The sequence below is a fragment of the Aotus nancymaae genome, unplaced genomic scaffold (assembly GCF_030222135.1).
Source record: "Aotus nancymaae isolate 86718 unplaced genomic scaffold, 86718_ANA_hifiasm-v0.15.2.pri h1tg000062l, whole genome shotgun sequence".
NCBI lineage: Eukaryota > Metazoa > Chordata > Mammalia > Primates > Aotidae > Aotus > Aotus nancymaae.
Window position 1 is genome coordinate 28327071 of NW_026988476.1, and position 288358 is coordinate 28615428.

The window sequence follows — 288358 nt, forward strand, 5'->3', positions numbered from 1 at the left end:
AATGGAAGTTGCCATCTATAAAATCAAGTTATTTAAAAGATTATAGAGGTTTCTGTTTTAATATTGCATTGCGTGCTTTTATTTAAAATTTATTTATTCAATTTTTGAGACGGTCTTGTTCTGTCGCCTAGGCTGGAGTGCAGTGATGTGAACAAGGCTCACTTCAGCCTCGACTTCCTGGGCTCAAGAGATCCTCTCAGCTCTGCCTCCTGAGTAGCTGGGACTATAGGCATGTGCCACTACACCTGGCTAATTTTTAACTTTTTGTAGAGACAGGGTCTTGCTATGTTGCCCAGGCTGGTCTTGAACTCCTGGGCTCAAGCAATCCTTCTGCCTTGGTCTCTCAAAGTGCAAGGATTATAGGCATGAGTCACTGTACCCAGCTGGCCATTATGTGCTTTTATTGTTTTTTTGTGTTAAATTTCTAGTTTTCCTCTTTCATTAAGAAAGATGGTTGCCCGGCCGGGCACGGTGGCTCAAGCCTGTAATCCCAGCACAGGGAGGCCGAGGCAGGTGGATCACGAGGTCAAGAGATCGAGACCATCCTGGTCAACATGGTGAAACCCCGTCTCTACTAATACAAAAAATTAGCTGGGCATGGTGGCGCGTGCCTGTAATCCCAGCTACTCAGGAGGCTGAGGCAGGAGAATTGCCTGAATCCAGGAGGCGGAGGTTGCGGTGAGCCGAGATCGCGCCATTGCACTGCAGCCTGGGTAACGAGCGAAACTCTGTCTCAAAAAAAAAAAAAAAAAAAAGATGGTTGCACTTAGCACATTAAAAGACTACTACATATTATGCCTTCTATGAAATTGCTTTAAATTATGAAAATCTATATGGATTGCCCAATTAATTTACTTGTACACCTTTTTTATAAGCCCTGTGTTTTAACAGCTATCAAAATTGTGAAAGCATTCAAAGCTATATTCAACCATATATAAAAACTATTAACATAATTCATTAATTAATGATTTATTGAGTATCTTCTATGTGCCAAGCATAAGCTTAAGGCCCAGGGGCCACAACAGTGAACAAGACAGAAAAAAAATCCTTTGCTTCATGGAATATATAATCATGGTATAATAATGTGGTAGATGTTAAACAGTTAACTCATGTAATTATTTTTTATTACAGTCTCTGCTTATCCAAACTCGTGTAATTCTTAAGTACAGGCATAATAGGCATATGAAGTTACGGTGTGCCATGAGATAGTGATACAGAGCCCACTAGTTGGAGGGCAAGGGTGGTCTGAGAAGGCTTTGCAGAGAAAGCAACAGGAAAACTGAAGACCAGTGAAGATTATGAATTGGCTGGGGAAGGAGGAGCGATATGGAGAGTTTAGTGTTCCAAGCACATGGAGGAGGGGAGATTGGTAGAAAAGAGGTAATGAGCTAGGGCAAGAGTAGATCTGATGCAGGATCCAAGTCAGTCAGAAGCAGTGAGGCACTGCGCAAACCTTGAACCTGCCCATTTGTCCCCTTTGCTCCTGTTTGCCCTACTTGTCAGGAGCTGTCTCAAGAGCCACTTTTCTATGCAGCTTTTGCTGACTTCTCACTACCACCAGAATAGTGCCCTCTTTTATGCTGTGATAGCTTTTTAATCTGTGTTATTTTACTTGATAATTTACCTTATGTTTACTTGTGCATGTGAGTTTCTGCCATACTAGATGATTCAGTTCTTAAGCACTCCTAAGTCATAGGAGTGTAAGTAAAAAGCCAGATATTTGTTTTGCTTTTTAATAGAGACAGGGTTTCACTAAATGAATGGTTAGGCTGGTCTCAAACTCTTGACCTCAAATAATCCACCCACCTTGGCCACCCAAAGCGCTGAGATTACAGGTGTGAGCTGCCTAAAACCAGACATTTAAAAGAGGAGTTTAGTGTGTTTTTTTGTTTTTGTTTTTTTGAGATAGCGTCTTTACGTTTCACTCCTGTCACCCAGGCTGGAGTGCAGGGGCACAATCATGGTTCATTGCAGGCTATTTCCCTGGCTCAGGTGATTCGCCCACCTCAGCCTCCAAAGTAGCTGGGACTGCAGGCATTCACCACTCTGCCTGGTTAATTTTTTTATATTTTTAGTAGGGATGGGATTTCGCCATGATGCCCAGGCTAGTCTTTGAATTCCTGGGCTCAAGCGATCCACCTGCTTTGGCCTTCCAAAGTGCTGGGATTACAGGCGTGAGCCATTGTGCCAGCCAAGGTTCTTTTCTCAAAAAAGTAATAATGTTAAAATATCATTTGAAAAGTGTTAAAGTAGACTTGTTTAACACTCTCATTTTAAAATATTCCTAAATTGATGAGCTGTTTTTCCTTCTCCTTGTTTGTTCTTCCCTCTCCCATTACTTTCATGTGGTTACACACAGATTTTTATCACATTAAAGGAAGAATACAATAAGTGATGACATCCATCATTAGTGAAGGTTGGATGACTCTTAGAATGGAGTTTGTCCTAATGAGGAATTTGTAACGATGCTTGCTTAATGTTTTCATAGAGTAGAAATTTTTTAGTCCTTGAAATTTTATTACAAAATCAAATGATGTTTTCCATATTGACAAGCACAGAAAAACTTCTTTTATTCATATAGATCCATTATGTTACCTCTTTAAACAGGTAAGGGCAATGTTTATAATTTTGGTATTTGTAGTTAACATAATTATGAAGCTATCTTCATTTTGTAATCTGTGTCATGCAGAATACATGTTGAAAAGTTCTATTGTGAAAAGCTTAAGGAACTTCCTCATAGATTTAATAAATGATTATTCTGTACAAGTAATTGGATTTATTCTCAAGGCTAAATTACATTAAACAAGACAATCTGATTCAAGAGTCTCATCAGTTTAGGATTGCCAGAGTGAGCAAATAAAAATATGGGATACCTAGTTAAATATGAATTTCGGATAATAGATAATTTCTTCTTATAAGGACATTCCATGTAAAAATGGTTGTTTATTAAAACTTAGGCTGTGTGCGGTGGCTCACACCTGTAATCCCAGCATTTTGGGAGGCTGAGGTGGCTGGATCACTTGAGGTCAGTAATTCAAGACCAGTCTGGCCAACATGGTAAAACTCTGTCTCTACAAAAAATACAAAAATTAACAGGGTGTGATGGTGCATGCATTCCCAGCTACTTGGGAGGCTAAGGCAGGAGGATTGCTTGAACCTGCGATGCAGAGGTTGCAGTTAGCCAAGATTGTGCAACTGCACTCCACTAAGGCAATAGAGCGAGACTCCATCTAAAAAAAACCAAAAACCTCACACTTAACTGGGTGTCCTGTATTTTATCTGTAAACTCTATACTAGTTGACCTTATGCAGTACTATAGTTGACCTAAATGCAATACTATACAGTGATTAAAATGAATGGACTGCAGCTAAATGTATCAACATGGCTCAAATTTCAAAAACAAATGAGTAGAAAAACATATATTTATTATCTCTAAAGAACTTTTTTGGTCCCAGATGGAGAGTAACAAATTGCTCAGGTTTCTCTTGGTTTCCAGGGATGAATGTACATGGGCAGCCCATCAGTGATTTTTTTTTTTTCAATAAGTTTTTGGGGAACAGGTGATGTTTGGTTATATGAATAAGTTTAGGGGTGATTTCTGAGATTTTGGTGCACCCATCACCTGAGCAGTTACACTGTACCCAATGTATAGTCTTTTTTTCCTTCATGCCCCTCCCACCCCTTCCCCTAAGTCCCCAAAGTCCAATGTATCATTCTTATGCCTTTGCATCCTCATAGCTTAGCTACCAGTTATGACTGAGAACATACAATGTTTGGTTTCCCATTCCTGAGTTGCTTCACTTAGAATAATAGTTTCCAGGCTTGGTGCAGTGGATCACACCTGTAATCCCAGCACTTTGAGAGGCCAAGGCAGGCAGATCACCTGAGATCAGGAGTTTGAGACCAGCCTGGTCAACATGGTAAAACCCAGTCTCTACTAAAATTATAAAAATTAGCCAGGCACGGTGATGCATACCTGTAAACCCAGCTACCTGGGAGGCTGAGGTGAGAGAATCACTTGAACCCAGGAGGCAGACATTGCAGTAAGCCACGATCACACCACTACACTCCAGCCTGGGCGATAGAGCAAGACTGTGTCTCAAAAAAAAAAAAAAGGATAATAGTCTCCAATTCCATCCAAGTTGCTGCAAATGCCATTATTTCATTCCTTTTTATGGCTGAGTAGTATTCCATGGTGTGTGTGTGTGTGCGTGTTTGTGAACCACAGTTTCTTTATCCACTAGTTGATAGGCATTTGGGCTGGTTGCATATTTTTGCCGCTGTGCATTGTGCTGCTATAAACATGCATGTACAAGTATCTTTTTCATTTAATGACTTTTTTCCTCTGATGCCCAGTAGTGGGATTGCTGGATCAAATGATAGTTCTACTTTTAGTTCTTTAAGGAATCTCCACACTGTTTTCCGTAGTGGTTGTACGTTTACATTCCCACCAGCAGTGTGAAAGTGTCCCTTGTTCACCACATCCTCGCCAATATCTATTATTTTTTTATTTGTTGATTATGGCTATTCTTGCAGGAGTAAGGTGGTATCACATTGAGGTTTTGATTTGCATTTCTCTGAAAATTAGTGATGTTGAGTAGTTTTTCATGTTTGTTGGACATCTGTATTATTCTTTTGAGAACTGTCTATTCATCTCCTTAGCCTACTTTTTAATGGAATTTTTTCTTGCTGATTTGTGTGACTTTCTTGTAGATTCTGGATATTAGTCCTTTGTTGAATGTATAAATTGAGGTTTTCTCCCACTCTGTGGGTTGTCTGTTAACTCAGCTGATTGTTTCTTTTGCTGTGCAGAAGCTTTTTAGTTCAATCATTAGTAAGTTCCATCATTAGTAAGTTCCATCTGTCTGTTTTGGTTGCATTTGCTTTTGAGTTTGTTTTTGCTGCATTTGCTTTTGGGTTCTTGGTCATGAAGTCTTTGCCTATGCCAATGTATAGAAGGGTTTTTCCGGTGTCATCTTCTAGAGTTTTTATGGTCTCACGTCTTAGATTTAAGTCTTTGATCCACCTTGAGTTGATTTTTGCATAAGGTAAAAGATGAGGATCCAGTTTCATTCTTATACATGTGGCTTGCAAATTATCCCAGCACCATTTGTTGAACAGGATGTCCTATCCCCGCTTCTTTTGTTTGCTTTGTTGAAGATCAGTTGGCCCAGTGTTTTCTTTAAATGAACCATTTCCTTGATGTAGTCATTATCTCCAGGATTGGCCCAATATGTACTATGATAGCTAACTTTTAACAAGATAGTTCTAAATGCACTTAGATTTTTCTGGGAGTGTTCTTTTGATGGGGCACCTTTCCCACCAAGTGGTAACTGCCTTCAGGAGTTCTCCTCTTTCTTCCGTATCCAGACTTGTTCTCTAATAGAAACATATATTAAATCTCACTAAACCTATCTATGACCAGACATTTAATAATTTTGAATAAATCCAGCATAAATACTCATATATAGCTTTTTGTGTGAACATAATGTTTTTAATTCTCTTGAGTAAATACCTAGAAGTAAGACTGCTGGATTGTGTGACTACCATCTTGCATTCCCTTTAGCAATACACATTTTAAGTGCCCATTAACAGGAAAATGGATATATAAGCTGTGGCATATGAACAAAATGCAATACTATAGAGCAATTAAAATGAATGGACTGTAGCTAAATGTAGCAACATGGCTCAAATTTCAAAAACAAACGAGTAGAAAAAGCAAGTTGGCAAATCATACTTAAAATATTTATACAAAATTTGAATATTCAAAACAATACAATATATTGGTTTTGTGTATGTCATCAGAAATAGAAGAACATGAGGCTGAGGCAGGCAGATCATGAGGTCAGGAGTTTGAGACCAGCCTGGCCAACATGGTGAAATCCCATCTCTACTAAAAATACAAAATTTGGCGGGGCATGGTGGCACGTGTCTTTAATCCCAGCTACTTGGGAGGCTGAGGCAGGAGAAATGCTTGAACCCGGGAGGCAGAGTTGCAGTGAGTTGAGAGCATGCTATTGTATTACAGCCTGGGCAACAAGAGCAATACTCAAAAACAAACAAACAAACAAAAAGAACATGAGTAGGAATGAAGAATACCAAATTCAGGATAGTGGTTTTCTCTGGAAAATGGGGGAAAGGAATGAGGAGGGTATACAGGGGCATTTATTCCTCCCTCTAAAAGAAGCTAAAGCAAATATGACCAAATGCTATGATTTGATAAGTTGAGTATTGATCATATTTTCTCTATTCTTTGCTATGTTAAAATGTGTTTAAAAATTTTTGTAAATACCCAATGAACTATTTCAAAATAAGATGAAAATAATTGGTAGAAGTGAGTGCTCTATTAGTGAATTATGGACCATTCATCATTCATATTATTTCTTTTCTTTTTTCTTTTTTTTTTGAGACAGAGTCTTGCTCTGTCGCCAGGCTGGAGTGCAGTGGTGCAATCCTGGCTCACTGCAACCTCCACCTCCTGGGTTCAAGCAATTCTCCCGCCTTAGTCTCCCAAGTAGTTGGGACTGTAAGTACACACCACCATACCCAGCTAATTTTTGTATTTTAGTAGAGACAAGGTTTCACCATGTTGGCCAAAATGGTCTCAATCTCTTGACCTCATGATCCACCCACCTAGGCCTCCCAAAGTGCTGGGATTACAGGCGTGAGCCACCGTTCGCTGCCCATACTATTTCAACTGTATGAAAGAAGCACTGTTATTTTGACATATGAGAAAACAGGTTCCAAATGGTTAAGAGAAGTGTCAAGGAAGTGTCAAAATTAAGACTCAAATCCATTTCTTCTGATTCCCAGGTCTAGCTTTTCCATTATGTCAGTACCGTCTTAAGCTTCTGCTCCCTGGAAACACTGGTTACATTCTTACAAATACTCCGTTCTTGAGTCAGGAACCTTTATGAATCAGAACACTGGCAAGTTGCAATTTTGAGGGGCAGGAGAAATTGCCAACTTCTCTTTTATTGTCTTGTCACTTTCCGTTTCTTATTTCTCCTTTCAAAATCTGTCACAAGGTAAAATTTGGTGACTCCAAAACTTGGCTGAGAAGGATCAAATTTAGACAAGGTTTTTATTCCCCTGCCCCCATAATATTCCAAATAATCCCTTTAATTACTGAACTAGTTTTTTGTCTGAACAAAATCTTTTATTTTACATTGTAGACCATCTGCTTTTTTTTTTTTTGAGACGGAGTTTCGCTCTTGTTACCCAGGCTGGAGTGCAATGGCGCAATCTCGGCTCACCACAACTTCCGCCTCCTGGGTTCAAGCAATTCTCCTGCCTCAGCCTCCCGAGTAGCTGGGACTACAGGCGCGCGCCACCATGCCCAGCTAATTTTTGTATTTTTAGTAGAGACGGGGTTTCACCTTGTTGACCAGGATGGTCTCGATCTCTTGACCTCGTGATCCACCCGCCTCGGCCTCCCAAAGTGCTGGGATTATAGGCGTGAGCCACCGCGCCCGGCCCCATCTGCCATTTTTAATAGCTTCTGAAACTTATAAATAATACTTATAGAAAAGTTATATCAAAATGAGTTAAAACTAAAAATTATTAAGTAACAAGAAATAACTACTGTTAACATTTTGTTGTATATATTTGCATGTCTTTTGCTATGTGTATAAAAATATTAAACGTTATATATAAACATCCTTTTTTTTTTTTTTGGGAGATGGAGTTTTGCTTTTGTTGCCCAGGCTGGAGTTGTGATCTTGGCTCACTGTAGCCTCCGCCTCCTGAGTTCAAGTGATTCTCCTGCATCAGCCTCCCAAGTAGTTGGGATTACAGGCATGCGCCACCATGCCCAGTTAATTTTTGTATTTTTAGTAAAGACAGTTTCACCATGTTGGCCAGGCTGGTCTCGAACTTCTGGTGATCCACTCCTCAGGTGATCCACCCGCCTTGGCCTCCCAACGTGCTGGGATTACAGGTGTGAGCCATTGTGCCCGGCCAATATCCTAACTTTTTAAAGCATGGATAGTTCTACACTAGTTTTAAAATAGCTTTTTTCTACTTGTCAATAGAGTATGGACAGTTTTGACATTAATGAAAAATTATTCCACATGAAGTGACTACCTTGTACTCCATGGTACTGCACATTCCTACTCTCCTATTTTTTGGAGGTCTAGGTTACCAACTTTTAGGTGTTTCTTTGAACCATCTATTTTTCAGCATTTTGTAGCATAAATTCATAGGTGTGGAATTACTACCAGGTCAAAGAGTATGTAAACTTTTAATGTTATTTTCTGAAACTTTTTCAGTACTGATGAGAGTATAAATTTAGAGTACCTTTGTGGGGATATTTTGGTGGTATCTTCTGAGATTAAGAATGCACATATATCTTGATCCAGTAATTCCACTTCTAGGAATTTATCCTATAGGTATTCTCACCCATGTGTGAAATAATATATGTTCAAGGCTATTAGTAGCAGCACTGTTTTTCATAAAAATCAGAATTAACCAAAATGCGTCTCTACAGGGATAGCTACATAAATTGTGTCACATTGATAAAATAGATTACTATGTATCTGAAAAAAGAATGAGAACGCATACCATATCTGTAGAAGGATAACTGAACACTGGTTGCCTTTGGGAAGGGGAAACAATAACTGGGAAACAGAGGTGGGAGAATGTTCATTGTAGTCTTTTGTGTCCTTTATGTTTTGAACCAAAAGAATGTATTATTCACTCAAAAATATATTTGAAACTTCTTAAATGTCACTGAAACAAAAACAATAATTAAAAACAGAATTTTAGGATCTAAACCTTTCACTGTCCATAAAAAAACTGACACAGAGGTACAGTGATTTGTCCATGTACAAATAGTTAAGTTATAGATAACTGTATTTATAAATCTCAATAAGAATAATCCCAGATCCCAAAAGTTCTCTTTGCCCATACCAAGGGTGAGGATGATGTGGAGGAACTGGAACTCTCATAGCCTACTGGTGAGAGTGCACAATTATACAACCACTTTAGAAAATGTTTTGTTTTGTTTTTCTTTTTAATCGATTCAGGGAAGAGTTAATGCTTTGGAAAATTTTTGACAATTTCTTAAAAAGTTAAACATATGACCCAGCCATTTCACTTCTAGGTACTTACCCAAGAATGAAATCATATGTCTACATATAGCAGCTTTATAAATCACAGCAAAAATCTGACACAACCCAAATTTCCAACAAGTGAACGAGTAAGTAATTTGCACAACCATACAACGGAATATAACTCACCAACAAAAAGGAACAAATTGATAACATAAGCCACAAAATAGATGAATCTCAAAATACATTTGCTGAGTGAAAGAAGTCAGATGAAAAGTAAATACTCTGATTCCATGTATATAAAAATAGAAAATACAAACTAAGGTATAATAACAGAAAATAAATCAGTGGTTCCCTAGAAACTTGGAGTGGGGTATGTGGAGGGGTTGAAATGGAAGGGAAAGATTATAAAGGGGCCTGAGGAAACCTTGGGGGTGATGGATGTCTTCATTATCTTGATTTTGCTGATGGTTTCATAGGTGAATACATATAGGAATATTAATAAAATTATGTACTTCTATAAAGAAATACCTGCAGCTGGGGGACAAAAAATTATGTAAACTTCTAAATGTGTGCAGTTTGAACATTAAAGGAAAAAAACTTCCAAAACACAAACAGCATAGGAGGCATGCAAACCCAAGGCCACTGTGGTTGGCTGGTACTGAGACTACAACTCAAGGTTAATCAAGTTGGTGGTTTTTAGCCTGGTGAATACAATGAGAGATTTCTGCTTTTCTCTACCTAGGTATGTTATGGCCCTTTTGTGCTTCCTTCATTTGACCAGAAATCATAAAATCTTCCCTTTAACATAGGTCAGGAAGTAGATAGGCCCAGTATATTACCTTTCAGTGTTAAATATAAATGGAAATCCTATTTTCCACAATTTACCTAATTTACGTACCCCTTCTCCTTTAATATCTAAGCATTTCTCACATACATTTTTGAAACACTGATGCTATTAAGTTGAAAATGTTACTGTAATGACTGAGGTAGTCATCACTCTTGGGTATGACCTTCATTCGTTGTTATTAAACTCTTTCATATACCTTTACTATCCCAAGATTACTGTGTTACACTTTTATTAGTCTTTCTCTGATCCACTCTGTCTCCAGCCTCCATCTGTTTTCTATGGTCTCAAGATTTCCTCCTGCCCTTATTGCCAGTAGCAAGCCCCATCTCCTTTTAGCCTTCTCTTGGGGCACTTCCTCAAACCTTTCATTTCACTTGGCTGCTGAAGGTTCTACTCAGCTCTATCTTATTAGTACTAAAGACATAAATAAGAGATAAGGAAATTGCTGATGTCAAAACAGATTGGTCTCATGTCTAAAGACTATAGTATAAAAATATAAATAAGAAGGAAATTGCTCGTGTCAAAACAGATTGGTCTCATGTCTAAAGACTAATTGCTGATGTCTAAAACAGTCCTAATAAAAGGACTTTACATGGAGAAATTGGTTCCTTTTTTTTTTTTCCCCCATTCACTGGCTCATTCAATGAATACTGATAGAGTGCTTTCTATATACCATATACTGCTCTGGCATAGTAGCATTTTAGCACAGTGGACTCAACGTGACAATAATAATAGACTTCAAAAATAAACTACAGTTCTTTGAGGAGATCAATAAAATTGATAAACCTGTAGCCAGACTGATCAGGAACTAAAGAAGAAAACATAAACTACCAGGTTCAGGAATGAGGGTGGTGATCACTACATACTGTATCTATAACTATTGTAAAGATAAGGAGGCCAGGCGTGGTGGCTCATGCCTGTAATCCCACCACTTTGGGAGGCTGAGGCAGGTGGATCACCTGAGGTCAGGAGTTGGAGACCAGCCTGGCCAACCTGGTAAAACCCCGTCTATACTAAAAATACAAAAATTAGCTGGGCATGGTGATATGTGCCTGTAGTTTCAGCTACTTGGGAGGCTGAGGCAGCAGAATCACTTGAACTCGGGAGGTGGAAGTTGCAGTGAGCTAAGATTGCACCAGTGCACTCCAGCTTGGGCAACGGAGTGAGACTGTCTCAAACAACAACAATAAAAAAGATAAGGGAATATTATGAACATCTTTATGCCAATACATTTGCCAACTTAGCTGAAATAGAAAAATTCCTTAAGAGACAAAAATTACCAAAGCTCACTCCAGAAGTTGATAATCTGAATATCCCTGTATCTACGAAGAAATGAAATTGATGGGGGCTGGGCGCGGTGGCTCACGCCTGTAATGCCCACTTTGGGAGGCCAAGGCGGGTGGATCACGAGGTCAAGAGAGCGAGACCATCCTGGTCAACATGGTGAAACCCCGTCTCTACTAAAAATACAAAAAATTAGCTGGGCATGGTGGCACGTGCCTATAATCCCAGCTACTCAGGAGGCTAAGGCAGGAGAATTGCCTGAACCCGGGAGGCGGAGGTTGCGGTGAGCCGAGATTGCGCCATTGCACTCCAGCCTGGGTAACAAGAGCGAAACTCCGTCTCAAAAAAAAAAAGAAATGAAATTGATATTAAAAACCTTCCCACAAAATAACTCCAGATCCAGCTGGCTTCACTGGTGAAGTCTACCAAACACGTAATGAAGGCATAATAGTGACTTAAAGTCTCCCAAGAGACAGTGGAGGGTGGGGAGGGATATCATGGGGAGAAATGCCAGATATAGTATGCACCTAAAATAAATAAATTTTTAAAAAAACTGAAGAGGATTGCTTCTAATTCGTTCTACGAGACCAGCATTACTATGACACTAAAAACAGACAAAGGCATTTCAAGAGAAGTAAAGACCAGTATCTTTCATGAATATACATGCAAACATTCTAAACAAAATTTCAGTAAATAAAAGTCAACAACATACTAAAAGGATAATACAACATGGGCCAAATGGGATTTATTCCAGGAATACAGGATTGGTTTAATATTTCTTTAAAATCAGTGAGGCATAGTGGTTCACACCTGTCATTCCAGTATTCTGGGAGGCTGAGGCAGGAGGATCACTGGAGCCCAGGAGTTCAAGGCCAGCCTAGGCAGCATAGTGAGATCCTGTCTCTACAAAAAAAAAATTTTTAATTAGCCAGGTGTGGTACATGTCTGTGGTCCCAGTTATCTGGGAGCCTGAGGCGGGAGAATTGCTTGAGTCCAGGAATTCAAGGCTGCAGTAAGCTATGGTCATGCCACTGCACTCCAGCCTGGGCAACAGAGTGAGACCCTGTCTGAAAAACGAAACAAAAATCAATGTAATTTTCCATATTAACAAGTTAAAAAAGAAAAACCTTATGAGGCAGAAAAAGTGTTTGACAAAATTCATCTGTTCTCCATAAAAACTCTCAACAAAATATAGAAAAGAACTTCTTCAACTGATAAAGGACACTTTTGAAAAACCTATAGTTAACATCATATTTAATGATGTAAGACTGAATGTTTTTCAAGATTATTATTAGTAATTTACTTATTTATTGAGATGGAGTCTCACTCTGTCACCCAGGCTGGAGGGCAGTGGTGCAACCTCGGCTCACTGCAACCTCTGCCTCCCAGGTTCAAGTGATTCTCCTGCCTCAGCTTCCCAAGTACCTGTGAGTACAGGCCTGCGCCACCATGCCTGGCTAATTTTTGTATATATAGGGCCCCACTATGTTGCCCAGGCTGGGCTTAAACTCCTGTGCTCAAGTAATCCTCCCATCTTGACCTCCCAAAATCTCCCAAAGATTACAGGCAGGAGCCACCATGCCTGGCCTCTCACCACTTCTATTCAAGATTGTACTAGGAGTTCTAGCCAGAGCATTCACGTAAGAAAAAGAAATCATACAGGAATCTAGACTGGTGAGTTTAGCAAGACTGTGGGATGCAAGTTTAATATACAGAAATCCATCGTATTTCTATGCACTAGCAATAGTGAATGTTGGAAAATATAAAAAAAATTTACAGTGGCATAAAAATATGAAATACGTTGGGATAACTCTGACAAAGGATGGGAAAGACCTCTAGATTGAAAACTGCAAGATATTGCTAAGATAAAATAAAGACAGTCTTTATGAGGGAGTATACCTTGTTCATAGATCATAAAACAGTACTGTTGAGATTCTTTGCTCCTCATATTCAATGCAATCCCAATAAAAATTCCAGCAGGCATCTTGTAGAAATTGGCAAGCTAACTATAAAATTCATCTGGAAATACAAAGGACCTAGAGGAGCTGAAAAGAACTTTGAATAAGAACTAAGAATGCCAGGCGCGGTGGCTCACACCTGTAATCCCAGCACTTTGGGAGGCTGAGGCAGGTGGATCACGAGGTCAGTCAGGAGTTCAAGACCAGCCTGGCCAAGATGGTGAAACCTCATGTCTACTAAAAACACAACTATTAGCTGGGCATGGTGGTGAGCGCCTGTAATCCCAATTACTCAGAAGGCTGAAGCAGGAGAACTGCTTGAACCAGGGAGACATAGGTTGCAGTGAACTGAGAGCATGCCACTGTACTCTAGCCTGGGCGGCAGAGCAAGACATCAACTCAAAAAAAAAAAAAAAAGAACTAAGAACTAAATTGAAGGCCCAGCATTACCTAATTTCAATAATTATTATAAAGCTATAGTAATCAAAAACAGGGTGTTACTGGAATAAGATGGATAAATAGATGAATAGAACAGAATAGCCAAAATAAGCTCTCATATATATTAGTAAGTGATTTTTGACAAAGGTGCCAAGGCAATATAGTGAAGATAGGACAGCCTTTTAAAGAAATGGTGCAGGCTAGGTGCAGTGGCTCACACCTGTAATTCTAACACTGGTAGCCCAAGGTAGGCAGATCACTTGAGGTCAAGAATTCAAAAGCAGCTTGGCCAACATGGTTAAACCCTGTCTGTACTAAAAATACAAAGAAATTAGCCAGGCATGGTGGCGGGTGCCTGTTATCCTACCTACTCTGGAGGCTGAGGCAGGAGAATCGCTTGAATACGGGAGGCAGAGGTTGCAGTGAGCCGAGACTGGGCCATTGCACTCACTACAGCATGTGTGACAGAGAAAGACTCATTCTCAAAAAGAAAAATAAAAAAAAAGAGAGAGGGAGGGAGGGAGGGAAGTAAAGGAAGGAAGAAAGGAAAAGAAGGGAGGAAGGGAGGGAGGGAGGGAAGGTGCTGAAACAGTTTGACATCCATATCCAAAAAAATTAATTTGGATCCATACCTTGCAACATATATGAAAATAAAGTGGATCACAACCTAAACAGATCACAAAATGGATCACAAAACCTAAAACTATAAAACATCTAAAAGAAAACTGGAGAAAATCTGTGTGACCTTTTTTTGCCTAACTGGGTTAGCAAATATTACTGGATACAATATCAAAAGCATAAAGTAACAAATTGATAAATTGGATTTTACCAAAATTTAAAACTTGCTTTTTTTAAAAGACACTGTTAAAAGAATAAAAACACAAAAAGACTGAGAGAAACTATTTGCATAGTACATATGACATAAAGGACTTCAGAATATATAAAGAACTATCAAAACAGTAAAAAAAAATGCAATTTCTAAAAAACAGACTAAATATGTGAACATATACTTTATCTAAGAGAATATATGGATGGCAATTATGCACGTTTAAAAAAAAAGATGTTCATCAAGAGAATGAGAAGACAAACCACAGACTGAGAAAAAATATTTGCAAAAGACATACTTGATAAAGAATGTTATCAAAAATATATAAAGCTTAAACACAACACTAAGAAAATAAACAACCTGATTTAAAAATTGGCAAAGGATGGCCAGGCATGGTGGCTCACACCTGTAATCCCAGCACTTTGGGAGGCCAAAGTGGGTGGGTCACCTGAGGTCTGGCGTTCAAGACCAGCCTAACCAACATGGAGAAACCCCCTCTCTACTAAAAATACAAAATTAGCCATGTGTGGTGACACATGCCTGTAAAACCAGCTACTCAGAAAGCTGAGGCAGGGGATTTGCTTGAACCCAGGAAGTGGAGGTTGCGGTGAGCCAAGATCACGCCATTGCACTCTAGCCTGGACAACAAGAGTAAACCTCCACCTCAAAAAAAAAAAAAAGGCAAAAGATTTCAACAGACATCTCACCAAAGAAGATATACAGATGGCAAATAAGCATATAAAACAATGTTCAATATCATATGTATATGTCATTTGATAATTGCAAATTAAAACACTGAGATACTACTACACATCTATTAGAATTCAAAAATCCAAAACACTGACAATACTAAATGCTGGGGAAGATGTGGAGCAACAGGAACTCTCATTGCTGGTAGGAATGCAAAAATGCTACAGCCACTTTGGAAGACAGTTTGGCTCTCTTCAGTTTCTTATAAAACTATACATTATTATACCACATGATCCAGAAGTCACACTCCTTAGTATATAGGGAAATGAGTTGCAAACTTACGGCCACACAAAAACTTGCACACATCCAGCCTAGGAAAAGGGCAACATAGGAAGACACTGTTTCTACACAAAAAAATTAAAATTATCCAGGCATGGTGGTGCATGCCTGTGGTCCAGGCTACATGGGAGGCTGAGGTTGGAGGATTGCTTGAATGAGGCTGGGAGGCTGAGGCTGCAGTGAGCTGTGATCATGCCATTGCATTCCAGCCTGGGCAATAGAGGAAGACCTTACCTAAAAAAACAAAACAAACAAAACCTGCACATGCTTGTTTATAGCAGCTTTATTTATAATTGCCAAAACCAGAAAACAACCGAGACATCCTTCAAGTAGGTGAATAGAAAAACGGTGGTACATCCAGAATATGATACTATTCAGCACTAAAAAAAAAAAATGAGCTATCAAGCCATGAAAAGACATGGAGAAAATTTAAATGTGTAGAGAGCCAGAATAGCCCTTCCCCTCTGGGAGAATCAGCAGCAAGCCTGCTGTGAACTTTGGGCGAGCTCCAGAGAAGTAAAACCGTAAGAGGATGTGTATGTCTCAAGGTAGAACAGAGATAGACCTAGAGAGATAACCAGCTTTCACTGACCTTGCTGCAAGATAGTTAACTGAAGTATGAGAATAATAACCACAGGCTGTTCTAAGTAACTACACCCTCCCTCTGCTATGTGCTTTGTGAACATATAAAATAAAGTACACTGAGACAGGTCAGTGCCGGAGAGACTGACATCCTTCACCTCCCGGACCGCCTGGCATAGCTTTCTGTTTCTGTTTGTGTCTTTCTTTATCCCCCACCTTTCCCTCTTAGGTCTTTGAACCCTTGTACAGTGCGGGACGCAGCACGCGCCAGATAAATGCTTACTACTAAGTACAGGAAGGCAATCTGAAAAGGTTACATACTGTATGATTCCAAATATATGACATTCTGGAAAAGGCAAAACTATGGAGATAGTAAAAAAATAAGTGGTTGCCAGCATTTAGAGGACAGGAGGGATGTACAGGGGATTCTTAGGGCAGTGAAACTTTTTTATAATACTAGAATTGTGGATACATGTCACTATATATTTTTCCAAACCATTATACATTGGTACAAAACCAAGAATGAACCCTAATGTAAATACTATAGACTCTGGGTGTTAATGATGTGTCAGTGCAGGTCCATTAATTGTAACAAATGTACCACTAGGGTGGGGAATGTTGATAGTAGGGGAGACTATGCATGCGTGGGGGTGGAGGGGAGAACAGGAACTCTGTACTTTCTACTCAATTTTGCTGTGAACCTAAACTGTTCTAAAAATTAAAGTGTGTTTAAAAAGTTGCTCAACATTATTAGGCATTAAGGAAATGCAAGATGAACCCATGGAAAGAATCTACTATATGCTTATTTAGAATGGCTAAAATTTGTAAATGTGACAATGACAAGTGTTAACGACAATACTGAGGAACTAGAACTCTTAAACACTGATGTTGCAAAATGGCATAACCATTTTGAAAAGTGTTTGGCATTTTCTTAAAAAACAAAAACAAAAACATATCCCTACCTTAAGATTCAGCTATTTTACCTTAGGTATTTACTCAAGAGAATAGGAAAGACATATTCATATAAAGACCTCTACATAAATGTTTATGGAAACTTTATTTGTTGTAATAGTCAAAAATTGGAAACAATCCAAATGTTCATCAACATATGAATGGTTAAACAAATTTTAATATATCCATAAAATATACTACTACTTACCAATGAAAATAAACTATTGATACAATAACATGGATCAATCTCAAAATAATTATACTGAAATAAGTCAGACAATAAAACAGTACATACTATATGATTCCGTTTACATAATACTCTAGAAAATGTAAACTAATCTATAGCGACAGAATGTAGGCTATGTTTGGGGCAAGGGAAAGGAAGGATGGAGAAAAGCACTAAAGAGGTACCTTTAATGGTAGATAGATATATGGTTACTATCTTGATTTTGATGATAGTTTACCAGATGCAAACATACATCAAAATTTCTCAAACTGTATACCTTAAGTATTTGCAATCTATTGTATATCAATTTTACCTCGATAAAGTGATTTAAAAGAAAGAGAGTGGGCCGGGCGCAGTGGCTCACACCTGTAATCCCAGCACTTTGGGAGGCTGAGGTGGGCAGATCACAAGGTGAGGGGTTGGAGACCAGCTTGACCAAAAAGGTGAAACCCTGTCTCTACTTAAAAACATAAAAATTAGCTGGGCATGGTGGCGCACATCTGTAATCCCAGCTACTTGGGAGGCTGAAGCAGGAGAATTGTTTGAACCTGGGAGGTGGAGGTTGCAGTGAGCTGAGAGCGTGCCATTGCACTCCAGCCTAGGTGATAGAGTGAGTCTCTGACTCAAAAAAAAAAAAAAAAGAAAGACAGCTGCCAGGCATGGTGGTTCATGCCTATAATCCCAGCACTTTGGGAGGCCAAGGTGGGCAGATCAACTGAGGTCAGGAGTTCAAGACTAGCCTGGCCAGCATGGTGAAACCGCGTCTCTACTAAAAATACAAAATTAGCGAGGCATAGTGGCACATGACTGTAATCCTAGCTACTCGGGAGGCTGAGGCAGGAGAATCACTGGAACCTGGAGATTGTGCCATTGCACTCTAGCCTGGGCGACAAGAGTGAAACTCTGTCTCAAAAAATAATAATAAATAAATAAAAGAATCATCCAGCACAAAACCATGTTTTGAAGACAACTATTATTTGTGCTATCTCAATATGAAAATGATCAAAGCTTTATAAGAATTGTGAATAGCAGGGGTGGTGGCTATATCTGAGAAGAAAATATCTACCTTTACCAAAGAAACTTGCCTATTTTTTCAATTATGTTTCCTCATGGTCTCTGTGGCAATTTCACCTTTAGAAATCTATTTATTCCTAATTGCTGTAATAATTCTCCTACTTTTATATGTCACTGTTTACTTCACTCCTGAATACCCAGCTAATCTCAACAGTTTGCCTGGTTCCATTCCTCTCGATTTAGGGATTAATTATATGAAAGTGAAGGTGAAGGATAGGAGGAAGGCCACATGAGTGGTGGTGGTGTTAGAAGAAAAGTTGCTGTCAGCCTAAAGAAAGATCGTTTAAAGCTGAGCTAAACCCATTTCCAAGATTCTGAACCAGTCTCTGATCACCAGTAATACTTACTGGATGCTGACACTATCCTCTCCTCTGTGTTTACACTCAGGTTTTCACAATAACCAAGTTCTTACCAGAAGGCAATTATCATAAGAAATATACAGTACTCAAGAAGCATATGTAACTTACCCCTGCTAACTCTTAAATTTTGAGGGCTGAGCTACTACTCAGACCCATTGGTTTTTTGATCTATCTACTAATTTGTCATTTACCTATCTGTATTTTTTTTTTAGACAGTCTCATTCTATTGCCCAGGCTGGACTGCAGTGGTGTGATCTCAATTCACTGCAATCTCTGCCTCCTGAGTTCAAGCAATTCTCGTGCCTCAGCCTCCCAAGCAGCTGGGATTACAGGCGCATGCCACCGCACCCGGCTAATTTGTGTATTTTTAGTAGAGACCAGGTGTCGCTATATTGGCCAGGCTGGTCTCAAACTCCTTACATCAGGTGATCCACTCACCTCAGCCTCCCAAAGTGGTGGGATTACAGGCATGAACTACCATGCCCAGCCACCTATCTATTTTTATAGAGACAGGGTCTTGTTCTGTCACTCAGGCTAGAGTGCAGTGGCAGTGACCATAGCTCACTGCAGCCTCTAACTCCTAGCCTCAAGTGATCCCTCCGGAGTAGCTAGGACTACAGGTGCACACCACAACCAGTATTTTTTGTTTGGTTTGGTTTGGTTTGGTTTTTTTATTTATATTTTTGAGACAGAGTCTTGCTCTGTCACCCAGGCTGTGGTGCAGTGGCCCGATCTTGGCTCACTGCAACCTCTACCTCCCAGGTTCAAGCAATTCTGTTGCCTCAGCCTCCTGAGTAGCTGGGATAACCACCATGCCCAGCTAATTTTTTTTTTTTAGAGACAGGTCTCGCTATGCTGCCGAGGCTAGAATGCAGTGGCTATTCACAGGCGCGATCCCACTACTGATCAGCACAGGAGTTTTGACCTGCTCCGTTTCCGACTTGGGCCAGTTCACCCTTCCTTAGGCAACCTGGTGGTCCCCCGCTCCCAGGAGGTCACCATATTGATGCCGAACTAGAGCCGACACTCAATCGGCACAGCGCACTACAGACCAGAACTCCTGGACTCAAGTGATTCTCCAGCCTCAGCCTCCCCGAGTATCTGGGCCTATGTGCCACCGCGCCCGGCAATTTTGGTATTCTTAGAGACAGGGTTTCACCACGTCAGCCAGGCTGGTCTGGAACTCTTGACCTCGTGATCTGCTTGCCTCAGCCTCCCAAAGTGCTGGGATTATCGGGGTAAACCACTGCACCCAGCCCTTATTATTATTGTTTTTTTTTTAGCGATGGATTCTTGCAATGTTGCCCAGGCTGGTCTCCAAGTCCTGGGCTCAACTGATCCTCCCACCTCAGCTTCCCAAAGTGTTGGGATTTCAGGTGTGAGCCACCGCACCTGGCCAGACCTACTAGTACTCAGAGCAGTGATAAGCACCTTGCTATGCATACGCTAGTAATATCAATAAATTGTAAATCAGTAAATAGCAGTTGTATAACCTGAATAAAAATGAATTATCTAGTTCTTTAGGTCCTTACCTAGCTTATGCCTTCTCTTTGCCTTAGTAGAAAAGTCAAAACTCTGATATTTAGGACAAAGTCTTACCTCCTTTCTTTTTGCTGTGTCTACTGCATAAGGCAAATATTAGAAAAGCAGCTAGGTCAGTGTCATGGGTCTCTGTTTTTGCTCTGGGACCTTTCACTGTTAGGCTCAGTCCAGCAATTTAACGTATTTTTCTTTTCTTTCTTTCCTTTTTTTTTTTTTTTTGACAGTGTTTTGCTCTTGTTGCCCAGGCTGGAGTGCAATGACGTGATCTTGGCTCACTGCAACCTCCGCCTCCATGCTTCAAGCCATTTTCCTGCCTTAGCCTCCCAAGTAGCTGAAATTATAGGCATGCGCCACCACACTCAGCTAATTTATGTTTAGTAGAGACGGGGTTTCAGCATGTTGGTCAGGCTGGTCTTGAACTCCTGACCTCAGGTGATCCACCCGCCTCGGCCCTCCAAAGTGCTGGGATTACAGGCATGAGCCACCGTGTCCGTCCAATTTAACGTATTTTTGTAGACTAAACAGCATTGCTTCTGAATTTCTCCCTTGGACCTTGGACTGCTGGGTCCTTTCAGGCGACAAAGGATACCAGGTTAGGAAGTATGGGCTAGTGTTAACGTGAACTAGGAGATGACCAAAATTGACCTTAGAGTCAACTTAATATTGCAGGTGAGGGAACAGAGGCCTAAATGACCACCAGCTCTCAGCAAAGAGGATTCGCAGCATACTGTGCTTTGCCTGAATGGGTGTTGTAAACACAGGGGCAGAGGCGTGTTTGGAGAAAGGGTTCAGAATTTGGAGTGCGACAGACCTGGGTTCGAACAGAGCTCTGCTTGCTTCTCGGTGGCTTTGAGGGTTCCCGCACACATCCTCCCAAACGCTCGGCGTCCTCACCGGTCCGCTAGCCTGGGTACGAGGCGTCAACGCGCCACTGGGCGCGCAGGAGGCCCCGAGGCCGCAAGGGCCGCCGCGCCCACGCCCCCTGCCGGCCGGCCCGCGCCCAAGGCACGGCTCGGGGGACGGCCGCGGCCGGATGCCCTGTGTCGGCTGCGTCCGCCGCCTCTTGGCGGCCGCGGCGGCTTGTGGAGCCGTCGCCTTCCTGGGCTACTGTGTTTACCTCGACCGGAAGCGGCGAGGGGACCCCGCGTTCAAGCGCCGCCTGCGGGAGAGTGAGTGGGACCGAGGCTGAGGTGCGGCCGGGTCGGGCCGAGCAGAACGGGCGGCCAGCCGGCCGGGAGGACACCGCCGGACAAAAGTCGGGCCGCGAGTGCCTCCGCCACTGCCGAGGGGCCCGTGGCGCCCGGGCGGGCTGGACCACTGGGTCCACGCCCGCCTCGGGACGGGCCTCCCATCCAGCAGTTGCCGTGTTGTGTTCGCAGAAAGAAGAGCCAAGCAGCAAAAGGCTGAGGAGCGGGGCGTGCAGGTGCAGTGCTTTCGATCCGCACAGCCAGAGACGCGGGCCCGGCCTCGCTGGGCCCCGTGGCTCCTAGCGGGCTCCGCAGCAGGTAGTTCCTGCAGCCACGCGCCTCTCGCGCCCGGGAAGAGGCCTGCCCTCGCGCCCCACGCACCGCCCCAGGCCCAGCCACTCTCCTCTCACAAAAGGGAGGGAAAGAAGGAGGGAGGAAGAAGTTGGAGTGATAAAAATGCAGCTGTAAAGCAAAACATTGTAGAACAGGCACTTCTTTTAACTGGAAGAAGGAAGATTTTGCCCTGTCAGAGCCGCACAGGACACTTGGAAACCCAGGCTGGCCACGGTCACATGGCAGTAACTTCTAGATTGTTCTCTCGCAGGGCCATTCTTGTAGCTCAGAAGCAGAACGCATCTTCCGTCTTCTTGATTTCTAAATCTCTACAGCAGAATTTGATTAGTCCTTTTTTGTTGTTTTTAAGAGGCAGGGGCCGGACACAATGGCTCACACTTGTAATCTCTGCACTTTGAGAGGCCGAGGCGGGCAGATCACGTGAGGTCAGGAGTTCGAGACTAGCCTGGCCAACATGGTGAAAGACTGTCTCTATTAAAAATAAAAAAATTAGCCGGGCATAGTGGCGCATGCTTGTAGTCTCAGCTACTCAGAAGATTGAGGCAGGAGAATTGCTTGAATCTGGGAGGTGGCAGTTGCTGCCTGGGTAACAGTGCACAACTCTGTCTTTAAAAAAAAAAAAAAGCCAAGTGTGGTGGCTCATGCCTGTAATTCCAGCACTCTGGGAGGCCGAGGTGGGTGGATCACCTGAGGTCAGGAATTCAAGACCAGCCTGGCCAACATGGTGAAACCCCCGTCTCTACTAAAAATACAAAATTAGCTGGATATGGTGGCCCACGCCTGTAATCCCAGCTACTTGGGAGGCTGAGGCAGGAGAATCGCTTGAACCTGGGAGGCAGAGGTTACAGTGAGCCAAGATCGTGCCACTGCACTCCAGACTGGGTGACAGAGTGAAATTCCATCTCAAAAAAAAAAAAAAAAAAAAAAAAAAAAGAGGAGAGAGAAACGGGTGTCCCTGTGTTGCCCAAGCTGATCTCCAACTCCTGGCCACAAGCGATCCACAGTTGATGCTCGATGTTTACTTAGCTGAGATTGTTAACCAGAGCACCTACATATGTCTGTGTGATCTGAGATTCTTCATTTGTGTGGTGCACTGTGTCGCAGGGGGAAAGCAAACACACACACATACATACACACACACACACACACACACATCTGTATATAGAGAGAGCATACACATGCATGTAAACTAGAACATATGCCCATGTGGGAGAGCAGATGGTACCGCTTCTGGCAACATTGAAGCCTGCTCAATTTAAAGGCAGAGGAAATAGATTCTACCTCTCAATAGGGATGGCAAGGTTCTGAAAGCACTTGTGGGACTGGGGATATTGCTGTAGCCATTTTTGAAACATGCAGTTTTTCTGGAGAAGACTGTAGAGGAAGTGGCATTGAACTGAACCTGGAAGGATGATGAATTTGGGACTTGGTTTCAGGAGAATGGAGGGAAAAGCATGTGCATAAAGATGCAAAGTGGGGCATCTGCCAGGCACATTCAGTAAACCAGTCTGGCAAAGGAGTCATACTGAGGAATAGTGGGTGTAAGGTTGGAGAGTGAAAGGAGGGATTGAATTAGGGAAGGTTTGTTTTGAAGGCCAGGTTAAGGAATTGAGTGAGATTCAATAGAGTAACTACTGAAGATTTTTAAGCAGGAATTTTTTAAAAAGAATGAAAGAAAGGCAGAAGAGAAATGTTCCTAGATTGATCAGGCAGGAGTGTGCTTAATGGATTGGAAGAGAAAACAAGCTATTGCATAAATTTAGATGAGAGGTAATAAAAATTCTAAACTATGGTGGTGGTAGTGGTAACAGGGAAGAATACAGTTCATGCTGACTCAGTAAAGGGTAATGGAGAGGCGGAGTCAAAGACACTTCTGGGGTTTCAGAATGGAATCACAGTAGAGAATAAAGGCCTATTTGACATAGTTAGCTGAGAAGGGAGTGTTCAAAGAGCTGGACGTGGAGATGCCTTCCCTGACTTGACTGGGACAGAGCCTGATACGGCTCCATGTCCCTCTTCTTCATTGCCCTTATCCATGGTTGCACTTGCACATTTATGTAATTATTTGATTAATGCTTTCTGTTTATTACACTAAGCTCTGTGAGGGCAGACTTTGCTTTTTACTATCCATTGTTTCCAGTGCCTAGAACAGTGTCTAGTGCAGTAAGTGCCCAGCAAATGTTTGTTGAATGCTGTTGTTCATTGTAGGCAGAGGGAAACACCTTGTGGAGAGGCGCAGACCATGAAATTACAATATTCAAGGAGTATTATGTCCAGAGAGATAGCTGAGGGTCAGTTTAGTGTCTTTTTGTGGAGGACTTTGAATGGCAAACTGAAAAGTCAGGGCATTTTTGTGTTGTGGTGGGTAACTAATGATGGTGACTTTATCTCAGAGAACAAACACAATTATTTTGGTTTTATTTTTTAAATAAGACAATTCTGGTTCCAGTGTGGAGAAAGGAAGTTGAAGACAGGAAAATCAGTCAGTGACAGTCCATATGGGAAATAATGTTATTTATATTAATTAATATAAGTTTATATTAATTAATATAAATTAATCGTATTTTAATTATATAATTTAACTATATTTATACTAATTAAGCCATAACTAAATCATACTATAATTTAATTATATTTATATAATTTATTAATATAAATCAATAATTATTAATAAATAATTATTTTCCACATGGGAAATAAATTATTTCAAGTGAGGAAGCAGCAGAAGCAGGATTTTTCAAATGTTCTTTCATATAATCATCACAACTCTATTCTCGTTTTTTTTTTTTTTGAAACGGTCTCACTCTGTTGCCCAGGCTGGAGTACAGTGACATGATCACAGCTCACTGCAGCCTCAACCTTTTTGGGTTTAGGTGATTCTCCCACCTCAGTCTCCTGAATAGCCAGGACTACAGGTGCACACCACCATGCCCAGCTAGTTTTATACTTTTTGTAGAGACAAGTTTCAATGTATTGCCTAGGCTGGTCTCGAACTCCTGAGCTCAAACATTCTGCCTCTTAACGATCTATGTACAACATATTTAGATCCCACTATTTTTTGCTCATATCCTTGCAGACAGGCTCCACTATCTATTGGAAATTTTGATACAAAAAAATTAGAACCCAATCCAATATTTGGGTGCTTGAGCTCCTGAAATGTTGGGATTACAGGAGTGAGCGCCACTGTGCCTGGCCTCTATTCTCATCTTACAGATGAATAAACCAAGGCAGAGAAAGATGTCTCTTCTCACCTTTTCTAGAATCTTTCTTCCTCGTTTTCCCAGGACCTTAGTTTCACAAAGTATGGTTGATTGCTGCATTAGGTTTACCTGGAGCATTTGTTAAAATATGGATTATTTGACCCTGATCTCAGCAATTCTGATCCAGTAGCCCAGGGAATTCTTACTGGAATTCTTATTGGCACAGTGACTATCAGACTTTCGGATACATAAGAATCACCCGAAGACCTTGTTTAAAAAAGCAAATTCCTGGCCCTACTCCCAGAGATGGACTCAGTAGTTCTAGGTGGGGCCCAAGAAACTGGCAGTTTTAACACCTCCTTCAGGTGATGCTTTGTGAAACATGGGCCTTGTGTTCTGTACTCTTCCCCTTCTCCCTAGAAGATCCTTCTCCAAAAGTGATTTCAAATGTACTACTCTAGACCTGGTGTCCCAAGTTTCAACTACCTACCAGACTCTGTCATCTGGACATTCTGTTAGCACCTCACCTTAGTGTGTCCAGAAGTGAACTCATCATCTCCCCGCTTGCCACTGCTCCTACTCCTGTTTCCTTATGATGCTGTTGGTGTAACTAGCCTCCCTGGTATGACCCTGACTCATCATGTTTAAATATCAACTTCATCCATCATAAACAATGACCAATTCTTATTTTCAAATGCTTTATTTCAGATATATATATCCCACTTGTCTATTTCTGTTACTTACATGAGACTAAAGGCTTTTAATATCTTTTACCCAGACTACTGTAATAGCTTCCTAACTTGTTGCCCTACCTCCATTCTTATGCTGTCAGAGTAATTTCTTCTAAATGGCAGCTCTGAATATGTAGCTCCCTAATCCTAAGATTAAAGACCAGCCTCACCGGGCGCAGTGGCTCCCACCTGTAATCACAGCACTTTGGGAGGCAAAGGTGGGTGGATCACCTGAGATCAGGAGTTCAAGACCAGTCTGACCAACATAGTGAAACCCTGTCTCTACTAAAAATACAAAATTAGCCAGGCATGGTGGTGCATGCCTGTAGTCCAAGCTACTCAGGAGGCTGAGGTAGGAGAATCGCTTGTACCTGGGAGGCGGAGGTTGCAGTGAGCCGAGATGGTGCCACTGCACTTCAGTCTGGGCAACGGAGTGAGACTCCATCTCAAAAAAAAAAAAAAAAAGGCCAGCCTCAGCTTGGCACCATGCCTTTGATTGACTGCCTTATTTTCCTAGGGATTGGAAATAATATATATATATGTATAAGTTCCTAGTCTATAGATGGCCATCAATAATAGTAGTATTGTTGCTACATTTACCCTATCATAACCCAGCTAATTAAGTTCACTTGCTATGTTCCCTGCAATTTTGCGTTGCTTATACTTTCCTCATCAAACTTTCACTAAACCTCTCCATGTCTCAAACACTTATCTTTTCTGAGAAACAAAGCTTTGGTAATTCTCCAACCAGATGTAATGTCTCTGTACTTTGAGCCCCAGAGAACACTGGACTTCTTGTTGTACCTACATGATCCCTTTCCCTTTGTTAGACTGTGGCTCCTTGGGGATAGGCACAGGGGTCTTGGTCTCCAGTTTCTTCCAGCTTTTCCTTGAGTGGCCTGCCCTTGCCAGTGTTCACTAAACATCTATTGAGTAAAACAGATCATGTTACTGATTATTAGTATATCTGCTGAAACAAGCTTAAAAGATGACCCCTATCCAGGCTCATTCCATTGAAAAAAAATTCGTAGGGTAAAAAAACCACACAAACCTGCCAGATTTGAAAGATTGGAGCTGAAGTGACTGGCAGTGGAGTTGATATTTTGGCCTAGGTTTGCCCTTTATATCTTGAAAGACCAGCCCTAGGTGCAGTACCAATGATGATGCCATCTTGTGGCCATGGTTCCCTTCATGAACCAATCACAGTAAACCAAAGCATCCTTCTGAACACTCACTCCCCTGCCAACCCCCCACCAGGTCCTTTGTCCCTTTCCTTTGGAGGTGTGAGTACAGAAAGCTTAGCATAGTTTCTTGTTTCCCCTGCTAGAGAGTTACTGCTGCCCGAAGAGGTCTCAGAACTAAAAGACCAAAATGACCTTGTAAGCAAGAGAAATCATTGCAACCAAATTAACAGGCAGTTAATATCTCGGGCAAGAAAATAATTTTGCAACATACAAAACTATCTTTGTTATATTAACTACAGTAGGATTTCTGCTATATATAGCTGGGTAAAATATAGGATGAGAGTTATTTATTATAAGCATCTCAGCCTAATAAATACATCATTTAAAAAACATCACTTGAAATAATCCCATTTTAGAAAATTGGTTTAAATATTATTAAGAACTACATTTGTCATACTTTGGATTTAGAGACTAGGTTCAGGATGTCTTTTTTAAATAAAAAATAATTTGATCAGTAACCACATACTTTACATTCATTACTCATTGTTAAATATTTTATGAATATTTTAGTTGTGGGATCCAGTGAAGAATGAAAAATTGCAAGAATTTTTCTTGGAAGAGGTACAGATCGGAGAACTTTGGTTATCTAGAGGTAAGAATGTAAATGTTCTTTTGTGAGTTACTATGAAAGCTAATGCTTGAGAAATATTTATTGATTAGTATTTATATGTCAAATAACTAGCTAGATGTGTGTTCACCAACTTGCCTCATTAAAGGAAAACAATCCAGCATGTTCACTTCATCACACTATACTCTTCCATTATGTTAGTGTTCAAGTCATAGACTTGGAAGCGGGCAAATGGAGTAGCAAAGCCAAATATAAAAATACCTCATTTATTGTCATGTAAAATTCTAAGTCAGTGAGTTTTCCAAGGGACTAAATGTTAAGAATAAAAACTTTTTGCTGGGTGTGGTGGCTCATACTTGTAATCGCAACACTTTGGGAGGCCAAGGGGAGAGGATTGCTTGACGCCAACAGTTTGAGACCAGCTTAGGTAACAAAGCAATATCCCATCTCTACAAAAAACTAAAAGTTAGGTGGGTACCATGGCATGCACCTCTAGTCCCAGCTACTCAGCAGGCTGAGGTGAGAGCATCACTTGAGCCCAGGAGTTTGCGGTTGCAGTGGTGATGTCACCACTATACTCCAGCCTGGGAGACAGAGTGAGACTCTGTCTCAAAAAAACAAACAAAACAACTTTAAAAAATTCTAACTGCTTTATAAAAATGTTCCTGCTTTCTTAGAATGTTCTTAATACTTATTTACTTTGTTGATAAGTTAATTCCCTGTGAATGTCCATTCTTTTATTGTGTTTAACGGAGTGATGCCTGTCAGGCTATCTTGCACTTAATGGCCACATTTTGAGTTATAATTTATTTCTACCTAATTCCAGATGGATTTGAGAAAACTTCATAATATTGTCAGGCAAAATGATGGTAGATAATATTATTATTATATAAATATACATAATCATAATGTCCTTATTCTGGTGTTAAACCCTGGAAAGGAAAAAAATTTGTCTTGAGGCTTCTTACTTTAAGAAGTAACTGATGTTGCTGGATAAACCAGCATTACACACATCAGTACAATCTATATATTTTTTTTTAAGTGTTGCAAACTCCCTTGCATATCACAGTGCCTATACCTGTTTTTGCCTCTTTCTGTTCTTTTTTTTCAAAAGGTTTTGTTTTTCAGTCTGTGAACAGCATCCTCCAGGATTTATAAAAACAAAGAGGAAGTCTAAATCCTAGACAACTCACAGCAACACCAAAGATTTTTACTTTATTCAGTGGCTTAAACCATTATAAAGGTTTTGAGAAATGAAAAAGTTGCATTCAAAATCATTGCACATTAATCACTGTAATTTGTATTTTAGTATTTTATTTAGTACTCATCTTTGCTTTCAGATGAGGTAATTTTTTAAATAGACTAAAAATACCTGCTAACATTAATGATCTCTGCTTTTAGATGGAGTCATTTTTGAAATGGACTAAAAATACCTGCTAAATATTGGTGACAAAATGTACAGTTACAACTGACTTAAATGATAGAAACAGAAGTGATTTACATAAACTAGTGAAGCTTACATCTAAAGACCTTTATTTGCATAGGTCTCTTAGGCCCCCAAGCTAATTTTTTTTTTTTTTTTTTGAGATGGAGTTTTGCTCTTGTTGCCTAGGCTGGAGTGCAATGGCTCAATCTCTGCCCACTGCAACCTCCACCTCCCAGGTTCAAGCGATTCTCCTGCCTCAGCTTCTCAAGTAGCTGGGATTACAGGTGTGCATCACCACACCCAGCTAATTTTGTATTTTTAGAAGACATGGGGTTTCACCATGTTGGTCAGGCTGGTTTTGAACTCCTGACCTCAAGTGATCCACCCACCTCGGCCTCCCAAAGTGCTGGGATTACAGGCATGAGCCACCATGCCTGCCACCCCTAGCAATTTTGTACTCATAATTCTATATTCTTTTTTGTAAACAAGGGCCTTCAAATTGTAGAGAAGAAAGTTCTGAATTATAAGAAAAAAGATAATTTATCACATTTTATTCCTATTCACTTTGTATTTAAGAGTTATGATATAATCGTTTAATTAGATTTAGAGGTGATCTGAACATACCTTGCAAACTTGGGTTTTAAAATTTTTAAATTATGCTTTAAATTATTTAATAGCTTTTTTAAATTTTAAATTATTTTTACATTTTATATTTTAAATTATTTAATAGCTTTTTTTGGGGGGGAGGGTGGACCGTGTCATTCTGTCACCCAGGCTGGAGGGCAGTGGAATTATCTTGGCTCAGCCTCCCAGGTTCAAGCAATTCTATGTCTCAGCCTTCCAAGTAACTGGGATTATATAGGTGGGTGCCACCACACCTGGCCAATTTTTCCATTTTTAGTAGAGACTTTGTTTTGCCATGTTGGCCAGGCTGGTCTTGAACTGGCCTCAACTGAAATGCCTGCCTCAGCCTCCCAAAATGCTGGGATTACAGGCGTGAGCCACAGGGCCCAGCCCCCTAATAGTTCTTTATAGAAGTTATATACTTCTATATTTTACTTACATTGCAGTTCTCAGTCTTGGCTGCTTATTCTTTAATTCTCCATCAAACCCCAAACCAATTAAATCAGAATCTATGGAGGTGGAACCCAGGTGTCAGTATTAAAAAAAAAAAAAATCTCCCTAGATGCCAGGTGTGGTAGCTCACGCTTGTAATCCCAGCACTTTGGGAGGCTGAGGAGGCTGACTCACGAGGGCAGGAGTTCAAGACAGCCTGACCAACATGGTGAAACTCCATCTCTACTAAAAATGCAAAAATTAGGCTAGTGGCACACGCCTGTTGTCCCAGCTACTCAGGAGGCTGAGGTAGGAGAATCGCTTGAGCCAAGGAGGCGGAGGTTGTAGTGAGCTGAGATTGTGCCACTGCACTCCTGTCTGGGTGACAGAGATTCTGTCTCAAAAAAAAACCAACTCCTCCTTAGGTTACTAAAACATCGAGAACCAACCAGTACAGTATTCTAGCCAATGTGGCAATTTTTTACCCAGTTTTCTGCAATCTTCTAAACTTTCTCCATTCCCCTTTGCCATCACCCCCAATTTTCATCATTTTGCTGTCAGGTATACAGTTCTATAGACACCTCAACGGTGGCTACATTTATATGAAGCCATAGGGACAATAATTTTGATTGAAATTTCTGAGGAGCTGGTGTGATTCAATATATTGGTTGGTTCCATTATTTGACCAAATTGACTGGTATTGTTAGCAACACCAATCTTGAGAAAAGGTACTACTATATCTTATGTTGAAAATGTAAAATTAGATGTATTTAAATCAGGACATATCCTTATCATTTTTTAGTTTAAGCTTAATACCAATCTTTGGAAAGCATTTTTTTCTGTCACGCATTCTTCTCTTCATATGATCATGTATTTCAACAGATAAATGGAAAACTAGCTTCAGCTAATAAGAATCTACAATTATATTTACCTGTAGGGCCATATTTTATTTTCTACCCACTTACATGAAATATGTCAAGATTTCAACTCCTGTGATTACTGAATACCTGGACAGGCAGTACTCTAGTCTCGAGGGTCAGAAAATTAGGTGCTATTCCTAATGCTGGCATTAATCAGCACTGAAACTCTACATCATTTCACTCATCTTTGACTCACTTTCCTTAAAGTAAAACAAGGAGACTAGAGTCATTCCATGTTCTGACTTAAACAGAAATGCTATGATTAATTTTCACTCTTCACAATCTTTCATTCTGTTACATCAAAGCCAGTCATCCTAAAACTCATTTTAAAACTGTGCTTAGAAATCAGAGTTCATAAATCTCTTATTTTTTTCCTCTGGGTATGTAATTCATGTTACACTAAATCTTGCTTTAACTCTTTGATAGTGAAATCTATTTTTTAAAAAAGTTCCATTTAGCTAGAACATCAGATGTTTCCTCTATATTTTATCAATCACATATGTAAAGATAACCTATCAGATATTAATAAAAGCAGACAACTGCTTACAAAAAAACCCTCAGCATACTCTTCACTCCATACCCAAATTATAGAACATGAGCATTTCCAATGCAAGAGTGCACTTCTAAACAGTAAGAGTATACTGGTTGTAATTTGGCTCAAAATTATTAATATTGCAGCTTCATCACTGTGAAGCTCAACATCGTCCCTCATATTTGCACTCTACTCTTCACAAGACTTGTCTAGTCTTTAGTTTGATATGCTTTTTTTAAATGCTTGTTGCTTTCCTGGATTTGTAGAATGTCTGTTTTAAATAACTTTAAATTTTTGCTGAAAACTTGTCATTCTGTTTCAGGAGAGCATAGAATGGGGGTTCAGCACCTCAGCAATGCTCTTTTAGTGTGCGGACAACACGGGAACTTCTGAAGGTTTTCAAACACACACTCCCTCCCATGGTATCTGAGATGCTGTTGCACAAAATTCCCCTTGTTTGCCAGGTGAGCGCATATTTAATTATCTTTGTGAAATGTACACAGTAAATAGCTATGTTATGCTTGACTACACGGAAATATCAAACTATGTGTGTGAATTGCCCAAAATCTTAAATAAGTGAAATCTCTGAATTTTGGCTGCTTTAAGAGAAGCAAGCCTATTCTTTCATGTTCCTTTGACTATAATAAATTGCTTATTTTGTTGAGTATTATCCATATTTCAACACTTCAATTTTAAAGCAGAACAATACTTCTACTTCCATTAACATACAAAACGGAAATCACTTTGGCAAATTTAAACATACAGGCTAACTAGTGTTTCCTTAAATATAGGTTTAAAATGGTATCAAATGAAATCCATTCATAAGCCAGTTGATTAGTAGGTATTAGTCCACTTACATTTTACTAAACTGCTTGGTATACTTATGCATCAACTAGAATTTCCTGCAAATGCTTGGATTTGTTTCAGGATTCATTAGCCATAAGACATTAACTTTGGTTTACTTATTATCATTGAAAAGCCTTAAAATTGTTCCTGTATGACTGTCAGCTTTTGAACAAAACACAAACATGAACTCCATACAGTAACAGTCAACTCTTAAATATTACCAAATTAGGGCAGATGGGATGGTTTCCTGAAGATATATGAAAATGTAAGTAAGATAAGAATATGAAATGCCTACCCTGACACAAGAAGGGAGGCAAGAAAAGGACTGTGTATTGAAATGATTGGCAAGTAACTATTTTATGTATTCACCAGCAATTTGAAGCAGACATGAATGAACAGAAATGCTGGGAGGATGATCCTGATTGAAAAACATTTCAACATTTCTACAGTCCAATGAGAATATTATGGTACCATACAGTATAAACAACTGCTCAGTGATATTTCCATTTATTTTACTTTTAGTAATAAAAATTTTTCTATCTCATACATGATTGAACACATAATTTGCTTTAAAATTCACAGTCACAATTGAAGAAACAATGGTTTATTTTTCTAATCAAGTGACCAAGCTGCTGAATCATAAGGCCTCAACAAACGTTGCATCTTATATCATTGAACAATAAGACCTTCTATTTTGATTATTCTTGGTAAATAGCAATTTTGTTTCTCCAGTGGTTTCCATTTGCCAAACAGTCATGACAGATGGTTTAACATGGTGGTTACTGCTTTCAGGGGATTCTATCAGATGAATCCTCATTTCCAGTAAAGCAGCTATTGGCAATCTTTCATCAAAGGTCCATCCATCAGGACTTCTCTATCGTGGTTGGCCAAGGAGTCCTGCTTTGGCCGCCAGGGCTTCATTCTGCTGAATATGATATTCCTGAAATCTCATGGATATTCTTTGTGTCATTTTTAAATATTTCTGTAAGCAATGTTCTGAACAGGTGGTCTAGGAATGAAAAGGGAAGATCCAAGAGGCAACACAAAAATATGAATTTTTTTAAATGCATGAATTCTGAAAGAACCAGTGGGTAGTTTGCTTTTCTTTGACTGTATCTGAGAATTAAATAGTATTAATTGGCAGCAACTGACCATAGCTTTCAATTGATACTTTCATCCACTGACAAGCATTAATATATATTGAATGCCCACCAGTTTGTAGTCACTAAGAGCAATGGTAAGTCTCTGCTTTCAAGAAGCTTCTGGACTAGATTTTCTGCAGATGTATTAAGTGAAAGCCCACATTCCTATCCTGTTGTTTCTATTGTTAAAATATAGAGCCAGTATTAAGTTTGTTCCTTTTTAATGAGAAACAACATTCTTAATTCTCAAACTTTTACTTTTTAGGTATTTATTTTTTTGAGACAGGTTCTCTCTCTGTTGCCCAGGGTGGAATGCAGTGGTTCACTGTGGCCTCAACCTCCTGGACTTAAGTGATCCTCCTACCTCAGCCCCCGGAGCAGCTGAGACTACAGGCACACACTACCATGCTTGGCTAATTTTTAATTTTATTTTTTAGAAGAGGTGAGGTCTCACTATGTTGCTCAGGCTGGTGCCTTTCTTTTTCTTCTTTTTTTTTTTTTTTGACAGGGTCTTGTTCTGTCGCCCAGGCCAGAGTGCAGTAGTGTAATCACAGCTCACTGCCACCTCTGCATCCTGGGCTCAGGTGACCCTCTCACCTCAGCTCCCGAGTATCTGGGATCACAGGCATGTGCCAACATGTCCAGCTATTTTTATTTTTTCTAAAGACAGGGTTTCACCATGTTGCTGAGGCTGGTTTCGAACTCCTGGGCTCAAGTGATCCACTTGCTTTGGGTTCCCAAAGTGCTGGGAGTTCAAAGTTACAGTGAGCTACGATTATGCCATTGCACTCCAGCCTGGTTGATAGAACAAGACCTCATCTTAAAAAAAACAAGTTAAGACTTCTAACTGGATTAAGTTTTCAGTATGAGCCACCAAATTCAAGCTTTGTTTTTTCCAAAGCCAACCAGAATTCCCAGGGCCATACAGAAAGGCTGTGCCAAGTTTCTCTAGGTAGGCCATCTTGACTGAAAGCTAATTAGTAAGAATCTTTGCTATGGAACAATAACGCAGCAGCTGCAGGCATCTTTTCTAAAACGGTCTGACTTGGCACAATGTAACTGTCATATTAAACTTGGCGCTGTTAAACTCAATGCCATGGGTCGGTGGCTGCTTCAGTTCTTCCAAGCAATGGAACATAAAAGGTAGTCTAAATTCCTGTAATAAGTAGGAACAAGTGAAATGCTCAGGGGATCCTACTTACAGTGTTTATGACAAGCTTGGAGAATTTTAGTGAGTAACAATTTCCATACCTCTTCAGGTTTTACTTCTCTTGTTGTGAAGTCTTTAACACAGTCCAAAAAGCAGGTCTCTGTAAGTTTATTGTAGGTCCCCAGAAATTCCTTAAACTACAAACAAACCAGAATGTTCTTTAATACTTGGTTTTTAAAACAAAGATTTGAAACTTAAATTACTAGTATTTTATATTTAGACAAAATATATGGTAACACTTGATATCATAGTTATTATACTAACTTAAATGGGTACAATATGATCTACAACATAGTCTTATTTTCTAGTTGAATATTTAATTTTTCCTTATCAGTCAAATTAAAAATACATATGCTTTATATCATTTACTATCCATTTTGGAAATGAAATAGAAATAATTGTTTTGTGAAACCACTGGCTGACATTTTTTTTTTTTTTTTGACATGGAGTCTTGCTCTGTTGCCCAGGCTGGAGTGCAGTGGTGCAATATTAGCTCACTGCAGCCTCTGCCTCCTGGGTCAAATGATTCTCCTGCCTCAGCCTCCCAAGTAGCTGGGAGTTTCAGGTGTCTGTCACCACGCCTGGCTAATTTTTGTATTTTTAGGAGACAGGGCTTCACCATGTTGGCCAGGCTGGTCTCGAACTCCTGAACTCAAGTGATCCACCCACCTGGGCCTCCCAAAGTGCTGGGATTACAGGTGTGAGCCACTGCACCCAGCCTGACATGGTGGCATTAATAGCACCTTACATTTTTTTGCAGTATCTTTTCCCCCTTAATTAGAATACCTTACCTGTTTTATCTGATCAGATTCTGGTATTTGTGCAGCCATATTCTTCTGGTACCTTTATTAGTCACCTAATTTAAAAATTAAAAAAAAAAGTTTGTCAATCTATAAACAAATGTTTTTAGTCTAACTGAAGAGTTAGGGAATCACTGATAGTATTTTGTAAATCTGTGTATCTAATTATATGCCACCCCAAATTTCTCAGATCATTAATGACCACAGAATCTTACAGCTGAGAATCAGATTTTCTAATGCTAGTTTGGGACTCAAAGGCCCTATCTAAATCTCTAGTTTTAAGATAGTTTGCTCTGCTACTTTGCTAAGCTACTTGTTTAAAGCCCCATTACTAGGTGGGTTATAAAGGAAACCAAGAAGGTGTGAGGTTTGGGCTTAAAAAAATAATAGAAAAATCTGGGTGTGGTGGCTCACAACTGTAATCCCAGCACTTTGGGAGGTCAAGGCAGGTGGATCACTTGAAGTCAGGAGTTCAAAACCAGCTTGGCCAATATAGTGAAACCCTATCTCTATTAAAAATACAAAAATTAGCCGGATGTGGTGGTGCATGCCTGTGGTCCCATCTACTTGGGAAGCTGAGGCAGGAAAATCGCTTGAACCTGGGATGTCAAGGTTACAGTGAGCGGAGATCATGCCATTGCACTGGAGCCTGGGTGACAAAGCAAGACTTCATCTCAAAATAGTAATAGTAATAATAACAATAATAAAAATAAAGGAAACCAAGAGATTTTTGCTGTTTTCCTAAAATTACTTAACTATTCCATTAGTCAACAATTTGCTTGTTTTAAATTTTTTACTATTATACTTAATCCAATGCATCAAAAATTTTAACATTTCAACATGCAACCAACATAAAAGTAAGACATTTTACATTCCTTTTCTTGTAGTAAGTCTTTGATTTTGGTGGGCATTTAACACTTATACCATATCTCAATTTAAATGCTAAATTTTCTTCAGAAATATTCGGCCTATATTTAGATTTAATAAAATTTACAGTTGAAGAAGTAGATTCACATATCTGAACTGCTCCAAATGTACTTACTAATTTTAAGTGCATTTGGAGCAGCTCAGATATGTGAATCTACTTTTTCTCTGACCCTTGCTACAATGATCCTTTTGCATTGTAAACACAAAGGTTCTATTAATAGTTAACAAACACCATTTGCTTAGAAATCAACAAGCCTGGCTGGGCATGGTGGCTCAGACCTATAATATCAATACTTTGGGAGGCCAAGGTGGGCAGATCACCTGAGGTTGGGAGTTCGAGACCAACCTGACCAATATGGAGAAACCCCGTCTCTACTAAAAGTATATAATTAGCTGGACGTGGTGGCGCATGCCTGTAATTCCAGCTACTTGGGAGGCTGAGGCAGGAGAATCACTGGAACCCTGGAGGTGGAGGTTGCAGTGTGCTGAGATTGCCCCATTGCACTCCAGCCTGGGCAAGAAGGAAACTTTGTCTAAAACAAACAAATAAATAAACAAACAAAAAAAACCCCAGAAATCGACAACCCTTATGAAAGGTATTCAGAGTTTTAAAAGAAAGTTACAGGAGTTTTACATTCTACTACATATTCTGTAGTTTGGAAAGGGCAATCACGGAGACTAATCAGAAACTTCTGAATATATGATAATTATAACCGAACTTGGGGGCAACAGGGAAGGGAAGACAAGTAAGTAAAAAAGCCTTTCTGAATTACTGAGATTTTCACATATCCTAAACATAGGACTTAGGTTCAGTTAATCTAGATGTAAAAATGTGTATCACATTATTTATTTACTGTATCCTAGTGAGTTCTAAAAAGGTTGAGCATCTCATATAAAAGATTTGTATAAAATAAAGCTGTTTAAAATAGAAATTAAACAGCATGTAAGAGGAAAACATCAATCAGGTACACTGTAGACTAACATAAATACTATACATTTAGTTGTAAGTTTTCTGATAACCAAGACAAAAATGATAAACTGAATGTGCAAAACTTTCTTATTAGCTCATCAATTATTAAAGTATCTCTGAAAAACATAAAATTTTTATGAAGTTTTGTTGAAACTAAGTAGTAATTTCAAGTTTAAAACAAAGTGTATGCCATCAAAATGAAAAAAAAAACATTCTAATTTTGATTAACACATATATTCAATAGTAATTCCATTCCACCACTGCCAACCCTATCTATACTTTCCTCCTTTTTGCATTTATTCTTCCCTTTTCTTTTTTCCTTATCCTGTAAATTCACAATAACTAGGCCAAGCATGATGCCTGTAATCCCAGCACTTTGGGAGGCTGAGGCAGGTGGATCACCTGAGGTCAAGAGTTCAAGACCAGCCTAAACAACATAGTGAAACCCTGTTTCTACTAAAAATACAAAAATTAGCCTGGTATGTCGGGAAGCTTGAACCCGAGAGGTGGAGGCTGCAGTGAGCCACGATCACACCACTGCACTCCCGCCTGGGCCACAGCCCCAAGCGTGAGATTCCATCTCAAAAAAAAAAAAAAAAAAAAAATCACAATAACTATTGACATTTAAAAGATGTCATTTCCTTCATATGCACAGAATAGCCTCCCCATCCCCCCACCAAGTGGTCAGTGGAAACCACACAGGGAGCCTGCCTTCCACCCCTATTGGCAGTAATGAGGTACCCATCTCCATCTACTCTGGGGTGGTATCAAAGGAGGCCTACTTGGCATTCAGGAACTGCATTACTGCTTCATGACAATTAGGTCACATACCCCTCTGTCATGCCACGTGGGGAGAGTAATGAAGCACTGTAGTCCTTTTCCAGCCAGGGAGTTACCTGGTAAAGAGCCAGAATGCCTACTTCAACCAGCAGTAAGAAGAAACTTCCTGCCCCTCCCCTCAAGTGTCAAAGTGATGAATTTCTACTTTTGTCTGGCCGTAATAAAGTGGTACCTCCCACCACCTCCCCTCGTGGAGCAATGTCAAAAGGAGCCAGAAAAAAGGATTAAATAAAATCTAGAGCCTCATTACATGATATGCAAGATGTCCAGGCTATACTATTTTAAAAAATCACTAATCACACCAAGAACTAGGAACATCTCAAACTGAATTAAAAAAAGACAACAGATGATCAACATTGAGTAACAAGTGTTAGGATTATCTGACAAAGATTTTTAAACAGTACCTTGTAAATACTTCAATGAGCAATTACAAGCACACTTGAAACAAATGAAAAAATAGAAGGTCTTAGCAAAGAAATAGAAGATATCAAGACCCAAATGGAAAGTTTAGGAAGTGACAAATACAATAACCAAAATAAACTCAATGAATTAAATCAACAGGAGAATGGAGGGGACAGAGGAATCACTGAATCAGAAGACAGAAAATAGGATTCTTCGATCTGAATTACAGAGAAAAACAGAATGAAAAACATTAACAGAGAATCAAGGACTTGCAGAAGTACAAAAGAGCTAATATTTTGTCTCAGAATCCAAGAAGGAGAGGAAGAAGAGGGTAGGATAGTAAAAGTACTTAAGAAATAATGGCTGAAAATTCTCCAAGTTTGGCAAAAGACATAAACTTACAGATTCAAGAAGCTGAACAAACTCGAAACAGCATAAACCTGATGAAACCTAAATTAAGATACATAATAGTCAAACATCTGAAAACTAAAGACAAGGCCAGGCACAGTGGCTCACGCCTGTAATCCCAGCACTTTGGGAAGCCAAAGCGGATGGACTGCTTGAGGTCAGAAGTTCAAGATCAGACTGGCCAACATGGCGAAAGCCCACCTCTACTAAAAAAAATACAAAAATTAGCTGGCCATGGTGGCGCACAACTGTAATCTCAGCTACTTGGGTGGCTGAGGCACAAGAATTGCTTGAACCCGGGAGGCAGAGGTTGCAGTGAGCCAAGATTGTGCCACTGTATTCCAGCCTGGGCAACAGAGTGAGACTGTGTCTCAAAAAAATAAATAAAGAAGTAACAATAAATAAAATAAAAAATAAAGACAAAAATATATTGAAAGCAGCAAGTGGAAAAACTGTATCTTGACTGCAGGCATAAAACTGTTAGGATGACAGCACATTTTCCTTCAGAAACTATGGAGGCCAGAAGGAAGTGACACAAAATGTTTCAAATGCTGAAAGAAAAGAACTGTCAACCCAGAAACCTGTATCTAGTGAAAACAACCTTGAGGAATAAAGGAGAAATCAAGACATTCTCAAATGAAGGAAAACCAAGAAAATATGTTACCAGCATAGTTATCTAAAATAATGGTTCAACTTTCTAAACAGAAAGAAATGACAAAAGTAGTAGTCCTGGAACATCAAGGAGGAGGAAAACATGGTAAGAAGAAATCTGAATAAGTACACTTCCCCTCTTGAGTTTCCTAAATTATGTTTGTCAGTTGAAGCAAAAATTATAAAACCGTCTATTGTGGTTCTAAATGTATGTAGACAATTAAGGTTTCTATACTTCACGTGAACTGGTAATATGCTGACATCATTACATGGAGATAAGCTAAATCAGTGCCATGAGGAAAAGTTTTAGTACTAAATGCATACATTAGAAAAGGAAACAGACCAGGTGTGGTGGGTCATGCCTGTAATCCCAGCACTTTGGGAGGCTGAGGTGGGAGAATTCCTTGAGTCCTGGAGTTCAAGACCAGCCTGGGTCACAGGGTTTGGCTGGACTCAAGGACCCAAATCTTATCTTGAATTCCCATGTGTTGTGGCAGAGATCTGGTAGGAGGTAATGGAATCATGGGAGCAAGTCTTTCCCATGCCATTCTTATGATAGTGAATAAGTTTCACAAGATCTGATGGTTTTATCAAGAGGAAATCCCCTGCACAAGTTCTCTCTTTCTGCCTTCTGCCATCCATGTAAGATGTGACTTGCTCCTCCTTGCCTTCTGCCATGATTGTGAGGCTCCCCAGCCATGTGGAACTCTAAGTCTATTACACTTTCTTTAATTTTTTTTTTTTTTTTGAGGAGGTTTCACCATGTTGGTCAGGCTGGTCTCAAACTCCTGACCTCAGGTGATCTGCCTGTCTTGGCTTCCCAAAGTGCTGGGATTATAGGTGTGAGCCACCATGCCTGTCCCAACACCTCTTTCTTTTGTAACTTGCCCAGTCATGGGTGTGTCATTATCAGCAGTGTGAAAATGGACTAATACACTGTCAGACCTAATCTCTACCAAAAAAAAAAAAACAAAAAAAAAAACAACAATTAGCTGGGGATCATGCCATTGCATTCCAGCCCAGGTAAAAGACTAGGACCCTCTCTCAAAAAAAAAAAAAAAAAAAAAAAAAAACAAAAAAGAAAAGAAAAAAGAAAGAGACAAAATAAAATATCTTTGGGCTAAGATAAAAAAGAAAAAACAGAGAGAGAGAGAGAGAGAGAGAGAGAGAGAGAGAGAGATCTTAAATCAGTAAGCACCTAAAAAAGAAGAGCAAAAGAACCCAGTGAAGGAAACAAAGAGCAGAAATCAATTGAAATGAAAAGAGAAAAAAAGAAAGAGATGATCCTTTGCAAAGATTAATAAAACTGACAAACCTACTAGCAAGAGAGAAGACACCAATTATACCATCAGGAATGAAATGAGGTATACATTACTACAGATTTTGCAGACATCAAAAGAATAAAACATCTCTACATACATAAACCTGACAACTTCTTTATGAAGTTAGTGTTATCCTGGTATCAAAAGCAGACAAAGACAGTACAAAAAGGAAACCTTAAAAATATCCCTTATGAAAGATATAAAAATATCTATTATTATTAATATTAGCAAATATAATTCAGCAATATATTAAAAAGAATTATACATTTTGACCAAGTAGTGTTTATTCCAAGTAGTGTTTATTCCAAGGGATGCAAGACTGGTTTAATATTTGAAAATTAGTCAATTTAAGTCCACATATTAATAAAGAAGAAAAACTATGATCATAGAAATTGTTGCAGAAAAAATATTTGAAAAAATGCAATACCCATTCATAGCAAAAATGTCTCAGAAAAAAAGGAAGACAAATTTGATAAACAGCATGTACAAAAAACCTATAGCCATACTTAATGGTGAAAGATAATACTTTCCCATAAGATTGTAAGCAAGGACAGATGTCCACTCTCACCACTCCTATCTAACATATTGCTAAAAGTTCTAACCAGTGCAGTGAGGCAAGAAAAGGAAACAGACATAAAGACTGTAGAAGAAAATAAAACTGTTCCTGTTTGCATGTGACATAATTATGAACATAGAAAATCAGAAAGAATCTACAAATGAACTCCTAGAATTAATAAGTTCAGCAAGGTCCAGTATACAAGATAAACATATTTAAAAAATCAATTGTGGTTGGGCACTGTGACTCACATCTGTAATCCTAGCACTTTGAGAAGCCGAGGTGAGTGGAGTCAGCAGTTTGAAACCAGCCTCGCCAAGATGGTGAAACCCGTCTCTACTTAAAATACAAAAATTAGCTGGGCGTGGTAGCAGGCACCTGTAATCCCAGCTCCTAGGGAGGCTGAGGCAGGAGAATTGCTTGAACCTGGGAGGCAGAGGTTGCAGTAAGCCAAGATCATGTCACTGCACTCTAGCCTGGGCAACAGAGCAAGACTCTGTTTCAAAAAAAAAAAAAAAAATTGTATTTCTCTATACCATCAATGAACACATGTATACTGAAATTAAAAATACACTATCATTTACAATTACTCAAAAAAGAATAAAAAGATTTAGGGGCAAATCTAACAAAACATGTATAGGACTTGCATGTGGAAAACCAAAATGCTGCTGACAAAAGAAGTCAAAGACCTAAACACACACAGAGACATACTGTGTGTTCAGAAAACAGAAGACTCAATATAGTAAGAATGCCAATTTTCCCAAGACTTATACAAGCTTATTTCAATTCCTATCAAGGTCCTAACAAGATTTCTTGTAAATATACACAAATTTATATGGAAAGCATTTATATAGAAATTTATATAAAATTTATATAAAAAGCAAAGGAATTAGAATAGCTAAAACAAATTTGAAAAATGAGGAATAAAGTGAGAGGAACTGGTCTACCTGATTTCAAGACATAAACAGCTTACAGTAATCAATGCTATGTGCCACTGGTGGAGGGACAAATAGCGGAATATAACAAAGAATCCAATAACAGATTCACACCAAAAAACCCAACTGTCTGGGTGAGATGGCTCACATCTGTAATCCCAGCACTTTGGAAGGCTAAGAAGGGAGGATTGCTTGAGCTCCGGAGTTGAAGACCAGCCTTGGCAACATTGTAAGACCCTGTCTGTACAAATAATTTAAAAATTAGCTGGGCATGGTATTGCATGCCTGTAGTCCCAGTTACCTGGGAGGCTGAGGCAGGAGAATCACTTGACCTTGAGAGGTAAAGGCTGCAGTAAGCCATGGTTGTGCCACTGCACTCCAGTCTAGAAAACAGAGTGAGACCCCATCTCAAAAACAAACACACACACACACATCCCCCTGCCCAACTGATTTTTTTGGGGAAAAAAAAAAGATGTACAAACTAAGTTTCTCACCTAATACAAAAATTAACTAAAAATGGATCTTAGGGGCCAGGTGTGGTGGCTCATTCCTGTAATTCTAGCACTTTGGGAGGCCAAAGTTGGCGATGGCTTGAGCCCAGGAATTTGAGAACAGCCTGGGTAACATGAAAAACCCCATCTTCACCAAAAATAAAAAAAATTTTTTTTAGCTGGGCCTGGTGGCACACACCTGTAGTCCAAGCTACTCAGGAGGCTGAGGTAGGAGGATGGATTGAACCCAGGAGGCAGAGGCTGCAGTGAGCCGAGATTGTGCCACTGCACTCCAGCCTGGGTGACAGACCCTGTCTCTAAAAAATAAAAAAGGATCAGGGACTTAATGTAAAAGATAATACTACAAAAACTTTTATTTATTATTTTATTTTATTTTAATTTTTTGAGACAGAGTCTCACTCTGTTGCCCAGGCTGGAGTGCAGTGGCACCATCTTGGCTCATGGCAACCCTCACCTCCCAGGTTCAAGCGATTCTCCTGCCTCAGCCTCCCAAGTAGCTGGGACCACAGGCACACACCGCTGCATCCGGCTAATTTTTGTATTTTTAGTAGAGATGGGGTTTCACCATGTTGGCCAGGATGGTCTTGATCTCCTGACCTTGTGATCCGCCCACCTCGGCCTCCCAAAGTGCTGGGATTACAGGTGTGAACCGCTGCACAGCCTATTTATTTATTTTTAATAAAGACAGGGTCTTACCATGTTGCCTAGGCTGGTCTCAAACTCCTGGGTTCGAGCAGTCCTCCCACCTCGGCCTCCCATAGTGCTGGGATTACAGGCATAAGCCATTATGCTTGGCCAACTACTAAAACTTTTAGAAAAATATTAGAAAATCTGGCTTTAGGGCTTGCTAAAGAGTTCTTATATTTGAAATCAAAAACACAATCTATAAGAGGAAAAATTAATAAATAAATTAGACTTCATGAAAATGAAAAACAAAATTAAAACTAAAATTAAAAACTTTTGCTTTGTGAAAGAACATTAAGAGGATGAAAAGCTACAGACCTGGAAGAAATATTTGCAAACTACATATTTGACAAATAACTAATAAATAGAAGATAATAAAGAACTCTTAAAGCCTAACAGCAAAAACACTAACAATCCAATTAGAAAACAAGCAAGAGGCATTAAGAAGGCATTTCAGCAAAAAGGATATACATGAAAAGATGTTCAACATCATTAGCCATTAGGGAAATGCAAATTAAAACCAAAACAAGCTGCTGGGCTTGGGGGCTCATGCCTGTAATCCCAGCATTTTGGGAGGCTGGGGCAGGCGGATCATCTGAGGTCAGGAGTTTGAGACCAACCTGGCCAGCACGGTGAAACCCCATCTCTACTAAAAATACAAAAATTAGCCGGGCATGGTGGTATACGCCTGTGGTCCCAGCTACTTGGGAGGCTGAGGCAGGAGAATTGCTTGAACCTGGGGGGTGGAGGTTGCAGTGAGCCAAGATCATGCCACTGCACTCCAGCCTGGGTGACAAGAGCAAAACTCCGTCTCAAAAACAAAAAACAAACAAAACAAGCTACATACCTATCAGAATGGCTAACATAAAAAAAAGTGGCAATACTAAATGCTGGTGAGGACATAGAACAACTGAATCACTCACATATTCCTGTTGGGAATGTAAACAGTTTGATAGTTTCTAAAGAAGTTATATGACCCTGCAACTGCATTCCTGGACATCTGTCCTAGAGAAATGAAAACTTGTGTTCACAGGAAATCCTATATGTGAATGTTTCTAGAAACTCTATTCTTAACAGTCAAAAACTGAAAACAACACAAATGTTCTTCAGTGGGTGAATGGTTAAACAAATTGGTACATCTACACCTGTAATACTATTCAGCGATAAAAAGGATGAGGTATTGATACATGAGAAAGCCTGGAGAATTCTGCTGAGGAAAAAAAGCCAATCCTAAAAAGTATATACTGTATAATTCCACTTATACAACATTCTTGAAATAACAGAATTGCAGAAATGAAGACCATCTAGTTGCCAAGGGTTAAGGAATGGATGGGGGCAGGAGTAGGAAGAAAGTAGGTGTTGCTACAAAACGGCAACACAAGACCTTTGTAATATTCTATATCTTGACTGTATCAGTATCAGTATCCTGGATGTGATATTGTATTCCAGTTTTGTAAGATGTTACCACTATGGAAAACTGGGTAAAGGACAGGGGATCTTTGTATTAATTACGTTGTAAGTGCATTTCAGTCTACACTAACTTCAAAATTAAAAGCTTAATAAAAAAGAAAAAAAAAATGATACAGTGTAACTTTCTGGTATTTGCCAAAGAACAAGATGCAGCTAGTAGATATTGCTAGCAAGTGTTCCAAGCTAGAGTTGTTTTGGATTCCCACTAGGAAAACAGTCTGAAAAGATCTCAGAACTGGTAAAACAACTTCTAAGGAAGTATTAAATGAAATCACTGTTTTGTGAGAACTTGAAAAAAAATACAAGGGTGATAAAATATGCATTAAGGTATGTGGTTTACCAATAGGCTCCTAGCAGAAAATACAAAAGGTCTTCTGATAGACCTGAGCCTTTTGAACTGCTGAATTAGGACAGTACACTCACTGCACCTCAGGAGGACACTCGGCAAACTAGATTTTTTACAGTTCACATCAAAAACAACAACAAAAACCCACACACACAGACCTGATTTCCTTCCTACAATGCCAAAATCTGTTGTTCTTTTCAAAAAAAATTCCATCCTTGTATTTCTTTGGGTTAAAATTCATATTTATTGACTTATCAACCAGAGGTCAGAGAGACAGAAAGTATGAAATCTTTAAATGTTCTCTTTGTTGATATACTGCTGGGTCTACATACACCCTGTCCTTATTGTACACCTCATGGTGACAACTGATGGCTGCTACTGAAAAATCTGAAAAGACATAGATGAAGAATGCCTCAAGTGCTGTTGGTATGAATCTTCTTTATTGATTAATTTATTAATATACATTACTGTAAGAGTATATGTTTCCTTTTTTCAATGAAATAAAGTTTATCATACTATAAAAGTAATATATTTATTGACAATTTGGAAACCAAAGATAAAAAAAGTTCTACCATTCACAGACCACTGTGTTAACATTGATTTATTTTCTTTAGAATCACTCGATTGTGTATTTTATTTATTTATTTTTGAGATTTATTTATTTATTTTTGAGACAGTCTCTCACTCTGTGGCCCAGGCTGGAATGCAGTGGCACAATCTTAGCTCACTACATCTTCTGCCCCCTGGGTTCAAGTGATTTTCGTGCCTCAGCCTCCTGAGTAGCTGGGATTACAGGCATGCACTACCAAGCCTGGCTAATTTTTGTATTTTTAGTAGAGATGGGGTTTTACGATGCTGGCCAGGTTGGTCTTGAACTCCTGACTTCAGGTAATCCTCCCACCTCGGCCTCCCAAAGTGCTGGGATTACAGGCATGAGCCACTGCGCCCAATTTCATATTTTATTTTTTTTTTAAATATTTTTTCCAGACCTACAGTTAAACTCAAGAGCTAACAATCAGCAGTTTTCTTAAGTCTGCTTAAATCTCTAAAGCTATCCTCTGTAGTCACCAGTATCTCTCAAGACTATGGTATGGGTCAGGCATGGTGGCTCAAACCTGTAATCCCAGCACTTTGGGAGGCTGAAGCAGGTGGATCACTTGAGGTAAAGAGTTCGAGAGCAGCCTGGCCAACATGGTGAAACCCTGTCTCTACTAAAAATACAAAAATTAGCCAGGTGGCATATGCCTGTAATCGAAGCTACTTGGGAGGCTGAGGCCGAATAATTGCTTGAACCTGGGAGGCACAGGCTGCAGTGAGCCGAGATTGCACCACTGCACTCCAGCCAGGGTGACAGAGCAAGACTCTGTCTCAAAAAAAAAAAAAAGAAAAGAAAAAGATTACAGTATACATAATTGTAGGCAACTGGTTCAGAGAAAATACTGGAGATGACTGAGTAAATAAATGATTTTCAGAGTTACTTGCTAGTTTGCTGTCTTCTAAATCTTTCACTATTCACTTTGCAGTTATTTAATAGTAAGTTTAGATTGACAAATTCCACTAGCCACATAAACCACCTGATGGTGAGAACAGGTAGCAGTAATGTAGTTGTCCTTTTATTTGATCCTAGTTTTCAGATATTACAGCAAATGTTTGTTATTATAGCAGCAAAGACCCATCAGGGGTTACCTTCTGATTATATCCCTGAAATCTGGAGAGGGAGAGAAGAAATAAGCGAATTCAAGAATCACTAGCCTAGATCTTGGGGATGATTACAATGATGCTGTTAATCTTGTGGCAAACAAAATATATCATAGAACCAGAGAACTTAAGAATACAGGGAGATCTTATCAGTCATCAAGCTCAAACCTTTTCTGATGCATGAGTTTCCTTTCTGTTTTGGAAAAGTAGTTGTCCAAACTTTGCTTGAATGTCTCCAGTAAGGCCTGATTTCTTACCTGAAAAATGAGGGTGTTATTATATGATTACTTAGTCCCCTTCAAGTTCTAATAGTGTTTTCAGTGAAATGTAAACTTCTGTTGGCTAATTATTTTTTTAAAAAAGTTTCTCCCTCTTTAGTAAGTGAAGTTAGTTTCCTCTATTCTGAAGTTACAATTCTTTGGCATATTTGTTACTATTAAAAAAAAAATACTTAATGTCATGCTATCCTTATTTGTCCAGGTATACGTATACATTATACTTCCCTTATGATTTTCCTAATAATTCTGGGAGGGATGGTTCAGAAATCTTAAGAAACTTACATGAGGTCATTTATACAGAGAGTATATAGGCAGCTAGAGCCTAAAGAGTTTGGACTTCAAAATCCAGTATTTTTCCCCATTGCACCTATAAAATGACCTACTTAAGACCTATAAAATGTCTTATAAGCTATTATAACACATATCATCTACCTAAAAATATTTTCCGAATAGCCCAACATATGTTATAAGCTAAGTGACTGACCAAGCACAGTGGCTCAATCCCAGCACTTTGGGAGGCTGAGGTGGGAGGATTGCTTGAGCCCAAAAGTACTAGACCAGTCTGGGCAACATGGCAAAACCCCATCTCTGCAAAAAAAATATAAAAATGAGCCAGCATGGTGGTGTGCACCTGTAGTCCCAGCTACTCAGGAGGCTGAGGCAAGAGGATCACTTGAGCCCAGAAGGTGGAGGCTGCAGTGAGCCATGATCACGCCACCGTTCTCTTGGCTGTGTGACAGAAAGAGACCCTGTCTCAAAAAAAAAAAAAAAAAAGTAAATCTAAGTCATAAAACCTAGCATCACAAACATGGGTGCCAACCTTAGATGCTTCTTGATGGGATGCAGTAAGACAGCAACACCTATGTGGTATTCTGGACAAAAGTTTCATATGGCTCTGATCATGAGGGAATAATTAAGAAAATCTATAACATGGCACAATTTGTAAGACAACCTGGCTGGGCTCTTCAAAAGTGTCAGTCATAAAGAAAAGGGATTGAGAGGGCTGACCTAGATTAAGACAATAAGGCCTGGTGTGGTGGTGTTTGCCTGTAATCCCAGCACTTTGGGAGGCTGAGGCGGGCGGATCACGTGAGGTGAGGAGTTTCAGACCAGCCTGGCCAACAAGGTGAAACCCCATCTTTACTAAAAAGACAAAAACCCAGGTGGAGTGGCTGGTGCCTATAACCTCAGCTATTTGGGAGGCTGAGGCAAGAGAATTGCTTGAACCTGGGAGGTGGAGGTTGGAGTGAGCTGAGATCATGCCACTGCACTCCAGCCTTTGTGACTGAGCAAAGATCCATCTCCCCCCACCACCCCCCAAAAAAGAGAGAGAAAAGAAAAGAGAAAATAAGCCTGGGCAACAAGGCAAGACCTAGTCTGTACAAAAAAGTGAAAAAAATTAGCCGGCGTGGTGACAAGTGCTTGTAGTCCTAGCTACTCAGGAGGCTGGACAGAATTGTCTGAGCTCAGAATTTCAAGGCTGCAGTGAGCCATGATCACTTCATGACAGAGGCTCTAAAGAAAGGAATTAAAAGAGTCATGACAAAGGAGTTCTAAGACCCAAATTAAGTTATTTATTTGTTATTTTAATAATTCGGAGTGCCTACACTCAGACCTTAGGTCACTGTTTCTTTCACATAAGTTTCACCTAGAAAGTAAGAGTTAAACTATCTCCAAGGTCTCTGGCAGCTCTGACATTGTAGTTCTTTCAATACACTCATAATATACAATAAATTGTGAACAGGTACCACCTATGAGCCCAATTACGAAGGGAAAATGTATCTAAAATAAAATGATCATTAATTAGAGAAACTCAGCAAGGTACAAAAAAAAAAGTAAGAAGTTCTTTAACGGTGAGCCCCTAAAGTCAATTTTTAGTCTAGACTTCTATGAAAGTAGACCGCCGAGATGTAAAATAAGTAAAATTCGTTATTTAGCTTTTAGATCGGATAACATTTTTTTTTGCTTTGATTATTCTAAAGCCTCTTGTAAGGCTGGAAATAAGTAGCGCGTTCTAGGAAATGAGTAGATCAGGGAAGGGGTGTTAGTCCTAGCGTTACGTCTAGACGATTTTTACTGAAAGGAGGATCTTCCCCCAGGCAGCTCAAAGTCACATTGTAAATACCTTATAGTCTAATTTCAGTGTCCCAAAACAAGACCCCGACTCCCCAAATCCGGGTTGAGGGTGGCTCAAGGCCTAAAGTTCCTACCAACGCCCAGGTGACACTATCCCCAGGAAGGTCTGAACACGACAGGGGGAAGCGCTGTCCGGCTTCGCACCCCCGCACTGCCCCAAGTACATACGGCGGCCTCCTCCGGAGACCCCGCCACCTTTCTGGAGCGTAACCTGTCACCTCCCGCCAGGGAACCCCGGATTCTCACGGCAGAGAAGACACCATACTTAAGCACAGGCTCTCGCATCCGACATCAGTACAAGGCTAGAGGGTGCTGGGGGTCGGCTGAGCCTCGGGAGGGAGGGTCGGGTACAGGATGGGCGCCGCGGCCTCCAGATGGGAAAGAACACGTGGGAGCAGTGATGTCAAGTAACACTTAAACCCTTAGACGCCGATTCGCTATAACGTGAAGAATTCTGGAAGAAAAAGATGGTACCATCATTGAATTCTAAAATCTCCTAAAGATTAAATTCTGTGATTGTCTGCTTAGACAACGCTTTGTATTCCTGACTTCCTCTCCAACAATGACCCGAATCTGTCGAAACTCTTTAGAAGCCTAATTTACCTAATCCCACCTCCCTAACGGTCTTCGGAAGCTAAACAGTGTAAACAGTTCCTGATAAACACAAGTAGTTTTACAAATCGGGAGCTCTTCAAGTCTTGGATGAGACTGTAGAGCGGTCATGTGCGGCAATGTGCGTCCTTAAATAAATAAATAAATAAATGCAACCCCATTGTGTCCGGAGTTTGTTTCCACCCGGAGAAGGATGGAAGAGCACCAGAGAGCGCTTAGCTTTCTGGTTGGATGGTTTTTTTGGCGCGCATGCGTGTTGTCTCAAAGGCGGGTTTGAAGGGAAGTGGGTTGTGATCTGCGGGCAACTGAAGCTGTTGTCAGATTACACCTGTGACGGCGCGGGTGTCGGGCGTCCTGGACACACGTAGGGGTGAATTTAGGTTTCCGACGATTGCATCTGGAAGGGGTGTATAAGACTGTGGCTGAAGAAAGCTATTACGCTTTTTATGTGGGTCATGCCTCTTCTCAACAAATTTTAATCCCGCCTCCACAGGTTTGGTTTTGCCCTACCAGCTCTGGGGTTGGGGAGGGCACAGTTACGGTTATTGTTGTTCCTGCGGCCATTCTCGTGTTATCTCCACGTTCACGTTTTGGCGTGGTGTATTAATAGTCTGAGTGGGATTAATGGGTAAATAAGACTTTATAGTCGTTTCTAATTCTGGATTCAATACCAAAATTTAGGTTTTCAACTGTGTGGATGTTCTATTTCGACATTTTAAAAACAGTTCATTGCAAAGAGGTGAAAATTTTGTTCTGAAATCTTAAGGACACAGAGAAAGTTTTTCCATCCATAAGTGTGGAACTAGTTTTGTGACCAACCATATGAAAGGCTCTGAGGTTAGCCTGCAGAAGAAAAAAAGAGTTAAGATGCCAGCAAAGAGACTTCGTGAGGTAGTTTCTCAAAATCATGGAGATCATTTGGTTTTGCTGAAAGATGAGTTGCCCTGTGTTCCTCCGGCATTGTCTGCAAATAAACGTCTTCCTGTTGGAACGGGGACTAGAGTGAATGGAACATCACATGGTATGTGATTCCACGTAGTTTTTCAATCAGTTTTAGTATCTATAGTAAATCTTTAGTTCTTGTTTAAATTCCCAAATGTAAGATATAAGTCTAGTTTGTACAGATGTTTGAAAGCTACCCTGTTTCCCAGTAAAATGGCCAGGAAGCCTATAAAATGTTTGACTAGATAGAATGAATGAATGAAACTAACATCTCCTATTGTGCTTTTTTTTTTTCTTTTTTGAGACGGAGTCCTGCTGTGTCTTCAGGCTGGAGTGCAGTGGCACGATCTCAGCTCACTGCAACCTCCGCCTCCTGGGTTCAAGCGAGTCTCCTGCCCAGCCTCCCAAGTAGCTGGTACTACAGGCGCGCGCCACCATGCCTGGCTAATTTTTGTATTTTTAGTAGAGATGGGGTTTCACCATGTTGGTCAGGATGGTCTTGATCTCTTGACCTCGTAATCTGCCCACCTCGGCCTCCCAAAGTGCTGGGATTACAGACGTAGCCACCGCTCCCGGTGCTTTTTTTTTTTTAGCATGGACTTTTGCATATTGTTTTTGTTTATATCTATGATGGATACGCTTAACTTGTATAGTGTGCTTTATTTTCCCCGAGTAGTGCTTTTTATCTAATGACTACTTTCTGTGCATAGTGGGAAAAGCAGGACTTCTGCCAGTTGATGGCTTCTGTATTCCAATTCACTTAACCTATCTAGAGCTCAGTGAAAATAAGGATAACCTATGCTTTATCCACTTTGCTGGTAATTGTGAGGATCAAATTAATGAATATGTGAGCAAAAACAACCAAATGCTTTTATAATGCTGCTTTTTGTGGGATACAGCAGTGACACCCAAATAGTCCTGCTGCTAAATTAGACTTTTATGTTGTATACATATTTCTACCCATAGTTTGTCCACATTCAACAGCGTATGGTTATATTTTAAAATGTTTTCCGCTCATCTCACTTTATTGTCAGTACCGAACCTTATTTTCCCAAATATCAACTATAAAAGCCTTCCTTCAGATATATTTAAATACATTTTCTTAACCTTTTTTGCATGCAAATTGTCTTTCCAACTTATGCGTTATATGGAGTTTATAGTTCTTGAATCATGCCTATACAGTTTCTAAAGCTAAGGATCTGATTTTAAAGTCACTAAAATCTATTCCTTTGTTTTGTTAGGTTCATCAGATTTAACTTCTGCTGGAAATTGTCACCAGTCTCTATTAGAAAATCTTATGGTGTCAGAAAGTGTAAGCAAAAGGATTCTTAATTATGCTCACATACAAATTTTCAGTATTATCAAGTAATATATTCTTAAATTATGTTTGATTAGCAACATGCCTTGTTTTTATTTAAATATCACTTACCAAAACAAATGTTTTATATACTACAATTCTGACTTTGAATGGTGTTTGAGACATTAAACAAAAGGCCTTCCCTAGAATAAAAAATACCCATTAGTAAGATAATGACTGCTGAAAGAGATATGATAACTGAAAAGAAACTCTCTTACTATTCAGGGAAAAGGTGTTCTTGCCCAGAGACTTAACATATTCTTAGATAAAAGAAAAGGAACAACTAACAATACAATTTTTTTTTAGAAGTGAGGTGTGCTTACATGTCTTTCTAACACTTGTGAGGTCTTTCGGTTTTTTTAGACGGGAGGTTCTTTAAGAATAACATGAAATTAATATCTTAACTTTATAATGCCAAAAATATTTGATAAATATGTTTTGGTTATGAGATCTAATTAGATTTGGACAGCTAATCATAGTGTTGACCTACATATTGTCAATTTAATAAGTCTGTATAATGAGAGTTTCACAATATACTATTTGAAAATTGAAGCTGGTAAATAATAATTAAATTGAGACTACATGACAATTTTGTCAAAAGCTCACAATAAAATGTATGAGCTGTACTTGGTCCCTAAGTAAATGCCTAGTCTTTGGAGTGTTATTTTTGTTGTTTTTGTTGTTTCGTCTTTTTTATTTTTTTAAGCAGACCTTATTTAATGATATCTAAACTTCTCAAATGTATGAATACACTGTTATTATAAATGGGTGATCTTCGTGATGTTGTGCCATCCTTATCTACTCCATTTGACTCACAGTGAGTCAGAATTTCACATTTCACTGAAGCAACTCAGATGTTAAATGAGTTGCTCTGCTAGAAGTGGCAAACTGGTTTGAGTCTGAATCTCAGTGCCACATTTGCTTGCTGGTTCATTTACTCATTCATTCACTTGTCTGATAGTATATTGCTCATTCAACAAACCTTTTTCTTTTTTTTTTGAGACAGAGTCTTGCTCTGTCACCAGGCGCCAGGCTGAAGTGCAGTGGCGTGATCTCGGCTCACTGCAACCTCTACCTCCCGGGTTCAAGCAATTCTCCTGCCTCAGCCTCCCGAGTAGCTGGGACCACAGGTGTGCACCACCACTCCTGGCTAATTTTTGTATTTTTTAGTAGAGATGGGGTTTCACCATGATCTCGATCTCTTGACCTTGTGATCCACCTGCCTCAGCCTCCCAAAGTGCTGGGATTACAGGCCTGAGCCCCTACGCCCAGCTCAACAAACCTTTGAGTAGCTTTAAGTTACATCAGCATCGCGTGGTGATGGAAATGAAGAATATTAAATACACAGTCTTGCCCTCCCAGAACACAGTAGTCACATAGCTAGTAAATGGTTCTGGATAAATAACGAATCATGAAGTTATTTAGCCTATCTCTTCCTTTCATATCCCAAAGAATTTTTCTAAAGATGTTGCAGTGCAAGTGTTGCCTTTGGATAAAATAGAAGAGAACAACAAACAAAAAGGTAAGATAATAAAATTGATTTTTTATTGTAATAAAATATATATAACATAAACTTTACCACTTTAGCTATTTTAAAATGTACAGTTCTGTGACAGTAAGTACATTCACATTGGTGTACATTCATCACCTTTCATATCTAGAACTTTGTCATCTTTCCCGACTCTATACCCATGAAACACTAATTGCTCATTTTTCCTCTCCTCAGCCCTGGGCATCCTACTTTTTGTCTCTATGAATTTGACTATCCTAGGTACCTTGTATAAGTAGAATCATATAGTATTTGACCTTTTGTGACTGGCTTATTTCACTTAGCATAATGTCTTCAATGTTCATTCATGTTGTAGCATGTGTCAGAATTTTCTTCTTAAGGGTAGAATTTATTTTTAAACATTTATTACATAGTCTTACAGTTTTTATTTATTATTTTCATTTTAAATTAGTTTTTCCTCCAAAATTAAGCTATTGCTAGAATCTACAAAATCCAGAATAACCTTTGCAATGGTGAAGGTTATCTTTTTATTACTAACCTATTGCATAGGTTTAGTATTAGATATGTTTATAAATTCTTTTTTTTTTTTTTTAAATGGAGTGTCCCTCTGTTGTCTAGGCTGGAGTGCAGTGGTGGTGTGATCTCCGCTCACTGCAATCTCCGACTCCCAGGTTCAAGCAGTTCTCCTGCCTTAGCCTCCTGAGTAGCTGGCATTACAGGTGCGTACCACCACACCCAGCTAATTTTTGTATTTTTTTGTAGAGAGTGGGTTTCACAATCTTGGCCAGGCTGGTCTCAAACTCCTGACCTCAAATGATTTGCCCACCTTGGCCTCCTAAAGTGCTGGGATTACAGGCGTGAGCCACTGTGTCTGACCCAACATGAATTTTAAAATAGTTTTTTCTAATTCTGTGAAAAATGATCTTGGTAATTCGATAGGAACTGTGTTGAATTTGTAGATGGCTTTGGTTGGTATGGTCAATTTAACGATATTGATTTTTCCAATTCATGAGCATGGAATGTTTTCCATTTGTTTGTGTCATCTGTGATTTTTTTCATCAGTGTTTTGTAGTTCTCCTTGTAGAGATCTTTTACCTTCTTGATTAAATGTATTCCTAGAAATTTTATGTTTTGTGTGTGGCTATTGTAAATGGGATTGAGTTCTTGATTTGATTCTCAGCTAGAATGTTATTAGTGTATAGAAATGCTACTGATTTTTGTACACTGATTTAGTATCCTGAAACTTTACTTAAGTCATTTTTCAGATCTGGGGTATTTTGGAGGAATCTTTAGGGTTTTCTAGATGGAGGACCATGTCATCAGTGAACAGAGATAACTGGACTTCCTGTTTTACTTTTTGGATGCCTTTTATTTCTTTGTCTGTCATTTGCTTTCACTGGGACTTCCATTACTATGTTGAAAAGAGTGGTGAGAGTGGGTATCCTTGTCTTGTTCTAGTTCTTAGGAGGAATGTGTTCAACTTTTGCCCATTCAGTATGATGTTGGCTGTGACTTTGGGGTTATGACCATTCTATTATTACTTAATTACTTAATTTGTTCCTTGTCCTTTTCAATTGTGAAATGCTATGGCTGAATTCCTAAACATTCTTTTAGTTAAAAAAGATTTTTTTATTGCTTATCAAAATTTAATAAATATTCAGGAATTTAATATATATTTTTGTGTCTTGATTGTGCAGAAAATGACATCTTCATTTCTCAGTATACAACGGGACAGAAAGATGCTCTAAGAACAGTTTTAAAGCAAAAGTAAGTTTCATTTACAGAAAATAATTGGATAATTTTTTATGTTTAAAATCAGCTTCATTTGTATTTTGGACATATGAAAAACTTTCTTTTCACTATGATATGTATAAAGCATTCCTCATGGTGCTAGACACATATAAAATACTCAGTAGCAGTTAGCAATTATTATTATGGAAGTGCTATAGTACATTAACTCATTTAACTCAAACACCTATAAAATAGAGTTCATTACTATCCTAATTTTATAGAATCCCCATTTTATTTTCTTTATTTTGAGATGGCATCTTGCTCTGTCGCCCAGGCTGAAGTGCAATGGCATGATCTTGGCTCACTGTAGCCTCTACCGCCTGGGTTCAAGCAATTCTCCTGTCTTAGCCTCCCAAGTAACTGGGATTACAGGCGTTTGCCATCATGCCTGGCTAATTTTTGTATTTTTGTAGAGACGAGGTTTTACCATGTTGGCCAGGCTGGTCTTGAACTTCTGGCCTCCTTGTCTTGAACTCCTGCTATGCTTGCCTCAGCCTTCCAAAGTGTTGAGATTACAGGCCTGAGCCACCGTGCCCAGCCAGAATCCCCATTTTATAGATAAGGAAACTGAGGTATTGAGAGATTGATTTCCCCAAGGTCATTTAGCAAGTTGTTACTGGACTGGGATTTGAATGTAGGCAGTCTGCCTTTAGAGCCATCTCTCTTAACCACTTTACTATACTGCTTGTAGCAGTGCTCAGTAATTCCTTATACATAATACTTGTTATTTATTATCAGAGGACATTTAGACTTTTCCTGGTTAGAATCTCAGAAAGAGATGAGTTTAACACCTGGATGCAGTGAAGAGAGACCATGGTTGCTCCACCTAAATCCCCATTCCAACTTTATCTTAAATACCAATGAAATCTAAAACCAACCCTGACAACAGCACATGAGAAACATGAAGGAAGACTACATTTGCTAGTCTGGAGGCAATTATTATTATTTTATTATTATTATTATTATTATTTTTAAACTTTTTACTATTTTATTTTTGTGTACATATTTGTTTAAAATCAGTGAATTTCTTGGCCAGGTTCAGGTAAGTGAAGGGCCTTTATAAGTAGTTTATATTGTTTAGACCCAAGGTATGCTGAAAACACAGTCTGGAGCAGAATAGGAAATAACATCTTTCTAAAGACAGACTTAGAAATTCTAATCCAGTAACTTAAGATGTTCCCTTTGTTTGGTAACAGAGCTGTTTCATACCTGGCTGCTAGGCTACCATTTATAGGTAAAGCTAAGAAAACAGGGTATAGACCCCCAACAAGAAGACCAACCAGTCCACTACGTGTTGCGGTACAGGTTTCGCAATTCAAATCACCTGTTATCAAAGGAAAATTTACAAAACCTCTGTAAGTTACTTCTGTTGTAAAGAAAGGGAGCACTGCCATTGGTAAGGCAGAAACTATACGAGCCTTTGTCACATTCAAGACATGCCGAAAAAGACTGTTTCCTATGAGGCCACAGAGAGCGGCATTTAATCCAACATAAACTGATCCATTTTCAAGTAGATTTCTTTCTGCTTCTGGAAGCTGGTTAATTTTTCTGTTTATGATTTCAAAAATGTTTTCCAAAATGTTTTCCTGGTTATTATTGGATTCATGATTTTCCATTTTGAGCCTTATAGCCCGTGGGTTCCTCCTCAGGTCTTCCTCAGCCACGCCGGAGGTCACTGCAGCTCTACTCGCCTGAGCGCAGCCATCTTTGACTGACACGTGACTCCAGAGGCAATTATTATTATCTTTATCATCAGTGGTGGCAGTCTGAGATTGTATTTGTAGAACAGATGTATTCTACTCCTGAACCAGAGCACTGTAGAAGTCCCCTTAGGACATAGAAAAAATTTTTACTTACTTTTGAATTCTCTTTTTATTCAAAAGGACATTTTAAATTACTTCGGTAATGGAAAATCTGTATTTTTTAGAATTCGTTTAAAAATAAATATACAGCCACTGCTTCACTTGACTAGCCTTAAAAAAAAAATAAATATACAGGCCAGGTGTGGTGGCTCACACCTATAATCCCAGCACATTTTGGGAGGCTGAAGTGTGTGGATCGCTTGAGCCCAGGAGTTTGAGACCAGCATGGGCAACATGGCAAAACCATATCTGTACCCAAAAAATATACAAAAATTAGCCAGGCATGGTAGTGTACACCTGTAGTCCCAACAACTTGGGAGGCAGGAAGTGGGAGGATTGCTTGAGCCTGGGAGACAGAAGTTACAGTGAGCTGAGATAGTGCCACTTGCACCACTGCACTCCAGCCTGGGCAACAGAGCTAGATCTGTCTAACATAAATAAATAAATTAAATAAAATAAATATGCAACTATTAAAATGTAATAGTTATTCTTTTTCCACCAGCAGTTTTCCATGGTTTACTTCTGTTCTGGGAAGCACTGTAGTAACAAAAAATAAATACTACCCCTAAATTGCAAAGGTATGATCTGAGCCAGCCAGAGTTTCACAGCTGGTTTCTTTGGTCCCATCAGGTTTTTACTTTTTATATTTGTTTGCACTAAAATTCCCAGTACGTAATATGGCAGTTAGGAGAGGCATTTGGATGGTAAATTATATCAGAAATTTCTAAACATCTAAGAAAAAGCGCTAGTGAGAGCGTGGTGTAATCTGTCATCTTCTCTACTTGAACTAAAAATTGGAGATTACATCTGACTCTTGGGTAGAAAGCAATGACCACTTCTATCCAGCAGACCCTTAGTGGATGAAGTAGCTGCTTGTAACCACAGTGGGGACTTTACAAATTTGCCTTCCAATTTGGAGTGCAATGGTGTGATCTTGGCTCACTGCAACCTCCACCTCCTGGGTTCAAGCGATTCTCCTGCCTGAGCCTCCCAAGTAACTGGGATTACAGGCATGTGCCACCATGCCTGGCCAATTTTGTATTTTTAGTAGAGATGGGGTTTCTCCATGTTGGTCAGGTTGGTCTCGAACTCTCAACCTCAGGTGATCTGCCCGCCTCGGCCTCCCGAAGTTCTGGGATTACAGGTGTTAGCCACTGTGCCTGGCCTCATGAACAGAATTTTTTAAAAGACAAAACAACTAAGGAGACTATGAGAAGGTAATGGCATTGTGGAGAATAATAACTGAATCAAAACTATAAAAATGACTCTCAATGTTGGGTTAAAAGGGAGTCTAATTTTGTCTCAAGAGATATACCTTTAAAATGAAACAGGCTGAAAATAAAAATACAAAGTATTTTGAGGAGAAAGCAAATAAAAAGAAACAAGAATTATCAATATTAGTTGAAATAAAATTCAAGGCATATGTGCTAAATAGACTAAATAGGACCAATTTTTTGGGCAAAGTATACACATTTATTTTTTAGTTAGTTTTAAAAATGTTTAATGTAGATAATAAACTTAAAGAGTTTTAAAATCAAATACTATGAAAAACTTGTAATGAAAAAACCATCATCTTCTGCCCCACTATTTCCTTAACAACTAGGCCTATTCCCCAGAGGCAGCTGCTTTTAATTCTTTTACCTCTTTCCTCTGAGAAGTGATTTCATAAATCAAAGTAATATATTTACAGTACTACTTTTGATTTACTAAATGTAAGTCAAGCACAGTGGCACATGCCTGTAATCCTCTCTATTGGAGAGGCTGAGCCAGGAGGGTTGATTGAACTCAGGAGTTTATATCCAGCCTGGGCAACATGGCGAGACCCCTTCTCCTTTAAAAAAAAAAAATTCTCTCTATACCCAGTTGTGAAAAAATACGAAAAACAACAACAACAAATAAATGTAGACTGCACTTATTCTACTATGATAAGCTTTAGCTGTCTTAAGTTACTTTTTCTCCCTTCCGCTAATTATAGTTACTCTCTATATTGGTTTACATAATAGCCGTAAACTTAAAAAACCTTTTTCTTTTAAAAAGTTTCAATGTTTATAGCAGAGAGGATAATTTGATGAACTCTCATGTTCTCATAGTTTAGCTTCAATTATTAGCATTTTGTTTCATTTGTAACCACCTTGCACACCCAGGAATTATTATAAAACAAATACCAGAAGTCATTGCATTTTATCTTTACGTATTTTTTTTTGTTTTTTGTTTTGTTTTTCTTCTCCTTTCTTTACTTATTTTAATATATGTACTTGAAAGATAATTTTTAAAAAGTGTTACCATAATATTGTACTAAAACATATTAACAATTTCTTAATATTATCAAATATTGAGTCAGTATTCAAGTTTCTCTCATTGTCTCATCATTTTTTTTAAATGGTTAATTTTTGTTTTGTTTTGGGATTGGGTTTTGTTCTTGTTTTTGGAGACAGGCTTTCTCTGTCACCCAGGATGGAATGCAGTGGCGTGATTGTGGTTCACTGCAGCCTCAAACTTCAGGCTCAAGAAATCTTCCTCCCTCAGCCTCCTGAGTAGCTGGGGCTATAGGTATGCACCACCATGCCTGGTTTTGTTTTTTTTTTTAATGTTTTATAGAGACGAGGTCTCACTGTGTTGCCCAGGCTGGTCTTGAACTTCTAGGCTCAAGTGATCCACCAGCCTTGTCCTCCCAAAGTACTGGGATTACAGGTGTGATCCATGGCACCCTGTGGTTAGTTTAATCTTGCATTAGGATCTAAGGAAGAGCCACACTTTACATTTGAATGATATATCTCTTACTTTTTTTTTTTTTTTTTGAAACAGGGTCTTGCTCTCTTGCCCAGGCTGGAGTGCAGTGGCGCCATCTCAGCTCACTGCAACCTCCACCTCCTGCATTCAAACAATTCTTCTGCTTCAGCCTCCCAAGTAGCTGGGATTACAGTAATGCACTACCATCCCTGGCTAATTTTTGTGTTTTTAGTAGAGACCAGATTTTACCATGTTGGTTAGGCTGGTCTTAAACTACTGACCTCAGGTGATCTGCCCACCTCGGCCTCCCAAAGTGCTAGGATTACAGGTGTGAGCCACCATGCTCAGCCTTCAGTTTGTTTTAATCTACAAATTTACCCTAGTTCATTTTTCTTATAATTTGTTTGTCCTAAGAAATTTTCTACCTTCTGGATTTTGCTGAATGTATCCTTTTGTTGTTTTTTCATGTGTTTCTCTCAGCCTTGAATTTCTGTCAAGTGGCAAGAATGCTTGATAGGTGATGTTGTATACTTCCTGTGTAACACATCTGGACGCATAGATGTCTGATTATATCTCTTATTGTGAATTTAGGATTGATCTGTTAATATGCCACCTTTTTTTTTTTTTTTTTTTTTTTAATAAAGACGGGGTTTCACCATGTTGGTCAGGCTGGTCTTGAACTCCCGACCTCAGGTGATCCGCCCGCCTTGGCCTCCAAAGTGCTTGGATTACAGGCGAGAGCCACCATGCCCAGCCTATACCACCTTTTTAAATCAAATTACAACATGCGGAAATTTGACGTTAAAGAGTCTGAACAGTTAATTTTAGAAATTTAGGAAAATAATTTCTTATAAAACCTGAAGGAGGCTGCACATGGTGGCTCACTAGCACTTTGGGAATCCAAGACAGGAGGATTACCTGAGCCCAAGAGTTTTTTTTTTTTTAAAGAAAGAGAAAGAGAAAGGGGGAGAGAGAACAGGAGTCTTGCTCTATTGCCCAGGCTGGAATGCAATCTAAAAATAGGTATTAAAACCTCTTTTATGCCGATAATTGTGCTTAACAGCGGAGACGGGAAGGAATAAGGAAAGAAAATAACAAACAAACAGCCAACCAATATTTCATTTAAGTCTGTGAAATGCTATGCAAATGCTGAAGAGTGATTTACTTCCAATTATGTGGTCACTTTCAAAATAGGTGTAATGTGATACTGAGAAAAATGTATGTTCTGTGGACCTGGGGTGAAGAATTCTATAAATATTCACTGAGTTTACTTGTTCCAGGTCTGAGTTCAAATCATAGATGTCCCTGTTAATTTTCTATCTCGTTGATCGGTTGAATATTAGCAATGTGGTGTCAAAGTCTCCTACTATTATTGTGCGGGAGTCCAAGTCTCTTTATAAGTCATTAAGACCTTGTCTTATGTATCTGGGTGTTCCTATATTGGGTGCATATATATTTATGATCATTGACTCCTGTTGTTGCATTGATTCTTTTACCATTATGTAATGTCCTTCTTTGTTTCTTTTAGTCTTTGTTACTATTAAAGTCTATTTTGTCAGAGACAAAAGTTACAACTCCTGTTGTTGTTTTTTTCTCTCCATTTGATTGGTGAGTCTTCCACCAACCCTTTATTTTGAGTCTTTGTGTGTCCTTGCTTATGAGATGGATCTGGATACAGCATACCGATGGGTTTTGACGTTTTATTCAATTTGCCTGTCTGTGTCTTTGATTAGGGCATTTAATCCATTTAAATTTAGGATTAATATTGATAGTTGTGAGTTTAATATTGTCGTTTAATGCTAGCTGGCTATTTTGTCCATTAGTTGATATAGATTCTTCATTATGGAGATGCTGTTTACCTTTTGGTAAGTTTTTGGGATGACTGATACTAGTTGTTCCTTTCTGTGTATAGTGCTTCTTTCAGAAGCTCTTGTAAAGCAGGCCTGGTGGTGATGAAATCTCTGAGTGCTTGCTTGTTTGCGAAAAATTTTATTTTTCCTTCATTTATGTAGCTTAGTTTGGCTGGATATGAGATTCTGGGTTGAAAATTCTTTCCTTTGAGGATACTGAATATTGACCCCCACTCTCTTCTAGTTTGTAAAGTTTCTGCTGAGAGATTTGCTGTGAGTCTGATAGGCTTCCCTTTATAAGTAACCTGACCTTTCTAGCTGCCCTTAGAATTTTCTCCTTTATTTCAACTCTGGTGAATCTAATGATTATGTGTCTTGGGGTTGCTCTACTTGAGGAATATCTTTGTGGTGTTCTCTGTATTACCTGGAGTTGAGTATTGTCCTGCCTTACTAGGTTAGGAAAGTTTTCCTGAATAATATCCTGAAGAATATTTTCCAGCTTGGATTCATTCTCTTCATGACATTCAGGTACACCTATCAAATGTAAATTAGGTTTTCTCACATAGTCTCATATTTCTTGGAGACTTTGCTCATTCCTTTTTACTCTTTCTGCTCTATTTTTGTCTTCTCGTTTCATTAAGTCGGTCTTTGACCTCTGATATCCTTTCTTCTGCTTGATCAATTCGACTGTTAAAACCTGTGCATACTTCGTGGCGTTCTCGTATTGTATTCTTCAGTTCCATTAATTCACTTATATTCCTCTCTAAATTGTCGTTAGGATTTCATCAAACCTTTTTTCAAGGTTCTTAGTGTCTTTACATTGGGCTAGAACATGTTCTTTTAACTCACAGAAGTTTCTTATTATCCACATTCTGAAGCCTAATTCTGTTAATGGAATGCACTAGTTCTCCATCAGGCCTTGTTCCCTTGTTGATGAGGAGCTGTGATCCCCTGTAGAGGGAGAGGTATTCTGATTTTGGGTATTCTCAGCCTTTTTACACTGGTTTCTTCCCATCATTGTAAATTTATCCACCTGTCGTCTTTGTAATTACTGACTTTCAAATTAGGTCTCTGAGTGGACGTCCAACTTGTTGATTCCCAGCGCCGGAATCTGAGCAACCCACTGCACTGGCTAAAACAGCGGCATTAAGATTCATGGTGCTTTTCTGCCCAGGAATCTCCAGTCTGGCTTCCTTCTTGAGTCCCTTTTTCAATCAGCTGAATAGGTGACTCTGCCTTCCCAGAGCTCCAAACATTGACCAAAAGGGGACCCAGTCCCATTTACTCTGCACCAGGAACTGCTGTGCCGGCCACAAGAGTAGTGCTGGTGACCCGTGGGGCTGCTCCACTGGGAATCTCCTGGTCCGTAAGCAACAAAAATTCGTCTGAAAGTGTGGTGTCCTCTCGTTCTCTGCGCTTTCACTGGGAGCTACAATCCTGAGCTGCTAGTAATCGGCCATCTTGGATCTCTCTCTCGAGCCCAAGAGTTTGAGATCAGTCTGGGCAATATAGCGGGACTTCATCTCTACAAAAAAAATTTTTTTTTTTTATTAACCAGCATGGTGATGTGTGTCTATAGTTCCAGGTGTTTGGGAGGCTAAGGTGGAAGGATCTCTTGGGCCTGGGAGTTTGAGGCTGCTGTGAGCTATGTTCATGTGACTGCTCTCCAGCCTGGGTGACATCGTCTCAGTAGAAAAATACACAGACAGACAGACAGATAGATGCTGAATGATAAGGAAAAAATCAGGGAAAGCAGAAGAAATCAAGTATACCAGATAAAAGAAAACATAAACACAGTAGAATGTTTTTAACTAGTTCTAGAAGTATGTCAGTGTAATAAGCAAATCCTGGACAAGTCCAAGTCAGAAAACTGGTGAGAGAATGCATGTTATAAATAAAAAGAGGACATAATAGACTTAAAGAAGGTAAAAGCGAATACTGTGGTAAGAATACTGTGTACTTAAATGCAATAAATTAAGAAATCTAGATGAAAGAAACAACTTACCAAAAATAACCATATAACTAAGAAGATTTTAATAGGTTAGCTACTGGGAAGTAAATTTAAAGAAACCTTCAAAGAGCAGTCTCCAAAAGCAGTCATGATTTTGTTTGAGTTCCTGAAAAATTTTAAGAACCAGATTATGATCATGCTATATATTCTGATCCAGAATAATGAAAAGCAAAGAATGCCACTCATCATTTTGTGATGCTAACCTAGCCCAAGTATCAACACCTAACTATTAGTTCCATCAGAGATATTTTCATCATACTATTGTAATTAAAAAAACCTAGTTCTTGAAATAAAATAATTAATACTATTCTAATAGTTAAAGAAAAAGATACAATTATATTGATATATTACTATAAATAAGTTATAAGCAAATTATTTCTTATCATACATTGAAAGATTAATACACAATGATTAAGTAGAGTTTAGCCCAGGAATGCAGCAATGTTTTAAAAATGGTAATAGCGAATTCTAATGTAACACTTATCCACCAGGCACTGTCCTCTGTACTTCTTTAATTTTTTCTTGTTTGTTTTTTTATTTTGTTGAGACAGGGTCTCACTCTGTCGCCCAGGCTGGAGTTCAGAGGTAGGTTCACGGCTCACTGTAGCCTTGACCTCCCAGGCTGAAGTGATCTTCCCACCTGAGGTGCCCCCAGCCCCACCCCAGAGTAGCTGGGACTACAGGCATGTGCCACCACATCCAGCTTTTTTACTTTTTGTAGATATAGGGTCTCACTATATTGCCCAGGCTGGTCTCAAACTCCTGCACATAAGAAGCCCTCCCACCTCAGCCTTTGAAGATGCTTGGATTACAGAGATGAGCCAACATACTTGGCTGCACTTCTTCCATACTACTCAGTCTTTACAAAGGCATGTCTAATAATGTTTCGAGCTTACAAATGTGGACTAGAAGGGTTGAAGTCACCCAGGCAGTCTGTCGCTAGAGACAGTGCTCTTAACCATTGCCCTACTATAATAATTCATGATCTATTAATATATTTATATGATTTGATCAAATAAGAAAATATGTGACAAGCACTACAGTCACATTTAATGAAATTTTATGCCAATATGTTTTAAATTTTTTTATTTTTTAAATTGACTAATAATTGTATGTTTGTGGGGTACATAGTGGTGTACATATAATGTATAGTGATCAGATCACGGCAATTAGCATATCCATCATCTGAAACATTTATCATTTCGTGTTAGGAACCTTCAATATTCTCCTTTTAGCTATTTGAAACTGTGTAACACATTATTATTAACTATACTCATCTGACTATAGTCATTCCTCCTATCTAGCTGTAACTTATTCCTGACTTATTCTTCCTAAGTAGCTGATATAGCTGTAATTTTGTATCCTTTAACAAATCTCTCCCTATGCTTCCCTTCTATACCTATTTTATACTTAGTCACCACAACACATATACCCACAAACTTCTTTAAAACTAAGAATAGAATGATACATTCTCTCTCTTTTTTTGTTTTTTTTTTTTTTTGAGGCGGAATTTCACTCTTGTCATCCAGGCTGACAGGCTGGAGTGCAATGGCATGATCTTGGCTCCCTGCAACCTCCGCCTCCCAGGTTCAAGCGATTCTCCTGCCTCAGCCTCCTGAGAGCCTGGATTTCAGGCGCCTGCCACCGTACCCAGCTAATTTTTTGTATTTTTAGTAGAGATGGGGTTTCATCATGTTGGCCAGGCTGGTCTCCAACTCCTGACCTCAGGTGATCTTCCCACCTCAGTCTTCCAAAGTGCTGGGATTACAGGTGTGACTCACTGTGCCCAGCCAGAATAATACTTTCTTACAATGTTTATTGTAAACCTATAGTCAATACCCTCTTTTACGGTAAAACTGGGAACAAGACAAGATGTCCATTATTTTTCAAATGTAATTTGGAAGCCTTAGCTATAGCAGTTAGGTAAGAAAATGAAATCAGGTTTAGATATTGAAAAAGAGGAGGCAAAATTATAATTTGTAGAAAATATTGTGTATTCAGAGTATCCAAGAGACCACTAACTCAATTTTTACACTAATGAAAGTTCAGGAAGGTGACCAGATACTCAGCAATATTCAATAATAAAATGAAATAACAATGACCATAGCAATGTCTCCACCAAAAAAAAAAAAAAAATAGGAATACTCATAACCAGAAGATTCTATAGAGAATCTATCTGGAGAAGTATGAAATTTTGCCAAGGGAAATAACCAAAGGCTAAGATAAATTAAGAGACCCAACATGTTCTTGGATGGGAAGACTAAGTACTGTAAAAATATAACAAAATTAACATATGTTTTGGTGTGGTCACTCTTAAATTTTTTTGTTATTTTGAGAATAAGTGGTAGATGGAAATTGGAAATGTAATTCTAAAACTTACCTGGAAGAACATACAGTTGAGAAAAACAAATCTGTGTCTGTGTATATACTGTATATATATATTTATACTACATATGTGTGTTTATACATATACACAGAGTTAAGAATCCATCCAGATAGAATACAGTCAGTTTGGATTAGCTAAGATACATTTGGAAAAACAAAAACAAAAATGGAATGATGGAGAACTTGCCTTATTTGATATTATAATGTACTCTAAAGCCTTAGAGGAATGAAGAATCTGGTCAGAGCGTCTGTGACAAGGGGAGAACTCCCTTATGTGTGACTAGAGAGGTAAGCAAGGGACTAGGTTATGGACTCCTCTAAAGGAATTTGGTCTTTAATATAAGAGAAATGGCAAATCATTTAAAAGTTTTAAAGAATTAGATATATTTCTTAAAATATATGCCATGGTAGCCATATGAAAAAATGAATTGGAAGAGGGCTAGACTGTAGTCCAGGAAATGAATTATTGGCTATGGAGTTTTCAGGGAGGAATGAATTAGATTGGTCCTGAACACACTGCGAAGTGGTGGTATGGTAGTGAGAATCACGCTCAGTTGGAGAGAAAGACACAAATTTGGAAAATTATTAGAAGAGTGAATTGATAAGAATCATTAATTAGGTATGAGGGTAAGGAAGGCACTAAGGATGGATCCCAGATTTTTGGCTTTGACAAATACATGGTCAGTAGTAGTATTCATTGAGAAAGGAAATCCTTGAGGGGATAACTTTTATTCTGGGCATGGGCAAGGGTTTGAGGTTCCTATGAGACATGTTCAGTAGAAAATGGAATATGAAAGTGAAGTTCCCAGGCGGTGGCTCATGACTGTAATCCCAGCACTTTGGGAGGTCAAGGTGGGAGGATGACTTGAACCTAGGAGTTTGGGATTAGCCTGGGCAACCATAGCAAGACCCCATCTCTACAAACAATAAATTAGCCAGGTGGAGTGGCATGTGCTTGTACTCCTCAGTACTTGGGAGGGTGAAGCAGGAGGATCGCTTGAGCCTAGGAGGTTGAGGCCACAGTGAGCCATAGTTGTGCTACTGCACTCCAGCCTGGGTGACAGTGAGATCCTGTCAAAAAAAAAAAAAAAAATCAAAAAGTCAAATTCACAAAAGGGATCCAAGCTAGAAATTAAGATGCAGAAGTCATCATTATGTAAATGGCAGTCTAAATCTAAGCTTTGGGAATAGTTGAAGTGATTCAGTGAGATTATGGCAGTGAAAAGAAAGATGACTAGGGCTGGATAGTCTCTGAGAAAACCAAACATTTAAGGAGTATGTGGAGAATGCAAGATAGCTTCTAAATGCTGCTCAGAAAGTTTTCCCAGAGATGTAGAGATGTAGCAGGTACAGTATTTACAAAGCCAAGGGGGATTAGGTGCCAAGGGGGATTAGGTTCCAAGTGTGATATGCTGCTCTGAGGTAATGGAAGGTAAGAACTGAAAACTGTACTCTAAGTTGAGCAAGAAGGATTATTAGTGGCCTTGGTGGGAATATTTGCAGCATAGTACTGGGATAGGCAGTGGATTTAGGAATAAAGAAAAATTACCTAAAAGAGAAGAATGAAATAATTGCTTCTTAATGGGAGGGTTATATGTATTTTTTTGATGTTTATATCTCATAGCTCTTTACATTTGCCACATTGAGCATTTATTAATTTAATAATTGGAAAAAATAAAGTTTAAAAGCCTATAAAGAAATTTATGTCTAGCCTTATATTATTTCTCTTGTTAGGCAAAGATAAGTCACTTTCAGACTTGAGACAGAAACCTTAAAGATAAGGAATTCCTGAATTATATTTTCATAGTCTAACCCTCAATTGGTTAAAGATATACATTGAGCACTTACTACATACTTAACCCTTTGTTAGTCGCTGTTTGATATGAAAGAAGTCCCTCTACCATTCCCTACCCCAGGTTGCTTACAGCTTAATTGGGGAGATACTGTGTATGTATATGGAGAAATTAATGATTAATTACATTCAGTGTATTATTAAATTGTCCTGTACAGATATTTAAACCCTGGGATGGTTGAGTAGCAAGCCTCCATTGATAGTAACTGAAAAAAAAAAAAGTTAATGAAGGGAGAGATCAAGAGGAGGTATTATAAGAACAGGCTTCCTGAAGAAGGTAACATTTGCATTGCACCTTAAAGGAGAAGGATGTAGTAAGTTGGGTGAAAGAAGGGTGAGAGAGCACAGTGAGGAAAAGCATGGAGTCACTTGTGTGTATGGCATGGTATGTGGAGTCAGTGAGGAGAACCTTGTGTGTGGAAAGCCAAACAGGAAATTAGCCAATTCAGTTCTTTATAAGGAATAATTTTAGATTTTTTAATGGTGACTTATGTGTAGGAAGTTTGTAGAAACTGAAAGAATGGAATAGTTAGTATAGGTGATGAAACTTTATAGTTGAGAGAGAGAGAAGTGAGGAGGGAAAAGTGCTAATCTGAGAGCAAAAGCCCTGGTGTCATGGGAAGACCTCTGGGAACTGGGCCCTAACTCTGCCACTAACTAGTTCTATGATAATGATCAAATAAATTCTGTTACCTCTCTGGACTGCAATTTCTTCATCTGTAAGATCAGGAAATTAGGATATCCTGTGACCTCTGTGGACTGCAATTTCTTCATTTATAAAATTAGGAAATTAGGATGGAAGACCTGTAAGTTTCCCCCAGCTCTATAATTCTATGACACTCTTCATGCGATTGTGATGAAATAATTGACCAAACCTTATGACTCAATTGGGTAGGTAAGCAAGTATAGAAGTGAAGATGACTTCAACATTTTGAGACTGAGAGAAAAATATTCTTAGTAGAAATGGGGAAATATCAAAGAGAAGTGAGTTTAAGAGTTCTGTAATACCTATAAAAATCAAGGGAGGAGTCCAGCAGCTGGAGATGGAACATATTCCTGCCGATTTTACTTAGACTTTCTTAGGGACTCTTCAGTTTTGTCAGCGGTTCCTTTCATTGTTTTCTTTGAGACCAAATATAGAACAAATCAGCTAGCCTTCTTTTTTAATTTTAGTATTTAATTAAATGCCTTATTGAAAATATGTATCTATTTGCTGGACTTGTTTTTATTTCAGGGTCTTTTTTTTAATTTTTAATTTTTTTTGTAGAGACAGGGTTTACCATGTTGCCCAGGCTGGTCTTGAACTCCTGGTCTCAAGCAATACTCCTGCCTCGGCTTCCCACAGTGCTAGGATTAGAGTCATGTAGCACCTGGCTAATTCAGGCTTTTTTTTTTTGAGACTGTCTCATTCTGTTGCCCAGGCTGGAGTGCAGTGGCATGATCTTGACTCGCTGCAACCTCCACCTCCCAGGTTCAAGCGATTCTTCTGCCTCAGCCTCCCATATAGCTGGGATTACAGGTGCATGCCACCATGCCCAGCTAATTTTTATATTTTTTGAGAGACAGGGTTTTACCATGTTGGCCAGACTGGTATCAAACTTCTGACCTCAGGTGATCAGCCTGCCTTGGCCTCCCAAAATGCTGGAATTACAGGTGTGAGCCACCACACCTGTCCCAGGCTTCTTAATAGTGTATTTTGTGAACATTTTAGTAAACAGAGTGTTATTTATTTATTTATTTAGACTGAGTTTTGCTCTTTTTGCCCAGGCTGGAGTGCAGTGGTGCAATCTTGGTTCACTGCTACCTCTGCCTCCTGGGATCAAGCAATTCTCCTGCCTCAGCCTCCCAAGTAGCTGGGATTACAAGCGCCCACCACCACGTCTGGCTAATTTTTTGTATTTTTAGCAGACACAGTGTTCACCATGTTGGCCAGGCTGGTCTCAAACTCCTGACCTTAGGCAATCCACCTGCCTTGGCCTCCCAAAGTGCTGGGTTTATAGGCGTGAGCCACTGTGCCTGGCCTGCTTGAGTGACATTTATTAAGTAAATCTAAATGAGCTAGAATTAAGACTTTTTTTTCAGCAGTTTTAACAATCCCTCTTGGACATTTTACTAAGTGAAGTAAGCCAGGCACAGAAAGATGAATATCATTTATTCTCATTTACATGTGGAATCTGAAAAAGTCAGACTTACAGAAGCAGAAAGTAGAATCATGGTTGCTAGGGGCTTGGGGTGGGTAGGAAGCGAGAGGTATAGGTCAAAAGGTACAATTTCTCTTAGATAGGATGAATAAATTCTAGAGATCTATTGTACAGCATGTAACTAAGGTTAATAATGAATTCTATGCTTGAAAATTGCTAAGACAGTAGATCTTAAATGTTCTCATCACATAAAAAGATAATTACATGAGGGGATGGGTATGCTAATAGCTTAACTGTAATCATTTTACAATGTGTACATATTAAAATATCACATTGTACATTGTAAATATATACAATTATTTTCAATTATACCTCAATAAAGCAGGAGAAAAAAGTCACAAAGTGTACATCAATAGTGCTATAATTTTTTTTTTTTTTGAGATGATGTCTCACTCTGTCTCATAGGCTGGAGTGCAGTAGTGCATTCACGACTCACTGTAGTCTCTACCTCCTCAGACTCATGAGATCCTCCTGTCTCAGTCTCCCGAGTAACTGGGACTACAAGTGTGTACCACCATGCCTGGATAATTTTATTATTTGTAGAGTCAGAATTTTGCCATGTTGCCCAGGCTGGTCTCGAACTCCTGGCCTTAAGCTATCCACCCACTTTGGCCTCCCAAAATGCTGGGATAACAGGTGTGAGCCACTGCACCTGGCCAATAATGTTATAATTCTCCTATCAAGTATTTGGAGAATAAAATTATCAAGAATTTTAAAACAACAGAAGCTTGTCTGAAGGTAATAAGTTATCTCAATTGATTGTTCACAGTCAGTTACAGACCAGACTTTTTTTTTTTTTAATAATTTTTTTGGAGACAGAGTCTTGCTTTGTCACCTAGGCTGGAGTGCAGTGGTACGATCTAGGCTCACTGCAACTTCCGCTGCCCAGGTTTAAGTGATTCTCCTGCCTCAGCCTCCCAAGTAGCTGGGATTACAGACATGCACCACCATGCCCAGTGAATTTTTTGTATTTTAGTTGAGAGGGGGTTTTACCATGTTGCCCAGAGTAGTCTCAAACTCCTGAGCTCCAGCAGTCCACCTGCCTTGGCCTCCCAAAGTGCTGGTCCCCATCTGGCCCAGACCAAACTTATTCTACTCTTTCTCCCCTTCTCACTACTATACTTGACTAATCTTTAACAAAATAATAAAAGAAGAAAGAAAATAAAGTGTTTCTTGGGTGGTCTGCCTTTAGGAATAAAGCATAGTACTTGAATTCTTAGAGCTTTTTCTGAGTTTTTTTTTTGTTGTTGTTGTTGTTTGTTTTTTTGAGATGGAGTCTTGCTCTGTCGCCCAGGCTAGAATGCAGTGGCGTGATTCGGCTCACTGAAACCTCTGCCTCCCAGGTTCAAGTGATTCTCCTGCCTCAGCCTCCTAAGTAGCTGGGACTACAGGCGCGTACCACCATGCTCTGCTAATTTTTGTATTTTTAGTAGAGACGAGGTTTCACCACGTTGGCCAGGATGGTGTTGATCTCCTGACCTCGTGATCCACCTGCCTCGGCATCCCAAAGTGCTGGGATTACAGGGGTGAGCCACTGAGTGTTTTAAATTTGTGCTTCTTGATAATATGTCTTTTTAATTGTTCCATACCTTTTTCATATGTTTAATTTTTATTTTCCAAAATAATATTGCTATCTTATTTCTTTAGCCCTTAGCGACCTGGACCTTAGTAAATATTGTTAACCAAATGACCTTGTTTAATAGGTGATTTAATTAAAAAAATCAAAACCACCTATAGCAGATTACCATTTGTAAGTATTTCTTGAAATGATTCAATGTGTAGTTTACTGAATACATTTTTATTGCTTTTTTACTTATAGAGCTCAAAGCATGCCTGTTTTTAAGGAAGTAAAGGTACATCTGTTAGAAGATGCAGGCATAGAGAAGGATGCTGTTACTCAGGAGACTAGAATTTCACCCAGTGGAATTGATTCAGCTACAACTGTGGCTGCAGCAACTGCTGCTGCCATTGCAACTGCAGCTCCATTGATAAAGGTATATTTTTCTTCCCAGGTAGTCGTAACTACTTTGTGAATATAGAAGTACTTATTAAGAACTGATTCTATAAATGGTTGTGTCGAATTATAGACTAGAAACATTGTAGTTGCTCTCAATTTGAAAGAATTTTCCCGTTTGTGGTTGTCCATTACTTCTCAGGAACTGTGAAAATTACCTTCTAATACTGTGATGGCACTAGCAAATTCAGAACTTTCCCCGTTTTGCCACTGAGAGTCCTACCTCCTGGGAAACATTTTGGTCCTGGGCAACCTGGATAATTAGTTATTCTTATTTGTGAGCTAGAGGAACCTTAGAGATAATCTATGCCTTGGCTGTCACTTTCGAAATGGGGAAGCAGAGAGACAGGCCAGAGTAGGCACGTGAGTCTGGAACGAGTAAGTGACAGAGCCAAAACTAGAACTCAAGGCTGCTGACCTAACTCAGCCTTGCATTAGTAAAGTATCAAAAACTACTTTGCTTTACAGTAGTTTTCTTCTTTTTAATTTCCACTTAAGTATCTTTTAGGCACCATAAAATTCTGTGTGGCAGAATTTGGTATAATTTTTGTTTTTGAGAGGAAACATTTACCTAAGGATAGTTGTCTTTTGCCTTTCATTTCTGTGACTCTAAAAATAAAGGCATTAAATCATTAGACATTTAGTGGGTAAAGGCTCAAATCTGATCACTTCTCTGATTTAAATAACATTTCTAGTAATTAGACATATTTTTGGTATTCTATAATGTGAATTTAAAAAATATTTTTATTTTAGGTGCAGAGTGATTTGGAAGCAAAAGTCAATTCTGTTACAGAATTACTTAGTAAGTTACAGGAGACTGATAAACACCTACAACGTGTTACAGAGCAGCAAACAAGCATTCAGAGTAGACAAGAGAAACTACACTGTCATGATCATGAAAAGCAAATGAACGTGTTCATGGAACAGCACATAAGAAATCTTGAAAAATTACAACAACAACAAATAGATATTCAGGTATCCATAATAAAGCCAGTACAGATTCCTTAATCTTTTATCGCTTGGATCTCTCAGCTAATATTCATTGATAATTGTAGTAGCTCATTAGATTGTAACAGTTTTAATTCTTAAATCATGATTTGCATGTCTTTGTACTCCTCTAATGTGGATAACTCTGCATGTTATATCTCAAATGTCACTAGTTCTGTGAGACCTCTCCCTCTATTTGGCTTTTCCTCCTTTTACACTATTTTTGTTCATATCATCTTTATTTTTATTAATTTATTTTTTGAGATGGAATCTTGCTATGGTTGCTCAGGCTGAAGTACAGTGGTGCAATCTCCACTCACTACAACCTTCACCTCTCAGGTTCAAGAGAGTCTCCTGCCTCAGCCTCTCATGTAGCTGAGATTACAGGCACACACCACCATGCCCAGCTAATTTTTGTATTTTTAGTAGAAAAGGAGTTTTAGCATGTTGGTCAGGGTGGTCTTGAACTCCTGACCTCAAGTGATCTGCCTTCCTTGGCCTCCCAAAGTGCTAGGGTTACATGCGTGAGCTGCCATACCTGGTCGCATTTTTTTTTTTTAAAGGTAATCAGTTGTTTAATTAGATTATTAGGACATTTAAAACACCAATTTGTGAGGATAAATTCCATTTGTCAGGGCAAACACAGATCGCAGGTAGCCCTGGAGCTGAGGAATGGCTTTGATTTTTGGTAAAATTTGTGAGTCCACAGCTTTCTGATCAATCTTGCGCTGCTCTGTAATCTCGTATTTCTCTTTTTCTGTGTCGAAGATCTCACCTTCCTGGTGTCTGGGCTTCTGCAGCTGCTTCTTCTTGAAGTAAGCATCAGTAAGATGTTTGGGGATTTTTACATTGCTGATATCAATTTTGGCTGAGGTGGCAATGACAAATTTCTGGTGTGTTCTTCGCAGAGGAACTCGATTGAGGACCAGAGGTCCAGTCACAAGTAACAAGCCACTAGTCAGCTGCTTCAGGAAAACCACCCTCTTGCCCCTGTGGCGTCCAGTGAGGATGATCAGAATGGTCCTGGGGGTAATGCTGGCTCGCAGTTTTCTCACATGCTGACTAAAGGGTTTTTTGCCGTGACTCAACAGCTTTTGAGGCACATCTTCAGTAGGATAATACCTAGGCATTTTGAGAAGTTTAACCACCCGGGTACCGCCGTTTTTGTCACCACCAACTGGTTTTGTAACAGTTGCAAGAACCGTCTCCTTCTTTTTCTTTTCAACCTTGGATTTAGCCGCTGAGTACTTCCTCTTGTACATGGCCTTTCTGGAATACATGGCAGATCGGGAATACCTGCCAATTCCTCTGACAAGAACAGGATTGCGACTGCAATGGGGCTTCCCCTTCTTGGGCTTTTTAGCCTTGAGGTTACCCTTTTTCACTTTGCTACCCGCATCAGCCTTCTTGGCTTCAGATTTCTTCTCTTTAGTATCCGGCTTCTCAACTTTTTCACCCGCCATCTTGCAAGACGGGAAAGAGCCCTGGCCGCATTTTTAAATGCTTATATCATATTGCAGCTATGCGTTTATATCAGCAGTTTTTAGTCTGGGAATGTGCACTAGAATTACTTGTAAAACTTCATAAAAATATTCGTGCTTTTCATGTTTGGCATCTTGGCAGGCCAAGCTAAGATGATAGCTTGGCCAAGAGTTCAAGACCAGCCTGGTCAATGTAGCAAGACCTCATCTCTAAAAAAAAAAAAAAAAAACCTGACCTGGTGGCATGTGCCTGTAGTCCCAGACACTTAAGATAGGGAGACTGGAGGAGACCTTTAGTCCAGGAATTTGCAGTTACAGTGAACTATGATAATGCAACTGTGCTTCATCCTGGATGACAGAGTGAGACCCTATCTAAAAAAAAAAATTATGCACACACACACTTGCTTAGGCCTTTCAGAGATTTTAAACCAGCAATTCTGAGGTAGTGCCTGGCAACCATTGAAGGCTTCATAATGATTCTGATGCACACCCTTGGATAAGAACTACCTGGTATACATATTTGCTTTTGCATTTAATTAATTAAAAGAATGAACATTTTTAATGCCGTTTGAGAATGAGACACTGGGGCTATTATAAAAAGTGTTATTCTCACAGGAAGCTGATAGCATACTTTCTTATTTATTTTGGAATTTTTTTTTTTTTTTTTTTTTTTGAGATGGAGTCTCTTTTTGTCACCCAGGCTGGATTACAGTGGTGTGATTTCGACTCACTGCAACCTCCCCCTCTCAGGTTCAAGTAATTTTCATGCCTCAACTTCCCAAGTAGCTGGGATTATAGGCTTGCACCACCATGCCCAGCTAATTTTTATATTTTCAGTAGAGACAGGTTTTCACCATGTTGTTGAGACCAGTCTTGAACTCCTGGCCTCAAGTGATCCATCCACCTTGGCCTCCCAAAGTGCTGGAATTACAGACATGGGCCACCGTACTCGGACTATTTTGGAATTTCTAAGTCCTAGAACACTACTTAGCACTCAGTAAACTTTTTTTTTTTTTTTTGGAGTGAGTGAATGATCAGCATTGTAAATGTGTTGGTTTTAATTTACTTTTTTTCTAATTAATGTGAAATTTATTTCTTTATATTTTTGAGATGGAGTTTTGCTCTTGTCACCCAGGCTGGAGTAGGTGACAAGATGATGTGATCTTGGCTCACTGCAACCTCCGCCTCTCAGGTTCAAGTGATTCTCCTGCCTCTGCCTTCCAAGTAGCTGGGATTACAGGTGCCTGCCACCACGCCCAGCTAATTTTTTGTATTTTTAGTAGAGATGGGGTTTTACCATGTTGGCCAGGCAGGTCTCGAACTCCTGACCTCAGGTAATCTGCCTGCCTCAGCTTCCCAAACTGCTGGGATTACAGGTGTGAGTTGCCATGCCCAGCCCAAAACCAGTTTTATTAGTTAAGATACTTGCTCATTTTAGATATTTTACTTTATTTTTATTTTATTTTATTTTATTTTAGAGACAGAGTCCCACTCTGTCATCCAGGCTGGAGTGCAGTGGCACCATCTTGGCTCACTGCAACCTCTGCCTCCTGGTTCAAGTGATTCTCTTGCCTCAGCCTCGTAAGTAGCTGGGATTACAGGCGCCTGCCACCATGCCCAGCTAATTTTTGTATTTTTATTAGAGACAGGGTTTCGCCATGTTGGCCGGGCTGATCTCGAACTTCTCACCTCAGGTGATCTGCTCCCCTTGGCCTCCCAATGTGCTAGGATTACAGGCATGAGCCCCTGCGCCTGGCCTCATTTCAGATATTTTAATAAATAGTGCTGAAAACTGTGTTGTCATTCTGTTTTCCATTTATGTGCAAATGTATATGTTATTGCTGCTGCTAAGCATGGATATTTATTTGAGAACTTACTGTCAATGATTTTCAAACCTTTGCTTCAAACAAAATCTTACCATTTAGGATATAAAAGATGGGATGTTTTAGTTTTGAATTCTCTGATGTAAGTAGAGGTTTAGGGTGAGGGCCTCTCTTTCCTGGTCTTCTCTTAGCTGGCAGCAATGGCCCCTGAGCCATATCTGAGGTAGAAAGGAAAGCAGTGAGGTTTAGAATGGTTAAGGAAAATGATTAAGGTCACACAACAGAGTCAGGCTTAGTGCGATTCTATATCTTTCCAATGGTATCACTGCTGCTTCTACAGTGGATATTTGCAATGTAATATGTATTTTTTCATTGTTCGAGTACAGTAAATTATGTTTAACCCCTTTAATATTTCAATATACTTTATTATCTCTTTCAAATGATATTTGAAAACAATAAAATAATCTTATTTCTTTTAGACTCATTTTATTAGTGCTGCACTCAAGACTAGTAGTTTTCAGCCTGTCAGTGTGCCCTCCTCCAGAGCAGTGGAAAAGTATTTTGTAAAACCAGAACACCCTAATCTTGGTAGCTGTAATCCATCTTCATATAACACATTTGCTTCCAGACAAGGTAAAAATATGTAGTTCTCTATGAATAAAAAAATGTCAGCTATTAATTCTCTTTGTGCTACATAAGCTGAAAACATATTTCCTAATCAGTAGGAGTCTTTGTTTTATAAAATTTACTCATAGGATTTTAAAAAATAAATCTAGTTTTTTTAAGAAAAGTTTTTTTGGTGAGATGGAGTCTCTCTTCGTCATCCAGGCTGGAGTGCAATGGCATGAACTTGGCTCACTGCAAACTCTGCCTCCCAGGTTCAAGTGATTCTCCTGACTCAGCCTCCTAAGTAGCTAGGATTACAGGCACCCACCATCATGCCAAGCTAATTTTTGTATTTTTGTAGAGACGGAGTTTCACCATGTTGGCCAGGCTGGTGTTGAACTCCTGACCTCAGGTGATCCACCCGCCTTGGCTTCCCAAAGTGTTGGATTACATGTGTGAGTAACCGCACCCAGCCAAAACTAGTTCTGTTTTTAGGTCAAGTAATTTTTAGGTTATTTTGAAATTTTTAAAAATTATGAATTATGTTCTTATCTGTGGTTTTAATTAATAACTTTCATAAATTGTCAGAAGTGCTTATAAATTTAGAAAAATATTACTTATTTACTATCAAAAATGCTTGTAAATAGATCAATTCTGCTCTCTGACAAACTGCATATTTACTATTTTTCTTGATTCTGTCAGAGCAACTGCCTGAGTACATTTTTAAACCATTTCTAAATATTTTCAGAGTTAGTAACGCAAGTCTGCTTATCTTGATTGAATTTTAAAACTCTGTAATAACAAAGCAATACATAGCTTATTTGTTAAAACTTCAGTATTTAAAATAAATGAATAAATGTGTTTCTAAGTTATTGTTATTTGAATAATGAACTAAAGAAAATCGAGGGACTATCCTTTTAGTGATATACAGATCTATATAGTACAATATTTTCAACACTTGATCTGTTAGAACATTGTTATATTACGGTCATTAAAGATTGCTCATGCTTATAAGGTGCTTTACATTTTGCAACAAATGAATGGTCCTTGTAAAACTTTTGTGGCCAGCACTTTGAGAGGCCAAGGTGAAAGGATCACTTGAGCCCAGGAGTTCAAGGGCAATTTAGTGAGACCCTGTCTCTAAACATAAAAATAAAAAAATTAGCCAGGTGTGGTGGCACATGCCCGTAGTCCCAGCTACTTTGGAGGCTGAGGTGAAAAGATTGCCTGAGCCCAGGAGGTTGAGGCTTCAGTGAGCTGTGATCATGCAACTGCACTCCAGCCTGGGCGACAGAGTGAGACCCTGTCTTAAAAATAAAAAAACAAGCAAACAACAACAACAAAGAACTGTTGTGAAGTAATATGAGTTCATTTTTAAGTTATGAAGAGAGGACAGTGAAGCACAGAATGGTATGACTTGCCTGCTCAAGATTGCCTGACTTGGGAGGGAGGATGTTAGAGCTAGCGCCAGAAATCAGGTTTCAGTGTGACCCAGCTGTGTGCCTTCTATAGCAGTGGACACTTTTTTCAGAATTCAACTCCAGGGAATTTCTTGCTTATAATTTTGTTAAGCTTGAGTTTTTATGAAAAAGGTGTCTATTTTATTGATTGTAAACTAAATTTGTTTCTTTGTATATATAAGTTACAGTAACAAAAGAAAAAATGAGTAAATTAAAAGTTCAGTAAGTTAAAGTTTTAATTTTTCTATGCTTTTTCTTGGGCATATATCATGTTTACATAGTTGTAGCATTTTATACAGCTTTTTTACTAGCACATAAAAGGATTTTCCATGTTTTATATAGTTAGTTGTCTTCATAATTTTAATTTGTAATGACTAAAGGTGATCTATTGAATAACTGTTTCACAATCTACTTGACCATTATCCTGTTTTGGCTACTCAGGCAGTTTTTAGGTTTTCATCTTCATAAATAATACTGTAATAAACATCATCATATTTAAAGTACATTTTCTTTCTTTTATGTTATTTATTTTCTTAGAATAATTTCACAAGAGTAAGATTAAGGTTAAAGTATATAAAACTTGAATTCTTCCTATACTTATTGCCAGATGGTTTATCAGTTTTCACTGCCATGAGAAGTGTCTGGCTCTGCCAGTTTCATCACAGCTTCAGTAGTTCCAAATATTATCATATTGATTCTTATTTACTAGATGCAAGCATATATAATGTATGTTGTCTTCATTTCTTTTGATTTTTAATGGGGACAAAGTTATTTCTCTACACTTGTTAATAATTTATTATTTATAATTTTGGCTTTATTTTTAATGTGTAGGAAAGAGTAATATGCAATTATTTTAAAAATTTCTTAAAAGCAAGTTAATTTTTAAAAAAATTTTCTGTTAAAGCACCTTTAAAAGAAATTGAAGATATGAGTTTTGATAAACAGCAATCTCCTTTGGAGACACCAGCACCTCGCAGATTTGCTCCTATACCTGTTTCAAGGGATGATGAACTATCAAAGAGGGAAAATCTTTTGGAAGAAAAAGAAAATATGAAAGTGTCATGTCACAGAGGTAATAGAGACTTTTGCTAGACCTATCCCAAATTAGGAAATTGTCATGAGATTTTTTGTGCCTAGTCGTAACTAAATTGGGATCTCTATTTGTAATATTTTACTTTAAATGATACTTTCTGGGAAGATCAAGCTTCTTTAGGTTCTTCATAAAAGGAATTGGAGGTATACATTTATAGTTATTCTGTCTCTTACAGGCTATTACTTAAACCTGTAATGAACAAGTTTTGTTAATTTTTATTTATTTTTTGTGAGACAAGGTATCACCCTGTCATCCAGACTGGAGTACAGTGGCGTGATCATGGCTCACTGTAACCTCCACCTCCCCAGACTCAGTTGGTCTTCCAACTTCAGCCTCCTGAGTAGCTGGGACTACAGGTGCACGCCACCACACCAGGCTAATTTTTGTATTTTTCATAGAGATAAGGTTTTGCTATGTTGCCCAGGCTGGTCACAATCTCCTGAGCTCAAGCGATCTGCCTGCCTCAGCCTCCCAAAGTGCTGGGATTACAGATATGAGCCACTGTGCCTGGCCAAGTTTTGTTATTAATTAATAAATAAATAAAAAATACTTTGCTGAAGGTAAGGCTAATCATTTTTAGAGTATGTTTCCTCATACGGTTTTTAGGTTTGGATTTTAATAATAAAACATAGAGAAACAACATTTATTACCATGTTTACTTGGAAAAAGTGCTAATATATGAACTTTCTAATACAGAACAGCAACTTTTATAAGGGACCACAAGTAATATAGTGTATTAACCAAACATCTTATGTTTTCACTCATAAATGGGAGCTAAGCTATGAGAATGCAAAGGCATAAGAATGATACAAAGGACTTTGGGGACTTGTGGGAAAAGGGTGGGAAGGGGATGAGGGATAAAAGACTACAAATTGGGTTCAGTGTATACTGCTCAGGTGATGGGTGCATCAAAATCTCCCATATCACCACTAAAGAACTTACTCATGTAACCAAATAACACCTGTTCCCCAAAAATCTACGGAAATATTAAAAGAAAAATAGTGTGTTACTGAGTCTTAAAATGTACCGCTTCTAACAAAAGTAAATGAAATGTTAAACTAAATGCTTTTATTCTTGGAATCATTTAAATGCATGCAAGTCTTATCTTAGGCACATTTAAGGAGTTTTAAGAAAGGCAGAAGATAATAAAATCTTTAATAAAGAAGGCAACCTCTCAACAAAAATTATTATGTAGTCTTACTACATACAAACAAGGCTAAAGGATAGATCCACTTAATTGGTACTTTGAAGAAATAGATAAATCTCTTCTTTACATTTATAAAAATCTTCTATTTTGCTGGACTTTGTGATGATGACACTTCTCACTAAAATTCCTTTTTTTCTGTGATGAAAATAAATTTAGGGTTTTTTCTATGAATTCAGACTTTTACTTATTTGTCTATTTATTTTTATAGAAGGGTCTTGCTTTGTTGCGCAGGCTGGTCTCAATCTCCGGGCCTCAAGCAGTCCTCCTGCCTCAGCTTCCCAAAGTGCTGGGATTGTAGGCATGAGCCACAAGTAGGTGGGAGCATAGATAAAATGAGTCTAGCCATGAGTTAATGATGTTGTGATATAGTTTTTTGTTTTTTGGGTTTTATTTTGAGACAGAGTTTCGCTCTTGTTGCCTAGGCTGGAGTGCAGTGGTGCGATCTCGGCTCACTGCAACCTCCGTCTCCCAGGTTCAAGCGATTCTCCTGCCTTAGCCTCTCGAGTAGCTGGGATTACAGGCATGCACCACCACGCCTGGCTAATGTTTGTATTTTTAGTAGAGACGGGATTTCTCCATGTTGGTCAGGCTTGTCTTGAACTCCCGACCTCAGGTGATCTGCCCACCTTGGCCTCCCATAGTGCTGAGATTATAGGCGTGAGCCACTGCACCCAGCCTGTGGTATGGTTTTTATGAGGTATAAATATTTAGTTTTATTTGATGAGTATATTTATAGCCTACATTGTAGGATACACTGTAGGCTATAAATTGAGTAGATAACCATCATAAGAAGCTAACTTAGGCCAGAATACAAATATATGAGATATCATATAAAAGAGAAATGAATTAGTATTTGGAAAATGATACTATATCTCTTCTATTTCAGGAAATGTAAGACTATTGGAACAAATTTTGAATAATAATGATTCTTTGACAAGAAAAAGTGAATCATCAAACACCACCTCACTAACTAGGTCAAAAATAGGATGGAATCCTGAGAAAACAGACAGGTATTGGAATGAAAACTAGGTTGAAAAGAGCTTTGTTCAGATTTTTCAAATTTTCTTTGGGATTTTTAATAAATTATAGCATAGCTTCTTAAATTTATCTTAGATTTAGTTACTATTTTCTGATGCTAATATATCTTCCCCCTTTCTATAATATTACTATGAAATGAATAATTTTTTTCAAAATGCAGATTATTAATTTCTAATGTATGCAGATTATTCATTTCTGATTAAATGATGTCTGGGATTTGTTTCAAAAATAATTCAATATAGGGTAGGGACAAGTAGGTTGGGAATGTAGATAAAATGAGGCTAGCCATGAGTTAATGATTGTTGTAGTTAGGGTATATGAGGTTCATTTTTGTTTTTTCTCTATTTTTGTGTTTATTTGAAATTTTACGTAATAAAAAGTTTAAAAAAAAATCAAATCCAGGCCATGATAGTTATATTTATCTTCAACATCTTTAAAACTACAGTAATAAAAACTAAAGGAGCCATATGTTGAGTAATTTTATGCAGAGATATTATATAATTTTAGTCTATTTACATTTAATGTAATTACTGATAAAGTAGGATTTATGTCTACCATGTTGCTTTCTATATGCCTTATGTCTTTTAGTTTCACTGTTCCTCTCTTAGTGCCTTCTTTTGTATTAGACATTTTCTAGTTGCACCATTTTAATTATTTTGTAATTTCCTTTGCTATTTTTTTTTAGTTATTTTCGTAGTGGTCACTCTAGGAATGATAATTAACATATTAATTTAAAACAATCTGATTTGGATTAATAGTGATTTAATTTCAATAGTATTCAAAAACTTTGCTCCAGTAAAGCCCTGTTCTCTCCACTTTTCTTTCCTCTATTATCATACAAATTACATCTTTATACATTATAAGCCCATTTATATAGCTTGGTAATTAGTATTTGATGCAGCTGTCTTTTAAGTCAGAGAGGAAAAGAAAAGAGATACAAATAAAAATACATATGCTGGCTTTTATGTTTACCTATATAGTTCATCTTTACTAGTACCCTGTTTCTTCATATGGATTCAAGTTCGTCTAATATCTTTTTATCCCACCCTGAAGGACTCCTGCTAACATTTCGTATAGGATAGGTCTGTTAACAATGAATTATTTCAGTTTTTGTTTATCTGGTACTATCTTAATTTCTTTTTCACTTTTTGTTGTTTAAACAGAAATTTGGTTTCTCATAGTTGTGGAAGCTGGAAGTTCAAGATCAAGGTGCTGGCTGGGTTGGTTTCCTTTGAGGCCTCTCTTCTTGGCTTACAGGTGGCCTCCCTCTTACTGTCTCTTCACGTGGTCATCCCTCTCTGCACACACACCCCTGGTGTCCCCTCCTTCACTTTTGAAGGATAGTTTTACTATATATAGCATTTTTGGTAGATGTTCTTTTTGAGCTTTTTGAGTGTGTCATCTGACTGCCTTCTGGACTCTATGGTTTCTGATGAGGAGTTGTATGTTGATGTGCTTGATGGTGTCCCATAGGTCTCTAAGACTTAATTTTTCTTCATCTATTTTTCTTTCCATTTCTGAGACTGGATATTCTCAATTAACCTGTCTTCAAGTTTGTTGATTATTTCTTCTGCCAACATGGTGTTGATCCCCTCTAGTGAATTTACATTTCAACTGCAGAATTTCTGTTTGTCTTTTTAAAAAATATTTTCTATCTCCTTATTGATCATTCTATATTTAGCAAGACTTTATTCTTAAACTTTCCTTTAACTTTTAAACTCGTTTCTTTTAGTAATAGCTGATTTATAGTCTTTGCCTAGTACGTCTAATATCTGGGATTCCTCAAGGGAAGTTTCTTTTGACTGTGCTTTTTTTCTGTGTTTGGGTTATGCTTTCCTGTTTCTTTGTATGTCTCATAAATTTTTGTTGAAACCTGGGCATTTTACATAATACAGCGTGGCAACTCTGGAAATTAGATTCTTTCACCTCCCAGAGTTTATTGTTGTTGCTAGTTATTGTTGCTGTTTGTTTAGTGACTTTCCTGGCCTAATTCTGTGAAGTCTGTATTCTTTGTCATATGCACCCACTGAAGTCTCTGTTTTGTTAGCTTAGTCTACTAATGATTGGAAAGAGATTTCCTTAACTGCCTTGAACTGATAAGTCTCCTTCTCTTTGCCATGGATTGTGTGTGTGTGTGTGTGTGTGTGTGTGTGTGTGTGTGTGTGTGTGTATGCATGAGCTAGAACATGCCTCCAGTGCCTGGCAGATTATGAGTCTATTTTAGCCTTCACTTCTTAACTTTTACAGAACATCAGGGTCAGCTAGAAGTGAGTGATTAGGATCTTCCCAGGTCTCTCTTGGGCATGTATATAACCCTGTATGTGGACTAGAAGGCATGGCCTTCTAAATTCCCAGGAATATGTTGGAGCTTTTCAAAGCTCCACCGTGGACATCTTATTACCTAGATTTTTAAGATTTATTGACCACAATCTTGTTTGCCCCAACTAGTATCACAACCTCAGGCTGCTGAGATGTTAAACAATTGCCAGTGTCTTTGAAAAATGCCCTGGGTGTAGTTTCTCACTGATCTAGCTGTGAGTCAGATCAAATAAAGACAAATACTGTGAATGAGACTTTTGGGAGTACTCCAAGCCATCCTACTCTCTTTAGTGGTTGTGAGGCTGTTGGTTTTCAAGGCCACCACAGAATTGGATAGACAAGTTAAAAAAATTCTATAAAGCTCGCTGTTCTTACCTAGAGTCAGCCATTTTTTCCTGAATAAATGCCCCTCAGGTTGTTGTAAGTCTTTAATTTCCAGAGGTTAGCAAAATTTGATTTTGATGATTTTTGCTAGGGTTCTCATTATGCTTACAGAGCAGCAGATTTTCACAAGTTCTTACTCCACCAATCTGGAAGTGCCTCTAGATGTTGCTTCCTGAAAGCATAACCTTTTCCTGATCCTTTTTTGCTATGTCTAAACTTTTCTGGTTAGATGAATTTTGTCTCTTGTGATTTTCTGTGTTTCATGTGTTTAGTCACATAACTGATTAATTCCCTGGTACAATTTTAATAGGATACCACTGAGTAATGTATAGTTAAGACTGTATCAAAGAGATGGGTAATGAAATGTTTACTGAATTTACAACAATTTAGGAAACTTAAAAAAAATCTTTTATAGCATTGAAACTCTACCTTCTGAAAGATTTCCTTCCTCTGAAGAGCTAGGAACAGCTAAAGTGACTGTGCAGAAGTCTGATGATGTTCTTCATGACCTTGGCCGAAAGAAGAAAGAAACAAATGGCATGGTTCAGGTAAAATGGGAATGGTCTTAACAAGTATAATTGGTTAAGATAAAAATTAAAAGGAATAAAAAAAGTTATAAAGATAGAAATTAGGAGGAAGGATGAAGAAAAAGCAAGAAAAAGCACTGAAAAAGACATGTTAGCCATGTCTGTTCCATTTACAAAATATTTCCAGAAGCCTTCACCAAGTGATTTACTTCTCGCTCCTTGACCAGGACTGAGCCATATTGCCTCCTCTGGCTTCCCAGCTTCTGTTAGAAATGGAGGAAGGGAAAAGAGACCTGTGAATGAATAGACCTCATTTATCCAATCCACAATGTCTGCCATACATTCCATACATAAACAGCCAACTTGCTTTTATTTTGTTTTAGGTTTCTTGAGCAGAGAGAGCTATTTTTGGTCTCTGGACTGCTCAACGCTGCTATGGATTTCCCACCTCTATTTTTTCTGACACTCACATTAGGATTTCTTTTCTTTTTTCTTTTTTTTTGGAGGGGACAGAGTCTCTCTTTATCACCCAGGCATGAGGTCAGTGGCACGATCTAAGCTCACTGCACCCTCTGCCTCCCAGGTTCAAGTGATCCTACCTCAGCCTCCTGAGTAGCTAGGATTACAAGCATGTGCCACGATGCCCGGCTGATTTTTGTGTTTTTTAGTAGAGACAGGATTTTACCGTGTTGGCCACGCTGGTCTCGAACTCCTGACCACAGGTGATCCACCTGCCTCAGCCTCCCAAACTGCTGGGATTACAGGTGTGAGCCACCGTTCCCGGCCCACATTAGTATTTCTAAATGGAGGAAAAGCTCTTTGATTGCCAAGTATTCTTTTGTAACTCTTCAATTTGACAAATTGAGTCCTTAGAATATATTGGCATAATGTATGGCCCCAATGATAGTGATAACCCTTGTTTCGATTAAAAGAATCAGTGTGAGTTTAGTAACTTTTGGTCTTTTTTTCTTTTAAGCCAAAAGAATCTCCGAGTATGTTGAAGCTTGCAGATCTTCCACAGAATTCTGTTAAGCTTCAGACAACCAATACAACAAGATCTGTATTGAAAGATGCTGAGAAGATTTTGAGAGGAGTACAAAACAATAAAAAAGTACTTGAAGAAAACCTGGAAGCTATTATTCGTGCAAAAGATGGAGCTGCCATGTATTCACTTATCAATGCTTTATCTACCAACAGGTAAGAAGATGTTGGCATCCAAGATTATTTATGAGGCTGACAGTTCTACTTAATTTTTTTCTAAGCACTTTATTTTGCTTAAAATGTTTTAGTATTTTTTAAAAGGTTCTTTATTGCCTTTGAAGATGTAGAACTTATTATAAAGTTGGAATTTGGATATATACGTGGTAGTACTACTGTTTTCTGGTGGAAATTTTTCTTTTAGTTTTTTCTTTCTTTGGTACATATCTTCTTGGGTCTACATGTGTTTTTCAAACATTTATGCTTCAAATATTAGATGAAAACTAGTACCATTGGTTTTTCTTTTCAGATGAAGGATATTAGGCCCCTATCCTACTTTCCTAATATCCTTTCCTTTTCAGATGAAGGTTATTAGGTTAGTAGCTTCACAACTAGATAAGAGTTAGATCTGATCCAAGTCCTGCTCAGGACATTAAATGCTAATTTGAGAAAATTCCTTTTTCTCTTTTATAGAGAGATGTCAGAGAAAATTAGGATCAGAAGGACAGTGGATGAGTGGATTAAAACTATTTCTGCAGAAATTCAGGTATGTCTTGGAAAAAACTGATAAGTGAATTCTCAGAAGATAACATTGATTCCAATTTATAGGCATTACACTTGTTTTCAAAATATTTCTTATATGAAAATCCACTTATAATTTTTAATTTCACTATCACCCTTTATATTTACTTAGTAATAAGTTTAATTTTAACAAGTACTTTATCTCGAATTATATTATGGTTCTTAATTTGGCAAATTGTTGGACAATAAAACGTGAATAGTCTGAAAGAAAATTTAGCAAAAGTCTTTGGAAAAAGAATTATACTTGCAAAGATATTTTAAAACAGCAGATTTAGAAGCATTGGCTCACCAAAGTGAAAATACTAGAGTTGTGCAAAGAGAAAAAAAAAACTAGATTTACTAAGTTTACAGAAGTCAGTTCCAGATGGAAAAACAGCCTCTTTCTCACATCCACAATAGGAATGTACATCTTCAAACATCCAGCATTGTGAAGGTCTGGAAATTATCTTTCTTAGGAAATTTAAAAATTTTATATATTTTATATATTTGAGGTTAAGCTGGGTGCAAGGCGTGTTTTTTTTTTACTGTAGATGTCCTTATATGCTACTCACAATGGTAGCAAGGTGAAGCATCAGTACTGCTTCACAGCAATAAACACAGAAATATATTTTAAAACTTTGTTGTTTAAGAATATATATTTCTAATGAAGGTATGAAAAATTTATTTTAGATACTATAAGATGCACACACACAAAAAAGTTGAACTAAGAATCAGAAGATTTGGAATCTAGTTTTGGCTCTACAGTCAACTGGCAGTATATCTCACTCTTTTGCCATGAATTCCATGTAAAATATGATTGTTTAAACTTTCACATAATTTAAATTTATATTTACCTCAGAGTTTTGTTACAAAATTGTTTGCTTTTTTTGAAACGTATGTTTTACTTTTTAAATTGTTAACAAAATTCATTTGGTTCAAACATCAAAAAGTGTAAAAAGGTTTGTCACTCAAAGTTGTCCTCCTACCTGTGCAACCCTTCTATTATTTCCCATTCCCCCTGCTTCAAAAGATACTAGTCTTTTTAGGGTTTTGTTTATTTTTCCAGAGAATTTTTATTTCATATATCCAATAAAGCCAATATCCTTTCTTTTTAACACATTTAAAACTGCTAAACTGTATTTACATAACAGCAAAAAATAAATTCTAATACTTTCTGATGTGAAAGCATTACTATTTGGATGTATTTTGAGTGATTTTAACTTTGGTTATATTAAGGATGAACTGTCAAGAACAGACTGTGAACAAAAAATATTTGATCAGAAGAATCAGAGGACCAAGAAAGCTCACAATATGACTAAACATATTAGGACCAACACACAAGATAAAACTGTAAACAAATCTGTAATTCCAAGAAAACATTCTCAAAAGCAAATAGAAGAGCATTTTAGAAATCTACCTATGTGGGGCATGCCTGCTGCAAGTATACAGAAAGAGAGAAAAGAAGTAAGATCCTAATCTATTCTTTTAACATAATTGTTGTGTTAAAATCGATCATTTCCTTTAAGAGAAAATTAATGAAGCAAATGTGATGGTGTTTTAAAATATGAAGGACTATACAAATGTAGACTATTTTTACACTATTGATATTTAGAGTTTTGGATTTATAATGTGAAAAGCACTGAATAAAATAGATAGTTCCTTTCTTCTAAGACCTTACACCTTGGTATCATAGTTTTGTAGTTATAGCAAGTGTATCTAGAGATCATATAGACCAAAAACTGGATTCTGTAGTTGATGGTACTCAAAATTGTGTTTCATTTGTGTGTGTGTGTGTGCATGTGTGTGTATAGTTTATTTTTTCAGTGTAACAAATGCATGTTTAGTGTCTAGTATATGCAAGCCATGGTACTAGATCGTATGGAGGAAATTTTTTTGACTGCTCTAACTAGGCTATAACTTTCTTAGTGCCAAATATGGATTGTTGAGAAGATCAGCAAAGTATCCAATTCAATCCTTGGTACTTAGTAGATGCTCAGTAAATGCTACCTTTCTGTGATATTTAGATTATGGTTGAAAGTGGGTTCAGGAATATGCAAAATCATTTAAAAGTTAAGGTTATTGTATTTTTATTGTACTTTAATATAATAAATATGTAAAATGTATTTAAATGTTTCTCTTTGGTGCTGAAAATACACTTAGTAAGGTAAAAATTTTCATGTTTCTTAGGTGGTTGATTTTTATATTTAAAGCTTTTCAAACTAATGCTTGAAATCTATATCTAGAATTTAAGGGCTGTTTAAAATAGAGGTTATTTTTGACCTGATCATTCTTATTATAGTACTTAAGCTAGCAAAGGTGACTTTAGAAAAATGAGGTAAATGTTTGATGACTATTTTCATGGTGAGTTGAATAACTTTATACACATAGGGACTTTTGAAAGCATCCACAGTAATTCAAGATGAAGATTATATGTTACAAGTCTATGGAAAGCCAGTTTATCAGGGTCATCGAAGCACTCTTAAAAAAGGACCATATCTCAGATTTAATTCTCCATCTCCTAAGTCCAAACCACAGAGACCAAAAGTAATAGAACGAGTTAAAGGTAAGGAATCTCATTTTTTGTGTTTACTCTCACTTCTTAGTGGTATCAGTTTAACATGTAAAATTTCTTTTTGCTTTTTATTTATTATTTACAAATGCAGTTATATAATGCTTGGGGATGAAAAATAATTCCTTTTAGGAGAGGTAGGAAGAAATAGGCTAAAACTTAAAAATCATACACAAGATAGGAATAATTGGGAAGAAATGTAGGATTAAATAGCATCTTGAGAAAAAGCATCATTAAAGTTTTATTTAGGAGAAAATGATTTTTTTTTTTTTTGAGACAGGGTCTCATTCTATCCCCCAGGCTGGATTGCAGTGGTGCAGTCACAGTTCACTGCAGCCTTGACATACTGGACTCAAGTGATCCTCCCTCCTCAGCCTCCCAAGTAGCTGGGACGACAGGCAAACACCACCACACGTGGCTAATTTTTTTGTATTTTTTGTAGAGACAGGGTTTTGCCACATTGCCTAGGCTGGGTGATGATGAATCTTGAGCATCTAAATTATAATCTAGACATTTCCTAAAGACCTTGGTCCATTATGTTCTTATGAACAGAAATATCAGCCATATGCTGTTCATTATCATAAAAGTGTTGATGGGCACTTTTGCAGTTTTGTTTTAAAAGAGACTTAGGTAGAAAGGTGAAAACTTTTTTTGTTGCTTTTGTGCACAACTGAAAACATCTTCATTTATCACTGTGTGTTTTGAGTCACATCTACTGTTTCACTGGTACTGTATATTTAAGTATAACTCTTGGTTATATACTGAGTCTGTTAACTTTGGTTATGTACTATAGTTTATCAGCTTCTACTTAGCCATCAGTAAGCTACAGTTGACAATATGTGATATCTAGTAGACACACACCCGTTTTCCTCTCTTATCCTTTCTAGAAGTTGGCGCTATGGTGGTTACTTTGGTTCTCTTTCCTTTCTAAAAGTTATGTAATCATACAGAGTGTCAGGTTATATAGAAATTTTACTTACATTATTTTAAAATGGAAAGCATGTAGCTTATGGGTGATATTTATCCTAATGGATGATATTTACCCTAAAGTTTTCTGTTATTTAGTGTAGCTTTGCTATTTTTTTATTTTTTTAGATGGAGTCTTGCTCTGTTGCCTGGGCTGGAGTGCAGTGGCGTGATCTTAGCTCACTGCAACCTCACTGCAACCTCCGCCTCCAGGGTTCAAGCGATTCTCCTGTCTCATCTTCCCAAGTAGCTGGGATTACAGGGATGTGCCATGACGCCTGGCTAATTGTTTTTGCATTTTTATTAGAGACGAGGTTTCACCATATTGGCCAGGCTACTTGAACTCCTGCACTCAGGTGACCCACCCACCTTGGCTTCCTAAAGTGCTGGGATTATAGACGTGAGCCACTGTGCCTGGGCTAGTGTAGCTTTGCTAATAATTTACATGTGGGATTTTGAAAGTCTTTGCAAAAAAATAATTTGAGATTTTAAAATGCTTTCAGATCCGAAAATAACTTTATTCAGTAACCCTTTTAATGGTCAGAAGTGATTGAGAGCCTGTATTAGTCCATTTTCACACTGTTACAAAGAACTTCCTGAGACTGGGTGATTTATAAAGAAAAAAAGGTGGAATTGACTCACAGTTCCACATCGCTGGGGAGGCCTCAGGAAACTTACAGTCATGGCAGAAGGGAAGCAAGGCACGTTTTACATGGCATCAGGAGAGAGGGAGCATAGAAAGCCCTGCCCTTTTAATCAGATCTCATGAGAACTCACTATCACAAGAACAAATTAGGGGAAACTGTCCCCATGATGCAGTCATCTACCACCAGGTCTCTCCTGTGACAAATGGGGATCAATTTGAGATCAGATTTGAGTAGGGACACAGAGCCAAGCCATATCAGAACCTAAGGACTTATGCTCATTCTAGGGCCTCAGTACCTGCCATTTCCTCTGTCTGGAGAGCTCTGCGTTCAAACAGTTGCATGGTTCTCTCTCTCAGTTCTTCCATCTCTGCTCTTAGATGTTAGCTCCTTAGAGAGATCTACCCTGACCATTCTATTCAAAGACTTATCTCCTGTTCCTCTTTATCTCCTCACCCTGCCATATTGTTCTTCATAGCACTTCACACTTCTTGTGTTATATTTTTGTTTCTTTGTTTTATTATTTATTTATTTGTCAGTACTAGACTGTAAACTCCATGAGTACAGTTGGTTTAGTTCACCTCTGTATTCCTTGTGCCTGAAACAATGTTTAACACATATTAAATGCTGAAAAAACATTTTAAATAAACACTCAAGAAAAATATTCATTTAATAGAATGAATAAGTATCAGAAAACAAGATGAAAGAATATAGACATGGTACTAAAATTTTTCTTCCTGGGATCATAAACAAAAGGAACCTATATTTAAAAGTCTAGATGTATAGGTTGGGCACAGTGCCTCATGCCTGTAATCCTACCACTTTGGGAGGCTGAGGCAGGAGGATTGCTTGAGACCTAGGATTCAAGACCAGCCTTGGCAACCTAGCTAGATCCCATCTCTACAATAAATTTAAAATATTAGCAGGGTGTGCCTGTAGTCCCAGCTACTTGGGAGGCTGAGGTGGGAGGATTGCTTTAGCACCTGAGCCTCAGAGCTCAAGGTTGTAGTGAGCTATAATAGTGCCACTGCACTCCAGCCTGAGCAACTGAGCAAGACCCTGTCTCTGTAAAACAAAAATTAAATACATATAAACACCCACATGTGAAATGGAAGTGTAGGTGATGGTCCGAGACATCACCACCAAGCTGGGTGCTGGGGAGATGGTCGAGAACGACCCCAAGACCATGCAGGACCTCACCTCAGTGGTGCAGATGCTCCTGCAGCAGATGCAAGATAAATTTCAGACTATGTCTGACCAGATCATTGGGAGAATTGATGATTTAAGTAGTCACATTGATAATCTGGAGAAGAACATCACAGACCTCATGACACGGGCTGGAATGGAAGAACTGGAAGGTGAAAACAAGGTATCTGTCACAAAAAGAGAGTTAAGGGTTGCTAATAATTTATACTGGAATCTGGAACACCATTTTTCCAAGCCAAGAGAAGATTGAATGGCTTTTTGCAGCTAAATACTATGTGTAGACAGGTTTTATATTATAAAATGTGCTTTCTTATCACATACTATATAGTCAGTTTATAGAGCGCTTTACCCCCCAGTTTCTTGAACATGGTATCTTCACATCTTGGACCTTGGTCAGTTGTGCTATTAATTATTAAACACTAAAACTTTGGGGGTTTCTGCATTAAAAAAAAAGCACCTACATGTTAAAAGTAAAAATATAATGTCAGGAAATTATTTAGAAAATGTTTTGGCCTCTTTTCCTTTGCCCTTTTACTTTATTCTTTTATTCACTTTTTTTGTGTGTTCCATAGATATTTATCCACTTCTCCAAAGACATAAAGTCATATTTTTTATTTTTTAAGATTTAGGATATAATGGCAACATACAAATGTATACATCATAGGAACAGAAAAAAATGTACAATGGTCTTCCCTTATTCATGGGGGATATGTTCCAGTACCCTCAATGGATGCCTAAAACAATGGATAGTACCAAGCTATAACATCTACTATGTTTTTTTAATCTGATAATTGAGATGGCAACTAAGTTTTTAATGGGCATGTGGTGTTTACAGTGTAGATACCCTGGACAAAGGGAAGATTCATGTCCTGGGCAGGATGGAGCAGGATGGCATGAGACTTTATTGTGCTACTCAGAACAGCATACAATGTAAAACTTATGACTTAGCTGGGAATGGTGGTGTGCATCTGTGGTCTTATCTACTCTGGAGGCTGAGGTGGGAAGATCACTTGAGCCTGGCAGGCAGAGGTTACAGTGAGCTGAGATCACACCACTGCACTCCAGCCTGGGTGGGGTAAGACTCCGTCTCAAAAAAAAATAATAATAAATAATAATTTTTAAAAACTTATGAATTATTTATTTCTCGAATTTTCCATTTGATATTTCCAACCAAGGTTGACCCCAGGTAACTGAGACAGGGAAAGAGAAACTACAGATAAGGAGGGCCTACTGTATAACAATATTAATGCGTAAGGTTTAGGTAAGTATAGAATTAGATTATCTGTACCTAACTTTTAAATATAAAGGCTGGTTATTCAGAATTATGTTATGTATAAAGGTGTAAGGAAAAAATGAAAATCATCCAGTTCCAAAAATGATCATTAACTTTTTTGTACCTATGGAAAAAAATTTAATGAATTCAAACTTTGTCTGAATATTCTTTAGAATCTTTATTTAACATTTTTTTCTAGTTGTATCTATTTGGTCATAGTAGCTGTACAAGTTGTTTATCTATTCAGGGTCTGGCAAATATGGCCTACAGGTGAGCTGACTATTTTTCTAAAGTTTTATTTGCATCTGTGTTCCTTCATTTAAATATTGTCCGTGGCTTCTTTCATTATACAACAACAGAACTGAGTCATTACAGCTAAGATCACGTGGCCTGCCAGACTGAAATATTTACTATCTGGCCATTTAAGCAGTTTGGCACCTCTGGTCTATATATTACTTCTGTTTTGGGGCCCTGTAACTTTATATATAGAATTGAGATTTTTCTGTGAAGAGCTATTGTGTTTCTAGATGGCCGGATAGTAGATATTTTAACAATATTTTAAATGTCTGCCATTGGTAATTATTATAGGCACTAAGATAAAGTCAATAAGAACACAGACTGAATTCTATGCAACAAAACCTATAAAGATGGATTCTAAAACAAAACATTGCATTCCTATGTTACCTCACGGCGATCAGCAGTATTTGTTCAGCCCAAGTAGAGAAATGCCCACTTCTTCAGGTACACTGGAAGGTCATCTGATTCCTATGGCAATTCTTTTAGGTAAGACCCAACAAAATATGTGGGATGAATTTTGTTTATTTATTTGTTTGTTTATTTATTAGAGACAGGATTTTGCTATGTGACTCAGGCTGGTCTGAAACTCCTGGACTCAAGCAATTTGCCTACCTCAGCCTCTCAAAGTGCTGAGATTACAGGCGTGAGCCACCGTGCCCAGCCTGTGAATTTTAAATTCTTATCAGCAGTAGCAGAACTTACAAGATGGTACTAACATAATAGTCACCTACCTTTTCCTGTAAATGTTGTTTGTTTTTGTGGGGAGGGGCTCAGAGTATATTTTATTCTGTGTAATAGCAGTCTCTGAAATGGTGGGTACCTGCTTTAGTTTCACCAACAGGAAGCATTCTTTTGATAGGTTATAGTATATTATTGTAGATGAAATGAAGTTTTAAAAAATGTTTTGGCTGGGCACAGTGGCTCATGCCTTTAATCACAGCACTTTGGGAAGCTGAGATGGGAGGATTGCTTGAGACCAGGAGTTTGAGACCAGCCCAAGCAACATAGCAAGACCTTGTCTCTTAAAAAAAAAAATTATCTGGGCTTGGTGGAATACCCTGTAGTCCTAGCTGCTCTGGAGGCTGAAGCAGTAGAATCCCTTCAGCCTAGGCCAGGAGTTTGAGGCTGCAGTAAATGATGCTTATGCCACTGTACTCCAGCCTGGACAACAGAGCAAGACCCTGTCCCTTAAAAGAAAAGTTTAAATATGTCATGGACATTGATAATAATTCAAGAAGTCTGATTGGCTTGTTAATACCATTATGTCTTTGGGGAATTATTCATGTACTTTTTTGTACTTTTGAACTAGGCTATCATACTGAAAGCTGTGTGGGTGTGTAATCTAAGCCAATAGTTGTTTATTTACTTATTTGCATTCTCTGAGTTGTCATGTTAAAAATTAAACAGATCATTTTTGTCCTCACACCAGCTCTTCAAGTCTAATTAGCTCTTTTTTTCCCATTAGTGTCATTGCTATTCTTTTGTTTTGATTAATGATTTAAGTATGAATATTTTTTAACATAAGATAATTTTTTATTTTTGAAATTTTGGGTTAATGGTGTGTCAACATAATAGCTCTCTGTTTAAACATATCTTCTAGTAATAAAATAGCTAACACTTTTAAAGTCCTTACTATGTGCCAGGTACAGTTCTGAGTACTTTACATATATTCTCTCATTTAATCCACCCTCTAAAGCACATGGTAATATGCAAATTATATAGCTAAAGAAACTGAAGCACAAAGGGGTTACATAATTTGTCAAAGGCCACACAATGGGAATGGCGTCAGGATTCAAACCCAGGCAGAGGCAATCTGGCTTTATAGTCTGTGTTTTCAACAAGTACACTGTACTACCCCTTTTTACTTTGATATGTAGAAAACAAGTAGGACTGTGGAAGTGAAAGTTTTTGACATTTTAAAATGTGGATAATATTAATAGCTTTATATTAGCCTTTATTTTGAGGATTAAATTAGATAGTGATGTGAAGTGTTAGTACATATAACTCCCTAGTAAAAGTCGCTGAGTATGGTGAATATGTCGATAATGCTGATGTTGGAGAGAGAGGTGATTGTCAGATAGGACTTTTTTTTCGTATGAGAATATAGCCATTAAGATCCAGGTGGTGTATTAGACATTTCTCTTTTTTTGCTGAACTAGTTGACTTGTTTTTTCCCCTAAACTTCTTAGGACAAACCCAAAGTAATAGTGATTCTATGCCACCTGCTAGAGTGATTGTCAGCAAGCCACACCCTGTAACTGTGACTACTTCTATTCCTCCGTCATCTCGAAAAGTAGAAACTGGAGTAAAGAAACCTAACATAGCTGTTGTAGAAATGAAGTCAGAAAAAAAGGATCCTCCTGGGCTTACTGTACAGGTATGTCAGGGTGTGTGAGCAGAAAATTTTAAGGAAGAAAAAATTTTTTTGCTTAACATTAGTAGTGAAATTCATTTTAATGCTTCATGAAAATACTGCTTTCATCATGGCTCCTTTACTTTTTATTTATTTTTATTTTTTAGATGGAGTTTTGCTCTTGTCACCCAGGCTGGAGTGCAATGGCGTGATCTTGGCTCACTGCAACCTCCACCTCCTGGGTTCAAGCAATTCTCCTGCCTCAGACTCCTGAGTAGCTGGGATTACAGGTGCCTGCCACCACTCCCAGCTGACTTTTTGTATTTGCTTTAGTAGAGACAGGATTTCACATGTTGGCCAGGCTTGTCTCAAGCTCCTCACCTCAGGTGATCCACCCACCTTGGCCTCCCAAAGTGCTGGGATTACAGGTGTGAGCCACTGTGCCCGGCTGTTTCCTTTATTTTTAAAACTGTGATATTAATGTGATGTTTCTATCCTGTTTTGGATGATTTAAGCTATTCTTCTAGGCCAATGACTTATTACAAGTGGCTTGATAATATTCCAAAGGGAACAGTTGAATTGTGTATTATAATTAATTTTTAAAAGTTAATGTTTTTGACTTATATAATTAACACTTGAAACTTTACACTAACATATGTTAGAAAACTTGAATGAATACAAGACTTAAACAGGCTCATGTGGGAAGAAACCCTTTGACTTCCACATTCAAACATCTATCCATTGGCCTGGGATCCAGCTTTAGAAGCTGAGGTCTTCACTAGGTCTGGACAACAATGAACATGAGTGTTTACATGTGATTTTCTATTGACCAGTCAGGAGGCATATATAGGAAAGTGTTCATGAACCATGGTAAAGTTTTTGGCTAATTTACTCCAACCCCTGTGCCATCCTTGCTTACTTACAATTAATTAGAACACTCCAGTCCTTAGACTGCTCCAGGATTCTTCTCATGACTGAGCCAGGACAAATGAGTTTTCTTGGGCAACTTAGTATGCCCTCTGGGAATAGAGACTTGCCTCATTCTTGGATCCTGACCACTGAGGAGAAGATAATCTTGGAGCTGTCAAATGCTACCACATGAACAGTCAACAGGCTCTTAGTACTGATTTTTGACTGCACACTGCTCCCTGAACAAATGAACCATCCATTTCTACTGCACAAATTTATACAGAACAGCCTCAACCCACCAGCCTGAGAGGTTCCCAGAGACTTAGAAATCACCCATGTAGTTCCACAAATTCTTCATTCTCATAGAGTGACTTCTACCCTACAGCTAAAATTGACAATATGTTTTCAGAGCCAAGTTGTTAGGGCTGAGGCAGTCAGTGGGTCTCAGGAAGACTCCTTGCACTGTGCTTGATAGGAGCAAATGCACAATAAAGCCCTGGCCTGGAGTGGAACCCTTCAACTCCCAGTCATTCTTGCAGGGCAGGGAACTCTCAACATGAACCTAAATTTGTTCCTCACTTACAGCAGTCTGGGCATCCTTCTGACAGTGCAGGCTCACTAATCTAGCTGTGTGGCTGCGGTGGAGGCTTTGGGAGACCTGGGGACACTTGAGCCTGGACAGCTTCCTGAGCCAAGTGCAAACTCAGTTGATGTGTATTGAATGAATGAGCATCACTAGCATAGTCAATTCTTGGGGAAATTAGAGGAATCCAGATTGGGTGGGGAAAATCCTTAATTAAAAGGCAAGCAATACACAGTAAGAACTTATAAAAAGAAGATGCTAGTAAAGCATTAATTTTTAAATATAAAGATCTCCATAAATTAATAAGAAAACACATAGATTCAATCTAGAAATATTCAAAGGACATGAATAAGACTCTACAAAAGAGGAAGTACAGTTTATCAGCAAGCAAACTGAATAAATTTTGCCAGTAACCAAGATAATGCAAATTAAAATAATAATATGCTTCCATTAAAAAACTATTATTGCTGAAACAATCATATTATCTAATTTTGGTAAGGGTTGGATAAAACTTAGAATTAATTATGTTTTTGATTATGTAAATAGAGACTGTTTGGATTACATTTCACCAGTAATTCCAAGAATCTTAAGTATTCGTGTCCTGTAGCTCAGAAAGTTAATCCAATATCTGGCTATCTAGCATAGTGAATTAATTTAGAGTTTAGGAAGAAAACTGTGTGTGTGTGTGTGTGTGTGTGTGTGTGTGTGTATAAAGTTTTTTGGTAGTGATAGATATATTTTGCAGTGATATACATATATATTTTTTCTACTATCATTTATATATATATATAAGTGGAAAAATTGGAAAATTTTCCAAATGGAACATAATTAAATAATTAAGACATGTATATTTATTGAAATGTTATATAGTCGTTTAAAAATATAATTATGAAGTCTGTACAAAAGTGTGATAAAGTGTTTATGGTTCTTCATTGTAATCACAATGAAAAATCAAGAATGAAAACTATTTTTTTGTTTGAAAAGGAGTCTCACTCTGTCACCCAGACTGGAGTGCAGTGGCATGATCTCGGCTCACTGCAACCTCCACCTCCCGGGTTCAAGCGATTCTCCTGCCTCAGCCTCCTGAGTAGCTGGGACTACAGGTGTGTGCCACAACGCCCGGCTAATTTTTTGTATTTTTAGTAGAGGTGGGATTTCACTGTGTTAGCCAGGATGGTCTTGATCTCCTGACCTAGTGATCCACCTGCCTTGGCCTCTCAAAGTGCTGGGGTTACAGGCATGAGCCACCAGGCATGGCCGAATGAAAACTATTTTAAATTTGAGTTACGTATAAGTAGATAGTAAAAGACAAAGGGAATAGTGAAAATGAAGTTATCTTAAGATAGAATTTTGTGTATTTCTTTCTTTATTTTTCACATTTTGTAAAATATGCTTTCATAATTTAAAAATTTTGTCATCCATTGGCTTCACAATAAAAACTTAAAGGGCATGCTTTGTTTTTATGTATACATATATGTATACATATATGTATACATATATGTATACATAAAAACAAAGCGTCATATATATTTACATCATGTATATATATACACATACATATACATATATATAAACATCCACATAAAAATGTTTGAGTAAAAATGATAAACAGAAAACTAAATGTTGTATTCTGTTTTAGGTATTGCCTAGTGTAGATATCGACAGCATTTCAAATGGTAGTGCTGATGTCAGTTCACCTCTGCCTAGTCTTAAGGAAGCATCTCTTCCTCCTGTGCAAACTTGGATAAAGGTATATTTCAGAATTTTATCATATTATTTTGAGTAATGTCTGATTGTAGATTTTAACTAATGTTGCTCCATTTAAAGCATTTTATCATAAAATAACATAAAAATTTAGATTTTGAGGAAAAGATTCAAAACAAATTTTTTTTTTTTTTTTAAACAGAGTCTTGCTCTGTCACTCAGGCTTAAGTATAGTGACATGATCTTGTCTTACTATAACCACTGCCTCTAGGTTCAAGCAATTCTCCTGCCTCAGCCTCCCAAGTAGCTGGGATTACAGGCGCCTGCCACCACACCTGGCTAATTTTTGTATTTTTAGTAGAGACAGTGTTTCATTTTGTTGGCCAGGCTGGTCTTGAACTCCTGACCTCAAGTGATCCCCCTGCCTTAGCCTCCCAAAGTTTTTGGATTATAGGCGTGAACCACGACGCCCAGCCCGAAACAAATTTTGAATTGTTTATGAACTTGAAAGTTTGTTTCAGATTCTTACATTTATAACTGTTTGGAAAGTGATACTCTTTAGTGCAATGTTTTGGTAATTTAAGTTGTGAAACTCATGTGAAGAAAGAATTTCTCTTTGGTGATGAATCTTTGATTTACGTGGGAATTATAGATTTCCTAAATGTGAATTTTATAGTGACAATTGGAGTTTATATTTTGGATGTTACCTTGTTATCCTACTGTAGACATGATACAAAAATATGCATTTCTTCCTGGTATTTATTTGCTTTTGAATAATGAAGCTATGGCTTTACTACACAGCAAAATAGCAATGTAGCTTACCTCAAGTCTTGTTTATTGTAAGCAAATTTAGTCATCGAGGATACAGTTTTAAAAGCAGAAAGAACACCAGCAATCTCTCATAATCACAAGTAATGAAATAGAACTGACCCTGGGCTGGTCACAGTGGCTCATGCCTGTAATCCCAGCACTTTGAAAGGCTGAGGAGGGCCGATCACAAGGTCAAGAGAGCGAAACCATCCTAGCCAACATAGTGAAACCCCATCTCTACTAAAAATACAAAAATTATCTGGGCATGGTGGCATGCGCCTGTAGTCCCAGCTATTCAGGAGGCTGAGGCAGGAGAATCGCTTGAACTCAGGAGGTGGAGGTTGCAATGATCAGAGTTCACGCCACTGCACTCCAGCCTGGCAACAGAGCAAGACCCCATCTCAAAAAAAAAAAAAGCCAGAAAAGAAATAGAACTCACCCTAAGTGACATTTGTGCTTAATTGAATTTTTCATCAGTAATTTTCAATAAACCAGAAGTTTATTGAAACTTCTATGATAACAAGTAATAAATTTTTGGACTGTTTATCATTCTGTTCTCAGTAAGACATTCTGCTGTCAGTAAGAGGCTATTGTGTGACTATACTTTTTATAGTAAGGTCTAAAGGTTAGATTTTTAAAATGATTATTTTGTTTATTTTCCTGAATTATTTGATTTTGTATCTGTCTTTGTGTGAGTTTGTATATGTGTATACTTAGATATCTACACATGTAAACACTTTTCTTTCTTTTAATTCTGGAAGAGAAGTTTCAATTCTACTGACCTGTTGATCAATTAAGTTATATTGCTGGTAGAGTTTTTTTAACAGAAAAATGGCTGATTAATTTGTTATAGCTATTGAAATGGTGACCTAATGGCTTGGGGACTAGCTTGGATTTCATTTACAAGTTAAATCAATTCTGAATAGGGTAATAAAATTTAAAAACAGGACCATGTAATTATAAGCTTATAGGTGGAAAGATGATAAATTACTTATAAATTTTAAAAGCATTAAGCACAACAAAAACTTTCTGAAAATGCTTTCTTTAGACTCCAGAAATTGTGAAGATAGATGAAGAAGAGGTGAAGTTTCCAGGAACTAACTTTGATGAAATAATCGATGTCATACAGGTAACAAAGCTTAGAAACCATAAGAAATTATTTTCTACCGGTATTTTTCCAGGTTGTTGACTATCTTTTGACTGTTAATATTTTGTTGCAGTGCTTTTAGATACTTTCTTTTACTTTTGAGTTAAATATACTTTTATTTTAAAAATTATAAAGTTGTTATTCTAGAACGCAGTATTGTCTTTCATCTATATCACCTATCTGCCTTCATGAAACTTCATGGTCGTCTGCTGTTTCCCACCTAGATTTTACCTCTGCTGTTTCCTGCTTCCTTCTTTCTTCCCACTTCCTTTGGCTTCTTTTCTTTCAATCTGTCTTTTCTTCATTCTATTACATTTATCTATTGTGATTTTTGGATTCATGATGAGGTAACCAATTAATTTGTATTGAGAAAAAAAGTTGTGAGGAATCTATAATCCAGAGGAAGATCCCATGTAGAACTAAGAGTTATAGAAATGATAGAAATAATGAAATAGAAGAAATAGGCAGAATTAAATTATAAAGGATGGGAGACAAAATCATAGAACATTGAAACTACTTGAATATTATGTCAGTAGACTTTAAAGAAGACATTTGTTCATGTTTCTTTGACTTTCAGAGCTAAGACCAGTTTTGTTAATCATAAAATGAACTCCAGTTTTAGAATATGAAGAGGTGTACAGTATATTAATGTTATTTGCTCACAGGTATGTCTTTTCTCGTGTGAGTGCCACATGAGAATTTTGAAGGCAGGGACCTTAGTTATATATTCCTAATGCCTAGCAAAAGGTACTTGGTCATTGTTTATCTCATATACAAGTGAAGGAAATAGTTATAGCAGTAGCAAAGGATTTAGCATTCAAAGACAAGTGTTCTTGTAGTAGCTTTGCCATTTATTAGCTGTAGACCTCATTTTTCAATGAGATAATGTTACTGAGTTATAGTATTTAGAGATACCAAAGTGTTTTTGATTGAATTATCTATAAATAAAATGATATGATTTCTGTGTTTTACTTTAAAATGATATGTGAAGGGGAGAGTGGCTAAATGAGACAAGACTGACCATGAGTTGGTAATTGTTAAAGTTGGGGAGCAGATAAATGCAATTCATGTTATTTATATAACAGATACATTATATAGACACTATTTGTTTAAACACATATGATATTTTTTGTAATAAAAAATTTAACAATTCCAGAAATAACTTTATTGATTATGATGTGATAATGCAGATTAGTCAGATGACTGACCTAATTGCATATTTAAATGTAAATTATAAGTTGTATAAGAGCAAAAAGTGATTTTGGAAGTGTATTAGTCCATTTTGCATTATTATAAAGGAATTACTGGATAATTTATAAAGAAAAGAGATTTAAGGCCAGGCAAGGTGGCTCACGCCTGTAATCCCAGGACTTTGGGAGGCCAAGGCGGGTGGATTACCTGAGGTCAGGAGTTTAGGATCAGCCTGGCCAACATAGTGAAACCCTGTCTCTACTAAAAAATACAAAAATTAGCTGGGTGTGGTGGCGGGTACTTATAATCCCAGCTACTCAGGAGGCTGAGACAGGAGAATTGCTTGAACCCAGGAGGTGGAGGTTGTAGTGAGCCAAGATCATGGCATTGCACTCCAGCCTGGGTGAAAAGATGGAAACTGCCTGAAAAAAAATGAAAGAAAAGAAAAGAAAAGAGATGTAATTGGCTCATGGAAACTTTTACTCAGGTAGAAGGCTGTGAGGGAACAGGTGTGTCACAAAGCAAGAGAGGGAGTAAGAGAGAGAGGAGGATGTGCCAGTGCCCTTTAAACAACCAGCTCTCACATGAACTAACTTATTACTATGGGGAGGGCACCAAGCCATTCATGAGGGATCCACCCCCATGACCCAAGCACCGTCCACCAGGCCCCATCTTGGACACTGGGGATCACATTTCAACATGAGATTTGGAGGAGACAAATATCCAAACCATATCAAGATGCATCAATTTTTTAATGATAATTATTAAGTTCATACAATTCTAGAGAGAAATGTTAATAGTGTTTCATCTAGGAATAATTACATTTTCTAGTTTATTTTATGATTGCATTCAATGAATATTGGGTTCTAAAAAGACAAACTGATTATGTAATTAGGGATTCTTCAATATGATATGTATGACTAATGTGTATGTTATAATTAATGTGATACCACCTAATTAGAAATGCTGTTGGTTAATTTAGAAGTGTTGGTTATTTCACCTAGTTCCTTGCCTATAATTGGTACTCAGTAAATCTTGAACAAATACAAGAATATAATAGTTTTGTTTTTATTACTACCAGGAAGAGGAAAAATGTGATGAAATTCCAGACTCTGAACCAATTCTGGAGTTTAACAGAAGCATTAAAGCTGATTGTACAAAATATAATGGTCCTCCATTTCCGCCAGTTGCTTCTACTTTTCAGCCCACAGCTGATATTCTGGATAAAGTAATTGAGAGAAAAGAGACATTGGAAAATAGCTTAATTCAATGGTAAGTTTACAATGGTGTTAGTATGAATAGAACTATAGTAGCAAATATAAATGGGAAATATTAAATTGTGGCTCAAAATATTTCTTGTCTTCTTTTGTTTATTAAACTTTGTTTGCTTTAGTCACTGGAAAGTGTTTGATATAATGCCGAGGGCTTAACTATTGTTGGAGGTATTATTTTTGTCCTTGAATATTTGTACTCAGTCTGTCGATTTTGGCAAAGTAGACTATTTTTAGGAAGCCTTAAAAATGTACATGTTCTTTAATCCAGTGATTCATTTCCAGAAACTTATCCTAAGGAAGTAATTATGGTTTGCTATTAGGCCAGGGATCCCCAACCCCAGGGCCATGAACTAGTACCGATCTGTGGCCTATTAGGAACCAGGGAACTAGGATGCACAGCAGGAGCTGAGCAGCTGGTAATTGAGCATTACTGCCTGAGCTCCACCTCCTGTCAGATCAGTGGTGGCATTAGATTTCACAGAAGCACAAACCCTATTGTGAACTGTGTATGTGAGGGATCTAGGTTACACACTCCCTATGAGTATCTAATGCCTGATGATCTGAAGTAAAACAGTTTCATCCCGAATCCAACCCCGCTACCTCCCCATCTATGGAAGAATTAGCTTCAACAAAACCAATCCCTGGTGCCAAAAGGTTGGGGATAAAGGTTGACTGCTATACTAGGCCATATAATACCTGCCACTACAAAGAAGGCACTGTTCTAGGTTTGTTACATACTTATAACAACAAGTTGTAATATATTATCATTGTTACATATTACAATAACAATTGTAACTCGTTATTACACATGAATATGAAATGAACTCTATTATTTGTATTTTTACTTGTAAGAAACCTTAAGGAAGTTATGGAATAAGTGAAATTACTGAATATTAATATAGTCGTGAAAATTAGGTTTAGAAGAAATTTAGTGATGTTTAAAGATATTAATAATATACTGGCATGTAAATGAAGCAGGATACTAACAGTGTAACCCTAGTTTACAAGATCTTACTCAAAAATAAGTGTGCAGCCTGGCACATTGGCTCACATCTGTAATCCCAGCACTTTGGGAGACCAAGGCGGGTGGATCACCTGAGGTCAGGAGTTCGAGACCAGCCTGACCAACATGGTGAAACCCCGTCTCTACTAAAAAAAAAATTAGCTAGGTGTGGTGGCATGCACCTGTAGTTCCAGCTACACAGGAGACTGAGTCAATAGAATCGATTGAACCCAGGAGGTAGAGGTTGCAGTGAGCCGAGGTTGGGCCACTGCACACTAGACTGGGCTAAAGAGTGAGACTCTGTCTCACAAAAAAAGTTTGCATGAAACAAAAGTTTGAAAAAACATATATACCAAATTAACTGTGTTTATCCTTGAACCTAGAATTATAAGCAAGCCTTATCAGTTTTTTAAACTCATACATTTTCTAAATTTTTAACAATGAACACCTATTATTTATATAATAAAAATGTTTAAGAAGTCTATTAGCTGCTCTAAAGAAATGTTTTAGAAGTCTCCTGTTCCCCTTTCCCTTCCCAAAGATGACCTTGGAGATACATTTTTCTTTACATTTTAAGAGGAAAACTAAAATAAACATGTAAGCTGTACTATATTACAGTCTGTATTACAGTCTATATGTTTATTTTCTTGAGGAGAGAGGGCAGCTGGACTTCTTTTCTAGCTCTGGTAAGTACTAAAATAAACATATAGGCTGTAATATAAAATAAACATATAGGCTATAATATAGTACAGTCTGTATTACAGCCTATATGTTTATTTCCTTGAAGAGAGGGCAGCTGGACTTCTTTTCTAGCTCTGATCTTGTATGGTTTTTATATGTGCGCTCAGAGTGGAAATCAAACAGTTTAGGTACATGATGTCATTAACCCAAGTCTTATTTTGAATTTAGGAGTTCTGTTAAGCTTCTCATTAGACTAATCTGAAAGATTTTACTTTGATTTCATGAACTATCTCCCACAAGGAGATTCTGTTTAGTGTGTTTTATCTTCTTCAGAGGTACTTTTATTTTTCAAGACAAGGTCTCACTCTATTGCCCAGGCTGTAGTGCAGTGGGGTGATCATGGCTCACTGCAGCCTTGACCTCCTGTGCTCAAGCCGTCCTCGCACCTCAGCTTTCTGTGTAGCTGGAACTACAAGCACATACCACCATGCCCAGCTAATTTTCTGTATTTTTTGTAGTGACGGTGTTTTGCCCTGTTTCCCAGGATAATCTTGAACTCCAGAGCTCAAGCAGTCTGCCCAATGTGGCCTCCCAAAGTGCTGAGATTACAGGTGTGCACCATGATGCCCAGCCCATTTTATTATTATTTTTTCTTCTAGATTAAACTTTCAGAATGATTACTTTCACACAAACGTGTTTGTGGCATTGGTAAAGGTTATTTTTAAGGGTATTATGTCTAACATTTTTAACATTTCAATTAAATTGAGGAATCTTAACTTTTATCTGCCCCTCCCCCGCTCAGGGTAGAGCAAGAAATAATGTCAAGAATTATCTCTGGGCTCTTTCCAATCCAGCAACAGATTGCCCCTAATATCAGTGTGTCAGTCAGTGAGACAAGTGAACCACTAACTTCTGACATTGGTGAGTGAAATGGATCTTTTTTGTTTTTATTAAAAGACAAAAGCCTTAGTTCACTGTGGATTTATACATTCCAGAGGTCAAGTAAATCCTCCAACAACAAAAGGTAAGCTCTTTTAACCTAACTTCATAGTACTTCTTTGTGATGATGGTTAGTTATGTCTCACCCTCTTATTTCATGTTGCGGCTTTCAGATGATTAAGCCACTCTTCATACCTCCCACTCCAAATCTCTGTTATCCTCATAGTACTTTGTACATATTTTTGTTATAGTAATTATTAGATTATATCAAGTTTGGTTTCCATATCTGTCTCACTCTAGACTATAAATTACTCAGGATTTAAGGATGTTTCTCCTTTTGTGCCTAGACCTGGGCTGAGAAACATTTAAGGATGTTTCTCCTTTTGTGCCTAGACCTTGGCTGATACCTAACAAGAGTTTACATATTCATTGAATGGTTAAATTGAGCCTTTTCGTTTTTGAGATGGAGTCATGCTCTGTTGCCCAGGCTGGAGTGCAGTGGCATGATCTCGGCTCACTGCAACCTCCACCTCTCAGGTTCAAGTGATTCTCCTGCCTTAGCCTCTTGAGTAGCTGGGACTACAGGCACTCGTCACTGCACCCAGCTAATTTTTTGTATTTTTAGTAGAGACATGGTTTCACCATGTTGGCCAGGATGGTCTCTATCTCTTGACTGAGTGATCTGTCCGCCTCAGCCTTCCCAAAGTGCTAGGATTACAGGCATGAGCCACTGAGCCTGGCCTAAATGGTTAAAATGTGCCTCTTTATAGAGCCTATGCCATTCTTTTTTTCCTTCCCTCTTTCCCTCTTCTCTCCCTTCTCTTCCCCATTTTTTTCTTCTTTTTCTCCTTCCCCCTTTCCCTCTTCTTCTCCCCCTTCTTTTCTCCATTTTTTTCTCTTCCTCTTCCTATTGTTCTTCCTTTCCACCTCCTTCTTGTTTTTTTGAGGTAAGTTTACTTGCCATAGAAGTCACACTTCTTTTTTTTTTTTAAAGAGAAAGAGAGAGAGAGAATGGGGAGGAGGAAAAAGGAAGAGAAAGAGAGAGAGAGAATGGGGAGGAGGAAAAAGGAAAAGAATGAGGGAGAGAGAATGGGAGTATTGCTTTCTTGCCCAGGCTAGAATGCAATTTAGTAATGGGTATTGAAAACCTCTTGTATACTGATAATTATACTTAATGATGTAGTCAGGAAGGAATAAGGGAAGAAGATAACAAACAAACAGCCAACCAATATTTAATTTAAACCTATGAAATGCTATGCGATTACTGAGGAGTGATTTACTTCCAATTATATAGTCACTTTTGGAATAGGTGTGAGGTGGTAATGTATGTTTTGTGTATTTGAAGTGGAGAGTTCTATAAATGTTTATTAAGTTTACTTGTTCCGGGTCTGAGTTCAAGTCCTGAATATCCTTGTTAATTTTCTATCTCGTTGATCTATAGAATCGTTAGCTGTTCTTGTTACATTGATCCTTTTACCATTATGTAATGTCCTTCTTTGCCTCTTTTGATCTTTGTTGCTTTAAAGTCTACTTTATCAGAGGCGAGAATTGCATCTCCTGCTTTTTGTTTATTTGTTTATTTTTACTCTCTGGTTGGTAAATCTTCCTCCTTCTCTTTGAGTCTTTGTGTATTGTTGCATGTAAGATGGGTCTGGATGCAGCATACCGATGGGTTTTGGCTTTTTATCCAATTGAAATATATATAAGTTTAATACTGGCGTTTGATGCTAGCTGGCTGTTTTGCCCATTAGTTGATGTAAATTTTTCATTGTATTAATGTTCTTTGCTTTTTGATATATTTTTGGAAAGGCTGATATTGGTTGTTCCTTTATATGTATAGTGCTTCTTTCAGAAGCTCTTGTAAAGCAGGCCTGGTGGTGGTGAAGTCTCTAAGTACTTGTTTGTTCGCAAAAGATTTAATTTTTCCTTCGCTCATAAAGCTTAGTTTGGCTGGATAGGAAATTCTGGGTTGAAAGTTCTTTTCTTTAAGGATGTTAAATATTGGTCCCCACTCTTTTCTGGCTTGTAGGGTTTCTGCTGAGAGATCTGCTGTGAGTCTGATAGATTTCCCTTTGTGGGTAACCTGACCTTTCTCTCTGGCTGCCCTTAGTATTTTCTCCTTCATTTCAACCCTAATAAATCTGGCAATTATGTGCCTTGGGGTTGGTCTTCTTGAAGAATATCTTTGTGGTGTTCTCTGTATTACCTGGAGTTGAATATTACCTTGCCTTGCTAGGTTGGGAAAGTTTTCCTGAATGATATCCTGAAGAGTATTTTCCAACTTGGATTCATTCTCTTCATCACATTCAGGTACACCTATCAAACGTAGATTAGGTCTTTTCACATAGTCCCATATTTCCTGGAGACTTTGCTCATTCCTTTTTATCCTTTTTTCTCCAATCTTGTCTTCTCGTTTCATTTCACTGAGCTGGTCCTCGACTTCTGATATCCTTCCTTCTGCTTGATCAATTCGACTGTTTAAACTTGTGCATGCTTCGTGAAGTTCTCGTGTTGTGCTTTTCAGCTCCATCAATTCACTTATATTCCTCTCTAAATTGTCCATTCTCGTTAGCATTTCGTCAAACCTTTTTTTAAGGTTCTTAGTTTCTTTGCATTGGGTTAGAACAAGTTCTTTTAATTCACAGAAGTTTCTCATCACCCACATTTTGAAACCTGCTTCTGTTATTGGAACACACTCGTTCTCCATTAAGCCTTGTTCCGTTACTGATGAGGAATTGCGATCCCCTGTAGAGGGAGAGGCATTCTGATTTTGAGTATTCTCTGCCTTTTTAGGCTGCTTTCTTCCCTTGATTATATATTTATCCATCTGTCGTCTTTGTAATTACCGACTTTCTGACTAGGTCTCTGAGCGGACGTCCAACTTGTTGATTCCCAGCGCCGAAACCTGAGCAATCCACTGCGCCGGCCAAGACAGCGGTGTTAAGGTTGATGGTGCCTTTCTGCCCAGGAATCTCTGGACTCTGCACCAAGAACTGCCGCTTTAAGGCGCCAGCAAAACCGCCGCGGCGGCCACAAGAGTCGCTCTGGCGACCCGTGGAGCTCCTCCGCTGGGAATCTCCTGGTCCGTGAGCTACAAATATTCGTCTGAAAGTGTGGCGTCCTCTCGTTCTCTGCGCTTTCACTGGGAGCTACGTGCCCGAGCTGCTAGTGATCAGCCATCATCACTAGCAGTCACCACTTCTAAGTGTACAGTTTGACTAGTTTTTTGCTTGTTTGTTTGTTTTAATTAGAACCAGGGTCTTGATCTGTCATCTATGCTAGAGGCTGGACTGCAGTGACATGATCATAACTCACTGTAACCTCGAACTCCTGGGCTCAAGCAGCCTTCCTGCCTCAGCCTCCCAAGTAGTTAGGACCATAGGTGTGTGCCACCATGCCCAGCTAAAAATAATTCTTGGGTCAGGTGCAATCGCTCAGGCCTATAATCCCAACACTTTGGGAGGCTGAGGCAGGCAGATCACCTGAGGTCAGGAGTTCAAGATCAGCCTGGCCAACCTGGTGAAACCCTGTCTCTACTAAAAATATAAAAATTAGCTGGGTGTGATGGTGCACACCTGTAATCCCAGCTACTCCAGAAGCTGAGACAGGAGAATTGCTTGAACCCAGAAGGCAAAGGTTGCAGTGAGCCAAGATCGCATCACTGCACTCCAGCCTGGGTGATAGAGCGAGACTGTCAAATAGACAGACAGACAGACAGATAGATAGATAGATAGATAGATAGATAGATAGATAGATAGATAGATAGATAGATAGATAAAGTAGAGATGGGAGTCTTGCTGTTTCTCAGGCTAATCTCAAACTCCTGGCCTCAAGTGATCCTCCTGCCTTGGCCGCCCAAAGCACTGGGATTACAGAAGTGAGTCACTGCACCTGGCCCAGTTTGACAAGCTTTGACAAGTACACACAGCTATACATTAACCACATAATCATGAGACAGAAAAACATTTCTATCTTCTCCAAAAGCTTCCTTATGCCACTTGGCAGTCAATTCCTAAACCTCACCCAGGTGTGATGGCACACACCTGTAATCCCAGCTATTTTGGAGGCTGAGGCAGGAGAATCACTTGAACCTGGGAGGCAGTGGTTGCAGTGAGCCAAGACTGTGTCGTTGCACTCCAGCCTGGGTGACAGTGTGAGACTGTTTCAAGAAAAAAAAAAAAAAAGAAAGTTTGGATTGCAAGCATGTTTCTTGCCCACTTATTCTGAATTTTTTTTTTTCCCTTTAGTGGAAGGAACAAGCAGTGGTGCCCTCCAGCTTTTTGTTGATGCTGGTGTTCCTGTGAACTCAGACATGATTAACCATTTTGTGAATGAAGCTCTTGCTGAGACCATTGCTGTTATGCTGGGTGACAGAGAACCAAAGAAGCAAGATCCTGTTGCTGCAAGTGTTTCTGGGGATGCTTCAACAAATGAAATGTATTTGCCGGTATGAGGAATTTTTGATAGATTTATTGAAGAACAGTAAAATAGATGAATTTTAAGCTGCATACCATAAGATCATTGTTTGTTGTAGAAGTATTATTATTATTTTTAGAGACATGGTCTTTATTTATGGCCTTGGCTTGTCTTGTAGTCTTGAACTTCTGGGCTTAAGTGATCTCCTGCCTCGCCTCCTGAGTAGCTGGGATTACAGGCACCAGCCACCATGCCCAGCTGGTGGTAGAATTTTATTCCTTGTGGCTATGATTAAAGTAACATTTCCCATAGCATTTCCCATTAGCATTTTATTTTAGAAACTTTTAAATCTATAGAATAGTTGAAAGTATGATACAATGAACATCTGTACACCCTTTACCTATACAGTTGTCCATTGGTACGTGGGGAATTGGCAAATTCTTGCATACACAGGTCTCACAGTTGGCTCTGAAAAACCCAAATATATGAAAAGTCAGCTGTCTGTATATAAGGGTTTCTTATCTCATGAATACTGATTTTGATCCACATTTGGTTGAAAAAACATCCTGGTATGACTGGACTCTTGTAGTTCAAACCTATGTTTTTATTTAGTTATTTAATCAAGGCTCATTCATATTTATTGATAGATAATATTTTAGCACTCTGAAAAAATCTGTCTTATATCTGCTATATATCATATATCCTTTAAAAATCATTTGAAAGTTATAGACATCATGACACTTTACCTCAAAAGCATCAGCAGTATCTCCACAAAACAGGTTGCTTTATTACATAAACAAAATACCATCATCAGATCCCACAAATTTAACCTTGACATGTTAATAATATAGAATATAGAGCTCATATTTAGATTTCCCCAATTGTTCCAAAAATATCCTTTATAGTTTTTTTTTTTTTTAATCAAGATATAGCTAAGAATCACACATTGCTTTGGGTTATTATACAAACTGATATTTTTAATCTTTAAAAAAATACATTTCAGGAACTTTCATTGTTTGTTTAATCAACTTTTCTTGTGTTAAAAAGAATTTGTAATCTATTATAGCAATACGAAATTATGCAAAGCCAAAATTTACTCTCTATTACCAGCTGTTTAAAACTATAGTTACTTCTGATCCTGTAGACCACAAAGACATCATTTTATATACATGAAACATTTAAACATCATTCGATGTATAAACATGAAGTTACATACCGTGTTTAACTTTTGTAGACATTGGTGTGGTATAATGCAATTCATGTGCCAAATAATTGATCTGTAGTTTTGATCTGTGCTTTATTAGCTCATTGGGAATGCATGCAGTACAGATGTGGTCAGGGTTATGGTTTTTTCTAGGCCAATTACTTTGGTTTGCTTTCAGCCTATATATTGCATATACTTTCATGAGAGTGATTGGATGAGAAAATGTGGGAAAACCAGTGTAAAGAGCTTGGACTTTGGGGTTGGTAAAATCTGAATTTGAATTCCAAGCTCCATTGCTTTAGTTTTACCTCTATAATAGAGATAGAATACTTAGTTTAAATGATGATGGCTTTACTAAAATCTTCTTACAGAATATCTAGTAAGGCAAGCACTACTCCCAGCCTGCGACTTAACATTCTTTATCTTCAGAATTGTCATGGCTTTTCTTGGCCTTTTAATCTTTCACATATATTTTAAGGTTAGTTCTTAAGTTCCATTAAAAATATTGTTGAGATTTCAATGGGAATTAAACCAATTTTGACCGGTTTCATTTAAGAAGGATTGAAATATTTATGGTACTGTGTTTTCTTAGCCAAAGTTTTGCTGAAGATTAAATGAGATGATATATGGACAGAGCTTAATCTGGTGCCTAAGAACTTGGTAAATAAATACTGAGTTATTAATAGTTTGTCATCTTTATTATCCATTACCAATACTAGAAAAATACCTTCAGATCCTTTCACAATGATGAGACGATAGTGTTATATTTGAAAACAGTATTTTTGTGCTATATGTTTATGTAGTCAAGAAGAAAAAAGACATAGTTTACTTGTTTCATTTTAAAATGAAGGTTGAGTACACTAATTATTAAGCAGTGCTATAGAAATTCTAATATGTTTCATGGTTTTAAATTGCATTTTAATTTGCAACTCATACAGAATAAAGGGTAATCACCTTATATAAAGACTTTTTAGAATGAAGAAAAAGTTAAGTAATATAATTTTTAAATGGTCAGAAGACAGGAGCAGACAGGTCAAACACAGAAGAAATACAAATCACCCATGTACATATAAAAAAAATGAAGATGATCAACCTCACAGATAATAAAAAAAAAGTTATTGAAATTCCATTTTTACTGATCAGATTGGCAAAACTCTAAAAGTCTGATAAATCTGGGGAAAATTGTCATTTTCCTACCTTCCGGTGGTAGTATAAAATAGTAAAATCCTGTACCAGGAAATCTGGCAGTATCTATTAAAACTAAAAACATAATTTGTCCTTTAATAGAGTAGTCCCACTTTTGGGAACTTATTCCATAGATATATCCATATATTATACATATGAAATGACTGAAGTCAAATTTGATAACACTGAGGAAGGGCTCTACGTAGAAAGGATAAGAGTAGGAGAGAGATTTAATTTTCACTATTCTTTTGTACCTTTTTAATTTTGAACCATTTGAATGATTACCTATTCAACAAATTAATATAAAATTGTTCCACTTTTCCTTCTCCAGTACTTTCCATCTCCCTGCTGTCTTCATCTCTCCCCAACTCCCACTTTTTCTTATCCTTCCATTACTTTTTATATGCTTTGTTTTTTTGTGCAAAAAGACTGACTTTTTTTGGTATCTTGTCAATCAGTTAAAATGCTTCCTTTCTGTTTTATGCCTTTCCTTCATGTTTGTAATTGGATTTGATCTTCAGCTTTGTCTATTTAATCTTTCTGTCTTCTTTATTTTTAAAATTTCAGCTTTTGTTTTAAGTATAGGGGATGCATGTGTAGGATTGGTATGTGTATATATGGGACCCAGGTAGTGAGCGTAGTATCCAAAAGTAGTTTTTCAACCCATTCCCCACTTCTTCCCTTCCACCTTCTGCCATCATAGTCCACAGTGTCTACTGTTCTCATGTTTATGTCTATGTGTGCCCAATGTTTAGCTCTCACTTACAAGTGAGAACGTATGTTCTGCTCTCATTTATAAGTGAGAACATTTGTTCTTCTGTTTGTTTGTTCAGGATTATGGCCTCCAGCTCCATCCATGCTGCTGCAAATGACATGATTTTGTTCTTTTTTATGGCTGTGTAGTATTCCATGGTGAATATGTACCACATTTTCTTTATTCAGTTCACCATTGATGGGTGCCTAGGTCGACACCATGTCTTCGCTGTTGTGAATAGTGTGGCAATGAAATATAAGTGCATGTGTCTTTTTGGTATAATGATCTTTGGGGTATATACCCAGTAATGGTCTCAAAAGAAGACATACAAACCACCAACAAACATGAAAAAATGCTCATCATCACTAATCATCAGAAAAATGCAAATTAAAACCACAGTGAGATACCATCTCAGTCAGAATGGCTATTATTAAAAGGTCAAAAAAAAAAAACAGATCACCATAAATATATGTATATATACTTACTATGTACCCACAAAAATTAAAAATTAAGAAGAATCAACAACAAAATACAAACCAACAGTTGCTAGTGAGGCTGCAGAAAAAAGGGAATGCTTATACACTGTTGCTAGGAATGTAAATTACTTCTCTATTTTAAAAGAGGGTGCCTTAGAATTCTGTGGGGACCACTTCAGAGGCAGAGTTATTTCAATTGCCTGAGACTTTCAGCAGGCCAATCATAGACTAACAGGTAGACGTTCAAGAGATAGATTACTTAACCTTGCTATCAATTTAAATTATCTCTAGTCTATGAATGAGTTCATATTATTATTTCAAATTACTTTTATTTGAGTGATGAAAACACAGTTTATCTTGTTTTATTAATTTATTTTAGGCAAGAATGTGTACCCCATTGGCTACCCCACAGCCTACGCCTCCTCGCTCACCTTCATCATCTCCTAAGGAGTGTGTTTTGGCAAAGACTCCAGATTCTTCTCCCTGTGATTCGGATCATGATATGGCTTTTCCTGTGAAAAAAGTATTAGCTGAAAAAGGTAGAAACTTTATTTCTGTTACTCAGTTTTAATTTTAGCAACTATTAAGCAAAATTTCATGATTTATCTTATAAGATGCCTTATATTAATGTATACATACTTGTTGCTTACTTCTTGCAAGGAAATTTAGGAATTGATTGCTACTTCTTTTTTTTCTCTTTTTTTCTTTTTTTTTTAAGATAGGGTTTCACCATGATAGCCAGGCTGGTCTTGAACTCCTGACCTCAGGTGATTCACCCATCTCGGCCTCCCAAAGTGCTAGGATTACAGGTGTAAGCCACCGTGCCTGGTGCTACTTCTTAAAGTATATAATTGAATAGATGCTTAGACTAAGTATATGGTGGTATTAAAAATGATATCTTTTCAAGAGTTTTTTTTTTAATGCTTTACTAAATTTAGGAATTTTCCCATTAATGGCCACCACCACTCTCATTATTATTATTAATTATAATTGCCATTATTTGTATGCTAAAATGGTAAGGAATATCTGAAGCAATGTTTCTTGCCATCCTAAGGAGTTGTTTACTGACTACTATCTTTTTTTAAAAAAATCTTTAGGAGATGATATGCCTGCCATCATGCTTGCTAATACTCCAGCAGTTACCCCTACTACTACACCTCCTCCAGCGGCAGTTTTTACCCCAACTTTGTCAGAGATTTCCATTGATAAATTGAAGGTATCAAGCCCAGAGCTTCCTAAGCCGTGGGGTGATGGAGACCTGCCACTGGGAGAAGAAAACCCTAACTCTCCTCAAGAAGAACTTCATCCGAGAGCTATGTAAATGAGAACATAACTAGTAACTACATTTCAACTTGTTTGACTTATGTGATCCACTGAAAACATAGCAATATTATACAAAGCTTTATAAAACACAGACTACCTTATACTTTGAAAGAAAGAACTTTCATAAATGTTGAATTTTTAAAAATTATCAAATTTATTTATGCCTTCACCTTTTTTCTAAAAAGGTTTGAAGCAGATTAAATTAAAGGTATCTGTTATATTGTTAATAAAATAGAAAACAATTTCTCCCTATTGTGGATCATTATTTACTATCATCAGTTAACTTTTATATTATATATCTCTATGTAGATTTATTTGATGTCTGGAAGACCTTTCAAGATGGCCTATGATTAAAGCATGAAAACAATTTTTTAAAATCTTGTTAATTATAGTAGTGCAGATTCAAAAAAATATTTTGCTAGAGGAGACATAGCCTTTGAGTCTGTTTTTTATGTCAAAGTGAATAGTGACCTAACAAACTCAAAATATGTCTTTATTTTCTTAGTGTAATGTCTGTGGCTAAGGATGAAGAACCAGAGAGTATGGATTTCCCTGTTCAGCCTCTACCTCCAGAGCCAGTCCCCTTTATGCCATTTCCTGCCGCCACCAACGCCTCTTCCCCCTCACAGATGCCAGGTTCTGATTCATCAACACTGGAGAGCACATTGAGTATTACTGTCACTGAAACTGAAACTTTAGATAAACCCATCTCTGAAGGAGAGATTTTATTTAGCTGTGGTCAAAAATTGGCCCCCAAGAGTAAGTTAATTTGTGTTAATTGATTTCATTTGTTAGATTATGGTAATTCCTTAAGTAATCCTTTTCTGTTTAAAGTGTTTTTACTTAATTTTCAAGATTTAGCATGGTATAGTAGAAAGAATAGGGGGCCCAGTACAATTTAGTTAACTTTTCTGGATCTTAACTTCAGAAAGTCAAATCTTCCCTATAATCCCACCGTCCAGAAATAATATCACTCTTAATGGTTTGGGGTAGACCTTTCCAGTCTTTTTTGTCTACACATATAGACACATAAATACATATGTATGTGGATATATGTTTACCTTTAAAAATAGGATTCTACTAGGCTAGGCACGGTGGCTCACGCCTATAATTCCAGCGCTTTGGGAGGCTGAGGTGGGCGGATCACGAGGTCAGTAGATTGAGACCATCCTGGTCAACATGATGAAACCCCGTCTTTAAAAAAAAAAAAATAGGATTCTACTATGCATATTGTTTTGACACCTGAATTTTTTTTTCTTTTCTTTTTTTTTTGAGGCAGGATCTCACTGTGTCATCCAGGCTGGAGTGCAGTGGCATAATTGTGGTTCACTGCAGGCTCAACTACCTGGGCTCAAGTGAGCCTCCCACCTCAGCCTTTTGAGTTACTGGGACTACAGGCACGCACCACCAGCCCCAGCTAACTTTTATATTTTTTTGTAGGGACGAGATTTCACCATTTTGTCCAGGCTAGTCTCAGACTCCTGAGCTCAAGTGATCCACCCACCTTGGCCTCCCAAAGGGCTGGGATTATAGGCATGAGCCACTGCACCCAGGCTGAAACCTGAAATTTTTTTAACCTAATAATATATTGTGGATATCTTTTAATATGACTCCATATAAATCTACCTTATTTTTTTTTATGGCTGTGTAGTCTATTTAGTGCCTTAATAGAGGGCATTTAGATTGTTTTCAGTGCTTTCAGTCTAGATACAACTTTCTAATTACCATCCTTGCATGTATATATATCTTGGTGCACTTATCTGGTAGCTTCCTTAGAATATATGCCTGCCGGGCGCGGTGGCTCACGCCTATAATCCCAGCACTTTGGGAGGCCGAGGCTGGTGGGTCACGAGGTCAAGAGATCAAGACCATCCTGGTCAACATGGTGAAACCCCGTCTCTATGAAAAATACAAAAAATTAGCTGGGCACAGTAGTGCGTGCCTGTAATCTCAGCTACTCAGGAGGCTGAGGCAGGAGAATTGCCTGAACCCAGGAGGCAGAGGTTGCAGTGAGCCGAGATCACGCCATTGCACTCCAGCCTGGGTAACAAGAGTGAAACTCCGTCTCAAAAAAAAAAAAAAAAAAAAAAAAAAAAAGAATATATGCCTAGAAGTGAAATTGCTGAGTCTACTTTAAAGATACATCACCAACATGCTCTCTAGAAAGGATTTTTTTTTCTTTGCTTTAAGTTCAAGAAAGGATTTTAGCTCTTAATTTTAATCAGTTTTAATTATATCAACAGTATATGAGAGTACCCGTTTCTCAGTTTCATAACTACAATTGATATTTATAGTTCTTAATTTCTAACAAACTGGTAGGTTAAACAAAAATCTCGTCTTTGTTATAAATTATACTTTTTAAAAAAACTGGTAAGATTGAGTAGTTTGTGAATTACTTGTTTATAAACTTTGCCAATATTTCCATTGCAGTATAATTTTAAATCTAATATTCTATGGCTTTATGGATAGATTATTTGCTAAATTTGTGTTTCTTTTTTTTCTAAATTTTTATATTTTAATTTCTAGTTTTAGAAGATGTAGGACTGTATCTGACAAACCTTAATGATAGCTTATCCAGCACTCTGCACGATGCCGTTGAAATGGTAAGGAATGATTGACTCCAACACTGAATTCTGACAGGAAGAATATCTTTATGAATTTGTTGCCAATAGTCAGGTTTTTTCTCAATTTTTTGAGTTATAGACACAAAATTTAGTGAAATAACCATGAAATAATTTAGGGTTTCTTGCACATTTCATTATATAATCTTATAATTATGAGAATGAAAAAAGTGATTATTTACCCTTGTGGCTCTAGTAGTAGAAAAATATACGTTTAACGTGTTAGGTAATGAAATCTAGCTGATTGCAAACTGTTACCTCTATATGTTGTCTTTAAAATATTTAAGCAAGATCTTATCTGTTTAAACCAACTCTTATAATACATCTGTTGTTTTTCCCTAACCATGATTATAATTCTTTGTGCTAATAAATATTTACACTTAATGGCTTAAAAAGAAAAATGATGTCCAGGGATGCTAACCCTTTCTAGTTTTTATCTAGCTCTGTAAAAGAAAAAGTTAGCATTTAAAAATACCATATTATATATAAATATATAGAAATGATAGTGGGAATTTTCTTTTGAAAAACCTGTTAAGGAATAGAAATCTTTACTTTTTATATATTTTTAAACAATCTAAGCAACGAAAGGTAATTGTACTAAACTATTATCTATATTTATTCATATCTTTTTAAAGCATTGTTGCTTTTTTTTTCCACATAGGCCTATGAAAAGACTTCATTAAGAAGTTTTTTGATAAGATTTTAATAAAACAATTTTTAAACAGTAGTTGTTTATTGCAGGTAACTGATTGAGCTAATTGTGAAGAGAGCACAGCAATCACTTTTTAATGAAATAATACAGGAAGAAGACATAAATGAGATACCTTTATTTTCAGAGAAGCATTACCAACATTTGGTCTTTTTATTGTACTATTAGAGCATTTTTCTTCTTTCTTTGAGCTTTTCGAAGTGCCAAAGCGTGTTTAAATTTCTTTAAAGTAAATAGCTAAACTGAACTAAGACTAAATTATAACTTGTTTCTCTTTTTCTACATTTGAAACTAAATTCTAATTTTGATATTTTTACTATGCCTAAATCACATATGCTACAAATTCATAATAAAGTCAAATGCAAAAGTGCAATCTGGAAAAACCCCAAATAACTTGAAGTCGTGTACCAGTTGGTATTTATCTATGCATAGCTAGAGCATAGGGACTTATAATCTGGAATTGATAAACTTTATTTCATGAAAAATAAAATAAATACAAATGCTTTTAATGAATTTGGAATTATGTTAATACTTGTATTTACATGAGAATCCACTTTGTTAGACTCTGAGGCCCACACTTTTCCTCATTGTTGGGATGGGCCTATTTGGAGTCATGAAAAAGCCTATACAGGGTGCTCCAGTGAGGGCCTTCAGTACTGATGCCCTCGCCAAGTAAGCCAGATGTCAGCCCAAAGGCAAGGGATATTGAGGTCTATAGCTGCCATACCATATTTCTTCAGTTTTTCATTTTTGCTTGTGGTCCAAGTTGCAGCATTTCAGTGCTTTGCCCCCATTTCCACAGTGTGGCATTGCTTTTCTGCAGAAATATGAAGAGGAAGCTGTGTGATCCAAAAACAATGATATCATATAAAACATTTATGATTCATGGTAGCTCAACTGCATGGGACAGTTTGATTTTTATGTTTTTATAACACATCTCTAGTTTACATGTCATACTGTGGTTTATATTTGAGGCAAATGTAGAGGCCTTTTATTATTGACAAAAGAAAATGAGAACTTGATGAAAATAAAGAGTTCATCTTCTTTCAAAAAATGCTAATATCATTTCATGACTGCTAAGTTTTTATTAATTATAAATTGAGAAAAATCCAATTGTTCAAAAAACTTATTTTTATTAATTGTCTTTATGGTTTTTTTTTTTTTTTTTTTTTTTTTAGGAGGATGATCCTCCTAGTGAAGGGCAAGTGATTAGGATGCCCCATAAAAAATTTCATGCAGATGCAATTCTTTCTCTTCTTGCTAAACAAAACCAGGAGTCAGCAGTTTTACAGCAAGCAGTCTATCATTCAGAGGTACTTTTTAACCTTAATGACTTTTGTTTTGGTTAGATATAAATACAGGAAAAATTAAAATATTCTTACTATTAGTTAAAGCATACTAGTATTTTATTCAGGGGTCAGTGCTATAGCAGCTTTAACTTGGAGTAATGGGACTGTAGAGTTTTGTAACTGAAAGGAATTTAGACCATCTGTTTCAACCATCTTGTTCTACGGTTGAAAAAGCTGAAACTTTGTGAGGATTATTCATTCGTTATTCCGCCATTTATTGAGTATCCATTATAAATGCCAGATACAACCTTGGAAAAGATACCAAGATAAATAAGACGTGACCCCTACCTTTAAACAGCTTACAGTCATGCAGGAAGATAAAGGCTTACACAAGTAATTATTCAACAGTGCAATAACTGATCAAATAGCTGTATTTAAAAGTACTGTATGAACACACAGGAGAAAAGACTCTGTTTGAAGTCAGATGACACTTCATACACAATATTATATTGATGTCAGTCTTTAAAGATGGAGTAGGACTTTGCAGGCAGCAACAAAAGGGAAGGACATTTCAGAAGCAGAAATAGCATTTGTTAGGACTGAGAGCCAAGAAATATTAAAGCATATTAAGTATTGAAAATCTCAGTGTGGTTAGAATTTTAGATAAAGAATCAGGTAAGTCTGGAGGAGTAGATTGAACCAGATGATCATAAAGAACATTTTATTTAGGCCATGGTAAGGCTTGGGTACTGTGGAGCCCATGAAGGTTTTTGGACAAGGGAGTTGCCTTAGGAAGGAGTATGAAGCCATAAACAGGTGAGGGAGACATGGGGGAACTGTCAGAACACCGCTGGAGTAATCCCAGCAAGAGAGAATGAGAACGTGAACAAAGACAGTTATAGCAGAAAAAGAGAGGAGTGAGATTTAAATTTAAGGGCATAGGATTGACAGTAATTAGTCATTGTTTGAGAGAGGTCAAGAAGCATTTTTTTAAGGATAATCTTGAGGTTCCCACCTTCAGAGCCTGGGTGGGTGATTGTATAGTTGTTGGCTTAGAAGTCCAGAAAGAATGCCAGATATTATGGGGAAAGTAATGCGTTTGATATGCACATTAAATTTAAGGTGCTTACTTGCTTAAGGAAATTCCAAGTGGAAATGTACAGCATTGTCATTCAGACTGGTTAATGATGGAGCCGAGACTGGAATTCTTGATCTATATTTAGTGTGTTTGTATTGTATCTGGTTGTCTTTGCATGAACAAATGTGAAACTGGCTTTAGATGAGCTGGAGATCTGAAGACTATATAGAGTCCAAGGAGATGGTTGGTTTTCTTTTCTTTTTTTATTCTTAAAACTTGAAATGATTAGGAAAGGTAGGAGAAGATTCATTCAATTTTATCAGACATTTTCATCTTTTAGATGCTGGGAAATTTATCTTCATTATTTCTTTCTCTTTTTTTTTTTTCTTCCTTTCATCCCTCCACCCCCCGCCCCCCAACTCATTTCCAGATACTGACACTTTATTTCTGTTTTTCTTATCCCTTAAATTTTCTCTCTTTCTTTTCTTCTCTGTTCTGGGAGAGCCCCCCAATCTGATCTACTGACTACTAATTTGTTCTCTACCATACTGTTTATCCCATTTATCATATTTTTCATATTTGACATTCTTGTTTTCTTTTAATTTTTTGCTTTGCATTTTAATACCTTTTCTTATCTCCTTCTCTGTGTGTGTCTGTCTGATTAATATCATTCACTTTGTTTTCTGTTTTTTTTTTTTTTCTTTTTAAACTTATTGACTCCTCAGGTATCTGGTTCTTTTGACCTGTGAGTTCATATTTCACTGATGGGATCAACTATTCTGTCTGAGAATTTGGGTAAGGATAAAACCAGCCTGTGGTCTGTTTCAGAGAATTGAAGAAGAGGGGAGGAGAGAAGCCTAGGGAGGAGAGCCTCAGGCATCACAGAACCACCCTTGGTCACTGTCCCTGCTGTTTGCTGTTACTCCACTATGTAGCTCTTCTGGTGATTATTGTGTCTTTAAACCCTTAGGAAGAAGTTGCTTTGGGCAGGTTTATAATCCACCAGTCCTGGGGTTTGGAGGGGAAGAGGGCAAAGGAATGAATGCCCATGGATGGGCTTCTGGACAGACTTCATCTGTAGTTTTCACCATAGCTAGGCCGTCATGTTCCCTGATACTACTCTGGGGCACCAGCATGTACAGCTGGGGTTGTTACCAAGAAGACTTCTATGGTTGAGGGGCAAGCAGTGAACTCAACGGGGAAAGAAACAAGCGGTTTTCTCCAGTCATTCCTCTCATGAAGCCCCTCCAGATCCAGAGAGCCTCCTCCCCAGGATGCAGCCCCTTTCTTTTCCACACATACCAGTTTAAGTTAGCTGTCTGTCTTCCCCAGTGTTTTTTCACAGTTTTTACCTTCTCAGAATCTATAGGTTCTTTTTCACCTCTGTAGTTACTCCAGTGTTGATTTTGAGAGCTGGCAGCCTTTGTTATTGTGCTGTCCTGGCTAGAACAGTAATGCAGAAGTTAGAATTCTATCTTCTTCAGATCTTTTTCTGAGCATTTAAGCATATATATATATTTGTGTATATGTATGCACGTGCATGTGTGTATGTGTGTGTGTAAATATATATATAAGAATTTTTTTGAGACAGAGTTTCACTCTGTTGTCTGGGCTGGAGTGCAGTGGCTCAGTCAGCTCACTGCAGCCTCAAACTCCTGGACTCAAGTGATCTTCCCACCTCAGCCCCCAGAATAACTGGGACTATAGGCATACGCCATGCGTAACTTATTTTATTTTATTTTATTTTATTTTTTTTTGTCGAGTTGGGGTCTCACTATGTTGCCGAGGCTGGTCACCAACTTCTGACCTCAAGTGATCCTCCTGCCTCAGTCTTCCAAAGTTCTGGAATTATAGGCATGAGCCACCATTTCTGGCTGAGTATATAATTTTGAGGTGTGTGTATATATTGCTGTGCAACCAACTTTTTAAAATTTAACATAAATCCTGAATATCTACTATGTTCTTTTTATCTACCCAGTAGTATACCATAGTTTATTTTCCTTTTGAAGGATTTTTAGATTGGTTCCAATTTTTCTCTAATCAAACTGTACTAGTTATAAAATCCTTTTTTTGTACTCATGAGAAATTATTTTTCTAGATTCAGATACTAAAGCATGGAATTGCTGGCTCAAAGATATAAGCATTCATAATTTAAGTTTTTAGGTACTGAAAAATTTCCCCTAATTATATGAGTCCCTTTCCCATGTTACACATAATGATTTCAATCTTCAGTTTTTGCCAGTCTGATTAACAGTGTCATTTTGCATATTTTTCTGTCTAAAGGGCTATTACATATTTGGTTTGTTTGTAATAAGAACTAGTAATAGTGATATACTGTAAGTTAAAATATTGCTTTGGTAAGAAAATAGTGGCTTTTCTTTGTGCTTGGAACTTCTTGCTCAGAGGGGCATTAGGTCAGTGAGAGCTGGCTGATGGCAAAACTGTAACTTGTACATATATGTAGTTTGGCTAGGTATATTACTCTATATTATAGGCAGCCTGACTTAAATTGGCATGAGTTTAAGCACTGAGTATAATCCAAAACTCAGAGATACTTAAGACTATAGGAGCATTTTGTTAATAGGCAGGATAAGTCTTCAGTAGGGTCTTAGAGTATTCTTAAGAAGTTAAATAGTATTCTAGAAAACAGATTCACAACAGAGAAGTTACTATAGATGGGCAGAGTAATATAGGCATTGTGAAATATTTCTCAATAATTTCTGGGGAAAACACATCTGTCATCATTCTAAACACTACCCAAGAGTCTCCAAGGGATTTCATATTAATTATGAAACAATATTTTTTAATTTAAAGGATATTGAGGCAATCGGTATCCTAAATAAGAGCCAGGCTAAGGGAATAAGGGGAGATAGAGATGTACATAGGAGAATGAAGGCAAATTGAAGAGAATCTTGAATGTTGACCTAAGAAATCTGGATTTTATTTTATAGTCAATGGAATCATCAAAGATGTTTCAGCAGTGATTTCTTCATGTATTTTAGTAAAAAAAAATACATGTTGGTTGAAATTAAACCCCTTTTGAATGAGAAACATGGGAGCTTTCAAATATTGGAATTTTTCTTCATTTCTTAATTAGGAAATTCATTAATTAGAATATCTCAAGTCATAAAATGTACTAGTGATTAGGATATATAATTTTTTAATATAGAAAGAAAATAAGAGCCTTACATTTTTTCAATTGTTCATTTATTTCATGTTTCATTTAAAACAAATTTTTTTTTGAGACGGAGTTTTGCTCTTGTTGTCCAGCCTGGAGTGCAATGGCACAATCTTGGCTTACCGCAACCTTTGCCTCTCAGGTTCAGGCGATTCTCCTGCCTCAGCGTCTTGAGTAGCTGGGATTATAGGCATGCCCCACCATGCCTGGCTAATTTTGTATTTTTAGTAGAGATGATGTTTCGCCACGTTGACCAGGCTGGTCTGAAACTCCTGACCTCAGGTGATCCAACTACCTGGGCCTCCCAAAGTGCTGAGATTACAGGCGTGAGCCACCACGCCTGGCCAACAATTTTTGTGCTTTTTGTATTTTTATTTTTTTCCAGGGAAAAGAACATTATTAAATATGACTAAAGTAGTCTTCTATAATCTCTATACTTTTATAAAAGTGTAATTATTGATATAAGGGTAACTTTTATGCTGTTTAAAGTATGTTATTCTCCTCATCAGTTGTTTAATTGTAAAGTTTACACTGACAAACTTTAGGCAGTTTTTATTCATGAAGAATGAGAGAAGTTTTCTGTTATTCCCATTTTAAGCTGTATGAACAATGTGTAATGTATACTAGCATTTAGTGGTTTTGAGTTTTTGTTTTTTTGAGACAGGGTCTCACTGTGTTACCCGAGCTGGAGTATAGTGGTGCAGTCTCACTCACTGCAGCCTCTGCCTCCCAGGTTCAAGCTAGCCTCCTGCCTCAGCCCCCCAAGTAGCTGGGACTACAGGTGTGTGCTATGATGCCCAGCTAGTTTTTGTATTTTTTGGAGAGACGAGGTTTCACCATGTTGCCTAGGCTGGTCTCAAACTCCTGAGCTCAAGTGATCCTCCCGCCTTAGCCTCCCAAAGTGCTGGGATTATAGGTATGAGCCACCATACTGGCCTCATTTAGTCTTTAAATTGTAATAGAATTTTTCTTATATGTTTTATGGCTATTTAATTAGAGCTTAAAAAATAGTGGTTGATTTCATAAAATATATGAAATTATATTGAAAACAAAGCCTATCACTAGGCTTATTAGGCTAACTTCTTATATGTAGCAGAGTAGGCAGTTTGTGAAATACTTTCCAAGGAGTCAAGGGGTATTGTTTGTGATATTTGGCAAATATTTCCTGTTTTTACTTGATTTAAATATAACGGTTTTGACAATTGTTTCTACTTTTTAAAGGACTTGGAAAACAGTATGGGTGAACTTAGCGAAGGACAGAGACCCCAGCTAACAGCAGCAGCAGAGAACATCTTAATGGGACATTCTCTCTGTATGCAGCCACCTGTCACTCATGCAGAGTCTTTGGATCAACAGTGTGATCCTAAACCATTACCTCAGCAATTTGGCACAGTTTCAGGTATATACCATAATACTCTTTCTTCATGTGTCATAGTAGTATCCCTAATCTGAGTTGAGAAAAGTATACCGACTTTCAGATGGGGGCTTGCAAAATTTCTTTATTAAAAGGGATTTTAATAATCGAAAAGTTTGGTGATATCTTTTTTAATAGTATGTATAGCAGTGTTTTTCCAAATGTGATTCATGTATCAATGTTAATACATGAACCATTGGGTGACAGGAAAAATAATTTTGATAATACACATACATACATGTAAAACTTTTTAATTATGATGCATTTATTTTATTATTTATTTACTTTTTTGGAGATGAAGTCTTGCTCTGTTGCCAGGCTGGAGTGCAATGGCATAATCTTGGCTTACTGCAACCCCTGCCTCCCGGGTTCAGGCAATTCCCCTGCCTCAGCCTTCCGAGTAGCTGGGATTACAGGCATGTGCTGCCACACCCAGCTAATTTTTGTATTTTTAGTAGAGACGGGGTTTCTCTATATTGGCCAGGCTGATCTCGAACTCCTGACCTCAAGAGATTTGCCCCCTTTGGCCTCCCAAAGTGCTGAGATTACAGGTGTGAGCCATCTCTCCCAGCAGATACATTTAAATATATACTAGAAAAATATAATGAATCCATGAAAACTGACATAACAGATCTTCATGTTTAGGACAAGATTAAATTAGATAATACTGTAGACATTTACTCCTTATACCTTATGAATTTCAGTAGCACTCAGTGCATTCAGGCCTATTTTAGAATTTAAATAAACTTTCTGCTGTGATATGTTGGAAATAAGGATAGAATATAGAATACCAATCACTAGCATATATAGTTGATTCTCATCTATGAACCATTGTTATATTCTGTGGTCACCACAAACATATTAACAAATATTGAACCATTGCTCCTAGGGTAAATACAGGATTAGGTTTCTGTAAGTCTTTGGTCATAACATTTTTATCAACTGATCAATACATCACCTGGTTTTATTTGTGTTTCTGTTTAAAGAAATCTTATTTAATACATATTTTGGATTCTCAGCAGTATAACTTGTGCCTGAAGGAAGCCTGTCTAACACATGTATTTTCTCCATATGACACATCAGAGCCTTCTTGTGCTTAGAAACACTAGACAGGCCAGGTGCGATGGCTCACGCCTGCAATCCCAGCACTTTGGGAGGCCAAGGTGGGCAGATCACCTGAGGTCAGGAGTTCAAGACCAGCCTGGCCGACGTGATGAAACCCTATCTCTACTAAAAATACAAAAATTAGCCAGGCATAGTGCAAGCGCCTGTAATCTCAGCTATTTGGGAGGCTGAGGCAGGACAATCACTTGAACCTAGGAGGCAGAAGTTGTAGTGAGCCAAGATCATGCCACTGCACTCTAGCCTGGGCGACACAGCAAGACTCCATCTCAAAAAAAAAGAAACACTAGCCAGTACTTCAGCACTAAGGGGCCATTTTAAACAGTGAAATTTCTAAAAGAAAAAAAAAAACACAAAAATGTGAAAAACACAGCTTTACATATACTGTGAAAAGGTCACTTGTTTACAGTATGAGAGTTGAAGTAAGGTGGAATGTATCCTTGTTCAGCATCAATTGGAAAAATGCATATCAGGTAATTTAAGTTTTTCACCATGCTGTACATGTCCACAAATGACCACGAAGGTATTGTGCGTATTGATTTTGGGGTTATAAATACATTTTAGCAAGTATGTAGCAAATACGTAATTTGCAAATAAATGAGGATCTTCTATATTCTTATTACTGACTTTTTTAATACCCATTTCTTCATTCATTTTTTAATGCCCATTTCTTCTCTTAAGTGAAAAGAAACTTCTGAAGGTATGCAGATTTGCCAGAAGTCAGAAAAGGAAAAGCCTGAAGTTAGAGTATTTAGTTTCATATTGAGTGAACACCTTATGTTATTCAGAATTGAGAGAAATTCAAGACTTAATTTCCCATGTGAATAAATGTAAAGATTAGCCTTATTTCTCATTTTGTACACATAATGAGAGCATTAAATGTTTTACATTCTTTAAAATTTGTAGGTTTCAAATAACATAAAATGTGGCTTTTACATTTATGTCCAGCTAAATGTGCAGAATGCAATGAAACAGAGTTAACACTAGGTGGCTCTCACAGATCACGTGAACTACTAGGTACTTAAGAACTACTAGGTACCTGAGAGCAACTGGGTACTTAGTTGAAATGCTACGGAATAAACTCGCTGAGGAGATAGTCTATCCAGTCCTTTCTTAAATCTCTGGTAGCCCTAGCAGGTTACCTATAGTACAGTGCATTTTTAATATTAGGTACATTGTAGGTATTTAATTGGAAAAAATAAGTAATATGTTATAACATAAGATTGAGCACACATATAAGGCAGTATCGTAGAGTAGCTAAGAGTTTAGGCTTTGAGAGTCTCAGAAACGGGTTTGAATTCCAGCTCTGTGTATCTTTGGTCAAGTAACTTAATGTTCCTGAGCCCAAATTTCTTCATGTGTCAAGTGGGGGTAATATCGCTATGTACAAAATTTCCCCACATTTAACAGCTGAAGGCAACAAACATTTATTATCTCACACAACTCTGAAAGTCATAAATCCATTAGTGACTTACCTGGATGGTTGTCAGGATCTCTCCTGATCTGGCAGTCAAGATGATGGCTTGAACTGAGGTCATCTGAAAGCTCGAGTAGGGTTGAAGGATCCACTTTCCAAGCTCACTTCACATGGCTTTAGCAAGAGGCTTCACTTCTTCACCATGTTAACCAGTCCATAGGGCCATACATGACGTGGTAGCAGGCATCCCTCAAGAGAAAGTAAGCAATCAAGATGGAAACCATAATGTCTTTTTCTTTTGAGAAAGAGTCTTGCTCTGTTACCCAAGCTGGAATGCAGTGGTGCGATCTCAGCTCACTGCAACCTCTGCCTCCTGGGTTCAAGCGATTCTCCTACTTTGGCCTCCTGAGTAGCTGGGGCTACAGATGCAAGCCACCATTCCTGGCTACTTTTTGTATGTTCTTGTAGAGATGAGATTTTGCCATGTTGGCCAGGCTGGTCTCAAATTTCTGACCTCAAGTGATCCATCCACCACAGCCTCCCAAAGTGCTGGGATTACAGGGGTGAGCCACCACTCCCAGCCAATAATGTCTTTTATAACCTAATCTCCAAAGTGACATGCCATCACTTCTGTCATATCCCATTGATAACACAGACCAATTATGGAACAACTTAAGAGGTGACTTTAAAAAGGTGTGAATACCAGGAGGCAGGGATCATTGAAGGCTGTCTTGGAGGTAATAGTGTCCACCTTTTTACAGTTATTAGGTACCATATTTGACAGTGCATGTAAAGTAGTTAGCAAGTGCTTGGCACATGGTGGTGTTCTCTTTAATAATGCTTGGACTGTGTGAACGTACTGTCTTATATGTACTTAATAGAATCAGAAACCATCAACAGTTGACTGAAGGGACTTTGCCTGTAGAAAACTGATTTCTTCCTCTTGTTTCAAGATTTTCTCCTGGTGATCACAGAATATAACTATGGTCCATAGATGAGAATCAACTATATATGCTAGTGATTGGTATTGCTTTTCATCTTGATTTTTAATAACTTTGCTTACAGAGGCTAATCTGTTCTTACTTTGCCCCTCCCCACCCCTGCTAATTTTCAGGAAATATCCTATTTGCAACCTGTAGTCCTCTATCACTGTCTCCATTCCTAAGGCTCTCAGGTTGGGTTGAGTAACCTAAAGATACAAAATTGGCTTTGAGGAGTTGTCTTGGGAACCTAAAATGTAAGCTATAATTTGAGTGAATTATATATGGACTCGGATATACTACCAATTACAGCTTTTCATTTACTCAAAAAACCTACATTGAATGCCCACCATATACCTAGAACTGTGTAAGTACTACATTTAGCACTCGAGATTCAAAGATGATAGGTATTTGCTCTCAAGAAGTTTACAAAGTAGTGGGGGAGAAATAAATAACAATTATAATATTGTGTGACTAGTACAACACAGACGGCTGTGGGAGTGCAGAGGAGGAACTCAGCTCATTTGTCAGGGCTTAGAAAAGGTTTTCTGCAAGAGCCAATGTGAAATTAAATCTTAAGGGAATTAACCAGATGGTAAATTATGATAAGAATATTCCAGTTTCTTCATTTACTTATTCAGAAGACATTTTTGAGTGCCTGCGATACACTGAGCATGTGCTAGGTGCTAGGAATATGAAACTTGGTAAGGCCCTGTTCACAATGATATTTTTTTTCTCTAGTAGACATAGTAGATAAGAAAACAAAAACATGCAGTAAATACTGTGGTTATTGTCAAGAAGCCCATATAGGATGGAGATACAGGTCAATTGAGGTTGAAGTTGGGATTCAGGAAAAGACTTCATAGATGAGGGAAGTCTTGCTTGAAGTGACTCCCCAAAGATGAATAAATGCTTGCCATGCGGTGAGTGAGGAAGGACCTTTCAGGCAGAATAGGCAATGAGACAAGAAACAAAAGCAAAAAAAAAAAGCAAGGCTTAAATCATAATGTGCTTTTGTCAAAGAATTAGAGCTTAAGATGTAATGAAATTGCAGCAGGGAGCAGAAACCAGGTCATGAAAAGCCCTCGATGATCTATCACGGAGTTTTTTTGTGCACAAAATGGGAAATAATAACAATCTTGCTTTATACTTATTCCCATGAACAATTCAGTCTTAAGTTTCTGTCAATTCTGAATGTTGTGTGATATTCGTCAGTCTGTTGAAAATTGTAATTAAATGAGTGATATGATCATATTTACTTTCATTTAGCAAGATTATCTGAAGTGCAATGTGATGGATAGATTGGAAGAATTAAGACAGGACGCAAGGAGCCTGATTAAACAACCATTAAAGTTGGCCTGGTGAGACATTATTCAGTAGTGAGGATATATAAAAAGGGAGATTTGAGAGAGAATTAAGGAAATGGACAGGAATTCGTTTGAAGGTGAGCAGTACAAAAGAAAGGGAAAGTCTAAGAAATCCATAAGTTTCTCGCTAGAATTACTGGATAGATGGTCATCTCAGTCACTGAGAGACAGAAATGGACAGGAATTCATTTGAATGTGAGCAGTACAAAAGAAGGGGAGAGTCTAAGAAATCCGTAAGTTTCTGGCTAGAATTATTGGATAGATGGTCATCTCAGTCACTGAGAGAGAGAGAGATAATATGGAGGAAGGACAGAATTAGGAAGAAGGAGGTTGAGTGGGGTTTATACATACTGAATTTGTGATTCCTTTGACTTTCATACAAATGAAAAAAATCCATTAGATATACCAGACCAAAAACTCTTGCTGGACTGGCAATTTTAAGCAAATTTAGTCTTCTCTAAAAGTCTGCCATGCTTGCTTTCCACTACAATAAAATTCTAGGAAAGTAAAATTAGGGATTTCTAGTTATGATTAATTAAACTAAATCTGACTTGAATGAAATAATATTTTAAATATCCCTCTTTTAAAGGTCTAACTTGCATTATACAGGCAAGACACCCACACTCAATGAGCCTGCTTGTTAGAAGACACAGCAAATTCAGCATTGTTATGATTGCTGTCATGGAATCCTTTCCTGACCACTTGTCACTGGGTTAAATACCTGTCATATGTACTCTGTATAATTCTCTAATGTGATTTGTAATCTCACGTGAGGGTACAGACTTTATCTTGTTTACTTTCATATCCCTATCATCTAGAGGTTTTTTAGTACACAGAACATAGTAAATATCTGTTAAATCACAGGATGGCATATGATGTGAAAGCTATTACATACTTTGTGAGTGCCCTTCGACCCCACCACTACTTTTTTCCTGTCCCATGTATGCCTTATCCCTAGTAACCCATGTTAAGATTCTGGCGTATAACTTTCCTGTTTTTTACCTCACACATACAATTATATACACACGCACATGCACAATATATATGGTGTGTGTGATTGCTATTATTTTACAACTTGAGATCATATCATGCACACTTGCCTGCATTTTATGTTTTACCCAGTAAATCCTATAGATTATTCCAGGTCAACCAGTATTACTTAGATTTATTCTTTTTAATGATTGCATAAAACTTCATGGTGTAGATTTCCAATACTTTATTTAATTGTTTCTCTGTTGATGGATGTTTATTACCATTTCCCTGCACTGTAAAGAATGCTAAAGTATCCACACACATATATGGTTGTGTTTTATACTCCTCCTTCCTCCAGTGTATGTACTTCTGGGAAGCTCTTCTATACATGAGCAAATGTATCTTTGGTTTAGAAATAGATAATGCCAAGTTGCTTTCTTGAAAGTTTAAACCAATTTATTTTTGTAAGCAATTTATTAGTGTCCTTTCCCTATATCCCTTACTGAAAGTGTGTTGATTAGTTTGTTTTACATGCTTCAGTAGAAATACAAAGATATGTTTCTGACTCCTGATGAATTTATATGTCTTTTCATCCATATGTTTGATGGCCATGTGTATGTGCTCCCATAAAGTTCTTTTCCCATCCGGGAAGTTCTCAATTTTTCTTTTCTTTTTTTTTTTTTAAGTTGTTTCTATGGTTTAGATGTTTTCTACTATCTGTATTGCAAATATCTTTATCCATGTTTATATTTTGTTCATTGACATTGTTGATGATCTTTTTTGCCATATAATTAAAACATTTATAGATTTTTTTTTCTATCTTTTATACTTTCTGTGCTTTCATGGCTTGATTATGTTGCTATACTGTAGAGAAAAGCTAATCATTTTCATCTGTTTATCTGATATCTAGTCACATAACCAAATTCTCTTATTAGTTCTAATAGAGTTCTTTTTTCTCATTAGAGTCTCTTGGGTTTTCTAGGCATATACCATATTATCAGCAAAAGAGGTTTCAATATCTTCTTTTTCAACGTTATATGTAATTCTTTTCTCTTAATTGATTTGCCAAACACAGAAAAATGTTGAACAAGTGACATAAAAATAGAAAAAAGCATATCAACATAAAGAGACAAATATAAAGCCTGGAACATTAGTTACTCTAAATTATAGGTATTATTACCATTATTTAATCTTAGGTTAGATAATTAAATGAGAATTAGGTAATAATTTTGATAACTTGTTTTTACAGATTTAATACTATAATAGTAAATATTAAAACTCAATATGGCCGAACACAGTGGCTCATGCCTGTAATCCCAGTACTTTGGGAGGCCGAGGCTAGCAGATCACTTGAGCACTTCAGGTCAGGAGTTCAAGACCAGCCTGGCCAACATGAGGAAACCCTGTCTCTACTAAAAATACAAAAATTAGATGGGTATGGTGGCACATGCCTGTAGTCTCAGCTCCTCGGGAGGCTGAGGCAGGAGAACCACTTGAACCCGGGAGGCAGAGGTTGCAGTGAGCTGAGATCATGCCACTGCACTCCAACCTGGGCGACATACTGAGTCTCCATCTCAAAAAAAAAAAAAAAGAATTAAAACTCAATGGATGTATTTTGCTTTATGGAAAACCCCATTGAAAACCTAGATTAACATAAAAAATCAATTGGAGTGTAATTATTTGCTACATCTAGAAAATTATCAACAGAATGCCTTTAAATGGAAAATAGCTATGGCATCTTTAAAATATTTTTTCAGGCTGGATGCAGTAGCTCATGTCTATAATCCCAGTACTTTAGGAAGCTGAGGCAGGAAGATCACTTGAGCCCAGGGGTTTCAGACCAGCCTTGGTAACATGGCAAAACCCCGTCTCTACTAAAAATACAAAAAATTATCCAGGTGTGGTAGCGCACACCTGTTGTCCCAGTTAGGAGGCTGAGGTGGAAGAATCACCTGAGCCTTGGAAGTCAAAGATGCAGGGAGCCATGATCATGCCATTGCACTCCAGCCTGGGCAACAGGAGTGAGACTCTGTCTTTAAAAAAATATATAGATATATATTTCATTGTGGCACTGTTTACAATAGCAAAGACCTGTAACCAACCCAAATGCCCGTCAATAATAGACTGGACAAGGAAAATGTGGTACATAGACACCATGGAATACTATGCAGCCATAAAAAATGATGAGTTCGTGTCCTTTGTAGGGACATGGATGAATCTGGAAACCATCATTCTCAGCAAACTGACACAAGAACAGAAAATCAAACACCACATGTTCTAACTCATAGGCGGATGTTGAACAGTGAGAATACATGGTCACAGGGAGGGGAGCATCACAAACTGGGGTCTGTTGAGGGGGCTGGGGAGGGATGGTAGGGAGTGGGGAGATTGAGAAGGGATAACATGGGGAGAAATGCCAGTTATAGGTGATAGAGGGATGGAGTTAGCAAACCACATTGCCATGTATGTACCTATGCAACAGTCCTGCATGATCTGCATATGTATCCCAGAACCTAAAGTACAATTTTAAAAAAAGAAACCAAAAAGAAATATATATATATATATATTTATATATATATATAAACAATTTTGTTTGTATATAACTCTTCAGGTCTATTTCTATGATTATATTTTGAAAGGTTGTCTAGCAAGACTGAAACAGAGAGCAGTGACTTAATTCCTCTGTACTTCTTACTAGCTCTATGATTTTAAACAGTTAGTTAACTTCTTTGAACATTAGTTATGTCAGTGAAAGACAGTTATAATACTATCTAACCTGTCTATCTTACAGAATGATTGTAAAGTTCAAATGTAATAAGATAATGTACTCATATATGAAAGTGGTTGGAGTATATAGTGCAATACAAAGATACAGTGATGTTACTATTAAATACACAGATATCTCTGCTCCTGCCTTCTTTTTAGTGATTTGATTGAGGTGCCATTTATTTATGTATTTATTTATTTAAAGACAGAATGTTACTTTGTCACCCAGATTGGAGTGCAGTGATGCGATCTCAGCTCAGTGCAACTTCCACCTCCAGGGTTCAAGCGATTCTCCTGCCTCAGCCTCCTGAGTAGCTGGGATTATAGGCACATGCCACCACACCCAGCTAATTTTTGTATTTTTAATAGAGGTAGGTTTCACCATGTTGGCCAGGCTCGTCTCGAACTCCTGACCTCGAGCAATCGACCCGCCTCGGCCTCCCAAAGTGCTGGATTACAGGCATGAGCAACTGCAGCTGGCCAGAGGTGCCATTTAGATAAGAAAAAGAAGAGCTTGATCACTTGAAGAAAAAAATCTACAGAATATAGCTAAGCAATGCCAACATTTTTCAGGCAGGAAATTGCCCTTTGCTATAAGATTATGTTTTAATGGCCCAGGTACTGTGGTTCACACCTGTAATCCAGCACTTTAGGAGGCCGAGGCAGGTGGATCACAAGGTCAAGAGATCGAGACCATTCTGAGAAACTTGGTGAAACCCTGTCTCTACTAAAAATACAAAACTTAGCTGGGCATGGTGGCGCGCACCTGTAGTCCCAGCTACTCAGGAGGCTGAGGCAGGAGAATCGCTTGAACCTGGGAGGTGGAGATTGCAGTGAGCCAAGATTGCGCCACTGCCCTCCAGCCTGGCGACAGAGCGAGACTACATCCCCCTCAAAAAAAAAAAAATACATTTTAATAAAAGAAACCCAAGTAGCCAAGCTTTTTGGCCCTAGGCAGGTACTGTTTTGCCCTCTAGACCAAGACTTACGCTAATGAGCCTTAGATATAACTGATGCCCAAACGACGATTCTCCGTGAATTAAGAACTTCCAGGTAAAGTCAGATACAGGCATACACAGTGAACAGCAGCCAGAATACGCACAACTTAAGAGAAATTTGCCCTGAGGAAAATGACTAAGAAGCATTATACCTGGGGTCCTACCTATCTCCGTACATGTTAGGGAAACGTACCCTTTCATGTCATCTTAATTCATTTACCTTATTTAGCTTCTATTATCTCTGCCTATTTAGTCCCACCTATCTTTGAAGACCTAGCTCAAAATCTATATTCTTCTGAAAAAGGGAAATAATATATGATCCTACATATATGAGGTATCTAAAGTAGTCAAATTCATAGCAACAGAAAGCAAAATGGTGGTTACCAGGGATGGGGAAGAGGGGAAAATGGGGAGTTGTTTAATGGGAATTGAATTTCAGTTTTTCATGATGAAAAAGTTCGGTGATCTTTTGCACAATAATATAAATATGCAGAATACTACTAAACTATATACATAAAAATAGTTAAGATGGTAAATTGTGTGTTATATTTTCACCATATTAAAAAGAAATTCTTTTTAAAATATGCATTTTTCTTATTAGCTATCCCTGCCTGAACCAACACCACCCTCTTCCCAAAAATTATTATGTGTACTACTATTTTTTGCTTAGTCATGTACTTCCTTGTAACAACTACTTTTAAACTGTAACTTAGCATTTTTTATATAACAACTTTCTTATATATTTGAGTCTTAATAAGACAATTACAAGAAAATTATTTTTAAGTTAGTATCTGCCTCTGACATTATACCACTTTATTGTGCTACATAAAGTGACATTCAATTGTACCTGCTTTTTTATCTTTATCTTTTCTTTATGTTATTGTGGTAGGAAAACTTCACATGAGTTCTATGCTCTAGAATTCTAAAACCTTTGCCTCTTCCATTACTGAAACTTTATAATCATTGATTAGCAATTCCCGATTTTCCCCTCCCCATTGCCCTTGGCAACCACCATTCTGCTTTCTGCTTCTACAAGTTTATTATTCTAGATATCTCATATACATGGAATCATGTAGTATTTGTCCTGTGACTGGCATTTAACTTAGCATAATGTCCTCCAGGCTCATCCATGTGGTTGATGAAATAAATCCATTGCAGGATTTTTATTTAAGGCTGATTAATATTCTGTTGTATGCATATACCACACTTTCTTTATCCATATGTCTGTTGGTGAATGTTTAGGTTGTTTCCATATCTTGGCTATTGTGAATTTCCACAGGCTGACTATTGCTACAATAAACACAAAGTGTTAATAAAAAAAAATACATTTTAGATAGAAAATATTCTATTGACTCTTAGAGATAGGAAAGGTAAGCAGGAGTATTAAGAGTTTGTACGTGGGAAGAAAGCTGCAGATGGACTGCATGGGTAACTTGTTGATTGGAACCTTTACACAGAATATTCCATGGATTTGTTTGAACATAGGTACGTTTTGCATTCTCTCTGAGTTTTGGTTTTAATTGCAGTGAAGGCTTGGTCCAGGTGTTTTTGTTTGAAGTGCACTGCTTTTTCTAATTCAGCAGGTGAGAAATATTGGTAGTTTTAGTCAAGTACTTGTTCATTTTTGAAGATAAATTTAACAATTTATTTTAACTTTTTGTTTACATTTTGATAACAGGTGGTATTTATGAAGACTCATATGCTAGTCATGGTCCGATGAGTTTGGGAGAATTGGAATTGGAGCCAAATTCTCACCTTGTTCTTCCCACAACACATCTAACAGCAGGAGAAAATGATGTTAATTTACCAGTAGCCGCTGAAGATTTTTATCAGGTACCAAATTAATAGCACATGTATTTTACTTAAAATGAGAATTGATACAATATTGCCTTAGCATGTTTTGGCCCATCAAGAGCCAAGCCTCTGGAGTCAGATAGCTTCAAATCGTGCCTCCTTTATTTCCTAACTCAAGCCTGAATATAAATTTTAGCTCACCCAAGCTATGCCCTTGAATACATTACTTAGCCTCTTTTAAGCCTTAATTCCCTCATCTTTAAATTAAAGAATAAGAGTAATGGCCAGGTGCAGTGACTCACACCTGTAATCCCAGCACTCTGGGAGGCTGAGGCAGCGGATTGCTTGAGTCCAGGCATTTGAGACCAGCCTGGGCAATGTAGCGAAATCCTGTCTCTATAAAAAATACAAAAATTAGTCAGTCTCCTGTAGTCCCAGCTACTTGGCAGGCTGGTGGGCAGATTGCTTGTGCCCAGGAGGCAGAGGTTGTGGTGAGCCCAGATTATGCCACTGCACTCCAACTGGGTGACATAGTGAGACTGGAACACATGATTATGTAGGGTTCAGTATTACCAACCTGTGACCAAGCAATGATCAGGAAAACTAGTTAATAATAAAAAAGTATCTGTTAATAACTTCTGTATAAAAAATTTTTTTGTGGCCATGATTAGGCAAACATTTCTAGAATATGATACCAAAAGTACTATCTATGAAAAATATTTTTTTAAATTGGGCTTATCAAAAATAAGAACTTCTGTTCTTCAAAACATACTGTTAAGAGAATTAAAAGGCAAGTCACTGACTGGGAGAAAATATTTACAAATCACTTTTCTGATCAAAGACTTGTATTCAAAATATATAAAGAGCTCACATAACTCAATATTAAGAAAACAAACAATCCAGTTAAAAAATACACAATAGATTTGGACAAGTACTTTACCCAGAGAAGATATATGAATGGCAAATGAGCACATAAAAAGGTTCTCAACAGAGTTAGTCTTTAGGAAAATGCAAAATAAAACCACAATGACCTACCACTAGACAGCCATTAGAATATCTAAAATCTAAAAGACTGTCATGCCAAGTGTCAGCAAGGATGTAGAGCAACTGAACTCTCATACTTCGCTGATTGGGAATGCAGAATGATCCAACCACTATGGAAAAGAGCTTGGCCATTTCTTTAAAAATATACACCCACCAAATGAACCATGCATTTCACTCCTAGTTTCCCAAGAGAAACTAAAACATATGTTTGCACAAAGACTTGTACATGAATGTTCATGCAACTTTATATTTGTAGTAACCCAAAACTGGAAACAACACAAATGTCCATCAACTGGTGAATGGACAAATTGTGGTGTATCCTGTACAGTGGAATATTTAGCAACCAAAAGCATGAACTATTAATACAAACAGTAACATGGATGGTTCTTACAAAAGTTATGTTGAGTAAAGAAGCCATACCAAAAAAAAAAAAAAACTCATTATTTTACTTATATAAAATTCTAGAAAATGCAAACTCATTTCTAGTAATAGAAAGCATTTCAGTTCTTGTTTGAGGAAGTAGGAGATAGAGGTGGGACGGGCAAGAGGGAGAAGATGAAAGGGTGTGAGAAAACTTTTGAGATTGATGGATGTGTTTATTGTATTGATTGTGGTGATGGTTTCATGGGTTTATACATAGGTCAAAATAGCAAATTGGACATTTTAAATATGTGCAGTTTATAGTCTATTACTTATACCTTAATAAAACTGTTTAAAAATAAAAGAAAGATTGCTTCCTTTTAATTGGTGGCTTGTTTTTAGAATAAAACTATAAAGTGTTACCAGAAAAATGGGCCTCAAAAAATTCCTTTGTTAGATTTCTTTAGCTAGCAGGGATGTATGGTTAGTAATATAATAGCACACACTTATTTATTGTGCTAGATGCTGTTCTAAGTTTTTTATGTATTTTAACTCATTTAATCCTTATAACAGCCTAATGAGGTAGTTGTTATTATTTTCCTTATTTCATGAATCAGGAAATTGAGGTATTGAGGAGTTAAATAACTTGCCTAAGGTCAAAGCTAGAAAATGCCTTAGCCAGATTTGAACACAGGCAGTTCAGCTCCTGTGTTCACAGCTCTTACTCACTGTGAGTAAGTAAGGAAACCAATTGAGAGGTTCAAAGTGTCAGCAGCCAGAGCCAGAGATAGTCCTAGTACCCATCTTAGAAATAAACACCAAGATAATATTTCCTTCAAGGCAGAAACATACATGACTAACAGCTCTAAACTTGAAAGACCAGAGTGAAAGCTAGTTATTATTACTGCAGCTTAAAGCTACTCAGTTTTACCCCTAAATAAAGAGGATGCCTGCCAAAGCTGCAGTGGCCATGTGGACAGATGTTTCAGATTCTTCTCTGGTTGTATTTATTGATAAGGGTACAGAGATTTCTTTTTAAGCTCCTGTTAAAGTGTATCTTTACAGTCAGGAGAAGGGCAAAAATAAATAAAAAGAAGGAAAAAAATGTGTATCTTATAGCTGTTTTCAGGGGCTTATTCATAAGTAAGCTCATAAAACAAAGAAGAAAGAAAAAATCACACACTTTGTGATGTATGATTATGAGATTTGTAAGTACTGTAGATTTCAAATTTGATTATGTTACAGGTAAGGGAGAGAGATGATAGGGCTTATGATGAAGCATATGTTTCTTGAATGGCAAATGGAGAATAATACCTACTCACACTTCTGAGAATTAAATGATGTTACTATATGTAAAAGCTCTTCAAAAATTGCAGTGCATTATGCAGATTTTCATTTTATGCAAAAAATGGTTATATGGAAGAGTTTGCTGCCAAATTAAGTGCTTATGCTGTCTAAATCCATTATATATATATAAAGTAGTTTGATTTATAAGTAGCTCTGAGTTCTCTGATAAAAATAGACAGAATTGACTTGAATATTTGAAATCTGTATATATGATCCAAGTCTTTTTAAATTTTTTTTTGCATGTCTTTTCTTTTGTAATATATACCTCATCACCTATTTATTGGTAGAAGTACTAATAAATAAATGACAATAAAAAGCAACTAGAAAGCAAGCATGTTATTAAAATTTTATATAATAAACACCTGCGTATTTTGGCTTCTTAGATTTTTTTAAGTAACTAAAAAATAATATTACGACCTCATATCTTAAATTATTTAGTATCCACGAAAGCAAAATCAAAATGTTAAACAAGTTGAACACAAACCAGAACAAAGTTACCTACACATTAGAAATAAATGTGATATTGCACCTTCACAGCAACAAGGTAAGACTTGTTTTTTATGTAATAATATAATAGTTTGATACCTGTCTAGATACTGAGCAAATATGAGAATTCTTTACTTTTGTATATATCCTACTGCTCTCTAGGTTTTTGTTTTCTCTCATTTAGTCCATTTAGATGAAGAATCAGTACTGTATTTGACTATAAATTTGTTTGTTCTTTTTACCAGTAAACACTATTTCTAGTGGAGTTTTAAAACTCTTAGCTGGTATCTTTCCTTTAACCTTTTAGCTCTTGTTCAATTGAATACCAAGGTCTTTTTATCTGTATATAAGTCTGTTTAAAATTATAATATGTTAAAGACAGGAATTATGGCTGTTAACATGCTCTGTAAAGCACATTATTTAGTGCATGGTGATGTTGACCAAGTATAACTTAAAAACAATTGACTTTCATGTTACATAGTATGAAATGGATGAACTTAACTGTTCTTTATCAAACTTGTGTGGTTACCTTTAATTCCACAGTCAGCATTCAAGCATTTTGATATTGTCTTTATGTTTCTAACATAAATATGGCTTTGTTTGCCATCTTGCTTCTTAGTCATTACATTTTATATAACCTAAAATCTGAAATTTGGCAGTAGAAACTAAGATCTCTTCTGTTTAAAAACTCTCTGTCCACAATCCTGGAAGAAGTATTAGGACTATTTTGAGAAGTGGAATTTTTCTTTTTTGCTTTTATAACTGTGATCTTTATTTAATTTTCAAATAATATTTAGTTGAGCAAATACATATTATTGGGTATTGGTATAATTGCAAATGTAACTGTGCATTTGGTGTTTTGAGAAGAAACTAAATGAGGAAGTAGTTAAGATAGCAAGATTATGCCACATAGGGTTTAGGTTTTCACTCTTCCATTTGTTTTCTGTTCCCCTCTTGCTCCAACTTTTCAGAACTTTGTCTTGACCTTTTTTTAAAAAAATATCACCATAGTATGTTAATATTAACGTACTATGGGAAATTGCCTAGAAACTCCTTTCATGGTGATTTGAAAATTAATCACGATGGTATATTGATATGGGCAGATAAATGTTTCTAAGATAATTTCAGGACTTCCTTCATGTTCTTCTACTGAGTGCTCATTCATGAACCATCCTTCACAGTCAATGATTGTTTTTTTAAAAATAATCATTTTTGATATTATAAATAAATTTTATTTTCTTGGGAATGTTGTATCTAATGAAATAATTATTTTTCTCAGCTTATAGGAAAATATCTCTGGTAAGATGTTAGCTGGTGTAAGGAAGTTTTATGTGGAAAGGGTTTACAACAGTTGGATTTGGTACATTTGAAATGTTTTGCGTTTAATTTTACATCTAATACAAAAATTAGGAGAGCAGACCTGTACCAGCCTTGACTAAGACAAATAAATGCCAGTGGGCTATAAAGAGAGCATTTAAAATAGAGGCCAAGTCTTTCACTCTGTAATTGATACACATCTTCATACTGAAAATTTCTTGAATGAATATGGTTGCCTTGGCAAATATAGTCAGTTATGACATTTTTCCCATAGATTTTATGGGTTTTATTTTTTTTCTCTGATGAAACTTTGAGACATTGCCAAATGTTACAGAAAATAGAAGTCAGAGTGCCCAAATAATTCCCTGGAGCTCTCAGGACTTTGGGTGACCTTGAAAGAATTCAGTCCTGTCATACACAGAGACCTTGAAGATAATGAAGGAAATTCACCTTACCACAAGGGAATCAAAGCCATGTCTTTTCTAGCAGATAAATGCTTCCAAGAATACTGGAATGCCAATTTTTGGCTATTTCAGGGGGAAGTGTCATGTATTTCACTTTGAAATGTGTAGTAGTTTAATATATGTGTATAAAGAAAGAAGTAGAGCAGCTGTTTAAATGATCATCCATTAAAAAATTAACTCAAGAATGGTAGGACACAGATTCCAACACGGTATTGCTGGGAACTTAGTAAAACACTTGGCTTTTTCTCCCTTGATTATTACTTTCAGATTTTAATATAAAGAGAGGAATTCATTGTTCTGACAAGTGATCTCTTTGGAGTCTTTAAGAGTAAAATCTTTTCATTTGGTATTGAATTTATTGAGTCTATCTTTGACCACATGATACCACATATCTGATTCTATGTACTGATAAGTGTATCTAACAGTTTTATAGTGAAAGCACTCATTAAAAAGGTATTTGGGTCATTTCTATTTTCCCCTCTTTGCTGTGCAAATTAATTTTTACTCATCTTTTGCTATGCAAGTTAATTTTCATCATTACAAATGAGAGGCTAGTTTTAAGTCAATTTATTTGTGATGAGCCCAGGAACAATTAAATTCTATAAAGTAATGTATTAAAATAGTACACTTTAAAGATTATTTTCCTTCTTTTTTCCCTTTAAATTTGAAGACCATCATAATAAATTATCATTACAGAGTCAAACATACTATATGCTACTATCAGTCAATGGGGAAAAAATAAGTCATATGTTTTATGGTAAGATGCTATGAAAGACTAGATTGTCAAATTTGCTTGAAAAATCTCAGCAGTTTTCAGTTTTCTTATTTGTAGATTATACATGTTACTCAGAAAATAAGTATCAAAGTGCTAAAAGTAGTAGGTGTAATTGCTGTTATTTATCAAAATCAGTTTACCTTTTTGTGGGAAATACAGAATCACAAATATTTCTTTCTGGCATTATGTCCCAAATTAAATTTCTAGCCAGTTTAGGACCTTTTATACCTCATATAATGGTGACAGTGACTTTAAATATATGAGCATTAGGAAATTCAAAGCTTATATAGTCTTAGAAGCTGTTTCTGACCACGTATGCAAATAATTTTTCTTCTTTAATAAAATGGTGCTTTTTTTGCCTTTGTATTTGAAATTTAGCTAAATTACAATAGCTATTACAATTGACCTTAGTCATTTCAAAACCATAGTTAAAAGGATTTTAAGTTGACTTTTTAAAAAATCTTAAGGTGTGATAGGGATTTCAAAACCATGTGTATGGATCTCTGATAGGGAAGGGTTGAAGCACAGACTAATAAGTCTGTCAAAAATCTGTGAGTCCAAAAGTGTAATAAGCGTTGTCTGAATATGTGTTTTCCACAAATCCATGCTATTAGTGATTAACAAAAAATAAATTCACTTTGAAATGTTGCTAAATTTGGGAATTTTGTTTCCACCTAGGATGAGGAAATTGGAAAGAATGTCACTTTCACTCTAACTATAATAAAATGTCAGATAAACTACAAAATCATAACATTTCTTGAACTCATCAGAGAGCTTCTGATGCAGAGCAACTAAGTAGCCTAAAGTCCAAGGAAATGCAGACTCCTCCAAAAAGAGATGAGACACAAGCACTGTCTCACTTGTGACAGAGCACAGTCACAGGAAGAAACACCAGGCACCAATCAAGCAGATAAGAAGTATTTGGCTAAACTTTTTAGGTGGGTTGCTAAAGGCCAAGTATAGAACCATTGGTAGTCACATATACAAGTGGAGTTCACACGCACTTCTAGGCTTCTTCTGCACAGCCCTCTAAAGAAAGATTAGGGGGAAAGGCAGAGGTTCTCCTTCATTGGTGCAGGCCTGAATGAAGGGAGTGACTGTCACTGCCAGAAAGACAGGATGCCCCACTTTGACACTTCTCCTGTAAAAACAAAAGCCTTAAGCCACTGAGGAAGGGGCAGCAGATTTGTTATGTCCAGGGTATAGGTGAAAACCTATTGTGGCTGGGGAAAGGGTAAAGAAAAAAAAGAATCCACTCCTGGGGAGAAGAAGAAAATAGTCTTGGTCCCACAATCTTTTATCAGCACTATTAGAAGTTTCTTATTGCGGGGAGAGGGGTTGGAAACAGTCCTGCACAAAACTTGCCAAACGGACAAGGCAGAATTTAAAATGTCAGTTTTCTCCAAATTGATCTTTAGATTCAGTGCAATCTCAAAAAAATTCCAGCAGGTAGTTTTAGGTAGAAGTTGACAAGCTGAATCTAAAACCCAGAAAAAAATGCAGAGGACCTAGAATAGCCAAAATAACTTTTAAAAAGAAAAATAAAGTTGGAAGATTATACTGTATAACTCTAATACTTATTATAAAGCTACAGTAATCAAGACAATGGGTTATTGGCATAAATATCAATGGGATAGAATAGAGAATTCGAAAAAAGTCCACACATTTATGATCAGTTGATAAATTGATTTTTACAAATGGGAAAGGCAATTCAATGGATAAAGGATAATCTTTTCAACAAATGATGTTTGGACAGAGCTCATCTCTATACAAAAAAATGAACCTCAATCTATATTTCACAAACATATACAAAAATGAGCTCAAAAATGGATCATAGATCTAAATGTAAAGTCTAAAACTTCTAGAAGAAAATATAGGAGAAAATCATTGTGACCTTTGGTTGGGCAGACATTTCTAAGATATTGCAGAAACTATTGATAATTGGATTTCATCAAAATAAAAATTTCTGTTCTTCAAAAGACAGTGTTAAGAGAATGAAAATGGACAAACCACAGACTGTAAGAAAATATTTTGCAAATTTGCTTTCTGATGTAGTTATGTCCAGAATATATTTTTAGACCTTACAAAACTCAACAGTAGAAAAACAAACCCAAATTTTAAAATAGATAAAAGATTTGAACAGATACTTCACCAGAAAAAGATATTTAGGTGGCAAATAAGCACATGGAAAATTGTTCAACATTATTAGTAATTGGAAAGATGCAAATTAAAAATTAGATACCACCGAATACCCATTAGGTTGACTAAAATCAAGGAAACTGATACTACCATGTATTGGTGAGGATGTAGATCAGTTCTAATGCTGATACATTGCTGGTGGGAATGCAGAACGTAACATACACCTTGGAAAACCATTTGACAGTTTCTCATAAAATTAAACACAAATTTATCATATGACTCAGCGGAATATTTTCTATGTATTCACTCAAGAGAAATGAAGACTTACTTTCACACAAAACCTGTTCTCAAAAATTTTTTGGCAGTTTCATTTATAATTACCCAAAACTGGAATCAACCAAAATGTCATTCAACAAGTAAATGGATAAACAATCTATGTGGTACATCCATACGGTGAAATAGTTCCCAGCAATGAAAAGACATGAACTACTGATACACACACAGCGGCACAGATGAATCTCAGTTGCATTATATGTAGTAAAAGAAGTTAAATTTAAAAGGCTACATCCTATATGGTTCCATTTATATGACATTTTGGAAAGGGCAAAACTATAGATATGGAGAACAGGTCAGTGGTTACCTCAAAGCAGAGTTTGACAACAAATGACAAGAAGGAACTTTTTTCCATTTGGATGGAAATATTCTATATCTTAATTAGGGTAGTGTCTATACAACTATGAATTTTTAATGGTTAGTCTTACTGGTTATAAATTATACTTCAGTAAAATGATGTACATATTACTGAGTTTGTGACACTTCTTTTGCTTATTATGAATTTTCTTTTCTTTCTTTTTTTTTTTTTTTAAAAGTAGAGACAGGCTTTCACTATGTTGGCCAGGCTGGTCTCAAACTCCTGACCTCGTGACCCACCCACCTCGGCCTCCCAAAGTGCTGGGATTACAGGCATGAGCCACCGCACCTGGCCACTTATTATGAATTTTCTTAATTAGCTTGTACTAAAAGCTTATCATTTTGGAAGGTATAAAAGGTTTTGTTGTTAAAAGGTGTGTAAATATGACACTGTATTACATTTATTTACTCTTACATCTTTTTCTTCTATTAATACTTAGGAGGAGATGGTTTGACATATTTTAGAATACGTTGTGTCTTCAATACAATGTAAATTGGATTTTTAGGTGTTTAAAAACACATTCCATTTAGACTAAAAGTCGGAAACATTTATGTTTTGTAATTAATAGTGACTAATGAGAAACAAAGAAAAAATTTTATGTGCTAATAAATTTACAGTAGAAATACTCTTGTTTAAAATTTTCTTTTTTAGATTTCAGAAAGGGAAGAACTGTCAGCTCAAAAACTTGTGTTTTTTACTGGCACATTCAATATAATGTGTAATCAACCCAGCTCAACTCAATAAACATTAATTGAGGCCCCTCCACACTCTACGCTTCTAAGTCTCAATGCCTTTCTGCATTATCTTCCTTCCACCCAGAGTTTCCTTCTCTTTCCACTTTTATTTGCCTACAAGTTACTTATTCAACATTCAGTTCCATCTTTCTGAGTCCTTACTGAACCTCCAATTGAAAACGTTTTATTCATTTTAACCCACTCTCTTCCCCTAGCTCTTCTCTGCCTTGAACATAGTTATAATCTTAACAATAGTGTTTGACTAGGTACAGTGGCTCACACCTGTAATCCCAGCACTTAGGGAGACCCAGGTGGGTGGATCACTTGAGGTCAGGAGTTTGAGACCAGCCTGGCCAACACGGTGAAACCCTGTCTCTGCTAAAAATACAAAAATTAGCTGGGTGTGGTGGCACATGCCTGTAGTCCCAGCTACTTGGGAGGCTGAGACATGAGAATTGCTTGAGCCTGGGAGGTGGAGGTTGCAGTGAGCTGAGATCACACCAGTGCACTCCAGCTTAGGCAACAGAGTGAGACTGTCTCAAAACAAAAAACAAAAACAAAACAAAAAACAAAAATAGTTTTCATTTACCAGAGGCTTGCTAGGTGTGTTCCTATTATTTCATTTATTCCTCACAATACCATCCTAGGTAGGGAGTTTTGTTTGTTTGTTTTATAGAGACAGAGTCTCACTGTCACACAGGCTGGAGTGCAGGGGTATGATTATAGTTCATTGCATCTTCAACCTCCTGGGATCAAGCAATCCTCCTGCCTTAGTTTCTGAGTAGCTAGGGCAACAGGTGTGTGCCATCATGCCTGCCTCAGGTAGTTTTATTCCTGTTTTACAATAGAGAGTAAGATTCATGAATGTTAACTAATTTTCCCAAAGCACACAATTAAAAAAATGAAGATCTGGAATTCCAGCCCAGATAGACTTGACTGCAAAGCTAATGCTCCTTTCCTTGTGTAATACTATTTATTGAATAAGCATTTAATGAATATTTATTGTGTGACTTAACAGCTTGTTAATGAGCTGCTTTTATCATCTCTATATTCCCCAAACTGATTATGTAATATTCCAAAGAAAGTGATACATGGGATAGTTTTGTGACTTGCTTTTAAAATATGTTATCTGTTTCTTATTTAAGAGAGCTTGTTTCCCAGTGTAACACTGTGGTAATCAGTAAATATTTGTTCATGGAATTGAATTTGATGATTACATCATTTGCTGTTAACCCCAAACAACACTTAATTCTGTTATTTAGTAATAAGATGGAAGAAGGAAGAGAAGAGAAAAATGAGAATATTTCATTACAATCATTTTTCCATTACTGACTCTTTTTTAATGTAGACAGTCTTGCAAACAGCCACGGTGGAATAATCTAAAGTGATTTTTATTTGCTTTTCCAAAAGATTGATTTCTTTTATGGTATTAACATAAATTTTTATTCTTTGAGGACATAATAGTTGAACAGAGGGTAGGGGCAACCAATAATATGCCCAAGGGTGTGGAAAATTAAATCAGCTTAGATATTAGTTCATGGGCAATCTTTTGAACTTTAGATGAGAGAGAAAAATACTGTGGGCATTCATTCACTCTTTTTTAAAAATTGAGATATTAATCACATACTGTAAAATCCTCCCTTTTAAATTCTCATTGGTTTTTTGTATATTCAAAATTTGCTGAATTATCTTCACTTTCTAATTCTAGAAATTTTCTTAGGGTAATTTTCTTCACCCTAAAAAGAAACTCCATATCTATTAGTGATTATTCTCCATTCTGCCCTCCTCAACCCCATCCCTGGCAACCACTAATCTACTTTCCCTATGGATTTCCCTATTCTGGACATTTCATGTAAGTGAAATCATATAAGATGTGCTTTTTCTGTTTGGCTTCTTTCACTTAACATAATGTTTTCTTTTAGTTTTTTTTTTTTTTTTCTTTTCTTGTTGAGACAGAATCTAGCTGTGTCACCCAGGCTGGAGAGCAGTGGCATGATCACAGGTCACCTGCAGCCTCCGACCTCCTGGGCTCAAGCAGTTTTCCCACCTCAGCCTCCTGAGTAGCGGGGACTGCAGGTGTGTGCCACCATACCCAGCTAATTTTGTTTTCATTTTTTTAGAGACATGGTCTTAATCTGTTGTCCAGACTGGTCTCGAACTCCTGGGTTCAAGCAATCTGCCTGCCTCGGCCTCCCAAAGTGCAGGGATTACAAGTGTGAGCCACTACATCTGGCAACATAATGTTTTCAAGGTCCATTTATGTTGTAGCAGATATCATTACTTTATTCCTTTTTATAGCGGAATAATATTCCATTGTGCATTCATTCTTAGTCTTTTTTACCATCCCTTTACATAAAGTAACATAGAAAGTGCTGTGGACCTAGAGAGGGATAAAACAAAGCATCTGCTCTCTAGGGATAAAAAGAAGAAAGGAGGCCATTTTGTGAAGAGATGAAGATTGAGAGGTTGTGGCCGCCTTGCTGAGCTCGAGCAGCAGTCCTCTTCTCCACATAGAACCCAGAAGTAGGAGTCTCAGAATCAAATTTCTTCTCTCTCCCTACTCCTGTAAGATGTTTTTGATCTTCAGCTACATTTTCTGCTTTGTGAGAAACCCTATCATCAAATACAATGGCCAAGAACATTACTGACAAGACAGATCCTCCCTCCATGAACTTCGTTGTGTTCATTGGAAATCTCAACATACTTGTGCTCAAGAAATCTGATGTGGAGGCAATCTTTTTGAAGTATGACAAAATTGTAGGTTGTTCTGTTCATAAGGGCTTTGCCTTCATTCAGTATGTTAATGCAAGAAATGCCCAGGCTGCTGTAGGCAGAGATGTACAGCTCCTCTTTTGACTTGGACCATGTCTTTTAATGGGATTATTATGATAGGATGTGCAGTTACCCAGCACATGTTCCTCCTCCTCCTATTGCTCAGGTTGTAGTGCCCTCAAAATATCAGCATGTATCAGGAAACACCTCACAAAGGAGCAAAAGTGGCTTCAATTCTAAGACTGGACAGAGGGGATCTTCCAAGTCTGGAAAGTTGAAAGGAGATGACCTTTAGGCCGTTAAGAAGGAATTGACCCAGATAAAAGTAAGTGGATTCTCTCTTGGAAAACCTGGGAAAAATGGAAAAGGAATAGGAAACAAGCAGTAGAGATGAAGCATGATAAGTTAGAAGAGGAGAAGAGCAGTAGAGACTAATGTGAAGATGGAGTCTGAGGTAGGTGTATGACTTTGCTGAGGAGGGGGACCTACTGGATGATGATGATGATAATGAAGAAGGGGGATGTCCAGCTGGAGTTGATCAAGGATGATGAAAAAGAGTCAGGAGAAGAAGAGGATGACAGAGACAGTGCCAATGGCAAAGATGACTCTTAAGCACATAGTGGGGTTTAGAAATCTTATCCCATTATTTCTTTACCTAGGCACTTGTCTAAGTTCAGATTTTTCACCAGATCCTCTCCCCTAGTATCTTCAGCACATGCTCCCTGTTCTCCCCATCCTTGTCCTTCCCATGTTCATTAATTTATACTGCCCTGTGCCTACTCCCATTTTCACTTCCTTTGACACTCCTAGTAGTTTTGTTAAGTCTTACCCAGTAATTTTTGCTTTTAATTTTGATACCTCTTTATGACTTAATAATAAAATGGATGTATGGTTTTTATCAACTGTCACCAAAATAATCTCTTGTTATGCAAGGAGTACAGTTCTTTTCATTCACACATAAGTTCAATAGTTGCTTCCTTAACTGCAAAGGCAATATCTCCTTTAGGTGAGTAGCTCCTGGAAGCAGCTTTGAGTTAGAAAGTATTACACTCCCACATTAGTGTGCTGTATGGGGCAGGTCAACACAAATGTAACAATGTATTTTTATGAATGAGAGTTGGCATGTCAAATGCATCCTCTAGAAAAAATAATTAGTGTTATAGTCTTAAGATTTGTTTTCTAAAGTTGATACTGTGCATTATTTTTGTGAACAGCCTGATGTGTGGGACCTTTCTTCCTCAAAATAAATAGGTCCTTATTAAACCGGGGGAGGGAGAAGAAGAAAGGGGTAGTTGAGAAGAATAATTTCTTTAAAACACTGCATCTCAGAAATAATTTGTTAGAATACTATTAAATATGAAAAGACAACTTTCTATAATTATATTGTCAACTTGTCACTTTTTTCTTGTAGTGCTGAATAATAAACACGTGGCAACAAGTGTGTTAGGTCAACTTGCAGATTGTTTTTATGTATATATCTTTCTTACATTTTATGTGAGGATGTTTGGATGAGGGAGCCATAATCCATATGAGAAAAAATATTTCTCTGGCACAATAATGGATTTTAAAACATAGGTGATTATTTTAACTGTTCCTATGTGAAAGGGTTTACACTTTGCTTTAAGAGATAAAATATATATATGCATATCTCTCTATATATAATATCTATATCTATATCATATATGTATAATCAAAGAGACAAATGTACATAACTAAGGATGATCCCTCAGAATGAGCAAAATGCATAAAGGATTGACATGGAAAATCTGTTAAATAAGACATTGAATATTATGCAAGGATTTCTATAACATTTTTACTTGTTGGTACTGAAAGTAATTTCCTTTTCAATGTAGAAGCATTTTAATTGTGGAAATTATTTAATTTCCTTTTTGTGGAATTAATTATACACTGTGAATGGAGAGCTTGGATTTTTCTCATCTTTTAGACATTAAACACATCTCACCAAAATCATACACCAGGATTGTTTTGAAGACTTGCCAACATTCCAAAAACCTCTTCAACCCTTTCATTGTTCTTAGCCAGATTTCCTGAAACTTGACTTTAAAGTTTTTATGATTCTTAAAATAGAAATAAAATTGATATAAAATATAATTTAAACTATTAGATCAATTAGTAGCCTTTTTTATTCAACAGCGATTACAAATAATTTAACCTTATAATCACAAACCTACATTAAGTATCAAATGTAGATTTGATAAAAATCTTCACATTTTGATACTTAAGACTTGGGAGCAAAAGAAGCATCTCCAGTTCAACAGAACCAAAGGTTGTAATTACGATTAGGAGTCACATCTGATCTTACTTCTAGTTGAATATTATTATTATTATTAATAGAGATGGGATCTTTTTATATTGCCTAGGCTGGTCTTGAGCTCTTGGACTCAAGTGATCCTCCCATCTCAGCCTCCCAAAGTGCTGGGATTACAGGCATGAGCCACCACTCTTGGCCTCAGTATTATTTTTATTATACCACAGTGCCCTCCAAATTAACTGCAAGTTGATGTATTACAAATGTTATTCTTTTAATCAACCTAGTAATCATTTACTTAACATTTTTTAGTTATTTTAATTTTATGTAAATTAGGCAGACTGTTCTACTAAACCAATTCTACACTTTTTGTTCATATAATGAAAATAAAAAGAAGCTTATTTCAATTCAGAATACATTACCCTGGAGAGTTTGTATAAATTCAGGTTAGAGCTATAGCTACACAGCCATCCAGTGTCATAAAAAAGCAATTCATCGATGAGTGATCTCTCCATTCAGAAGTGTGCATTCTTATTGTATGGCTATGAGAAACTGTTCTTTTATGATATTTTCATTAAAAGCTTGATTGAAAACTAAAATAAATAAATTAGAACAGAGAAGTAATATAATCTTATTATACATGTAGGATGAACTGCTACTAGATTGTTAGTCTCTGATACAGTATTTCTCAAACTTTAACAAATATAAAATTCTCCTGGAGTACTTATCTATTAATAAAATGCAGATCCTAAACTGAATGTTTGCTTGAGGTGGGGTCTGGGATCATGAACATTAAATTGTACCTCTGGTTATTCGGATGCAGAAGAGGGAGGACTGCCCTTTGAGAAACACTGCTTAAGGACTCCAATTGTTTTTGATGATTCTGTTCTATTTAGAATTAGAAGTACTTTGGAGGCAAATGACATGAGCTCAACTTCTAGCTCATCTATTTACTAGTTGGTGACCCTGGGCAAGATACTTAACCTCTCTGTGCTTTTCTTATCTGTAATATATTATAAATATCTCATTATGGTAATTAAAGACATAAGATACACTTATACTAGAACCTGACATATATTAAGAGCTATTAAAGTGTTAGCTTTACTCACTGCAACCTCCACCTCCTGTGTTCAAGCAATTCTCCTGCCTCAGTCTCCTGAGTAGGTGGGACTACAAGTGCACGTCACCATGCCCAGCTAATTTTTGTATTTTTAGTAGCGATGGGGTTTCAGCATGTTGGCCAGGATGGTTTCAGTCTCTTGACCTTGTGATCCACCTGCTTTGGCCACCCAAAGTGTTGGGATTACAGGCATAAGCCACTGTGCCCCGCCCTGAAAGTGTTAGCTTTTATTAGTATGACTGTTTCTCTCCTTTTTGAATACCCATGTTATAATCAGCTCTCCTTTAACAGATAGGAATTGAACCTATATTTGTCCTAAGCCTTAAAGGATGCTGGTGAGGAAATGCTAAAGATGGTACATGTTCTATCTAGTGTTAGGGAGATAACAAAATTGTTTCTCTTCAGTGAATATATTTAAGATTATATGTATAAGATATATCTTAGGGACCTGGGTAAGATGACTGAATAGGAGAAGCTCTGGTCTGCAGCTCCCAGTGAGATCAACGCAGAAGGTGGGTGATTTCTGCAATTCCAACTGAGGTACCCAGTTCATCTCATTGGGACTGGTTAGACAGTGGGTACAGCCCACACAGGGTGAACAGAAGCAGAGTGGGGTGTCGCTTCACCCAGGAAACCCAAGAGGTTAGGGAACTTCCTCCCACAGCTAAGGAACTGTGCCCTGAGGAATGGTGCATTCCGGCCCAGATACTACGCTTTACCCACGGTCTTCGCAACTCGCAGACCAGGAGATTCCCTTGGGTGCCTACACCAACAGAGCCCTGGGTTTCAAGCACAAAACTTGGTAGCCAGACTGCTTCTCTAGATTCCTCCTCTCTGGGCAGGGCATCTCTAAAAGAAATAAAACTCCCATCTCCCTGGAACAGAGCACCTGGGAGAAGGGGCAGCTGTGGGCACAGCTCCAGCAGACTTAAACATTCCTGCCTGTTGGCTCTGAAGAGAGCAGCGGATCTCCCAGTACAGTGCTTGAGCTCTGCTAAGGGACAGACTGCTTCCTCAAGTGAGTTCCTGATACCAGTGCCTCCTGACGGGGAGACACCTCCCAACAGGATGTGACAGGCACCTCATACAGGAGAACTCTGGCTGGCCTCTGGCAGGTGCCCCTCTGGGAAGAAGTTTCCAGAGGAAGGAACAGGCTGTAATCTTTGCTGTTCTTCAGCCTCTGCAGATGATACCAAGGCAAGCAGGGTCTGGAATGGACCTCCAGCAAACTCCATCAGACCTGAAGCAGAGGGGTTTGACTGTTGGAAGGAAAACTAACAAACAGAAAGGAATCATATTGACATCAACAAAAAGGACATCCATGCAGAAACCCCATCTGAAAGTCCCCAACATCAAAGACCAAAGGTAGATAAATCCATGAAAATGAGGGGAAAAAAAAACAGCTCAAAAAGCCTGAAAATTCCAAAAACCAGAACACCTCTTCTCCTCCAAAGGTTCACAACTCCTTGCCAGCAAGGAAACAAAACTGGATGGAGAATGAGTGACGAATTGTTAAAGTAGGCTTCAGAAGGTGGGTAATAATGCCAGGAGCATGTTCTAACCCAATGCAAGGAAGCTAAGAACCTTGAAAAAAGGTTAGAGGAATTGCTAACTAAAATAACCAATTTAGAGAAGAATATAAATGACCTGATGGAGCTGAAAAACACAGCACGAGAACTTCTTGAAGCATACACAAGTATCAGTAGCCGAATCGATCAAGCAGAAGAAAGGATACCAGAGATTGAAAATCAACTTAATGAAATAAAACATGAAGACAAGATTAGAGAAAAATGAATGAAAAGGAATGAACAAAGCCTCCAAGAAATATGGGTCTATGTGAAAAGACCAAACCTATGTTTGATTGGTGTACCTGAAAGTGACAGGGGAATGGAGGGGTTGGAAAACACTCTTCAGGATATTATCCAGGAGAACTTCCCTAACCTAGTAAGACAGGCCAACATTCAAATTCAGGAAATACAAAGGACACCACAAAGATACTCCTTGAAAAGAGCAACCCCCAGACACATAATCATCAGATTCACCAAGGTTGAAATGAAGAAAAAAATGTTAAGAGTAGCCAGTGAGAAAGGTCAGTTACCCACAAAGGGAAACCCATCAGACTAACAGTGGATCTCTCTGCAGAAACCCTACAAGCCAGAAGAGAGTGGAGGGCTTTCTTAAAGAATTTTCAACCCAGAATTTCATATCCAGCCAAACTAAGCTTCGTAAGTGAAGGACAAATAAAATCCTTTACAGACAAGCAAATGCCAAGAGATTTTGTCACCACTGGGCCTGCCTTACCGGAGCTCCTGAAGAAAGCACTAAACATGGAAAGGAAAAACCGGTACCAGTCACTGCAAAAACTTACCAAATTGTAAAGACCATTGCCACTGTGAAGAAACTGCATCAGGCTGGTCTGAAGGTAGTGAGTTATCTCAATTGACTGTTCACAGTTTCAGATCGAACTCCTTGTTCTACTCTCCCCTCTTCTCACTACTGCACTTGACTAGTCTAAAAAAAGAAAAATAAAAAAGAAACTGCATCAACTAATGGGCAAAATAACTAGCTAGCATCACATACAAATGGAAAAATGTTCCATGCTTGAGGATAGGAAGAATCAATATTGTGAAATATATTACCCAAAGTAATATATAGATACAGTTCTATCCCCATCAAGCTACCATTGACTTTCTTCACAGAATTCAAAAAAAAACTACTTTAAATTTCATATGGAACCAAAAAAGAGTCCATATAGCCAATACAGTTCTAAGCAAAAAGAACAAAGCTGAAGGCATTATGCTACCTGACTTCAAACTATACTACAAGGCTACAGTAACCAAAACAGCATGGTACTTGTACCAAAACAGATATGTAGACCAATGGAACAGAACAGAGTCCTCAGAAGTAACATCACTCATCTACAACCATCTGATCTTTGACAAACCTGACCAAAACAAGCAATGGGGAAAGGATTACCTATTTAATAAATGGTGTTGGAAAAACTGGCTAGCCATATACAGAAAACTGAAACTGGACCCCTTCCTTACACCTTATAAAAAAATTAACTCAAGATGGATTAAAGACTTAAATGTAAGGCCTAAAACCATAAAAACCCTAGAAGAAAACTTAGGCAGTACCATTCAGGTCATAGGCATGGGCAAAGACTTTATAACTAAAAAACCAAAGGCAATGGCAACAAAAGCAAAAATTGAAAAATGGGATCTAATTAAACTAAAGAGCTTCTGCACAGCAAAACAAACGGTCATCAGAGTGAACAGGTTACCTGCAGACTGGGAGAAAATTTTTGCAATCTATCCATCTGACAAAGGGCTAATATCCAGAATCTACAAAGAACTTAAACAAATTTACAAGAAAAAAAAACCCCATCGAAAAGTAGGGTAAAGATATGAACAGACACTTCTCAAAAGAAGACATTTATGTGGCTAATAAACATAGGAAAAAAAGCTCATTGTCACTGGTCATTAGAGAAATGCAAATCAAAACCACAATGAGATACTATCTCATGGCAATTAGAATGGCGATCATTAAAAAGTTAGGAAACAACAGATCCTGGAGAGGGTGTGGTGAAATAAGAATGCTTTTACGCTGTTGGTGGGAGTATAAATTAGTTCAACCATTGTGGAAGACAGTGTGGCGATTTCTCAAGGATCTAGAACCAGAAATACCATTTGACCCAGCAATCCCATTACTGGGTGTATACCCAAGGATTATAAATAATTTTACTATAAAGACACATGCACATATATGTTTATAGCAGCACTGTTAACAATAGCAAAGACTTGGAGCCATCCCAAATGCTAATCGATAATGGACTGGATAAAGAAATGTGGCATATATATGCCATGGAATATTATACAGCCATAAAAAAGGATAAGTTCATGTCCTTTGCAGGGACATGGATGAAGCTGGAAACCCATCATTCTCAGCAAACTAACAGGAACAGAAAACCAAACACTGCACGTTCCCACTCATAAGTGGGAATTGAACATTGAGAACACATGGACACATGGAGGGGAACATCACCCACTGGGACCTGGCAGGTGGTCGGGAGCTAGGGGAGGGATAGCATTAGGAGAAATACCGAATGTAGATGATGGCTTGATTGGTGCAGCAAACCACCATGGCATGTGTATACCTATGTAACAAACCTGCACGTTCTGCACATATATCCCAGAACTTGAAGTATAATAATAATAATAATAATAAAGTATGTGTGTGTCTGCAGCAGAGAAGCGGAGGTAAAGACCTATGGCTGGAAATACTTAAGACGGCATCAAACTGTGTATCAAATTGTTACTTTACTTCTGTTTCTCTGGCTTACCTCAGAGTTACCTTGCATAGAATGAAAGATCTAATGGAACAGGAAAGGGTCTTTGTGTTTAGCCTCAGCTTTTAGGATGGGAGGAGTCAATGGGAATAATCTGGGCAATGCAACACATGCATACTGGGAAACCCAAGCCATATGTCATACACCACAGTATTTTTTACAGTTCCACAGGTCAAAATGAAATGAAACCAACTCCATCCTTCTCAGAAAAGATATCTTTTCTTTTAAGAAATCTATTTATTTTTATTATTATAAAAGCAAAATAAAACAGGATCACTTAATTACAAAATATTTTAAAATATGTTCATGACAAATGCTTGGTAAATATACCTCATTGTTTTCAAAGTGTCCCTGATGGGTTCCTTATTCATGACCTACAAATGGTGATTACAAATTTAAGACTTTCTTGGGTATATTTTTTAATTGGGAGTAAATACAGAGGTCAGAATTACTCTTGGGTTTCTAGTAAGAAGAAATGCAATTACTTGTGAATTATTTTAAGCTAAGTGCTATTTACTCTCTGTTAAAATGATAAAACAAGTTACTCTGTTGTGGAATATATACCCACAAAAGTCTTTCAGTAAAATGTTATTGCTAAAAGGTATCTTAAAATCTAATTGTTAGCCTTTATTATACTTGCCAGCTCAGAATGGACAGGCACCTTTTTGTGTATTGAGCCTCACAGAGGCTATGGAAAACATGAGCACTTTCTTCTTGGGAATGTAATTGCAGTAATACTGTACCACCTAGTGAAGTCAGAAAAAACAGTTTAGGTAGAAATATAGTTCTGAGAGTCTTGTGATTATTGCTTTTTGTGTCATTCTGCCTACATTACACTAACTATGACTTCGGAAATCCTGAAAATAATAAGTTGGATATTTTCTAATTACTGTGTCAGCATGATCAATCATTTTCTAAATTTGCCAGTTTCCTGAAATAGCTTGGCTTAAGTTCATAGCACTTTAGAGGAAGCAGCACAAAATTAGTTTCTGTGTTCTCGTATATTTCTATTGGTGTCACAAAAGAAATGAAATATTTGTCTTTGGCAAAAAGACCTGTCCACCAAACTTCAATTAATGAATACAAGAATTAGAAATCAAAACTTTGTTTAGTCTAAGGAAAAACAGTTCTTTAAACTGTAACCACATGACTGTTTCTTGTTTGCATCAACTCTGGGTGACTGTTACTGTCTTCTGTGAATTCTCTGGGGCAGGGGCCTGACTTTGTTGAATGAGCCAATTGTTTTCCTTTGTGTTGTCCATCTAGTAAGTTCCCATCTGGTTTGTATCAGACTGTTTTCACAGCCAACAACTGCTGCCTTCTCTATATCCTGACACTTCGGGGCCCCACGCTGTCAAAGCACTGCTGCAATGGCCTTGCTGGCAGGGCCTATACAGCTGTGCCTTACAGCTTGGAACTATTACCCAGAGTAATGGTAACATAGAACTTGGACTGGCCCTTATTCCCATTGGTGTCGTGTGTACAGTGAGCAGAAACCCACCCTCTCCCTCTCTCCCCCTTACCCCGAAACTTGCTATTGAACAGAAAATCTTTAAAGCTTTTAGTTTAGGATGTGGAATGGTGGTGTTCTTATTTTCTAGTGGCTTCCTGTATTTGAAAGCTCATTTTTCATTCTTTCACTGTTTCAAAAGTTACCAGGTCTGGCCTTAGGGAAGTGAACTGGTCACTATGTCACATTTAATTTTTATTTCCATATTTAGTTAGGAATGGCAAATTTAGTTAGATGTCAAAACCTACTGTCAAGGCTACACAGATGATACAGTGTATTTTTGATGATAATCACAAGCCACAATTTGAGAGAAGTTTTCATATTTAGGAAGGGTTTCCATATCAGAAAATAGATTTTCTGTGTATAGATATAGAGGCACTTAGCTTCAAACTGCTTAGTAAATATTAGTGAGTTACTTTGCCTTCAGCTTTGCTACTTATCAAATGACATTTATAAGAATGTTACAATAATGACCTTCTCTAACAATCTGTGACGTCTTGTAATACAGATGAATTAGAATTATGGGCATTACTATGGACAAAGATATAGTTAAGTGTAGTCATGATGTTATTGCTTAATAGACATAAACTGAAACAGCAAATTTCTTTTGTACCAAAGAAAGGAATTAAATGTGAATTGATGATGTATTAAGATTTTTTTAATGCTGTAAAGATTAGTTAAAACTGGCTTATAGTTTGTGCTTTCAATTAAATCAAGTGGCTGGTTGTCGTAGAGCATGAAGTATCCTGGATAGTAAGCCTTGTGAGAGTTCAACTGCAGCAACAACAAAAACTCACCTTCTGCTTCTGAATAATTTCAGTGCACTAGTATTTCAAGGTTCCTAGAAAATAAAATAGAAAGGAATTCATCTTTGTAGTCATCAGTACAACCTATGACTTAGCATAACTGTTTATTTGATATTAAAGGCTACCTAGTAATGATAGTAATTTGGCTATTTTATCATTGGAAAAAAATGTTTAAAACTACAAAGGCATCATCTTCTAATTGCTGAAACTAACCTATTGGTTTTTTCAATTTTAACTTTTTTATGGAAGAATAATATACATTCAGAAAAGTATACATATCGTAAGTGCACAGCTCAAAGAATTTTCACAAATACAGTACACTTGTGCAAGCAGTATCCAGCTCAAGAAATTGAACATTGCCAGATCCCCGAAGGCTCTCATGCTCCCTTTCAGCCACCGTTTCCACTCCCACAAGCATAAAACCACTATTCTGACTTCTAACAACCTAGATTAGTTTCCTTGTTTGTACTTCACATTAATGAAATCATACAGTATGTATGGCTTCTTCAGCAGGCAAACCTATTGTAGTTTTTAAGATTCTTTTAGTTTTTAAACTATTATGGCATGGTTTTATAAAGAATGATCTGAGAGGAATTTGTTTTAGTAGCTGTTTCACAGGCTGTTCAACTAACAGGAAGTGAGTTGTAGATAAAGTTGTCTACTAAAACCTAGAGACAGTTCTCAACCAAATTTTAATGTTGGAATGTCCCTCTAGACATTCTTGCCCCTAAAAGGCAGGCACTCTTTCTGTCATAACACCAACAGCAATACAGTTGAGTACTTAAATGCTTTTTAATGAGTTTTAATAATTAAATGTACATTACTCAAGTTAATTGTGATTTGCATTCAGGATATGTGGGTCATCTATTTTTTGAATTAACTATCAACTTCTTGGCAGTTGGATATATACTTTTATGCTGCCAGGATCCTATTTCTGAAAATGCTATTATTTGAGAGAGTTGGTGTACCTAGTAGATATACAGCCACTGAGTAACTTAATTTGGAGTATCTGGCCAGGTTATTTAACAAGTTCTAACTGTTTAATATATTTTTAAGTACTCTAATAATTTCTTGAATTTTCTTTTAGTGAACTAAGATTAGTATAAAAATGAAGCTATTCTGACTGTTACTAATTTTAGATTTCTCCTTACTAGATTTTGTTTTAAATTTTGGACATCATCCCTTTAAAAATTTATGGGGTTTTTTGTCAGTTAAAAATTCACATTTTAGGGGCTTGATCTTTATATCTTTGTTTTGCAGTTAACAATCTTATAGTTTTATATTGTTTTCTTAGATAATCCGTAAAGAATCTGTTTAAAACAATACTATAAAGATTTACAGATATAAAAGTATTGCTATACCAGTGACACTTACTGAAAATAGCATTAAAGAGTCAGAAGATAAACTTTCAAGCCCAAAATAATTATTTTAAACATAAGAGTACAACCATTATAAAGCCCAAATTTCTAGTTTTTTAATACCAATTTTTATAAATTTTATTTTATTTTAGATTCAGGGAGTACATGAGTATGTTTATTACATGGATATATTGGTATGTTGCTGAATTGAAGGGATTGGGCTTCTAATGTACCCATTACCCAAATTGTGAACATTGTACTCGATAGGTTATTTTTCAACCCTGCCCCCACAAACCCAGCTTTTGGAGTTTTCATTGTCTATTATTTCCATCCATATGTCCATGTGTACCCATTGTTTAGCTCCCATTTATAAATGAGAATATGTGGTCATGGGTTTTCTGCTTCTGAGTTAGTTCACTTAGGATAGTGGCCTCCAGCTCCATCTATGTTGCTGGAAAGAACATGAATTCATTCTTTTTTATGGCTGTGTAGTATTCCTTGAAAAATACCAATTGTTGAAAAGCTTGTATACTAACTATAACATGGCTTACTTTCAATTGGCACCATAGATAGCAACAGTATTTTGAATGATTACTTGAAATGAAAAGCTAAAATACTGAAATAAGGTGAATGTTTGGAAAAGGCAGAGTGTGTACAAGTAGTGTAATACCAGTACCCCCTGTGTGCCTTCAATTAAAGCTTTTTCAGCAGTATCCCTGCTTTTCCAGGCTGGAATTCTATTTCCAAATCTAAGATCACTTGTTTCTTATTTTGTAGCATCTTCAAACATTTAAGTAAAACTTAAAAGTCAGCTTTTTGTGGTAAAGATAGAAATATAAATTATATTTATAGTTAATATACAACTCAATTTCTAGTCAGTATTGCTCATTCAAAATTTCCACAGAAATGTTAATAGAAATTTGTAGATGAAATAATTCCAAAATTTTCCTTCTAATCTTTTGACTTCAATACCAGTAAGTGTTGTTTTTTCAGTTTTGATTGGCAATATAAAGAACTGTAAGAACCGACAAACTTGAGAAGCAGTTTTCAAGTTGTGTTGACCTAGTTGTAGGCCGTCTTTGCTACTTTAATCATCAACTGCAGAGCACAATACTCACCCTTCCAATAAACCACAGTAATCAAAAAGTGAGAATTATGAAGCTACTACTTATAAGTTAAAAGTAGTCAACTCTGATATTGTGATAGTGGCTTTTTTTAAAACTGTTAAAAGATATCACTATAGAAGTCAAGATTATTGGCCGGGCGCGGTGGCTCACGCATGTAATCCCAGCACTTTGGGAGGCCGAGGCGGGTGGATCACGAGGTCAAGAGATCGAGACCATCCTGGTCCACATGGTGAAACCCCCGTCTCTACTAAAGATACAAAAATTAGCTGGGCATGGGGGCACGTGCCTGTAATCCCAGCTACTCAGGAGGCTGAGGCAGGAAGAATTGCCTGAACCCAGGAGGTGAAGGTTGCGGTGAGCCGAGATCGCGCCATTGCACTCCAGCCTGGGTAACAAGAGCGAAACTCCGTCTCAAAAAAAAAACAAAAGTCAAGATTCTCCCTGTTTTGATCGAGGAGAGTTTTGTTTATGTTTACAATAACAGCAACAACAATATGTCATAGTTACCATTTATGTACACTTCCTTTATGTGGCATACTCTGCTAAGATCCTTCATCAGCCCAATTAGGTAGGTAATAGTCTCATTACTTGCTATAAAAAGTGATTCTTCAATGGAAGGGATCTCTGAGGTGGTATTGATACCTTTGTTTTCATGTTTATACTATATGTTCTTTGTAGATTTGAAAGGGAGCTCTATTAAGCTGGAGGGACCAAGCAGTAATAGTTTTTCTCCCTCTCTAACTCTTGGAAATTTAGAAACAGTGAGAAGTGAACATAGATAGCATGTAACCATTAGTATCATAGTAAATACTTTTAATACATTTAAAGATTTTTAAAAATTATATCACAGTTGAGCAGGGCATAGTGGCAGATACCTGTAGTCTTAGCTACTAGGAAGGCTGAGATGGCAGGATGGCAGAATCTCTTGAGCCCAGGAGGTCAAGGCTGCAGTGAGCTATGATTGTACCACTTCATAAACAAACAAACAAAACCTGTATCACAGTTGGATGTTTAATTTTGGTCTATTTGTGTATATCAAATATCTAACTTGTATTTTTCCACTTGTCCTTATAAAACTATATTTTTGTAAGTTTTCTACAGTATAACTACAATAGTTTAACATGAATGTTTATCTCTAGTGAGAATATATTGCCCAGCATAATGAAATATGCAATGCTTCTAATCTTGCTCATTTAGATATCTTATAAAAATCTACCCAAATTTTTAGAAAATTTTTAATTTAGAAATTGTTTTAATTTTTAATTTTTGTGAGTACTGAGTGGGTATATGTATTTATGGGTTACATGAGATATGTTGATACAGGCATGCAGTGTGTAATAATCACATCAGGGTAAATGAAGTATTCATCTCCTCAAGCAGTTATCCTTTTTGTTACAAACAATCCAGTTATACTCAGTTATTTTAAAGTGTACAATTAAATTATTTTTTACTATAGTCACCCTTCTGTGCTAGCAAATTACTGTCTTATTCATTCTTTCTATTGTTTTTGTTTTTGTTTTTTTACCCATTAACCCTTCCCACTTCCCTACCACTCTCACTACCATTCCCAGCCTGTGATAACCATTCTTCTATTGTCTATCTCCATGGGTTCAATTGTTTTCTTTTTCTTTCTTTTTTTTTTCCAGCCTGGCATTGTTTCCCAGGCTGGTGTGCAATGGCACCATCTTGGCCCACTGCAACCTCTGCCTCCTGGGTTCAAGCCATCCTCCCACCTCAGCCTCCCAAGTAGCTAGGTCCACAGGCACAAGCCACCACACCTGGCTACTTTTTGTATTTTTTGTAGAAACTGGGTCCCACCATGTTGCCCAGGCTGGTCTTGAACTCCTAAGCTCAAGCGATCCACCTGCCTCAGACTCCCAAAGTGTTTGGATTACAGGCATGAATCACCTCACCGGCCTGTTTTAATTTTTAACTCCGACAAATAAATGAGAACCTTCAAAGTTTGTCTTTCTGTGCCTGGCTTATTTCACTTAACATAATGAACTCCAGTTCTATCCATATTGTTGCAAAAGACAGGATCTCATTCATTTTCATGGCTGAATAACACTCCATTGTGTACATGTACCACCTGAAATTTTTGTGACATAAAAGAAGCTTGAGAAGTAACTGATTTTTATCTTAAAGAAAATTAGAAAAGAAATACTAATTATGCAACATTATAATTTTTTTTTCATACCACTCTGCCCCAAGAATTTGTTTGAAATAACAGTTATAGAAGGTTGTTAATTAACTGTACTTCACAGCACAGATTAACAGTATCAAAACGAAGCCATGCCCTCAGTATCCAGATTATCTTATTGGCCTGAGACCTACATGTGCTACAGGTTTCTCTCTTCAGTTAACTTTTCAATTCTCTAGCCATAAAAAAGAGTTTTTCCTCAGCCTATTTTACCTTAAGACTAAAAATTCACTTTGGTGTGATAGTGTATTACTCTTCTGTGCTCCCTGACAGCTTTATTGGTTATTTCCTACTGATTGTATTGAGTAATATGCCCAAGGCTGGCCTAGGAAGAAGGGAGATTCTAAACCTCTTTTTGTAATTATTAAATTATTAGGTAAGAGAATCTGTGAAAACTTTTCACATTGGAAGAAATGGCCCATGAATTTCCTTTATTTAATACAAATTTCAGATTCTCCCATGACCCTTTGCTTCCCCCTCTCCCTCATCTGTGATGCATAAAGACAATAATCTGTTAGGTAAAGTATTTTCTATTTATAGTCATTAAAATTCAGCTGTTTAACTTCCTTCTTTACATTAAGACCACTAGATCAGGCTTCCGTTTACCTGGTTTTATGAGAGTAACGGTAGGAATACATTTGGTTTGTGTTCTTTTAGTGAATAGGAATGACTCATGATTATTTCTATGCTTAACTGATTTTCTTCTGAAAAAATAAATTTGTAATTTGGTTTCACCAGGTGATATGGATCAGACACAAATTGAGCCCAATCTGTACCTCACATCTGTATTTACAGGTAAGATTTTTACTTCAAAAATTCTTCAACTTGGAGCTGTTTAGATTTTTTCATTTCCTTATTCTTTCTTTCTTAATAACACAGTAGAAATACTAATAGCAATTTTTAATTCTTCTGAAATATCTGTAAATTCACCCCAGGTATAAACTCAGCTCTCCAAAAGGCATAAGTTAGGGGACAGAAAAAAAAACCTATTGTTTCGCTTTGGAAAGTTTATAAAATGTTGAATTAAAAGGCTGCAGGTATGGTATTCAGAGCAATGAGGACAGGACTCGAGATAATTCCATCTGGGGGAGGTTATTTGTTGGGACAGGACACTGTTTAAACTTTGAAGTCAGTTTTAAACAAAGTGAAGCAGCTGGAACCTGGCATAAGAAGAAACAGATCTTTCACATTAACGATTGCTTTTTAGAGGAAAAAGAATAGGAGTTGTTTTTACAGGTGCCGGAACATTTATTCTTCCTATAAGAACTGCTTTGTTTTTTACCTTAAATTGTAAATTTTAAAATAAGCATTTGTCAACTCATTTGAAAAACAAAAAAGTAATAGGATTTATATCCCTAAAATATATTTTGGGATGTTACCCTTTTTAAAACATGAATAAGAAAAGAAATGTTTAATAATAACTAATTCTGGAAAGCAGAATTAAATAAATATTGCATACTATATACTTAACATCAAATGATGAGGCACCTTCTTCATCAAGACTTGCATTTATTCTCAAACACTGGGGGCTCTGATGTTGCACAGTCTGTAGGACGGGGTTAAGTATGTGAAGAGAATTGAATACAGCAGGGTAGTGTAGCAGCTGCTTACACAGGAATTGGCGCAAGAGTGGATGAGCCCAGGGTGGACAGGAAAAATGCTTCAAGTACTCAATAAAACATGGATGAAATACTGTAACATTTTCACAGACAGCTAGGAAACAACTGCATTGCTGGAACTCAGGGCTGATTTTAAAGACAAGATCTAGTCAGCATGAATCTAAGCAAGCTGCTAGCAAAGAGCAATCACAGACTCTCTAGGTAAAAACAAATCAATTTGGTTCAGCAGTCATTTCAAGGTCCACTATTTGCCCAGCGTCCTGCTGAGGCTTTGTAGAATGCAGAGGTAAATAAGACACAGTCATTGTCCTAGTGGAGCACATATTTAACGGGAACAACAGACTTTCAAGTTAGTGACAATAATACAAGGTGATAAGTCACAAATACTGTGTCCTTGCTATACTAGTCACTCAGAACACAAAGACTGTCAGTTCCAGAGACTGTCCATGCTCTTAAGGAGAATGCATTGTCTGGAAGAAATGACAGATACATAAATAATTACAGTGCAGTTTGGTAAGTGCTGCAATCAAGTTAGCCACAATTAACAGGAGAGGAACTAATATTTCACCACTATCACTGGAAAAACAATTCAGAGAATTTAATCCTACCATTCATTATATAGCATATTACTTAAAATAAATTATAGTTTTTCTTTTACTTATTTTTACAAATCCAACATCCAAAACAAAAAACATAAAATTTCTTTATGAATTTTAAATATTCCTAAAGCAAAAACTTGGAATTCCAAATGTCTAAAAAGTGTATTAAATTTTGTCTCAGGAAGCTTCTAATGCATGGTCTGACTCCATGGCATGCCCAGCTTAAATGCATGCCAGGTTAAATGACATACTGCAAACCCATGAAATCAAGGAACAGTCTTTTTTATAGACCTGAAAACAGCTGTTGAAACAATTACATCATAATGACTTGACTGTGCAAATTTAAAAAGTCAAACTTTAAAGGCATCAAACTATATTTAATAGAGGTAGAAGATTTATATTTGCTTTCATGGTGATTTATTAAAATGTTATGTCTTTTCTTTTAAAAAAGGTAAATTTTTCATGAAAATTTTTGCCTCTTCACAAAAATCTAAGTGATGGTTTTTTTTAATGTTCCCAGTTAAAGAGTTCTCTTGCAAAGTTCTAAAACTGTGATTTAGCTTGTGTAAATGAATACTTTAAAAAGCTTTCGGCCGGGGTGGTGCCTCACGCCTGTAATCCCAGCCCCTTGGGAGGCAGAGGCAGGCAGGTCACGAGGTCAGGAGTTCGAGACCAGCCTGACCAACATGGTGAAACCCTGTCTTTACTAAAAATACAAAATTAGACAGGCATGGTGGCATGCGCCTGTAATCCCAGCTACTCAGGAGGCTGAGGCAGGAGAATCGCTTGAACCTGGGAGGTGGAGGTTATAGTGAGCCAAGATCACGCCACTGCACTCCAGCCTGGGCGACACCTCAAAAAAAAATTTTTTTTTCCCCAAAATGTACGTTAACAAATACCTTTAGATAAGATGATACATTTTAATGATATAATTTCTTGATTAAAACACTGTTAACTGGAGTTTAAACTAGCATAATTATTTGGAGGCCGTCCATGGTACACTCTCTCTTTCCCCCCTCCCTCGTTTTTTCTTAATTGTGTTTCAGTGAAAAATTCTTATTTTTCCTTCTAAAGCAGAGTACCTTTTGCAGCCCACCCTCAGCCTCATTGCCTCTTGGATAGCGACTTTCCAATTACATAAAAGTTAGGACCGATCGTTTGATCGCTTTCTATGTTCCAGCACTATACAAAGCACTTTGTATGTATTATCCCGCTGAATCCTCATAAAAACCTCTGAAGTAGGTACTCATATTTTTTTAATAGTTGAGAAAACTGGGGTTCAGATAACTTACATAACCTTTTCAGTCTCTTATTATTTCGTATCCCTCTTACCCCTTACCTATTTTTCTTTATAGTACCTATCACTTTTTGTTATATTAGATGTTTGTTTCATTACTTGTCATTCATCCCATAAACCCAACAGAATGTGCGGCCAGTGAGGTTGGAGCCTTTGTTTTCTTCACTGCTGTATTCTCTAGAGTCTAGAACAGTGCCAGGCACAGCTGATATTTTGTTGGATGGATGGATGAACTCAGCTCTGCCCTGTTCCAGAATCCATTCTCTTATCCCCCTCTACCTTCTACTGCTTCCCAGACAGAAGCCTCACTCTAGCAGTCTGGGTGGGGCCATTCCTAAATGACCTAATTTGGACCCTCATCTTGACCTGTCATAAGCTTCAAACTTCATCACTGCTCCTCTACTTAGCTGCTCCTGTCATTCATTACATAGCAGAACTTAAATGGAATTACCCTCAACTACCTTTAAAAGTAATAATTTTTATGTGGGTAATTAAGGTATTTGTTTTAGTGCGTTGTAGTCTCAGCTCTAACAATTATTATTTAATTAGGTGAATTATACTAGGCTTTCTTTTTTGAAAACCATCCTTAACCTTGTGTGACTCTTCACTGTTCTAGGAATCTTCTTATTTTTCTCTCTGATACTTCCTTTTGTTTTCCTTTATTCATCTTTCCTTACTCTTCCCCACATTTTTGTCATTATTGCTATTCTCAGTCTACTTTTTCTCCCTAGTTGATTGCAATTCTCATTGCTCCATTATATTTGTGTAGATAACTGCTAATTCTGTATTTCTAAAACTGCATCACAGTCTTCAATCTTTGACTCTAGTTGCCTCCTGGAGAAGTCCATTGACACATCTTGCAGGCATTCAGATTCATCAGGTAGATAGCTGGTCCTAGTACCTTCCCATCTCCTTGTACTTCAGTAGCCCCCAGGTTTGTTGTGTTCTTATTACTGGCTAGTTAGTCAACCAAATCTGTCATTTCAGAGTGAAACTTGATTCTTTATAAGTACTAAGTCTCCATCCAAAATATCTTGACTCTATTTCCACTGCCAAGGATCATTAGATCTTCCATGGATGATTTTTATAGATCCCTCTCCTCTCTCCTTATTTTCTAAAGAGCTATTAGAATGATTTTTACCTTTTTTTTTTTTAACTTTTATTTTACGTTTGGGGGTACATATGAAGAATGTTTCTTGTATAGGTAAACTTGGGCCATGGGAGATTATTTCATCACCAAGTTATTAAGCTGAATACCCAATAGTTATTTTTTCTGCTCCTCTTTTTCCTTCCTCTCACCCTCCAACCTCAAGTAGATCCCAGTTTTTATTGTTCCCTTTTATGTGTTCATGAGTTCTCATCATTTAGCTCCTACTTATAAGTGAGAACATGCAGTATTTGGTTTTCTGTTCCTGCATTAGTTTGCTAAGGATGATAGCTTCCAGCTTCATCCATGTTCCTGCAAAAGACATGATCTTGTTCTTTTTTATGGCTGCATAGTATTCCATGGTAACCATGTACCACATTTTCTTTATCCAATTTGTCATTCATGGGCATTTGGGTTGATTCCATGACTTTGCTCTTGTGAAAAGTGCTGCAGTGAACATCTGCCTACATGTGTCTTTATGGTAGAATGATTTATATTCCACTGAGTATACACCTAGTAATGGAATTTCTATTACTAGGTGTATACTCAGTGGAATATAATATATTTCTATTACTCAGTGGAATATATTTCATGTGAATATTTATATTCCACTGAGTATACACCTAGTAATGGAATTTCTATTACTAGGTGTATACTCAGTGGAATATAATATATTTCTATACTCAGTGGAATATATTATATTTCTATTACTAGGTGTATACTCAGTGGAATATAACTAGGGTCAAATGGTAGTTCTGCTTTTAGCTCTTTAAGGAGTCACCATACTGCTTTCCACAATGGTTGAACTAATTTACACTCCTACCAAGTGAGTAAGTGCTCCCTTTTCTCCACAACCTCACCAGCATCTGTTATTTTTTAGCTTGTTAATAATAGCCATTCTGACTGTTGTGAGATGGGACCTCATTGTGGTTTTGGCTTTCATTTCTCTAATAAGTAGTAATGTTGAGCTTTTATTCATATTCTTGCTGGCTCCATGTATGTCTTCTTTTGAAAGGTGTTTGTTCATGTCCTTTGGGGTTGTTTTTCTCTTATAAATTTGTTTAAGTTCCTTATAGATGCTGGATATTAGACCATACATTTGCTCATTATTCCTCTGCTCAAAATCTTTTGTGACTCTTTACTGCTTTTACCAGGCTTGTCCCTGGCCTTCCTTTACAGCCTCATCTCACCATTCCTCCTATCCAAACAAGATTTGATATCAGAATACTCAGAGTTCCCTTAACATACTAACTTTTATTTTGTTGTTCTCTTTTCCTTAATTGCCTTCCCATCATCTTTTCAGTCCCAACTCAATGGCTACCTTCCACCTCATTTAAAATAAGTATTCCTATGCATGTTTATTTTCTCTATTAAGTGTTGAACTTCTTGAGGATGAGGACTCTGTCTTCTTCATCTGCATATGCTGTTAGCTCCATACATAGAGAAGAGTCATATAGATGTTTAGTTTGTGCATATATGCTCTTGGAGAAGCCCATTTTAACATCTCTGGGCCTCAATTACCTTGTCTGTTTCCCAGAATTACTGCTAGGATCAGATAATATGATGGGGAAAAGATATTTACAAAAGCTGAATTTTATACAAGCATAAGGCAGTAACTGCAAGAAATGCTTGTAGTGATTGAATTCAGTATGTTCCTTGAGACTTGGAAACTTCTAGGAGATCCCTCCAGCCCTAAAAAGTTGTAACTCTTGTTACAACGTTGAGCAATTTAATCAGTAATTTTATGCACAAAGTAGAAAATGAAAGTATATACAAAGCGGTTTTGTGAAATTAACAGAGAAAAGAAGAGTATTCGGTATCACTGTCGTTTTTGGCAGATGTATAACTCAAGGAAAGGAATTTTTCTCAAGAATTATTAGGAGAAGGTAACATTAAGTTGTTTGTATGAGTGGAAAATTAATTTGCTCTAGGACTTAGTTATATCCAGTGTCAGTTTTTACTTTGTTGATGAGGTAAGCTGCTTCCCTCGGTTATTTTGTATATTCTGCATCATGGCTTCATAAAATATAAGAATATTTAAATATTATATATTATTAATGCTTATCCTATACACATTTTTAAGGCCAGGCATGGTGGCTCACATCTGTAATGCCAGCACTTTGGAAGGCTGAAGTAGGAGGATCATTTGAGACCAAGGAGTTTGAGAGCAGCCAGGGTAACATACGGAGACTGTCCCTCTACAAAAAATTTTTTTTAATTAGCCAGAGATGGTGGTACGTACCTGTGGTCCTAACTACTTGGGAGGCTGAGGTGGAAGGATCGCTTGAGCCTGGGAGGTTGATACTGCAGTAAGCCATGATCATGCCATTGCACTCCAGCCTAGGTGACAGAGCAAGACCCTGTCTCAAAAAAAAATAAAAATAAAAATAAAAATGTAGTTCTTAGTGTCTATTCATTTTTCTTATATCCTGACAAACTGAAAAGACTCAAGTTTTTTCCTATTTATTTAAATTGTGTAAGACTTGCTTTCTTTTTAAATACTATGCTATTACATAGTTTGTGATATTGCTGTAATGGTGCCAAATCTAATTTTCCTCTCCCTTTTCATAAAAAAAATGAAATTGATACAAGTAACAAAAAGGAATGATATAGTATTTAAAATAGTCTTTTTAAAATTAAAATTCCTTACATGAAAGGAATTTGCCTTTTACAAGTATTCTGATCTTGGACAGCTGTGATTGAGTCATCATTAAAATCTCCACAACTGTCTAATTGTACTGTGACTCCTGTAAACATTTAATGAAAATTCGACTTTATTACTGTGGAAACTACTTGAAAAACATAAAGAGATTTTAGAAAAATTACTGTGACTCTTGTCTGAAATATGTCTTTAAGATTATTTAAGATAATTTGTTTTTAAGGTATTTATTATTCTTACATCTATGGTAAATCCGTGAAATTTAAAATGAGGATTTTTGGTTTTTGTTTTAAATAATACCAAGTTGATAGTCTTTATATTCTTGGGCATTGTGCTTTAAACTTAGAGGGGTGAATTTGAGTGTAGGCAGATAGATACACTTATGTAGTCAGCTTTGAATTTTTTACATATTAATGAATTATTTATCCCAAACTGCCTCCCCTCTGCCACCAGCAAGCTTTCATATTAGACATTATAATATTGCTCTCATTCCATGGAGTGGGAATTTTTTTTCATATTTCATTAAATGTAGAGATAATGTCTACAGTAGCGAGAAAAGTCTATTTTATAGAGAAAAATGCTTTCCAAAGTCAAGTGTCAATATTTGGATGACCACTGCAATATGTTTTGCCTCTGACATTGCTAACCTTATATCACTTCTGTTAACTAATAGCATTGCCCCCTTAGGCACTCAGTAAATCATTATTAATGAAATGCTCCTGAGTTTAAGGGTCTATTTTTTTAGGAATAGGAGGAAGAGCAAAGTGCCTTAGCAACCTTTGACTTCAAATGCCTTTTACATGGCTCATATCTTACCTCTTTAAAAAAACAAAACCCGTTCTTGCTCTAACTAACCACAGATCTTTAATTTCAAGCTATTACAGTGTTTTATTGCTCTTCCAGCTGTTTATTTAACAGTAACAGTAGTAATAATGACAATCTTTTAGTGGTAATGGGAGCGCTTAGTATTTGAGCCCTTACTGAGTGCTAAGCTCTGTTATTGAGCTCTTCACTGCCACTATTTTATCCTCACTATACTATGCAAGGTAGGTACTATTATCCCATTTAACAGATGGTAAACTGAACTTTCGAGTTGTAAAATAACTTGCTGACTGTCACACCACCAGCAAGAAGTTAAGTCTGGATTTCAGAGACTAGGCCCTCAACTCTATTTGATGTTATTTAGCATTTATCATCTATATCACAACTTTTAGCTTATATACTCTTGAAATGCTCTCTCTGACTGATTAGGAGTGAGGGTAGAAAGGAGGAAGGTATATTTATCTCTCTGACAATTTCTGAGCACTTTGGGACAAGAGATTCCCTTGTATGCTGTCCTTATTTGGATTCCCCCCCATATTATTTCACCAAGTGTAAAAGCACGTAAATACTTAGGATATGCTGTTGAGAGCTGAATGAGCTTCTCCTTTGTGCAGGTGGGAAAGCAGTGCCACTCTCCGCTTCACAGATGCCCCCTGCCAAGATGTCCGTGACACTGCCCTCAGTGAACCTCGAGGATTGCTCTCAGTCTCCGAGCATCAGCACAATGCAGGGGGACATGGAGTCTTCAGGGCCAGATACCTTCTGAATGGGAAGAGAGAGCCAGCACACTGTTTATGCCACCGGTTTTAAAGTCGTTTTACCTTGGCCATCTCTCAGACTGTTTGGTTTTTGAGCATATTCTAAAAAAAATTTCCAATTTTTTAAATAAGACAAAAAGCATAATTTGGGTATTTAAAGTTTTTAAATAAAGTAAGTCAACATAAGTCTGACTGTGAGTTGTTTCTTAGAATTCTGAGTTAGCATACAATAGTGGAGAGGGCATGGCTTCTGACATCTAAGAATCTAATCTATAGGTATAATTATCTGTATGTATTTATAAAATTATGTAGCTCAAGGTTACTCATTCTAACATTTTTATAACAGCAAATAATTAGAAAAAAATCAAATGTCTACCAATAATAGACTGGTTTTAAAGTGATGGTACATCAGTACAATGGGATACTATGTAATATAAAAAAATATTTAAAGTTTATGTATTGATATGGAATAGTCTCTGAGATGCACTGTTAAAGTGAAAAAAGCCATGTGCAAAATAGTGTGTGAACTATGCAATTGTTTAAATTATTTAAAATGGGGTGGGGAGAAATTCAAATATATGGTATGTACACATATTCTTTCATGTATTTGCTTGTAAATATATTAAATAAACAAGAAACTGCTATGTTTGTCTCCAGGGAGGAGAATTGTTGGCTAGGTGGTAGGAGAGGCTAAGTGACAGGAATCAAGGATAATTGTGGTTACTATGTATTTGAACATCAGTTGTGATAGAAAATATCAGTGAGATTAATTTTTATATGCCTTATGTATACCATATAAACTTTTTTTTTTTGAAAGAAAAAAAAGAGAAAGAGAAAGGGGGAGAGAGAACAAGAGTCTTGCTGTATTGCCCAGGCTGGAATACAATCTAAATATAGGTATTAAAAACCTCTTTTATGCCGATAATTGTGCTTAACAGTGGAGACAGGAAGGAATAAAGGAAGAAAATAACAAACAAACAGCCAACCAATATTTCATTTAAGTCTGTGAAATGCTATGCAAATGCTGAAGAGTGATTTACTTCCAATTATGTGGTCACTTTCAAAATAGGTGTAATATGATACTGAGAAAAATGTATGTTCTGTGGACCTGGGGTGAAGAATTCTATAAATATTCACTGAGTTTACTTGTTCCAGGTCTGAGTTCAAATCATAGATGTCCCTGTTAATTTTCTATCTTGTTGATCGGTCGAATATTAACAATGTGGTGTCAAAGTCTCCCGCTATTATTGTGCGGGAGTCCAAGTCACTTTATAAGTCATTAAGAACTTGTCTTATGTATCTGGGTGTTCCTATATTGGGTGCATATATATTTATGATCATTGACTCCTGTTGTTGCATTGATCCTTTTACCATTATGTAATGTCCTTCTTTGTTTCTTTTAGTCTTCGTTACTGTTGAAGTCTATTTTGTCAGAGACGAAAGTTACAACTCCTGTTTTTTTTTTTCTCTCTCCATTTGATTGGTGAGTCTTCCACCAACCCTTTGAGTCTTTGTGTGTCCTTGCTTATGAGATGGATCTGGATACAGCATACCGATGGGTTTTGACGTTTTTTTCAATTTGCCTGTCTGTGTCTTTGATTAGGGCATTTAATCCATTTAAATTTAGGATTAATATTGATAGTTGTGAGTTTAATATTGTTGTTTAATGCTAGCTGGCTATTTTGTCCATTAGTTGATATAGATTCTTCATTATGGAGATACTGTTTACCTTTTGGTAAGTTTTTGGGATGACTGATACTGGTTGTTCCTTTCTGTATATAGTGCTTCTTTCAAAAGCTCTTGTAAAGCAGGCCTGGTGGTGATGAAATCTCTGAGTGCTTGCTTGTTTGCGAAAAATTTTATTTTTCCTTCATTTATGAAGCTTAGTTTGGCTGAATATGAGATTCTGGGTTGAAAATTCTTTTCTTTGAGGATATTGAATATCGACCCCCACTCTCTTCTAGTTTGTAAAGTTTCTGCTCAGAGATCTGCTGTGAGTCTGATAGGCTTCCCTTTATGGGTAACTTGACCTTTCTCTCTAGCTGCCCTTAGAATTTTCTCCTTTATTTCAACCCTGGTGAATCTAACGATTATGTGTCTTGGGGTTGCTCTACTTGAGGAATATCTCTGTGGTGTTCTCTGTATTACCTGGAGTTGAGTATTGTCCTGCCTTACTAGGTTAGGAAAGTTTTCCTAAATAATATCCTGAAGAATATTTTCCAGCTTGGATTCATTTTCTTCATGACATTGAGGTACACCTATCAAACGTAAATTAGATCTTTTCACGTAGTCCCATATTTCTTGGAGACTTTGCTCATTCCTTTTTACTCTTTCTTCTCTAATCTTGTCTTCTCGTTTCATTTCATTAAGTTGGTCTTTGACCTCTGATATCCTTTCTTCTGCTTGATCAATTCGACTGTTAAAACTTGTGCGTATTTTGTGGAGTTCTCGTATTGTATTCTTCAGTTCCATTAATTCACTTATATTCCTCTCTAAATTGTCTATTCTTGTTTGGATTTAATCAAACCTTTTTTCAAGATTCTTAGTTTCTTTACATTTGGCTAGAACATGTTCTTTTAACTCACAGAAGTTTCTTATTATCCACCTTCTGAAGCCTAATTCTGTTAATGGAACACACTCTTCTCCATCAGGCCTTGTTCCCTTGTTGATGAGGAACTGTGATCCCCTGTAGAGGGAGAGGCATTCTGATTTTGGGTATTCTCAGCCTTTTTATGCTGGTTTTTTCCCATTGTTGTAAATTTATCCACCTGTCATCTATTACCGACTTTCAAATTAGGTCTCTGAGTGGACGTCCAACTTGTTGATTCCCAGCGCCAGAATCTGAGCAAACCACTGCGCCGGCTAAAACAGCAGCGTTAAGATTCATGGTGCTTTTCTGCCCGGGAATCTCCGGTCTGGCTTCCTTCTTGAGTCCCTTTTTCAATCAGCCGAATAGGTGACTTTGCCTTCCCGGAGCTCCAAACGTCAACCAAAAGGGGACCCAGTCCCGTTTACTCTGCACCAAGAACCGCCGCGCTGGCCACAAGAGTCACGCTGGCAACCTTGGGGCTCCTCCACTGGGAATCTCCTGGTCCATGAGCAACAAATATTCATCCTCTTGTGTGGCGTCCTCTTGTTCTCTGTGCTTTCACTGGGAGCTACGATCCTGAGCTGCTAGTAATCGGCCATCTTGGATCTCTCTCCCCATATAAACCTTAATAAACCTGTGAAACGGGTAACTCTATTACCTTTTGCAACATAAATACATAAAATTAAAAGAAAATAAAAAGCATTGCTTTTTAATCAGATACATGTAGGTTCTAATGCCAGTTTCTGTAGACACTTGCTCTGCGATAGGGGCCAAAGAAGCCCCTTTTTATTAGCTGTTTCAGATTAATGGGCTTAATGCTTATTTTTGCAGAATAATGGGCGTTAGTGATAGTGTGTGGAGATGGTGGGCCAGTGCCCAGCACAGTGCTTGATACCATGTAAGTGTTCAATAAATGGTGGTGTCCTTATTATCGTGAGGGATTTCAGCACTGTATAGTAGAGGGTATAAGTACTTGAAAAGAAAGGCAGCCTAGCACTACTGAAAAAAATTCACCTCCCGAAAAAATCATTTTCTGTCACAGCTGAATTTCAAACACACAGTAATAACCGTCATCCTTGACTTTTTCAGCTTTTTTGTAGATTACTAAGTGGGTCTCAGCACTGGCAGCATATTAGAATCTCTGGGAGCTTTAAAAAATACTAACGCCTGGGCCTTGTACCAGGGATTTCAATTTAATTGATCTTGGATGGGGTCCAGGCATTAGTATTTTTAAAATACTTTTATTTAAAAAAAAAAAAAAGACCTTTTCAGGTAATTTTAATGGGCACTCAAGGCTGAGAATTACTGAAGAGCAATTTAGAATTTCTTAAACTTCTGGTAGGGTCCATTGCCTAGGGATTTTTTTCTCACTGAACATAGAAGCTGCACGAATGAATCTATGGAAACTCAGAAATGTGTCAGCCTTCCACATGCATTTCCTCATAGCTTCTCTCAGGTATGTTGTAACTGACATGTTTTAGGTTTCACTTTAGAACTCATTTTCTTTGCTATGGCCCTTTGGACAGTTCTGCTTATAATAGTTTCTTTTAAACAAGTGGAAGAAAAATGCTGCTCTGTGGATTTTAATTTGTTTTTGATATTCATCTATAAGTCTCCGGATAAGGTGAAAGCTGGGGAAATGTTGCTCCGGGCTGCTTCATTTTAAACATGACACCCCACCTCGCAACATTGGTTTCTGGTTTTCCGAGTTTTTTTCTGTTTGGGAAAGATTTTAGCAAAATCTTAGTTTAGCAAAAGCGTTTTTTATTTAAAGATGTTGGTAGTTTTTTCCTCCTAACCATAGAAAGCCTGCCTTTTCTAACTTTAGAAGTGTAATCTTGGATTTATTCTACTCTTTGTGCACTTGAACTTTTGTTTTAAAAAAAGTTAGTGTCCATTCATTAGTATTTTGTTTTATAGGATTATTTCTGTTCAGGGTTACTCCTGTACACATTCCTCTGCCAACCACTTCAAATCCTTTTGGAATAAGACTGTATGTAAAAATAAACTAAATGGCACTTTTGATTTTATAAGTTTTAAAATTTTTATTTTACATTTAATTTTACAATTTCCAACTTGTGGAATAGAGTATTTATGAGACATGCTATTAAGAGGTAGACGATCAAGATCAAGGCTGTTAATATTGCTAGGCTATGACTGGGCACAGTGGCTCATGCCTGTAATCCCAACACTTTGGGAGGCCAAGGGTGGATCACTTGAGCTCAGGAGTTTGCAACCAGCCTGGGCAACATGGCAAAACCCATCTCTACCAAAAATACAAAATATTAGCTGGGCATGGTTGCACATACCTGTAGTCCCAGCTACTCAAGAGGATGAGGTGAGAGGATCACTTGAGCCCCAGATGTCAAGGCTGCAGTGACCCGTGGTTGTGCCACTGAACTCCAACCTGTGTGACAGAATGAGAAAGTGTCTCAAAAAAAAAAAAATTGCTGAGCTAACATGCCTTAACACTAGAGTAACATGTATTTAAAATGTCCCTTCCAGTCGGGTGTGGTGGCTCACACCTGTAATCCCAGCACTTTGGGAAGCTGAGACGGGCATATCACTCTAAGTCAGGAGTTCGAGACCAGCCTGGCCAACATGGCAAAACCCTGTCTCTACTAAAAATACAAAAATTAGCTGGGCATGGTGGCATGTGCCTGTAATCCCAGCTACTTGGGAGGCTGAGGCAGGAAAATTACTTTAACCCGGGAGGCAGAGGTGGCAGTAGCTGAGATTGAGCCACTTTACTCCAGCCTGGGCAACAGAGTGAGACTCGTGTCTCAAAATAATAATAATAAAATAAAATGTTCCTTTGGTTTAAATCCTAAATTCACTCTTGGTATACTTTAATAGAATGTTGAATAAATATTTTTATTCTTAGAAGATTATTTCAGTATGTTTCGTATTACTTAGAGATTTCTGGTTTCTTAACTTTTAAAAATGCTGAACATATATCTTTAGATCTTTTATTTTCTATTAACTCAAAACATTTAAAAAAATACATAAAACAAAAATAGAATTTTTAAGTTCATAGTGTATTACCACCCCTAATCAAAAAATAATTCTATAACTGGCTGGGCGCAGTGGTTCATGCATGTAATCTGTAATCCCAGCACTTTGCGAGGCTGAGGTGGGTGGGTCACCTGAGGTCAGGAGTTCGAGACCAGCCTGACCAACATGGTGAAACCTCATCTCTACTAAAAATACAAAAATTAGCCAGGCATGGTGGTGTGTGCCTGTAGTCCCAGCTACTTGGGAGGCTGAGACAGGAGAGTTGCTTGAGCCCGGGAGGCAGAGGTTGCAGTGAGCTGAGATCACGCTACTCCACTCCAGCCTGGGTGACAGAGTGAGACTCCATCTCAAAAATAATAATTATTATTATATAATTGAAATATATTTATCTTTTAAAAGATGTCCTGATGCTGTGGTATTTCCTTATATATAAGTAACTTGAACAATAATGGAGAGTACAATCCTTAATATTTCTGTGATGTTACTAAGAAGAAACTTGCTGAAGCATTCTTTTCTGTCATATATCCATATGTGCATCTGTTTAACAAACATGAAGTATGAAGGACACGGGGTGTACAGTGTGGCGTGGATCCTCAGGGAGAGGCTGGGCAGTCACATCAGGATTTGTCATTCCCACTTTTGGTAATAATGCCTCTCGTGGAAGACAGATTAACCACAAGAAATTCTGTCTCTTCCTAATATGGAATCATCGTTTGATCATCAAAATCAATTACACAGTAGTTTTGAAGATTTTATTAGAAATGCAGTAGAGAAAAGCAATTTTTCTAGTGAGAAATCTGATCATTATAGTTTAGGGAATTTCATGAAGGCAGTTTTTTAATTTGACCTAGGTAGGATGGGGGGTAGATTTCAAGTGTCAGACTGTCAAACCTTTGAGAGTCATCAGCCTGTGTCTGTATTTTTTTTTAATATTTTTTTCTTCTTATCCTGAAGTGTTTACCTAGAAACAATAGGAAATATTAGCCAGAGTACAGATGCCCCCTTATGGAGGCCTGTAAATAATTGTAAAGCTATTTGCTGGTCCACTAATTACCAAGACAGCAAGCAAATCAGAGCTCTTTTTCTGGGTCTTTATAGTATGAATGGTCACATTTATAATTTATAATTTCAGCCATAGTGAGGAATAAGTTATGGATACATCTCTGGAATTCAGGGACCCTAACAAAGTTAAAAACCCTCAAGCAGTTCAATAGACTCCTACCTTCTCCTGGGAGGTCACTCCTACGAGACTTCTGAAGAGACCCAAATGGTGAGACTGAACAAGACTTAAAATCTTCAAAGGAGCTGGTAAGGAGTCTATGTACCAGGAATACATGCTCACCAGGAATAGTTCTCAGTATACATAGAGGTCACAGATAAAAAAAACAGGCCCACTGGCCCCATAATTAATATGATATGTATGTAAAGAGTTATAAGTGTATGTGTTTTTCCCAGAATTATGATGACAGTGATAACTATTTCAGTTGGCATCTCGTATCCTGCTTTTCCTGAACATGGGCATATTTATTTTTTACAAGGTGTTACGTTATGAGTTAATATGTAAATTGTAACATAAGGGGTATTTCTACCATCAGGATAGTTGTATGAGATTGCTTGTCAAGCTTGTTAAATATTTTTATTTCCTTTAGTCATATTCCCTAATAGTCGGATGGGTTATAAAAGTACTATAGACACTCGGGATAATTTTAAAATGTGATTGGGTTGACTTTTCTTTCCAGATAAAATATTGACTGTGTGTAGTTCTATATAATTATAACAAAAGCCTGAGTAGCTGAGTCTAGAAATATTTGTTGTATGCTCTAAAATATGTCGAAGATGTTCAGCTCTTCAACTTGATGGGGTTGTTTGCTAGCATTAAGCAGAGGTATTCCCACGATTTGAGTGATGCCTGGAGTTGGAAATGGATAACAGGTCCAGCAGGAGGCAGGTTAGCAGATGAAGCTATGGTCTCTCATTCTTCAAAACAAGGTAAGGCTGGGCACCATGGCTCACACCTGTAATCCCAGCACTTTGGGAGGTTGAGGTGGGTGGATCACGAGATCAGGAGTTCAAGACCAGTCTGGCCAACATGGTGAAACCCCACCTCTACTACAAATACAAAAATTGGCTGGGCATGGTGGCTTGTGCCCATAATCCCAGCTACTTGGGAGGCTGAGGCAGGAGAATTGCTTGAACCAGGACTCGAGAGGTGGAGGTTGCAGTGAGCCAAGATTGGGTCACTGGACTCCAGCTTGGGCTGCAGAGCAAGATTCCATCTCAAAAAAAAAAAAAAGAAAGCAAGAAAGAAAAAGAAAAAACCCAACAAGGTAGAGGAAATGTATTTTGCTTCAAAAAAGGAAGGGGAAAAATGAAGAAAAGTAGAGTCATAGAAAAGGAAAGCAGTAGTTTTAGTTACACACAGCAATTTTACAAGGGAGTAAGTTCATTTGATTGGGCATAACAAAAAGATCTGTTTTAGTTTCATTGTCTTGGGTGGAATTTGCACTTACAACGTTGTCTGCTTGTTCTGAAGATTTCAGGTAAGCTGTTTGTACCTTGAAAACATCAGTTTCTGGAGGCTTTTTGGTTAGCCTCAACTTGCGGTCACTCATGGGAGTAGAAGTCCATTGGTCTTAATTGAAAGTTCATTTTCATTTTGACACATGTAACTATGGGCCAATTGTAGTTCTTGTCAAGAGGACCTGTAGTGGCTCCTTCCAATAACGTTCTAATGCATTTTTTTGTCTGTGTTAATTAGCAGCTTAAAACAATAATTTATTTACTCATGATTCTGGGGATGAGCAGTTTGGGCTGTGCTCAACTAGGACAGCTTTGCTTTGCTCCACATGATGTTGTCTGACCCTCGCACATGCATTTACACTCAATTGATAGTTTATGGCCTCACTCACGTATCTGGTGGTGGCTGGCTATTGGCAGGAAAATGGAGGTAATGGGGTCATGTGTCTCTCATTATCCAAGAGGCTAGCCCAAGCGCATTCATGTGATGTTGATTTGAGAGTTCCTATGAGCAGTAACAGACAGCAAGCTTCAGTATGCAAGCAATGTTCAAGCCTCTGCTTGTGTCATATTGCTAATGTCTTGTTGCCCAAACTAAGTCATGTGTCCAAGCCCAGATTCAAAGAGTAGATAATTAGACTCCATTTCTTGGTGGGCATACCTGTAAAGTCGCATGCAGGGAGCATGCATATGGGATGAGAAGAATTTGTAGCCAGTTTTGCAACTTGACAAACATTGATTTCTCTTCTAGTGGAACTGGTCACTGAGCTAGAATTCATATGAAGGTTTCAATGATACCTCCTTTGGAAAGATGGCTTGTACAATCTGGGCACAAAACCATATACGAATGAGCTTCTGACAGTATTTAGCTAAATCTGCATGTGATAAAAAATAGTTCTTGGTAAAGTTATATTCCTAACCACATAAGGCATGCTATACATGATGTCCTAGAGAGAAAATCTGTATGAGCACTGAGGAGGTAGTCTTGTGGCCATTAACATTAGTGGCAAAACATTAGGCCAAGGCAGATTAGGGATTTTTGATACTTTAGACCTGGAGTCAGCACATTTTCTCAGTAAAAAGCCAGATAGTAAATATTCTTGGCTTTGAAGGCCACATGTGAGCTCTGTCACATAGTCCATATTCCTCTTTGTTTTTTCTACAAACCTTTAAAATATGTAAGAAATATCTTTTAGCTCATGGACCATATGAAAAGGCTTCAGGGCAGATTTAACCCATGGGCTGTAGTTTGCCAGCCCCCATTGGGACAGCTTTTATTTTAGTGCCTCCATTTGTTCTTTTTTACCTTTCCTGAATGGAGAGTACATTTTTCGTGATAGGAGAGAAATCCTTCAGAGTCCTGTAGGACTGTTACGGTGAAATGAGTTCCACAGTAACTGAACAGAAGTAGGAATTCCCTATATTGGGAACACAAAATCTAGCAATGTTTTTCTTCTGAAACATTTGTAGTTTTTTTTTTTCTTTCTTTCTTTCTTTTTGAGGTAGAATCTTGTTCTGTTGCCCAGGCTGGAGTGCAGTGGTACAATCTCAGCTAACTTCAACCTCTACCTCCCAGTCTCAAGCAATTCTCCTGCCTCAGCTTCTCGAGTAACTGGGATTACAGGTGCCCACCACCACACCTGGGTAATTATTGTATTTTTAGTAGAGACGGGGTTTCACCATATTGGCCAGGCTGGTCTTAAACTCCTGACCTCAAGTGATCTACCTGCTTCAGCTTCCCAAAGTGTTGGGATTACATGTGTGAGCCACCGCGCCTGGCCTATCCATAGCTTTCCATCAAGGAACAGGTTCTATTCATCCTGATAACAGACTATTACTAATATATATTTATAACTTAATGACCTGGATAGTTGTATAAAACCCATTTGTAAATGCTGAAAGGATCTTGAGGAATTTCTGTATTTTGTTTTACCTTTTCAGTTATAATTGGGTTATGTTAGTTATAGGTAAGACATTATTCTACCACTTCCAGATCAAATTTTGATTATTTTCATTATTTATTTACCATGGAGCTTAATTTGATTCTTTAATGACACAAAAAAATCATGGGTCAAGTTATCCACTTGATGGATCATGGCACTCCTGGGCCACTGTCAGAGACTGCCAGCATCCAGCTTTATGAAGAAAACATACTTGTAATTGCCAATATTGTTTCTCAGAAAGCTGGATTGTTATGAGCCAATTATAGCTCATCTAAATTGAGCCAATTTTCCTTCTAAGTGGGGATGGATGTCAATTTGATGGAATTCTTTGTAGTTGGGGTAATAAAAGCTACTCGTTTAGCATTTGAGTTAGCAAAGGCATTGTCATTGGTTTTCAGTGTAGTAGTTTGTGAGTGTCTAACTTACTGACACATATTTTTCATATTAAATAGCTTATAATGAATTTTCAATGTCTTTACCATTTTTAGTAGTTTCAGTGTCTTTACCATTTTTGATCAGAGTATCTTAAAAAGTAAAAATATCTGCTTTGTTTCTATAGCATCCCAAAGTTATGAACAATTCCAAATGCATATCTACTATCCGTTTAGTGTTTACAATTACTTCTTTGCCAAAGTGCAAGATCAAGTCAGAAGAATTCATTTATCCACTTGGGCAGACTGAACATTGGCCCATGGAGCACTTTGATAGCTGCATGTTAGGTGTCTACAGTGTATTCTGTACAGAAAATGACTTTGTGGTTTTAAGGTAAGTCATCTACAGATAATATTAAGTCACAATTGACTAAGATTTGATCTGGGCATTCTTGTGTGTTTAGTTTTTACTTTCTACTGAAAATATAATTTATGTAGTAAAGTACTAATCAAGTGGAGAGCTCAAGGAATTTCTACTTATATCTATTCATACCTGTGTAATATCTCCCAGGTAGAACTACAATACTTCCTAGCAACCCAGAAGGTTCCCTTGTGCCCCTTTCCTAGTCAACACAAACCCCTTTTCCTCAAGAAGTAACCACCATTCTGACTTCTTAGTTTTATTTTTGAATTTCATGTCGGTGGAATGATATAGTATGCACTCTTCTTTTTAGTCTCTTTTGTAAGTATAATATCTGTGAGATTTATATATATATATATGTAGTTTGTTGTTTTTTATGGCTATGTGGCATTCCATTGTGTAAATATACCATAATTCATTAATTCATTCTACTGTTGATGGACATTTGGGGTCTTACCACTTTTTGTTATGAATAAAGCTGCTATGAATATTGTTGTACATTTATTTTAGTAGACAGATGGATTGATTTGTCTTGGGTGCCTTTCTGGGTGATAGAGGAAGCATGTGTTTAGTAGGAGCTGGGCATTCTTAACCGCCAAGGTACCACAAACAGTCATGGATTCCTCCTTATACAGAAGAGGGAGTCAGTGGTGGGCTTAAAATCTGAATGATGTGAAATTGTGAAGTGGACAGTAGAAGGATTTCATCATCAGTGAGGCAGCTGACAGAGAAATGCTGAGTGCTGCCTAGAAGTAGCAAGGACTGCACAGCATGTGGAATGCAAAGAGTTGGTGCAGAAATGAGCACTAGTCAGCCTGGTGCAGGAGCTCTGACCACTGAGCTGCTGCCCCACCTGCCCATGGAGGCAGGGAGAATACGCTGTAGCCACGACACCAAGAGATTTGTTCGGAGAGGCAATATACTTCTGGTGTGAAGCTTCTCTCGGCCCAATTAATGCTCCTATTAGGCAGCTTCATCTTTCCTCCGCTTGGCACAGTTAGGGATATACAAAGTATAGAGTTGCTGGGGGAGGCCTTCAGAGAGGGGAAGACTTTTTCTGCCTTTTCATCCCATGCGAGAGGGTCTGTAATTATGTATTAGGAAGCTCTTGTAAGGGCAATTCTGAAAAATCTTATTTTTATTTATTTTTTTTTTTGAGACAGAATTTGCTCTGTTGCCCAGGCTAGAGTGCAGTGGCATGCTCTTGGCTCACTGAAACCTCTACCTCCCGGGTTCAAGTGATTCTCCCACCTCGGCCTCCTGAGAATATGGGACTACAGGTGCGTGCCATGACGCCAAGCTAATTTTTTGTATTTTTAGTAGAGATAGGGTTTCACCATGTTGGCCAGGCTGGTCTCAAATTCCTGGCCTCAAGTGACCTGCCTGCCTTGGCCTCCCAGAGTGCTGGGATTACAGTGGCGAGCCTCTGTGTCGGGCCCTGAAAATCTTAGCTGTCTTTGATTTGGGGAGCTTAGATAAAATGAAATAGTTTTATCTAACCAACATCATGTCATTTCAAATTTTGTAGATCTTTTGTAATTATGTAGTTAGAACTTTTCAGGTAGAGTTGTAACTTTTCAGTTGACATTTTATGTCCCTTTTCTGCCAATTTTATTAAGAGATAATTGAAGTTTATAGCAGGAGAACACAGCAATAAAATATTGCATAAGGGTGGATCTTCATAGAATAGTTAGATCCGTAACATCATTTACTTAGACATTGAGAAAAATATGAAGGTAATTTCATAGGTCCTCAAGTCTGATGATTTTTGCATCTGAAGCAAGCAAGCACTGATTCTCTTTAACTACTGGTTACTAAAATAGAGCTGCATGTTTACCCACTGCCATAAAACACTGACCCATGGAAGGAGCAAAAGACAAGATAGCATTTGGGTAGGAAACACTGGGAATCTAAGAATCATAATTCTATTGATTGCTCTGAATTTTTTAACAGATCTGTAGTTTTTCCCATTAGGCTTATTAATCAGAAATCTGAGCATTGCAAGGACTGGTACAAGCAGAAGTAGTCCTTGTTCTTAACAACAATAGAATGGGATTGGCCCCTGATATCTCTTCAGGTTTGAGTAAGTCTTGGGTAATTTAGATGGGAGTTGATAAGGATCAATCTGAATCTTAATAGGTCAGCATAAGTAAGCACAGTCCTTAGCCTTTGGATGTGGTTCTTATTCTTAAGTTATAGTCCTAAGGTTTCAGTGGAATACTCAAATTGTTTACCAAGCCCTTCTATATCAGAGGGACATGTATCCTAAACCCTGTCCTTCCAGTATCAGGCAACCGTTGACATCTCTTTCAGGCTTGCAGGTGTTGCTTTCCACTGGGTTCCTTGGATTTTTACCCAGCATATGTGCAGTTCACATATTAGCTAAGAATTTGAGAGAGTCTGTATGTAGACATTGGGGGTACCCCCATCTGTAGCTCCCTTCTTTATGCGATTTTCCTGCTCCATTTTCAGCCTTTCTGAGACTCTGGATGCCTGTTCTGACCTCCAAGCCCAGCAACACTGTCACTACTGCTTGAGTGTGTCCTCCATGCACACGGGTGGTGGGAAGTGCCCTGGATAAATGTGGATCTCACCAAGTGTGTTCCTCCTTTCAAAGTATAAATACTCTCAGTTTCTGCCTGCTTTTGGTCATTCTCCAGTGCCTTCAAACAACTGGTTTTTATATTTTGTCCAGAGCTTATAATTGTTGCTGGCAGGAGGTATAGTCTAGTATAAGGTTTTTCACCATTCCTGGAAGCTGGAAGAGAAGCAGCAGTAAAATGGTAAGGGAAAGATAATCACACTTTCCTTTTTCAAATCGTTTTCTCCTTCCTTCTCTTTCCTCCATCCATCACGAATCGTTCCACCACTGGGCCCAGCATGAGAAGGCCTGAGAATTCAGTAAGAAGAGAGGAACAGAATAGGATGTCAGGATGAAGAGTAGCTCAAGAATTTAGAGATCAAAGATGATCTCCCACTGCTGTAAACCTCTCAATGAAATCATGAAATACAAAAAACGTGGTTCCAAATCTGGCTGTGGACCATTTAAAAAACTAAGATGCACAGTCCCCAGCTGGGAACGGTGGTTCATGCCTATAATCTCAGCACTTTGGAAGGCTGAGGCAAGTGGATCACGAGATCAGGAATTTGGGACCAGCCTGGCCAACATGGTGAAACCCCATCTCTAATAAAAATACAAAAATTAGCTGAGCGTGGTGGCATGCATCTGTATTCCCAGCTACTCAGGAGGCTGAGGCAGGAGAATTGCTTGAACCAGGAAGCAGAGGTTGCAGTGAGCAGAGATTGTGGCACTGCTCTCCAGACTGTGCGACAGATCAAGACTCCATCTCAAAAATGGGAGGACCCAGGTGATTCTGATGGTTAGCTGGGTTTGGGAACCATTACTAGAGGACAGGAAGCCTCACATGTTTCTTGAATGAACAAATGAATGAATGCATATGTACCACTGGCAATGGCGAGATCATTCACATGGTAAAATTGCCTCCTCTTTCACAGGCTGGTTCTCGTATATGCTGGATTGTTGAGGACTTGTCTGACAGCTGTTGAAAGTATCAGCTGAAGTGCATTTTGACACTGATATATGATGTCTTACTTCACAGGAAACAGTTCAGGAACAGCCAGGAAGTCTGAAGCCCATTGAGAATGTGTTAAATGTGAGGTGTCCTGTTAAGTTTCTCAGTCTCTCAGAAGTCTTGAAATTTGTTTGTCGTTGTTCCAGTTTATATGCGCCTGAAAAAGGCCTTTTATTGTCTTGCATCTGTCACTTAAAGATATCCTTAGCTCAGGAAACAAACCTCACTTATCTTTAGAAGTGTTTTACTTGGATCAAAAACCAGCAGAATTCAAATGCTTTATGATACCTGAAAAATAACACCCAGAGGTACAGTTCTAAAGTGACTTTGAAATCCTCCCCTTTTAATAAGAATCTTTCTCCTTTGGGAGGTAATTTTTTGAGGCAATAATCTGGTTCTTGGCATTAAACTAAGATTCTTTTGTCATTATATGTTGTAAACAAAGCTCTTGCTTGTAAGATGAACATAGTCAAGTTTCAGGGACTTTAAACTTCCCAATAAGAAAAGTGGCATATAGTTCCCAAGGAATTGACAGCCTCATTCTGTGGCTGAAATTAAGACCTGTGGGTTAGGGAAGGGAAACTGTCCACAGAAAGGCTTACATGGGGGTGATGGAATGTGGTTCCCATTTTCCAAGTGCTAAAGATGACAAGTTATCCCCTAATAGATTTTTAGAGAGTACATCATTATATCTTCACTTTCACTGCATGATTATTGCAGTCACATTAATCCACAAAGTGTGTGTGTGTGTGTGTGTGTGTGTGTGGAGATTTTTCTCTCCTGAAACACAATTAATAAATACAGTTTTGATTTTAGTTGGTTTTCCTTTTTCTTGCTACACATTTACATCTGGATTTTCCCTTTTAAAATATAACTTCCTCTGAAGCAGCGACGATGATTTTAAAGAAAAACTGAACATCTAGTGCAAGACCATAGTCTTTTAATACACAAGAGTTTTTTTTGATACTCATTAATGCTAATTGCATGCACTAATTTATAGCCTTGTAAAATCACAAATTATATTAGTAGAGTTAGAATTGGCCCTTCTTTGCCATCTATTTTTCCAATAGGAAAACAATATAAGAGAACATCTATTTGGAAATTTTATTAACTTATTTCCTTTTTTCATGTTAGAGTTTCTTAAGGCTTTTTCTGAGTGTTATTGTTTTATTTAATCATCCACCTAGGATGAGAATTAATTAAGATATAGAGACGTGGAGTGAGGCTGAAATGTGTCCTGGGTAACCAAAGAATTTTAAATGGATACTTTAAACTCAAATTGCATTGTTCCTTTTCACATCTATATGAACATAAAGTTTCATGAAAAGGCCCTTAAATTTCCTGTTTTATGGGAGTCTTCCTTCATTCCACTTTTTTTCTTTCTCCCTTAGAATGCTAAATATTCTTCTCCTCTGGAGACTAAATTAGGTGCATCTTGAATTCATTTCTTAGACAAGAAATCTTTTTCTTCCCCATAAGCCATCAGTACCATTTATATTTCAAATGAAAGGCAACCCTTTTCGTGAAGGAGGGACTCCAGTTTTCCTTGGGAATTATCTAAACAAAGTCACGTGTCTCCTTTTCTCTGTTCCATCTTCACATAAGAAAGCATAAATCATGTAACCCAACAAATAAACACAATTGACATGTTATTTCTCTTTCTATAGAGATGTCAGTTCTTTAATCTCCTATTTCTTGTAAGGAGGCCTGCTTTAGAGGACTGAAATCCTAATGTATACACAATGGTATTCCGTAAGTACGAAAGAAACTCTAATGGAACTGTATGTTAGAGAAATTTAATGTAACACGACTACATGAATACTTCTTGCTGTTTTGCTTCTCTCATCCCATTTAGCTGTAAAAACCAGAAAGCATTCCTGCTGGAAGGAAAAGAACAGCTAGCTAAGAGGAAAAATCTAACCGTGAAGTGCTGGTAATGCTCGGTGCCAAGAACCTGAGACTCTCTTTTTTTAAGCATGATGTTTTATTGTTAAGGTTTTATAAGAAGTTAACTTTAACCTATTAAGAAAAGATTGATTTGGAAATGAGGGAAAAGGAGCAATTTTGCCCCATTCATTCCTCTCTAGTATAAACAAGGTATGAGGCTAATGCTTTCTTGGCATAACATGAAACTCTGAACTAACAAGATGAGGTGCAATTAAAGCTCACCTGGCCTCAGAGGTCTTCTTTCCCTAAAAGTTAAACCATAATGGCTGGCACTCAGTGCTCAAGATTGGCCCGGGTTATTGGCTGTGACTTTTAATTGGTACAGAGTAGTTCAAAATAAAAGTCATTAAACCAAGCGGAGGAGGCCTGAGAGAGGAGCAGCTGGGAGGAGCCCTTTTATGTGTCTATTTCAGAGATGAGACAGGGGTTGGCTTGTGTGAATGTTGGGTTTGTGAGCCTCTTAAGGCAACTCAGGTATCTCTTGGAGTCTGTTTGAGAAAGACCAAGAAAATGAACTTTGTTCCAAAAGAAAATGAATTTTGCTGTGATTTTTTTCTTGTTCCCTTTGGTCCAAGTGAATTCCCAACATTCAGCCCACAGGGTACAGGCAGTGCAGCAAGGCATTCTGGGACTCAGGTTGGGTATGGCAGCTGCACTGATAACAGCTAGGAGGGCTTACTGTGGAATAAATGAATCTTTCTGTCACCAGTAAATAAGATGAACTCTTTCCAAGTCCAAGTCCCAGGCAATAGTATGCCTCCCTTCCAAAGTGAGTTGCTAGAAAACTAACAGGGGCCTACAAAAGGCACGATGATGAACAGAAGCCCAATACCCACCTCAAACACAGAAAAGGCTGCCGTTGGATAGTAGAGAGAATTTCTTGGAGGAGGGTTGGCTTGTGGTGGTGGCCAGTTTGATGGAGCCCAGTGGAAGGAGGTGCAAGGAGACCACTTGGAGAGCTTGTGTGCCAGGAGTTTGAGAACCCACTGGACTGTTGTCTCAGGAATCTAAAGATGAGATGGTGTGGCTATTCCCCTGAGGCAACAGGGTAGAGAGAGTTGTGGGTCAAGATGGCTGGGGGAGACCTATGTTAATTCTAGCTAAATAATTATAAACTTGCTTGGCTCACAGTACACTGAAGTTTATACATCGAACTAAACTATATTATTGGTGCAGTTAATTAGAAATCAAGTGGCAACAGGAGACCGAAGGTAAAGATCATCTGAGAGCGCAGTAACACCGGGCACCGGGGGGTGGCTGCAGAGCAGGAAATACTGCTCTGGTCCCACGAATGCCTTCTCAACAGGGAGACTGCATGAAGGTCTCATAAAGAGGGTTTGTGCAAAGCTCTGAGAAGCGAGGTGACCTCTGCTCACAGGATCCAGGAGGGTCTTTGCAGATGGGAGCTGGTAAGGAGGAGAAAAGCCTTGCAGGGCAGAGATCACAGAACGCCTCAGGCTCGGCCTAGGTTCTTGGAATATGGAGTGATTTTAATTGCTCTATGTCCTCAATGCTCTGGAGACAAAAGCCCCTTGATGCCTGGGTGTGGTCAGACTGGGTGGCTCCTCATCCGATATGCTTCTGATGCGGCCCCACCCTGATAACAATAGGTCATAAACTCAGAGTACTAGTTTAGCACTTCTTAGAAGGATCTCAAGTGCTCTCCCCCAAGCTATCTTACCACACCCTTTGCCCTCCACACCACGTCCAGTGGGTTTGGATGAGGCCAGGTGCTGCTTGTTCAGTCACCAGAAAGGTGAGTTCATCCTTGAAGGAGATAACACTGAGCTTGTTTCAAATTCAGCTGCTTTGATTTGGCAAGCCACAACACTTAAAAACAAGGATTGCAGAACATTTTTGGATTTATCTATGTTTCTGAAAAACAAACAGTTCAGCAGCCTGATGAATAAGACACAACAGTTGTCCAGCTACAGAAACTAGATGTCAGATGATTCTTAAAACCTATTTGTGATATTTTAATGATGCAATAAAATATCTTTATTGGAACAAAAGAGAATTCTTATCTGATGTTCCCACCATGATCTCTGAAGAACGCCAAGATGCACCTTAAGAAAAGTGGTCACCTTTAACCATTCAGCTAGTTTAGTGAGGATCGGCTTAAAGGACCTATCCAGCCAGAGGAAATCAACCCCAGATGAAATTGGTGATAGTCAAGGAAGCTCTTCCCTGGCCTTCTTTCACTTCTCTTACCTTACAACCTTTTGAGAGCCAGAGGCAGACTAGTGAGTCAGGGAGAGCATAAATAAGTGAAGTAGGCCGGGCAGGGTGGCTCATGCCTGTAATCCCAGCACTTTGGGAGGCCGAGGCAGGTGGATTTTCTCAGGTCAGGAGTTTGAGACCAGCCTGACTAACATGGAACAACCCTGTCTCTACTAAAGATACAAAATTAGCTGGGCATGGTGGCGCATGCCTGTAATCCCGGGTACTCGGGCGGCTGAGGCAGGAGAATTGCTTGAACCTGGGAGGTAGAGTTTGCGGTGAGCCGAGATCGCGCCATTGTGTTCCAGCCTGGGCAACAGGAGCGAAACTCCATCTCAGAAAAAAAAGTAGGAGAAGCAGGCAGAAGAATGGAGAAGGATCTTCTCCGCTGTGGGTCTTCCTGCTGCAAAGCCCTGATCTCTACCGAGGAGAAAGTTCTCTTTCAAATGCAGCTCAGATTCTCACTATCAGGTAAAAGTGGACATTTCTGTTTTTGTGATTTGTTTTTTGTGTGATTGTAAGTGATCGGAGGACTTTTTGTTGACTAGGAGTGAGTGGATTCCTGTGGGGCCTGCCTACAGTGCTTATGATTTTGCCTATCATCTAAGAATTAATCTAATAATTAGTAATGCCATTATGATATTACTTACTACCTAAGAGGAGTGGATAAGCTATTGGCTTTAGATTTCATCCAGGCGTCAAGGAATAATTAGCCTCAGAGAGTGGGCTTGGATGGATAATGGGCTGAACAGGAATAAAGTTGTTTTTTGATTGTAGCAGTCCTTGAGTCAGTTCTGCTCAGTCAGTGGACCAGGGAAATTTGAGAAATTACTTTGTAAAAGATGTTTGATGCCCCTCTTCCCACACCTGACATACATGTTTTCTGCCCCTGAAGTGCATTTGGGGAAATAAACAATCAAATAAATGATTTCTGAAGCAGCTGAGAATGTAATTAGAGAATGTAGCACACGTGAAAATGAAGGGAAATGATGCAGCCTATTCAAGATTCACAGACTATGTTAAGTGTTGCTTTGCCCAGGATGGAGTAATGTTTCTTAGCAATCATCCTACCAGTGCGTAGGAATCTCGAAGTAAAAATTAATATGACTATGCCGTCGAGACATTACATGTAGAACTGTTGATGGCAGGCACACTGCTACTTTAATAAAGTCTCATTTCAAACATTTCCCAACACTTTATGAGATCGCTTGTAGTTTTTTTTAAATGATGTGTTAAGTTCTAAAACATCCCGTTAGCAACCTGTTTCTGACGTAGGTTTCCTTAGAACATGACAAGGTAATCAGTTCAGAACAGCGACACTCTGCTGGCGAGTGGCACTATCTCAGGCCAGGTGGACCATCTGTTCTTGAAGAATGTAAACTGGTAAAATAAATTGTAAGTAGAGATAAAGTTGTTCATGCAGGAGAGGGAAGGAGACTCCTCTGCTAAGCTCTTGAAAAGCATCATTTCTCTGCAGTTTAGGAAGTCCTGTTAAGGAAATGGTGATTAGCACAAAAGCTGCAGGGTGTCTGATAATTAGCATTTTTATTTGTGTTTTTATTTAATTAGTGCCTGCTCATCTACTCAGCTTCATGAGAGCAAGGACCCACTGTCTATCAGATTTTAAATGCTGCCCAAGTCTATGATCATTTGATTTCTTTTCTTTCTTTTCCCTTCATTATCAAAAGTATTTCCCTGAAAAATATATTGCCTGCTGTCTCTCTGTTTCTCTCTGACATCAACAACTTCTCCCATTTGGCCACCCAGACTCCCCACACTGCCAGCTTCCATCTCAGGACAGGCAGTGAGGCTTGCTTAGGCATATACAGGCATGCTGCAGGATGAACGAGGTCAGGAAATACTGGCCCTTTGGAGCCTTGGAGGTACTGTGTCTTCTCAAGCCCAGGGAAACCCTAGCTTCTCTGAGCAAATTCAGAAGTAGTAATTGGACTTCAGTGAATAGCCCTTTAATTTCGGTTGATAAATGTTTACTCGTAAAAGCATACTTCGGATGAAAAACAAATGTAAACATTTTTACTGTCTTAGTCTGTTTTCTGTTGCTGATAATACATGAAAGCTGGTAATTTATAAGAAAGGGGCCAGGTGCAGTGGCTCACGCCTGTAATCCCAGCACTTTGGGAGGCCAAGGCTAGCGGATCACCTGAGGTCAGAAGTTCGAGACCAGCCTGGCCAATGTAAGGTTTGAATGAAGCAACTGAGATTTAAATGAGGCAACTGAGGCCAGTTTATTGGAATAAAGAAATTTAATCAGCTCCTGGGCGAGGTTCTACGGTCCGACAGGAGGGGCCGGAGAAGTCACGCTTCTCTTCTTGGGGCGTGGGGTTTTATAGGGAGTAGAAGTAGCTGATTGACTACGGGGGAAACAAAGACAAGATAGTTCTATTGGGTATTAAAAGACTGGGGATGGGCGAGGTGAACAAAGCGGGGGCATTTCCATTGGGTATGAAGGCAGTGAGCACGGACGAGGGGCTGGTCGAGGACGTACCGGGGAGCTACCATAGGGCAGGTTCTTGGCGGGCCTTTTCAAAATTTCCTGCGGGTGCAGGGCTGAGATTGGAATGCGGAAATGGGCAAGGGGGAGCCTGCGTGGAGAGGGCAAATGCTGAGCAATGCGCTCCGAATGATGACGTAGTTTTTAGGCGCGGAGAGAGAAGGGCGTGTCCATTCGGCTCCCAAGGAGGCACCGGCCTTACAGCCAATATGACAAAACTCCGTCTCTACTAAAAATACAAAATTAGCTGGGAGTGGTGGCACATGCCTGTAATCCCAGCTACTCGGGAGGCTGAGGCAGGAGAATCGCTTGAACCTGGGATACAGAGGTTGCATTGAGCCGAGATGGTGCCACTGCACTCCAGCCTGGACAACAAGAGCAAAACTCCGTCTCAAAAAACAAAACAAAAACTGAATTTCTTATAGTTCTGGAGGTTAGAAAGGCCAAGGTGGAGGGGACACATCTGGTGAGAGATGTCTGGTTGGTGGGGACTCTCCACAGAGGCCTGAGGTGGCACAGGGTATCACGTTGCCAGGGGACTGAGTGTGCGAAAGTGCTAGCTCAGCTTTCTCTTCCTCTGCTTATAAAGCTACCAGTTCCCCTCCTAAAATAACCCATTAATCCATTAATCTATACATGGATTAATCCAATCTCTTCTTAAAGCCCACAGATCTCAATACTGCCACATTTGAGAACTGACTTTCAACATGAGATTTGGAGGGGACGTTCAAATATGGCATTTGCATTATACCAGGGCTGACTGGTACGTTTGAAAAGATCAAATGCAGAAATGAGCACCATCATTTGGTCTTTGCTCTGGAGGCTCTTCTCCTTCTTGTTGGCACTGACAACTCTGCCAGAGTTGTCGTTCAAAAAAGAGTAAACAAGGCCGGGCATGATGGCTCACACCTGTAATTCCAGCACTTTGGGAGGCTGAAGCAGGAGGATCACTTGAGGCCAGGAGTTTGGGAACTGCCTGGGCAACATAGTGAGACCCTGCCTCTACAAAATAAAAATAAAATTAGCTGGGCATGGTGGTGCATGCCTATCGTCCCAGCTACTTAGGAGGCTGAGGTAGGAGAATTACTTGAGCCCAAGAGGTAGAGGCTACAGTGAGCTATGATCGAACCACTGCATTCTAGCGTGGGTGACAGAACCCTGACTCAAAAAACAAAACAGAGTAAGCAGACTATTGTTTTCCTTTTAAGGAGGGAGCAGGCAATAGGGAGACAGTATTCCTAAAGAAGGAGACAGAGCACCTAGTCCAAGATCCTGTTTCTTAATGTGGTTGTCTGTGGATTTCCATTTTACAACTTCCTTTATCAGAATTTGTTTTCAGCAACTTTGCACTCATCAGCTCTCTCTCCAACAAGTGATTTCAAGCTATTCTTGAAAAGTGAATGACTTCTGATTTTATACATTGGTTCTTACAATTGGCAACTAAACTAGAAAGCCAGGACAGCTTTCGTCCTCAGAACATTTAACTAGGGGCTGGCCTTTCTTCCTTCAGAGAGACACCTGATTAAGAGACCTTTTTAACAAAAAAGTTCTCTAACATACACTTTAAAAACTTCAAGTAACTTGTGTGTACACACATATATACACTCGTTTTACTAATGGAAAGGCAGCTTTAAAGCAAATGCAATGAAATCCTTTTATTCCTTCCAGACTGTGGTCCAAGGTGAATATATTAATAGAGCTTCAGATTTACCTAATGGTTTCAGAAGCCAATCCCATAGTTTTGACTAATGCTCCCTCATAATGCCAATGATGTGTACCCTAGTAAATCATCTGAACACTTCCCCTTGGTAATACATTAAAGACATTCATTACAGGCTACTGCGGCTCAGGTGATGTATTACTTGGGGGAAAAGCACACTCAACTACCTAAAGGCCATATTGTGTGCACTTGGGTGGAACTAAGCTTGGCTACTTTTGTATGGAATCTGTTTGCAACTTTGAGAGTCGTCACAGAACTTTTTTTTTTTTTGAAACGGAGTTTCGCTCTTGTTACCCAGGCTGGAGTGCAATGGCACCATCTCGGCTCACCGCAACCTCCGCCTCCTGGGTTCAGGCGATTCTCCTGCCTCAGCCTCCCAAGTAGCTGGGATTACAGGCACACGCCACCATGCCCAGCTAATTTTTTGTATTTTTAGTAGAGACGGGGTTTCACCATGTTGACCAGGGTGGTCTCGATCTCTTGACCTCGTGATCCACCCGCCTTGGCCTCCCAAAGTGCTGGGATTACAGGCGTGAGCCACCGCGCCCTGCAGAACTTTTGTTTTTTTTTCCCCCAACACCAGTGAGATACTTCTCAAATTTGCACGATTTTTTTGTTCCAAAGGACCAAAACTCTCTGTAAGTGCAAATGCATGTGAAAAATGTTGAACACACGTTAAAAGCTTGGATTTTGGAGTGACACTTGAGTGTGAGTGCCAGCTCTTTCACTTGATGGGCTATGTGGTCTTAAGTGTAAGGCCGGCTGCCTCACTGAAGAGCCAAATGGACACACTTATCTCTCTGTGCTGGCTCCCCACACCTGCTCCTATCTGGTTTCTCCATGCAGGCTCCACACGCCCACTCCTGCATTCCTCACTCAAGCCTTTCAAAATTTAAAAAGCCCATGGAAGATTTGTCCAACGGCAGTTTAACATTAACCTCCCCAGCCAGTCAGCCTACCAATGAAACTGTCTGCTCTTTGTTTCCCTAACAATCAATCAAATCTCCTTACCAATAAAATTGTCTGCTCTTTGTTTCCCAATGACCAATCAACTACCTCCACTTCTTATAAAACCCCACGCCCTGAGAAGCCCATTGCGACTTCTCTGGCCCCTTCCTGGACCACAGAACCTCGCCCGGGAGCTGAATAAATTGGATTCTCATTTTTTCTCACTGGCCTCAGTTTCCTCATTTTAACTCGGCAATATACCTTACATTAGGCAAGTCAGTCGTTTAGACTTTTGGTTGAAGTATTTGTGTGTGTGATATCTACCATCCTCTATAAAGGATGACCTGGGATTGAGCATATAAAGTGGACTACTTAGCCCTTGGTCCCTAATGAGTCAATAAATGGTAGCTAGTTACAAATGTTCCAACAGGGAACTCCTGACCAACATTTCTACACTCAACTTGGAATCTTCCCAAAATAATTACTTTGAGCTGCTTTGAGTGACTAGGCTTATATAGGAGTCATGGTTGATGATCCAGATAATGTTCTCCTAATTGGAAATCATAAAGCAGAGTTGCAGGGCAGTGCTAAGTGGCTGGCCCAGCAGGCCATGTCCCACTTGAGCCAGCCCCTTGCCTGTCAGTAATGACCAGCTTAGTGGTGTGATTTGAGCATAGAATACCCTGTGGAGCCACGTGGACAGAGCTCAGAGAGAGAGGAAGAACTGATCATTCTAGTTCTTGCCCATGTTTTTGGCCCTCAGTGCTGGAGGTGAAAGAAAAACATAAAACTGGAGAGACAGCCCTTTCCACCAAGCTTAGCTGAAAGAATCCCAGATAATCTCTGCCAAACTTTGGTCCCAACTCAGCCTTTACTGGTCTGATCTCTCAATCAGCCAAACCCACAGTTACCTTTTAAAACTTGTCCCACTTGGATTGTTTTAGAAATCTATCAGTGCCTCATGTGAACAACTTGTGGGGGAAAATTATATTTCTTGCACATATAATATAACAATAGCACAAATAAGGAATTCTTCTATAATTTCACCAGCCTGACACACAGTTTCATTGTTCAATAATCCTCCCCAAGATTTATGCTGCACAGTTTTATATAATTACATTATTACATAGGCATATTTAGATTAATTTTACTAGATAAGCAATGTATGAATATATATGTCCTCTAAAAATTCAAAACAATAGAAGTCTATAGAGATAAAAGTGAAAGTCTCTGTTACCTCATCCCAATTGGTTTTAGTTTTGTTGTAATTTTGTTTTTTTCAAAAGTGAAATCACCTGTAAGTGTTGTCTGTGAATTCCTTTTATTCACTTATCATGTCTCAGAACTTTCCATGTCAGTACCTAGACCAAATGTTATAGTCTGCCTTTTTTCATTTAATATTTTTATAAGTATTTCTTCATGTTGCCAAATATTTTTATAATTTTTTTGAATGATGGGTGTGATTGAGACCTAGGCGACTTATTTATGGGATATGAAATAAGCTATTTCCAAAAGGCATGGTTCCAAATGAGCAGTGCTTACTTGGTACTAAGTTTTCTGGAGAATCATAGAACATAGAATGGTTCACTGAAAAGGGATTCAGCCTATTCCCATTTTACAGATGAGACAACCAGAGCTCCTAAATGGAGCACAGGAAGCAGAACGTCTTACAGATCTGAGGATGAGGACCAAATGTAAGAAGGAGCTTGTTTCCCCGATGACTTCCTTGAGCAGAGTGCCAGCCCTGGGTTGCCCAAACCTGGATGTCTTATTACATGAGAAATATAACCAGGTTTTGGTTTGGTCACCGTCGTAGGGCTTCTATTACATGTAGCCACATACACTCCCAACTGACACAGCTATGTTCATTCATTCAGTTATTCACTCACCAAACAGTTATTTGGTTTTAGTCATGTGCCTGCAATGTACAGACTATATTCATAACACTAATGGTGAACATAACACTAATAGCTAGCATTTATGGAATACTTATTACATACAGTGCTTATGCAAGAACTTTATATGTCTTTTCATTTTGTATTCACGACAACCCTCCAAAGTAGATATTATTTTCCTAATTTTACAAATGAAGAAACAGAAACTCAGATGAAATAACCTACTCAACAGCACCCATGTAATAAGTTCCAAAACTTCTCTGACACTTAACTGCAAGCAATTTCGCTTTATTTGTCCTTTAGTACATAGGAACCCATACAATTTTTTCTTTTTTTTTTTTGAGAAAGATCAAAGTCCATATTTATAATCACACTGTGAAGTAGATCTGGTTATTCTCATTTTCTTTCTTTATTTTCTTTTTGAGATAGGATCTCACTCTGTTGCTCAGCCTAGAGTGCAGTAGTGTGATCACAGCTCACTGCAGCCTCGACCCTCCTCCTGCCCTGGATCCTCCTCAAGCGATCCTCCCACCTCACACTCCCAAATAGCTGGTACCACAGGAGTGTGCCACCATACCTAGCTAATGTTTTAAAAATAATTTTGTAGAGACAGGGGTCTCCCTCTATTGCCCAGGCTGGTCTGGAACTCCTGGCCTCAGGGGATCCTTCCACCTCAGCCTCCCAAAGTGCTAGGATTACAAGCGTAAGCCACTGCACCTGGCCATTGGGCCAATTTTAAATGTCTCTGGCAGGGCTCTCTTCCACATTGCCCACTTCTGGTCCAATAGAAAAAGCTCACTTATCCTTGCACCTTCCCCTCCTCCTTGGTGGGATGTGTGGCAATTCTCATCTTTAAATGAGATTAAGAGAGATCAACTGACTTTAATACAATTAATTCAATTTGACAAGCAGGTATTGGGCACTGTGTTCTGGATGCTTTGTTAGGTGCTGAGGCTACAAAGCCAAATGAGACAAGGCCTGGCTATGGTGAATGCTGCAGGGAAGGCAAGGCTTTTCTGGAATTACAGAGGTCGCAGAAGTTGTGCTTTCTCCGACTGGCATCAATTACCAACTTTCTGTCAGCCGAATATTCCAGATGGGCTGGTTTCTATAAAATCCCTAGGGGGAATCCCTGGGTTTAGGTTCTGAGGAAAGGGAAGAGAGGAAATTGGCAAAAGATACTGCTTGAAAAGGCCATTTTTCAGTCTTTCCAAATCAGGTACAAAATAATGAACTGACACAGAACACTTTCTGTTTGTTAATTGTTCAGTTTTCCCAAGCACAGAGAAGAGAGTGAGAGAACAGCAACCTTTGCCACGTGATTGGAGGCGGATTTGTTTACCAGATCAAAGCCTGTGGGTAATGGAAACCTCAGGGGTACAGAGGGTGGTGCCGTGGAGCGGGGCCTACAGAGTCTACTTAGCTGAATGTCTTATTCTGTATATTCTGGAGCTTGAACTGTACCACTTTGAAATGCCAGCTCTCTTTAGATCAGTCACAGGGGGATACCCAGGTTGCTGGAATTGCTCGGGAATTCTAAGATGTTTATAGAATGAAGCTACAGGGTCTGGATCACGTTCCTTTCGGATACTGTAGACATCTCCTGTGACTTAAGGGAAAAGTGACAAGGTCTTGGTTCCTCTAACCTGTGGGTAGCTAATTTTGAAATCATTAACATTTCCTGGTGTTAAACTTTCTGAAAGACTCTTTAGATATCTAATGATTTCTAAGGAAATACAGAATCTACACTATAATGGTTTTACCGGAAACCAAAGGAAATACATTAATTGTAAATGTAGGGCAAGAGGGAAGGAGAGAAGCTCCACAAATCAGCATCCTCATCACTCCCAGTGAGGGAGGCTGGGTGAGAAGGGGACTGGGAAACCTTTAAGTGTATTGTGCGACTTTTTCTTTATACTGAATCTGTACTAACGTGTTTCTTCTACAATGGCAACATTTGTGGAATGTTTCTAGAAAGAAAAAAAATCCTTTCCATAATATGTATTAAAAGTGGTTCTTGAGTTCAATTATTTCCAATTATGGGAATCTCATTACTCTTTTTAAAAGAATAACTTAGCATAATGCCATGTCTTGAAAATAAATGATGCAAATGACAAGATACTTTGGGATCGGAATTCCCTCCTGCAGAGGTTGTTTGCACTGGGAATGGACCCATAATACTTCGCAAACAGTGGTGGTATGATTTCTGACTTCTAAGGGCCCAGAGACCAAGCAGCCCCCAGTGCGTGCCTGGTACTGTTATTAATATATCTGTCACCTTTGTTTGCTCTACAAATGTTAGCTGGTTCGCCTTCGAGTGGTATAAAGAAGTTCTTTGCTGCAGTTGGAACCTGAGAAATATATAGAGACTAAGGGGGCTTTTATCTTTTTCCTTTTTTTTTTGAGACAGAGTCTTGTTCCATCTCCCAGACTGGAGTGCAGTGGTATGATCTCGGCTCACTGCAACTTCTGCCTCCTGGGTTCAAACAATTCTCCTGCCTCAGCCTCCCAAAGTGCTGGGATTACAGGTATGAGCCACCACGCCTAGCCAAGGGTTTTTTTTGTTTTCACTGTGATTTTTGTGTGTGTTGATTTAGCAGTTGGCGAAATAGTGAGGGACTGGAAGAATTCTGTTTCGTCACCAACAGGATATCCTCTATGCTTTGTGTTCAGGGACACCACTTCTTAGCCATGTGTGGGGTGTGGACATCTCTGGTAAGACTGGGAGTCCCTGTGTGGTGGGGTTGGGAGTAGGGAGTCCTGTCTGCTGAGTCCACAGGGAGTAAAGGCTGTCACAAAACCCTTTTCCCATCTACATGAGAATTTTACCTTCGATTAACTTCTCTCTGTCTCCCCCGGAAACCCGACCAAGGTAGTATGTCGACTGTATTATTAGATATAGTAACTTATGTGAAAAATGACTCCTTACTGGTAAATTGCACATGGCCTGGGAGAATGAAATGCCTGACAGGAAGCCATAACTTTGGGCTTGCCCCAGAGCAGTGACTCTTGACACACGGTGTGTCCCTTCAGGTGATGCTGATAGCTATTGTGGAGTTGTTACAAGACATACTGGCCCCTGTGGGGCATGAGGCTCTGGGGCCAGGGAGGACCCTGCATGTGCTTGACGTGGTCTCATTTTCTTGTACGAGAACCCTAGGAAACCAAAGAGGCCATCTCTTGCTGTATGGATGGCTGCATAGATTACTTCCGAGGAAAACAAACGCTGATGCTTCACTGCTAGCAAATAGACTATCCTGGCTTATATCCTGATACCAAGTGTGGTTGACTGTAGTCTTGTACGTTTGAATATGTAGTTGAGTCTAAGAAGCCCCTCGGTGGGTTTTGCATATCCACTCTGCAGCCATTTCCTAAGAAATGTCCCTTCCAGAGGCTTGTTGGGAGCCAGACATGGGCCCATTTTCCTTCTTGTAGAACCCACAAATCTCTCCCCTTTCTGGTCTATAGGGAAACTCTTCTTCTGAATGTCTTCTTGAAGCCTTTTTGATATTCCTATTTGCCCTCCTGCTCTTAACACAATCTCTTTGGTGAGTATAGTCCTTCAATAAGAGTAGAGGGGCCATCGTCTTCAAGTATCTTTGCCTTCTGCTCTGCAAAAACTGCTGAGACAAGGAAATATTAAAGCTACCTGTTGGGAAAGGTGGGCAATGGGGAATAGAAAATAAAACTCAAATTAATACATAAAAAATCATGCCGTCATACTTGTTAATAATATTAATAATAAAAACTCCTTATTTGGTCGGGTGTGGTGGCTCACGCCTGTAATCCCAGCACTCTGGGAGGCTGAGGTAGGCAGATCACGAGGTCAGGAGATCAAGACCATCTTGGCCAACATGGTGAAACCTTGTTTCTACTAAAATACCAGAAATTAGCCAGGCGTGGTGGCACATGCCTGTAATCCCAGCTACTTGGGAGGCTGAGGCAAGGGAATTGCTTGAACCCGGGAGGTGAAGGTTGCAGTGAGCCAAGATCACGCCACTGCACTTTAGCCTGGTGACAGAGTGAGACTTCCATCTCAAAAAAAAAAAAAAAATCCCTTACATTTATACAGTGCTTGATTCTTTGCAAAGCATTTCCACAGCCTGCCTCTCATTTCAGTCTGGCAGTGCCTTGTAAGGGAAGCAGGCAGTGATGTGGTAAGCACTGAAAAGGGAGAGGAAAGCCCTGGTTTGTGCCAGTTTCATACTACCAATGATTTAACAACTCTGAATTTCCAGATATTTAGCCATCGGCTCAGGGGAGCTGGTACAAGTGGACCCCAGCACACCTTTGGAAATAGGACAGGCATAATCATCCTGATTTGAAGGCAAACAAAGTGAAGCTCAGAAATTTTGTCCAAGATCACAGAGTTAGTAAGAGACAAATCTAGGAACTTGAACGTATACCTGCTATTGCAAGCTTTTTCTTGCTGAATTAAGTCTATCCTTCATGCCATGTGGAATTGTAAAAACGAAATCTGTTAACCATCAAGAAGAAATGCCTAAAACTCCCTTCTAATGTCTGTTATTATCGTCAGTCTTCCTTTTCTCCTCTTTCCCTTCTAAGAAAAGATTCTGTCAGTGGGCAGAATCCTGTCCCTTCCCCACCCATCTGGGTCCTTACTCCACAAATCAACTTCTCCCTCCTGTATCCTGGAATCATCCCTCTCTAACCCATGGCTAGCACTTCCTCCCTAACCTATGACTCCCCTTGCAGTTTCTCTAAACTGACCTCCTGCCTCTGACTTGCTCACCATCTAATTCTGGCCACCATGCTTCTTGACAAAGTCAAGCCGCATGCTGCCTCTATTTCAGCACTTTCTACTCTTGCCTCAGACCACTGTCATTTGATTCAAACCCCACTAAGGCCCCAGATCTGCCCTCTCAAAAGGCAACTGTGTCCTCCTCATGACCAAATCCCTGCCTTATCTCAGCCTTCCTCTAGCTTATTCTTTCTTTTGCACTTGACACCACTGATGACATCCTTCCTGAAATGCATTTCTCACTTGGTTTCCCTGCTCAGTGGTGGGTGCTGGATCCGTGGGTTCTCATCCTGTCTTTCTGAGTGATGCTTCTCTTAGTAAAGAGACTCTCATGAGCATCCAGACAGAAGTCAGGCTAATGTTTGATTACTCAGTCATTGACTCTGTCACCCTCTCTCTTCCATTTCCCTCTACTGCTTACATCAAACATATACTTGGTAAAGCTGACATGGCCACCTTTAAATCAGTCATTATGTTCATTTTAATTTTTTTTTTTTTTGAGACAGAGTTTCACTCATAGCCCAGGCTGGAGTGCAGTGGCACGATCTAGGCTCACTACAACCTCTGCTTCCTGGGATCAAGTGACTCTCCTGCCTCAGCCTCCCGAATCGCTGGAACTACAGGCATGTGCCACCATGCCCAGCTACTTTTTGTATTTTTTTTTTTTTGAGACGGAGTTTCGCTCTCGTTACCCAGGCTGGAGTGCAATGGCGCGATCTCGGCTCACCGCAACCTCCGCCTCCTGGGTTCAGGCAATTCTCCTGCCTCAGCCTCCTGAGTAGCTGGGATTACAGGCACGTGCCACCATGCCCAGCTAATTTTTTGTATTTTCAGTAGAGACGGGGTTTCACCATGTTGACCAGGATGGTCTCGATCTCTTGACCTCGTGATCCACCCGCCTCGGCCTCCCAAAGTGCTGGGATTACAGGCTTGAGCCACCGCGCCCGGCTTTACTTTTTGTATTTTTAATGGAGACAGTGTTTCACCATGTTGGCCAGGAAGGTCTCGATCTCTTGACCTCGTGATCCACCCACCTCGGCCTCCCAAAGTGTTGGGATTACAAGTGTCAGTCACTGTGCCCAGCTTTAATTTTAACTCATCTGCCCCCTGACTCTGTGAAGAAGCTGTCACCTTGCAGCACTCACCAGATAGCACATGAAAGGGACACACCAGGAGATAGCCTCTGTTGGTAGAAGTCCACAACAGGTAGAGATGACTGACCTGGGCCAGGCGTGGTGACTCACGCCTGTAATCCCAGCACTCTGGGAGGCTGAGATGGGTGGATTACCTGAGATCAGGAGTTCAAGACCAGCCTGGCCAACATGGTGACACCCCATCTCTATTTAGAAAAAAAAAAAAGAGATGAGTGACCTGGCACCTTGGCTCACATCTCTTGAGTCTCCTGGCCCCTGACTTTACTATCCTCATACGCTTTTGTTTACTCCTTTGGATTTTACAGTCTGGCATGCTGCAAAGAGCATAGAGTTTGTGATGAGAAGGATCTGGATTTGAATTCTGGTTCTGTTACTTCCTAGCATTGTGGCTTTGGGCATGCCATGTAAACCTTCTGAGTCTGTGTTGTCATCTGAAAACTATATCCTGTTTGCAAGTAGACTATGGGCTGTGAGTGAGGTATTGTATGAAAAAGGTCCAGCATGGCTATCACTTGACAAATGGCAGCTGTTGTCATTATTTTGGTCTTCTGCCCTTCTTTCCAGTTTGTCGTTGGTACCTCCCCACAATGACTACTTCTCAGTCCTGGCCAGTGACATTTCAACTATTGACACTTGGGTAACACTGCTCCTGGCTGGATCTAGGATGCTTCTATCTGGGGCACCTGTCCTACAAATGGCATTCTTGTTGAGACCCTAGTCTTTTGCTCTTTGGCCTCAATTCTATTCTCAAAATGAACATATATTGAAAAGCATTTTTCACACTGGTTCAACCTCATAGCTTTGCCAGTAGTTTAGGACCTAGTGAGGCCACCTTTTGGTTTAGAATTTTTAAGTAACTTAATGTCAATCTGGAATGCTTTCCTTTTAAGTGATATTTATATGTGTGCATGTATATATTTGTTCAAGTTTGTTCACTTTTTTCTTGACTGTTTTTTGGCCTTTTGAGAGCTTCAAGAAACTGTAACTTCTTGGTTTGGAAAGAATTACCTATCTCTTGAGTTCTAAACAAGTAAGTTTCTGGAAGTCAATTATGTTTAACTCAAATAATATTTTGTATTATTTTATTTATTTGTTATTTTACTTTATTATTATTTTTTGAGACAGAGTCTCACTCTGTTGCCCAGGCTGGAGAGCAGTGACATGATCTCAGTTCACTACAACCTCTGCCCCCCGGGTTCAAGCAATTCTCCTGCCTTAGCCTCTCTAGTAGCTGGGATTACAGGCATGTGCTACCACGCCTGGCTAATTTTTGTATTTTTTAGTAGAGACAGGGGCTTTGCCATGTTGGCCAGGATGGTCCCAAACTATTGACCTTAAGTGATCCGCCTGCCTTGACCTCCCAAAGTGCTGGGATTAGAGGCACGAGCTGCCGCATCCAGCCTATTGTTTTATTTAAAAATACATTTCTCAATGCTGATTACTGAAAACATAGTTATGGTAGCCTCTCTTTGGGGAACAAATCAAATGTAGAGTTTCTGTCCTTACTGATACTATCTGAAGTTCTGTCTGTTTGTTCATTTGTTTATACAGTAGACACTTGAACAACACAGTTTTGATCTGCACATGTTCACTTGTATGTGGATTTTTTTTCAATCAAACACACATAAGAAATACAGTATTCATGGGATGTGAAACCCAGTTATGCAGGGGACTGACTTTTTGTATCTGTGAGTTTCAAATGGTGGACTGCAGGACTTGAGTATGAGTGGGTGTGGGTATTCCTGGGGGTCTTGGAACGAATCTCCTGCATTACCGAGGGACAATGGTACTTATACTCTACTCAGAACTATAAAAGTTGTGACAGGCTGGGGCAGTGGCTCATGCCTGTATTCCCAGCACTTTGGGAGGCCGAGGCAGGAAGATCATGAAGTCGGGAGATCGAGACCATCCTGGCCAACATGGTGAAACCCCATCTCTACTAAAAATACAAAAATTAGCTGGGCATGGTGGTGCATGCCTGTAGTCCTAGCTACTCAGGAGGCTGAGGCAGAAGAATCGCTTGAACCAGGGGGCCGGAGTTTGCAGTGAGCCGAGATCATGCCACTGCACTCCAGCCTTGTGACAGAGTGAGCCTCAGTCTCAAAAAAAAAAAAGTTGTGACAATGTTTCAAGTCTGACCATTATCATGTATTTCTGAAAGGACTGACAAGTTTTAAAATCTTTTTATTATTATTTCAAGAATAACATATACTTAAATTCAAGCAATACAGAATCTGTTTAAGACAGGGTCTCACTCTGTCACCCAGATTAAGTGCAGTGGCATGATCTCGGCTCATTGCAACCTCCGCCTCCCGGGCTCAAGCAATTATCCTGCCTCAGTCTCAGTAGTAGCTGGGATTACAGGCACACACCACTACAACCCGGCTAATTTTTGTGAGGTGGGGTTTCACAATGTTGGCGAGGCTGGTGTTAAACTTCAGACCTCAAACGATCCACCTGCCTTGGGCTCCCAAAGTGCTGGGATCACAGGCGTGAGCCACTGCACCCAGCCCAGAATCTTTAAGATATGACACTTAATAGTTACATAGCCCCCAGGTGATCTTTCTGTGCATATACTAACAAATGTATGTGTGAAAAATATATATGTTTGTATATGTGTGTGTCTTCACATACTTAGGGTTCTGTAAAGATTTTCTCACTGAGTGGACTGTCATTTTTGTGTCCATTAGTAAAATTTTAATCAACTGAATAATAATGCCATTGAACAGAGGTGAAATTTTAAGTTCATTCATTCATTTTCATTCCTTCCAACCACAGAACTTTTGGTTCTAGTATTTCTCAGAAAGAAAGGGCTTATTTAATTAAAAGGATTTGTGTGCTTAAGTGAAAACAGCACGCCATCATGGAGGAAGCACTGTATTAGAAACAAAAGATCTTGAGTTCTAGAGTTTTTCTCTTGGAAAAATCACCAGTGTCACTGGGCCTCAGCACCTTCTTTAAAGTGGGGATAGTAATATCTTCCTGCCTAAGTCAAACATTCTTGTGAGAGTTACATACAATAAAACCTATGCATGCACTTTGAAAACTATCAGTTCTGCAAATAAGTGTCATTTAAATATGTCAATGAGTTTGTTGAGGGATTGGGAATAAGTTGGCAGCTTGCACTAATGTAGAGATCTCTGATTATACTAGATGTAGGAGATTTAATGGCCATAAGTTCTTTTGTTATACTTCCCATTGAGAGATGATGTATAATTTTGTTCACCTTGACTTTTAACCAATAGAATGCAACTTGGACTCTCAAAGCTAGATCAGGGCTGGGTGTGATGGCTCACACCTGTAATCCCAGCACTTGGGAGGACGAGGTGGGCAGATCATCTGAGGTCGGGAGTTCGAGACCAGCCTGACCAACATGGAGAAACCCTGTCTCTACTAAAAATACAAAATTAGCCAGGCATGGTGGCGCATGCCTGTAATCCCAGCTATTTAGGAGGCTGAGGCAGGAGAATCGCTTGAACCTGGGAGGCAGAGGTTGCGATAAGCCAAGATTGTGCCATTGCACTCCAGCCTGGAAAACTAAACTCCATCTCAAATAATAATAATAATAATAAAACAAGCTAGATCATAAAAAGCCTATAGCTTCTGCCTTGGTCTCTTGAAAAACTTTCTCAGGGTGAATTCAACCACTGTATGAAAAGACCAAGTACTCTGAGAGCACCATGCAGTGAGGAAGCCTATGCTAGCTGCAATTCAGAAGCTGTGAACAGAGAGTTACCTGTCCAGGACCAGCTCCTCCAGCCACTCAGGTTGGGTTCCAGACCTGTGAATGAAGAAGTAACCTTGGGTGGTCCAGCTTTACAGAGCCATCTTGGCTTTTGTACCATATTTTAGATGAAGGACTTATACTCAATATGTGTAAGGAATTCTTACAGCTCAATATTAATAAGACAAAATCCAATTTAAAATGGCAAAAGAGTTGAACTGACAGTTCAGAAAAGATAGATTAATGAGCAATAAATACATGAAAAAATACTCAGTATCATTTATCATCAGAGAAATGCAAATTAAAACCACAAAGATGGCTGGGCTCGGTGGCTTACGCCTATAATCCCAGCACTTTGGGAGGCCGAGGCGGGTGGATCACGTGGTCAAGAGATCGAGACCATCCTGGTCAACATGGTGAAACCCCATCTCTACTAAAAATACAAAAAATTAGCTGGGCATGGTGGCGCGTGCCCGTAATCCCAGCTACTCAGGAGGCTGAGGCAGGAGAATTGCCTGAACCCAGGAGGCGGAGGTTGCAGTGAGCCGAGATCGCGCCATTGCACTCCAGCCTGGGTAACAAGAGCGAAACTCCGTCTCAAAAAAAAAAAAAAAAAAAAAAAAAAAGAGATCGAGACCATCCAAGTCAACATGGTGAAACCCCGTCTCTACTAAATGTACAAAAAATTAGCTGGGCGTGGTGGCGTGCGCCTGTAGTCCCAGCTACTTGGGAAGCTGAGGCAGGAGAATCGCTTGAACCCGGGAGGTGGAGGTTGTAGTGAGCCAAGATCACGCCACAAAGACATACCACTTTATACTTATTTCATTAGGTAAAATTATAAAGACTGATCATGTCAATGCTGGCAAAAACATAGAACTCCCACACCCTACTGGTAGAAATATAAAATGATACAAGACTTTAGCAGTTTACTTAAAAATTAAATATACATCTACCATAGGAACTAGCCACTTCACTCCTAGGTATTTATTCAAAAGAAATGAAAACATATGTTCAATTGAAAACTTGCACATAAATATTCACAGCAGCTTAACTTTTAATATCCCAAAGTTGAAACAACTCCAGTGTCCACCAGCAGATGAATGGCTAAACAACTGTGATACATTCATACAATGGAATGCTACTCAGCATCTGAAAGGAATGAGCTATTGATACACACAACAACATGGTTGAGTCTCAGAATAATTATGCTGAGTGAAAGAAGCCAGCAAAAAGAGTACATACTGTATAACCTTATTTATATACAATTCTAGAGAATGAAAAAGAATCTGTGGTGATAGAAAAATGGGTCAGTGATTATCTAGGGACAGGGTAGAGGAAGGGTGGATTGCCAAGGGGCGTAAGAAGACTTTCAGAGGTAATTTAAATTTTTATCTTTATTGTAGTGATGGTTTCATGATGTATATATGTGGCAGACAAAATCTTTAGTGACACAAGGATCTCTGCCTCCTGGTGTTCACCCCTTTGGGTAATGCCCCCTCTTTGAATATAGGAACTGTGATTGGATTCTAACCAATACAATTTAGCAAAAGTGATCAACTGGCCGGGCGCGGTGGCTCACGCCTGTAATCCCAGCACTTTGGGAGGCTGAGGCGGGTGGATCACGAGGTCAAGAGATCGAGACCATCCTGGTCAACATGGTGAAACCCCGTCTCTACTAATACAAAAAATTAGCTGGGCATGGTGGCGCGTGCCTGTAATCCCAGCTACTCAGGAGGCTGAGGCAGGAGAATTGCCTGAACCCGGGAGGCGGAGGGTGCGGTGAGCCGAGATCGCGCCATTGCACTCCAGCCTGGGTAACAAGAGCGAAACTCTGTCTCAAAAAAAAAAAAAAAAAAAAGTGATCAACTGATACTGTTGTAATTATATCACAGTATTTAAAACTCCATCTTAGTGGACTGCATTTAGAGACTTCCCTTGTGTGCTTGATGAAATGACCATGTTGGAAAAACTCAGAAAGTAAGCGGGGTGGCCTCTAAGAACTGTGGGTGGCCTCTAAACCCTAAGAGTGACCTCCAGCCAACAACTAGCAAGAAGTCAGGGCCTTCAATCATACAGCCATGAGGAAATGCGTTCTGCCAACTTGAATGAGCTTGGTAGCATATTCTTCTTCACTCAGCCCTCAGATGAGAATGCAGCCCAGCAAACATCTTGATTGCTGCCTTGTGAGATTCTGGGCAGAAGCCCCAGTCAGGCCGTGCCTGAATTCCTGACCACAAAACCGTGAGGTGAGATGATAATTGTTGTTATATTAAGCCACTGTGTTTGTGGTAAATTGTTATACGGCAATGGAAAATCAATATAACACAGACATCAAAACAGATCGAATTGCATACTTCAAGTCCGTGCAGATTACTCTACTTCGACTATGTATCAGTAAAGCTGTATGAAAAAAGTAGGTCAAGGGAAATGAAATCTGGGCAGAGGCCCTAGGACCTGGCCCCCAGGGCAGTAGGCTGGAGAGACTTGAAAAGAGTGAGAAATAAAAAGGCCAGGGAAACAGGAAGGAAGTTGATGGGGAGCAACCTAGAATTGGGCACGACTCTTCCAAAGTTTTTTTTTTTCTCATTTCAGTGCCTTTATGCAAGGAAGCAAGATAGGAATGCATAGTTGTCATTCTTTTGGTCATCCGGCATGTAAAACTCCTTACCGTTAGACAAATCATCCCGTTGTATTGAGTCCTGCTTCCCAGTATGGAAGCTGAAAAGTGGTCACATTTTCCTCCCCCAGTCCCCTGGAGGCTAGGGTGCAGACACAGGGTCAAGGCTTAGCAATCAGATATGCTTTCTCAAGTCTTTGAATCCTGAGCTGGTAATGTAAACATATGACTGTTCAGAATTTGTTCATGGTTGTGGCATTTGGAGACTGAGGCTGCAGGGCGGCAGGGTGCCTTCACCATCTGCTCCAGAGATGATATGTCTTTGGCCATGGTTCCTGATGGCTGTCCTTGACTTCTGGCCACTTTCCCAGCCTGATTCTCCAGTCTTCCAGATCATTCTTTGAGTCACCTGGTACCTTTCCAATAAGTTCTTATTCTCAGGTCACTTTCTGTAGTTTGCAACCAAGAACCCTCACTCACTTAACAAAAAGCCTTCTGGAATATTAGCAAGAGAAGGTCACATGTACAACTTCCTTCCTGACTAGGAATTTGTCCTTTTATAGAAACTTAAAAAGGTTTCAACTGAAATGAAGAAGCCTACATAGGTGTCAGCTGGTGTACAGGAATTTCTCTATTTAATAATGTTGATTTTTTTTGCACTTTGGAAAAGAAGAACAGAAGTTATTCTCACGTCTTTGTTATTCAAGTAGAAAGTGTATTTTTGGCTAATCATATATTTCAAAACCTCTTATTTTGGTCAAAACCATCTAGTTTGATTTAAGTGCCTTACTTATTAATTTTTGCTCATGTTTCCAGAATAAGATGCAGCAGCTGAAGATCAGTAATGGGCCCTTCAAACTCTGCATGAATCATATAAAGAAGTCAATGGGGCTGGGTGAAGTGGCTCATGCCTGTAATCCCAGCACTGTGGGAGGCTGAGGTGGGCAGATCACTTGAGGTCAGGAGTTCAAGACCAGCCTGGCCAATGTGGTGAAACCCCATCTTTACTAGAAATACAATTAGCCAGGCGTGGGGTACATGCTTGCAATCCCAGCTATTCAGGAGGCTGAGACAGGAGAATCACTTGAACCTGGGAGGCAGAGGTTGCACTCACACAAGATTGTGCCATTGCACTCCAGCATGGGTGACAAGAATGAAACTCCATCTCAAAAAAAAAAAAAAAACAAAGAAGTCAATGAGAGATAAGCCTCCTGATTCCAGAGAAGAATGACTAAAAAGTTAGGGGCATTAGGACAGAAGAGGATGCCATGGCGGGAGTGAAGAGAACATAGAGAGTGCTATAAACAGGGGTTTCCAAACCCCGGGCCACAAAACCGTACTGGTCTGTGGCCTGTTAGGAACTGGGCCACCCAGCAGGAGGTGAGCAGCAGATGGGTGAGCATAACTGCCTGAGCTCTGCCTCCTGTCAGATCCGCGGCGGCATTAGAATCTCATAGGACTGCAGACCCTATTATGAACCGCGCATGGGAGGGGTCTAGGTTGTGTGCTCCTTGTGAGAATCTAACTAGTGCCTGATGATCTGTGGTGGAACAGTTTCATCCCGAAACTATTCCCCCATCCCCAGCTGTGAAAAAATTGTCTTCCATGAAACTGGTCCCTGGTGCCAAAAAGGTTGGGGACGGGATGGCTACTGTAAAAGATATGCACTCTGGATACAGCTGCACTGCCTCTGTCCCCATCATATGCACGCTATTCAGATGAGACCCACTTCTACTAGATGCAGATGAGTCGCAGGTGGCCAGCTCAGTTCATTGTGGTCCAGGAGTCAAAACTGATATGCTGTCATCATACTCACCCAGACCACAAAGTCTCTACTCTTGGTCCAGAGGTGTGGGAATGAGCACTGGTTACAGCTTCCTCTGTTTACAACATCCAAACAAATTTACCTCCTTAACTTTGCTCAAAAAAAGTCATCATGACCAGTGTGGTGACTTACACCTATAATCCATTTTGGGAGGCTGAGGTGGGCAGATTGCCTGAAGTCATGAGTTTGAGATCAGCCTGGCCAATGTGATAAAACCCGTCTCTACTAAAAATACAAAAATTAGCCAGGTGTGGTGGTGGGTGCCTGTAATCCCAGCTACTTGGGAGGCTGAGGAAGAAGAATTGCTTAAACCTGGGAGGCGGAGGTTGCAGTCAGCCGAGATCACACCACTACACTTCAGCCTGGGCAGTAGAGTGAAACTCAGTCTAAAAAAAAAAAAAAAATCATTGTGTAATATTTACTATATACTAAAAGACATGTGGAACATATATGTAACTGAGGAAGCACAGTGACAAAATAGACACCTGCAATCCCATGACCCAAACTAAGAACTAGAAAATTACCAGTAGCAGGACATTTACCCCTTTTTTTTTTTTTTTAAATTTCTAGTGTGGAGTAATTAGTTCAGTCAAAGTATATCTATAGACTTGGATTGGTGGAAATAGACAGCAAATAGACCATAAATAAGCATCCCTCATTGATGGCTAGCTAGTCCTTAATTAAACACTTCCAATGACAGGATATTCACTACTTCACAATGCAGGTGATGCCGTTATTGGACAGCCCCTATCATTAGAAGGGTCTTCCTGATATTGAACTGATATCCTGAAACCTCCATCCATTATTCTTAGCTTTACTTTTGAGAGACACTGTGGCTCAGATGCAGGCTTTGCAGCGGAATAGATCTGAGTTGAAATCTCAGCTCACTTACTTACTGTGATCTTGAACAACTTACTTAACTAACTTCTTTTTACCTCAGTTTTATCTTCTGTAAAATGGGAAGAATAATAATATGTGGGACAAGTGAGACCAGACTACATGTGCTGGTCTGGGTTTGAGGATTGGTGAGAATGAAGACTTGGATTTGGCTTAACTTACTTTAGCTTTCTGTAGGAGTGCAGTGGCCTGAGCCTGCAGTCCCAGCTACTCAGGAGGCTGAGGTGGAAGGATTGCTTGAGGTTAGGAGTTCCAGACCAGCTTGGGCAATATAGTGAGAACACATCTCTAAAAATAAAAAAGAAAGAAAGAAAATTACTTTAGCTTTTGTGTATTGTCCGAATCAGGAACACGATCAGTTGTAATTTACAGAAACTTATAAAATTTACAGCGACTTATAAAAGATAGAGGTTTAGGGGTTTTTTGTTTGTTTGTTGTGGTTTGGTTTTTAGAGAATCAGCCTCATTTTGTTGTCCAGGCTACTCTTAAACTCCTGGGCTACAGAGATCCTGCTTCAGCCTCTGGAGTAGCTGGGACTACAGGTACATGAACACCACTGTGCAGCTCTAGGAATTTTTTTTTCCTAGGGAAAGGGATCCAGAGATGATATCTTTCTGATCTACCAGTTTTAGCTCCTGGTTTCTGTGGCCCAAGATAGCTCCTGAGCCACTACTTGAGTGTTCTCAACAGGAAACTGAAGGAGAATGGACAGAAAGAGTGTGTGCTAGATCCTGTCTTCCTTTCAAGTAGGTTTCTTAGAAATTCTGTAAGCCAAGGTCCCCAGTTTTTTGGGTATGTACTGTGAAAAAGTACCTGCTTGTAACTGTTGCATCTTGAGTTCTGCTTGTTTCAAAAAGTTCCAGGAAGAAGCTCAGCCCCAGAAGAACAAAAACTGGTTGGATCTAGAGATGCCTGAGTTGGAGATGAACTTTAGTGAGGTCTCCTCATTACCATACCAAAAACCCTGCCCAGGGAGGAGCTTATTCACCATTCCCTATATGAGTGATGTATGTAGAAGCATGATCAGTGACTGTGTTGCCCTTACCCACCTCTACATACAAAGACTCAGCTAACCAGTCCAATAAAAGCCCTATTTTCACCAGTGTTTGGGAAGGCGCTGCTTTGGGGGACTATCCCCAGTATCCTCCTTACTTGTTCTAAGTAATAAAATCCCCTTGTTAAATCCTCCTTGGTTATGGTAATTGGACTGTCACCTGCGAAGTTATTGAACCCATCTGTTGTGTGAGTAACAATCCCATTTAACAATGTACACTTGGGCCGGGCGTGGTGGCTCATGCCTGTAATCCCAGCACTTTGGGAGGCTGAGGCGGGCAGATTACCTGAGGTTAGAAGTTTGAGACCAGCCTGGCTAACATGGTGAAACCCCATCTGTACTAAAAATATAAAAATTAGCCAGGCGTGGTGGCAGGTGCCTGTAATCCCAGCTACTCAGGAGGCTGAGGCAGGGAGAATCACTTGAATCCTGGAGACAGAGGTTGCAGTGAGCTGAGATCGTGCCATTGCACTCCAGCCTGGGCGACAGAGTGAGACTCTGTCTAAAAAAAAATGTACACTCACCTGTCACTGGACAGAGCTGAGCCACATGGCCGTTCTTGGCTATAAGACATGCTGGGAAATAGTCTTTTTTTTTTGTAGTCAGCTATTTAATTAGGTTCTTAAGACATTTAGAACAGCAATTTGTGAGGATAAATTCCATTCATCAGGGCAAACATAGATTGCAGCTAGCCCTGGAGCTGAGGAATAGCTTTGACTTTTGGTAAAATCTGTGAATCCACAACTTTCTGATCAATCTTGTGCTGCTCTATAAGCTTATATTTCTTTTTCTGTGTCAAAGATCTCACCTTCCTGGTGTCTGGCCTTCCATAGCTTCTTCTTGAAGTAAGCATCAGTAAGATGTTTGGGGATTTTTACATTGCTGATATCAATTTTGGTTGAGGTGGCAATGGCAAATTTCTGGTGTGTTCTTCATAGAGGAACTCGACTGAGGACCAGAGGTCCAGTCACAAGTAACAAGCCACTAGTCAGCTGCTTCAGGAAAACCACCCTCTTGCCCCAGTGGCGTCCAGTGAGGATGATCAGAATGGCCCCGGGGGTAATGCTGGCTCGCAGTTTTCTCACGTGCTTTCTGAAGGGCTTTTTTGCCGTGGCTCAACAGCTTTCGAGGCACATCTTCAGTAGGATAATACCTTGGCATTTTGCGAAGTTTAACCACCCGGGTACCGCCGTTCCTGTCACCACCAACTGGTTTTGTAACAGTTGAAAGAAACTTCTCCTTCTTTTTCTTTTCAACCTTGGATTTAGTGGCTGCGTACCTCCTCTTGTACATGGCCTTTCTGGAATACATGGCAGATCGGGAATACCTGCCAATTCCTCTGACAATTACAGGATTGAGGCTGCAATGGGGCTTCCCCTTCTTGGGCTTTTTAGCCTTGAGGTTACCCTTTTTCACCTTGCCACCAGCATCAGCCTTCTTGGCTTCAGGTTTCTTCTCTTTAGTATCCGGCTTCTCAACTTTTTCACCCGCCATCTTGCAAGATGGGAAAGAGCGGAAATACAGTCTTTTAGCTAGAACATTACCACCCCAGATAAGGTCAGGATTCTGACACCAAGAAAGAAGAAAGAAGTGGATATTGAACAGGCAAACTGCAGTCCCCAGCACATGACTGAATCAGCAAATAAGCAGTAAAAAGTTTATAGACATCTTTGCTGTGTTGTGTATCTATCTATCTGTATGTCTATCTATCTATCTAATCTATGTTGTATATACATATACACCATAACTAAGATGTCTCTCTTTCTATATATAGATGTCTACATACATACATCTTTGCTATGTATATATCTCTTTATATATATATATGCACATATATATATAGAGGGATCTCTATATCTCTATATCTATATCGAGAGAGCGAGAGAGAGATTTTAAAGAATTGTTTCATGTGATTGGCTGGTAAGTCCAAAATCTGCAGCACAGGTTGTCAGGCTGGAGACCCAGGGAAGAACTGATGTTGAAGTTAGTCTGGAGACAGAATCCTTCCTCAGGGACTCAGTCTTTTCTCTTAAAGCATTCAACAGATTGGATGAGGCCCATCCACATTATGGACGGTCATCTGCTTAACTCGGTCTACAGATTTACATGCTGATCATATTTAAAAATGACTTCACAACAACATCTAGACTGGTGTTTGACTGCGTATCATGGCCTAGCCAAGCTGACATAAAATTCGCCATCACACGCGGTTACTGATACAAGCAGATCTGGCTGCCTAGTGGCTGTTTGTTTCTAATGGTTCAGTGGCTTCACCAGCTCACAGAGAGGAGGAACTTACCTGGTCAGAAGAACCCAGAGCCCTGGGTTGTTGCTTCTTGCATCTTCTAAGGCTGGAGGTGTGGAGGGAGGGTGTGGGGATGCATGACACTCAAGGGCCACATTGTTTTGTGGAAAGTCGTTCTTGTGTCAGAGTCACAAAACTAGTTACTTCCATGTAAGTAGTTCTTATGGCCCCTAAGGCCTACACACAGGCCCACTGTAGAGTTGTGTTGTGGATTGGGTCAGCTCTGTCCCATAGAACTGCCTCAGCAGTGCTTGGCACAAGCTGGGTGCCCAACAAATGCTATGTGGGAAAGCTCCAGTTCCTTAGAAATATTTGACTATAGTTCCATGCGCTTTCATAAGTATTTCTTCTCCTAAATATACCTGGACATACCTGGTTTCAGGCTTAGGTCTTTGTTCTTGTTTTTGTTTTTAATATTTATTTATTTATTTATTTTTAAATAAAGAGACGAGGTTTCACCATGTTGGCCAGGATGGTCTCGATCTCTTGACCTCATGATCCGCCCGCCTCGGCCTCCCAAAGTGCTGGAATTACAGGCATGAGCCACCGCGCCCGGCCGAGGTTTAGGTCTTTGTAACCTTGACTGTACATTGTAATTTTGGTGGGGTGGAGGGAGAGGGTGGGAGGAGAAATGGGAATGTGTTAGAGGACTTCCTCATTTTAGCAGATGTTAGTGAGCACTGTAGCTAAATCCATCCTTAACACCTGGGGAAATGTTATGTTTAAGTCGAATAACAAAAGGAGCTTGTTTATATGCTGTTAGATAACTCTGTCTCTGCAGAGGAAAGAAACCCTATTTTCAAATTTTGTGGATGTGCAGCTTCCTCCCACTTCTCCACTTCTTCTGAGTTTGATGTGGTGAGAACTCATTTCACAGACAGCACAACTGCAGACAGACCAGATCAGAGGAAAGGAGAGGAAGGGGTAGACTGAATATTTGGTGATATTGTGTAGCTAAATGGCAACTCTAGTCTACTTTCCTGAAAGCCTGCAGGTATAAAGTTCAGGAAGACTTGATACCCGATTAATATGTATAAAGAGGTTAATATAATGTACTTGCAATTACGGATGGTGAGTTATCCTTCTACTTGCTTTCTTACGCCAAATAAGTAAGTCTTACATTAATGAGAGGAATACTGGGATGGAGCGGGGTGGGTGGAATACAGTTCAGAACTTAACAATAACAAAATATATATGTACATATTCAATTGGAAACTTCCCTTTGGTTCTCATAGCCCATCTGTGGAAGGCCACCCAATTAGTTAAGAAGAAAAGGGGCTGGAGACCATGGTTGGTTATTTTGTGTGCACTGAAATAGAGGAAATGGCCACAACTGCTTTGCCAGGGGTGTCCAAACCCTACCCCCCCATTAGACCGAAAAAGGCATCGTATAGCATCAAACAACTTGAAGAGATGTAATAAGGAAACTGCTTTCTTTGCACATTTGTTAAGAACATCTGGCTCTGGAGCGAGCCCTGGCAACTTTAGCAGTTAGTTGGTGGCCCACAGATTGAAAGGGAGCAAACCCTCCTGTTGTCAGGCTCGTCTGCAGAGTTTCTTGGTGGCATAACCACCAACCCTAAGGATAAAAAGCATGTGGTGCATTTTTCTGCTGCGCACTTTGCCTGTGCTGAGCTTATTCCCTGACCATAGACTTAAAAGACAGGGGCTTATGGAGACTCAGGCACTGGCCTCAGAAAGCCGTACAGCTGAACTCCGCCCCAGAGGCTCTTCATCCTGAGCACTGTTTGGGGGCTCAGTCCCTCAATTACTACTTCATCTCCTTTGTGTATAGGATTATTGAAGACACGTGCCTTGTTGTATTTTCCAAAGATGGCTGCAACAATATCTCTCATCCCACATGCTCATCTGCAATATGACCTCTCTTCCCGCATAGAGATGCAGTCTTATTTCCCTCCCCTGGAATCTAAGCTGGCCTTAGTGATGCACCTGCAGCCAATAAAATGTGGAGTTGATGTGGAGTGACTTCCAAGGTTAGGCCAGAAAAAGCCATACAGCTTTCTCCTGGCTCTCTCGGAAGGCTTGCTTTTCATACATTCCCTCCTGAGATGCTCTGTTATAGGACCAGCTGGCCATGCTGTGGAAAACCTAAGTCACACGGAGAGGCCAAATGCAGGTGCTCCTGTCAGCAGTCACAGCAGAATCTGGCCTTTCAGTCATTTCAGCCTTGATACCAGCTAGATGAAGGAAGAAGCCTCCAGATAGTTCCAGCCCAAATTGAGTTTTTAGCAGGGGTCCAGACATCATGGAACAGAGAAAATTCATCCCTGCTATAACACATCCAAATTCCCGACACACAGAATCTTTGAGCGCAATAAGATGGCTGTTTTATGTAAGTTTGAGGTGGTTTGTTATACAGCAATAGATAATCGGAGCATGTGCATAAGAGATACTTTTGGAGGAATCTGAAAGCAGGCTATTAATCAAAATGCCCCACTTCCCCTTTCCTATACTTTTCTGCATGTCCAGCACTGTATTGCACAATGTCTAATTTGTAAGGGAGGTCCCGTCACCCCCAGCCTCTCCTTTGTCAGCAATGGGAAAAGATGCCCATTCCTCTGAGACAATGCAGCCCCACCCCACAACACATAGCCTGGCAGGCCAAGTGCAGGCTCCCACTGGCTGGATATCTTGTGCAGTGCAGGAACTATACAACTGTACATTGCGACCTTGAAGAAGTGTAAAAGTAAGCTCTTTGTCCTTAAGGAATTTACATTCTTATTGATGATATAAAATATGTGTAGTTTAAGATGGAAAAGTTTTAAATACTAAATTATGAAATAACACTAACTTTAGAAAGAATTTTGTAAAAATGAAAAATATGGAGCTGTAGAAAAAGCACTGGACTTTTTTTCTTTTATTTATTTATTTTTTTAAAGTTGGGATTTCACCATGTTGGTCAGGCTGGTCTTGAACTCCCCACCTCAAGTGATCCGCCTGCCTTGGCCTCCAAAGTGCTTGGATTACAGGTATAAGCCACCACGCCCGGCCAAGCACTGGACTTTTAAGTAGGAGATCTGGGTAGAAGAGCCAAGCTGAAGCCATGTCCTGCATGACACTAGCATGGCCTTACTTGGTACCTGGGAAGAGGCACTTGAGTTATTTGGGTTTCAGTTTCCTTCGCCAGGGGAATGAAGTTGGTCTAACTGGTGCTTCTCAAACTTTCCTGTTGTGATATCCTCATGGCATAACAGAGTGGGGTCTGAGGGTTTAATCTGGATTGCCTGCCAAAAACTGGACTTAAAAAAAAACTGCACACACCTTTGATTTGTTCAAATGACTCACTTCTCACTGTCTTTAGTTTTCAGGGGGAAAAAATGACCTTAGTAGAAAAGACTTCTTCAAACACTGTATTTCAAAAAGCTCAACTCCTTCACCATTACCAACCTCTATCTGTGGTACATTATAGATGGCCACAAATTTTTTTGATACTCTTCTTCTTGAGAGGAAAGTCTATGTCCACTTAAATCTAGGCAGGTTCAGTGGTTTGAGCAAGGGAATATAACAGGAGTGGTGCTGGACCAGTTCTCAGGTCGAGGCTTTAAGAGATTGGCAGCTCCCACTTCGTACCTCTTTGAACGATTCCTCCAGGAGCCCTGAATTTGATGACTTGAGAACACCATGCTGAAGCGGCCAAGTGTAGGTGCTCCAGTCAACAGTTCCAGCTGGGCCCTACCTTCTGATGATTCCCACCAAGGCATGTGGTGGGAATGTGAGCAAAACCACTTGGAACTCTGAAGATAGGTCCATCTGCCAGTTGATGCCACTGAGTAGAAGGACCACCCAACTGAAGCCTGCTGGAATGTCTGACCCACAGAATTGTGAGATACCATAGAACAGTTCTTGTTTCAAGTAACTAGGTCTCGAGGTGGTTTGTTACGTAGCACTAGATAACTGGAACGTGAACCCTCAACCTGCTTTGCTGTCTTTACCAGGAGTGCTGTCTTGGATCTGGCTCACGCCGGCTCACAGGAAGTTAAATTTTCAAGAATTGTATGAGCCAGTTATTAAATAAAGCCACCCTCAGAATTTGATTTAATTTACAAATTAATTAATTACAATAAAAATGAAGTTAATAAATTCTCAAAACTCATCACTTCCTAGTTGTTTTACTACATATTTCTCTTACATATGCTCTTGAGATTATTAATGTCTATGGTATCCGCGTGGTGGAAACACTTTATAGTAGGGCCCTACTGCACTCTCCCAACCCCCATCCAGTGACATTGCGTTGGTAGCTTGAAATTGATCATGGTAGAGCTATTTACACCACGGAAATTTTCCAGTGCCTCTCAGAAAGCTAGTTGTTAGACATTTATGCCAGCACACCACTACCATTGTTTAGTGCACTTATAACCATCTGATACAATTTATACTTATTAATTATTTGCTTATTCCATACCCCCAGCCCCTGCCAATGGAATATACGCTTCTGGAGAGGAGGAGCTTTGTCTTTTTGTTCATCATTATCTCCCCAGAACCTAGAAGAGTGCCAGGCATTGAGGAGACTGCTGGCTTCATTCTCAGCAGCTTTGTGACTCCACCCCACTGACCATAGACACCTGATTCAAGCTGGACAAGTAAGCATCCCCAAACTGTGCATATGGAATTGGGTGAAACGATGCATTTGGAGAGAGGGAGAGAGGGACAGAGTGAGAGCACAAGCCAGTAATTGGAGTGACTGGTACTTTAAAATGTGAATTGGGAAACTATGGACAACCATTTTCAATTCACCATGAGGACTGAGTAACAAAAATAAAAAGCCCTTCTTCCAAGAAGAATGAAGCCACTTCTCAGATAGACACCATGATGAGACAGAGGAAGGGAGAAGATTCCCTGGAGTTTGCCCCTCCTGGGTCTCATGGATTTTTGCCCTTTGGTTTTGTGCGACTCCCCTGCGTCTTTACGATACATTTTCGTCCTCTATATTCACTAACTTTAGTTGATTTTTGTAACCCAAAGTATCCTAACAAACATAACCTCCATGTTTGTTTTAATATAGTCTCTCGAATTATTTATAATCATCAAAAAAAAAAAAAAAAAAACCAGCAAAAACAATTCCTATGGATCCTTTGGGCAAGGTTGGAAAGCTGAGTCATATTCAGTCTAACAAATTTAAAAACATTGTACATCAGGGTTGGCACCAGTAATTTCTCTTGTCTTTCTCAAAGTCACAGTCTGTTGAGAAGTAGGTTTAATGCAACTGTGGGTTCAAATAGCAACAATTTTCTTTTTCACTAGTTTGCAATTCTTTTTTTTTGAGATGGAGTCTTTTTTTTTTTTCTCTTGATGCTTTCACAATTATTTCTTTGTCTTTGACTTTAGACAGATTGATCATAATCTATCTTGGTGTAGTACTTTTTGAGTTTATTCTAGTTGGAGTTTTTTAAGCTTTTTAAATAAATATATTTATTTTCCCTCAAATTTGAGAAGTTTTGGACATTATTTCTGCAAATATTCCCTCTGTTACTTTATCTCTTTTCCTTAGGAGACTCCCATAATGTATATATTGGTCCTCTTGATAGTATCTCTTAAGTTTCTTATACTCCCTTCACATTTTTTTTCATTTTTTTTTTCTTTTTGCTCCTCTGACTCAATTTTAAATAACTTCCCTTCAAGCTTGGCATTTTTTTTCACCCCAATTAGCTTTACTGTTGAACTCCTCTAGTAAATTTTTCAACCTGGTTATTAAACTTTTAGGTCTAGAATTTCTTTTTCTTTTTTTCTTTTCTTTTTCTTTTTTTTTTTTTTTTAACATTTTCTATTTGTTGATATTCTCAGTTTTTTCATGTGTCATTTTTCTGATCATCTTCATTTATCTATTTGTGTTCTCTAGCTTATAGGACATCTTACATTTCTTTAGGATCCATTTCTGGAGTTTTAATTTGTCTGTCAATTGAGCAATGTTTCCTTATTCCTTTATATGCCTTGTCATTTTATTATTTTTGGTTTTAATTTTTGCCAGGGTTTTTGCATTCAAAGAAACCATCACCTCTTTCAGTCAATGTGTACTGGATTCCTACAGCTAAATACCTTCACCAATTAGCTCAGCTAGAAATTTTTTCTTTCTTTTTTTTTTTTTTTTGAAAGAAAGAGAAAGGGAAAGGGGGAGAGAGAATAAGAGTCTTGCTCTATTGCCCAGGCTGGAATGCAATCTAAAAATAGGTGTTAAAAACCTCTTTTTTTGCCGATAATTGTGCTTAACAGCAGAGACAGAAAGGAATAAAGGAAGAAAATAACAAACAAACAGCCAACCAATATTTCATTTAAGTCTGTGAAATGCTATGCAAATGCTGAAGAGTGATTTACTTCCAATTATGTGGTCACTTTCAAAATAGGTGTAATATGATACTAAGAAAAATGTATGTTCTGTGGACCTGGGGTGAAGAATTCTATAAATATTCACTGAGTTTACTTGTTCCGGGTCTGAATTCTAATCATAGATGTCCCTGTTAATTTTCTATCTTGTTGATCGGTCGAATATTAACAATGTGGTGTCAAAGTCTTCCGCTATTATTGTGCGGGAGTCCAAGTCTCTTTATAAGTCATTAAGACCTTGTCTTATGTATCTGGGTATTCCTATATTGGGTGCATATATATTTATGATCATTGACTCCTGTTGTTGCATTGATCCTTTTACCATTATGTAATGTCCTTCTTTGTTTCTTTTAGTCTTTGTTACTGTTAAAGTCTATTTTGTCAGAGACAAAAGTTACAACTCCTGTTTTGTTTTTTTTTTCTCTCCATTTGATTGGTGAGTCTTCCACCAACCCTTTATTTTGAGTCTTAGTGTGTCCTTGCTTATGAGATGGACCTGGATACAGCGTACCGACAGGTTTTGACTTTTTATTCATTTTGCCTGTCTGTATCTTTGATTGGAGCATTTAATCCATTTAAATTTAGGATTAATCTTGATATTTGTGAATTTAATATTGTCATTTTTTTGTTTTGTTTTGTTTTGCTTTGGGGTTGCTCTACTTGAGGAATATCTTTGTGGTGTTCTCTGTATTACCTGGAGTTGAGTATTGTCCTGCCTTACTAGGTTAGGAAAGTTTTCCTGAATAATATCCTGAAGAATATTTTCCAGCTTGGATTCATTCTCTACATGACATTCAGGTGCACCTATCCAACGTAAATTAGGTCTTTTCACATAGTCCCATATTTCTTGGAGACTTTGCTCATTCCTTTTTACTCTTTCTTCTCTAATCTTGTCTTCTCGTTTCATTTCATTAAGTCGGTCTTCGACCTCTGATATCCATTCTTCTGCTTGATCAATTCAACTGTTAAAACCTGTGCATACTTCCCGGAGTTCTCGTATTGTGTTCTTCAGTTCCATTAATTCACTTATATTTCTCTCTAAATTGTCTATTCTCGTTAGGATTTCGTTAAACCTTTTTTCAAGGTTCTTAGTTTCTTTATATTGGGCTAGGACATGTTCTTTTAACTCATAGAAGTTTCTTATTATCCACTTTCTGAAGCCTAATTCTGTTCTTGGAATGCACTCGTTCTCCATCAGGCCTTGTTCCCTTGTTGATGAGGAACTGTGATCCCCTGTAGAGGGAGAGGCATTCTGATTTTGGGTATTCTCAGCCTTTTTACACTGATTTCTTCCCATCATTGTAAATTTATCCACCTGTCGTCTTTGTAATTACCGACTTTCAAATTAGGTCTCTGAGTGGACGTCCAACTTGTTGATTCCCAGTGCCGGAATCTGAGCAACCCACTGCGCCGGCCAAAACAGCGGCGTTAAGATTCATGGTGCTTTTCTGCCTAGGAATCTCCGGTCTGGCCTCCTTCTTGAGTCCCTTTTTCAATCAGCCGAATAGGTGACTCTGCCTTCCCGGAGCTCCAAACGTCAACCAAAAAGGGACCCCGTCCCGTTTACTCTGCACCAAGAACCACCACACCAGGGCGCCGGCAAAACCGCCGCGCCGACTGCAAGAGTCATGCTGGCCACCCGTGGGGCTCCTCTGCTGGGAATCTCCTGGTCCGTGAACAACAAATACTCGTCTGAAAGTGTGGCGTCCTCTCGTTCTCTGCGCTTTCACTGGGAGCTACAATCCTGAGCTGCTAGTAATCGGCCATCTTGGCTCTCTCTCGAGATGGAGTCTTATTCTGTCACCCAGGCTGGAGTGCTGTGGCACGATCTCAACTCACTGCAACTTTTGCCTCCAGAGTTCAAGCGATTCTCCTGCTTCAGCCTCCGGAGTAGCTGGGACTACAGGTGTGCATCACTACGCCTGGCTAATTTTTATAGTTTTTGTGGAGATGGAGTTTCACCAGTCATTACGCCTGGCTAATTTTTTGCCCAGGGTGGTCTCAAACTCCTGGCCTTAAGTAATCTGCCCACCTGGGCCTCCAAAAGTGCTGGTATTACAGGCATGAGCCACCACACCCGGTCTACAAGTTTGCAATTCTTATTAGGGCAATGACTATGGAAAGGACACTGAGAATTGACATGGTGTGTAGTTCTGAATTGGAGGGAATTTTGCTTAACTATATCTTGTTTTAATATGGTCAGTTTGGAAGAGGGTAAGTCTGATTCCAGATGGTTTCACTTGTCAAAGAAATACTGGTCAAAGGACCTTTTCGTGAACAACTATGATTTAGGATGTTAGCCTGGCACAGTGGCTCATGCCTGTAATCCTAGCACTTTGGGAAGTCCAGGCAGGCAGATCACCTGAGGTCGGGGATTCAAGACTAGCCTGGCCAACATAGTGAAACTCCAAACCCCGTCTCTACTAAAAATACAAAAATTAGCTGGGTGTGGTGGTGTGCACCTGTAATCCCAGCTACTTGGGAGGCTGAGGCAGGAGAGTCGCTTGAACCCAGGAGGTGGAGGTTGCAGTGAGCAGAGATCATGCCAGTGCACTCCAGCCTGGGTGACAGAGTGAAACTGTATCAAAAAAAAAAATTAGGATATTATTCTCAATTTTGCCACTTACCCTGAAATTTTTATCACAAGTAAATGAACTAAAGGTCTCAAACGACACACAGTCCCCACAACCAATACTTTATGGGTCCTCAGGTTTTATTTCCCTCACAGTAGCTGTCTTGTGTGCAGGGAAGGCATTTACAGCCTGCTTTGGATTGGACAATGGAGAGCAGTCAGCCTCACTGTTTGCCAAGTAAGCTAGGGTTGGGAGGCACTCTTGATCAGGTTAAACAATGATTTCATCCCCCCAACCCGGTGTTTTCTCTTTATTTTCATGTCTTTTATTTTTTTTCCCACATGAAGAAACAAAACAATTCAGTTTTAAATGTGTATTCTGCACTTTTTCTTGGTTATGTCAGTCTGTATTTTTAACAGAAAAGGGGTTTCGAAGTTACCTCTCATTGAATCACCATTCTGGCCAAACCAATTTGTAACTCAACCATTGTTTTGTTGCTCTTGGGTATTTGTTAGATTATTAAAAATTATATTTCACTACTCCACTGATGTCAAGTAAAACAAGAAGTGAACTCTGTGTTGAGTGGCTGGGAAGTTCTGAGACAGTGCCCCTCCATCCCAGAACTTCAGCTTCTTTGAATTAAAACAGATCTTTCTGCATCAAAGGGAGAGGTTTTTACTCAAAATGAACTGTTGAATGGCACCTTCTGGGCCATTCTGAAACTTACCTCGAAGGGAGATTTGCACCACTCTTCACTGATTGTATTTGCTCTTAATTGCGCTGTTCTTGGCCAAGGCTTCTCCCTTTTACGTTGCCAAAAACCATGTTGCCTTTTCTTCAAAATCTATATAATTATTAAAAAATATTTTAAAATACTTTCAAGCCTCCAGCCAAGCGCAGAGAGCAATGTAACCAATACCTACAACTCACCATCCAGATTTAACAAATATTTACATTTGGCCATAATGGATTTAAGTCCTTTTCCTTAAGGAAACCCAATATTATAAATAAAAATAAAGCCTTTTTTGTAGCTTCCCCTTTCCTATTCCTTTCTTCCTCATGACTGGTTTTAAGATGTCACCACAAGAGTGACGGCTGCATGTCATTATTCCTCAGGGCTTTCTCACATCTGAGGCACTATGATTTAGGCCCATTTACATCTCTACGATGAAAGCCACATTTGAAATGAGCATTCAGGTACATAGCCTATGCTTTGTAGAGCGACAACTGCAACTTCCTACAGATGGACTAATTGTCGTGAGACTGTGCTCTTCTCTTTGTTTCCAGTGTCTTGTGGGGGTCCTCAGGCACTTCGTGTCTGTCAGAGCCTTCATGGTTTCCTTGGTTCTGAATTTCTCATGTATTCCATAATTTTATCCGCATTACATTTGTGCTTCAAACGCCCCCCCCGACCTGTGTTCCCCACCGCAAATTGTTACACTTCTAGTAAATGAAGAGTGACACAAAAATTACAAAGCCAAGAATTTTCAAGATGCCTGTGCTAGGGGAAACTCCAGAGGCCCTTTGGTGATCCAGGTGAGGGGGAAAAAGCCAAATGCTCCATCTCCTTACTCCCTGAGAAGTGTGATTCTCACCATAGATAGATACACTGCCATGTCTCAGCTACAGGTCTGGGCTGACATGAGGCAGCTCTCGTGCTCAGTTTCAAGAAGGCAAATCTCATTTAAGATGAATGAAGATGACCAGGCGTGGTTACTCACGCCTGTAATCCCAGCACTTTGGGAGGCCGCGGCAGGTGGATTACCTGAGGTAAAGAATTCGAGACCAGCCTGGCCAACGTGGTGAAACCCCATCTCTACTAAAAATACAAATATTAGCCAGGCATGGTGGCACGCGCCTGTAATCCCAGCTGCTCAGGAGGCTGAGGCAGGAGAATTGCTGGAACTTGGGAGGCGGAGGTTGCAGTGAGCCAAGATCGCACGACTGCACTCCAACCTGGGTGACAGAGCAAGAGCACAAGACTCTGTCTCAAAAAAAAAAAAAAAAAAAAAATGTATGAAGAGTCTGGAGGAAAATTGCAGGCCACCTGCCACAGGGAAGAACTTATCTCCGAGGTGCAGTATACCAACTCTGATTCCCAAGCAACAAAATGTTAGAAGTGTGGAGGACACAGAAAAGCTAATTCAAGTGGCACGTGTCCCAGGCATCCAACATTGGCAAAAGGAACTCCATTTCTGTAGGACAGAAAGCTGGACTCAACTTTCACTATGTCACTGACATCAGGAAAAACAAAAAGTGCACTCAGTGTTGAGCAGCTGCTGGGAAGTTCCAGGCAGTGCCCCTTCATCCCGGAACTTCCGTTTGTTTAAATTGGGCCTTTGTGCCCAAGGACTTTCCCTTCACCCCACAGCAGGTGGCCTCCAACCCCAGAAATACTTCCAGGGCCCCATTTCCTTGTTGTCTGGGTGATTCTGGCCCATGCGCGTATGCGTATGCAAGGTGCCAGCGCTGGTGTGGGGGCCAGTCAAGAAGGTCACAAAGATAATAGCTAGTTAGAGTGCTTAACATGTGCCTGGCACCGCCCAAAGTCATTTATATACCTTAGTTCTTATCATTCTCATAACAGCCCTATTAGCAGGTACTGTTACCATCCCCAAGGTCACACAGGAGCACATTGGAACTGAGGCAGTGTGACCCTGGAGACTGGGACTGGGAGTCATGTTGCTGCATCCCCTTCCACCTAGGTCTAGGACAATTACCATAAAACCACCTCAGCAGCCAGACACTGCTAATAGCTAACTGTCTAGCAAAGGCTGCATTGTCTTTGCAGCCTTAAACACAGCCCTTTTAATTGGAATTGCTTCCTAATTCAGCTTCATATATCTTCTCTCCTCTCACACAAAAGAATCCATTGTGCAGATCTCAGGAACACACTGGATGCTCCTTTGATATACTTTGCATGTAAATGTGAGGAACAAGACTCATTTGATTTCATTATACCCTTTATTGATGTGCCTGCAGCACTTTATTGTAGGTTTTTGTGACTAGAATTCCTAACAAAGGAGGGAGTGGGCTTCTAGGCTGGCAGCTCAGCAGAGAGAGGATTTACCACATCAGGCTCTAAAGGGCCGCTCAACTCATTGCTGTTGTAGTTTCCAGGCTTTTTAAAAGGAAAGATGTTTTTAGGAGCTGGTGCTGTTCTATGCCAGTAAAAGTGTTGTAAAGGCATGAGATGAATGCAAGATATTTTTGCTACTATGTATTGGGCAGGGAATTTATTAAAACTGCCTGAAAAGAAAGTCTGGCTGACATCATATCACTGGGGAGGAATGTGCTTGTGTGCCCGAGACTGACAGAAATCCTGTGCGTCTGCTCAGCAGAGGACACACAGAGCTGGTACCTAATCCTTCCTACTGTAGTGACAGGCCACTGGGACTATAGAACAGGGTTAATTATTCCCAATGTTCTTCATTATAATTCTAAATGAGATAATGATTAGAAATGGTACACAGTCATTGAACTAAAAATGCCCAAGGCGTTTGCTGCTGGAGAAACTAGCACTTTTCCTATGACATGCTTATTTCCTTAAATCCTTTCTTTTTTTCTCCTGGGTTGAGTCAATCTTTTTAATACAGTCATGCATTCCTTAATGATGGGGATGCATTCTGAGAAGGGCATTGTTAGGAAATTTTATCTTTATGCAAACATCAGAGAGTGTACTTACACAGATCTAAATGGTACAGCTTCCTACATACCTAAATGGTACAGCTTCCTACAGACCTAAATGGTACAGCTTCCTACATACCTAAATGGTACAGCTTCCTACATACCTAAATGGTACAGCTTCCTACATACCTAAATGGTATAGCTTACTACACACCTAGGCTACATGGTATAGCCTTTGCTTCTAGGCTGCAAACCTGTACAGCATGTTACTGTATTGAATACTGTAGGCAACTGTGACACAATGGTAAGTATTTGTGTGTCTAAACATATCTAAACATGGAAAAAGCTACAGTAGAAATATGGCATTATCTTAAGGGAACACTGTTGTATATGCACAATCCGTCATCGAGGCATGCTCATAATGCGGTGCACGACTGTAATTGAAGCCTCTACAACTCTCTTGTGCTAGATAGTAAGAGCTAGCAATGATGAAAAACATGCTAAGTATGGGAGTACTTTATCAAAGTCTTGCACTTAATCTTCACACTAACCCTACAAAACTGGGATTTTATTTTTCCCATTTTACGGATAAGAGGTGGGCACAGAGGGGTTAAGAGCTCTCCTTGGGACACAGGCAGTATGCCAAGGTTCCAGAATTTCAACCCATAGAGTCTGATTGCAAAATGTAAGATACTGTCTCATAAGACTTTGAGCTCTCTTTCCTTAACATCCTGGCTTGAAGCCTCTGGGGTCTATAGCCCTCCTGGTGGACTTAGCTTTCTAGAGGCCCTTCAGTCTCTCTTTTTCAGTGTCCCAGATCAATCTGTGTTTATACTGCTATCTTCCAGCAAGGCTTATCTGGGACTATCCCACATCAGCTGAGGTTTCTATGGACAACTGCACTTCATAAAAATGAATCCAGTGTAGTTTTTGGTTATCAGTTCTCCACTTTAAGAAATCCTGATATTAAAAAACCCGTATCAATATAACAGAGGCTTTAGGTTGCCTAATTATACACACTCCCAGAAGCTAATTTGCGTTACTTTGATTTACCGCAGACTCCCTTCAGATGCTGAGCTCCCTGATGCATTTAAAGTGATGTTCAATTGATGACAAAATTGATTTACAGTTTTTCAAGAGCTAAAACATAAAATAAACAGCCTGCTTTAAGTTTTTTAATATATTCCTATATTTCTTATAACCTAGGATCTCCAATACTAAAAATTACTAGAGATTTTTTAAGGCTTCCACACATCAGTGGAGCCCAATTCTTTCCCCTTTCCTTTCATTCCATTTCAAAATGGACTATCAGAATGATAGAACAATCAGTAATCGGGTAATACTTTTCAATGACCCCAGGGCTAACACACTGCTTTCTTTAACTGTTTGAAAGATCTTCACATTTTCTAGCTGGTTGGAGAATTGGATGGGAGCAGTACAGAGGGTGTAAATACTGTTATCTTTCAAAGACATTGCAAAGGAGCCAGAGTTGCTGACTAATGCATGTAGACACTTTGGAAGATAATCAGTAACCTTCAGATTAAGTTTTTTCTTTTTGTTTTGCAAAAGGAAGTCTGAATTAAATAGCAGGCCAGCTATGATTAGGGATGTGCTTCAGATAATAATCAAATGAGTGATAGTTTTTATTTCAGATCTGAAACGGAATCTGTTACTGCCTTTCTCACTTCTGCTTCCTCATCAAGTGTCAGTCCCATGCTGGGGCTCTCAGCAGCTGTGCATTTCCAGTTAGCTTTAATTATCATCGAGCTCATCATGTCTTTGGTGGGTTAGTAGGTTCCGTTTGGTGGGTTAGTAGGTTCCCTATTTGGTCCTCACCCCTAATTTTTGAACCCTCTTTATTAAGTCTTCTATTGTCATGTAGCAAACTACCAGGAACGCAGCGCCTTAAGATAGCATACATTTATGATCTCACAGTTCCATGGGTCAGACATCTGGGCGCTGCTTAGCTGGCTTCTCTGCAGAGTCTCACAAGGCTGAAATCACAGTGTCAGCTGGGGCCAGAGTATCATCTGAGGCTCAAGATCCTCTTCAATTTCATGTAGTTGTTGGCAGGATTCATTTTCTTGCAGCTGTGGAATTCATGGCAGTTCACTACTGCAAATCCAACATCTCTGAACTTTAGACTCCTTTTAAAGGCTTGCCAGATTGGGTCAGGCCCACCCAAAATAGTCTCTATTAGATCAGTTTAAACTCAACTGACTAGGGACCTTAATTACACTGGGAAAATCCCTTCAGTTTTGCAATATAATGTAACATACTCATGAGAGCGATGCCCCATCACCTTTGCTGTATTCTACTAACTAGAAGGGATATCTGTTACTTCCATGTTTATTGCAGCACTATTCACAATAGCCAAGATATGGAATCAACCTAAGTGTCCATCATGGATGAATAGAAAAGAATATGTGGTGTATATACACAGTGATATATTACTCAGCCATAAAAAAGAATGAAATCCTGTTATTTGCAGCAACATGGATGAAACTGGAGGCCATTAAGTGAAGTAAGCCAGGCACAGAAAGACAAATACCACCTGAGGGAGCTAAAAAGTGGATCTCATGGAGGTAGACAGTAGAATGGCCAGGCACAGTGGCTCATGTCTATAATCCCAGCACTTTGGGAGGCTGACACAGGCAGATTGAGTCCAGGATTTTGTGACTAGCCTGAGCAACATAGTGGGACCTCATCTTTACAAATAATTTTTTAAAATTAGGCAAGTGTGGTAGTGCATACTTGCAGTCTGAGCTACTCGGGATAAAAATCATTTATATTGATAATCTGATCTCTACAAATGATATAATCAGAATAATTATTCTCAATATATTAATATGCCTTAATTGGTTTTATAGTATTTTGTCTATTTTGTCTAATATTATGCCACTGCTCTTTTTCTTATTCTTTCTTTATACAGATGAGGTCTTACTGTGTTGCCCAAGCTGGTTTTGAACTTCTAGTTTATTAGTTCATTTTCAAACTGCTGATAAAGACATACCAGAGACTGGGCAATTTATAAAGGAAAGAGGTTTAATTGTCTCACAGTTCTGAATGGCTGAGGAGGCCTCACAGTCATGGCGGAAGATGAAGGAAGAGCAAAGAAACATCTAACATGGCAGACAGTAAAGAGAGAATAAGAATCAAGCGAAAGGGGTTTCCCCTTATAAAACCATCAGATCTTATGAGACTTATTCACTTCCATGAGAACAGTATGGAGGGAACTGCCCTAACGATTCAATTATCTCCTACCAGGACCCTCCCACAACAAATGGGAATTATGAGAGTTATAATTCAAAATGAGATTTGGGTAGGGACATAGACAAAACATATCACCTGGGCTCAAGCAACTGGCCTACCTCAGCCTCCCGAAGAGCTGGCATTATAGGTGTGAGCCATGTACCTAGCCTTACTGGTATTTTTCTGACAAATAAATTTTTTCAATATGGTCTTATTAAATTAAATCTTTTTTTTTTTTTTTGAGACAGGGTGCCCAAGTTGGAGTGTGGTGGTGCAATCTTGACTCACTGAAGTCTTGACCTCCCAGGCTCAAGTGATCCTCCTACCTTAGCCTCTGAGTAGCTGGGACTACAGATGCCTGACACCATTCCAGGCTAACATTTGCATTTTTTGTAGAGACAAGGTTTTGCTGTGTTGCCCGGCTATAAATTAAATTTTTACATATAATTGCTCAACTTATTTTAAAGATTATATTTTAGAGTTATAATACATTTTGAAATTGTTATCACCTTTAGTTGGTTCTTGCCTAAGAAAATAACTCTGTACAGGTGCTGAGGCACTTGGTAAACTCAGAGCAAATTCTGCTAAAAATATATATATTTTCAATTTAATTTTTAACAAATGAAATATTTAATTTTTAAATTGAATACTTCACCACAAATATTTTCACAAGTGCTGTATTTTTGTCTCTATTTAAAGTAAATATTTCAAGCCAGGTTCAGTGGCTCACGCCTGTAATCCCAGCACTTTGGGAGGCCAAGGTGGGCAGATCACTTGAGGTCAGGGGTTTGAGACCAGCCTGGCCAACATGACGAAACCTCATCTCTACTCAAAAAAAAAAAAATACAAAAATTAGCCAGGCATGGTGGCACACGCCTGTAATCCTAGCTACTTGGGAGGCTGACGCAGGAGAATCACTTGAACCTAGGAGTTGGATGTTGCAGGGAGCCGAGACTGCGCCGCTGTGCTCCAGCCTGGGTGACGGAGCGAGACACTGTCTAAAAAAATAAAATATGAAATAAAGTAAATATTTCAGCAAATATTTTTATAAGCAAAAACTCATTGAATAAAGTCTCTAGTTACAAATCTTTTCCTGAATGTTAAACCAAATGTAGGTGTCCCAAAACTAAAGACGTGCTCAATATTTTTCCCATTCTGGTACAGAATATAAATTTATCCAGTTAAAACAGGAATGTTATCAAAACACACTTCCCACAAGATGATATATTCTGAAGCATAATTATGGGTCATTTGAGCTCTCTTTTCTAGTTTTTTTACTTTTCCTCTTGCTTTTATCAGAATACATTTTGATATCTTTCATTTGCAAGCTTTGTTTTCAATAACTGCAATTTGTTGAGCTTCAACAACTTGAAATATTTCACATTTCATTCAATAAACACTTTGACTTAATATTTCCAACTAATTTTGAATAAAATGCAGGCCAAATTCAGAAGACTTTTTAATAAAAATATTCAATGTCATTGATGGGAACTTAGGTTAATATATAAAATAGTTCTTCAAAGGCTCAAGTATTTCTAAAATTATACAAATCACAGAAAAAAGAGAAAGCACATAGTGCCATGCTGGCATGATTAAGAGTGTTCAACATCAGCTTTGTAGTTTATAACACTGTGTGTATTTAATTATATTTGTTCACTTTGTCAATTACAATTTCTTCATCGATTAGTAGAATATCACAACTTGTTTGAATATGACTAAGATTATATGATAACTACACCAATTCTTAGTACATTTCTGCTTCACAACTGGAGAACACTGTTTTTAGCATGAGTTTCTGCTCTACCAAAACTTGTATTATTATCACCACAAAAGTCAATTTTAGTATCCTACTTTTACATAGAATTTTCAAATTCATTCACAAAGATATCAGTGTGACAGAATTAACATCTGAAAACTCTACTTTGATTCCATGAATTCGATTTAAAAAATTGAACCAATATTGCAATTAAAAAATATTCTATTTAAAATAAATAGGCTGGGCGTGGTGGTTCATGGCCTGTAATCTCAGCAATTTGGGAGGCCAAGCGGGTGGATCACTTGAGGTCAGGAGTTCAAGACCAACATGGCAAAACCCCATCTCTACTAAAAATACGAAAATTAGCTGGGTGTGGTGACTGGTGGCTGTAATCCCAGCTACTCAGAGGCTAAGGCACAAGAATCACTTTAATCTGGGAAGCAGAGGTTGCAGTGAGCTGAGATAGTACCGCTGCACTCCATCCTGGGCGACAGAGGGATTCTTTGTCTCAACAACAAAAATAAACAAATTAATTAATTAATTAATAAAATGATGACACTGACATAGAACTGGTGGTAATTAACTGTGATTCTGTTAATGGAAGCAACACATAACATCTCTTGTTTTACTTTTTGTATGTACACGAGGAAACTTAAAATGGAAAAAATGCATTTAAATATGTCTAGAAGAACAGTCATTTGATTGAAACAAAAAGTCAAGCTTCAGTGACATGTAAATGGACTTCCTGAAGTATTCCTTTTTTTTTTTTTTTTTTTTTTTTTTTTTTTTTTTGAGACAGAGTCTTGCTCTGTTGCCAGGCTGAAGTGCAGTGGTGCTGTCTCAGCTCACTGCAATCTCTGCCTCTCGGGTTCAAGCGATTCTCCTGCCTCAGCCTCCGGAGTAGCTGGGACTACAGGCACCCACCATCACACCTGGCTAATTTTTTTATTTTTAGTAGAGATGGGGTTTCATCATATTGGCCAGGCTGGTCTCAAACTCCTGACCTTATTATCAGCCCGCCTCAGCCTCCCAAAGTGCTGGGATTACCTGCCTGAGCCATCATGCCTGGCCGCTAGCACCTTCTTAAAAATAACTATTAACCATTGATACCCATGCTTCCTTGGCGGACTTAGTCTTTTGACTGTCATGTAGGCAATGGTATCATTATGACCCCATGGAGAATAGCAAATGTCAAGAAACCTTTTGCCCAAGAAATATGTTCACTATGAGCTTTCTTTAATTGGATGTATAGTACTTAATTTTTTCATTAAATTTCACCTCTGTTGATTAATTTTATTCTATAGCTCTCACGGCTGTCAAAGGATTTAATGCATATAAACACTTTATCAATAAAATAAATACCTGTAGATTTTCAATAAATGGTAAAACCTTATGTAAGAACTTAAGGGCCGGGCGCGGTGGCTCACACCCGTAATCCCAGCACTTTGGGAGGCCGAGGCGGGTGGATCATGAGGTCAAGAGATTGAGACCATCCTGGTCAACATGGTGAAACCCCGTCGATACTGAAAATACAAAAAATAGCTGGGCATGGTGGCGCATGTCTGTAGTCCCAGCTACTCGGGAGGCTGAGGCAGGAGAATTGCTTGAACCCAGGAGGCAGAGGTTGTGGTGAGCTGAGATGGTGCCATTGCACTCCAGCTTGGGTAACAAGAGCGAAACTCCGTCTCAAAAAAAATATATATATATATTGGCTGGGTGAGGCTGAAGCAGGTGGATCACTTGAGGTCAGGAGTTTGAGACCAGCTTGGTCAACATGGTGAAACCCTGTCTCTACTAAAATATACAAAAATTAGCTGGGTGTGGTGGCACACACCTGTAGCCCAGCTACTTGGGAGGCTGAGGCAGGAGAATTGCTTGAATCTGGGAAGCGGAGGTTGTAGTGAGCTGAGATCATGCCACTGCACTCCAGCCTGGGCAACAAGAGCAAGACTCTGTTTCAAAAAGACTCCATTTCAAAAAAAAAAAAGAACTTCATCTCTAGACGTTCTCACATTTGTTATACTGCAGTATCCATACATCCTATGTTTCTCATTGACCCCAGCACCTCCCAGGCTCTGGCACTGGCTATGGCACAACTAGTTGGCACACCAAGTGGCCAGCAGGACAGCGCTTCAAATACTTCCCTTGCCACTGCCTAAAATCAGGAGTCAGTGGCTCTTGCTTGCTTGTGTCACGGTGCTGTTTGTTTATTCAGCGACTGCCCAGCACTTATCCATAAGAGAGAAGTGTCAGTTTTATGTCACATGGAAAGGGTCAGGAGAAGAGAGGCAGAGTGTCACCAGTGGTCTGTCACATTTAATCATGGATTAACATGAGAACTCTGTTCACCTCACATGCATATCACACACTATGGGGTTTGAAATTGCAGACGCTGAAAATACAGAGTGTGGGGTCTCTTAAATCTACCCTAGCATATTTTAATGCAAGAATTGCTAATGATATTTCATTTAAAAATTAAAAATCCAGAGCAAATTCTAAACCAGATGGGATATTGGATAACAGGCATAAATCAGGACTATCCCAAGCAAAATGGAACACAGACACCCTAGGATAAAGAATGCTACCTGTGCTCACCAATATTCTAGGATCTAGCTATAAACTCTAGTCACTTTTCAAAATATCTCCAATTAGTATTCTTATAATGTGATGCCCCATTGAATAAGTTCTCCATGCCAGACTGAACTCTTATTTTTTAGGAAAATGAAGCTAAAGTAATATTGAATGGGAGTAGAATCTTTCATAAGAATTATCAAATAAATATTTGCATATTAGATTAGAAAATTATTAGTTTTTTTCAAAGCAGGTTGAAAGTTAAGTTTTCCTGTATTTGTCTCCATGCTTTCTGATGTATTGCCATCAAAAATGCCATTTACTTAGAATAGCTAAAATAAAAATAGTAACACTACCAATGCTGCTGAGAATGCAGAGAAACTGGTTTCTGGTACAACACTCTGGAAAATATTTTAGCAGTTTCTTATCAAGTTGAATATATATTTACCACACAACCTAGCAATTCCACTCATGGGAATTTATCCCAGAATTTGCTTTGTTATGTGCAAACAAAAATGTGTATGTGAATGTTTATAGAAGCTTTATTTGTAATAGCCGAAAACAAGAAACAACCTCTATATCCTAAAATAGGTGAATGCTTAAACAAACTGCCATAGAATACTATTCAGCAATAAAAAGTAATGAACAATTCAACTTGAATGGATCTCAGAGACATTATACTGAGTTTAAAAAGCCAGTCTCAAAGGGTCACATATTGCATTATTCCATTTCTATGACATTTTTAAAACGACAAAATTGTAGATATGTAGAACATATTGGTGGTTGCCAAGGGTTAGGATCAGGGGTGAGTATAACTATATAGAATCAGCATGGGGGAGTTCCTTGGTGGTGATGAAACAATTCCATATCTTGATTATGGTAGTGGTTATGTGAATCTGTAGATGTGATAAAATTTCATAGAACACACACATACACACACACACACACACACACGAGTGCATGTAATTGTTATTACGTAAACAACCTAATCCGAAATTACTACTACATGTAATTTCACCTGAGCTAACAGTGATGAATCTTGAGTGTGTGTTGCGTTGATGAGCTTCTTTCTTAGGTAAGGGGCAGCACTCAGGGGCATCCTCACTCTGTGCCCACATGGAATCCACAGGTTTGATAGGTTATCAGAGAGTTAAGGAAGACTTTCTTTAAAAGAGCTCTTAAATCTTCAGGTCAGTACCCCTTTCCTTCACGGAATTTTGAGTGACAATCATATGAAAACATTTAATCAGTTGTAATGGAGAAGCAGCATGCTGTTACTCAAGAAGATAATTTCAGATTTTTGAATAATTTTGATGGCTCTTTGGGGCATGCTTATGATTATTTTTAGGGACCATGACTCTGTGAGCCTACCTATTTTTAACCAAATTAGCCTTCTAGTTTCTTTGTGTTTTTTGTTTGTTTTTGTTGTTGTTGTTGTTGTTTTGAGACAGTCTTGCTCTTTCATCCAGACTGGAGTGCAGTGGCACAATCTCGGTTCACTGCAACCTCTGCCTCTCAGGTTCAAGTGATTCTCTTGCCTCAGACTCCTGAGTAGCTGAGATTACAGGTGCCTGCCACCAATCCTGGCTAATTTTTTTGTTTTTATTTTTTATTTTTATTTTTATTTTTAGTAGAAACAGGGTTTCACCATGTTGGCCAGTCTGGTCTCAAACTCCTGACCTCAAGTGATCTGCCTGCCTCGGCCTTCCAAAGTGCTGGGATTATAGACGTGAGCCACCATGCCCAGCCTATCCATCTAGTTTCACTTCCAGTCTGTGATCAAGTATCTTTTATGGTCAGTCACCTAGCTGAGTCATATACTTGCATTTCCTCTGCTTCCAACCCTATAATTTTATTTATTTATTTATTTATTTATTTATTTATTTATTTATGAGATGGAGTCTCACTCTGTTGCCCAGGCTGGAGTGTAATGGCACCAGCTCATCTCACTGCAACCTCTGCCTTCCAGATTCAAGTTATTCTCTTGACTCAGCCTCCAGAGTAGCTGGGATTACAGGTGCCCACCACCACACCTGTCTCATTTTTATATTTTTAGTAGAGACAGGGTTTTATCATGTTGGCCAGGCTGGTCTCAAACTACTGACCTCAGGTGATCCACCCTCCTCGGCCTTCCAAAGTGCTGGGATTGCAGGCATGAGCTGCTGCGCTGGGCCCAACCATAGAATTTGATAGTGAGGGGAAACTGAGGCCACAGATATGGCAGAGACAAGCTTGTCCCAGAATGTGTCTCATCCTTCTCATGCAGTGCCTTTTCTCCACGTCATGTTCTTTATTGAGGCATCACTTTTACAGGCTGCAGGACACAGAGGATCAGGGACCAATTGATAGGAGCAGGAGAAAAGGAAGTGATATTATTTTGTGGCCTCCACAGCTACAAAGAATGACAGTTGCAAAATGTGTTCATTCAGCCCATTCAACAATTATTTATTGATTACTTTCTATGTGCTGGGGACTGTTTTGGGTGCCTGGAATACAGGAATAAATAAAATAGCTAAAAAAAAAAATCCTTGCCCTTCTGGAGTACAGGTCTAGTGATAGTAAAAGCTTCACAACAACCTGGTGAGGGAGGTATGATTGTTAGCCACATTTTTCAGATAAATAAACTAAGCAACAGGGACTAAAATTCAAGTAACTTGCTCAAAGTCACGCAGCAAGTAGATGACCAAGCCAAGATTTGGCGCTGGCTGGCTATTTGGCCTTGAATCCCTCCTCTCATCTATTACACTTGATTGTCTGATCCTTTTAAAAATTTTTTTAGTTTATTTCAATTAATTAATTTAGAGACAGTCTCACTCTGTTGCCCAGGCTTGAGTACACTGATGTGATTTCAGCTCACTACAACCTCCACCTCTTGGGTTCAAGGAATTCTCGTACCTCAGCCTCCTGAGTAGCCGAGACTACTGAGTAGTCTATACTATTGAGGCATATACTGCCTCACCCAGCAAATGTTTACATTTTTAGTAGAGATGGGGTTTTACCATATTGCCCAGGCTGGTCTCGAACTCCTGACCTCAAGTGATCCACTGCCTTGGCCTCCCAAAGTGCTGGGATTATAGGCGTGAGCCATTCGCCCTGCCTGATTGCCTGATTCATGAGTGATGTTAGTGTCATAGTTGTTTTTTTTTTTTCTGCTCTCTCTCTTTTTAAACAGAAGAAACTCTCCTTCTTTTCAAAAATAAACTTTTTTTTTTTTTTTTTTTTTTTTTTTTTGAGACGGAGTTTCGCTCTTGTTACCCAGGCTGGAGTGCAATGGCGCGATCTCGGCTCACCGCAACCTCCGCCTCCTGGGTTCAGGCAATTCTCCTGCCTCAGCCTCCTGAGTAGCTGGGATTACAGGCACGCGCCACCATGCCCAGCTAATTTTTTGTATTAGTAGAGACGGGGTTTCACCATGTTGACCAGGATGGTCTCGATCTCTTGACCTCGGGATCCACCCGCCTCGGCCTCCCAAAGTGCTGGGATTACAGGCTTGAGCCACCGCGCCCGGCTAAAAATAAACTTTTATGTGGAACACTAAAAAATAAAAATAATAAAAGTGGACCTGCTCTGGATGAAGAGTGTGGAGATAGGGTAGAAGAATGAGAATTCAGACTGTAGCTACTGGAGACAGCAGAAGTTGAATCAACAGACACTGGCTTCCAAACACCCTCTGGCTTCTCCCACAGTCTGCACTGCATCGTGCCTTGCACTCTCTGCTAAGGCTCTAGAAAGAGCTGGGGTGGAAGCATGGAAAACTAGAGAACAAAGTGGCTAGGTCAGCACTGGGGAGGAGGGCTGAGTCCTAGGAGAATGGCCCAGGACTCTTTCAAGCTATAGCCCCAAAGTGTGTGTTCTGGGACAATCTCCTACCCTTTGATTACTGGTAACTGATGCTGTGGCAGTCTTCTGTGGCTAACTGGGGAGGATCTTATGGCGGGAGGAGGGAGAGGTTGAAGGCATGTTGAAAATGTAGAGATGCAACTGGGCATCGTGGCTTATACCTGTAATCCTAGCACTTTGGGAGGCTGAGGCAGGTGGATCACCTGAGTGAGATCAGGAGTTCAAGACCAGCCTGACCAACATGGTGAAACCCCATCTCTATTAAAATACAAAAATTATCGGGGCATGGTGGCACGTGCCTATAATCCCAGCTACTCAGGAGACTGAGGCAGAAGAATTGCTTGAACCCAGGAGGCAGAGGTTGTAGTGAGCCAAGATCGCGCCATTGCACTCCAGCTTGGATGACAGAGACTCTGTCTCAAAAAAAAAAAAAGAAAAGAAAGAAAAAAACATGGAGATGCTTTGCATCTTCCCATACTTCTTCCTCCTGCCTCCTGCCTCCTGCTTTGACCACACTATTTGGAGCCACAGACAATACCAGAAAGAGACCTCACAGATCTCAGGCCAATGATGTGTATCTGTTTGAGCATCTATTTAAGTCAAGGTCCCACAGATTTCTAATGACTAGTAAGGCAGCATTGGGGAAATTGCTTTCTAGTGCCGCCATTATTTCGTTGTCTCCTAAAAGACCAGAGTAAATTCCACGCCTCCTCCTTCCCCCAGAAACCTGTCCAAAGTGGCCAAATTCGAAGACTAGGCCTCCAGAGCAGTGCCCGGGTGTTTTGTTTCAGAGTCCTGGAGTGGAGGGGTTTCTGAGGTCATTTCACTTCATCTTGCAACCACTCTAATTCCTAGCCCTCACCAGGACTAGGAATTTTTTAGAGATCACTTGCTCAAGGCCTGTCTAGGGATCGATTTTACTCAGCTACTCCCCCAGTTCTCTTTTCACTGTCCTCTGCTTTGAATTGTTAATTTCCTCTCTGAAGGTGCATTTTAACTTTGTTAGCAGGTCTGACACTGGCTGCTTGCAAAGAGCAGCAGTTCCGGAGTGCCAACTGGGTGCCAAGCCCTGTGCTAGGCATGAGGCACAAAGGGCAATGACCCTCTTTCTAACCTCAGAGTGCTCACTGTTATCTAGTAGGGAGACAGTCTGAGAAACACATCCTTACACCAAGTGTGATATCCTGTAATTGGCAAAGGAAGGCTGTAGGTATAGTGGGGCAGAAGGATGCCCAAGTCTGCTCTGGAGAAGCAGGGGAAGGCTTTCTGGGTGAGGCAATGTTGAGCTAGAACTTGGAAGGAAAGAAATTGCTTCTAGGCATATATAGATCGGGTTGGAAGAAAACCCTGGGCTATGTTACCAAAGAGAGATGCCCTGGTTTCCGATTTCTACTTTTCTACCTGCAAGGCAATTAAATGTCTGTAGTTTGGAATTTGATCTTTGCTTCCTTCAAATTCTCCCCCCCTTACCTCCCCTCAGCAAACTCCTTGACAATAAGTGCTTTTTAAAATTTCACTTTCCCGTTTTTGCCACCACACCTCACCCACAGGGACAAATATAATGCCTTGGGAGCTGAATTAAATAATGAAAGGGTAAAATGGGAAATAAAAGTTAGAAAGTAGTTGGGCCAGACTGTGGAGAGCCTTCAATGTCAGGCTATGAAATCTGGGCTTTACTCGGTAGCAGAAGTGACCATCTTTTGTGGATTAGAATCTGAGAGAGAGGTCAGAGCTAGAGATATGGTTTGGGTCATCATCAGCCAGCTGATGAATTAGCTGGAAGTAGCTAAATGGCAGACTTCTCAGAGAAGGGAGAACTAGAAAGGAAATGGGAGCTGTAGGTAGTCCTGAGGATACCACAATTAGACAGTAGAGCCAGAAAAGCTTATCTTCAGAAAATTTATCTAAAGCTTCAACTTCCATATCTGTATATGGATATTAATAGCACTACCTAGCTTGGCTGCTGTGAAGAGTCATTGAAATAATGCAAGAAAAGTGCTTAGCACAGTAACTGGTACAGAGCACTTAAAAAATATTACTCTTCATTATTATTATTAGAAAGAGTGATCTTCTTTTCTTGCACTGGGATAAGGTCAACTAACGTAGAAATACTAATTGTTAATATATGCATCCATGATTTGTTGCCCGGTAACTATGATTTCTGAAGTGCCAAACTCATTTCAGTGTTTGCCTTTTAATTAAAATGGGTATCTTGGCATTTTAAAATTCATTTTTGAAGGAACCCCCTACTGAGCTGCAGCATCTCAGGCACAGCAGGTGTATACTACCATTTTTAAAAAGCTAGCTCACGATTAATGTCATAATTTTATATTTATCCTGCTAATTACGAATAAGACAAACCCCAGTTTGTCCAAGACTGTACAAACAAACAAAGAAGCCTCAGCACAGAGAGGCAGGTTACTTGCAAATTTGCATATTAATTACTGTTTACTGCCTTTGCCCCTGCGGCTGATTAAGAGCATAACTATCAAAGAGCACAACTTATACAGGGACTCCGATTGTCTGGTAGAAGGAGACAACCTGAAATGCAGCCTGCCGCTCTGAGCAGGCAATGAGAAGGCTACTGTGCTGACTAATGATGACCTGACCAGAGGAAACAGTCTATGCCCACCCCATGGCTCAAAAGATCACTACATAAATAGCCATGAAGATTTCTGCGACACATTTTAATAAAGTACAGTAGACAACAAAGACAGCCCTAGAGATTCTCATTCAAAGAAGAACACCTTTGCTTTAGAGTACTTTGGAGCAATATTATTCTTGATCTGTACAAGACAGCAATGACAACATATATATATATTTATACTTTGAAAGGTTATGTATGTATTCAAATTCCAGTGGTCACTGCCTTGGAACAGAAGAATTTCCTAAGAGTCATGAACCTAGTTTCTTTCCTCAGACCTGGCACCAATTCCCTGGGAGGACAGGGTGTGCTAAAAGGAACTACCGATGACCCAGTCCTCAGTTTCCTCCTGCAGCTGTTGGACTGACTGGGACGCTCAGCAAGTCTAGGGTGTACTGGAGAATTTTAACTTGCCTGTAACTGGAGGCAGAAAAAAATCACATTAGTTGATTTAAGGAAAGGACATGAACCCTGAAAGAAACTCTTTGTACTCATAATTTAGAGAAGCAAAAGCAGCCTCCTCTTGAGAGAAAGTCCTGTCCAACAAAATCCTTGATGGAGGCAGGAAGAAATCAATGGAAAAAATTTAATCCTGACATAAGCATAATATATTATGCATGATAATCTTCAGAATTTGAAAGCCACTTAAAGGCAAACATCTGAAAACGCAGTGGCTGGCTTACAAGGTGACTTTTCAGCTTCCTGTAGTTGTATGAAAAATATTTAGAAAGTACAGGACTGTAAAAACAGAGCAAGTTCTCTCTGTTTTTAATCTTCAAAATAATAAAATGAATACTTTCACATATTGTCTCAATAACCACTCCCTGGGAAATTTCATGGTAATATAATAATGATGATAGATAACAATGATCAAGTGGTTACCTTGTGCCAGGCACTTGATGTACACGATCTCATTTAATCCTCTCAGTGAGGAAGGTGGTATTTTTTATGCCCATGAAAAACAGTGGAGGAGGCTAAAGCTCAGAGAGACTAAGAAGACTGCCCAAGACCACAGTGGAGGACATGGCCTTTGAGGCAGATTGATTAATTGGTGAAAAGACATATAAATGTATTTAATGTGTTTACATGGGAGACTTCAGGATGAAGATCTAGCCAGGTGCTGTGGCTTACGCCTGCAATTCTAGCACTTTGGGAGGCTGAGGTAGGAGGATCACTTGAGGCCAAGGAGTTCGAGACCAGCCTCAGCAACATGGTGAGACCTTGTCTTTACTAAAAACAAGAAAAATTAGCCTGGCATGGTAGTGTGCACCTGTGGCCCCAGCTACATGGGAGACTGAGGGAGGAGGATCATTTGAACTCAGGAGTTTGAGGCTGTACTGAGCTATGATCATCTCTGCACTCCAGCCTGGGCAACAGAGCAAGACCCGGTCTTAAAAACAAACAAACAAACACATAAACAAACAAAACCAAACAGAAAGACTGAAGATCCCAAGATACAGAAGAAATCGTCCATTTTTATGCTTAGGCTCAACGAAGTATGGCTAGCTCTGCAGAAATACCTAATATGGTCAGAGAAGCTGGGCATGATGGCACACACCTATTGTCCCAACACTTTGGGAGGCCGAGGCAGGTAGATCACTTGAGCTCAGGAGTTTGAGACCAGCCTGGGCAACATGGAGAAAAATAGCTGGGAACGGTAGTGCATGTGCGTTGTCCCACCTACTTGGGACCAGGAGGTGGGAGGATCACCTGAGCCCAGGAGGTCAAGGCTGCAGTGAGCTGAAACTGCACCACTGCACTCCAGCCTGGGCCAGAGTGAGACGCTGTTTCAAAAAATAAATAAATAGAAAATAAAGTGTATTATCTAATGCTAATAAAATGCATAGGGAAACCCAGCAAGGCCTGTCTCTCCAGATTCTTCTTGGCCTCTCTGACTATATATTCCTTCCTTCTGGGTATGGGTAGAGCCCTCTCTGGAATGGAGGTCTTATGACCTATAATCAAACAAAGTGGGTCAGATAATTTCTTTATGGCCAGTTTTTACATAAAATATTTTTAGGTTTTTATGATAAGTTTTGGGGAAAAGCTGTTTTGGTTTGTTTGATAGAGCTTGAGGAAAAGGGATTCTGGTTTCTATGTATGGCCTTGGGGGAGAATCGGACTGAGAGACGGGAAGACGGGAGAAGAAGGTCAGAAAAAAACTTTTGCTTCTGAGGCTGCTGAGGCCTTCATTTTGGGGCATTGCTTTCTGAACCCCAATATTACAAAGGTAGAAAGTGGGAGAGCTGGAATTTGAAGCCAGGCTCTCTGACTATGTAGGCCACCTTGCTGTGCTATTTCTCATTTTAGGCATTAAGATACAGATTTATTTTCCTAGTACCTCACAGTGTGTTGTAAAGTTAGGATTCTACTTCAGCTTTCTGGACTCCCAAACTGATTCTTTTTCTATCTTTCCTAATGCTGCCTTTCTCAATTATAACTAAGCATTTAATTTAAAAATATCATGGTATCTTAGGGCAGAAGTCAGTGAACTCTGGCCTATGGGCCACATCTGCCCTCAACTATTTTTTTTTTTTGAGACAGAATCTTGCTCTGTCGCCCAGGCTGGAATGCAGTGGTGCAGTCTCAGCTCACAGCAACCTCATCCTCCTGAGTTCAAGCAATTCTCCTGCCTCAGCCTCCTGAGTAGCTGACATTACAGAGGTGTGCCACCACACTCAGCTAATTTTTATATTTTTAGTAGAGACAGGGTTTCACCATGTTGGTCAGGCTGGTCTCGAACTCCTGACCTCATGATCTGCCTGTCTAGGCCTCACAAAGTGATAGAATTATAGGCGTGAGCTACTGCACCTGGCCCCCTCTACCTTTTTTTTTTTTTTTTTTTGAGATACAGAGTTTTGCTCTTGTTGCCCAGTCTGGAGTGCAATGGCACAATCTTGGCTCACTGTAACCTCTGCCTCCCGGGTTCAAGCAATTCTCCTGCCTCAGCCTCCCAAGTAGCTGGGATTACAGGCATGTGCCACCATGCCTGGCTAATTTTTGCATTTTTAGTAGAGACAGGGTTTCATCATGTTGGTCAGTCTGGTCTTGAACTCCTGACCTCAGGTGATCCACCCACCTGGACCTCCCAAAGTGTTGGGATTACAGGTGTGAGCCACACACCCGGCCCCTATTTTTATAAATAAAGTTTTATTGGAACACAACCATGTTCTCTTGTTACTTGTCTGTAGCTACTTTTGTGCTACAATGACAGAATTGAGTAGTTGTGACCAAGACTGTAGGGTATGCAAGCTTAAAATATTTACTATTTGAGCTGGGCGCGGTGGCTCACGCCTGTAACCCAAGCACTTTGGAGGCCAAGGCGGGCGGATCACCTGAGGTCGGGAGTTCAAGACCAGCCAGACTAACATGGTGAAACCCCGTATTAAAAAAAAAAAAAAAAAAAAAAATTTACTATTTGGCCATTTGCAGAAAAAGTTTGTTGACTCTTGAACGAGAGGAAACATTTCCTTCATTTTTTCTGGCTAACCTGGTCTAGCTCTGCAAGAGCAATATCTTTGAGTGAGAGAACTGATGACTAGCCTGGCAAGCAGCTTATTTTAAATCTGAGAAATTGTCTGGTGCCAGGAAAAGCAGCCAGGTGAGGACAAGGACAGAGGGCTGTGGATGGCTTCTTCAGTGTTGTCTATCTTTCTCTTCCCGGACTCCCAAGAAATTACTGTTCCCTGCTGCATCCCCAGTACCTTGAACACTGCCTGAGATATCATGGGCACTCAGGAGGTAACTGTTGAATTAACAATCAAATATCTTGCAACTCATCTATGAATTCTGCCTCCAGTCAGTCTTCCCTCAAATGGCACCTCTACCCATTCACCAGATTATGCTTCCTAAATCACCCTTTTCATCTCATAGTTCCCTTGATCTAGACCCCTTCTAACAGTTTGTCCTTCATGTCTCCCAGGACAGGGTTCAAATAATGCTTTTGCCTGGCAGTTATGGTCTTGTCTCTGGCCTCTTTTCTTCACCCTACACACAGGAACTCATTTGCCTAAGCAACACTTTCTATTTTTTCAAGACTTAACTCCTGACCATTTGACCGCTCAGGGAGGTAGGGTTCACTAGGTGGGCCAGATCACAGACGGCTTTGGAAGAGAACAGCTGCGATCAAAACAATGCTTATGATATGCAAAAGAACCTGTAGGAGGGAGAGACTAGGAGCTAGGAGGCCAATTAAGAGTCTATTTGAGGTGATAATTGTGTAGACAAGGGCAGGAGAATAGAGAGGAAGGTACAAATTGGAGATGTTTGAAAGGAAGCGTCTCCAGGAATTTGATAAAGTAGTGACCTGGGGGATTAAAAAAGAGGTAAAAGGAACAGAAGATGCAAGAATTTTAGTGTAAGGACTAACAGATTGGGTTATCATTGATAAAAATAGGTGCTTTGGGAAGAGAAGCAAGATAAAGGGGTGAGAGAAAGTGAAGGGTATTTGGAAATAAGATTGGGATTATCCTATGACCCCTTAGCAGCTTATATGGAATAGATCATATGGCAGTCATGTAAATTTTGAGGTCAGGACAAGAGATCTTGCTCTATTGAGACTGACTTGTTTATTCATGCACTCAGTAAACACTTACTTGAGCAACCACAGTGTGCCAGGCACGGTTTAGGCCCTAGAGGTATATTAGTGAACAAAACAAGATACCTGCCTTTGGGGAGTTTACATTCTAGCAGAAGAGACAGGCAATTAACAACGAACATAATAAATAATTATGTAGTGTAATAAGGCACTATGGAATAAAGACAAGATGAGGTAAGGAGGCTGGAGCCAATGGAAGCCGGGTGAGGCCTTTGCAATTTTAAAGTTGATCCCAGACAATACCCAGAGCATTTTTTCTATGATCACTGGTTTGTTATTCATCTTCTGACCAAGGTGACAGAAGAAATTATGGCACTCTGGCTACTGTGTGATATTTTAATAAAGATTCTTCTGTATACCACATCTGGAGGCAATTTGAAAAAAAAAGGAAAACTTCTTGTGGTTCCCATTTCCTGAATGAGTAGCACAGTGCTCAGATGAAATTCAGATGAGAGAAATTCAGATGAGTTGAGGCTTATAATTTGCACCAATTTAAATGTCACTGCTTTTCCTAGAAGGAAGAGCTTTGTTTATAAACAGCTGGGTCAACAGGAAATGTAGCCTCATTACTCACATTGTTCTAATAGGATTCCGGTCTGAACGCAGAGTAGAAGGGATACATAGAAGACTGAAACATCATCACCTAGCTTTGGATTTTTGTTCTTTCTGATGACCTAGGAGAAAGGTAAAAGAGCTAATTTTGGAGGCCAGGCATGGTGGCTCACACCCGTAATCCCAGCACTTTGGGAGGCTGAGGTGGGTAGATCATCTGAGGTCAGGAGTTCAAGACCAGTGTGACCAACATGGTGAAATCTGGTCTCTACTAGAAATACAAAAAATTAGCCGGGTTTCAAACAGGCTGAGTGTGGTGGAGGGTGCCTGTAATCCCAGCTACTTGGGAAGCTGAGGCAGGAGAATCACTTGAACCTGGGAGGCGGAGGTTGCAGCGAGCCGAGATCGTGCCATTGCACTCCAGCCTGGGCGACAAGAGCAAAACTCCATCTGAAAAAAAAGCAAAAAAAAAAAAAAACCTTGGGCAATTACCTGGTGATATATAGGAACATAGGCTGTATGTATCTGCATTCTTCCTTCCTTGAGTTATTAGCATATAAAGTCCTTGTGTGGGTCACACGCTAAACTGCTCTCAGTTTTCTGTGTTTCTTCAACAGGAGCTGGTGTGCCAAGGATCCTCTTTCATTTCCACTACCTTGCATCACCAAGATGCTTATTGGGGTTCTTCAGAGGAGGGGGGATATTTAAAAGAGAAGGAGGGAGGAACGGGTTGGGTGATGTGGTTTGGATAATGTCAGAAGACACAACTGGTAGAGATACAAGAGTGGTATGTGCTGTAATTCTAAATCAGGCTCAGCTCTATTAAGAACAGAAAGTGGTGCTTGCTTTGGCAGCACATATACTAAAACTGAAACGATACAGAGAAGATTAGCATGGCCCCTGCGCAAGGATGACATGCAAATTCGCGAAGTGTTCCATATTAAAAAAAAAAGTGAAGAACAGAAAGTGAATTCCTACATGTAGAGATGAGCTAAAAAGGGAAGAAAAAGCTGTGCATGGAAGCTCAGGGCTCTTTTTCTGTGTTGCTTTTTCTAAGTCAGTGAAATCCCCCAGGTGCATGTGCAGTGTGATGTATACATACAGGGACACCCCCGTGGCACAGCAGAGCCAAGCTTTCCTCCCTCTGTTCTGACTGAAGCAGCTGCTGGCAATTGGCAAGATACAATCCAAGTTTCCTGGGAAAATCCTGGGAAGAGCCCAGTATCAGTCAGAATATATTTGGGTCTGCTGGGTACGTGTTCAGCAGGACAGAAGGGCTTGGAGTTTGAACACTTCTTAAATGTAAATCTTTCTGTGCTCAGACAGGTGGGCTTGCATTGTTAGAAAAGCTTTCACCAAAGTAACTTCCCTAGTGGACGTGGTATTTATTTATTTATTTTTTTGAGGCAGAGTCTTGCTCTGTCACCCACGCTAAAGTGCAGTGGCATAGTCTTGGCTCACTGCAACCTCTGCCTCCTGGGTTCAAGTGATTCTCGTGCCTCAGCCTCCCAAGTAGCTAGGATTACAGGCATGTGCCACCACGCCTGGCTGATTTTTGTATTTTTAGTAGAGACGGGGTTTCACCACGTTGGCCAGGCTGGTCTCGAACTCCTGGCTTCAAGCGATTCACCTGCCTCAGCCTCCCAAAGTGCTGGGATTACAAGTGTGAGCCACTGTGCCCCGCCTCCATAGTATTTATTTCATATTATGCTGGTGATTTCTACCCCTTCCTCCAATTCAACAAACATTTATTAAACTTCTCCGAGGTGCGTAGGACTCTGTGAGGTGCTTGGAATTATAACAAAGGAGTAAACTTGAATTAATGACAAACCAAAGTGAAACTAATTGTTCAAGAATCTTCTTAGGAATTAATTCTATTACTGTGAGCAATAAGAAAGTCACTCCCCATCCTCATATGCACACACAACATACACAGACATGTTCAGGTAGAAATGCCCTCTAGGTAAAACTAGGCTGGGTTTTTTGCATAGTGCCCATAGGCCTTGCCGGGGCTACCCATGGAGTCGCCGCACTGAGAAATGCTGATTAAATGCTCCACAATGGCCTGTGGGTCGTTCTCTGTTTCTTGTCAACTTCAAACGGGCTGAGCGGGTCTGAGTTTGTTTTAATTCCACTGCGCCCAAATGTCTTTTGTCTTAATCAGACTTTTTTCTTATCTTTTCAGAAATGGAACTGTTTCTCTTTTTCCTGTTTCCTCACATTTTCCTATGAGGCACAAACTCACAAGAGACATTTCTGAAAGTGGAGCAGACAGGAAAAGCAGCCATTGTTCATTTGTTTCTAAATGTCTAAAATTTATAGAATTTTCCAAGGTCAGTCCTTCTGGTGTGTCACAGATGGGGATTCGATCTCAATCTACTTTGAAGGTGATTACATTAAATAAGCTTTTGTTGAGTATCTGCTTCATATTGGGCTCTAACTCTGAGAGTGTTAGAGATGATACAGAATTTATCCCTGCCCGTGAGGAGTTTAACTGAACGAGAGGCCACATTAATTAAGCTAAGAATTCACTTCTGAGTTTTTGAAGTCACATTCTTGGCTTCAGTGTTTCTATGCATAATGGCCATAATTTTAATTTATGTAACATCGTGTTAAATTAACTTTAGCCTAAAGCCGCCTCCTTGCATTTTAAAATAAATAGAGATGGGTTCTCACTATGTTGCCTAGGCTGCAGTGCAGTGGCTACTCACAGGTATAATCTCACTTCTGATCAGCACCAGAGTTTTGACCTCCTTACATATATTTTAAGTTCAGCCTAAAGGTTTCTCCATACATAGTGAATCTTAACCTAACCAGATGTCCAGGTAGACTTGTGAATCATAGCAGATCAGTTTTAGTCAATCACAGCCAGCCAACTATTTAAATTCTGTTTGAAAAGGCAAAAGCGAAGCTGTAACCAATCCAGTTGTTTCTGTACCTCACTTCTGTTTTCTGTATGGCACTTTCCTTTTTCTGTCCATAAATGTTATCTGACCACGTGGTAGCCCTGGGAGTTCCTCTGAACCTATTCTTGTTGGGGCAGTGTTGGTGGAGTGGGTAGGGGTGCTGCCTGATTCAAGATAGTTCTTTGCTCAATAAAACTCTATTAGGCTGGGCACAGTGGCTCATGCCTATAATCCCAGCACTTTGGGAGGCCTAGGTGGGTGGATCACCCGAGATTAGGAGTTTGAGACCACCCTGGCCAACATGGTGAAACCCCCGTCTCTACTAAAAATACAAAAATTAGCAGGGCATGGTGGCTCACGCCTGCAGTCCCAGCTACCCAGAGGCTGAGCAAGACTCCAGCACCCCCACCCACAAAAAAAAAAACAAACTCTGTTAAATTTAATTTGTCCAAAGTTTTTCTTTTAACAATAGTAAATTTAGTTCACGAAAAATGGCTCTGAAACACTCAAATACAGGAAACCTAATCTAGACATTGGGAATGCTTTAACTAATTAGCAAGCTAATTTGGCTTAATGCATTCTTTTCCTCAAAGTACTTTGTTCCACACTCTATGATATATATATTGAGAGAGACAGGGGGAGACCTGTTGCCCAGGCTGGAGTGGAGTGGTGTGATCTCAGTGGCTCACTGTGACATCCACCTCCTGGGTTCAAGTGATTATCCTGGGTCAGCCTCCCAAGTAGCTGGCATTACAGGTGTGGGCCACCACGCCCAGCTAATTTTTATATTTTTAGTAGAGATGGGGTTTCACCATGTTGGCCAGGCTGGTTGTGAACTCCTCAAGTGATCCACCCACCTTGACCTCCCAAAGTGTTGGGATTACAGGTGTGAGCCACTGTGCCAGGCCCAGACACTATGATTTTAGTCATGAAGCATTCATTCACCCAGTCTTGCCACTCAACTTGGAGAGGGAAAGCTGCATTAGTGGTGGGTTCAGCTCTCAAGAGGAGCTCAGTCTCTGCAGGACAATGAGAAGCAGAGGGGCAGTAACTGGAGTCTTATCCTGAGTGGCTGAGAGAAATCACTTCACTGCTCTTACTTTAGGGTATCTTTGTCTCCTCACACCATGATATATTGTTGTGGGAAATCTTCCTGTGCTCTTTGGATGAAAGATGTATTACATATGTTGTATACAAAGGTTTTGGATAAATTTTAGAAAAAAAAAAGATAGTAATGATAATAATACCATCTAGCATTCATTGAGTGCTTATTATATGTCTGGCACTAAACTAATGATAAAATTATATCTCTAATCTGTAACTATCTTATATCTGGTAGTCCCAAAATTGTCAAAATATTCATTTCTTTTTTTTTGAGACGGAGTTTCGCTCTTGTTACCCAGGCTGGAGTGCAATGGCGCGATCTCGGCTCACCGCAACCTCTGCCTCCTGGGTTCAGGCAATTCTCCTGCCTCAGCCTCCTGAGTAGCTGGGATTACAGGCACGCACCACCATGCCCAGCTAATTTTTTGTATTTTTAGTAGAGATGGGGTTTCACCATGTTGACTAGGATGGTCTCGATCTCTTGACCTCGTGATCCACTCGCCTCGGCCTCCCAAAGTGCTGGGATTACAGGCGTGAGCCACTGCACCTGGCCCCAAAATATTCATTTCTAAATGGGCCCTGTTTATAATCTGCAATTGTTAATTTGGGTGATGGGCTCATGGAGATTCATTATACCATTTTCCCTCTTTGGTGTTTTGAAATTTTCCATAATAAGAGGCTATGCAAAAAAGGAAGAGGCTGAATAAGCTTCATAAACCGTATTCCAGCAGCTATTGTGTGCCACACCCTTCACATTAGCTGTCTGTGAATTAAGAGCAAACCCATTTTACAAATGAGGAAGCTAAGGCTCAGGTTAAACAACTTGTTCAAAGAGTTGAACCCTGGCCAAAATTTATATTCTTCCCCATATATCCTGCTGCTGCTCTATTGGACCATATGGTTTCAAAGGGCAGGACCCCTGTGTTTTATCTTGGCAGCACTGCAGTACCCAGATTTTTGTCCTCGAATGGGTGGATCTACTTATAGCTCAAAATAAAGAGTTTTTAAAAACAATGTGATGCATATGCCTTATGAAAGCTGTCAAGGCAATTATGATGGCTAATGATAATTTTAATCTCCTAAGAATGTCCTTAATTGTATATTCTATGTGTGTGTTTGTGCACATGTGTGTATAACATTTGGAACTTGGGGGGCAACCAACATTTATTATCAGAAATATCACAGGCTGGGTGTGGTGGCACTGGCCTGCAATCCCAGCACTTTGGGGGGCCCAGGCCGGAGGAGGATCACTTGAGCCCAGGAGTTTGAGACCAGCCTAGGCAATATAGTGAGACCCTTGTCTCTACAAAAAAGAGAAAGAAAGAAAGAAAGGAGGAAGGGAGGGAAGGAAGGAAGGAAAGAAAGGAAGAAAGGAAGGAAGGAAGGAAGAAATCACCGCACCTCCCTATTAGGTTAGGTTTAGGCACCATTTATTTTACTGATGAAAAAAACAAGGCTGAGAGAGGTCAAAGTTGGCAAAACCAGTGTATGGTGAATGTTATGGAGTGGCAGAATGTGGTGCAGCAAGAGTTAATCCAAACTGGCGGGATTCCAAAAATCTCTATCTTTCCACCACATCAGTAAGTGCCATGTTAGAATCGGATTCTTTCTCCTAAGAAAACAGCTTCTATTAAAGCCAAGAGTGGGTCAACCAAATTCCTCTATAGGACCAAACTGAACAGAAGCGAATTGTCCCATCTGTTGTCTAAACCACCCTCCAGGACTTCAAAGCATCTCGGCTCAGGAGGGAAAAGTCCCTGGGGTGGTAGGGGAAGGGGGGCGGCCGGAGGGAGATGAAAATGGAGCCCCTAGGCTTTCTATCAGTCCCTCAGGTCTCTGAGCCGCACGCAGCCACTGACTGTCATCCCAGCCGACTTCTCTTTGAATCTGAGGCTCTTCACGACCCCCATCTTTCCCCTTAGCCCAAACATACACTCTGGGCCCGACTTCTGTTTGAAGTGAATGTGCTACTCTTCACACTGCGCCCTGCGGAGGTGCCACGGGATTAGAGGAGGCGGCGCCCCGTGGGGCAAGGCGACCTGAGCCTGGCCAGCAGTGTGCGCTTTTAGCCTCTCCGGGGGTGATAATGGCATTCCAGCCTTTTCCACAGGGATCCCTAAGCCCCTGATGGGTCTTAATTAAAGAGGCTGTGCGGGTCTTGGAGGCAAACACGGGCCAGGAAATCAGTGTGGGAGCTTGTTTTGAGTTCTTGCCTGGCCTCAGAGAGGCTGGGTTCACAGGAGGAAAGGAGATGGAAAAGTTGGACCAAATGTCTATATCTTAAATCAAAAGCCTCCACTTTCATGTTAATAATCTAGGGCTCTCCCACAAAATGTCACCTCTTATTTCTCTACACTATGTAGAAACGACCAGGAAACCATACTGGAAATTGCTCATAGTACCATGGGTTGGAGTGATGCTTTCTCTTTCACCTTTCTGGGATTATTCTGAGGAAAAGGTAGTAAGTAGATCAGTGCAGTAGTAAGTTACTTAAAGCTTATTTACATGTACTAGTTACTCCCTTTCAGTGGAAGATATTTAGATGAAATATTGAACTGTTGTGGTATGCAGCAAGTATCTTCCTAAAGAAATTTCAAATGTGGCTTTAAGGGGAATAAATATTTTAAAAAACAAGATAATACAAAGTAAAATATAAGATCTCCTTTCTTGGAAAAAGTTTAAGGATTATAAAGGTCAATAATATATTTTTGTAATTTCATTTAAGTATGACTTTTTGGATATAATCATAGAATATATCTGTTTTTTAAATGTTATTTTGCAAATTGTGATAGTTTCACAATTTGTAAATGCACACATACACACTTACATATGTGATTATTTAATTAGTTTCCCGTTTACCTTCTGGGCCATAAGCTTCATGAATGTAGGGACTGTATCTGACTTGCTCACCGCTGTATCCACAGTGCCTAGTATATATATTAGGTACTCAATAAATATCTGTGAGTGAATATTCAAAGAGGTGCAATGTAATGATGATGATACATATTTGTTTTTATCCCACGAGAATGCCTTTTTTTAAAAAATAATTTTTCAGTTATTAAGTATTCAGGTTATAAATTTAGATGTTGTTTTAAGAAAACACTAATGTTTATATACAAAAATGTGATTGAAATAATTCTATGAATCATGAAATCATATATACAATTGTTTGCCAGTTTGTGAAATTAAAAATTTTAAATAATCGGGGAAATGGTCCCAATAAAGCAGAATGAGGGCAAAATCCACCTAATACAATTATTTAAAAAAGCCACTTGTGTAATCCCAGCACTTTGGGAAGCCAAGACAGGTAGACTGCCTGAGCTCAGAAGTTCAAGACTAGCCTGGCCAACATGGCAAAACCCCATCTCTACAAAAAACACAAAAATTAGCCTGTAGTCCTAGCTACTTGAGAGGCTGAGGCGGGAGGATGACTTGAGCCTGGAAAGTCATGGCTGCAGTGATCTGAGATCGTGCCACTGCACTCCAGCCTGTATGACAGAGTGAGACCCTCTCTGAAAATAAAAGCCACTTGTCTCTGAAACACTTTTAAATTTTGCTTTGGAATGAAATCCTTTCATGGTTGTAGTACCACAGTATGTAGCTCTAGGTATATACACACATGGTACTCTTCACCTTCCATCTGTAAAGATGACCGGTAGAAATGGCAGAGCTAAGGGACGGAAGTCTGAGGTTGGTGAAGCCTTAATCACCTTAATCAGTGACTAAGACAGTGGGGAATACAATTCACTTCCAGACATTCTAGAATCTTTGGAATCCACAGTGCTCTGCATTAGAAAGTCAGAGCTTCCTGAAGAACTTACCACCAAACTTCATGGAATCGCCCTGGGCTTCTTCAGCAAAACCTGGTTACATACAACCTTTTTAACAGCACTAAAATACAGCTAAAAGATAACCTTTTCTTCTATGATGGTTTATTTGGTCGTGTTTGGTTGTGCACCAGTCAGAGAGGATGGAAAGAGTCGTTTCATAGCCTTTCAAACAAGACCTGCATTGTCAAACTTTTGCTGTTTGTTCTGCTATTCCCCTATTCCCCTCTGCCCTCAAAAGATGTTTAAAATTTTCAGGGCCATGATGTTGCCCCGTTTTGCTACCAAGTTTCTTTTTTCTTGAACTTTTGTTTCAAAAGATCTTTCTTTCCCCTGTGTGCTCACTGAAGCCTGATTGTGGGGTCAAGCTATAATTAGTTTATATATGAAGTTTAATTCACTGTGGCTCTTTTGGCATTAGACTCAAATGGGCTTTGATGTCTGGCTGGGGCTTTGATCCCAGACCCTCGAATGGTGGTCATCACTCCAACTCAAAGGATTGCCCTTTACTTTTTTCCTCCTATTCGGAGACAGCTTTTCCCAATTACATCATTTGTGTTTGTTTCGCCATAAAAGCTGCAAGGCATCATTTTGTTGCTTTGCTTAATAGCAAAATGTGCAATTGATACTCCTTACTTTGCTTGGCTGCAATAGAATGTTCACTGCTGGACAAGGCATTTGTAGAATGGTGCTCAGACTTTGGTGGGGGTGCTGTTAGGAGCTGTTCTGCCTAAGGACAAAACATCAGAATATGTGGTATGAGGGACATTTTCTGGCTCTGCCCAGGACAGATCTTCAATCATAAGCCACACAACTGTAATATATTCAGCCAAGACTCCTTTTCATGCTGGCAACTTTATCTTAGTCTCCAGACCATCCAGGTGGCAGGTCCACCCCATCTTTAGTGGTCCACTTTCTGAGTGTCAATTAACAGTTTTTCTGAGAAGATAGAAGTGTCCAGGGAAAGCAAAGGAACCAACGAGGGCTGAAGAACATTAGAAAGGAGATATGAAATAGCACTAGTGGAGGAGGAAGTACCAGCACCTGCTTTAAAAAGAAAGGGAGAGAAAAATCAAAACAGTAGGGGGAAGTGAGATTCTGTTGGCAACATAAGGGAGTAGTGGGCGATTACTTTCAACTGCTTCTGGAATACCTGCAATGAAAACAAAAGAATCAAAGAGGAAAGAAAATCCAGGGAACTAGACTGGAGGGGAGAAAATTTGACTGCTAGCTTAAAAAGAGACTAGGGGCAACCCAGCCCATCTCACTTAATCTGATGACATTGGGAGTTTTCCTGGAAAAACAATTACAGCATTGAGCTCCTTGCTTCTAACTTCACTTGACAGCCCGAGTTTGTTTTAATTGGCATGTGAATGAACAGCATTATTTATTAATGTGTAATGGATACTTTGGAAAGCATAACCTTTTTTCCTATTCGTGACCATTTTATTGGTGGAACCATCTGAATACATTAGTTTTAATATTTAAACTTGCTGAGAACATTTTTTCATGGAGATATACAAGCTGTTATGGCAAATGGCTTACTTTGGACTAATGAGCCAGCTCAAAGTGGCATTTGGTGAGGTGGGGGTTGGGAGGGTGGGGAGGTTTGGAGACATAGCAACTTGTCTGCCTGCCTTACAAGATTTATTAGTTGTGTGTAAAAATGTGTTTCAGCTTTTTTCTCTCCCTCAACTATATAAATATAGTTGTTGATGTGTGACATAACACAGGCCACAATAATAGACTCCACCCAGCCAGAGGAATCTAATTCAGAGCTAGAAAGCAAGAAGCTTGTTTAGAAATGAGTAGAATGAAACAATGACAGAGGACAAGGGTGAGTGGCATTTGGCAAGCAGGATAAGTCATTATTCGTTCGTGCCTTAGTAAAATTAGGGAGGAAAATTAGTTCCTGTATTATAAAGCAGTGTTTGGCAACAGTAGGCATAAAGAATAGATAACCTGAATAGAATTGATTTTGTATGCTTGTGAACACCTGACCATAATTCCATTTTTAGATCTAATATACAACCTTGTTAATTATGAATCAAGTTCGTAGTTCCTTTCATGTCTGTGGGAGGCAGCAATGGGGAGGAAAGTGAAAGGGGGCAAGGGAGTTCTTTTGTTTTTTTGGTAAATGTCAACTTAATTCTATTTGTAGTAGAGATTAAATGGACACTATTAAGTTTAAAAGTTAGCTTAAGAGTATGTTAATGAAAAAACAATTTACAGCCAATCTACATTATCTTGAGTCTCTCTCTAGCAATTGTCAGGTGAATACTTGCAAGGTAATGTGCTGAAGACAGTGATACTAAGAGGGTATTAAAACAGTCTCTGCCTTCAGGAAGCTGTCATAATGTAGATGGAGAAAAGAGATACATATAAACACCTACGTATAGAGATATGTGTGTGTACATCCAGGTAAGTAACCTTACAGGTAGCATGGGATAAGAATCAGATATTTATATAGTTAACTGGAGCTCAAAGGAGGAAAGTGAGTGAACTGAGAGTAGACCACACAGAGAAGGGAGAAAAGAAGAGGAATTCCTAGCAGGGGTAAGTAGATGGGCAAAAGTGCAAGTGTCTGAAATAATGATATAGGATGCACTCCTTCACACAACACTTTGCCTGAACTTCAGCAATTGTGACTTGCGGGATTGAATTTCCGAGGTTCTTGGATGTACTGCTTTTGAAGATATATGTGGTACTTTTCCACAGATAAGCCAGCTAGTGGCATTTCCAGACCTCTATCCCACCGGAAATTTCAGTGGGATAGGGGTCTGGAGTAGTGTGTTCCAAGCAGAGATGATCAATACATGATACTTCAAGAGGGAAGACTTTTAAATCCCTCTGGAGAAACGCTATTACTTATATAACCCTTACTACCTATGTGCTAGCCACGTTGTGAGCGCACAGCACCCACAGTATATATCATATGCTGCATATTATTGTAATTCTTCAATAGCAGTTTCCCATAGCAGCTGCTCCCTTTTACAGTGGGGGTAACAGACACAGAGAAGGGAGTAAGTTGCCCGCACAGCTATTTAGGGGTGAAAGTGGCATACAAATCCAGACAGTCTGATTTGTGAGTCAGAGCTCTTATTGTAAACGCAGACTAAGTAATAATAAAAGCTCAAACGAAAACCAAAGCGCGCACGCGCGTGCACTCAAATCGTAGGCTTGTAAAAGAAGCGATGCAACCTCTTGGTATATACAGCGACATCCTCCTGCCTTATTTTAAATGCCGTCCATACTAAGACGTTAAAAAATTAAAACGACAACAAAAGTTAACAGTTTTAGAACAACATTGCATTGTGCTTTGTATTGCTTGCCTTTACACAGTGGAGTTAAGGGACCAGCCCCTCAGGACTCTTCTGTGAATACACTCGCAGTACCCGGCTTGGGAAGTGAAAGGAACCTAACTCGGTGTGAGTGGAAATGAGGAGTGGCCGTGTGGGGAAAGGGTTAAGACTGCTGCAACTTGGTTGAGTTTCAGAAAGTTCTCCGGAGAGCCCAACTGCCGCGTCCCGTCGCGGCCCCTGCCTGCGCGGCCGACTGTAACAGGATGCTGGGGCTCCAGGAGCTCGCCCCGAGCTTTGGGCGACGAGAAAGAGCCAATGAGGAGCGAGGGCAAAATCGGGTGCAGTAAACCCGAAAAGGGGGCGAGGAGGCCCGCGGGGAGAGCGGGGGAGGGGGCGGGGACGGGCGGGGAGGGCCGAGCGAGGAGGAGGCGGCTCTGAGCGCCGGGCGGCGCGCCTGACAGAAGAGGGGAAGCCTGGGGGCGCGAGCGTCGCAGCCGAGGGGCCGGGGCGGGGAGGCGGGCGCCAGGCGGGGGTTCGCAGGGCTGTCGCTCGTGACGTAGCTCCGGGCAGGGCGTTATCAGCTGCCGGGCCTCGGCGAGGGACGCGCGGCGACAGCGGACGGCGCCGCCCGGGCCGGGACTGCTGCACCCGGCGGCCGCGCGCGCAGGACCAGAGGGCTTCTGGCCGCCGCCCCCTCCAGCGCCGCGCCCCGCCTCAGGGCGGCATGAGTCCGCGGCCGCAGCCCTAGCGCCCTGCTCCTCCGCCCGGGCGGCCCGGCTGAGGTGACGGCTCTCGCTGCCCGATTGGGGGCCATGAAGCCGAGTCCGGTCGGGACGGCGAGGGAGCTGGAGGCGCCGGCGCCGGCCCGAGGCGAGCAGCGCGCAGTGGAGCCCGAGGGGCGCTGGCGGGAGAAGGGCGAGGCGGACACCGAGCGGCAGCGCACCCGGGAGCGGCAAGAGGCCACGCTGGCCGGTCTGGCGGAGCTGGAGTACCTGCGCCAGCGCCAGGAGCTGCTGGTCCGGGGCGCCCTGCGCGGCCCTGGGGTTGCGGGGGCCACTGCGCCCCGCGCCGGGGAGCTGCCCGGGGAGGCGGCGCAGCGCAGCCGCCTGGAGGAGAAGTTCTTGGAGGAGAACATCTTGCTGTTACGAAAGCAATTGGTAAGTCGTTCCCGAAGGTGGAGCACGGCTGTACCTGCCCCGGGGCTGGAGGTCGGGCAGGTGGCCTGGGGCGGGCTCGTGGTTACCTCTGGCCTGGGGAGATGCTCACTGTTATGGGACGCCCCCGCCCACCCCGTACCTCCCTGGTCCCCTTCCTGAGTGCCCGCGCGCGTGGGCTGGCGACGCCCACGCGTTTCTGGCGTGTGCCCGCTTTGTGTCTGGCGACCTCGCGCGGATTGCAGGAAGGGGGTGGCTGCTCTTCCCTCCTCCTCTGCCTTCGAGATTCTTGGAGTCGTCTAGTTCTAACCTTCGGTCTCCTTAGTTAGATGAGTATATGCCCTCTCCCCAGAGGTTTGCAAACTACCACTTAAAATACCATTTTATTTGGAGGTTTTCTTGGCTTCTTCTCCTCCCGCCGAGAGAGGCCAAAAGCCAAGGAGGGGGTTTGTGGCGTGCTTAACTGTCCAAGGCCGAGTTTTACGATTACACTGGAGCCCCTGTAGGGAGCCGTACCTCTCCCAGAGATCTCCTCAGCGTGCCAGCTTTCACCCAGGCTGGTGCTTAATTTCAAATAGAAGCCCTTTGTATAAGGCAGTTCAAGCTAGATGGAAATGATGGAAATTTGGCTGGAGACTGTGTCCCCTCCTCATATTTTATACGTTCTGTTCTGCCAGCTGTGATTGGTGGTGGAGGTGGGAGAAAAGAGAACCTGCTCTCGGGGAGCATTTATCTTACTGGATTTCTGTCAGCGTCTCAGTCATTCTATGCAGTCTTCATTAAGGGGGAAGAAAAAGAACTTTGGAGCTTAATGTGTTGATGAACAGCTTTTGACCCCGCCTCAGAATAATGGCGGCAGCTTTGTTTTCAGTGACCTCAAAATGTAGTTTTGGAAACAGCAAACGTCCTCACTTGACCAAGTGATATATCTAAACTAGACACATGCCAGATAGTGGCCCTCCCACAATAAAGTAGTGATGCTGCGCGGTTGTCATGTGTTTTCTTCTATTAGCTCTTTTCAGATCATTTCTGTGTGTGTGTTTTTAAGCACCAAAGTACTTTTATTTGATAGGTTCATTTTTCCTGAAGAAATTAATTGTAGCAAACAAACATATGGTTTATGTCTCCAAGCTTTTTAAGTTAAAAGACAAGAAGAGTAGATATTCATATGCATGTGTTTTGTAAAGATGTACACTACGGTTTGTGTAATATCTCTGTTTTGGTATTTTACTCTGCTTCTTTGGTCACAGACCAGATTCGTATGTAACACTGATTTGAGCCAGTTCTCACTGGTTATGGCTGGTGACTTACACTTTATTGTCTTGTGCAATTGCACCTTTTTGTCTGCATGAATCTCAAGAGTGTAAGTGGCGCATTCCTATTGTCTGCTTGAGGGGAGCAAGGTAGTATGTCAAGAAAATTCCAGTCCAGTCAGTGTTTATGGTACTATTTTCATTTGTAGACTTGGCATTCATGATTTGAACCAGATGCTTTTTGAGTTCTCCTGCTTTTCCAGCAATAGGAAGCACTAGGTGGCAGTGTGAGTTAGCACAATCCATCTGTCACCTTTGGAAACCCAGAGGCATTCAAATCTCAATGGGCCTTCCCATGAGGGTTTTGGGTTCTGCTGGCTCACATTATACTTGGCACTGGCCATTAGTATTAGTTTCTCACTTTCAAAGGCCCTAAGACTGATTAAACCCCACAAAGCAACTAATAGAAAACAAAACTCTGCAGGCCAAGACATTTGGCCAGAAAATCTCACCTAAGATTATAGTGCATTATAGGAAATCTGTTACTCTTACTTCAAATTAAAGAGTCTACTGTGAAGTATTGTTTTCTAAAAGACTGGCTATACATCAGATGATTTAAAGTCTCAGTCCATTTTTCTTCTCCCTACCTATAAAAAGTCACTGTTTGTATATATTAGTTGAAACTAAAAACAAGTCTTGTTTTTATGAAGAAACTTTATATTGCCACAAAATGTGGGAAAGTAGAATTAAGCATAGGACATATTCTTAAATTCTTGAAGTTTTTCTTTATTTCAGGTCATCCAGTAAAATTTTGGTTTTATAAGTTTTAGTGAACTCTTTGGATGTGTGATTTGAATCCTTAGAGTAGACTTTCTGGTTCTTTTGTCACCCCTGTATGTTCATGTTTCCTTTGTTTCTTCCTAATCAGAATTGTTTGAGGCGAAGAGATGCTGGTTTGTTGAATCAGTTGCAAGAGCTTGACAAGCAGATAAGTGACCTGAGACTGGATGTAGAAAAGACATCTGAAGAGCACCTGGAGACGGACAGCCGGCCTAGCTCAGGTAAGTGATGGAGCACAAGGACAGAATTCTGCACTTATGAGTGTATATCTCAGCCCCTTTGGTTAATATTCCCAGACCTGCAAATGGCAGTGGAGTTTGTTTCCAGTGCAGAGAGAGAGAATTAAAAAATGGCAGTTTCATATGAATGAGAGGGATCTGCCATTCAGTTTCATCTGAAAGAGAGGGAAATAAACTCAGACAACAAAAGTTTTAGTAATGAGATTGATGTGATTGGAGTCCCCTGAGTTTAAAAATAAAACCTATTCAAATTTCTGCAAGAGCTGCCCTCCTTTGAAACTTGAGTAAGTCAGAACTGGGCTAGAAAATTAGTCACACTTCAACTTCCTGAGACCACATCAAAAGTTTTTCTTTTTTTTCTTTTAAACCATTTGGCTCCTTAAATAGATTTTTCTCTTATTTTTTTCTGAAACAATCATGATAAAGATGAGGCTTTGACAGATCTAAGTTTCTTTCCTTGGACATCTTCAAGGCGGGGTCAAGGAGTAAGGTTAGTTTGAGGAGGAGAGTAACTCTAAAATGTACTCCTGGTTATGGGCTCTTTGCTTTTTCCTAAGAATTGTTTGAAATAAGACCATAATATTAGGACACCAAAGTCCAGTGAACCAAAGTTGGCCAAAAAACAAAAAACCCAACAAATCTCCTTTTCCTAAATGATTAATTTTCCTTTTAAGCATGAATATACACTATTTCTTGACATGATCTTAATTCCAACGGTATTTTTATTTGTAGGGTTTTATGAGCTGAGTGATGGGGCTTCAGGATCCCTTTCCAATTCCTCTAACTCGGTGTTCAGTGAGTGTTTATCCAGTTGTCATTCCAGCACCTGCTTTTGCAGCCCCTTGGAGGCAACCTTGACTCTCTCAGATGGTTGCCCCAAATCTGCAGGTAAGAATTTTTAGCATTGATAGAAATTGTAAATTGGAAGGGATCAAGGGCCCTTAAAAGATTATCTGGCTTCAGTACCTTTCACTGGCGGAAAAACAAAGATTCATCAATTAGTGGCATTTAGCGCCATACTTACATCTAGAACTTAGAGCTTCATCTAGGTGAGTATCTAGAACTATTCCAGTGCCATTTGGGTGCTACTTGGTTATATATTCTGATAGTAGCAAGACAGTTTATCTCTAGAAATCCTGTCCCAGTATTGGAGGTCTTGAGCTCTGTTTCTGAGCCTTTGCTGTTAGGTTAACTTGCCTGTATTTTCTTTTGAAAACCATTCTGGAACTGTTTTCCTCTTTTAATTATTTAAAGCTAAAACTCGGCCAGGTGTAGTGGCTCATGCTGTAATCCCAGCACTTTGGGAGGCCAAGGCAGGTGGATCACATGAGGTCAGGAGTTCAAAGACCAGCCTGGCTAACATGGTGAAACCCCATCTCTACTAAAGATACAAAAAATAGCTGGGTATGATGGCACGCACCTGTAGTCCCAGCTACTTGGGTGGCTGAGGCAGAAGAACTGCTTGAACCCAGGAGGCAGAGGTTGCATTGAGCTAAGATTGTGCTGTTGCACTCCAGCCTGGCAACAGAGTGAGGCTCCATCTGAATCAATCAATCAATCAATCAAACCACTCTCATTAAGTTGTCTGTCAGCTTGGCCAAGAACTGGTTGGCACTTCAGGGAGCAGTGGCCCCTTCATGTTCTCCAGAATGTTCTGCATGATGGCAGCTTGTTTTTTCTTTTAGTAAGTGGGTGCCCACATGCCATTATTCCTTATTTTGGGCTATCCTTGCAATGACCCTCAGAAGGAATTATGCTATTGTACTAAAAGAGTTTCTGCGTTTCCACTATGTGTTGCACACTGTACTGGATGCTCTGCATACATTTATCTCCATTGAATCCTCCCAATAGTTCTATACAGTATGGTGGTTGTTCGCTCCATTTTATGTATTTAAAAAAAAAAAACGAGGCCTAATAAGGTTAGATACGTTATTTAAGGCTCTGTAGTGAGTGGCAGAAGCAGAATTCAACTCAGGCCTAATTGCAAGGTCCATGTTTTTCCATCATCCCGAGAGAATTCAGAAATTGTTGTTTTCAATCTTCTCATCTAACAGAAGAGGAATTTTGGCTTATAAGCTATTTGTCAGAGGTTCTCCATCTGCTGAATGGCAGGGTTGTTGCTGGAACTCAAGATTTCTTCCTTAGTCCTGTTATATTGTGAATTCTTAGAAGAGTAAATAGGGAAATTAGAATTGCTGTAATACTGGCACAAGTCATCATACTCCTGGTTTGTCTGTGTTCTCCACTTGAGTATAAGGTTGAAGTTCTGAGTCCAGGCAAGGCAAATGTAACACTGAGCAGCTGAGGGAGCCAATTGGCTGATGTCTTCGTATCTGTGTGTTGTCAGCAACAATCATTTGGGGAAGCACAGACTGTGTTATCTAGAGTGTCTGGGCGTCAAGTTCATTGGTAATTGCTCCCCTTCATTCTGCAGATCTGGTTTCAGAGGGAAACTTTATAAACCCATTAAAGGCACTTTGGTTCAGGTTTTCCTTCAAGACAGACCCCTCCTCTTACAAATGCCATATCCTCACATAATTGAGACAGTTGTACCAGGCCTTGGGGGCTGGGATGTCTGTTTTGTTCAACTCTAAAGAGGGAAGAGGGATGAATGGTGAAGCGTTTGTCAGTGTGGCTTTCAGTAAGGCAAAGATAGGGCTTAGGTTGCTGGAAGAGGAAGGATGGGGAAGGATGTTAGCTAGAGAGGTTTCCTTTTAGAGCAAGCTCTTTATTGGGTGTGGGGGGGTCAAGTGGGTGGGGACATGGCACTTTGGTTTTATTATATTTTTTTTAACAAATGAATAATATCATATCTGGGTCTAGACTGTTTTTTTCCTTGAGATTGCTAATTATCATGGAAGTTCATGGAGCTTTCTCAACATAGAATTTGGCACATACAGGTTCTCAGTATTTGAATAAATAAATATAACAGAGGACAATTACTGATAAACTCCACTTTAATTTGCTCTGATAACTGAAGGTCATTAAAAGGATTCATTATTTATAATATTCTCCAAATTAAGAGATCAAAATCATTTAAGGAAGCAAGCTTGATTTTGCTGTTTTTTGGCACCTACATTTTCAAGATGTGGGAAATTTATCCATTAATATTACCACTCAGTCTTTTAAAATCTTATCAAGAATTCTTTATCCTGTTTAAAAAAAGACATTTTTAACAAGTGGGAAATTTATCCATTAATACTACCACTCAATCTTTTAAAATTTTATCAAGAATTCCTTATATTAAAAAATGGTGTTTTTTTATTAAAAATTTTTTTTAAGAGAGATGGAGTCTCACTATGTTGCCCAGGCTAGTCTCGAACTCCTGGGTCTAAGTGATCCTCCTGCTTCAGCCTCCCAGTGTTAGGATTGCAGGCGTAAGCCATCACACCTGGCCCCTGTTTTATTTTTTAGTGTCACTATTGAAAATATAAGGTGATTATTATTTAAATTTGATCAGTCTTTACTGAAGTTTGATCAGTTTACCTTTCAATTGACAATTATATTTGAATGGATGTCATTAGGAATTAGGTTTAAAAACACAAAATGAAGACAAAGCCTACTGAATGTACAGTTTATCCTAAGTATTTTAAAAGAAATCCAGGAATAGAACACAGAGGGGAGAGTAGCCTAGAGAAACAGTGATTCAAAAAATTTTATTTTTCCCAGTTGTAAATGCGGTACAGTTATTGAAAATTTAGAAAACAGAAAATAAAGAAGAAAGTAAATATCACTTGCTTCTCATCACACTGAAATGCTACTACTAGAATCTGGGTGTGCTTCATCTCAGACATTTTTTCTTTGCATACATGTGATCCTAATAAAATTATAATATTCTAGTATTACATCATGATTTTCACTAAACTTTAAAGTGTTTTCCCTCTATTATGCAGTAGTTTGAAAACATTCTCAATGGCTGAATATTTTTCCTTCAGAGGATACATCATACACTGTCAAAAATTTTTGTTAAATATTTCCCCCTCATCCAGTAGCCGTAACTACATGTCAAATGGTAGGGCAGCTAGTGGAGTGTTTTTTAATACTTGGCATTCTCTCTCAACCCAAAGAGTCAAGCTGGTGCTGACCAATTCATTTCTTCAGAGTGTACCTTTAAATGTTTTTCAGATCTCATAGGATGGTTGGAATATAAAGAAGGCCACTGTGAAGACCAGGCCTCAGGGGCAGTTTGCCATTCCCTCTCCACACCACAATTTAATTCCCTTGATGTCATTGCAGATGTGAATCCCAAGTACCAGTGTGATCTGGTGTCTAAAAACGGGAATGATGTATATCGCTATCCCAGTCCACTTCATGCTGTGGCTGTGCAGAGCCCAATGTTTCTCCTTTGTCTGACCGGCAGCCCTATGAGGGAAGAGGACAGGCTTGGAAACCATGCCAGTGACATTTGCGGTGGATCTGAGCTGGATGTCGTCAAAACAGACAGCTCCTTACCATCCCCAAGCAGTCTGTGGTCTGCTTCCCATCCTTCATCCAGCAAGAAAATGGATGGCTACATTCTGAGCCTGGTCCAGAAAAAAACACACCCTGTAAGGACCAACAAACCAAGAACCAGCGTGAACGCCGACCCCACGAAAGGGCTTCTGAGGAACGGGAGCGTTTGTGTCAGAGCCCCGGGCGGCGTCTCGCAGGGCAGCAGTGTGAACCTGAAGAATTCCAAACAGGCGTGTCTACCCTCTGGCGGGATACCGTCTCTGGACAATGGGACTTTCTCCCCTCCGAAGCAGTGGTCAAAAGAATCAAAGGCCGAGCAAGCAGAAAGCAAGAGGTTGCCCTCACCAGAGGGCTGCTCCTCAGGCGCTGCCTCCGACGTTCAGAGTAAGCACCTGCCAAAAACGGCCAAGCCAGCCTCCCAAGAACATGCTTGGTGTCCCACCATTGGGACAGCGGAGTCACCTAAAGAAAGCGCTCCGCTCTCAGGGGTCTCTCCAAAAGAGAGTCCTGGCAGAGGCCCCGCCCCGCCTCAGGAGAACAAAGTTGTCCAGCCCCTGAAAAAGATGTCACAGAAAAGCAGCCTGCAGGGCGTCCCCCCGGCCGCTCCTCCCCTGCTGTCTCCAGCTTTCCCCTTGGAAGAGAGGCCTGCCTTGGATTTCAAGAGCGAGGGTTCTTCCCAAAGCCTGGAGGAGGCGCACCTGGTCAAGGCCCAGTTCATCCCGGGGCAGCAGCCCAGTGGCAGGCTCCATAGGGGCCACAGGAACGTGGGCGTCACCAAGAGCTCCAGCCTGAAGCACCGCGGCCAAGTCCTCCAGGGGATGGAGAACAGCTTGCCCGTCGTCAGGGAGAAATCGCGGGCCGGGAGCAAGAAGTGTCGCTTCCCGGATGACTTGGATACAAATAAGAAACTCAAGAAAGCCTCCTCCAAGGGGAGGAAGAGCGGGGGTGGGCCCGAGGCGGGTCTTCCCAGCAGGCTTACAGGCGGGGGCCACAGGGCCGGGAGCAGGGCGCACGGCCACGGACGAGAGGCGGTGGTGGCCAAACCTAAGCATAAGCGAACTGACTACCGGAGGTGGAAGTCCTCGGCCGAGATTTCCTATGAAGAGGCCCTGAGGAGGGCCCGGCGCGGTCGCCGGGAGAATGTGGGGCTGTACCCCGCGCCGGTGCCGCTGCCGTATGCCAGCCCCTACGCCTACGTGGCCAGCGACTCCGAGTACTCGGCCGAGTGCGAGTCCCTGTTCCACTCCACTGTGGTGGACACCAGTGAGGACGAGCAGAGCAATTACACCACCAACTGCTTCGGGGACAGCGAGTCGAGTGTGAGCGAGGGGGAGTTCGTGGGGGAGAGCACAACCACCAGCGACTCTGAAGAAAGCGGGGGCTTGATTTGGTCCCAGTTTGTCCAGACTCTCCCCATTCAAACGGTCACGGCCCCAGACCTTCACAGCCACCCTGCAAAAACCTTTGTCAAAATTAAGGCCTCACATAACCTCAAGAAGAAGATCCTCCGCTTTCGGTCTGGCTCTTTGAAACTGATGACGACGGTTTGAGTGATGTCATTGGTGTGGAAAGTGTCATTTTTTTTTCCTAGTTGCCAAAATAAAAAAGGTGGTGTTTTGATTTTTGTATAATACTTTCATGGAATGCTTTTCTTTTAAGATTAAAACCAAGGTAAATTATTGTCTCATCTTCATCACATATGGACGCTAGTGCCTTTAAGGGAAGGTAAAGAATGTTTTGTTAGTTAGAAGTAAATATTGAGGTTTTAATGGTGGTGATAGTGAGTTTTGTGGTACCAGCTGTTTTGTATTTTAAAGTTTCTGAGCATTCGGCAAGGTACAGGTTTCGATGTTCAAGTTTTATTGGGATGGGACCTTTTGATCCCAAGGTCAGGTGGATGGGATTTTTGGATTTGTATTTGCTCCTTGAGTCTTCGGGGCAGTGTCTCTACAAGGGTTTTCCTGTTGAGAGGCATCACATACAATAGTGTGAAGTAGGTACAAGGGGCAGTCATTGTATTCTGTAGTTTTTTGTAGTCTACATTTCTCAGATGTATCCTTATTCGGTTTTCTTCTCAGAACTGTTCTTTTTACTGGACTCATGAGTTGGAGGCCAGACGTTAAATCCAGAGATGGCAACCTGGATAGGGGCTTAAAAGGATCCACAAAAACTTTTGCCACACTTGGTGCCTAGGCCCTGTTCTCAGTAACCCCTTCTAGGGCCATTTATCCAACATTTTGATGCCTTCTTTCCCCTCCCTAATTTGTAGACGATCCAACCTTTCATTCCTTGGAGGACTTGCTTTTGGGATAAAATTTTGGTCCTCAGGCACAGAGACATTCACTTTTAATGAAATAACCCTTGGGCATGACTCCAATCCCAGAATTGCTCACTGAGCGCTATGCCACCTAAGCATTGACCTGAACATATTAGTGCAATCCAGTCCAGATTGGACCACTGATCCTACGTGGAAGGGCTGTTTTTTTAAAAAAAAATTTTTTTGGTAAACAGTATTGTGTAAAATTGCTTTTTGTATACCAATATATGCATGTTTTGTGCATGAGTAGTACTTGTGTTGATATTCCTGTTGATGTTAAATTACTGTATAATATAAACAGTATGTGTTTTTATATATCATTGTGTAAATTTAATATAACACATATGCAGTAATAAACGATTTGTTTTACTGCCGTTAAGTTTGTTATTTGGGTATAAAACCAGATGTTTACACCTATAAATCTTAAGCTGGTTATTGATGTTATTTGTGAGATTTATATTTGACAGTCTACCATTAGAATATTTGCTGTATACAGATAGGTTTTAGTGTTTGAATGGATGATGAGCAAGCAAATGAAGGAAAGCAGACAACTTCTAGTTAAGATACTTTAAAATTTAAGGTGTATTAAAGGTGTCATCTAAGGAAAACATTTCTGAAAATAATTATCTCTCCCAACTTTTTATTACAAAAATCTCAAACATGGAAAAGTTGATAATAAACAACTATATGCCACCTAGATTCAACAGTTGCCAACATTTTGCCATGCTTGCTGTAACTCTGTAGTTATGTATTAGGTTTACCTATATTACTGATTTTCCAGGTCAAAGACAGATACTATAATAGCAATCCTCCCCTCTCCCTACCACACACTGATACAATATTTTAAAGTAAATTTCAGGTATCATGATATTTTATCTCTTAAAAGCATACATTACCCAAGAACAAGGAGATTCTGTAAACCCACAATATCATGATCACACTAAAGGAAAATCAGTAGTAACTCATAATATCAAATATTTACATCGAAAATTTCCCAGTGTTTTTCAAGAACTTTTTGATAGCATATTTCTACCCCGATACTTCCCCCACAAAGCAGGATTCAGTCAATGTTATGCATTGCGTTTAGGTTGTAGGTTGTAGGTTTCTAGTCTTTTTAGTCTAGAATAGTCTCCCCACATTAAAAAAAAAAGATACTAGGTTTTTATATTTTATTTTTATTTTTATTTTTTTTGAGACAGAGTCTCACTCTGTTACTCTGGCTGGAGTGCAGTGGCGCAATCTCAGCTCACTGCAACCTCCACCTCTCGGGTTCACAAGTGATTCTCCTGCCTCAGCCTCCTGAATAGCTGGGATTACAGGCGTGTGCCACAATGCCTGTCTAATTTTTTTGTATTTTTAGTAGAGACAGGTTTCATCATGTTGGTCAAGCTGGTCTTGAACTCCTGACCTTGTTATCTGCCCACCTTGACCTCCCAAAATGCTGGGATTACAGGCATGAGCCACCTCGCCCAGCCTAGTTTTTGTATTTTAGTAGAGATGGGGTTTCACCATGTTCGCCAGGCTGATCGTGAACTCCTGACTTCAGGTGATCAGCCCACCTCAGCCTCTCAAAGAGCTAGGATTACAGGCGTGAGCCACTGAACCCGGCCATGGCTGATCTTTGCCTGAATCAATGATTGCTTTGGGGATGCAAAGTGAAGTTTTCTAAGTATCTTTCCTTCTACTTTTATTAGTTGACATTCTTAAAAAAGAGCCTTATTTTTTATTTTTCTCTTTGAATTTCACTATGGACACATCAAGTTTTATTTATCTGATGTTTTACAATCATTTTACAGTCTCTGTCCCAAATTTGGCCAATGGGAGGATAAATTTTGTTAAAAGCAAACTATAAAATCAACTCAGTCTCTCTCATCATTCAGATATTTATTATGAAATATATCCAATTGAAATTCTTTCAAGACTAAATTTCAGATACTAAATTTTAATGCAACAAAAATCCCTTACTATTTTTAAAATTCTGTCTTGGAAATATTCCTTTTTTTCTATACGTTGCATATCTCTTACCTCCAGCAAGGCTTTTATCTTTAAAACATAGCAAATTATTTCTGCACATTTATAATGGTCACATCTTTTAGCAAGACATCTTTTTTTTTTCAGTAAGACATCTTTTTCACAAGACATCTCAACTCAGTTCTTCAAAATATAGAGTTGCTAGTCTTTTAGTGTTCATATGTTTTCAAATCATTCTGCATTGACTAGAATTTCTTTGATTACTTGACTAAATCTAAGCCAACCACAAGTGAATGGATGATCTCACCATCTTTTCTAATGCTGTGATCTCTTTGAGGCATAGCTATAAAGTTTATTGTGTAAGACAGTTGTGACCAGCAGTCAGTTCTTGAATCATTTCCACGTTATTCTCAATGAGCATTATTCTCGGAAGGGGACACTTTCTAAGAACCACTTCTGAGTAATTACATTGTAGGTGACAGAATGCCAAACTAAGAGAAGTGTGAAAAATAGGATTTTCAAAAAATCTTGGGTTTGTCCTCCTAGTTCATTACTTGACATACTGTAGCTAGCAGTTATACTGCACTCAGAAAATTGGGTTTCATCCATTATTTTCAAAGACAAAATAACTGCTATTGTTGCTACAAGCAAAAGGTCTCCTAAAAAGATTTTCCTTTATTTTTTTAAAAAAGTACAAATGCTCATTGCTAAAAGAAAAAACTGTATCTAAACAATATGCAAATTTTAAAAACTCTTCTCCTTCAATCCTCCCCAAATCCTACTCTTTGGTAAGTTTGGTGTATACATTTCTATACTCTTATATGTACATACAAATATATAACCTCTGTAGTTTTTCTTTATTTTATTTTATTTTATTTTATTTATTTTTTTTTTTTGAGACGGAGTCTCGCTCTTGTTACCCAGGCTGGAGTGCAATGGCGCGATCTCGGCTCACCGCAACCTCCGCCTCCTGGGTTCAGGCAATTCTCCTGCCTCAGCCTCCTGAGTAGCTGAGATTACAGGCACGCGCCACCGTGCCCAGCTAATTTTTTTGTATTAGTAGAGACGGGGTTTCACAATGTTGACCAGGATGGTCTCGATCTCTTGACCTCGTGATCCACCCGCCTCGGCCTCCCAAAGTGCTGGGATTACAGGCTTGAGCCACCGCGCCCGGCCCCTGTAGTTTTTCTTTAAAATGAAGTCTCGGCCGAGGCGGGTGGATCACGAGGTCAAGAGATCGAGACCATCCTGGTCAACATGGTGAAACCCCGTCTCTACTAAAAAATACAAAAAATTAGCTGGGCACGGTGGTGCGTCCCTGTAATCCCAGCTACTCAGGAGGCTGAGGCAGGAAGAATTGCCTGAACCCAGGAGGCAGAGGTTGCGGTGAGCCGAGATCGCGCCATTGCACTCCAGCCTGGGTAACAAGAGCGAAACTCCGTCTCAAAAAAAAATAAAATGAAGTCTCAAGCTATGTTTATTATTTTATAACTTGCATCCTTCATTTCTTGGACCTGTATGGCAGAATATTATTTCCAATTCTTTTTAATGGCGTTCCAAATATTTCCTCACTGAAGAAAATGTACCAGATTTTGTGGATTACTTGAAATTGCCCTGCTTAGAAACATTCAAATATTTAGCAACAAAGTGCTACCCAAGTGTTATGCATTTGTTATACACACATATTGCCTTTCTGGTTTTCTTATATATTTGGTAATTTTGTATTGTGAGCTTGCTTTTAGTGAGGTATTATTGAAGGAATCTGGTGAGGCTTGGTTAAAGATTTTGCCATACAGAGAAATTTTGTGTGTTTTTTTTTTTTTCTGCCAGTTGCCTCAGGGATATTTCCAAGCTGGACCACTTTTTAAGTTAATTTATTGATGGTGGGTTTCCCTGACTACAGAGGTAGTATAAATTCAACTCCTAAGTGCATATGAGGGATAGGTTGTGGTTACATATTCTCAGAGGCAAACAAGTCCCATAAGCTTCCTTCTTTTCTTTTTTATTTTTTTTGAGACAAAGTCTCACTCTGTTGCCTAGCCCAGAGTGCAGTGGCCAGATCTTGGCTCACTGCAACCTCCGCCTCCCACCTCAGCCTCCCAAGTAACTGGGACTACCACGTACTACCACCTGCTACCACGCCCTACTAATTTTTTGCCTTTTTAGTAGAGACAGGGTTTTGCTATGTTGCCCAGGCTGGATTCAAACTCCTGGTCTCAAGTGATTGCCTGCCTTGGCCTTCCAAAGTGCTGGGATTACTGGCATGAGCCACCGAGCTCGGCCTAGCTTCCTTATTTTCATCCTGGACCAGCATGTGAATTTTTTTTCTAGTCCAGCCTTTCACTAAGGGTGTAGCCCTTCAGTGATCTCAGGAATGTAGGGCAGTCTCATACCCTGTAAGGGCCAAGTTTTTGTCCCTGAGTGACTATCAAAACCAAGGTTCCTTGCTTAAGAGACCAGCAACATCCCTCCCCACTCTTCAAGGGGAGCCCAAAGTGTATACTTAAGAGGATGTTTGTAATAGTTTATTAATCATTTCTAAATGTTTTGCAGTGAAAAGATCATTGATTAGAAAATCACTGTATGGCTGAAGCTCATTGCTTTTGTCAATAAATTGTATCCTCTTCCCTCCACTTTTTTTTTTTTTTTTTTTTTGAGACAGAGTCTTGCTCTGTCTCTCAGGCTGGAGTGCAGTGGCCAGATCTTGGCTCACTGCAACCTTCACCTCCCAGGTTCAAGCAATTATCCTGCCTTAACCTCCTGAGTATCTGGGACTACAGGCACCCACCACCATGCCCGGCTAATTTTTGTGTTTTTAGTAGAGACAGAGTTTCACCATGTTGGCCAGGATGGTCTTGATCTCTTGACCTCATGATCCACCTGTCTCAACCTCCCAAGGTGCTGGGATCACAGGTGTGAGCCACTGTATCCGGCCTCCCTCCACTTTTTTGGTACAACTTTATTGATGTAAAATTAAAGTACAATAAAATGCACATATTTGAAGTGTATAATTTGATCAGTTTGACACATGTACACACCTATGTAACCATCACAATCAATATAGAAAACATTTCCACCATTCTCAATAGTTTTCTTGAGACCCTTTGTAAAACATCTCTTCTTTACTACATTCCCTAGGCAACCACTGCTCTGCTTTCTGTCATTATAGATTACTTTGTCTTTTCTAGAATTCTATATAAATTGGAATAAACAGTGTATACTTTTTTCCTGAATTGTCATTCAGCATAATAACACTTTAGATCCATTCATGTTGTTTCATGTATCAGTGGTTTATTCCTTTTAATTGCTGAGTTATGTTCTTTTCTATGGATATGCAACAATTTGTTTATCCATTTACTTGTTGGATGTTTGGGTTATTTTCAGTTTCAGATTGTTATAAATAAAGTGTGATAAACATTCATGCAAGGTCTATGTGTGGTCAGGCATCTTTGTTTCTCTTGTGTAAATACTTCAGAGTGGAATGCCTGGGTCTTATCTAGGTGTTTATTTAACTTTTTGAGAAACTACAAAAATACCTTCCAAACTGGTTGTGTCATTTTACATTCCTACTAGCACTTTGTGAGAGTTTCAGTTGCTCCATATCCCTGTCAGCACTTAGCATGCTCATTCTTTTTACTTTTAGCTAATCTAATGGATGACTAGTGGGATATAATTGTGGCTTTAACTTGCATTCCATGATGCCTAATCATGAGCATCTTTTCACATGCTTATTGGCCGTCTGTGTATCTTTTTTGTTGAAGCGTCTGTTTAATATTTTGTCCATTTAAAAAATTAGGTTGTTTGGTTTATTATTATTGAGCTATTGGAGTTCTTTATCAGTTCTCTGGAAAAAGTCCTTGCATATATGTTGCAAATATTTTCTCCCAGTCTGTGGCTTGCATTTTCCTTTTTTTTTTTATGTTTTTGAGACAGAGTCTCTCTCTGTTACCCAGGCTGTAGTGCAGTGGTGCCATCTCAGTTCACTGCAAATTCTGCCTCCCGGGTTCAAGTGATTCTCCTGCCTCAGCCTCCCAAGTAGCTGGAACTATAGGTGTGTGCCACCACGCCTGACTAATTTTTCATATTTTTTAGTAGAGATGGGGTTTCACTGTGTTGGCCAGCATGATCTCAATCTCCTGACCTCGTGATCCACCCGCCTTGGCCTCCCAAAGTGCTGGGATTACAAGTGTAAGCCACCTCACCCAGCCACATTTTACTTTCTTAATGATGCCTTATGAAAAACAAAAGTTTTTAATTTTGATCAAGTCGAATTTCCTATTTCTTATTTTATGATTTATTATTTTGGTGTCCTATCTAAGAAACCTTTGCCTAATCCAAGTTAGCAAAGATTTTCTGCTATGCTTTTTTTCAGAAGTTCTATGATTTTTGGTTTATATATCACCAATATCAAATTGTCTTGATTTCTGTAGCTTTATAGTAAGTCTTGAGTAAGTTAGGGTAAGTCCTCTAACTTTGCTTTTCTCTTTCTCCTTTTTTTCCTCCTCCTCCTCCTTCTTAATTCCTCTGATTATTCTAGATCCTTTGCATTATCATATACATTTTAGAATTAGGTTGTCAATTTCTACAAAAAATAAAGGGCTGCTGAAATTTTTATTGGTATCCCATAGAGTATGGATTACTATGAGGATATTGCCAGCCTGGGCAACACAGTATGACCTCATCTCTATTAAGAAAAAGAAAAATTAGCTGGTCATGGTGGTGTGCACCTGTAGTCCCAGCTACTCTGGAGGCGGTGGTGGGAGGATCATTTGATCCCAGGAGTTCAAAGTTGCAGTGAACTATGATTGTGCCACTGCATTCCAGCCTAGGTGACAGAGTGAGACCTTGTCTCAAAAAAAAAAAGGTATTGCTACCTTGACAATAATAAGTCTTTCATTTTATAAGTATGCTATACCTTTCACTTTTTCTATTTATTTTGTTCTTTTTCTAGATCTCCTGAGCTCAAGTGATCTTCCTGCCTCAGCCTCCCAAGTAGCTGGGATTACAGGCATGCCACCATGCCTGGCTACTCTTTTTGATTTCTAGTGGAGATAGGGTTTGACTGTGTTGCTCAGGCTGGTCTTGAACTCCTGGGCTCAGTGATCCTCCTGACTTGGCCTCTCAAAGTGCTGGGCTTACAGGTAAGAGCCAACATGCCTGGCAGGTCTTTAGTTTTTTTCAGCAATGTTTTGTAGTTTTTAATCTGGAGGTCTTGATCATCTTTTTTTTTTTTTAGACAGTGTCCCACTCTGTTGCTCAGACTGAGTACAGTGACATGATCATGGCTCACTTCAGCCTTAACCTCCTGGGATCAAGTGATCCTCCCACCTCAGCCTCTTAAGTAGCTGGGGCTACAGGCATGTGCCACCACACCCAGCTAATTTTTGCATTTTTTTCATAAAGACAAGGTTTCTCCATGTTTCCCAGGCTAGTTTTGAATTCCTGAGCTCAACTGGTCTGTCAGCGTTGGCCTCCCAAAGTGCTAGGATTACCTGTGTGAGCCACCATGCCTGGCCTTATAATTTGAATAATTTCTATTGATCTGTCTTCACCTTCATTTAATCTTTCCTTTAATGTCTCCATTCTGCTATTGAGCACCTCCAATGAATTTTTTAAAACAAATTTCAGATATTGTAATTTTTACTAAAATAAGTTCTAAAGTTTTCAAATGGCTCTTTTGTTTATAGTTTCTATTTCTGTACCAAGAATTTTTGTCTTTTTATTCATTTCAAATGTATTTTTATTAATCTCATGGAACATAGTTATAATAGCTCCTTTAAAGTCTTTGATAGTTTCATCATTGAGGTCATTTTGGGATTGGCATATGTTGATTGTTTCTACCTTAAGAATTGGTCACATTTTCCTGTTTCTTTGGTTGTCAAGTAATTTTGGATTCCATCCTGAACATTGTCAATATTATAGTGCATAGGTTCTAAGCCTTTTTATAATCCTTAGGAGAATGTTGATGTTTTTGCTTTAGCAGGCAATCAGTGCAGTTAGGCTGTGTCTAAGTTCTGCTGATCTTCTGTGGGCAATGGTTTAAATTTCAATTAAATTATATGTCTGTGCCGTGCTGCTTTGGGTCTGTCTTGCACATGCATAGTTCAGGGGTTAATCTGAGACTTATGGAGGTGGTTCATATCTCAGTTAAATTTTCAAAGTCTTTGCTATACTGGTTTGTGTTTTTTCTGTGCATTCTTGGCTCAGATGCTAGTCTGAGCCTAGGGTTCATACACAGAATTAGGCGACCACTTTCTCTAGTTCTTTCCCCTTTGGAATTTCTCTGCCCCATCTGTTTAATGTTTCCCAGTTCTTCTGGCCAGAAAAACATGTTTCTATTGGAATTTTAGCTATGAATAGGCCACGGGGGCCTGCCCTCAGGATAAAGCTGCATCAGAAAAGAAAAAAAAATGGGAAAAATGCACCAATCCCCCAAAATACACCTGCTTTTGTTTACTTTTACAGTCCTCAGGTAGTTTTTTTCTCCCATGTTTTTGTCCAAGTCTTTAGTTTTAATCATCAGGAGGGATAGGATATTTTGGGCTCACAGTGCCCTGGCAGAACCACAACTCTACTGACCCGTTTATTTTTCATACGGATAAAATTCAAAGACTCAGCGGAGTCCTGCAGGGGAGCCAGCCATGTACTTCACCCAGATTCCATACCCTACTCTGAAAAACATATTTTGGCTTTCTGTATTCTGGTTTTAAAATCTGATATAATAGCAAGTCATTAAAAGTAAGGAAATCCTTTATCAATGACAAAGATTGGCACAGTAAGTTTTATTTTACTTTTTTCTAGGTGCAAACCTTTAATTTGAAGGGTAGAGGAGAGCTACATAATTATTTATTCCTATACAATTCTTTCTTTGTGGCTAAGAAAATAACATTCTCTATACATATGTATATTGCCTGAAAGGTAGTGTAAAAGTGCCTTTTGTTTCCTTAGGAGTCATTTTGCTGGGTTTCAGAACTGTCACTTTTAGTTATTTACCTGACCACAATATCTCTGACTATAATATAAATGCAGTATATAATTATGCCTTTGAAAAGGTTTTTTTTTTTTTTTTTTTTTTTTTTTAACTTCTTGGCCCACAGTGGTTTTTTTTGGAGCTGTTACAACCTATCTGTTAAACATAAGGATTAACAGCATGGAGCCCAAAGCTGATTCAGAGAATTATTTTAATGTGAAGACTGTTGCCCAGGTAAACAACAGCTGCTTTGGAATCATTACAGCTGAAGTGGTCAATGAATAATTTACTTTTATATTTAACTATAACAGATGAATATTTCAGGGTTACCAAAGTAGGAAATATTTCTTGTCACTAGTTTATCTAGCTGTTAATATTTTAAAGAGAATACTATAAATAGATACAAGGATATGAAGTTGCAGTTTCCTTGGGAGACAATGATTAATGGTGGGCAAAATCAAAATGAGCAGAGTATAAATTTGGTTTCAGTAAACAGCCCTAAAATCTATTTATTTATCAAAATCTGTGCAAAATGTGTTATGCCTTTGAACTTGGGAAGGGAATCTTGCAAAAGCAACTTTTTCCCTTGAGATTTTTTTTTTTTAATTTGTATTCATTACTTAATAAGAGGTTGTTTCCACATTTTTGGCATTGTAGTGGGTTCTGGCATTTTATTCTGAATATGGTACCTAGACAGAACCAGGAAATGCAAAGATATAAATTTTTAAGTTCTGTCTATGGTACCTATTCAGAACCAGGAAATGCAAAGATATAAATTTTTTAATTCTGTCTATGGTACCTAGACAGAACCAGGAAATGCAAAGATATAAATTTTTTAAGATTATTTTTCAATTGAAAATAATCTTTTGTTACTACAAACACAGTAAATATGTATTGTAGAAAGTAAACACACACACCACACACACACACACACACATACCCCCCAATAAGCAAAAAAAAAAAAAAAAAAAATATATATATATATATATATGAACAAGAATATAGGCCAAGTGCTGTGACTCACATCTGTAATTTTAGCACTTTGGGAGGCCAAGGCGGGAGGAAAATGAGGTCAGGAGATCTAGACCAGCCTGGCCAACATGGTAAAACCCCATCTCTACTAAAAATACAAAAATTAGCTGGGCATTGTGGCAGGCACCTGTAATCCCAGCTACTCGGGAGACTGAGGCAGGGAGGCGGAGGCTGCAGTGAGACGAGATTGCACCATTGCACTCCAGTCTGGGTGACAGAGTGAGACTGTCTCAAAAAAAAAAATAGAAAAAACAAGAATATAAACTCCTTTTTATTTCCCAGGGATGATTCCTTCCAACTCTTTACTATCTATTCTCCCAGATCCCTTTCCAATTATATATATATGTATTTTTTCTGAGAATAAGATCACACTTTACTTGCTATTTTGCCACTTGATTTTTTTGAGACAGAGCCTTGCTCTGTCACCCAGGCTGGAGTGCAGTGGTGCAATCTTGGCTCACTGCAACCTCCATCTCCCGGGTTCAAGTGATTCTTCTGCCTCAGCCCCCCGAGTAGCTGGGACTACAGGCATGGGCCGACATATCCAGTAAAAATATACTTTTGTATTTTTAGCAGAGGCAGGGTTTCACCATGCTGGCCAGACTGGTCTCCAACTCCTGACCTCAAATGATCCACTTGCCTCGGCCTCCCAAAATGCTGGGATCACAGGCGTGAACCAGTGTGCCTGAATTTTGCTACTTGTCTTTTAAAGTCAAGAATATCTGCTATTTAAATGCATTTTCATCTTAACTAATATCCAGTCCACGATCACATTTTTCCCAATTGTTTAGAGGTGCTTTCAAAAACACATTAAAAATTCTAAATTAAAAAAATTTCATCAAAAAATTAAATATCAAGTATTGATAACTAGGATGTTATTTTAAATATTTGCTTGAATTGATTTGATTTGGGGATATATTTCATGCAAGCTCTTTGGCAGGCCTCAGAGTTGGTATTGATAATTATGTGATCAGTCTGTCCCATAGATTGATTCTGGTCATGGCTATAGAGTTACCAAAATCACAAATGAACTACTTGGGTTCTGGTGAATCCAGGGACTGAAAGGAAATGTTCTATCAGTAAGTTTCTAATGGAAATGAAAAAATATATAATGGGAGGAATGTAATAATATTTGTATTTGTGGCATTTTACTTTCTTTCAACTACTTCATGCAGCATGTGAATAGGGGTTCACCTTGGGAGCAAGCTAGGACCTTTGAAAAGGGCCTAGGTAATTGCTGGCCATTAGAGTGGATCCCATAAATGATTTTTGAGTTTTGTCCTCCAAATAATATCCTATGTCAGCCAAGAGTTTCAATTCTTCCAAAAGAGCCACAACTAGTTCAAGAGAGAAACATTCTTTTTCCAGCAACTCATCAATTGACATTTAGAGGAAAGGATTTAGAAGGCTAAAAATATGGCCCATTGCTTAAGACACAGAAATTTCATTCGTAAGAAACAAATTTCTGGAACAGCAGTACTATTCCATTTAGATAAATGTACCTAATTTATTTTTGCCTCCCTACTCAAGTTTTTAAATATAAAAGTAATCTAAACCTATACATTACATAAAATTTAACAAATATAGAGAAAAGACGAATCACCATTTACTTCCTAATCAAACAATCAATAGCATTTTGCTGTGGTTCCTCTAGTTTTTTCTATGCAGATGCCATAGTTACTATCTCATATATATATCGAGATACATATGTTTATACATATTTGCTTCTACATAGGTACATACCGTATGTCCATATGTATATACATATATGTAACCATATATGTACACTTATACATACACACATATAATTCCTTATATATGACACGTACTTCATGTACATAAACGTATATGCTTGCTTTAGTAAAGGATTTTCTCGGATTGCTATAGTCTGTCTAATCAGCATTTTGTAATTGTTACATCCCATTTTATTGCCGTATTCAATAATTTGTTCTTTCATTTTTCTCCTGATGGAAATTTATCTCGTTTCTATTTAGGACCCAGTGTCTACTGGCCCACCCACTGACTGGGACTGAGATGCTTTGCAGAGGTTCCTTCCTTTGCTTCCCCACCCATTCTCAGGGCATATCTCCAGGATTTACATTCTGGAACATTCCCTTGGGGGGCCTGATCTCAGGGGTCAAGCTTCATTTTGGCTCCCTTTCTTGGCTCTACCTTGATGTACTTGACATCTTGAACTTTTTCTTCTTGTAAGTGCCTTGCCAGGAATTTGGACTTAAAATCTCCTTTCTTCTCGGCTTCTTCCTAACCCTGGCTGCCTCTTCCCAGCTAGTCCTGGGTTTATAGATCTGTGCTTGGGCCAGAGTGCTAGGCCTTAGCTCACCATTGGATGGAAGAAAAAGGTCACTAGGTCTCTAGTGTCTGCCTATAAATAACACTGGGATGAACTTTTTTTGATAAGATTTCCTTCATATATTAAGGATTATTTTCTTAGAATAGAATCCCAGAAATGGAACTACTGAATGTGATTATTTTTAAGTCTGTTAATATTTATTGTTGACTGAATATAGCTAATATTTATTAACCATTTCGGAGACATTATCTCATTTAATTCTCACAACAGTCCTATACTGTTCCTATTGTGGATAAGGAAATAGAGGGCTGAACATGGTAGCTAATGTTTGTAATCCCAGCACTTTGGGAGGCAAAGGTGGCAGGATTGCTTCAGTCCGGGAGTTCAAGACCCACCTGAGCAACATAGGCAGACATCATCTCTACAAAATAAAAAATATTAGCCAGGTGTGATTGTGCAAGCTTGTGGTCCTGGCAACCCAGGAAGTGGAGGTGGGAGAATCGCTTGGGCCCAGGAGGTCAAGGCTGCAGTGAGGCATGATCATGTCACTGCACTTCAAACTGGGTGACAGAATGGGACCCTGTCTCAAAAAAAAGAAAAGGAATAGAAAAACGGAGATTTGAGCAACACTACAATTCATTATTTTGGGCATCATCATTGTTCATTCTAATTTAAAAGGTGTCAATAGAGCTTTGTTGATATGTTTATCTATTTTTGGGGGGGCAGAGAGTGGTAACAGGGAAGGTTGATTAAATAATTGTCTTTCTTTTAAAAAACAGTTGTGATTTTTTGTTTCTGGCAGCCCAGGCTGGAGTGCAGTGGTGTGATCTTGACTCACTGCAACCTCTGCCTCCCAGGGTCAAGCAATTCTCCTGCCTCAGCCTCCTGAATAGCTGGGATTACAGGCATGTGCCACCACACCCAGCTAATTTTTGTATTTTTAGTAGAAACGGGTTTTCATCATGTTGGTTAGGCTGGTCTCGAACTCCTGACCTGGGGATCCACCTGCCTTGGCCTCCCTAAGTGCTGGGATTACAGGCATGAGCCACCACACCTGGCCATGCTTTTTTTTTGAGCATTATTCATACAAAGATTTTCAGATTTTTTTTTTTTGAAACTGAGTCTCTACCGCCAGGCTGGAGGGCAGTGATGTGATCTCAGCTCACCACAACCTCTACCTTCCGGGTTCAAGTGATTCTCCTGCCTCAGCCTCCCCAGTAGCTGTGACTACAGGCACCCATCACCATGCCTGCTAGTTTTTGTATTTTTAGTAAAGATGGGGTTTCACTATGTTGGCCAGGCTGGTCTCGAACTCCTGACCTCATGATCCGCCTGCCTTGGCCTCCCAAAGTGCTGGGATTACAGGTGTGAGCCACTGCGCCCGGCCAATTTTCAGATTTATAACCAAAATCAGTTTAATACTAAAGGATAAACAGTAGGGCTCATTGTGGACTCAATCATTCAATATTTCAGCCCCTACCTGTTGTGTAGCACTGTGTTAGGAGCTGTGTGGATGCTGCACTAGAACAAAGCTTCATGATGGGAGGTACTCTGCTTTGTTCAGTGCTGAATTTCCAGAGCCAGACAGTGCTTGGCATGCAGTGAGCATTCAGGAAATCGTTTGAGAATGAATGAAAATACAGTCATGCACTGTTTTTACCAGTTAGGATTAGTTCTACTGTGGGTGGCAGAAACCCCCAAATTACAATGGCTTAAACCGGATGTAAGTTTGTTTTTCGTGTGAAATAAATCTAGAAAAAAGCAGTCCTGACAGTTAGGGAAGGTTCCTAATATCACCAGGGCCCAGTTTCCTCCTGTCTTATTGCTCTGGATTTCTTGGCATATGATTTTCACTACAGGGTCTCAGCTAATTGCTTGAGCTCCAGCCATTACACCAATATTTCCAAGGAAAAGAAGGAAAGAAGAGCATACTTCTTGTTTTTCACAGCATTTCCTGGAGTTTGCATACAACTCTTTTACTTATGTCTCATTGGCCAGAACTTAGTCACATTGTCACATCTAGCTGCAGCAAGGTTTAGAAATGTGAACTTTATTATGGGTGGCCATATGTCCCAAGTAAAATCAGGAGTTCTGTTTCTCTGGACGAAGGGAAGAATGTATTTTGGGAACAACTTGCAGCATCTCTTGATAATGAGCTTAAATCTTAGGAGGTGAAATTATACACACATTAAATTTTAAGTAACCATATAAAACTGTATATTATGGAAATCAAACAGGTAGTACAGGTGATGGGAAGCAGAGAGAGAGAAGATCCTTACAAAATATTAGTTGACTAACTGCAGGAATATAGTGAAGGGCAGCATCATAGTTGAGGGGGTGATCCAGATACATGGAGAGCAGTGGGGAGAATTGGGGTCCAGTCCAAGAGTAACAGATGTTTTATATTAGGTAGAGGTGGTAAAAATACAAAAAAAATCCACAGTGATTAAGAATAAAATTCAATCTGCTTTTGATCATCAAGAAAATATCGTAGTAATAGTTTTAAAATCAATTTATTTTATTTAAAAAGACTTTACCACTTTTTAAAGACATGGCTTTAAAGCCATGTTACTTAGATTTCCCCCTACAAGCATCCTGGGGTTCTGCTATGTTTAATCAGTGGTTCACCAAGGCTGTAGTTTTCTTTATAAGGCTCTTTTATTCCCTTGCAGGGCACAGAGCACTCAGGGAACTCTTGTGGGCAATGGAGGTTTCCCTTAGAGTTGGGAAACTATAGTGCCCCTGTGCTATAACTGCTGTCTCAAAAACCCGTAATGTCAAAAAGGGAGGAGTGAAAATTTGGTTCACATATTTACAGGCTGAATTTCTTTCTCTTAAGTTACTAGTTTAAAAATTATACATAGAGTATACATTCACTAAATAATTAGAAAATAAAGGTAAACATAAAGAAAATATAATCTGTAATCCCACTCTCCAGAGATTACCTCTGTTAATATTTTGACATAAGCCCTTCCAGACCTTTTAGTGCCTTTTATAAATACATTCACTTAAACATTGATTTAAAAAATACTGTCAAATTACTATCTTATAACCTGCATTTTGAATTTAACGATCTAGTGTAAACTTTTTTTGGTCAATAAATCTAATCGCGTCATCATTTCAAATGGTTGCATAATATTTTATTGGGAGGATGTCAAGGACCGATTTCTAGTGACAGGAAATGTTTGCAGTTCTTCATTTATCAGGAATTTAGGAGAGCTGCTAACTCACAGGAGCCAAGTAGGAGCAGAAGGCTTGAAAAAAGGTCATCAGAAAAGGTTAGTTGCACAGTTGCCCCAAGCTGAGAGACTGAATCTAATACCTGGACAACTGGTTGCTCCCAAAGGAGGCTGTCTGGAGATGTGACTATCAGCAAGGATGGGTATCGCTCATAGCCTGAGGCTTCCCCAGGAAGCCCAGGTGAGAGCCTCTTTAAAAGCAGATGGCTCTGGAGAAATCACCTCAGGCCAGCAGCTGGTGTTCTGTAAACATCCCTCATCTGCCAGATCCTTGCCTTTCCTCCAGTTGGTGTCAGAGACTAAAAGCTCTATCAAAGTGAATGTAGTTTTAAAACTTCTTTAGCTGCTACATCATCCCCCAGTAACCTCACCCCTTCACCCGAGCATTGTTCACATTCTGCTACCGATATTTGATGTAAATAGAAAGCAATTACTTCATGAGCTGGGTATGTGTAGTGCTTAAGTCTTCCCACTCAGGAGCCTTTAGAAGTAAAACTCAGATTAGGTAACAGCTAGGGCAGGATCATTGAGGACATTTTTAAACAGTGACATAATAACTTTCCTCCATTATTTTACCATTGTTTGAAAGGGATCATTATCTCTCTGTGAAACCACATTTGACATTGAGGCTTCAGTGAGTTTCTGAAAGGCTGGCCCTTCCATCTGAATGGTAGGAGCCCACCTGCCTTCTGTTAATGGGCTCTGCACCATCAGGACGCAGAATGGATGCTGGGTGCTTGCAGGCTGCCCTGATGTTATGCATTAAGGGTACATATCTAACAATGTGAGAACTATATCTGATACAGATTTTACTCCACAAGAACAAACTTGTTCTTACTTGAGGATAAATGACCTCAGGGATCATTGGCTTTTAAGTGTCATAAATTTTTATGACATGAAAAAAAATGGGGGTTGCAGTAAACCACTTAGTATTATATTTCCATTTTCTGGATAATGGATGAGGTGTAATGTTCTAGCAAAAGTGTGTAGACCTACAGAGGGGAGGCTAGAAATAGAACAGGATACAAAATATGTACAACAAAATTTCCCAAGGAAGTCAAGTTAGCTTTCCTCTGATATGACCAAATATTAAAATATAAAGTGAATGCTTAAGAGAAGGGTTAATGATTGATGGGGTACTAAATTAAAATAAAACCTGATTAAGTTCTTAAGGGACCCTAAAATGGGAATTTGGAAAAGGCAAGGGTAGTCCGAATAGCAGAGATTAGTGCTGCATAGTAAACAGTAACCTGGGAAAGTAATTAAAGATAAAAAAAGAAGAATTCAAAGGGGGAATGCTGAGATCTGAACTTCAGAAAAAAAGACATTAAGAAAGGGACATAACTGTACATATAACCTTCATATGGTATGGAAATCAGATATTTTAACATTTTGACTTGGGCTTTCAACTAGGAAAGCTGGAGTTTGATTAGGATTCATAAATTCTGAATAAGAAGAAGGATCAATTTTACTATTTTTGATAAAGGGGAATTGAAAAGATGCCTCATGTTTTGAGTGGACAATCTTTTTGAGGTGATTTCCTGGAAGCTATTCCTCCTGTATGAGTAGCTCTTTCTCTCTCTTTTTTTTTTTTTTTTTAGGTGAACTAAGGTCAAAACCATTGGACATTGGGCTAGGTGTCCAAGGGTGCTGGTGTTCAGAGAAACAAAATACTCTGAGAAACAAATGGAGAAACAGAGAACCACAAAACACTCTGGGGAAGGTCACACTGGCAAATATTGGCATAGCAAATTGCTTCATGATGTCGGTATTGCTGAAGAACTCAGTGACCCCAGGGTAAGTTGTGGATTGATTGGCAGGAGTCAAGTGAACAGTTTGTTTTAAGGTTATACATTTGATGCTGTCACTTTATATTTTTCTCAGCATCCATTTCTATACCTGTAAAATGATGGCTTTGGAATAGATGATTGTGATCTTAGCAAAGACTGAGGATTGAGTA

At 39.1% G+C, this 288358-nt stretch overlaps 7 protein-coding genes, 1 non-coding gene and 1 pseudogene across 25 annotated transcripts; 5 read left to right on the plus strand and 4 right to left on the minus strand.

Moving 5' to 3' along the window:
- Nucleotides 1-21202: 21202 nt before the first annotated feature.
- On the plus strand, nt 21203-32777 carry TOMM20L (translocase of outer mitochondrial membrane 20 like). The gene is given in 6 exon segments (XM_012450968.2): nt 21203-21338; nt 21549-21592; nt 27396-27477; nt 31710-31763; nt 31766-31851; nt 32606-32777. Coding segments are annotated over 6 exon segments (456 nt in total). The 3' UTR covers nt 32660-32777.
- On the minus strand, nt 32724-49975 carry TIMM9 (translocase of inner mitochondrial membrane 9). 3 transcript variants are annotated; one of them, XM_012450963.3, is made up of 5 exons: nt 49786-49975; nt 47275-47363; nt 35377-35441; nt 34627-34722; nt 32724-33242 (listed from the first exon to the last, which is right to left on the minus strand). In XM_012450963.3, the coding sequence occupies exons 3-5, from the start codon at nt 35413-35415 to the stop codon at nt 33108-33110; spliced, it is 270 nt and encodes an 89-aa protein (XP_012306386.1). In that variant the 5' UTR covers nt 35416-35441; nt 47275-47363; nt 49786-49975; the 3' UTR covers nt 32724-33107. The 3 variants fall into 3 exon arrangements, with proteins under 3 accessions (XP_012306386.1, XP_012306388.1, XP_012306389.1); XM_012450965.3 differs by lacking the exon at nt 47275-47363 and having other exon boundaries at nt 49786-49973; XM_012450966.3 differs by lacking the exons at nt 47275-47363; nt 49786-49975 and adding an exon at nt 38114-38528.
- A 440-nt stretch (nt 49976-50415) lies between these two features.
- On the plus strand, nt 50416-185045 carry KIAA0586 (KIAA0586 ortholog). 15 transcript variants are annotated; one of them, XM_064365917.1, is made up of 32 exons: nt 50416-50625; nt 50899-51153; nt 52316-52386; nt 53884-53953; nt 55639-55708; nt 72443-72617; nt 73391-73612; nt 77408-77561; nt 79899-80066; nt 82181-82304; nt 85451-85583; nt 86539-86759; nt 87234-87306; nt 88557-88784; nt 89709-89883; nt 94567-94761; nt 96465-96652; nt 99760-99870; nt 101683-101763; nt 104054-104244; nt 106733-106851; nt 111117-111316; nt 115284-115443; nt 116002-116221; nt 116733-116986; nt 118754-118830; nt 120736-120870; nt 126324-126501; nt 137817-137971; nt 141122-141227; nt 165538-165594; nt 171545-172286. In XM_064365917.1, the coding sequence occupies exons 2-32, from the start codon at nt 50955-50957 to the stop codon at nt 171772-171774; spliced, it is 4740 nt and encodes a 1579-aa protein (XP_064221987.1). In that variant the 5' UTR covers nt 50416-50625; nt 50899-50954; the 3' UTR covers nt 171775-172286. The 15 variants fall into 15 exon arrangements, with proteins under 15 accessions (XP_064221987.1, XP_064221988.1, XP_064221990.1 ...); XM_064365918.1 differs by lacking the exon at nt 171545-172286 and adding an exon at nt 184374-185045 and having other exon boundaries at nt 50416-51153; XM_064365920.1 differs by lacking the exon at nt 171545-172286 and adding an exon at nt 176498-176520 and having other exon boundaries at nt 50416-51153.
- Nucleotides 56710-57348, minus strand: LOC135270405 (transmembrane protein 126A-like). The gene has a single exon (XM_064365741.1). The coding sequence runs from the start codon at nt 57346-57348 to the stop codon at nt 56749-56751; it is 600 nt and encodes a 199-aa protein (XP_064221811.1). The 3' UTR covers nt 56710-56748.
- Nucleotides 74186-75087, minus strand: LOC110568293 (large ribosomal subunit protein eL6-like). The gene has a single exon (XM_064365929.1). It carries the CDS (start codon nt 75085-75087, stop codon nt 74221-74223), a length of 867 nt encoding a protein of 288 aa, XP_064221999.1. The 3' UTR covers nt 74186-74220.
- Nucleotides 92471-94005, plus strand: LOC105716368 (heat shock factor-binding protein 1-like). The gene has a single exon (XM_064365742.1). It carries the CDS (start codon nt 92623-92625, stop codon nt 92953-92955), a length of 333 nt encoding a protein of 110 aa, XP_064221812.1. The 5' UTR covers nt 92471-92622; the 3' UTR covers nt 92956-94005.
- Nucleotides 185046-216056: 31011 nt separating the features above from the next.
- Nucleotides 216057-216938, minus strand: LOC105716365 (large ribosomal subunit protein eL6-like; annotated as a pseudogene).
- Nucleotides 216939-250319: 33381 nt separating this feature from the next.
- On the plus strand, nt 250320-250426 carry LOC135270522 (U6 spliceosomal RNA). Its single transcript, XR_010338683.1, has one exon. It is a non-coding gene; the product is annotated as a U6 spliceosomal RNA (small nuclear RNA).
- A 10767-nt stretch (nt 250427-261193) lies between these two features.
- DACT1 (dishevelled binding antagonist of beta catenin 1) lies at nt 261194-271249 on the plus strand. 2 transcript variants are annotated; one of them, XM_012450955.3, is made up of 4 exons: nt 261194-261777; nt 263956-264088; nt 264839-264994; nt 268232-271249. In XM_012450955.3, the coding sequence occupies exons 1-4, from the start codon at nt 261433-261435 to the stop codon at nt 270106-270108; spliced, it is 2511 nt and encodes an 836-aa protein (XP_012306378.1). In that variant the 5' UTR covers nt 261194-261432; the 3' UTR covers nt 270109-271249. The 2 variants fall into 2 exon arrangements, with proteins under 2 accessions (XP_012306378.1, XP_012306379.1); XM_012450956.3 differs by having other exon boundaries at nt 268343-271249.
- The last annotated feature ends 17109 nt before the right edge of the window (nt 271250-288358 follow it).

Coding starts and splice junctions, on each gene's coding strand:
- TIMM9 (XM_012450963.3), bottom strand. CDS start 35,415: ATGGCTGCACAAATACCAGAATCTGATCAGATAAAACAG. Junction 34,723..35,376: donor AATCTGATCAGATAAAACAG/GTAAGGTATTCT, acceptor GTTTGTTTGTAG/TTTAAGGAATTTCTGGGGAC. Junction 33,243..34,626: donor GAGAAGTAAAACCTGAAGAG/GTATGGAAATTG, acceptor TTTCATTCCTAG/ACCACCTGTTCAGAACATTG.
- KIAA0586 (XM_064365916.1), top strand. CDS start 50,955: ATGAAAGGCTCTGAGGTTAGCCTGCAGAAGAAAAAAAGAGTTAAGATG. Junction 106,852..111,116: donor ACCACTAACTTCTGACATTG/GTGAGTGAAATG, acceptor TTTTCCCTTTAG/TGGAAGGAACAAGCAGTGGT. Junction 116,987..118,753: donor TCAAAAATTGGCCCCCAAGA/GTAAGTTAATTT, acceptor TTTAATTTCTAG/TTTTAGAAGATGTAGGACTG.
- LOC135270405 (XM_064365741.1), bottom strand. CDS start 57,348: ATGGAAAATCATGAATCCAATAATAACCAGGAAAACATTTTGGAAAAC.
- LOC110568293 (XM_064365929.1), bottom strand. CDS start 75,087: ATGGCGGGTGAAAAAGTTGAGAAGCCGGATACTAAAGAGAAGAAATCT.
- LOC105716368 (XM_064365742.1), top strand. CDS start 92,623: ATGGTCCGAGACATCACCACCAAGCTGGGTGCTGGGGAGATGGTCGAG.
- DACT1 (XM_012450955.3), top strand. CDS start 261,433: ATGAAGCCGAGTCCGGTCGGGACGGCGAGGGAGCTGGAGGCGCCGGCG. Junction 264,089..264,838: donor GGACAGCCGGCCTAGCTCAG/GTAAGTGATGGA, acceptor TTTTATTTGTAG/GGTTTTATGAGCTGAGTGAT. Junction 264,995..268,231: donor TGGTTGCCCCAAATCTGCAG/GTAAGAATTTTT, acceptor AATGTTTTTCAG/ATCTCATAGGATGGTTGGAA.